Below are 288,358 nucleotides of genomic sequence, written 5' to 3' on the forward strand. Positions count from 1 at the left end.
CTCCCCCCTGCCCCGGGCCTGCCATCCTCCCTCTCCTTCTGTGTTCAGGGTCGATTCCAGCCAGACTCTTACCTGCGGATCTAGAGGTGAAAAGCAAGAGCTCATTTCTGTATCCCTCTCACCCTGGTGGACCTGCTGTAGCCCCACAGGAGTTCTGCCAAGTCCCCGGCCTGGTGGCTGAGGTGGCCTAAGCAAACCCCCCCACATCCCAAATGTGTAGATTCTGCCCCTTCTCTCCAAGGTTCCCGAGTTTTATGGATGTTCACTTGGTGCTTGTCTTCCCTTCCCTCTTGCATTCAGCTTGCACAAGGTTAGAAAGATTTACTTACTAACAAGATTTGCTAATATGCTTACTCTATATGCAGTAAAATAAAGAGGGAAAATTCGTCTGTTCACACTCACACCCCGCCTCTCCCACTGAACCCTGGATGCATCTGCTTGCACTCATGCAGGCGGCCCAGGGTGAGGCTCACAGAGCATTTTCCTTCTGTCAGCCCTCCATCCACGTTTAGCTCCTCTCTGTGGAATGAGGGAGTGTCTATTGTCCCTTGTGTCCTCCTCTGGCGCTCAGGCTGATATTCTGAAATAGGAAAGTCCCATTCAAAATCCTGCCCAGAACTTTGTTCCCCGACTCCTCCTGCTTCCTTCCTCCTCTTCATCTATAGGCGCACGTCCTGAAAACGTCTTTTATTTATTTATCTAGTCATGTGTTTATTTGTCAGTACTGGAATCAATCCAGGGGTGCTCCACCGCTGAGCTGTCTTCAGCCCTTTCTATTTCTACTTTGAGACCGTGTTATTGTGTGACTATGAACTGTCCCTGAAAAGCTCATGTGTTGGAAACATGATCTCCAGTGTAGCAACATTCGGAGATGATAAGATTTGAGAGCTGTGACCTTATCAGTGGATTAACTCAGCTGATAGATTAAAATTTGGAACAGACTACTAGGTGATAATTACAGGCGAGTAGGACATGGCAGAAGGAAGTAGGTCACTGGGGTCAGGTAGCCTGGGGATTGTATCTTGTCCCTGGCTCCTCGGTCTCCATTACTGCTTCCTGGCTGCTATGAGCTGAGAAGTCTTTCTTTTCCTTCCACCGTAGTCCAAAACGGGGCCGCATTTGGAGACCTCGTCTTCACAGGGTTAATCAAGTTAAAATAATTCTTAGGGTAGACCCTAATCCACTCTGACTTGTGTTCTTATAGAAAAAGGGATTTGGAGCAGACTGATACAGAGAAGCTGATATGAAGATACACAGGGAGAAGACAATACCCACCAGCCATGGGGTGAGGCCTGGAACAGGTCCTTCCCCACTCAGGGGGACGCCCCTGACTTCACACTTCAGCCACAGTTTACAATTCTGTATATCTTCCAACAAAATTGAAACAAGTACATTAAAATAGATTGAAGATCACTATATATATATATAGTGATATATAATATATATATATATATATATATATAATATTGGTATTATTTTATTGTGATATGATTATATAATTCTCTTTTGCCATCTGCTTTTTGACTTTTAGACTGCCACAGATGGCACCAGCAGCCACCTGACCAACTAGTGGAAAGTTGGGGTCTAGAGAGTGAGTCACTTGGGTCTGGACAGGAAGATTCAAGCTGGGGGATGGTCTGTGGTGTGCACAGTCCCTGGCTCCAGGTGGCAGCCCAGCGGCTGGAAGCCTCACTGTGGGTACCTGGGGAAAGGCCCTTGCATGTGGGATGAGTCGGGCATCAGGGAACATGGAAGGGAGAGTACTTACACAGACTGCGGGATTGGCTGTTTTGTAGTCAGCAGCGCTGATGCTCTAAAGCAGGAGAATGAGAAGGCGGGGAGCCAACACAGTGCGAGTGCAGCCTGAGGGCTGCAGGCTTCTCTGGCAGCTGCAGACTAGCCCTGCAGCAGAAGGCTGGGTGAGTCAGTCAAGTCAGGTGCTATGCTAGGGGGGACATCTTAGTGGGAAAAACCTAGAGGATCTCCACAGCAGGATGCAGACATCTGGGTGGACCCCTGAGCACCTCAGCTCCGCAGAACCCCAGAAATCCCAAAGCTCACAGTCTTTGCCCCTACCACTAGTGAGAACTAGCATATCCCAGTGGGACACACCACAGAGGTCCCTCCTGGCACAGCCAGCTTGGAGGGAGCTCTCTGTGGGATGTGGTGGCCAACCAGCACAGTCTACTGGAGCCCTCTCATGGGGGGTTTATTCCCAGTAGGCATAGAAGAACCAATGGACCTGCTCATGTCACCACCCATGACCCTACGAGAGTTTGCTTCCCATCCTGCAACCTGGGGGCTGCGAGATGGAGTCCAGTGCCTTTGCCAAGGGAAACAGGACAGAGTTCATTGAATCACTGACTGTGGATTCTCCTGACTCCTTATGTCTGAGGACCAGCAGGTGGGAGGCAAAGTCACCACTGTGACTAGAGGATCGATCTTGCTCTTCCACAGTGGGGACAAGCAGGAATGCCCACAGGACCTCAGGACCTCTTTGGCTGTCTTTGGGGGTTCTCTTGTCCAGTTGGAACTGTGAGCAGACACATGTAGCAACCATCCCAAGGAGGAGTGATTGCCAAGGTCTGAAATGGTGCAGAATGGTATGCCCTGGTTGTGGGTTGAGGGTGTCTTTTTAAAAAACATTAATGTCCTGATACCAGAGAAGTGGCCTTAATTGAAACAAGGTCTAAGATGAGGTCATTCAGTGAGTCCTCATCCAATGTGACTGGTGTCCTGATGAGAAGCAAAGAGTCAGACACAGACATGTATGAAGATAGGTGCAGAGACTGGAGTAGTATGGCCACCAGCCAGGAATGTCCAGGGCCACCAGGCCTGGCACAGGTGAAAGGATCCACCCCTGGATGCTTTGGAGGAAGCATGGCTCAGTCCACATCTGGATTTCATACTACTGGTCTCCATGACTTGAGGGAATTACTGTGGCTTTAAGCCTCCATTTTGCAGAATTTTGTCATAGCAGCCGTGGGAAAGGACTTGGGTGGCAGCTCAGCGAGCAGGGCCATGAGGACAGATGCTGTCTCAAGACTCGAGCTCTCTGTGTGGGTGTCAGTGGTCACATTCCCCTCTCCCTTCAGAGAGAGGCACAGCAGAGCCCTGTGTGGCATCTCCTCAGATAAGCACCCTGAGGGCTCCAGGCCCCCTCCAGGTGCCCGCTCCAGACCCCTTCACGAGAGCCCACGCTGGGGCCCAGGTGAGGGATCGCCCCCAGAGGCTACACCTTCAGACCCCTGGTGATCATGCACAGGCCATGTGTCCCCTGCACTGCAGGAGAGGGGTCCTCTGATGCCCAGCCTTTGCTCCAGGATTCACCAGCAGCCGGGCACGGGCTTGCTTAAACCATGCCGCCAGCTGAAGCTCTCCCACCGGATGCCCCCTCGTGCGTCACTTTGCTTGGACAGATGTGAACCCCACCTGTGGTCCAAGTTAGCCTGGCTGTGTCCCCTGTATCCTCCACAGGCACCCCCAGGAAACTGTGTGCATGTGAGCCGCTTGCTGCAGCTTCTCGGAGGATCTGAACTGTAGGAGCAAGAGTCGCTATCGTCACCCGCTCCACAGAAACAGCCACTGTCAACCTCACTTCCAATCCTTGTGAGCTCACCTCCTCATTGACACAAACTCGCTCAAGAATGCACAAAAACAGCCAGCGCTCCGGGCCCAGAACAGTGAGAGATGCGCATGCCACACACTAATGAGCTCTGCCACCTCCTGAGCTCTCTTGATTAGCTCAGACCATCGGCCAGATGCCAGGCTAGGATCCAGCAACTGCCTATGGGCCTGAACAAGAAATTCCCCAGGTTTCACAAAGTGAAAACAAACAAACAAACAAACAAAAATTAAAAGACATGAGAGAGAGCTAGCACCAGCCCCCCTACCCTCATCACCTGGCAGCAGGGGACTGGCGCCTCCTGACGTGGGCTGGCCTGATGCACATGGCGATGCCCACGGCCAGCCTGCTGGTTGATTCTGGTCCGGCAAGATGCTACTCCATGTGAATGGAGCTAAAGCAGAGGTCCTTCTCCTTCTCTGGGCTTCTTGCAGAGACTCTTGGGAGCTCGGGAAGGGCCTGCTATTTTCTGCTCCTGACTGGGAAACAACACTAGTGAAGAGACCATGAGCAAACCCTTGAAAACTGTCTCTGGGGGTTGGGGACAGGCTGGGATCTGACGCCTTCAGAGACTGGGAAGGCTGAGGACTGAGACTGGCATCCTCCTGAAGAGCAAGTGCTGGTGAGGCACCTTTACACCAAAGACCAGGCCCAGGGCTCCACGCGACGTTGAGGTGCCAGCCTGCCTTCATGGCCACTGCCCAGCCTGGGTGCGAACCACAGCAGACTCCAAGTGACATAGATTGCAGCTGGAGTTCAAATCAGAATCCCACAGAGGAAGAGATCTCAGACTTGGATCCTGGGACAGGCCGAGCAGAGGATTTTGCGTTGGACCTTCTCAAAAGAGTAGGATTTCACAGAGAAGAGGAGAAGAGACAGACCATTCCTGAGTTCAGAGGAGGATCTGCCAAGGCCAGCAGGAGACCGAGCATGAGCTAGGACAGGGAAACCGGCCGCTCTAGAGCAGCGAGGGCGTTTCTGCACAGGGACACCAAAGGGGCCAACTAGATAAAGAAGCTGGCAAATCACGGCTGAGAGCCATAGCCCAGTCCGAATGGCCCCTGGCATTTTGCCAATAGCATTGGTTGAGAGGCAAGCCATTAGGATGATGCTGGATTGATTCGGTTGTATATTAGACCCCTGCTGTCCGCCTTGGCCTACTACTTTGGAGTTCTCCGGGGATTCCGGGCAAGTTCCCATTGGTTGGGGAAGTGCGGGAGGCGGGATTTCCGGTTGGTGTGTGGCGTGTCAGGAGAAGGAGGCCCCTTGGTGGCGTTTGGGGGAGTGCGGAGAATAAAGGAGTTCCTGTTTTGAACCTACAAGGCTGTGTGGCGGCTCGTTATTTTGTGCCCAGCCAGACTGCGGCAAATCACCAGGTTTGGGCCTTTGCAGTGACAACGTCCCTTCCTCAGGGAAACAATGTGATCAAAGTAGAATGCGGCACTTCAAGAAGGTCGATTTTTAAAGCGCACATTTATTCACTTGCTTTTTTATTTATCTGTGTGTTGGTTTTTATTTTGTGGGGCTGCTCAGGTGTCAGGCAGACCTGCCGGCCCCCGCCACAGAGGCACAGGTCCCCGCTCATCACCTGGCAGCAGGGGACTTGTGCCTCCTGAAGATGCTTTAATTAATTTATTAATTACTCCCTTGATGGAGCCAGAGACCTTGGAGCTGCCCCTCCTCAGTTCCACCAACTCCTGGCTAAGTCATGATGTATTTTCACCCTCACACCTCTCTCCCTCCCCCTCCCCTCCCTCTCCCCCTCCCTGTCCCCTCCCTCTCCCTTCCCCTCCCCCCTCCCCCTCCCTCTCCCTGTCTCCTCCCCTCCCTCTCCCTCTCCCCTCCCCTCCCCCTTCCCTCTCCCCCCTCCCTGTCCCCTCCCTCTCCCTTCCCCTCCCCCCTCCCCCTCCCTCTCCCTGTCCCCTCCCCCCTCCCCCTCCCTGTCCCCTCCCCCTCCCCCTCCCTCTCCCTGTCTCCTCCCCTCCCTCTCCCTGTCCCCTCCCTCTCCCCCTCCCCCCTTCCCTCTCCCTCTCCCTGTCCCCTCCCCCCTCCCCTCCCTCTCCCTGTCCCCTCCCCTCCCTCTCCCTGTCCCCTCCCTCTCCCCCTCCCCCTCCCCTCCCTCTCCCCCTCCCCTCCCCCTTCCCTCTCCCCCTCCCTCTCCCTGTCCCCTCCCTCTCCCCCTCCCCTCCCCCTTCCCTCTCCCTGTCCCTCTTCCTGTCCCCTCCCCTCCCCTTCCCTCTCCCCCTCCCTCTTCCTGACCCCTCCCTCTCCCCTCCCCTCCCCTTCCCTCTCCCCCTCCCTCTTCCTGTCCCCTCCCTCTCCCCTCCCCTCCCCCTTCCCTCTCCCCCTCCCTCTTCCTGTCCCCTCCCTCTCCCCCTCCCTCTCCCTGTCCCCTCCCCTCCCCCTTCCCTCTCCCCCTCCCCTCCCCTTCCCTCTCCCCCTCCCTCTTCCTGTCCCCTCCCTCTCCCCTCCCCCCTCCCTCTCCCCCTCCCCCTTCCCCTCCCCCTCCCTCGCTCCTTCCCTCTCTGTCTCTGCCCTTCCCTTCCTCAGTTCTGGAGGCACCACTCTGCTGGAACTCTGAGAGTCCCTGAAGCCCTCCTCCCTTTGACCCCTGTCATGACCACACAGGTCTACCCCCACGTTGCCAGGCAATTCACACATGAATCTGATCACACCAGCCTCCTGCTTCAACCTCTCCCAACCTCAAAAGGAAAGTCTAACCAAAGCTTTGGACAGTGAATGTGAAGTTTGCACTGTGTGGCTTAACCCTCTCCAGCCTGGTTTCCACAGCCCCTTCCTGAGCTCAGTTCTGCACTTGTCCTGCTTCTCGTCTTCCCCCAATCCTCCCCCATGTTCTTCACGGTGCCCCTCAGGCTGCAGTGCCCCCTCCCTCATCGCCAAGACCCTTTCTGCACATCTAACTGCATCAAACACCTTCAAGCGTTAACTCAAAAGACATCTTTCCCAAGAAGTTCAACTCTAAACTGAATGCAGTTTTTCATACACCAAGCTTTCAGAGTCACCAGACACTACTCCTCTGGTTACATTTAAAATGGTGTGTTGCAGTCTGAACAGTCAAGTACACATGTACCACAGCCACTAAAGGCCAGCTCCCGTCACATGCACACACTACTCCACATGGCAGTTCCGTGAGAACATGCGTGTTGATTTCTATACTGCTGTAACCCAGCGTCCTCAGGCGTTCTTGGCACACTATGGGTTCACAATGCTTGTGACTGTGTGAATAAGTTAACTAATACAAGAATAGAGACAGGGGTTGATCTGTATCTAATTCAGCTTCACAATCCTCAGAGAAAACAACAGTGTCACTTGAGATCCAACAAATCATTCATTTTTGACTCAATAAATTACCCAATGAAAATACAGTGCAGAATTAAAGCAAAAGGTTTAATTTATAATCTCCCAACTTATCCTTTTTTGGCTGTGACTTCTGAATGGTCATCTGATGGACACAGGATGAAGTAAGAGCCTGGACAAAGCTGGTGCTGGGTGGTTGTGGGCAATATTGCTACAAAGGAAGAATCGACACAACCAAACCTTCTAGCCTGAATCTAGGAGGCCTCTGTTTGCTACCAAGTAGGCTTGTGCCACCAGGCAGAGACCAGGACTGCAACACACACACAAGACACCCTACTATTTCCTGATGTGACCTGATCACAGAAGTTACCAAAGAGAATTTGTGAGAAATACAGATTTGAGCAAACCAAATTCAGCAATATGTAAACACAATTAGACACTATGAGCGAGTGGATTATTCAACAATCAAAGATTGTGAAATATAACTTACCGTGGCAGTAGAATAAAGAAGGAAATGATGATTTCAGGGACAGAGAAGAAGCATCTGACAAAAGCTAACACCCATGCATGACACCCATGCATGACTTAAAAAAGAAACAAACCTCTAAGAAACTAAGAATAAAGAGACATCCTCATCTGGATGAAGAGCATTTGCTTACATAGATGACAACCTGTAGGTGACACCTCCTTAATGACACTTGCCAGGAAAGATGTTGTGCTCACAACTTGTATTCAACAGAGGACTGGAAATTCTAGCCAGTAAAATTATTCAAGAAAGAGAAAGAGAAGCCACTCTGATGGAAAGGACAAAAGTAAACTGTCCCTATTTGCAGATGACAAATGTCTACATACAAAATCTAAAGGAATCTACCAATTATCAGACTTTAAGAGACAGGACACATGATCAACCCGCAAAAGTCAACCACGTCTTACATTCTAAGAACAGTCACACAGAAACCAAAATTAAAACTACAACAACATTTTCTTCAGAGGAGGACTACTCTTAGGCATGAACTTTAAAAAATGTGCAGGTTCTGTGTGCTGAGAACAGTGCTGTGGAAGGGACTCAGAGGAGTCACCCCCGGCCCCGGGTTGTGAAGGCCAGCTCTCCCCAGGTCCACCCAAAGTTCATGGCTTCTGCAAACAGCCTGCCAAAGTTGTTTAGTACACCAAAACCTCACAACTGAAAAAATTTAACTTAAACAGGACATGGAGGTGCATACCTGTAATCCCAACAGCTCACAAGCCTGAGGCAGGATGATCCCAAGTTCAAAGCCAGCCTTAGTGACTTAGTAAGGCCCTAAGCAATTTAGCAATTTACCCTGTCTCAAATTAAAAAAAAAAAAAAAAGACTAGGGATATGGCTCTGTGGTTAAGTGCCCCTGGATTCAATCCCCAGTACCCATCTCACCAAAATTAATTTAAAGTGGATTTTGTGCTTTCACTATAAGGAGAAACACTATGAAAATTTTAGAAAAGAACTATGAAATTTTTTTCAGGATCTAATACTAGACAAGGTATTTGCCTCGACACCAAAAATACAAGTACTAAAATAAAATTTTGTCAATCTGGACCTGATTAAAAATAAAACTCTTGCTCTATGAAAGACTTTATTAAAAGGATTATAAGTCATGCTTCAGACCTGTAAAAAAATTGCTAATTGCATATTCTACAAAGAATTGCTATCTAGAATAAAGAACTCTCAAACCTCAACAATAAAATGGATAAATAAACAATCCAATTAGACCAGGGGTGAAAGACATTTCACAGAAGAGAAAATACAGATGGTTAATAAACAAATGGAAAGATTTTCAATATCATTTGCCGTTAGGGAAATGCAAATTAAACCTGAAATGAGATATCACTTCATACCTCTCATAATGGCAAAAAACCAAAAAATATTAAGAACGCTAACTGTTGGAAAGAAGGCAGAGAAGCTAAATCACTTGTACACTGCTGGAGGGAAAGTAAACAGCCACAGACCCTCCAGAAAACAGATTGACAGTTTTTTAAAATGCTAAATATGCAAATAAGGTATGACCAGGCAAGTGCACAGGGTATTCATCTCAGAGAAATAGAGACCTGTGGTCACACAAGCATCTGTACACAAATGTCATTTTTAAGAGCCCTAGACTGGAAGAGATGGGGACATCGGTCACCAGGTGAGCAGCTACACAAGCTGGGTGCATCCATACCATAGAATATTGCCCCGCAATACAAGGGAATGAGCTATTAGCACACAGAACAACTGGGAGACCCTCCAGGGACTTAGGCTGAGTAAAAAGTGAAAATCCCAACAAATCACATAGTGCATTACTCCATTCATAGAATACCTTTGAAATGACAAAATTAAAAAGTGGAAAACAGGTTAATGGTTGGCAAAAGGTGGAGAAGACAGGGGTGAATGTGGCCAAGGAAGGTAGGAGAGCCCAGTGGTGAGGAGAGTGCTCAGTCTTCACGGGGTGGTGGATACACAGATTACAACATGATGAAATTGCATACATGTGCATGTGTGTGCATGCACTCACGCACATGCGCGTGCACACACGCACACGCACACACACACACACACTTGTTGGTGGAATCTGGTTAAGGTCAGTGGGTTGTACTGAGGTCAATTTTACCATAGTTAGGTAAGATGCTTTTATGGGGAAAGCTGGGAGACAGAGATAAAGGACCCCTCTGTATTATATCTTGGTAACTGCTGCTTGTCAGTCTGCAAGTAACTACAAGGAAAAAGCTTTAAAAGGTAGGCTCACAGGCCCTTTTCTCGTTGTTTGGGCATAGTAGGTCTGGAGGGGGGCAGTTAGTTTCAGAGTTAATGAGCACACCAGGCAGTTCTAAGGGTTAGGCAAGTTCTGGAAACAGTGCAGTAGTCTCTTCTAACTCTTTAGTTGACAATTCCTGGAGGAGCTGCCAAATTTGACTAGGATGTTATGACATAAAAACTCTTTATGGGATCATTTTTGCCGCATAAACAAGTATATCAACTTCCACCTAATGAAAGGGATGTGTTGCCATCATGTCTCACAGCCCAGATCCAGTAAAAGAGAAAGCAGTCATTTGACTTAAGAGAGGCTTTTTCACACTAGATCCCTGGAAAGGACACGGTTCTCTAGGCCTGCTGCTATGGTATATTATGGGAGATGGTAAACAGTCTCAGTATATTTTCTTGAGTCCTTTTCCTGTTGAAGTTACCGATTGCCCTTTGGGTACCTGGAACTGGACTGCAGGAGAAACACTGCTTCCAAGATGGACATGATAGAAGCTGCTCTCATTCCTCTACTAAAATCCATAACACAAAGGAACTCTGGCAGTATCGGAGACATTCTTAAGCCCTATTCCCCAAGGGTCAGAACCTTTGCAGAGTCGCTAGATCTGCTGGTGGGAGCAGGAGGCTGATGAGGCAGGGCATGAGAGGGCCCCTGGGGACTGAAAGAGCTTCCTCAGAGACACAGCTCAGCCTGGCTCTGCACCGAGCTGGCTGCTCAGGAGGCCATCCTGCAGTCTCCACCCTGTATCTTCTGTCATCCCGTCCCCAGATTGTGAGGCCCTGGAAGGAAGCACACGTGGTGTTTCTCTCTCTATCCAAGTGTCCAGGGCCCCAGAGAGATGCTCAACATGCCTTTTAGATGGATATAAAGGAACATTCCAGAAAAAGCATGTGTGGAAAACAACTCTAAGTTCATCCCAGGGGATGAATTTGTAAGGGAGGGAGGCATAGGCGACCTGTTCCCTTATCCATGTAGAAGACAGAGCATAAACTTTCCAAGAGAAGAACCACTCTTCCAAACCCTCACCCGATAAAATGTATGCAGATTTCTTTATAAAAATTCACATGTATGGTCAGTAATGTTGCATATACTCTAGTAGCATGAAAAGTCAAACCCACATGGTTAAATATTGCTTATTCATTTTTCATGTGTGCTTGTAAACTAAGCTTAAATAAGCTTTTACATAAATATGGCCTCAGGAGTTGATTTGAGACTATATCAATATAAATTTTAGGAAGAAAAATTGACAATTTACAACCATATCTGCATACAGTAAAGAGACTGAATTCAACAGAGTCGCTACCCATTTGTGCTTTGTGGGGGGTGGGGAGATGCTGGGGATTGAACTCAGGGCACTTTACCACTGAACTACATCCTCTAACCTTTTTATCTTTTATTTTGAAACAGTTTCTGACTAAGTTGCTAAGGCTAACCTCAAACCTGTGATCCTCCTGCCTCAGATTCCCAAGTTTCTGGGATGACTATAGTAACGCTAGCATACCCAACCCCATTTTCACATTTTAATGGATACACCTACCTTTATTAAAGGCAGCAAGAAAGAGAAATCAATCCTATTGTTACATCCAAGAACTCTATTTCTAGTTGTAGGATATAAGTTTTCAGGATTTTATTTAGAAAACCCCTTCCCTCACTCTCTAAAATTCTTGTATCAAAGTTTACTCTAGGAAATAAAAACATATTTTTATCATTTGAGTTTCCAATTTCTGTAATTATGAGGAAAAATAATAGTGCTTTCTCTGTATATGAATAACATTTGGATACGCTTCTTGAGTCTTTCCACTTCTACGCTCTTTTTTGCGCTGTACTTGGGATAGGGGGTGAGGATCTTCTGTGACTGTTTTCCTGTCCAGGCAGCTGGGTGGGCCCCGCTCTGTCATTTTACAAAGCACCACCTGATGGAGGTGGGAGCCCATGAGTTAGCCCGCATAGTTTTGATGCTACTTCTTTCATAACATTAAGCTAATTTAAAAAAAAAAAATTGGGTATCAGGTGGTTCCTAATAGAGTACCATGATTAAAATAAGCAATTTGTTGGTTATTTCTTCCTACTTCTGGGAAAGAGTCGAAGAATTCCAAATAGAAAGCTCTAATCCTCAGGGTCCTTATGTAAAAAAGCCCCTGAAGGCAGCAAAGGGTTACTGACCCAGAACAAATAAATTAATAAGCTTTGGTAATTATATTGGGGTCGTTTTATTTTAAAGCATGAAATCAAAAGCTCTGTTCACATTAGCACATGAATCGCTCCAACTAGCCACTGGGACTTCCGCTACCCACACCATCTGTGGATGTGCTCAGAGTCTCCTCACTCCAGACACACCACACGAGCGTGCTGTGTCTCCTTGTTAACCCCCTAGTCGTCCTGTTCCCTCTCTAGGGCTGACCCCGACAGAACCTCTCAGCCCTCATTCTGCAGAGGGTGGGAGATTGCATTCGGGTGAACACAAAGGAAAGAAGCCAGGGTGCATTTTGCCCGCATCCAGGGTCTCTGACTTGAGCTACTCGGGAGGGGTCAGTGTCAGGCCTCAAAGTGATTCTCCCCTAGTCCCTGTGTGGCTGGGCCAGGCGGGTGCACAGGGGGACCACAAAGCCTGTGGGGTGACATCATTTGATCATTTCGTGATTCCCAGGCTGGGATGAAGTCACCAGAACGCTGGGGAACAGAGAAAGCCGGAGGTAAGAAGGAAACTGCAAAGGCGTGGGAAACAGAGTCTGGACCCCAGTTCGCAGACCCCTGGGAGCTGCACATGCGCATTTCCTACCCGGTGCAGCCAGGGCAACCCTGGGAGCTGGAGCTTGGGCTGGTGTTGGGGTGTTCTCCTCCCAGGCAGGATTCAGAAAACAAAATAATAATAATAATAATAATAATAATAATAATAATAATATTAATAATGGAAAATGGAAGCAAAACACAGATGAATTTTAAAATCTCTCTTAAAATAACTATTCAGCCATGATAATAGTACTTGAAAGGGAAATGCTATTTTTCTCTCAGGACTCTACTCCTGCAATTATTTCCTATATTCCTTAAAAGTCAATCATGTAGACAGGAGAACGAAGTGGATATAACTTTCCTATGCTCATGTTTGAATACAGGACCAGGGTGACTCCACCTCATGTTCACAAGAAAGGGATCAAAATTATAATGGGTTGCCCCCCATGTATGTAAAATACTCAAAATACACCCTACTGTCAGGTATATATAAAAACAACAGATAAAAAAGTCAAGTACATACTTAATTCAGGTTTTATAGGTTGGCAATAGAATGGCAGAAAATGAAGGAAAGGAGGGTGCCCGTATGTATGCGAAGAGAGACACGTGAAAGTGGGTACATTTAGTGTAGGGTGTACCTTAACTATCCCAGGGTGTGTTAACAATGGGAAACTCTGCTCACATAACCGCCATATACTTATCGTTCCAGCAAATTACTAACACAGTACTCCCATCCAACCTACCATCTGTATTTGAGTTTTGCAGTTGACCCAGGCATGTCCTTTATAATGTCAGTTCCATCCAAGGCCGGTCCAATCTAGGATCGGGTGGCATATTTCATTTTCTTGTGTCTCTGGTCTCCTTGGATCTGGATCCCTCCTGAGCCTTTTTCCTTGACTACTGGGGCACTTTTGGGAAACGCAGTGTCCCTCCTCTTCTTCTTAGCAGAAGGCCCCTCCTGACAAGCTTGTCTGTTTCATCACGATTGGATTCTGGACATGTGCTCTCAGCCAGAATGCCACAGAGGCGGTGCCATGTCCTTCCCCGGGAATCACATCTGGAAGCTCACGGAGTCCATCTGTTTCTCATCAGTGATGTTGATTTTGATCACTCGATCAAGGTGCCATCCAATTTCTCCCCCATAGTGTTATTGTTTTGAAATGAATAGGCAGGTTGTGGGAGATGCTTTGATGCTCCTCATCAAAATCCCCCTCTAGATTTGTCATCCATTGATGATTCTTGTCTGATTCAATTTTTATTTTGATGGATACAAAATGCTAATGTTCCAATCCAGCACTGTCTCTGTACCACCAGGGATATTCTACTATTCTACTATTATAATAATATTCTACTATATTCTACTATTCACCCTGCCTCCTTATTTGTTTTTGTTTATTTCTTCACTTACTTATTTATCTGTGGAATTCACTTTGGATTTTGATGCTCAGATTTTCATAATGTTCTGAAATAAATTTATGAGAGCTTTATAGTTAAGATTTTATAAAGTAATTCAATTATGTAGGTACACCCAAACACAGATCTTGTACTTGTGTGAAGTGTCTGTCACCCTAAGGACCACAGAAGAACATAAAGACAAATGTATATCATGTAGCCAACATCCTAAAGGGTTGTCAGAACCCACTGGGTCTCATAAATGCCATCCTACCAATTCCAGAAATGCATGTTGGCATAAGCAACACACATGTGCATTATTATCAATCTAGACAATTTCTAGTCTGCTCAAAATACACAGACTACAGCAAGTGGAATGACCACCTGTCTATCTCCCTCTGTGGCCCTTGGAGGAGACTTCTGGGAGGACAGAAATCTCCATAATGATTATTTAGCATTTATTTGGCACCATAAATGTACACAGAGAAGTGTGATAAATACAGCTGTGTCTACCCAGTGACCCTCCCTGCTCTGAAGACTTCAGCACTGAAGAACACTGAAACCTGCCTAATTGGGCAGTGCAATGCCCGGGGAGCAATTTCTTCCTGAGGGAAGATGCTGCTTTCGGGACATGTTTAGGAGTCTATAGACGAAGTTAGCCTTTTATAGACAAGTCTTCACCATGACTGTTGAAATAACACGAATATAAAATGGATTTGCGAACACAGCCTGGACAGAAAGTTCACCTATGTAATAAAGTGACCCTGGGAGGTTTGAGATCATCCCCCTGAACTCCTTGTCCTGGTCCTCTGCCCCCCAGGGAAGGCAGACTAACACTGTTGGATCATGCACCCAGCTGTAGTGAAGCCAAACCCCTGCACCCCTGTGCCAAATGTGCAAGAGCAGTGAGTTGCAAAGCAGGATGGAAACACCCATCCTGGGTGAACTCTGGTAGGTCTGTGAGCTTCCCTGAGCTCCTCTGGAAGCCCTCCTGCAGCCCCGCCATTGTCTCTCACACCCGCCTGCTTACCCAGGCATTGCCAACCAGCTCTCCAGAGTGGACTTTAAAAGAGCCCACAACATCAACCTCCAGCACTTCACCCTGCACCCATATCACAACTTTCCAGCTGCATTGGTGGGGTCGCTTGGCTTCCATGCTGTGTGCTTAATGTGAGGCACAGGGACCTCAATAAAGTTCCAGTGTATCTATGCGTAGTGGAAAGCAAACAAAGTAAATAACAGAGTGGAGCTATCACAAATACCTCTGATTTCTCTCATTCACTTGGATATTTTAGATAAAGGCAACCCCACAAGGCTGCCTGTCCTGGTGTTATCCAACAACACTGGGCTCAGTGTCCTCCAAGACTTCGCCTTGTCCTAGGCACCTGGACAGTGCCTGCCTTGGACCACCTCCACTGCTCAGGACCCTCTCCTTGGCCTGTCCTCTCTCTCAAACCCAGAGCACTCCAGACTAAACCTCCCAGTGTTCTGCAGTCGGGGCAGAGAAGTCTGGGTCTTGCCCAGACACACAGCCAATCCCTCTGCTGAAGAGGCCTTCTCCACGGCAGATGTTACCCTGGTGCCACAGCACTTCCCACGACAGGAGCAACGTCTAGGGAAGGCCACGCTCCCCCAATCTGTCCACTCCAGAGCAAGGGAGATGGCAAAAGACACCTTCTGTGCCAGTACTCCATGGTAGACCCCCACAGCCTTGGCTTTCTACCCCCCGGAACTGGGAACTTCGTTCTTCTGTGACATCATCCCAGCACATTGGGCTTCCTATGGGGTATCCTGAGGACGGGTGTCAGGAGAGGACTCAGAGGGGTTTGTGGGGGCATGCTTAGCCCTAACCAAACTTAAAGAACCCTATTATTCATGATTTAGTCTTGCCATAGCATTGTGCTTGCTTTCTAATGACTTTTAAAAATAAGGATTAAGCACTCATCATGTTGTGTTCCATCAAGAAAACCAAATGGATCAACTTTTTCAGTGTATCTGCTGCCTTTATTTTCAAAATTGGCAGATAAAATCATATGAATTCTATCAAGTACAACTTGAAGTCTTGAAGTTCACGTGCAAAGTGACGAAGTTCAGCAAATAAACATGGATATCGCCTCACACACGATTTGGGGATGAGAACATTACATCCACCCTGCATTTTCAAGAATGCAATATATTGTCATGACTATAGTCACCATGTTGAACAATAGAGTTCTTGAACTCATTCTTTTTAACTTAAATTTTGTACTCTTTGTCAAGCTTCTCCCCAAACACAACGCCAACCACCCCAACCCTTGGTAACCCATTCTGCTCTCTGCTTCTGTGAGACCAACTTCACTAGATTTTGCTCATGAGTGAGATCACATGGTATTTGTCTTTCTGTTCCTGGCTTATTTTTCTTAGCATAATGTCCTCCTGGCTTATCTGTGTTGTCACAAACAACAGGATTTCCTTCCTTCTTAAGGATGAACAGTGTTCTATTGCAGTACCTTCCAGGGTCCTACATTTTCTTTATCCATTGATCTAATAATGGATACTTAAGTGGACTGCATATATTAGCTCTTGTGAATAATGCTGCAATCAACACAGGAGCACACATCTCTCTTTAACATACTTCATTTCCTTTAAATATATACCCAGCGGTGGGAGTGCTGGATTGTATGATAGTTCTACTTTTAATTTTTGCAGGACCTCCATGCTGTTTTCCATAATGACTGTACTAATCCATGCTCCCACCAATGGTGTTCAAGGGCTCCCCTTTCTCCACATCCTCACCAACACTTGTTATCTTTTGCCTTTTCAGTAATATCCTAACAGGTAAAAGGTGCTATCTCCTCCTCATGATTTTTAATTGCATTTTCCTGATGATTTGTGATGTGGACCATTATCTCACATACCTGTGGCCATTTGTGTCTCCTCTTTGGAAAAAGATCTTCATGTTCCTCTTATTCTTATTCTATGGCTGCTGAGTTCCTTGCATGCTCTGGATATTAAAGTGTATAAAGATGCCAGATACATAGCTCACAAGTGCTTTTTTGCCATTCTGTAGGGTGTCTCTTTTCTTCATTGATTGTTTCCTTTGCTGTACTGAAGCTTTCTAGCTTCATGCAAACTCATTTGTTATTTTTGCTTTTGTTATGAGTGCTTTTGGATCATCCAAAATAATCGTAGCCCAGACCAATGCCGGGCTTCTCTCCCATGTTTCCTTCTAATAGTTTCATAGTTTCTGGCCTTGTGTTTATAGCTTTAATCCATCTTGAGTTGATTTTTGTAGCTGGTGAGAGAGGGATCTAATATCATTCACCTGTGGGTGTCCAGTTTTCCCAACATCATTTGTTGGAAAGACTGTCCTCTCCCATTGTGTGTTTTTGACACATTCAGTGCAAATCAGTTGGCTGCACGTCTGGAACGGCTTCTGGGCGGCCTGCTCTGTTCTACTGGTCTGTCCATCCCCTTCCATGCTTTACTGTGTTGTTTTGGGCACTACAGCTTTGTAACATATTTTTAAAATTTATATAATGCGATGACTCTAGGTTCTTCTTGATCAAGATTGTTTTGGCTGTTCAGTGTAATTTGTGGTTGCAGACAAATTTCACAGTTTTTTAATTATTATTTCTGTGAATTCCATTGCTCTTAGAATATCTCAATAAGCAGCAGCATCATTCAGTGTTTAGTGGCTACTGTCAGAAATATCTTTGATGCTTAAAATTCCAATATCTTTATAGATATTTAAAAAGCATAATCTATGTACAATTATAGAACAAAATCCACAGAGGAATATTATAAATCTTCTCCTAGACACAGACACACAAACCAACCTGTTAAGAATGGAAATACATATCTCAATATCAAAATTTCAAACCAGTATTCAAAACAGAACTTTTCTATAACTATTTTATATTGAAATTAACATAGTACTTCAACTTTTCTTTTTAACTCTTAAATGTTAAATTGAACTTTTATTTATATCAATGACCTTGGTCACCTGGGTGACCTTGGCTTTTCTTATTGAACACATGGATAGAGAAAGAGATCACAGGTGCATGATAACATTGCTGAGTTGGCACTAATGAAGAAATCTGCAGAAGTCAAAGTGAAATGGAAGCAGGCACCTAGGAAATGAGCAATAAGCGCAGGAAACTGAAGATAGCGTTTGTCTGGATTTCTTCGGCACCCTGGGATGCATTGAGCTTCTGCTTCGATAGGAAACAAAGATGAAACCTAGACCCATTTGATGTGAGGACTCTCCTAGATGTTTTCCTTTATAATGCTGGGATCCCAAGCTAGCAAAGCCACTGTGAGAAAAGAAGACTTGGTGGCTTTGACTTGGACCCTATTTGGAAGGACGTCCCCTGAATCATCTGGATGGAGCTCTTCAGATTACAGCCCAAGGTCTGGTGGACACCAGGCCACTGGCCGGAGCAGATCCAGAACCTCTCTGGCTGGAGTAACCAGGCATGAAGACATTCCCACATGTCAGTCTAGGGGAAATGAGTAGCTGACATCCCACCAAACAAAGCTAAGAAGGAAACACGTACCGTGTGAAAGCCTCTGAGACAGTAGATGGCCAGAGGAATTCCACGAGGATTACAAAACGGCAACTATCAGAATATAAATGCATCATGTTATGTGGGAAAAGTAAATGGATTTGTTATGTTTTATATGTTGAAACAAATTAAAGCTTGAAAATACAAGAAAGCAGCAGGAGTTTATTTAAAAACCTGAGAATCTGGAAAAAATAATTTTATCTTCTGCAGAGGATGTTACAAATAAGTTCAGAAGAGCAGATTGGAGAAAGCTGAGGAGAGAATTAGTGAACTGGAGACAGAGCCTGGAAGTCCACCACAGAGCAGCACGGACAGACAGATGAGAAACACAAACAGGGGCTGGGTCCCAGAACAGGAAGCCAAGCACTTTAGCATTGTCTAACTGGCCAGTTTCAGATGGCCGCAGCTCGCCCAGGACTGTGGCAACACAGCCCTTCTTACGGCCAGGAGGCCTGGTGAGTGTCAGTTGGCCTAAATGAAAATCATGCTTACTGTGTGAAACCGGTGAATGGCAAGGAGCCATGGAGGAAATCAGACAAGCACAACGGACCAGCAAATGGAGCCAGAGGCAGCGTGACTAACTCCTCGAGAAGCTGAGGGGCAGTGGGTACCAGCCCACGTCCCAGCATCTTTCAAGAATGAGGGCAAAGATAGAGTCAGTCAAAACTGAGTTTGTCACCAGCAGGTTCTCACCAGGGAAATTCCTAAGGATTTATGCGAGGCTGAAGGTGTCCAGCTTGCAAAAGAGAATGGTGGCGTGGAGGACTGGGCACCACCAGGGCCAGCTGATGGTAATGGCACTGTTCTGATGATCACTGGTGAAGAGCTTCCTGGTGTATGGCCCCTGATGTGTCCCACAGCTGGGTCAGTGTGAGCAAGGAAAGCCCTTCTCAACTCTGATAAAAGGCCTTGCAAAGAGTTATTATCTAGTAGATATTAACTAGATATCCTAGTTAATATCTAAAGGGCATCTCAAAGCAACACTTCCCTGACCAGATTCCCAGTGTGCTTCCTCCAGCTGGCCAGCTGTGGCTCCACCCCTCCCGTGGTCCAGTTCCTGCACCTGACATTCTGTCAGGAAATCTCTAACTCTGCCAAGATCTGAGTCCAGTAACCACCCCTCCATCACGGCCGAACCCTCCTGACCGGTTTTGGTGTCCTCCTACCATCCCCAGAACTGACCCACTTCTCCTTGTGAATTTCCCTCATGGCGGTCACCACCTTCTGTGGCCCCAAGCAGTTCACTGGTTTGTTACACTGTTTGGTCATCATCCCTCTTAGCCTTCGTCAACTGCAACCTCTACAGACCCTGCACCTCACAGCCTTTGTTTGCTATGGTGTTCTGAGCCCCGCATGAATACATGCTGAAGGAACACAAAGTTACAAGCATTTTTTTTTAAGACCAGGATCAAAATAATCAAAAATATGCAAATAAGTAAACAATAAAATGTTAAAGTTAAAAGAAGCCAGGTCATTATTATTTTTAGAAAAATATCATCTATAAAGAAATCATAAGTATCTACAGATACAGTATCATAATTAATAAGAGGACTTGGCAAATTTCCTGGATACAGAATCAATGTACAAAGATACAACTATATTTCTTTGCTCTAGCAATAAAATGTTATTTAAATGATTAAAAAGAAGGTGCTATTTTAACTATAAAAGAAAATATCTAACACCTTAGAATGACCCAAAATAAAATTATAAGGATCTTATTAAAACGTCTCACCAAAGATGTGTCAGACATTTAAAAACGGATATTAACAAGCAAAATAAAATGAGAGAACCACCAAAATTTTTAATAAAAATTTAATATTGAATCTATATCGGCCCTACAAAAGTTGAACTGTAGGTTTGATGTAATTTCCCACAAGATTTTTCACAAACTTCACAAAGTATTTCCAAAATTTAAAGGAAAGAATAAACGTCCACCATGGGTTTTCAAGTCCCACTTGAAGAAGAGCAAAGTGGAAATAATTGCTCTACTAGAAATCAAGGCTAATTATAGTGACAGTAATCAAGTTATGACTAATCAAGTGATTACAGCGAAGTTCTAGAAATCTGAACAATGAGCCGCTCAGGTGAAAGTAAGGGAGAACCCAGACACAGGCCCTCACCTGAGCAGATGGTGTGGGCTCCCAAGGGGCTGCCCATATCATGAAGTTCCTGCAAAGCTTTGTAGGAAAAAATGTAAGAACATCCTGTGCTCTCTAGGAGGTAGAGTTTCTCAAACAAAAACAAAGAAAGCAGAAAAGGCAGGTGATTCTGACCCCATTAAAATGAAAAAGCTAATATCCATCAAAAGATACCACAAACTGGAAGAGGATATTGCCAACAATTAAGGGGAGGAGGGGCCAGTACACAAGTATATATTTTTACTGACTTACTAATCAATAAGAAATGCTACCCGTGCACGCCAGGAGGTGTGTAAGAACGTTTGTACAGTCCCGTCCCCGGAAAAAAAAAAGAAATGATGGGAATGCCTGTCCACAGCAGAACAGAGAGAGCCACTGCCAAGTCTGAGGTAACTCAGCTGAAAAGGATCCTTTCAGTGGAAAACTACAAAGCAGTGGGAATGAACTAACTGGAGCTTTGTGCATCACCAGATGTAGAGGGAAGGAAAAGGACTGCTTTACCATAAAGAAAATAAAGGAGTGATCAACATGAAACCCAGGAAAACTCAGGCTAGGATGCAGGGTCAGGAGGAACATCAGATGACAGTTCCTGTCTTCTGAGCTGAGTGCTCACTCAGGACAAGTTTTTCTTAACTCTGCATAATCTATGTATCCCCTCTTTTTGTGTCTCACAATATAAGTCAATTGAATTAAATTAAAAATGTTTTTAGGTGATAGTAAAATCAACATAGAATGATCCTATTTTCTCCTGGATGTCTATTGAGTCCATGCCTGGTCTTTGAAATCAAAATAACCTATTGAACTTAGCACACATCCACAGATTAGACACACCTGGAAACACCCACTCAGATGTCCAAATTTGCTTCTCTTTCCCTCTCCCTCTCCCTTTATATAATATATATCTGTGTCAGTGTCTTTATCTATATAGATATACACACATATGTATATATACATATATTTAAATTAATACATGTGCATATGTCTCTGTATACAAATGTATGCAAACACATATTTGGAGCATTTACTAAGACAAATCTTCATATGACATGAGGATAAATCTTGGATTCTAACTATAGAGAAAATCCTACCAGAAGCAAGCTAGGCAACTCGGAGTAAACAGGCAGGCAGGTTTCCCAAGAATATGTCAGTCTCAACATGCTAACTACAAGAAGTCAGGGCTACCGTGTAAAACTGATTCACATAAACTGGACTATGAGTAAAATTCTAATTTTGATAAAATCACCTATTCCCAAATGCCAAAATGAAAAGGTTTAAAAGGTAGAATAAGAAACACACAGGTGAATATATATACACGAAATACATGAAGCAGAGATATATTTGAACGTTTACTTTATGCAGCATTGCTGCTTCTATGAGTTGCATATTTTGTTTTCAAAAATTAGCAACTGTTACCTGATGCAATGAATTAACACTTTACTTTAGAACCAACTACCAAAATTCTTCATTAATTTATAAGTTTTATAAGTAATTTTAGCATTCAAGGGAATGGTCTCTCTAACATCATTGGAACATTATAAGTCACAAATTGGCACTAATGTTCATCCTTCGAAATATTCAACTTGCAAATCAATTTACTCAGATTTTCCTAGAGCAAGTGGCATAATGCAGTTGTAAATTGTATTACAAATAGATTTCTCCAAATAATCATTCTCAGTTCCATGACCCCAACCAAATAATCCTGAGATGTTTGCATTTGATTATTTGGAAAAGGATAATAATAACAATTATAATATTTCCAGAGGGACCAACAATCTAGCAAATTAAATTCAGTGAAATACAAATATGTCATCATTATCTTTTAATATGGGTAAACTAGATTCAAGAAAGCATGTGTGATTACTCTATCAACAAATAAATGAGTACAGACGTATCCTTAGCTTTCAATGATGACCATACCCGTGTGCCTGCACCCACCGAATGATAATTTAGAATTTAGAATTCTAAAGCAAAGAATTAATGAGGAGGTTTGGATTAAATAGTGTCTGATCCTGAATAACAATCTGATTTTTCAGCTCCAACCTAACAACATGGATTTGCCTAAATGTGCCTTCAGTTTTCCTAGACTTTCTTATCCTTGCTTGGACTATAATAAAAGCAGAGAAGCAGTGTGATTTTTTTTTTAAAACCACAAAATCAAAGTAAATTCTTGGTCTTCCTAGGAGAAGGTGCCTTCTGGTGTCTCTTCTCCCCATGTGCATCAAGTTAAATTCCAAGGTAAGTAAGTTGTGTAGGTTGTCCCAAACCAAACAGACCAACCCAAATCACTGGAAAGCACTAAATAGAGAGGATTTTGAGATGATCTTATAGGTCCGTGGGTCGAACCCACCTGGCCGACGAAGGCAGTGGATATGGTGAAGGCCAGTCATCCAGGACGTGGACCACACTGAAGCAGAAAGCACAGGCCCATTAGGAGATGGGGGCTCCTACCTTAACTCAGGCAGACGGGGGGGTATCAAAGCAGGACCTGAGAGGAGAAGGGCCCGGAAGGTTCCCCCTTGAAGACAAGCCTTTCTGGTCCACAGCACAGCAGGCCAGGAGCATGCAGCCAAAGCAGGTCCACCTTCCCCAGGAAGCAAGGCAGTGTGGGGAGGGGGCTGTTTCTGCAGTGGCCAGCACCAGGGCAAAGTGCTTTTCAAGCTCAAGGGGAGAACGAGGAGGGAAAAGACACCAGGACCAGCTGGGAAAACAGAAGTGGCAAGTCCTGGTTTGGACGCATCAGCGAGGTTTCCAACCAAGTCCACCAAGCCCAGCAAAGTGACTGCCAAAGACAGCGAAGGCTGCAGCCTGACGCAGAGAGCTGGCGGTGAAGACGGGCTGGGGGAAAAGATGCAGAGACTTCCTGGGGAGTGCTCCGCAGGCCCGGGCAATAGGAGGGAAGGGCCATCCTGGCCGGGGGCTTACAAAAGCAGCTTCTAAAGGAGTCAGTAGGCTGGGCCTAGAAAAGGAGATGTGAACCCACTTCCTATGAACAGCAGGTGGCTCAGGGCTACATGGGGGCCACAAAGCTTCTCCCAGCAGCTTGAGGTGAGGGTCCTGCAGGATGGCTTTGAAGGATCCGTTGGCACTTGCAGGCCCCACCCATTCTCCTCATGCTGAAGTGACACATCTTCATTATTCAAGAAAAGAGGAAAGAATGTTCCTGTTTTACTCCAGATGATATCTTGATTGAGGTTTCTGTCAAGGAAAAGATGTTTTCCATGGTTCAAGTAAATGTCTAGACATTAGAATAAAGCCAAGCCCAAGATGTGAATCTCATTGTAAGTAGTGACACTGGTTAACAAGAGTCATTTCCAGGGGTTGATGTCGGACTGTGTGCAGCAGGGGAGGGAAGGAATAGAAGCCCTTAAATGAATCTCTTACACCATGAATATGGTCGGTCATGTTCCCGTCTCGTCTCCCCCTTCAGCTCACTGCTCTGCAACCCAAGGAAAGAGCAGAAAGTGCCCTTCTGCCAGCAGGTGGCTCCCGGGGAGGAGTAGGGAGAAGGGATTTTATAGTAGTTTCAAACCAAACCCAATGTTGCCCAAGCCAGTGATCTGTTCTGGACCTGACCTGACACATCACTTTACCTGCTAAGCCTCATCCTCTTGGTAAAGAAAGCACCTTACACATTCTATTTCTATTTCACGCCAAATACGTGAGGATTTGGCTTTTGTTAATTAAATGTCTATTCTTTTTCAAAGCCTGATTTAGCTATCCATATAAATAGCAAAATGCTTTTGTTGCATCTACAGAGACTTCTTACTGATATTTTGATAGAAACTTTGTTACACTTTGTTATCAATTTGTGGAGAATTGGCACACAGACTGTGTTGAATCTTCTGATTTTGCTCTCCTTTGAGTGAGATCTTTGAATTCCTTCATCAGTGTTTTGTAGTTTACAGGTGCTATACATGCTTTGTTAGATATATGCCAAAGGATTTCATTTTTCTCCCATGAAAGCAACTGAGCTCGTAAATCTTGATTTTAGGTTTTTTAATTGTGCATTTGATTTCCTTAATAAATATAGTGACATTCAGAGTATCTACTGCCTATTAAGTGAGTTATAGAAGTGCGTGCGTGTGTGTGTATGTGTGTGTGGGTTTGAGGAATTGATTAATCTCTTCTAGGTTGTCAAAATCATGTGCACAGAGCCATTCATATATCTCATTACTATCCTTTTGAGGCATGTAGGGTTGGTAAGGCTGGCCACTTTCTCTTTTTAACACATTTGTGTCATCTCATCTTTTCCTTTGTCAGCCTTGCTAGAGATTTGTCAATTGTAATGATTTTTACAAAGAACAGTTTTTTGTTTCATGAATTTTCTGTTATTTTTTGTTTTCAATTTCAGTGAATTATGCTTTTATCATTTCTCTTGTTTTCTTTTTATTGGTTTGGGGTTTTGTTCTCCTTTTTTAGATTCTGTATCTAGGATATTAGATTATTCAATTGATACTTCACCTTTTTTAATGTAAACATTAATTGCTATGAATCTTCCTCCTAACACTGCTTTGGCTGTGTTGCACAAATTATGGTATGTTATATTTTTATTTTATTCAGCTCAATATATCTTTTTTTATATAAGGATTTAACTCAGGGGTCATTTACTGAGGTAAATTCCTAGCCCTTTTTATTTTGAGACAGGGTTTCTCTAAGTTCCTGAGGGCCTCACTAAATTAGTGAGGCTGGCTTCAAACTTGTGATCCTCTTATCTTAGCCTCTTGAGTCACTGGAATGAAAGTCACCACAACCAGGCCTGGCAGTTCAATGTATTTTTTAATATTCCTTTGAGATTTCCTCTTTGATTAATTTATTGTTTATAAATGTGTCTCAAAGTGTTTCCTAAATTTGCTGCTATTTTCCTATATGGGTTTCCATTTTGATTCCATTGTGACATTTTCAGTTTTGACTCTGACACATAAAGACCTTATAAGTCATCATTCCTACCATTACAATTTTTAAAAATTGAACCAAAAATATCAATCAATGTCTTTTCTCGGAGACATCAGAAAAGTGAGTTCATAGGCCAAACCACCACTCCAAAATCTGAAGAGACAGACAAATACAGAGATGTACAGCCAAGATCTGCTTGCCTCAAACAATCTACTGGAGTTGCAAACTATTAGAAATATTTAAACAGTGATTCTCATACTTTATACTCAGAATTGCTGAAGCTGAGTATAAATTATGAGAATGAGACATTCAGAAGGGTGCCCTCCTGGGGGTTGGGCACACTGTCCTGGTTTTACCTTCAGGAACCACCAGGTTCCCATGGTTAGGAGTCAAGCAGACCTCTTTCTTGCTCTAGTGGAAGAAAGGAAAGTGACCATTGTGAAATACACTCAGAGCCTTCTCTTATCACAAAAGCCTGCTTTCCAGAGCAAAAGTTTGTACCAGAGCTTCATCCAACCTCAGGAAGGGCATCTCACAAACTCTAACCCCTGTATTATCTAGGAGAAAAAAAAAATAATGCAGAAAAACAGAGCAATGCAATAAAATTATAATCTCCCTGTATTATTTAGAATAAAAAAGAGAGCTTAAAAAGCACTTATAAAACTCACAATCTTAGGACGTAGGTCCACTGAGACCAGATTTCATGGTAAGATTATGAACACTTTCCCTCCCACCTGCATTACCAGCAGACCACAGGGCTTTAGCACAACAACAGCCAATCAGGAAGAGTTCTTAGGGAAGCCTAAAGTCAATGGGAAATGACAGCAAGGACATTTGGGGCTCCCTGGGTGTTCTCTCTTACCTTTAACCATATTACCCTGGAGTTATTTGAGTACTCTTTCTTCCTCTCTACCTGGCTAGTTGTTCCTGATCATTTAAGACTAACTGGGGTCAATTACTTGACAAATGTAGGCAGGTCTAAGGCTTCCTGAAGAGTGCATGGGAGCTATAGAAATTCTGATCTCTGAAATAGGGTCAGGTGTCCCCAGTGTGCTCTCTCGGCTTCTAGTGCCTACCATAGACTCAATTTTAGTGCTCTCGATGCCCTCTTTAGTAGTTATTCTACTCTCTTTTCATCTCACCATAATTCATAAAACAAGAGACTCTGGTTTGCAGGTGTGTTGGTTCCTACTCTTCATGGTTCCTGGCACACAAATAAGGCCCCAGTAAAATATATTTAAATTGGAAGAATAGAAAAATTTTAAAACCTGCCACTTGCATTATTTCTCAACTCAATTCTGTGTACAGCAATTTATTTCCATTTTATATTTAGATGTCCTGTTTTTACCTCAAAATCAGCAAATTCTAAATTGAATAGAACAGCATAACCTTTTAGAACATTCCCCCCCACACCTCATCCTCCCTGTCTCCCTTTAAAGGCATCCTATGCCTAGAGCCTGGCATGACTCTCACTTCTCACTTCCTGTTATCCCCTATTTGAGGCGTTTGTAAATGTATTCTTTTCTATTTCTTCATTTACTTGGTCTTAAACAGTTCTCTTTGATTCTGCATGTCTTCATTAGCTTGTGACAATCAGAGCATCCTAACTGTTCTCTCTGGTTAAAAAAACACTTGAGTATGTACTACACACACTAAGTACCAAGTACTTACTGTGATTTTTAATTCATTTAATACTTTAATGATTATAACATCATTACTCTTACTTTTACTTTTTATTCAATTTTCTGTGTTATTAAAGAAAAATATTTCTATAACCCAACTTGAGCCAGCCTGAGGGGCAGAGTGAGAGCTGTTATATATTGAAAAAATAACAATGGATCATAGGAAGAACCAAGTGAGCCAGCCCAGTTCTAGGCCTAGAGTCTTGGAACTAGAGGACGAGGACTCAGTAGTTATTAGGTCTCAGCAGATCTCATTTCTGCTTCTACATGGGGCTCAGCACTCTTGACTCTGTAAGCACGGTCTCTCTAGAAAAGGGACGGTAACCTCTGAGCTGATATGTCATGGAGAAAGAGGACACTCAAGTTTTAGCTCCTATAAGACAGTTTCAGGGAAGGATTCATCTTGGATTATACAAGGATTCCTGAACCCATCACTAGGATAAGAGCTGGAGCAAAAGGCAGGAATTAGGATTATTACAGAAGCACTTGGGTGTGATGGGGTCATGATAGTCCTCCCTGAGAACAGGGAGAGGTTCCAATCCAAACAGAGGACCAAGAGGTCAAGGAGACCCCAGCTCGACACAGGCTGTTTTGACTGTCTTATACCCCACCTAAATTCTTAGTCTTATGAACTTTGGTTGATGGGATAAAGAGGGGCATTTGAAAACATACAGTATTTAAGACAATTTCTTACATGTTTGGGGAACTTAGAATATTTAAAAACATCTTTCATTTTTTCCTAAGAAATACCCTCTGACTCAAGACTTTCCAAAATGTATCACAAAAAATTACACAAAATTACATTCATGTAATAAACTGTCCTCAGTACCAGAAGTGGAAACCTTACCTACAGCTTGGTACTGCTGGTTTTGTGCATCAGTCGGCACCGACGCTTAGTCTTAAATCATTTCCAAGGTGACCTAATCCAACCTGCACCTGAGGTGGGAATCACTTCTGCTCCTGTCCAACACTGACCTCAGTCTCTATCTGAATTCTTTAGAGATGAGTAACTCATTGCTAGGCAAAAAACAAAGAGAAAACAAAACTATTCCATTGTTGGAGGCTATACTCCATTGAAGGAAGGATGTTGGAACATCCATCTTAGGATGGCTATAAATTTTCTTTCTCACTACTACTATGCATTCACTGTTCCTTATTTTATATAATAAATCTGTTCTACTCTAACATGGAAACATTTTGAACATTCGACAACAGTTATCTTGTGGCCTCATCATCTTCTCCTTTTTAAGTTAATCATTCCCATGTCTTATGGATATAAATGATATTAAAATGCTTAGAATTGATGATCAGAAAAGCTGCTTTCTAATCTTGATTCTACCACACAAATTTTTAAAAATACATCAGTACTTAAAAGGTTAGCATTTGAGATTTTTATTATTCATGAGTTATTTGAGAAGCCCCAGCACACATTGATTTATAATTTCTAGAAGATGATTTTATGTGAGTTGGTTGCAAAAGCACATCCTTTGACTAATGAGTGCCCCAGCTTCTAGCCATCACATGCACGTGAGGACAAATACATATATGTCATACTGTATTGGGGAATTTGAAGACTAGGATATAATGGGAACTGGCCCTTGAACTGTTAAATGTCTACTCAACATATGGTAAATTTGTTACAGTTTAATTTTGAGTAAAAGATTGGTCATTGCTCATATCCCCAGTGCTTGTATTGGTTCACATATCACATCAACCCTAGAAAAGTAATTACCTTCCTTAGGCGAACGAAACTTGATAAATTGTAAAAGCCTTCCAGTGGAAGTATTCCCATCACCTCGTTGCAGTAATAAATCAGCTAGGCAATCCCATCTAAGAGTCACTTCATTACTGAGTGTGTACTGAGAAAATGACTTTCTGTATTAGCATTGCTTAGTTAGGCAGTAATGGATATTACAGTAATATGGAAAACATGACCTTAAAATTATATTGCTTCCACTGATGTGTAATTGGCATTTTAAAAATAATAATTTGGGACAACATATTTGGATTTTTTTTTACTTCAATTTGCATTTGTTTCTTGCCTCTGGGATTACAAAGCTGAAGCAAGACCTCATTCTTGCTGTCCCTTGGGGAGTGGAGGGTTTTCCCTGCACACGGGGCCTTCTATAGGATGCTTCCCCACACCCCTCAGCTCCTGTCTGCCTAGATCCCCTGGCCCAGAGCACCAGCTCCCTGACCTCTCTCGGCTTCTGGAGCTCCAGCAATAGTCTCAACTTGGCCATCCTGAATGCCCTCCTGTTGACTTTTGAACCTACCACCGAAGCACAGCTGTGCCTCGAGAGTCTGCTGGCCCAGATCCCCCTCATCCCTGGGGCAGCCTCACAGCAGAAAGCCTGGAGGTCAGAGGCCCGCCCCTGCACCCTGTCAGAGAGTGACCTGCCACCGGACGCAGCCTTCAGCACACGGCAAAGAGGTGCCTCAGGTCTCTTCCCTCCACTTCTGCTCTGCTTCAGTCCCCTCTTCTGAAGGCCAGCTGCAGGGCCATCCAGCACCCGAAGGAAGAGGGACTTGGCCCAGTCCCCTGGAGGAGGGGCATCTAGACGTCTGACATGTCATTCTTCTTTAAGGAGTACCCACCTCTCTCATCCATTAATGTTTAATTTGATCATTTATGTCACAATCAACTCATGAATGTCTATCTTTTTCTTTAGATGAATGTAGAGATTGTGTAAATTTTGTTACTCAGATCACACCAGTTTCAGCCATGGAAAGTTTCTTCATGTTGTTTCTGCCGATTTTGGTTGAATTATCAGCTTTTCTTACAAGTCTTTGTCAGATACATGTGTTGTAGACACATGGTCTCTGCCAATGGCTCGTCTCGTCTGTACTCTTAATCACGAACTTGATCAACTGACACTCTTACTTCAATTAAGCCCAATCCATCAAAGCATTTGATGAAATTCAACAAGTGTCTGAAATTTCCTTAGCAAGTCAGCAAACTAGAAATAGAAGAAAACTTTTGTGTAACCAATAGAGGATATTTACAAAAACAATCCTAAGTCTTTATAAGACTTAATAGATAAATATTGAGCATCATCTGCCCATCTTAGCCATTTTGCAGAAAAAGAAAGCAAAAAAGAAAGGAAGAAAAAGTTCTCACAGCTATAATAAAAAAAGAAGGAAACCTGTCATTATTTATAAATTATATGTTTATACAAAAAGAATCTATAAACAGAAAATAGGTGGCTTAATATTGTTGAATTGAAAGTCAACATAAGAAAGATCAGTTGTATTTAAATTAGAAAACAATAAACATGTAGAAAATAATTTTAAAAGTGATTATAACAATGAATTTTAAGTGATTTGTAATAATATCAAATATTAAATAATTAGAATAAAATGTTTGTGACATCTACACTGAACCCTTAACATCAAAACTAAGAGAAATGAAATATTGCATAAATAAAGTGGAGAGACACACCATGTTCATGGACTGAATAAATCAGTATACTGAAAAGTGTATACAGGTTCAGTTATTGCAGAATGAAAAAGTTCTGGATGCCTAATGTACATCATGGTGACTATTAATAGTTAATAGCATTGTATTGTATATTCAAAATTTGCTAAGACAGTTGATGTGATTTTTTAACTTTATTTTATCTTATTTTTTTTGTACCAGAGTTTGAACCCAGGGGAACTTACTGAGCCACATCTCCAGCCCTATTTTATATTTTATTTAGAGACACAGTCTCACTGAGTTACTTAGCACCTCACTTTTTGCTGAGGCTGGCTTTGAAATCATGAACCTCCTGCCTCAGCCTCCTGAGCCACTGGGATTATAGGTGTGAGCCACGGTGCCCAGCTTGTTGATATGATCTTAAGTGTCTCAACACACACACACACACACACACACACATACACACACACAGATATAACTATGAGGGCATGGTATGTTCATTAGATTTATTGTGGCAATCATTCTGCAATCTATACTTATATCAAAACATCACCTTGTACACCTTAAATATATACAATTTTTATTTGTCAACTTTACCTCAGTTAAACTGGAAATTATTTTTAAAAACATATAAAGCAGATGGACAGGTTAATGTACAATAATGCACATATATGATCAGCTGGGTCAGACATATAACATATTATATATGATAAGCAAATAATTATAGTCCAGAGCAGGTAATTAAAGCACAGAAAAGATCTTCAGGTCTCTGAGTCCAAATATTCAATGTAATCCCAATCAAAATCCCATAAGATTCATTTAGTAGAAATTGGCAGGTTTGTTTTAAAATTCAAAATTTTCTTCTAATTTGAAGGAATCAGAAGATCAAGCCAATGCTAACAAAAATGAAGCTGGAGAACATATAACTGCAACCTGAATACAGTGTGACACAAGCCAAGAGCCGATAAGCAGGCCAGTAGAGAGGACTAGTTGGCACAAACCATCTCACACACACACAGACACACACACACACACACACACACACACTTTACACATGGGCTCCTCTGCAGTTGATTGGGGAAAGGACAATCTTTTCAATAAGTAGGAATCTTCTAATTAGAAATCAAAAAAAATAAATCTTGATTCCCCTTACACCACATAAAAAATTAATTTGAGAAAAATCACAGACTCAGACATAAAACTAAAACAACAAGGTTTCCAAAGGAAAAATGAGCAGAGTATTATTATATTGGGGAAGGAAAAAGTGCCTTCGACAGCACTCCAAATGCAGTAGCCACGAAATTAAATTGTTTTTCAGAAATTTACAAAAGGAAAATTTTATGAAGTGTTCCCTAAATTCACTCAATTTTATATCATACACTAATTTTTGTCATTTCTCCCATTTACTCAGAACTCAAACTTAATTAAATGTAAAATGAGAAAATTGACTAAATATTAACATTGCATGTTAATATACATTTTGCCTATACTATACTACCATTCTAATATATTGAAGATATTTCTTCCTGTGGACATTTAATTTTTTAACTCAAATTATAAAATGATATTTAAATAGCTGTTACAGGCATAAAATTCCACATGGGTTAGAATAACTGATGGTCCCCTGCAGAACAGCCAGCCATCTTCTTGTTATCTGGGAAAGGACCACTTTTACTGGCTCCATGCAACATGTTCCCCACATGAAGACATTGGTGCAGCTTCTGAAGTTGTCAAGTATACCCAGCATGGGAGAAATCAGTCCTAAGATGCACTTAGAACCTCAGAGCCCAGAGACAGGACCCTGGGCTGACAAACACCACCACAGGAAAAATTAAAGCACTTGGCCTAAACTGTTCCTCTCTATTTTCTATTAAAATGGACTCAGAATCACTGGAAAAAAATACTTTTAAGACTCTATAAGGTCACTACACCAAAAGTAAACATAAAAATTAAATGTTTTCATAATATACATATATTCTTAGCTGCTTTTATCTTTATAAATAAGTAAGAAATAGAAATGTAAAACTGATTTATTTCCCTTTGGTCCTTGGTGTTTTAACACAGTGTGAATGAGGCACTGTGCTGGATGATTCTGGAAGGACATATCTCTGGTGCCACACAGACACCCATACCTGCATATGATGCACTGGGAAGTGCTACTTGGAAGACGGAACGTTTGACAGTGGAGATGTGTGTAAGCTTGGGGCCTCTGAAACGGGTGTTGGAGGAACAGCACTTATTTAAATAGCATTCGTTAGTTGTCTCTGATTATTAATATGAAGACAATTTTTAAAATATAGAAAAGTTAAGACACAGTCATCTTGCTCTTTTCTGGAGGAAATCATGGACAGTGTGCCTATATATAGTATTTCCTTTTTCGGTTTTTTGTTTGTTTGTTTGTGGGGTTTTTTTAGTTGTAGATGGACACAGTACTTTTATCTTATTTATTTACTTATTTTTTGTGTGGTGCTGAGGATTGAACCTAGTGCCTCACACATGCTAGGCAAGCGCTCTACCACTGAGCCACAACCCTAGCCCGAGTATTTCTTCAAATCTTTTTGTCTTTAGACATAATTTTAGATGAAATGATGAAAATTGTTATAATACAAAATTTGGTTAAAAAAAAAAGAAAATGGATGTGCCAAGTTTCTGAGAAAACTGAAAAAGAGTTGGGAGAAATTTGTAAGAGCCTATTCAAGGAATAAGCTGAATAACATTACCAACTATTTTCATTTTCCATAGAAGAAATCACCTCATCTACTGCACAGAGTTCGGAAATGACTTCACTTAAAAATCACATAATGATGGAAACTGAATTATTTGATCTCATCTTTTTAAAATCGCTTTAAGATGAAGAAACTAAAGCTTTTCAGCAGGACAAAGAGAGCTGGCCCTTTGTCCGGCAGCCCCACTCATCTGGCTTAGCCTGCTGGCATCTTTGTGACCCCTCTGCCTCCTCCGTTCCTCCAAAGATCTCAGCTCCTACTTGGGTCTCCAGCTAGGGAGACCCTGGGCCACCCCCAGAGGCTCCTCAGGGTCTCACTTTCTGAGACGGGAACACTTCTCACCCCCTCCACTCCTCTGGCCTCCAGGGTTGTCAGGCTGGGCACCCTCAATCGTCAAAGCCATCTGGATCCATGAAAGGGTCAAGGCTGAATTTCACCCACCCCCTCCTCCACTTCAGAAAAGGAAATTCACCCCCCCAAAACCAGGCCCTAACTGACCCCATGACTTCCACACCTGGAATTCTGCATGACAATGACCACACACTACTGACCCCCGTCAACATTCCAACTCCCACAGTCCCAGGTTCCACATGCACCGATGTGGCTTGCCTTGTTGGATAGATGGAAGGTTCAGAGCACCTTTCCTGCTTTAGCAATAGCTTCAGACACGGCCTCCAAACAGGGCCTTCTCACGGAGGAGACCCCTGGCCAGCACTCAGCTGGGGGTTCCACTGCTCCGCCCCTGACCTTAGGTGACTGTTCGTTTCTCACCTCCCAGGACGGCAGCCCCACTGCTGCCTAAATTTCATTGCTGAGCCGACCCCTGAGCAGATGTCAGCAGAAGGCCTCTCGGAGCCTGTGACAGGGCTCCCATACTCCGCCTCCTGCCGTGTGTTAGCTAAGAGTTTTGTTATGGCTGCAACTGACAGGAAAACAAGTTGAGCGATTAGGGAATCAGCAGTTGGACATCTGACCACTCGGCTCTCATCGCCACTGGCCAAACTTCTGTTCCTCAATGTGCCTGATATCTTCCATCCATTCCTCCTTCTCTTGGAGGAAAGCTCTCAAGTCCAAGTGTCAGGTCCCATGGGTCCTGCTGGCCCCTTTATGATTTTGAAACTGCTGGGAAGTAGACATCAAGCTACTCGGGTGAATGGAGGTGTAAAGCGTTGGACTCCCATCTCCACTGGGCCTGACATAGAAGAGGAGCCAATATGTTTTCCCTATAAAATGCTAGTACAATGCACAGCCAGCACTTAGCAGGACCGCATGTCACACAGTGAGGACATCGGAGGGCTGAAGACACACACCTCATCTGGATCTTTGCACTCTACCAAGGGATGGGGCCAGAGTGTAGGGGGCCTGATCTTGGCTCGAGGCCTGCATTCTGTCACAGGAACACCATGAGCGTGAACTAGCCGGGCCAGTTGTGCAAGACTCCTAATTCCCCCCAGGAAAACCGATGGCGTATCATGGGCCCTCAGGGAGTTAGAGGCTAGGCAGCATTTGATGACCCCTGTGCTTTGGGGTTTGTGGAAGGAAACTATGACTTCCAATAAATCCTCTTTTCCTCCCTCTCAGCTTCATGAAGTGTTCCAGGGCCGTGTTTCCCTGTGAGTGCCATCTGGCTGCGAGGTGCGGCTGCAGCATCGGGAATTCAAGTGCCTCAATGCTAACAAGTCAGCGCACGACCGTGAGAGAAGGCAGGACTCATGCTTCTTAGCTGGACATGTCCTTATGGGTGTCAATACCAGTGCCTGACAAAACAGGCTTGGAATGACGTCTGTCACTGCACAGACCTGGAAGTTTTAAGAAATAAGTATAAATTAGGATAAAAGAAGAACACGGAGAAACAACGTGAAGTAATGATCCGTGCCTGGCGCTGCTTTGCAGTAATTAGAAAAAGGCAGAGAACGTGACTCTGGGTGCCTGACATGGTGTTCATACAAGAACAGAACCAAGTAGCAAAGCTGTTTTTATTCTTTCTTTCTTCTTCTTCTTTTTTTTTTCTTGATACTAGGATGGTAAGAAAACAATTAATTTTGGACCATTATAGAAAAGATTTTAGAATTTATTAGCCATGTCCTATCTATAATAAATGCGAAAGTTTATTTGCCAATTTTTTTTTCTTTTTATGGCCCATCAACTCAGGCCAATGGTTTGGAAACACCAAAACTGTTTCCCAAGAACAAGCCAGTGGTGAACTGAGACACCACATCTAGCTTCTGACCTGCCGGTTGGAACCAAGAATAAAATCTAGACTATCTATAAGCACAAGAGTTTGTGATCAGCTCAGCTGAAACAGAGACCAGGCAATGCCATCCCCGGTCATGCCACGAAGTCCTGGTGGAGAAGCGTTCAGAGAGGAAGCAGCTTCTCCCAGCACTCTCTCCCACGAAGAACTGCAAGCATTTGGGAAGTTACTGAAGTGAAATAAGAAAGAACAACGAGGAAACATGACTGAATCGTCACTAAGGAGTGAGACGTATTTTTACTCAATAGCTTCATCTTTTAAGGAAAAATGATCTCCTGTGAGTGTTACTTTACTGCTCATGGGCCTCCGTAGCTGGGAGGTAGATATTAGTGTGTCTCATTGACTACCTGGAGCAGACGCCCAGGACAGACCTGCACATTTGGCCAACTCGCCAGAAACCAGTGGTCTGCAATCACACGACCTCTATTTGAACGAATATGACTCTATTCTGAGATGTGATCACAATACCCTGATTTTGGCTAGAGATACTGCATTCAGCTCTGCCTGGGCGTCTCATAAACGTTTCGAACAGTCAGTCTGTTTGAGGCAGGGTCCACACCTGAGCATTCTGCTTCATTCATCATTGATAAATTATAGATTCTTATTTTCCTTGAAATTTTTGTTGTTGTTGTTGTTGTTGTTGTTGTGAAGGAATTGGGTCATTTGCCTTGGGTAGTTTCCCACAGTCTTGATTTTGCTGACTCCGTCTCGTGGCATCAGCATGCTCCTCTGACTGCAGTATTTCTGGTAACTGGTAATTAGATTTAAAGACTTGATCTGATTCAGTTCAATTTGGGTAGGAGGTGGGGATAGGAATACTTTCTAAGTGAATATTGTTCAGTTCCAGAAGGAGGTAAATAAACCTGTGGTCAAGAAAGATGAAAGGAAGGAAGGGAGGGAGGGAGGGAGGGAGGGAAGGAGGGAAGGAGGGAGAGGAAAGTGAAGGAAAAGAAAGAAAAGAAACAAGGTGAAAGCAAGGGTCCGGAGGCTTCCACGGTAAAGACACACTGGTCAAGGCTGAAGGCATGATTACATGCGGGTGGCTGTATTATGTTCTGTCCAACTGGGCCAATTGTCTTTGTCCCCAAAACTGGTGTCACTAGGTGCACTTAGAACTGACTAAACAAATAATATGGAAATCAATGTGTGTGAATGCAAAATAGACACTTTCATGGAAACTGAATCAAATGCTTTGCTACAAGGTGAGTTGGCGAACAGCTGCTTTCAAGTAAGGGAAGGAAAGGCCACAGGAAACTGCCAGGGGAGGAAAAGTGGAAGTTCTTGAGACTTCTAGGCTCAGAATTTATCGTGAATGTTTTTCATTTCCATCTGCTTTAAAGATGCTCAAAGGGGAAATTGTTGACGGTGCACCGTGACTATATTCTATGCCAAAAGAAAGAAAAAGAAAATCTAACTCCAGTCCATGGTTCCTAGACCATGGATAGCACACTAATAAAGTATTATTATAGTTATATAAATCTTACCACCAGAAATCCTTTTTTAACAGTTTATAAAGCCATGATGATAGTACTCCTGGATTACTAGTGCCCTTTTCCATTTATAAGTAATAAAATGTTTTAACCAGAGACATTTCTATTTAATATCATTAATGACACTTTCCCTTTGTTTTTTTGAATAAGCCTTGTATCTTTGTTTTTTATTGGGCCCCACAATTTGTATAGCTGGACCTACTCACAGAAATCTGCTTTTTGAATTTATTAATACCAGTTGAGCTTTTCTGACTAGAATTTCTCTCCAAAAACTTGAAGTAGCTCATCAATACTGTCTTACCAGGTTTGTTAGAAGGGAAGTTAAGTGCTTACAGTATTTCTCTTCAGAAATGGGAGACCTTTTTAACTTAAAATAATGAACATTTCCCAAGACTTCCTCATTTCTTTGGGACTTCTGGGGGCCTTTCTTTGAAGATTTTCTGTTTTCAAATATTGCTGACAATAACTTTTATGAAAAGTGTCCCGTGGGCTTATGGAGAGTAGTTCTGTCGTAGTGACATAAGACCCTTGGGAACAAAGCTTTCAGAATCATTATATCCTTAAAGAATTCTGCAGGTTCCTATGGAGAAAAGAAAATTAGTCATTAATTAGTCATTAATTAGTCATTAATCCTTATGGATCATAAGGATTTTCTCAACTACTGAGGTTTCGGTTTACAGCTGAACCCATATGTAGTATAGCTTTACTGGAGCCAAAAAGAAACACGTTAATCCCATAAAAAAAGCTAAAATTACTAAACCCTGTCAGATTCCCCAGGGACTCTGAAAAGTGATGACTGATGGGGCAAACTAATTTCATATGGGGGAAAAAATGAAAACATAAAGTTCATGCAACTCTTACTTTGGCCCTCAGGCTGCTCACCTAAGCTCTGGGGCTCTTAGGGAAGAAGCCTCTCTGAGGGGCTGCGTAGCCCCCAGCCACCCGGTTCACAACAGCCAGGTCACAGGGCTTCCTATTGGGTCTCTGCCTGCATTTCCAGCAAAGTGGAGCACGGTCTCAGCGTGGCCATCTGTCCAGCATACCCTCCGAGGAAATGACTCGTCAGTTGCTTCCTGCCTCATTCATAGTCACTGCTCACAGACTCTCCTTCTTGGGAATTGAGCATAAAACATCACAGCTTCAGAGTTTCTACTGTGCCAGTCTTTACGGGAGGATAATGGTGAAGAAAAGAAGGAAGGAACGAAGAAAAAGGAGAGGGTGGAAGGAGGGGAGGGAGGGAGAAAAGATTCCTTGCTACAAATATTAAATGTCAATCAAACAATAAGATGAATTAACTGAAAGTCCCTGACTTACTCATACAACTTAACTGCTTTTCCTGTAGCAGGTCAACTTCATTCCTGATCTCAATTTTTGCTTTTAAGCAAGTTAAACTTTTTCCAGAACTATGCAGAGGTTTTGATTGACAAACTCATTTCTGGAACTTAGGGTACACCAGCTCACAAGCAACCCGTAAATTTCACATGTTTAACAAATGCTTATTCTCCAGGTGGACTGCAGGATCTGTTTTCACTTCGTCACACCCAAACCACCTGTCAAATGTCTTATTTAAATTATTTTCATTATTAAACTTTGTTATTTTAGGACCTATTACATAACATTACTGTGTTCAAGGTATTGGAAGGAGAACCTTGTGACTTAAATCTTAAATCCATCTTTTAAGGGAAAGAAATCCATCTTTTAACTATCAGTTATTATCCTTTGTGAATTCATTATCTTAATGCATTTTTTAGCACCAAAGTCCTTGAGCAGTTTCTTATGGCCCAGCTCAGCCCTGCCAGGACACATCTTGACACAAGGAAAAGAAATTCCTCTGTCGAACAGGTTTTAGGCTTTTACCAGGAAGGAAAGAAATCTCATATTTACTATCATAGAATATTTTAATTTCATAATATTATCAAGAGAATATTGTGAGCTCTCTTGGGGGAAGGGTGATGCTGGTGATTGAACTCAGGATCACTTAACCGCTGAACTACACTCCAGTCCTTTTTATTTTTTTATTTTGAGACAGGGTCTCACCAAGTTGTCTAGGGACTCACAAAGTTGCTGTGACGATTCTGAAACTCACAATTCTCCTGCCTCAGTCTCCAGAGTCACTGGGATTACAGTTGTGTGCTACTATACCCCGTGAAGCTCCATTTTAAGATGAGCAAATTGTAGCAAGGAAAAATGATGCAATTTGTTTCAAATCACAGAGTTCATAGAAAAGTCAGAATCTGAAATGTGTCTCTGCATCTACACTTCTCTCTGGGGACTAACAAACATATTGTGCAATAATATAGCATGATTGGCAGCAAACCACTAATCTTTGTATGGAAAATTATAACAAGCAATTACTGTAAATAGAAACTCTTTGTAGGTATATTGTATAAAGGGATTAATTAACAAGTGGAAATGGTAATGTGGATTCTGTGTTCTTCTTCTGGGTTTTTATAACCAAAGTGTTATATTTTATCCCTGAAAGAAAGCAAAATTTTTATACAAGAATATGAGATTACTAGTGAAACATATAAATCATTAAAGAAAACAACGGCTGGTTGAAACTTCCAGTGTTTCTCAAAGCTTAGAATAAATTATGGAGCTTTTCAATAATTCATATTTTCTCTTTGCACTCTTGAGGTGAATCTGCATTTTTAAACAGATTTTTCTAGTGAAGGTGACTCATAGAACGCACTTTGAGAAACATCAATTTAGAAATCGAATTAAGGAGGTAGAACAGAGAAATGATCATGAAAATATGGCACCATTTTCAGATACCCAAGGAGAAACTGAGTTCTTAGTCCACACTGTGGTCCATGAATAATGAAGATCATATTGCTACAACCTTCCTTTGAATATCAGTTAGGCTATGAGTAACAAACAGGCTTGTTTTAATGGCTTTGAATTTATGTTCTTAACTGGAATGAGATAGCTCTCGAGCATGTAATATTGTAAGTGCCGAATTATTTATCCTGAAGAATTTCTCTCTACTAAAACCTGTTCTCAGCCTAAGACAGGGGAAAACATGCCTAGTCCTGTCTGCCACTTGTGCTTCCAACCACAGGTGTGTGGCTTATTGAGCCCTGTTAGGCAGCGTTCCCCAGTGAGAGAGCTGGACACACACTGTCCTGTTGCATGTCCTCAGGTGTCCGCTCGGCTATGACTACGAATCTCCCTACTTTGTGGATGCAGACACTGGAGGACAGAGTGGGTAACTGAATCACAAGACTGCAGTTGGGTTTAGTGGACACAGTGTCCAGGCACTTAGCCACACAGTCCCCAAGGCAGCCAGATGTCCTATCACAGATGGCCGGGGTGCAGGGGCCACTCTCTTTGGCACGCCGGCAGAGGCGTACCCATCTTGTCTGCCTTGGGAGCCCACCATGTCTCCCGCCCACGCTCTGAATCCAGCCTTACCCAGCAGCAAGGCCTCCAGGGTCCCCCTGCACCAGGAATGGAGCTCAGGAAGGAACGTCTTTGCTTTTTCCAGAATTGTCTATTTCAGGCCTCTTTCAGCCCCAGCATCCACTTTCCAGCATCCAGTGTGTTCTGTTTCCCTACAATCTTATGACAGCCTCCTGGATCGCTTTTATTTCTACTCCTGTAGAGGTTTTTCTACACAGAGAGATCCTGGAAAATAGACCAGGTCATGTTACTTCTCTGCCATATATCCCAATGGCCTCCTGTTCCCACCACAGTGACTCCAAACCCCAGTCCTTCCTGAGACCCAGTGAGCAGCCCCTCACAACCCCATGGACATGATTTTCTACTTCTTTCTCCTGATTCCTGGGTCCCCTGATGTAGGGATCACTCACCGACCTCTCTTTGGAAGGCTCCTCAGACGCTGTCCGGCTGCACTCAGAGGTCTGCTCAGTGTTGCTTCTTCAGGAAGCTTCCTAAGCACGTCCCTGTACTCAGAGAAAGGCACCAGAGGACAGGGCTTCCCCAGACTTTCCCCTAGAGTGAGAAGCAAATAGCATGTGCTCAGAAACAACATCTATCAGCAACTCCAGGCAGAGCCAGGAGATTAACCCCTGCACACAGGCCCCAAAGCCACACCCTGGCACCCCCACTTCTATTGTGAGGGAAGAGCTGGGGTCTGGACAGAACTGGCAGGGTCTGACCCTAGTCTCAGTGCTGCCATTCCCCCTTGGTCTCAGCCTGCAGACCATCACCAGGGAGACCCTCCACTCCATCCTTCCAGGGTTTCTCCACACCTTGCTGAACATGAAGTAGCAAAGACTCACTTTATACCTGTAGTGTCATCCCTCAGGAGGGAGGCAGCCCCCCACAGGCCTGCAGCCCAGGGTTTGGGCCTCCCTCCCAGGGAGCCAGTGCCACAGAGACTGTCTGGAAGGCCTCCCCGGAGCCAAAGCCGGTCAGGTGCTCACAGGCAGGAAGGAGGCGGCTCGGTTTCCCTTTGACTGCACCCAGAGCAATTCCAGCTCAGAGTCCACTCTGGGAAAATACACTCGTGTTTATCATTTAAAACATAAACTCACAGAACCATCTGCTTCAGAGCCAAGCATGCCTGGTTCTGCATTCACGTGTGGAGGGGTCTCAACCACTTTCCTCTGAGGGGCTCATGGGGGGCTGCTGCCATCCCATGAGTTCACTGCAAGCTCCAGTTCCCCCTGTCTCCAAAGGTTCACAGCCTTTCCAGGGCACAAGAAACAGCCCTCTTGGATCCTGAACGACTCCATTCCTCTATTATTCTTCATTATCTAGGGATCACAGTATTTTTGACATGCCACCACTAAGCTCAGGACAGAATCTCACCTGATTTTCATCTGAATCCCTTCGACCAGCTTTTTCTGTACAGAGAGATAGTATAAAAATGATATGAAAGATGTCAAGATTACTTGCTGATCAAGGAGATAATTTGCCCAAAGTGAACTTCTATAGCATGTTTTTGTCTATTCATGATTTAAGAAAATCCCTCAGCTTTTCATTCTGGGGAAAAGCTAACAACATTCATGCCAAGCCAGGTTGTTCCCAAGGTGTGAAAGTTTCTGCAACAGTTTCCTTCTGCACATTGTGGTGCTGTGGCCTTGGGTGAGCTCCAGACACAGTGGTCATAATGGAGGTAGACCAGAAGGCTGTGGGGCTTAGGGGCCATAGATAAACTCACCTGATTCTTGGGAGAATCATAGCAGTGAGTCATGGGAGACTCGCTGACTCCTTGATGTACTGAAATCCCCCTTGGTAAAAGCCCACTTCACTGTTGAAAGACCATCTGAACTAGTAGCCTGCTCCCTTTCAATTCAGGAAATGGGTCATCTATCTGGGACTAGCATACAGTGTCTAATCAATATATGTTTCCTGTCCCCTTTTCAATATAATCCCCTTTTCAATTTCATTTGACACATTTGATCTCTGCCTATCAGAGAAGAATTCGGCTTCAAATATTTAAATGGTTTCAATAACCAAATTTTGAGGCAAACAAGATTAGACACAAATTTGCTGGCTATTTTTATCATTACATCACCATTATCATAATTTCTATATCAATACTGTATCCTAAAACACTTCTCAATGGTGAATGGAACTTTCCCTCATAACCTCCTCTCCTTTTTTATGAAGCCTGAATTGAGTCCCTAATCGATACCAAAAATGAAGTCTCAGCTTGCTGAGGCCCCGACATTACAGAAGTCTTTGACAAGTTCACCACACTCCCAGTGCTTGCTCTCTTCCTCAGCATTATTCAGAAATGCCAATTAGTTTCGTCTGAAATCTAGCTGTCTGGTGGAAACTTGCAAATGCCTTAGTTTCCCTAGCGATGCCTATGGATTTCTCTGCATCACACAGGAAGATTAAATAAGGCCTCCAGAGAATTCATGCTACCTCTAGCTTTTGGTCAACCAAGAAGATGTCCTCCTGGGAACCCATTAGACTTTACCCCGAGCGGTAAAGTCCAGAGCTCAGCTGCCTGCTAACGAATGGCAGTCCACTTACAGGTCCTTTAGTGCTGGCCCTCTAATCTGAGTTCTGTCTTACACAGAATGGCATTTGTTCTACAGCCCCATCTCTTTCTCTCTCCTGTGACTTCTGGAAGTGACTGTGTTTGCCTTCAGTGTCTCTTTGGACCAATTTAAAGGCTGACATCATGACTATCCCCTTTGTCTCTCCAGGTAGCAATTTTCAAAGCCATTACTTCATATTGCATTTGACATGAAAGGAAAAGCAAGTGTTATTTAAAATACCAGTTGGGCAGGTAATAAAATCTGTGACTCATTAAATCCATCCAAGCATGGTTTCCCAAGGTCTCCCCAGGTCTGAACAGTTAACTGCAGTGGAACAATCTGACTGTGTTTAACCACCCTTGATTATTGTCTAATGGGGTAATACACTCCTCCGACTCTCTGATTACATCATATGGAAAGACTGCATTCAATGCATCCTATATTTTTGGATACCGAAATAGTGATACCTGGTAAATTCCAAAATAGTGGTACCTTTGATGGATCGTGGGGAAAGAATTTCCATCTTCTGCTCCTCACAATGCGTACTTGATAATCACAACACATTCTGAGGGCCAGTTGAGAGCTGAAGAGGTCGTTCCCGGGCAGCTGGGCTTTGGAAGTCCAGCTTTGCTTCTGTGTTCTTCTGCTTCTTTGTTCTTTGGTTGTTGTAATTGTGGTAAGTCACCATAACAGAGCTGCAGGCCAAGGCAGGCAGCCTTTCTTGCTTTTGCTACCGCTACTGTAGACCGTGAGGAGTAAGCAAGTTACAGTATCAAAATCTATACCTACTAAAGTGCAGACAGTCCCACCACTATTGGTTCCTTCTTGCTCTCACATGATCCAGAAGGAACCAGAATCATAGGAGTCCAGAATTATTTTTCTAGCTTCAAAGATGACCCTCACTGCCACAGTCAGGCTGCAGCAAAATAACCGGGGGGTGATGAACAACTTGTGTACATTGATACAGCAGGAGTAGGAGCCGTTTATTGCAGGACAGGAGCAGTATTTATACATTCCACACAGCTTATCTAATTAGCATAAACTAGATACATCAGTCAACCAATAAGGAATCTCCACACTTAATGGCTCGATGGTGTTACTTCACAAACCACTCCCTCTGGCATTTTGCCAGGCACCATCCAGACTTGTTTACAGACTCCAACATTTCTGGCAAATTGCCAGGCGCCATCCTGACTTGTTTACAGACTCTAACACCTCACCCCTTCCCAGTTTCAGCTTCTGCCCTATCTGATGCCCAAGAAATTGGTTCTCGCTCTCATTTTAAACTGACCTCTTCTTCCAGTTCTTCCTTGTTCCTGTCATTTTGTAAATTCCACATCATATGGCTTCTAGCAGATCATAAGTAAGCATGCTTTGATGGAGTAAGGACTCAGGTTGTCCTGGTTTAGATCGGAGGTGTTCCCCAAAAGCTCATGTGTGACACAATGAGAGAAAGTTGAGAGGCGAAATGATTGAGTTATGAAGCCTTAACCTGCCCAGTGTTGATCCACTTGAATGAACTAGCTGGGTGGGATTGGAAGGCAGGTAGGGGTGGCTGCAGGAGGTGCCTTTGCGGTATATACTTTGTCCTGGGTGAGCAGAGCTCTCTTTGCTTCATGACTGCCGTGTCCTGTGGTGCTTCCCCCTCCACACCGTGATGCCCTGCCTCCCCTCGTGCCCAGAGCAGCAGATTCAGCCTTCCAAGGACTGAGACCCCTGAATCCATGAGCCCCAAATAAACTTTTCCTCCTCTTGTTCTTGTCAGGTCTTTTGGTCACAGAGATGAAAAGCCGGACTGAAACACATGTCTCTCAATTAGCAGATGAGAATTAAGGCCCTGGGTTGGTCATCGTCTTGAGGAAGCCGAGATTCTCATTTTCATGTGGAAACAGACTAACCAGAGACAACTCCAAATGACATGGCATCCTTGAGAAGGGGCATGTCAACAAAGTTGAAAAGTTCTGGGAATGTTTTGAACAACAATAGACGGAAGGGAAACTCCATCATACTTTGGTGGGTGGGGAGGAGACAAGGTCCAAGAGAAGGGCCAATCAAAAACTACAGAGAGGCAGAAAAGAGTTTGAAAACTAGTTCTTTAACGCCTTTGGTGTCTAGTTTTGGAAGCGTAACCACTTTTATTCTTGTTTTTCACATGTCCTGACTAAAAACAATAAGGCTGACATTATCAGTAATTGTGAGTAGTCAATAAGACAATTTATGTTCAGTTTAACACAGTGTCTGGCCACAGTAAATAACAATCAATAGTGACCACTACGGTTACCACTGCTGTTGTTTTTATTAACAGTGATCTTATGATTAAGACAAGAACGCACATCCGGGCTGATGGATTACATGCTCCAGCGGACCACGGGAGGGAATTAAAACCAGTGAAGTAAACTGAACGTGAAGGCCCTTGAAGGTGATCGGGAATACAAGAAATTGTTTCTGTAAGCAAGGAGGTGTGATCTATCCATGAGAAAGTGGTAGATACCGTTTTGACCTTTGGTTTTGCTTTGTTTTAAGCAGTGAACTCTGAGTCACTGAATAAAGGGAAAGAATCTCATATGGCCTGGTTACGTGCTAAGTGTGTGGTGCTCTGATGTTCATTACTGTATAATTTTCTTGTGAGACAGAAAAGACTAGAATAGATGCTGGAATTAAAATCCAAGCACGTGTGATTGCCAACCCAATTCCTCGCTAACACACACTGATGCTCCCTTGCCTGAAGGTTGCTTGTCACATTTAAACTTGCGCCAGATTGTTAAGCTAGAAAGGGGTCAGCCAAATACAGCCCTAGGTCAAATCCTGGTTTTGTAAATAAAATGCTATTGGAATGCCGTCACCCAATGACGTGTTTGTGTGTGACAGCAAGATGAGTAGTGACAACAGAGTCACAGCCAGGAAAGGAGAGCCAGTTTACCTGCTGACCCTATACAGAGAAAGGTCGCCTGCCCTGGGCTGAAACATGGCTGTACCCGGGAAACCATCTCACTCTCCACCTCTTGCATGATGCAGGCTTACTCTCTAGATTGGTTCAAATTATTTCATTGTAAAAACCTTCTTTAGTTCTACGTCAGTTTCAACAGAAAGCCCAGACTCCCTGTGTAGAGCAGGGGACTATCCCTCGTACAAAACACTCAGAATCAGGTATCTCTGGACTTCAGAGGTTTTGTGATTTGGGAATGTCTGTGCAAACATGGTGACTTCTCTTGGGAACGGTACTCAAGTCTAAACTGGAAATTCATTTATATTCTGTCCTATGCACTTAGCCCAAAGCTCATTTTACACTATAGTTTTAATGATTTCATGCAAGAAACAGTTTCACGTGTGGAATTTTCCACTTGTGGTACCCCCCCCCCGCCCCCCCCCCCCCCCCGGCACTCCAAGTTCCAGAGGCTGGAGCATTTGAGATTCAGATTTTCACATTGGAACAGCTCAATCTGGGCTTGCTCCGAGTCCTGCTGTCACGGCTTTGACTTCTCCCTTTGTCTTTTCTGTTACTTTCCCCACATGGACAGTCCCCACTGGTGGCCTGATGGCTGCTCTCTCCCCTGAGGCCTGAGCTCCAGCTGTTCTCTCCATGGACCGTGTCCTTGTTACAGCTATGCCTGCTTCCCATCTTCCTATCCCAGTCACCATCTCCAAGGGAACCCACTCCCAGTGCGCCTCCAGCCAGTCCTTCCTTCTTTCCAACTCACAGAGCCCTTGCTGCTCCTCCAGGGCCATCCTCCAGTTCCAGGCTTCCCCAGAAACCACCTCCAGTGGACCCTGGGTGTCTTGGTTCATTGCCAGGTCCCTGCGTCTTATCCCCCTGTTAGATTGCAAGCTCCGTGCGGGAGAGTCAGTCACCTTCGCCACCCATGTTACTGAGCACTACTTCCTACACTAACTGCGTGATGGAAACCTACAGAGTGATATAATGTCCCTCCACAAAACATTTCCTAAAAAACACAGGAATGGCCTCTTGGGTCAAATAGCAAATAATCTGAATATATTTCAATTTCAGATGAAAAGTAATGTAAGGTTATATTTGTGTTAATGTGAGGCTAAAATATAAAGATTTTAACAATCCTGACCATAGTTCCATTGGCTGGCAGAAAGACTGAAGCTCTGTGAGACTCAGCCTCTTAGGCGCATCTCATCTTGCCTGGAATTTTCCCATCATCTTAGAAATGGAAGAGATGTCTCCAAAATCACTGTCCTGGGCCAGACTTTCTGTTGTGCTTGCCAAATAATAAAGATAATAAGGACAAGGACAGACTGAGTGGACTGGCGGTGACCTGAGGCTGGGGAGACGACGGGAGGGAGGAATGGGCCGTCAGAGAGGGGTAGAAGCACCTGCGTGGGTGCAGACAGCCATGTTCGCTGTTCACCTCCAGAGGCAGGAAACAGGGTCTGGAACATTTTCACCATGAAGAAACGGTGGGTGTCAAGGAGACAGATACACTCAACCTGATTTAAACATCACATGATGCATACGCTCATCACAACATCACAGGCCACCCGCTAACCTGGATGGTTTTATGTTTCATCTATCAGCTGAAAATGAAAATAATAAAATACTAGAGGACAAAAAAGAACATGAGTCTTGGGAAGCCGTCCCAATGGCCTGCCTTCAGGAGCAACCCATCTCTGACTAGCAGAGACAGCCAATGGTCCTTTACTAAAAATACTATTAGTACAAGGAAAAATGAAAACAAATGTGTTGACAAGTTCATATTTGATCATCTAACTTCCTCGGGTTTCATTGAATACTTGTGCTCATTTCATGTTATTAGATCTGAGAATTCTAATATTTCATTTAATTTTCATGTTTTTGCTATTTGTTAACTACTGAAAACTAAAGGTGGCAAATTCATTCAGATTATCACATACTGGCCAAGGATTTTCTATAAAGCAGTTACCTATTAGAAAACATTCAGAAAAGCACATTTATTTTTAATAAAATATGAGTGTGTGTGTATATATATTTGTTGTTTATAGATAGATAGAATTATCTAGATAATTAGAATTTAAAAAATTATTTAGCAAGAAAATATGCTGGCTTCTTCTAATTCTACTGGCAAAGCTATGGAAATACATTCTTTTTTTCTGGAATAAAATTATATAACTAGATCTTTTTGGTTAGGAAACAAAAGATCTGAGATCATAGAGGCCCAGGCCAAGAGGAAGGCATGGAAAAAGCCTCTGGACACAACTTTCTTCTTACTGACCTTGAACACAGAGAAGCGACTGCTTAGCCTAGGATGGACTCTGTGGTTGGGCACCGGAGGTCTCCCACAGTGGACAGTGCAATAACTGTACAGTTGAGGTCATCTTTTTTTCCACAGGAGCAGAAATTCCCGTTGAAAACAACTGAATTTGTTGGTGGCTTACGGAAGCCTTCTGGTTTTCTCACTCTAGACACTGAGCCTCTAGACACTCAGTTCTGTGGGGTTAACCAGGTACCCTACCCAGAGACAGGAAGACAGAGAGGAGAGGATTCTTGAAAGAAGAAAGTAGACTTTTCAATAAGAGACGGGTGCCAGGAAGCACGGCTCTGCGTGTCGCTGAGGCTGGACCCTCCATCGTTCCATCTGTGCTCCTGTGATGAAATATTTGAGACTGGACAACAGAAGATCAAGGTGCCAGCAGATCCAGCCTCTGGCAAGGGCTACTTTCTCCTTCCAAGATGGCACCTTATTGTTGAGTCCTCATATAGAGGAAGGTGTAAGAGAAAAAGTCTCTTCCCTGCAGACTTTAGATGTGGGCTCTGCTCCCTGGATCACTTCCTAAATGCCCCCACCTCTTAATATTATCATGTGGACGATTTTCAACGTGAATGTCACGGGACAGGTTCAACCATAGCAGCCATTAGACACCCACAGTGAGGTGTGGAAACAGTCCAGCTGTCCTGAGCTCAGAGCCAGTCATTTTGGCAACCATGTTGTATGAGGTATTATTTTAAAACCACTAAGAACGAATTTGTTGTATGTTTAATTTTTAGATTTTTATCAGCTAGAAGTTAAAATCCTGGTTATAAAAAAGAGAAAAAATTGGTCACTGCTCAATGGAATATGCCCCTTGCTGATCTGTGGTGCCTGAATCAACACCCCCAGCTCTGTTTACCTTTAGTAAAGCCATTCCTATTTTAGCACTTTGCAATCTACAACTTTCAAATTATTTATAATCCACTTAATCTCCATAAAACCCCAGTGAGAACATATTTTCTATCCCATGTCACTGAGTGAGCGCAGTTCATGAGTGAAGGAGCCTGGGTGCACACTCACCTGCAGTCTAGGTGATATGCCCCAGGTGTTCTCGGAAGTTCTGACAAGCAGGAAGGTGATACACACGCCATAACTGATACGATCAATTAAGAGGAGGCTTCTTCTAAGGGGACAAGGAAAGAGTGGGCAAGGGTAAGATGAGAAGCAAATAGGAGAATACTGCAGCCCTGGAGGTTAGACAGGACAGAAGCACAGCAAACTTCCCCTCCTGGGCTCCAAACCAAACCTGACTGACAGCACGGCTGACGGCTCCCTGCTCCAGGTGGAATCCCTTGCTCCCTTTTTGACTGCTAGACTTTCTTAAGTGAAAAAAAATACATAAATAAGTGAGGGTAGAACAATTAGTGAACCTCAGACTTCCAATGAAGACTAAGAGGCTTCCTTCATTTCAACTAATATCTCCATTTTTATCTGTCAGCATTAAGAAAGGAGAAAGATTATCCATTCAAAGGCAGCTGCCATCCAATTAACACTTGACTCCAAGTAATAAATCATATTGCAGGGCTTATTGACAACCTGTAGGACATTATCTTTCAGTGCCACTTGGCATGACCTTTAACTCAGAAGGATTTAGAAGATGTTCAAGTGCAGCAATTCAGGGGCTGCCACAGTCCCTGCTCATGGCACCTATGGCTGATGCAGGGGAATGCCAGCAATGCAAGGAAGGGCAGGCTTTGCTGGAAACACAGCCCCTGCTGATTAAGCACCACCCAGCATCTCATGGGCACACGCTCTATTTTTAACACATATATTTAAAATCCACTTGAACTGGATTTTCTTTCTCAAGACTTCATTATCGCTACCTTTTTTCCCCCAGAGAAAAATCAAATGTTCTGTAATGCAGTTTGTGTAGAACATGATTCTTACACCACAGAAAATTCCATTAAATGTCAGAAGAATTTAAAGTCTTGTTGATGAGAATCACAGGCTCGGGAAATTTCTAATATTTAGACCTTTGGAAACATTAATAACCAATGAGTGTGAAAATCTTTTAGAAATCCCTATTTGGCTTTAGAATACAATATGATCACCAGTGTATTAAAAGAAACCAGCAATTATGCATGTAAAACAAGGGAGAGATTTGTAATGCTTTTATTTTGGTGCCACAGAAGCATTTATTCTCATACAGTCTCATATATTTCAAGAATATAAGCATTTATCCTCATTCAGTTATTCACTATACTAAATAACAACGTCTATAAGACTGTTAAAATAATTTGCTATTTTGCTTTATCTAGTGAGCACTGAGAGAAACAAAATATTGAAAGAAAAACAGTGGCAGAATTTTAATATAGAAGGGGATGTCTTCAGGAGACAAAAGAAGTTCAGCACAGAAGAGCATGCATATGGAGACACGTGCACACACAACAGCCTCACCTAAACTCAAGAGCAGAAATCCTGCAAGACACGTTTCCTTCCGGTTAAACACTAGATTATTTCAGAAAATATTCCTATCCCTAACAAGTGTTCATATTTCCTCGTAAGAATATTCTAAACCTTCCCAGCCTCTGCCTTCCTGCTCCAGCAATAATTACAGTCCTAGATGTATGAAGCTCAATGGTGCAGACAGTAAAATATTCAGCAAAGAGCTACTGTGGAGACTAGATAATTAATCTCAAAAGTAATCAGACTGAAAAGTTAGGAAAGAACATCATCTGGGGAAAATACTTTTGAACTCCATACAAAAGATGCTACTAACATTTACAAAAGATGATAACCTGAGCCCAGTCCCAATTTCCACACTGATTCATATATATATATATATATATATATATATATATATATATATATATATATATATATTCTTCCTCTTACAGAACTCATAATACTGTGAAACAAACAACTAAACACTACACAAAGAATAGCCAATGATCATAAACAGTTATTATCATAAAAAAATTTCATAGATCTAGGAAAGTTGCATAAAAGTGGTAAATTTTAAATCCAGTTTCAAATAGACAAAATTTGGCAGGCAAATCAGGAAAAAAATCTATAACATGAAATACTGGAGAAGTTGGAGGAAATTATATGCTAAAACTAAATACCCAAAATGTTCTTTCTTGAGTTGGGCATATCACCGATGGTTTAAGAGGAGACGGGAAAAGGGGTTAAAAACTTGGTCCATGAAAGATTCATACTGGCTGCCTGCATCCCAAAACTCTGCCCTAATCTGAAGTTATTATTGTTTTTATTTCACAATAAGTATGTAAAATGGACATGAGTTTTAGATTTCATTTCCTAAATATGATCATGGAGAGTCAACCTCTTCTTCTCTGATCTCAAAAATAAGCAAAAAAAAATCTAATTTATGAGATCTCTGAGAACTATATGAGATGAATTATGTGGCATGCTTAGCATGATGCTTGATACATACATTAAACAAATGTTGGTGCATTTAGTACCTAAATATGAGTTCCCTTTGCATTTGGTACAGGAAATTCCTACAGTCTGATATTAACATATCATAAAGCAGCAGAATATAATGATACTTGAAGACACAAATTTTTTCTTTAGTATTCACACTACCCTGATAAAAGAAAATTATCCAAGTTACAATTTTATAAATCTGCCTTGCAGTAGTTCCCATAGGAGCTCAACAAAGCAGATTTGTCATGATTTAAGCACAATTGATGTGTGTTCCTCTTGAACTAAAAGGACACCTTTGTGTTTAAGCTTAGTGTTTGAGCTCCTGTGACACTTCCATGGCATGTGCCCATTTCTGGTGTTAACTGCTGGCTCATAGACAGCTTTTCACATGCACCATTTTGATTTTGGGGTTTCTGTTAATTCTGCCTATGTTGGCACACTCTTCTTCTGTGTATTTTCCTTAGGGTCCTGCCTGACGGAGTTATAATGAAAGGTTCCTAAATTAAGCACAAGGGTAAGTGGGGGCTGTGGCTCTCTGTGCATTCCCTCAATTATCTACCAACACCGCTGGCCACTCCAATCTCAAAGTAAAACTGGCACATATTTCTTACTCCCTCCTTGAGCCGTAGTCAGCCCCCAGTTTCCCCAACAGCTCTACACCTGGCCTCTGTTTATTACTTGCAGGACAGGGAGGTATTCAGGTGAAGCCCCTAAGTCAAGGTCACCCCCAGAAGCAGGAGTCTCCATTCTGCACACGTGTGAAAAGCCTAACAGTGGAAGATGTGGTTGCCATTCCCTCCCTCCCAGAATGGAGCCCAGGGTTTCTTTGCAGCTGTGCAGGACTTTAATGAGACATGTGCTGTCCAAGTTCATGCTCTTGAGCACAGATGTTTGACCTTTCCAAAAATAGGGGAGTCCTGCCTTGAGGACAGAGAGCTGCTCGCCTCAGTAAACAACACATTACCAGCAGAGTAATGAGTTAGAAACTGGAACGAGAGGAGCAGGGTCTTCAGGAGGGGAGAGGGTAGTTTATGGCCAGGAATGACAAGGTGATGAAGTGAGTCCTCTCTGCCCCGGGCTCTCCCACACTCAAAAATACCCTACCTAGTGTTTTCCATGAAACAAGAAAACTCCAGAACATGGAGCTGAAACTAAGTAGCAAGCTTATGTCATTTAAGGGATATTCCATGCAATTAAATAAGATCTGCTAAATAAACATTACTGAGCAACAATCACGCTTCTATTCAATGATTTTACGAACACATTCTGGGATTCGATACTTTTTTGCCTTATGATTTAGGTGCTTATGCTGCTGAACTCTAATTAATTTGTCTTTTATGCACTTCCAATTAAAAGGTTGCTATGCTTTTAATGTTTCCCCACAGACATTTGCTTCTTCAAACGTGCAGGCCACACATGCTTTACTAAAAGGTAGCACCTGCTCCAAACAGAGGTTCTTCCCAAATCCCTGCCTATTTTTCCGGCCCAGTTTTTCTTGCAGCTGACCTGTGGAAGATTCCATCAGACTCCTCCTCTCATCAAAGCCCTCATCCATGCATGGTTGACAGAGGCCCTGTTTCAGGGCAAGCCTGCAGCTACAGCCTGGGGTCCAGGACAGTGATCAAAATAGGGTCTGACCCCGTGTAGATGGGAGCCAGGGCTTCTTGGTCCATTTTATGAGCAGGGAGATTTTGTGGGGTGCCATGGGAACTGGCGGCCTGACAGGGAGTCCCCAGAGTGGAGCTGTGAGATTGTCCAGGGACGGTCCAGCTACATGTTTAAATAGCAGTAGCTATTTGACCAAGGAAGGTTTTCCAGGGTCCCTGTCAATCCGCTTTCTGTCACAATGACTAAACCTGAGATAATCAACTTGTAAAGAGAATGGGGTGACTTTGGCTCACAGTTCGGGTTTCAGGCCACATTCTGCTGGCACTGACACTTTTTAGGCCTGTGGCAAGGAGAGCACCTTGGCAGGAGCTCCACGTCTGGTGGAGCAAATGACTGTCCTCAGGGTCAGAGCAGGAAGAAGAGACTGGCCTCACTGACCCCTTCAAGGACACATCTCCAGTCCTCCCACCTCTCAAAGGGTCCACCACCTGCCAGCGGAGCCAAGCTGGGGACCAGACCCTTAATACATGGGCCTTTAGGGGAGACTGCAGATCCAGACCACAGAGGATCCCCAGTCACACCCTGGGTGACAGGAGACCCTGCGGGGGTTGCCGTGAGCAGAAAGCAAATAAGACAAGAGAGACTCGCTGCACCCCACATGGAAGCACTCAAAAACGCTAGCCACTTTTATTTGATCTAGGCTTTTTTAGCACATTTGACTTTTTCTTTATAGCCCATCCTGAGAGGACAAGCTGCCAGCCTCACACACCAAACTTCTCCTAGGCTGCAGCACTGATTAAAAATAGATTTTAATTCCCCCCAGGACAGAAGGAAATCTGGGCACCTGTGCTTTCCCATTTTGCTAGGTAAACCCCGTAGGCTCCCTGACAGTATGCTCACCCATGTCTGGAAAGACCAGAGGAATTCAGGAACTGCCCTCCCTGGAGAAGAGAACCCTGCTCGTTACACGAGAGTTCTGCATCCACTTTTGTTACAATTGCTAGATGCCTACTTTATTAGTTATAAGAAATCAATTGCAATTTTTAAAAAGTCTCCAAAGAATCAGAAGAAGCTAGATGATATCAAAGTTTTACCCAATATAAACTCTGGAGGAGGTGACAGGAGCAGGGACCCAGGACCTCACCCCAGAGGCATTCCGGCCCCACCCCATGCTTGAACACTGGGTTCTTTATTCTAAAATTAGAATGTCCTTGGCATTTCTGGACATTGGATGTCCCGCGCTCTCTCCGTGCCCTATGCATCATGATTGTCTTAATTTACAGAGACAACACAAAACTTAACATGCAGTGGTTTTGCCAGGCTCAACTCAATAAGTGGTATGTGGAAATATTCCAATGATATTTCTGTGGTTCATTAGGATCCAAAAATTCCAAACTCTCAAACTACATTCCAAATGCCTCAAAAAAGAGCCGAGTCTTTTTCAACTTTCTACCCACAAAGACATATATGCACATCACCTGTGAGTGAACACAAGAATCAGTGAGCAAGAAGCACGCACTGCGTATTTAAGTCTAGCTTCTAGAAATCCGCAGCCAGGCTTGGGAGCGGGATCCCGGCTCTGGTGGAGTTTCCACAGCACTTCAGGCCAAAGATGACCTCGTGCTGATGCCCAAATGGGAAGAGCTGCCAGCAGGGGCTCTGAATCAGGAGTTGGAGGAGCTGGTAGGGAAGCAAGACCCCACACTGGCCTTGCCAGCCTGGCTCACAGGCCCCTGGGGACCTGCAGGGGAAAGGCCCCACCTTCTGCTCCACAACCCCTCCGCACCTGCCTCCTTCCCAGCCAGGTTCCCTGTGTGCATGGTCTCCTACGCGACCCAGAGGCACCACAAATGTAGGTCTCCAAAATGCCATTCCTCTCCTCCTCCTTCTTCTCTTCTCTCAGAAATCCCTGGCCTCCTATATATTCAACTTACATTGCAATGTCCCCATTGGCAACCCAGACTGCCCTCCCAGGGGCAGGTCATTCAAAACCTCTGCCCCAATTTCTTCACCCTGAAGATAGGTGTGATAATAGTACCTCCTTATGTGGGGTGAATGAATTGATGTATGTCCTACAAAGAATAGTGCCTAAGTATTAGCCATTTCAAAAATCATTACTATTATTATTTCTGAAAGCTGATGACTCATCCTTATCTACAAAAATAAATCCCACATTCATCTCAAAATCTGAAATGCAAATCTGTCCTCTTTATATTTGCATATCTCAAACCTGCTCTTTTGTATATACTTCTTCTTTCAATCATGACACCCTCATTCACCACCCATTTACCGGAGCCAAGGGGTGCCACCTGCTGACCCCACACTCTCCAGGCTTCCTTGGCAATCCAGGAGGACCGTGAACTTCACTTTGGTTCTGGTCCTCCTTCCTGAACCCTTGGCCTTATTCCTCTTGCTGGGAAGACATTGCCACTGCAAGCCTCCCATCTTTGGGCCATGGCCTCCTGCAGCCATTCCCAGCTCCAAAACCAAGTCTGACCCTTGAGTTAGTGATGAACACATTTATGGGAAGATGGGAGGCACATTTCAGGATGGAGCTGCTCCTGGGACACTTCAAAGCTCTGCTTCCTTATTCAGCCGAGTGGTCAGCAAAGGCTGCTTAATATACCCTTTTATTTGCAATATTTATTTAATTAAAAAAACATCTATCAGGGTACAATGTCTGTAAGAACGGCCTGTACATGATTTCTAGGGCTTTTCATAATTCAACTCCCTTCCCCAGTGTCCCCTCTCTGCCCTCCTCCTAGGTGGAGGTAACATGCTGTCTCCAAACACACTGTGCAAAGAGATTTTTATGCATTGTGTAATAAAGGAGAGGAGGCAGGGACGGTAGCAAGAGGATCCCTCATGGTCCCAGTGGTCTGCAGATCTTCCCACCACAGCAGACCAGAGCTGGGACCTGCCAGGGCACAAGTCACCTCACAGATTCCTCCACACGCCCATGTGCTGTACAATCAACAAGCCAATCAGGGTCTTTACAGAGTATAGCACAGCACAGAGTCCAGAAATCCAACCCAGGAGTCCTGGAAGTCTCATCCAAACCATCCCTGCACACATTACTGCTGGGCAGCTCCTGGGCGGGAGCCTGCTCCTCCCAGTGTGCACACGAATCATACATCCACACACATATGTGAGCATGTGCTGTGTGTGCATGTGTGTTTTAAGTGTGTTGTGTGTACATGCATGTATTTCACTGTGTGCACAAGTATGTTATGTGTGCACGTGTGTTGTGTGCACTGTGTGTTGTGTGTGAACATGTGGCGTGTGTGTGTGGGTGTGGTATGTGTATACGTGTGTGCATGCTTGCCCTCCTTGCCAAACAACAATGAAAATTCTTCTCTTGTCTGCTGGCTCCTGTTACTGTCTCCTGCCTCAGGAGTCTCAATAATGAGTACCTTATCCCTATTACCATATCTCTTTGCAAGGAGTTCCAGAGATTTTATAGCAACATTCTTTATCCTTATAGAATAGTTTATCTGCCTCTAACACTCTGAGGATGGTTACAATGTCCACCTCCCAGAATATCACATCCTGCTTGATTTCATGGCTTATCTTGAAGGACTGGCCCCTACTGCACAAAGTTCCCCCTGATTCGAGATCTGCCTCATGAGCCTCTGCATGTGCTGTTGGTTCCATCTGGAAAACCTCTCTCTTCCTCAGAACCCAGTTAGCTCCCACGAAGGCTGCCTTCTTCCTTCCTTTCATTGTTCATTTTCTCTGGAGAAACCTCTGCTCCACTTTGGACCATCATATGCGTCATCCAGACCACTCATGGCACCGCTCTGGGGAGGGGCATTCCCTCCTGTTCAGATCCAACCTAAATGGCCTCAGGCTCTTTCTTTTTCTCTTCCCTAGCAAATTACACTATTTTCATGCAATTTCTTTCCTGCTCCTGCTCGCTCTCCCCCCCCACTGTAATGGTGCCTCTGAGGAGCAGGGAGCACACTTTGTGTTGGTCCCTGCCAGAAGCCAGCACAGTTCCAGATGCAATGCCACCAACAAGTGAGCCCCTGAGTGCTAGATTCCAGTGGATCATAAATGTCCCATTAGCTCATCAAACGAAGTGCAAAGCTAATGAAGATTTGGGGACAGTTGTTTTATATACTTTAGGGGTAAGGGAAACAGAGTGAGAGAGGAATGTTCAAATGAAAACCCAGGGAAAGACGACATACTGGGTGGAGGACCCAGGGAGCTCAGTGGTGGAGCGCTTTCCCAGCACGGTTCAATGCCCAGGCCTGTGACAGGGGAAACACTGTATAATAAAACTTGGTGGCTCTTAAGGAATTCTGCTAACCCCCACCTTAGTTCTGATGAAACTTGAGGATCCTGCAGACGCAGCCACCTACGTGGCCAGAAAATCCTGCCCAATGCTCAGGAGGAAGCAAGCAAGTCAACAGACTATCAGCAGCACAATTTCTCAAGCTCGGGGGAAATGTTGACATTGATGTCTTTTACCCTGGAAAAGGTCAAAGGGGTCTCTGCAGAGGCGTTATGACAAGACCATGCTGCCCTTTATTTGCAGAGATAGAGCTGCCGCTGCAGGCCCCGCCGAGGGCTGGGCTGGGGCTGGGCCTGAACGCACATTCTGTGGGTGATGGATTTGAACCTCTTACCCAACCTCTCCACTGTGCAGGTGGCTGCTGTCTCGAATTAGCAAATGACTGGCCCAGCCACAGGAACATTTAGTGACAAATATGACCCTTAAATATTAGCCTTCATATTTTCAATGTACTTCAGGTGAACTAAATGAAGATAGACCAAGCCTCCACTCAACTGTTCCAAATTGTAGTGTCTCACAGACAGCAGGATGCATGGAGGATCACCTGGAAGATCTCAGCTGCCGGGAGGAACTGGGCAGACCCAGCCTGGCACTCCAGTCATTCTCCTTGTTCTGCACCTACTGCCTTGAGTCATATTCCTTCTGAAAACACTATCACTGTCTCCTGACTACATAACTGCCCAGAATTCTCCAAGGGTTCTGCTGTTGGGAGGGCTACTCACCATACTAGACACAGAGGTCCCGCACCTCCCGAGGGGTATGCTCTGCTCTCCAAGTCCATCCCAGAGAAGGCTCAGGCACCAAAGCCTCCAGAGAATTCTTCTCCATTTTAAAGAAAAGGAGAAGCACAATTCTAATGCATTTACTCTAGTCAAAAATATGAAGATGATAAAGAAGTGGATGATAAGAATTCTGTGGAGGGGAGTAAACAGGATCCCGAAATGCCTGTTTGCAGAAAGTCTCACTAACAAGCCGAAAGCCAAAGTTTTAAGATCACTCATGAAAATGCCTCCCAGGATGTAGCCCCTGATTAAGGATGTGTGAGGGTTATTGAGTTTTGAATTAGATGCACTTTAATAAAACAGTAGAATGTTCTTATCTGATTGCACCTGCATTGATTGTGTTAAAGAGGTCTACCCTTGGATCTGGGTCAACGATTTTACATAAACTTACTGGGGACTCAGGCTGCATGTTTGTGTTCTGGTTTTTGTAGGCTTCGATTTGTTAGATTTCAGTAATCTAAGGAACTCGCGAACATGCCTACAGCTGATGAATACAGTTTTGTTTTTTTATTTTTGCCTGGGTTATACTTAGTTTAATCTTCCTGGATACACATTCAATAGTTACTCTTTTCAAACTTTATATTAGTAGCAGAATTTTGTTTCAGACTTTTTTAAGTTTTAAGAAGTCTTTCATACAAATGTGAAATACACAGTTAATATCATCACAGAGAAAAAATAGCTGCATATCTAAATAAAAAATGCACAGAGTTCATAAGTAAAATGTAAAATATGTGTTCAATTGATACGCATTCAATATTATACTTCAAAACACAAGCTCTATGGTTTCTGATAATGTCTAGAAGCTCAATATATACACTAGACAACCTCTTATCTATTAGGATCACAAATCTCACTTTTGCAAATAAAGACATTAATTGAGCTGAAATTTGGAAAGTTTTCCATTGTCTTGTGATTTGTAAATACCATTAATCTTATGAGAACATTAACAACAGCATCTTAGAAGTTTTCCCTCTTTTAGAGAAGTTCTTAGTTTTTTAGATTTGACAAAAAAAGTAAAACCAATGCCTCCACATTAGAACTCAGGAATTCTTTCCTTCAACAGATTTTTTTCGGCCCTACATGGAGTGGGTGGGAATTGGGGTAGGATGTTAATCCAGCCTTCATGGAGCTCTGGGGCTGGTGCAATGGCAGACAGTGAGGAGTAAGCAAATAAACACAGTGGACGGGATGCGGTGGAAGACATCCAGTGGTGGTGGCGGGAAGGTGGAGGGGAGGAGGGAGACTGCAGGACAGTTGTGTGAGAGAGGCAAAGAAAGGAAGAGATTAGCAGGAATCTGGCTGAAGAGAGGGAGGAGATGTGAAGGAGGGGGAGGATGTTCTAGGTATGAAAATCAGCAAGTGCACAGACGGAATGTGGATGTGAGCCTGGTGTCCTGGGGAAAGAGAGGGTGCCGAAGGAGAGGCCGAGGGGACAGAGGATGGGAAGCTCCCTGGGGGCCAGATCACCAAGAGCTGGGAGGGCGAGAGAAAGACCTTTGGTTTCGGTGTCAGTGTGATGGGGAGCTGCTTAATAATGTAAACAGGGCAGGACATGCTCTGATTCACAAGTTGAAATACCATCCCGACTGCCATATGGAGAGTGGGTTGGTGACATACACACACAGGATATATCAAGCACGGCAAGTCACCCACCCGTCTCTTCTCCTTCTCTCACTCAGGAAGAGAATCTGACACATCTTCTGAAGAGGAATGCAGCCACCTAAAACCTACTCACTTGCCCTGATGCAGGCAAGACAGGGTCAGAGGTTGCTGTGGGTTCCTGAGAACTTTGCTGGCGAGGGGGACAAGTGTGGGGCATGTGTCCTGGTTGCCATCCTTGGTCTTCCTGCTTCGGGCAGAGATGTAGACTTGACAGCTGAAGAGGTGCAGGCCTCGTGGGCCAGGGAGACTGCAGGAAGGTGCGGCAGGAAGGTAGAGGAGCCTGAAAACCATGCAGTCACCATAGGGCTCCTGGAATCTCCCTCCGGGATTCTTCTGGAGAGAGAGTAAACGTTTGCCTGGTGTCTGCCACTGGTACTTCAGGGTTAATGCCAACCTAATCTCACCTCGTCTGGAGTTTGCAGCAATGCCTCAGAGGAGTCAGAGGTGCTTGGGCTGGGTGTTGTGGTGGGAGGGGAACTAGCAGATTTCCAAGTGTGTGTTTCTGGAACGGCCGTTGGCTGACCTGAATGTGCAGGATGAAGGTGGACTAGGAGAGGAAGAGAAGACCAGGGAGGGCTTCCAGAAGCCTGGAGAGAGTACCTGGTTGGATTGAAGTGTGGGCCATCAAACAAGCACGGAGCCTACAATTCCAGATGGAAAGATTGATAGTGAAAACCCGAGGAACCCTTCCGTACATTTCTTCCATTTTCTTTTTCCAGAGGAAAGAAGTAGATTCCTAGCTGAGACTGAGAAGGACAGCCATGATGCTGGGCACTCAGAGAGGGAAGGAGAGATGTGAGATGGCGGCTGGACAGGGAAGGAAGGAACAGAGCTGGGGGCCAGGTGAACTCGAGCTACCAGGCAGGGCTGCACACCACTCCATGTCCAGGGTACATCGAAAGTGAGACGATCTTTCCCACCCACAGCAAAGCAGGTAGTTTTCCCCAGGCCACATGAAGCAGGCTGTGGACACACAGTTAACAGAGGTGGATTCAGCCAAAATCGCAGGTCTGTTTGGGGGTTACCTCGAGGGACAGAGGAGAAAGAGCACCGAGGATGTGTCCCGGGGTGTCATGGTGGCAATGGACCATGAAATCAATGCTGGGTGAGGAGGGGGGGCGATTGGGGGTTACATGGAGGGACAGAGGAGAAAGAGCACCGAGGATGTGTCCCGGGGTGTCACGGTGGCGAAGGACCATGAAATCAATGCTGGGTGAGGAGGGGGATGGAAAGGGCAGCTTAGGCGATTGGCAGGGCTCAGTTAGATGAGCTCCCATTGACGCTGAGGCACCAGAGTGAGTGAGCTGGAAAGATAAGAGGCTGGATCGCAGAACAGGATGCTTTAATTAAAGATTTTTGTAGGGAGTGTGGTCATTGATAATAATAAGTACAAGGAGATGATCGTGAAAGTGGGAGGCAGGGGTGGGAGGAACAGAGCTGCGAGGGAGGTGAGGGAATAAATGAGGGCATCAAGGCTCAGGGCACAGTGCTTGAGGTCCTTCGCCTGGAGGGGAATGTCACAGGAGTGGTGCTCAGTGCACCGGAGAGAGACAGTAACACGCAAGCTGTTAGCACTTAGCTCCGGTACTGCCCACAAGAAGGAAAGGAGGCAGCCTTTGGAAAGTCCTGGTGGCATGTGCTTCAGAGATGCGGGTGGGTTTACCTCTTTGCTTGCTCATCTGATGGAGAAGAGGCAGACCGTGGTCCATAAGAACAAGAGAGGCACCAGCTTCCCACCAGTTCCTGCCAAATGCACAGCGCGGAAGGGAGCACCACTTGGAAGATCTGCATGGAAAAGAGTCCTAACAGTGTTGTGTCGGGTGGGAGCAGGAAGGTGGTGCAGGAGAGGAGGAGGACTCCACGGGGAGGCCACTGTGGTGTGGATGTACTGGGGAGGGGGGAAGAAAAGGGAGGGGGAGGAAAGGGAGGGAGGGAGGGAGGGAGGGAAGGAAGGAAGCTGAGGATGCGTGTGTGAAGGTTGATTTGGGTGTCAGTGGCACTGGATTCAGGGATGCCCAGGGAGCGGGTAAAGCATTACTCAGGCTCAGTCACTGGATTAATCACCTCAATGCTGTGGTGGGCTCTGAGCCCAGGTCTCTGTTGAAAGGGAAGCCCAGAGGTTTGGCATTTGGAGAGAATCATTGGGCTGCTGCAGGTGTGTCTGTGAGAGTGTTTCTGGAGGGAAATTGTGTCATGTGAATCAGTGACAGAGTGGGGACGGTCCCCCCTCATTATGGGGGTGGGGAAGCACTATTCATCAGCTGAGGTCCTGGATAGGACAAAAGGCAGAGGAAGGGCAGATTCCCACTCTCTCTTCCAGAGCCGGAGTGCCCTTCTTCTGCCTTTGGAGACCAGAACCCCAGGCCGTCCAGCCTGTGAACTCCAGGACCCATACAAGTGCTCCCCCAGGTTCTCAAGCCTTCAGCCCAAGTGTGAGTTACACCATCAGCCCCCTGGTCTGAGGCCTCCCCACTCAGACTGAGCGGCGCTACGAACTTCTGTAGCTCCCAAGCCTGCAGCGGGTCTTCTCCCCCTCCACAATCAGAGGGCTGTTTCCTAATGAGCTCCTCTCCCCAGAAGTCCCAAGTCTCTGCAGAGCCCCGCCAAGAGCAGCCCATGTGCATCAGCACCTGAAACACTGAGACTGAAATGCCGCAGAGGACCTCCAGTTTGGAGGGTGGGACTGGTGCCCAGAAGGAGCAAGCTCACCCCATGGCGGCCTCCCTGAGAGACAGAGCTTCTTGCAAAGCTTCAAGAACTGACCAGTCCTCCCTCCCTCTCTGAGCACCTGCTCTAAGCTGAAATTGGACAAGCTTGGTCAGGCTGCCTCAATTCGTCCTGCCCTCAACTTCTTCCACAGACAGAGGAAAATGTCAGAGGCTGTTTGCAGAGATATCGTAAACAGCTGACCGTTGAAAAACATGGGTTTGGACCTCTCAGAGTTCACTAATAGGTAGATTTTTTTTTCAACAATCTGAAGAAAACTCCTGGTCAAACCACACAGCCTAGAAACATGGAAAAATAACAAAAAGATATGTATGTCATGAATATATAAGATACTTGCAGATAATAGTCTATGTCATCATTTACTTCCATAAAATACATACAGACCTATTATAAAAAGTTAAAAATCATCAAACTTATGCACACAAGCACAGACTGTATATATGACACCACCCACATTTGAGAGAAAGTAAACAAACATAACAGGAAATTGCCTTCGGCAGTCCAAAGCGACTTCTCAGCTAGTTCTTAACTATTTTACACAGAACATACACATGTGTTAGTTGGCCGTTCATGCAATCAATAGCTTTGGGGGTCAAAAGTTAGGAGATGGATGGGTAGCACTGGTGCACTGGTGCAGAGCGGATGCCAGAGTCCTGAGCAGCCCATCTAGTGCCAGCCTAGTCTCCATCTGCTGGTCCTCATCACTCCTACCTGGTCACTGTCACCACCAGGAGCCCCGCACCAACACCCCAAAGCCCCCATCCCTCAGCGCTGACCACATCCAGCCCAGCACCACAGACAGCAGCACGAGGCATGTCCCAGGCCTCACATTTGCTCCTGCATCTGGGCACACAGTCATTACAAGGAAGGTCTTGGGCACAGTCAAATGGGTCCCTGTATTACGTGGATATGCTTTCGTGGGCAGGAAGGACACCAAAGGTGTACCTCCACACAGACTGCCACGGAGGACACAGGAAGTACCTTCCCAGCGCCCCAGTTGGAAACAGGGTGGGGTTGGCCCTGGGAGGAGAAAAGGGTGTATGTGGTCACTGGTGTCGGGCCCTGGAGAGTTCCCAGCTGAGGGCAGGAAATGCACAGCAGACCTAAGGTTGCAGACAGGTGCGGCACACTTACCAGCAGAACAGCAAGAGCAGGGAGAGGAGGCAAGAGCCCAGGGCGCTGCGGAAGCCCAGGCCAGCAACACCAGTCCCAACCTCAGGTGGAGGACCACCTGACGTCCCCGGAGGCCCCAGGAGTTTACAGTCTCCAGCAGTTAGGTGCCAGGGTGCAGGCAGTCCAGGGAGACCCAGGGGCCCCGCTTCAAAGACAGCACAGAGGAGCGCGAGGAGAAGGCTAAGGAAAACCAAGGAGATAGACCCAGGCCAGCATCAGCACCCACAGACACCCAGAAATCCCTCAGCCACAGGATGCCAAAGGGACAGAGGCATGGCACCAGGCCGCCAGCTGAGAATCCCTCCACCAGAGGCCACACAGCAAGAGACAGCTCACCACCTCTACCCACTGATGAACCCACCGTTCATCTGAACAGAGGAAATGAGTGTGACATTCCCACACAGGAAATGGACCAGAGCCAAGCTGAGGGCCTCAAGCGCTCTCTTTTGCCTGTTGACCAGATCAAAGAATTACCTGCGGAGGTTTCAAGTCGTGGAACACAGCAGCCGCCTTCCCGGCTGCCCCAGGTATGAAACCAAGAAAACAGGCAGCTTCTCAGCAAGGTGGGGCAACAGGAACAAATCGGGGAAGGAGTACTGGAATTTGATACTGGACACTCAAAGCAGATGGGGAACTCAGGAGGTTGGATATGATAAAATAAGGACGAAATCCCAGCACCACAGTCTCTGCTGCTGCAAGAGGCACCAGAGTGGTCCCTCCGCCTGCAACGTGGAATTAAAGGAAGCTGGATATTCAGGAGGACTGAGGCTGTGAGTACCGAAGTTTTAGAGATCAAAGACACTGCCAGACCTAACGGAAAGGCTCCTGCACAATAGCCTTGTGTGGGAAAGAAACCACACCTCTCCCAGTGGACAGGTGGTGGACAGAGGCAGGAACTGTTTTGCAGCTGTGGTACCAGAACCAGCAGCTGAGGGAGCAAATTCCTGGCAAACCTGAGTTTGGCTGAAACACAGAGCTGACAAACCCACATTCCATGACATAGAGTGTGCCTAAGTGACCAGGAGAAGATCAAACATGGAGAGCGGTTACACAGGGGGTAAATTGGTCACCAAACCTACCCAGATCTCCCTCTCCCCCTGCAATGCAGCTGCTTTCAGGAAGAGCTGGGAGAGACAGCCTGGCTGGGAATTCAAAAGGGTGGGTGTGGGCCAGAGTGAGTTTGGAGACTGAACCTGAGACCAGGAATCTTGGGGTCCACAGGTGGAATAAGAATTGGCTCCTCTACCACAGGAGTGGAACCCAGGGGGAGATGCTGGGGTTCAGTCTTCCAGCATAGATGGGAAATTGCTGGGCCCTGGAGATGTGCTTATTTAGAATCTCCAGACCAACAGGCATTCAGCAAAGAGCATGGAGTCTACCTAAGCCTACACCCCACCTCCAAGTGTTCCAACTACAGGATCACCTCTCTCACTCCAGCAACCCTCCCTGAGGGTGGAGCAAGCATCACACTCCAGACCACCCCACCTAACACTGCTGAGAAGGGAAGCTGAGAATCTTTTGAACTCCAACAGAAATAATTCTTTAACTTCTCCTCAAGATACTTTTCTTCTCCCTCTTTCTGTATTTTCTCTGTGTAATTGTGACCTTAATGGTTCATGGACATTTATACATATTCATATTTGGTTTCTTTTTTCTTTTCTCATTTCTACCATCTTTGAAATCATTAATTTTCATGGGTCAATTTTTTGAGGACTAGGAAGTTTGAATAATATATTTCAGTTTTGTTTTATATTCTTTCATTTTTATTTTTTTAAATTTTACTTTATATATATGTTTTCTCTCATTTATCTGTTTCCATTGAATATCTCCCTCTCTTTTATTCTACTAACAGCCAATCTCTATTGTTCTCTCTGTCACTCTTCCTTGAATTTTTTACTTCTGTTCTCTTCTTTTCCCTCATAGTCATCACATCTTACATCACATCCCTTCTCTTCCTGTCCACCATTTGAAATCTTAAACAATTTTTAAAACTTAATGTTTTCAATGTAGGTGATAATTTATCATATCATGTTTATTCACTGTGAAAACACTGTAGGTATCATAGCAGGAACTATTGGGTTATATGCTATATATTGTTTGTGTTGGTTGTTGTTATTATTTGTCTTCCTCTAAATGGTGAGGTACTGGAAACTTTCAGGGACACTGTAAGTCTACAGGGTAGAACTCTACTGCCTCAGATTCATACTGTTAGATGGGTAGATACAAAAACAAGAAGAAAACAAATCTCCCCAAACAACAACAACAAAAATGATACTTCAATAACAGAATTTAACACCAACACAGTGAAGAAATATCAGAGAAGGAGTTTAGAATGTATATAGTTAAGCTAATCTGCAAAGTAAAGGATGATATAAGGAGTGAGATCAGAGAGAAAATAGACGAAATGAAAGATCACTTTAATAAAGAAACAGAGATTCTGGAAAACAAAAAAAAAAAATCAAACAAATCCTCTAAACAAAGGAATCAATAAGCCAAACTAAAAATTCAATGGAAAGCATCACCAACAGACTAGACTACTTGGAATACAGAGTTTTGGGCAATGAAGACAAAATACATAATCTTGAAGTCAAAGTTGACCATGGAGAAAAGATGTTAAGAGACCATGAACAGAACTTCCAAGAAATATGGAATAACCTGAAAAGACCACACTTAAGATTTATTGGGATAAATGAAGACTCAAAGATACAACCCAAAGGAATATAAAATCTTTTTCAATGATAAATACCAGAAAATTTTTTAGACCTAAAGAATGAAATGGAAAATCAGATATAGGAGGTGTACAGGATCCCAAATATACAAAATTACAACAGACCCACACCAAGGCACGTTATTAAGAAAATGCCTAACATACTGAATAAGAGTAGAATTTTAAAGGCTTACAGAGAAAAATGACAAGTCATGTTTAGAGGGAATCCATTCCAGATCTCAGCTGATTTCTCTACCCAAACCCTCAAAGCTAGGAGGTCTTGGAATAATCTATATCAAGCTCTGAAAGGAAATGGATGTCTGCCAAGAATACAATCCTCAGCAAAATTAAGTCTCAGAATTGACAATGAAATAAAAATCTTCCATGATTAACAAAAGTTAAAAGTATTCACAATTAGAAAGTTTGTTGTACAAAACATACTCAATAAAATATTTCTTGAAGAAGAAATAAAAAACAAAAGTGAAAACCAGCAAAGGGAGGAACTATAGTAGAAGAAAAGTCAATCAAAGGGGACACTAATTAAAACTCAGAAATAACTCAAAATGATAGGGAATAAAAATCATATCTCAAAAACAACAGTGAATGTAAATGGCCTAAATTCATTAATCAAAAAACACAGACTAGCATATTTGATTAAAAAACAACAATATTCTGTCTAAAAGAGACGCAACTCATAGGCAAAGATATCCAGAGACTGAAGGTAGAAGGATGGGAAAAACATAGCTTTCACATGGATCGCATAAAGAAGCAGGGATTTCTATCCTTATATCAGATAAAGTGGACTTGAAGCCAACGTTAATCAAAGAGACAAAAAAGGCCATTTCATAATTCTTAAGGGAATGATATATCAGTAAGACATAACAGTCCTAAATATTTATACCCCAAACAGTGGAGCATCAACATATATCAAAAAAAAAAAAAAATTCTTCTCAACTTCGAGAATCAAATAGACCACAACACAATAATACTGGGTGACTTCCACACACCATTCTCACTACTGGATAGATCCTCTAAACAAAATATAAATAAAACAGCCTAGAGAACTAAAAAAATACAATTCATAATTTAGACTTAACAGACATATATAGAATATTTTATCCATCAGTGACTGAATATACTTTCTACTCTGCAGCACAAGAATACTTTTCTAAAACAGATGATATCTCAGGCCACAAAGCAACTCTTAGCAAAAACAAACAAACAAAAAATAGAGATAATACCCTGCATTCTATCCGATCAAAATGGAATGAAAGTAGAAATCAATGATAAAATAAAAAATAGAAGCTACTCTAACAACTGTAGACTAAATAATACACTAATTAATGACAAATGAATAGCAGAACAAATCAGGGATGAAATAAAATAAATACTTAAAGGTCAATAAGAATAGAAATATGACACATCAAAATCTCCAGGACACTCTGAAGGCAGTGCTGAAAGGAAAGTTTATTGCATTGAGCTCATTAATTGAAAGAATAAAAATTCAACAAATAAATAACCTAACATTTATCTCAAAGCCATAGGAAAAAAAGACAAATCAACACCCAAACCAGTAGAAGACAGGAAATAATTAAAATTGAGCTGAAATCAATGAAATTGAAACACAAGAAACAATTCAAAAAATTAACAAAACAAAAAGTTGTTTTTTAAAAAAAACATGAATAAAAATGATAAACCTTAGCCAAGCTAATGAAGAGAAAGAGTGATAAAACTCAAATTACTAAAATTCATAATGAAAAAGAAAATATCACAATGGACACTATTGAAATACAGATGGTAATCAGTAACTATTTTGAAAATGTATACTCTAATAAAAGAAAAATTCTTGACAACATTAACAAATTTATAGACATATGACCTACCCAAATTGAATTAGGACATAGAAAATTTAAACATATCAACTTCAAGCAATAAAATTAAAGACACTATCAAAAGCCTTCCAACCAAGAAAAGCTCAGGACCAGAAGGATTATCAGCTGAATTCTATCAGAACTTCAAAGAAGTAACACCAATCCTCCTCAAATTATTCCATGAAAGAAAAAAGGAGGAAACCCTTCCAAACTCCTTTTATGAAGCTAATATTACCCTAATACCAAAACCAGACAAAGACACATCAATAAAAGAAAATTTCTGATAAATATGCCTGATGAACATAGATGCAAAAATTTTTCATAAAATACTGGCAAACTGCATACAAAAACATGCTAAAAAGTTAGTACACCATGATCAAGTTCATCCCAGGGATGCAAGATTGGTTCAACATATGGGAATTGATAAATGTAATTCAACACATAAAAAAAACACACATGGTTATCTCAATAGATGAAGAAAAAGCATTTAAGAAATACAGCATCCTTTCATGTTCAAAGCACTAGAAAAACTAGGGCTAGTAGGAACATACCTCAATACTATAAAAGCTATATATGCTAAACCCAAGGACAACTCATTCTAAATGAAGAAAAATTGAAAGGATTTCCTCTAAAAACTGAAACACTGCCCTCTTTCACCACTTTTATTCAACATTGTCCTTGAAACTCTAGCCAGAACAATTAGATGAAAGTACTTAAAGTGATACAAAAACGAAAAGAAGAACTCAGACTTTCACTATTTGCCAAGGACACAATTCTACATTTAGAAGATCCACAAGACTAAAATTTCTAGAACTCATAAATGAATTCAGCAATGCAGCAGATGTAGAATTAACACCCGTATATCAATTGCATTCCTATATGTCAACGATGAATCAACTGAAAGAGAAATTTGAAAAACTATCCCATTCACAATAGCCTCAAAAAAAAAATTGGGAATCAATCTAACAAAAGAGGTGAAAGACCTCTACAATGAAAACTACAGAACACTAAAGAAAGAAATTGAAGAAGACTTTAGAAAATGGAAAGATCTCCCATGTTCTTGGATATGCAGAATAAATGTTGTCAATGGCCATACTACCAAAAACACTATAGAGATTTAATGCAATTCCTATTAAGTTTCTGATGAAATTCTTCATATAATTAGAAAAAGTAGTCATGAAATTCCTTTGGAAAAATAAGAAGCTCAGAATAATCAAAGTAATTCCCAGAGAGAAAATTGAAGTAGGAGGTATAACAATAAGACCTTAAATTATCCTACAGAACTACTGTAACAAAGAGCAGCATGTATTGGCACCAAAACAGACATGAACACCAGTGGTACAGAATAGAAGACACAGAGACAAACCCACATAAATACAGTTATCTCATACTAGACAAAGGCACCATAACGAACATTGGAGAAAAGAGAGCCTCTTCAACAAATGGTGCTGGGAAAATTGGAAATCCATATGTAACAAAATGAAATTCAACCCCTATCACTCACCCTGCCCAAAATTCAACTCAAAGTGGATCAAGGACTTAGGATCAGAGACCCTCCACCTACTAGAAGGAAAAGTAGACCCAACTCTCCATCATGTTGGCTTAGGAACCAAATTCCTCAACAAGAAGTAAGATGAAGAATCAACAAATTGAATGGTTTCAAACTAAAATGCTTCTTCCACAGAAAAAAAATCAAGAATGTGAAGAGAGTACCTACAGAATGGGGAAAAACTTTTACCACCTGCATTAATCTCCATGATTCATAAAGAACTCAAAACACTTAATGCCAAAAAGATACCAAGTAACCCACGCAATAAATGGGCAAAGGAACTGAATAGACACTTCACAGAAGAATAAGAAGAAATATGATAGCTCAACAAATATATGAAAAAAAAAATGTTCAACATCTCCAGTAATTAGAGAAATGCAAATTAAAACCACACTGAGATTACATATCTCACTCCAATCAGAATGGCAATACGAAAACAAGTAACAATAAACATTGGTGAGAATTTGGGGGAAAGGTGCACTCATTCATTGCTGGTGGGACTGCAAATTGGTGCAACCACTCTGGAAAGCAGTATGGGGATATCTCAGAGAACTTGGAATGGAAACATCATTTGACCAAGTTATCCCACTCCTCCTTATATACCCAAAGATCTTAAAATCAGTATTCTATAGTGGCAAAGTCACATCAATGTTTATAGCAGCTCAATTCACAATAGCTAAGCTATGGAACCAACCTAGGTGTCCTTCAGTAGTGAGTTGATAAAGAAAAAATGGTATACATACACAATGGAATATTATTCAGCCACAAATAATGAAATTATGGAATTTGCTGTTAAATGGATGGAACTGGAGACTACCATGCAAAGTGAAATAAGCCAACCCCCCCAAAACCAAAGGCCAATGTTCTCTCTCATATTGGATGCTGATTCACTGTAGGCAGAGGGTGAGGGTGGAGGAATGGAAGGTTGACAGAATTGGACAGGGTGGTGTGGGGGGAAGGGAGTGGAGATGGGAATGGGAAAGACATATGGAAATGAATCATACATAACTTTCCCATGTTCATATATGAATACACAACCAGTGTAACTCCACATCATGCACAACCACAAAAATGGGAAGTCATATTCCACGTATACATGGTACGTCAAAATACACTCTACTGTCATGTTTAACTAAAAAGAGCAAATAAAACATGAATAAATAAATAAATAATCCTCACTGTCCGTGCAGCATGGGGTTTTTATTATTTTTACCTAAAGTTGTCTCTTTTTTGGTAATGGCAAATGTATCTTTTTAAAGTCTGTTTTTTTTAATAGACTGTTGAAGATTTTTTATTTGTTTCATATCTTTCAAATTGAGATCTTTTAGAACTTCAGTTGTAATTTGTAATAAAAATTTACAACTTGATATTTTTTAAGAAAAATCAATAAACTGCAAACACCTATTAATAAAGATTTTACATAGCTAAATTTAAAAATTATACATGGATTTTTTGATTGTATAGGAGTTTAGACACGAATGCCCCACCTCGTTTAAGTGTCCACATATTTTTTTTGGGGGGGAAATTCCACAGACTCAAGCAGGGCACTCTTTAGCTTCAACTCCTGCAGTGTGGGCCTTGAGTGCCCTTGTGTTCTTCCCAGATCTAAGAATCCATAACATCAAGCTATTGTTGGAGTACAAAACATAGAAATGAATTTGTAGAAAAAGAAGTCTAAGTGTCAAAAAATGTTGGTAACAACCCTTCCTGGGCTGCCCCCTTATATGCACACACGTACGTACACACGTGAACACCCATGTACATATACATAGGCCCGTGCATGCACATGAACACATGCACTTTGCATGTGAACACACACACACACACACACACACACACACACACTCCTCTCCTCTCTACATTTGTCCTTTGATCTCCATCAACTCCCCTGTTTTCACTCTCTGGAGACGGACCTTCCATGCTACTCCTACTACATAATGCAAGATCATGTGATTTGTCTACACCCCTGTCTTCTTACTAGACTTGAAGATGGGAGCTGTCTTCTATCTTTGTGTCCCCAACAGTCAGTAAACAGAAGGTTCTTGGTAAATACAGAATACAAAAAGAACGACTGAGCAGATGTCTGGGACTCACCACCCTCGTGAGAGACACCTTTTCTTTTTTTTTTTTTTTTTGAAATTTTTTATTGTTGGCTGTTCAAAACATTACATAGTTCTTGATATATCATATTTCACAATTTGATTCAAGTGGGTTATGAGCTCCCATTTTTACCCCGTATACAGATTGCAGAATCACATCAGTTACACATCCATTGATTTACATATTGCCATACTAGTGTCTGTTGTATTCTGCTGCCTTTCCTATCCTCTACTATCCCCCCTCCCCTCCCCTCCCCTCCCCTCCCCTCTTCTCTCTCTGCTCCCTCTACTGACATTCGTTTGTCCCCCTTATATTATTTTTCCCCTTCCCCTCACTTCCTCTTGTATGTACTTTTGTATAATCCTGAGGGTCTCCTTCCATTTCCATGCATTTTCCCTTCTCTCTCCCTTTCCCTCCCACCTCTCATCCCTGTTTAATGTTAATCTTCTTCTCCTGCTCTTCGACCCTACTCTGTTCTTAGTTACTCTCCTTATATCAAAGAAGACATTTGGCATTTGTTTTTTAGGGATTGGCTAGCTTCACTTAGCATAATCTGCTCTAATGCCATCCATTTCCCTGTAAATTCTATGATTTTGTCATTTTTTAATGCAGAGTAATACTCCATTGTGTATAAATGCCACATTTTTTTTATCCATTCATCCATTGAAGGGCATCTAGGTTGGTTCCACAGTCTAGCTATTGTGAATTGTGCTGCTATGAACATAGATGTAGCAGTGTCCCTGTAGCATGCTCTTTTTAGGTCTTTAGGGAATAGACCGAGAAGGGGAATAGCTGGGTCAAATGGTGGCTCCATTCCCAGCTTTCCAAGAAATCTCCATACTGCTTTCCAAATTGGCTGCACCAATTTGCAGTCCCACCAGCAATGTACAAGTGTACCCTTTTCCCCACATCCTCGCCAGCACTTGTTGTTGTTTGACTTCATAATGGCTGCCAATCTAACTGGAGTGAGATGGTATCTTAGGGTGGTTTTGATTTGCATTTCTCTGACTGCTAGAGATGGTGAGCATTTTTTCATGTACTTGTTGATTGATTGTATGTCCTCCTCTGAGAAGTGTCTGTTCAGGTCCTTGGCCCATTTGTTGATTGGGTTGTTTGTTCTCTTATTGTCTAATTTTTTGAGTTCTTTGTATACTCTGGATATTAGGGCTCTATCTGAAGTGTGAGGAGTAAAGATTTGTTCCCAGGATGTAGGCTCTCTATTTACCTCTCTTATTGTATCTTTTGCTGAGAAAAAACTTTTTAGTTTGAGTAAGTCCCATTTGTTGATTCTAGTTATTAACTTTTGTGCTATGGGTGTCCTATTGAGGAATTTGGAGCCCGACCCCACAGTATGTAGATCGTAGCCAACTTTTTCTTCTATCAGACGGCGTGTCTCTGATTTGATATCAAGCTCCTTGATCCATTTTGAATTAACTTTTGTGCATGGCGAGAGAAAGGGATTCAGTTTCATTTTGTTGCATATGGATTTCCAGTTTTCCCAGCACCATTTATTGAAGATGCTATCCTTCCTCCATTGCATGCTTTTAGCCCCTTTATCAAATATAAGGTAGTTGTAGTTTTGTGGATTGGTTTCTGTGTCCTCTATTCTGTACCATTGGTCCACCCGCCTGTTTTGGTACCAGTACCATGCTGTTTTTGTTACTATTGCTCTGTAGTATAGTTTGAAGTCTGGTATCGCTATACCGCCTGATTCACCCTTCCTGCTTAGCATTGTTTTTGCTATTCTGGGTCTTTTGTTTTTCCATATGAATTTCATGATTGCTTTCTCTATTTCTACAAGAAATGCCGTTGGGATTTTGATTGGCATTGCATTAAACCTGTAGAGAACTTTTGGTAATATCGCCATTTTGATGATGTTAGTTCTGCCTATCCATGAACAGGGTATATTTTTCCATCTTCTAAGATCTTCTTCTATTTCTCTCTTTAGGGTTCTGTAGTTTTCATTGTATAAGTCTTTCACCTCTTTTGTTAGGTTGATTCCCAAGTATTTTATTTTTTTTGAAGATATTGTGAATGGAGTGGTTGTCCTCATTTCCATTTCAGAGGATTTGTCGCTGATATACAGGAATGCCTTTGATTTATGCGTGTTGATTTTATATCCTGCCACTTTGCTGAATTCATTTATTAGCTCTAATAGTTTCTTTGTAGACCCTTTTGGGTCTGCTAGGTATAGAATCATGTCATCTGCAAATAGTGATAATTTAAGTTCTTCTTTTCCTATTTTGATGCCTTTAATTTCTTTCGTCTGTCTAATTGCTCTGGCCAGTGTTTCGAGAACTATGTTGAACAGAAGTGGAGAGAGAGGGCATCCCTGTCTTGTTCCAGATTTTAGAGGGAATGCCTTCAATTTTTCTCCATTCAGAATGATGCTAGCCTGAGGCTTAGCATAGATTGCTTTTACAATATTGAGGTATGTTCCTGTTATCCCTAGTTTTTCTAGAGTTTTGAACATAAAGGGATGCTGTACTTGTCAAATGCTTTTTCCGCATCTATCGAGATGATCATATGATTCTTATTTTTAAGTCTATTGATGTGGTGAATAACATTTATTGATTTCCGTATATTGAACCAGCCTTGCATCCCAGGGATGAATCCTACTTGATCATGGTGCACAATTTTTTTGATAAGTTTTTGTATCCGAGTGGCCAGAATTTTATTGAGGATTTTTGCATCTAGGTTCATTAGAGATATTGGTCTGTAGTTTTCTTTCTTTGAAGTGTCTTTGTCTGGTTTAGGTATCAGGGTGATGTTGGCCTCGTAGAATGAATTTGGAAGTTCTCCCTCTTTTTCTATTTCCCGAAGTAGCTTGAAAAGTATTGGTATTAGTTCCTCTTTAAAGGTTTTGTAAAACTCTGCTGTATACCCATCTGGTCCTGGGCTTTTCTTAGTTGGTAGTCTTTTGATGGTTTCTTCTATTTCCTCAATTGATATTGGTCTGTTTAGGTTGTCTATATCCTCCTGACTCAATCTGGGCAGATCATATGACTTAAGAAATTTATCTATGCCTTCACTATCTTCTAATTTATTGGAGTATAAGGATTCAAAATAATTTTTGATTATCTTCTGTATTTCTGAAGTGTCTGTTGTGATATTGCCTCTTTCATCCCGTATGTTAGTAATTTGAGTTCTCTCTCTTCTTCTCTTCGCTAGCCTAGCTAAGGGTCTGTCGATTTTGTTTATTTTTTCAAAGAACCAACTTTTAGTTTTGTCAATTTTTTCAATTGTTTCTTTTGTTTCGATTTCATTAATTTCAGCTCTGATTTTAATTATTTCTTGCCTTCTACTTCTTTTGCTGTTGTTTTGCTCTTCTTTTTCTAGGATTTTGAGATGAAGTATGAGATCATTTATTTCTTGGTTTTTCCTTTTTTTAAGGAATGAACTCCAAGCAATGAATTTTCCTCTTAGAACTGCTTTCAATGTGTCCCATAGATTCCGATATGTTGTGTCTGTGTTTTCATTAATCTCTAAGAATTTTTTAATTTCTTCCTTGATGTCTTCTATAACCCATTGATCATTCAGTAACCTATTGTTCATTCTCCAAGTGATGTATTCTTTTCCCTTCCTTCTTTTATCGTTGATTTTCAGTTCCATTCCATTATGATCAGATAGGATGCATGGTATTATCTCTACTCCTTTACATTGTCTAAGAGTTTCCCTGTGACCTAATATATGATCTATTTTTGAGAAGGATCCATGTGCTGCTGAGAAAAAAGTGTAACTGCTTGATGTTGGGTGGTATACTCTATATATGTCAATTAAGTCTAGGTTATTAATTGTGTTATTGAGTTCTATAGTTTCCTTATTCAACTTTTGTTTGGAAGATCTGTCCAGTGGTGATAGAGGTGTGTTGAAGTCTCCCATGATTATTGTATGGTGGTCTATTAGACTCTTGAACTTGAGAAGAGTTTGTTTGACGAACATAGCTGCACCATTGTTTGGGGCATATATATTTATGATTGTTATGTCTTGTTGGTGTATGGTTCCCTTGAGCAGTATGTAGTATCCCTCTTTATCCCTTTTGATTAACTTTGGCTTGAAATCTATTTTATTTGATATGAGTATGGATACTCCTGCTTGTTTCCGAAGTCCATATGAGTGATATGATTTTTCCCAACCTTTCACCTTCAGCCTATGTATGTCTTTTCCTATCAAATGCGTCTCCTGTAGGCAGCATATTGTTGGGTCTTGTTTTGTGACCCATTCTACTAGCCTGTGTCTCTTGATTGGTGAGTTTAAGCCATTAACATTTAGGGTTATTATTGAGATATGGGTTGTTCTTCCAGCCATATTTGTTTATTTCTGTTACTAAACATGGTTTGTTTTCCTCTTTGATTATTTTCCCCCCTTTAGTGTCCTACCTCCCACTGTTGGTTTTCATTGTTATTTTCCATTTCCTCTTCCTGTAATGTTTTGCCAAGGATGTTTTGAAGAGATGGTTTTCTAGCTGCAAATTCTTTTAACTTTTGTTTATCGTGGAAGGTTTTAATTTCATCTTCCATTCTGAAGCTTAATTTCGCTGGAAACACAATTCTTGGTTGGAACCCATTTTCTTTCAGTGTTTGAAATATGTTATTCCAGGATCTTCTAGCTTTCAGAGTCTGTGTTGAAAGATCAGCTGTTATCCTGATTGGCTTACCCCTAAATGTGATCTGCTTCCTTTCTCTTGTAGCTTTTAAAATTCTCTCCTTATTCTGTATGTTGGGCATCTTCATTATAATGTGTCTAGGTGTGGGTCTCTTATGATTTTGCACATTCGGCGTCCTGTAGGCTTCTAGGATTTGGGGTTCTGTCTCATTCTTCAAGTCTGGGAAGTTTTCTCGTATTATTTCATTGAATAGATTGCTCAATCCTTTGGTTTGAAACTCTGTCCCTTCCTGTATCCCAATGACTCTTAAATTTGGTCTCTTGATGTTATCCCATATTTCTTGGATGTTCTGCTCATGGTTTCTTAACAGTCTTGCTGAGCTGTCTATGTTCTTTTCAAGTTGAAATACTTTATCTTCATTGTCTGATGTTCTGTCTTCTAAGTGTTCTACTCTGCTGGTAGTATTCTCAATTGAGTTTTTAAGTTGGCTTATTGCTTCCTGCATTTCTAGGATTTCTGTTTGTTTGTTTTTTATAACCTCTATTTCCCTGTGTAGTTGATCTTTTGCTTCTTGGATTTGTTTATGTAATTCATTGTTGAAGTGATCTTTCATTGTCTGATTTTGCTGTCTGATGTCTTCCTTGAGACTCCAGATCATCTGAAGCATGTATATCCTGAATTCTTTATCTGACATTCCATCTGCTGCAGCTATTACCTCTTCTAACGTTGAGTTGACCTGCATTGCTTGTGGTCCTTTCTTTCCTTGTCTCTTCATACTGTTTGCGTTCCTTTCTACTTAGTGAAACTGTTGTGCTATTGAATTTTCCCCCTATATATTTATATTGGTCTTGTATAGTTGCAAAGTCTCCCTCGCAGGCGCGGGCGGCGGCTCTGTCCCTCTGCGGGCCGCTAGGCTTGTTCTGTGGGTGGTCACAGTTCTGTCTACTTTGCAGGTGCAGGCAGCGGCACTGCCCCTCTGCAGGCCTCTGGGGCTGTACTGCCAGTGGGTCGCAGGTCCGCCTACCTTGCAGGTGCGGGGGGGGGGGGCGGCTCTACCCTTCCTCAGGCCACTGGGCCTGTTCTGTCTCTCGGTTGCAGGTCTGGCCTGTTCTGATGGTGGTCACAGTTCCACCTACCTGGCAGGCGCGGGGGGTGGGGGGCGGCTCTGCCCCCCAGCAGGACCCTGGGCCTGCTCTGGAGACACCTTTTCTTTTCATGAACCCAGACATAGGCTAGAAGTAGAAGTCTTCCATCGTTCTAAGAGGGTCCAGCCATGTTTGCCTCCTTGGCCGTGCGAGCCAAGCTTCCTGGGGAGGTCACAGCCGACTTGGTGCGCTTCACAGTTGTGCTCACGTGTTAACACAGGCTGTCTCTTGTGAGTCCAGGGGTCGGGGGGGGGGTGCCTCATACAATGCAGGTCTGGCAGGCGTTTGTTGATATGTTAAGGGGTTTGTGGGACACAATTCCTGCCTCCAAGAATCAAGAGCTGAATGATGAGTACATTTCAATAGATCCACTTACTCCTATGTTTCAAGTATGTTCTTGAATAGGTTCTTCAAAACCAAACAAAGAGCACCTAATTGTATCATTCAAGCTAAAGAGCACAGAAATAGCATTACTGATCAAAGCTCCGTTCATTCCATAATTACCTCTCAAGAATGCCTTTCTTTCTAGTCACTGTCACCGTATACAGTGCTCACAAACAAGAGCATTCTGAGGCCAAAAGCAAAGCCCGGCATGTCAAGACCAACCTTCAAGGACATGTGGCCATTTAGGAATCCCGTCTCCAAAGGCAACTTCTCAACCATTGTCAAAAGACAACCAGAGAAATGAAAAGTTGTGCTGCAATTTGTGTACAATGAATAAAAATGCATTCTACTGTCATATATACCTAATTAAAATTAATTAATTGAAAAAGGCAAGTTTACCCCAACTCCAAAACCCCTCAAACCAATAAACTTTGCCCCCCATCTGGGTAGATCACAGGGATTAAGGAAAATCCCCGTTACATGTGGAAGAGACAGAGAAGGGGCTTCCTTTCCCACGCTCATTGCTGCCCCTGGAACAGCGCAACTCCTGGATGTATCTGTGGGTGACCCACACCATGCCCCAAAACCACATCCAGATGGCAAGCAAACCCCATGGCACAAACCTGCTGAGCAAAGCCAGTGGCCAGGCTGGTGTGAGTTCTGAGCCAAGGGTCCACCCGGGAGCTGAGGCAGAGGACCAAGCAGAGCCGCCAGGACCCAGCTGGGCACAGCACTTCCAGATGGGGGTCCTGGGAGCCCTTGCAGCCCAGCCCACCTCCAGGCTTGTCCTGCCTCAGCAGGGGCCCGCAGCCAGCAGACCTCTCAGGGGGAAGGAGACTGCTCAAGAGTGTGCGTGCCACAGAAGCATTTTTAGAAAAAGAAGGAAGAGAGACTCATTTGTTCGAGGACTGTGAAGTCCTTAGGTTGGGAATAGTTTCTGCTGACTATGAAGAGTCACGGTTGACTGTCAGGCTGAGGAAATGCAAGATCCGTCCTGAGATCAGACACAGAAACTGCTCGGGGAACCACTAGTGATCCTGGCCAAAATTTTCCTAGGTTCGTGGTGAAATGAGAAAACAATAACTGGGAAGAGAGCTTCCTGGGGAGCCAAACACAGTCATAAACGTCCTCCTATTTTGCCAAAGTCAGCTTTCTTTCCTTTTTTAGTGTTATGATGTCATGCACGAGGTGACAGTTTTATCTATTTTGTCTTGTTGGTAAAATATGAAATTGGCGCACCGTCAGACCTGCACTTCCCTTGGAGAGTTTTGACCAGCTGGGAACTTGGAAAGTCCAGAGCCCACTCCCCTGAGGGAGGAGGAAAGGAGCTGCTCTAGGGGGCAGTCTTGACTCTCTTTCATTAAAAGCTTTGGCAGAAACTATTGCAGCATCTAAGCAGGACAGAGCCTGCAGGGCAGCCTGAGGAGCGCTGGCTCCGCTGCGGGGGGGGGCAGCCGTGTTCTGGAGCCCTCTCCTCTGTGGCCCATCCTGGGACTTCACAACCCTGGAGATGGTGACAGCTTTCTCAAACTGGACCACAGAGCATCCAAGAAGATTTGTCATTGATGGGGGGCACCAGGGTCCCTAATTAGAATTAAAACCCAAAGATTTCACCTCGTTATCCTTCTCAGGATGCAAGTCATCCCAAGGTACGTTTCCAAGAGCAGAATGCAGGAGACACATTCTGCTTGTTCCTCATAAGAGCAGGGCACACGAGTGACTATGATTAGTGTCATTTCAGAAAATTGTCTCCTGAGGACGCCTCTCTCTGGGAGTCTCCCTTCAGGAGTCCTTCTCTTTAGTCTCTGGGAACATCTTGTCCTTTATCCACCAAAGCTCTTTCGTTCCTTTCCTTTTATATTTTAGTTCTCCTGAACCTCATTTCTCCAATTGCAGTCATTTAAGCCCAGGATGTGAGAGAGAGCACGGCCTCCCAGGTAAGAGTCCAAGATTTCAGGCCTAGCAACGAATTCTTTGATCTTAGGCTCCGTGGAGCCCCTGATTTCTATTGAGCTGGAGAGTGTCTAATGTTTTGTCCATGAACATCTGGCCTACGATGGACCAGAGATAAATATGCCTCCTTTACCATAGTGTCGGTATTCTCCAGGTCCAGCCAAGGAGTCCAGAAGCCCCTCTTTGCTTGTGGCCAGTGTACATCTGACTGCAATTCCATTTGTCCATTTTTCCATTCATTTATTCATTCACTTGACCCAAAGTTTGCTACACATCAAACACATGGGGAATAATTGCCCTGTTTCTCCTCGTGGAGAAGCAATCATGGCTCTGTGCACATGAGGCTGGCTTCTCCCTCTGCAAACTGTTCACTGACCTTCTCAGGCAACGTTTTCCAACTTTGGGGCTTTCTATGTACTCGCACTGTGAAATTTTAATGCTATGCTATTCTAATGGCTTATGTCACTGTTGTGGTTTGGATTTTAAATGTCCCCCAAAGACCCATGCTGCTAAAGGTTTGGTGAAACTGGGAGGCTATGGAACCCTGAGGAGCTACGGTCTAGTGGGAGGTCCTCAGGTGGTTAGGTATGTGCCCTTGAAGAGGAGGCTGGATCTCTGGCCCCGTTCCCCCTTTCTCTTTTTTGCTTCCTGCTAGCTTTAAGGTGAGCAGCTCCTCTGCTGCCGTGAGCTCCCTCCATGATGTTCTGCCTCACCACAGGACCCTGGCAATGGAGTCAAGCAACAGGGACCAAAACATCTGACACCATGGGCCGGAGTAAATCTTTCTTCCAGTAAGTTTATTTTCTCGGGTATTTAGTTACAGAGATGGAGACCTGACTAACACCCTCACTACAAGGCGAGTTCCTTGAAGGTGGTGACTTAGTCTTGGCCACGTTTAATGCCTTGTGCAACGCACGGTGCCTGTGTCCCACATCACCAGCAGTAGCCATAACAACCACCCCTCATGTGGGCATTCTGTGTTCCAGACACTGATGAAGTCGGCTTACTATAGCTGCCATCTAAACCTGAACTTGACCTTCTCATTTATCATCCTCATCATCGAACAGATGAGAAACAGGCTCAGAAGGTTCAAGTGACTTGGTCAAGTTCACCCTGATAAGTGATGGATCCAGGATTCAAGCCCAGCAGACGGGTTCAGAATTCTACCCAAACATATTGCATTCTATGGCCTCTTGGTTGACGGAATACATTAATGAATGAATAGTACACAGAATCCCAGAAAGTTAAGAAGGAGTACCGTGCAGTAATAACATCCCAATTACAACACATTCGAAAACCAGAAAGGATGGTATCTTCAGTTCTGAGATCCTGTTTAATGCATAATTTTAACAGCTAATATATTAATAATAAATTTCTATTTATTGTATAGTATCTCATATCATGTTAATCACATGACATTTGGGAGCACTCCCCGAGAAACTCCTCCACTAAACTGAAAGTATTTCTTATCTCTTGAGTCTTGTTCTAATTCTTCAAAATCATTTGCTAAGTTTAACTTGTAAATACATTTACTTGAATAGTTTGGGTTTTCGTCAGAGGAAAAAAAAACTGCAATTATGTTGAAAATTCATGATTTTGGAAATGAGAAATAAGTCTCAAGATACATCCTTGACTGGAAATATTTCAATAAATAAATGGACAAATAAAAATCAACCCTGATGATTCACTGAATATTGACTAAATAAACGCTGAACTGTTGGGCTGTTCTCAGATTAATTTGCCAGTTCAGTGTACAAACTCCTTTGAGGTTTACAAGCTGGACTCAGTCCTCAGTTAATTTCATTACAGCTTGAAGAGACTTGATAAAGAGGAAAACGAATGATATTTGAAATTAGTATTTCCCCCTCCAGGGCTAATCTACAAATCAGATATCATCAATTTTTTCATCCTGTTCCCAAATCAAATAATTTCAGGACTCCATCCTGGCTGGGTGTGAAACAGAAATCCCCAGTGACTGAGACTCACAGCTGTGGTTTACTTGTTCCTTCCTCAACTTAGAAGCAGATTCATTAATTTGGGCTTAGATTTCAGCCAGGAGGCCCACGGAGGGGGAGGGCGGGAGCCAGAGCTTGGCACCCTCCGAAGACCTTGAAGACTCAGACCTAAATACATCAGCCCTTCTTTTTCTAAGATACAATAGGAACTTGTGAAGATTCCTTTTTTATTGGTCATTTAATTTTCCTCTCTTTAAAGGCATTCTTTGGTAATGCGGCCTTCTTAGCATCTTAAATATCTTGCAAGCTCTCACAATGACACCATTCAGAGCTTTGCTGGAGCCAGCTCCATGGTATCACAAACAGGAACTGGGAAGCTTCAGCGTGTTCCCAAGGACTCTGCGGCCACAGAGATTTGGCAGAGGGAGGCCACTGCTTCCAGAACAGAAGACTGCATGAATACACCCGAACAAGGGGCCCAGTGGGGGCAGACCCATTTTCCACTGGGGATAAAAAGCTATAATCAACAAAACCACCTCGTTCTCTTCTCCTTCATTCTTCCCTTCTATCTTCCTGCTGCATTACTGAGTAAGCCATGCTTCTGTTATGTTCTAGAGATTCTGTAAGATACAGGGATGCAAACTCGCTCGAAGAGCCATTCACTGTCTCAGCTACTTTTATTGACCAAGTCACCTAGGAGGCGAACAAGCAGTTGATCTAACCAAAACCCAAGTTTAATTTCCACATGCTGTACCCTCGAGAACCCACGTGTTCTGTTACTCAAAGACAGTAATATTGATGCAGTAATTTTTGTTTGATCTCTTCCCTTACACTCTTCCCTCCCAAAAGAAACACACAAATAAAAATCTAGGAAGGCCAAATGAAAGGCCGTGATCAAAAACTGTTTTTTTTAAAAAAAATTGAACTTCATCCACATCATCAGTGAAAGGACTCACAAATCCTCAATTACTAATAAAATATTATATTATTTAAACCATCCACTAAGAGAATAAACCAAAAGCTGTGTCCCCAATCTGAAACCAAGATATTTAGACGCTTTGCCCTTTGGCACAGCTGCATCATGCCAAAGGAGAAGGACATAAAAACTGGCCAGGGGACTTCAAGCTTGGTTGATCAAGCAAACACCTTTCTACCTAAACTTCCCGTAAAAATGTTTGGCTTGGGATTAACGCCCACTTGTGATTGATTTTTGGTTAGTTTTTAAGGTTTGATGTGAGCAGGAAGTTCTGGACTCCCCAGATGCTGCAGATGTCCCACACATTCTAGTCCCCAGAGACGTGGGGCAGGACACCTCACTGATGTCTGCACAAATGCCAAGGACCTGTCCCCTCTTGAGGGACTACTCGCTCTGGCCCAGGTGGGTGCTGAAGCACAGCAGGGCATGATGGCTGCTGGGAGTTCCTGTCCTTTTGGCCGCAGCAGAGTATTATTGCCCTGGCGGCTCCTGAGCCAGGCACAGCCCTCATTTGGCTTTGATGGAGAAGCTTGTTGTCTAGATCTCCACCCTCTCCTAGGGGACCAGGGACTCACCTGAAATGGTGGCACCATAACAATAGCTGCCTTGGCTGGACTTGTCTTGATGGCAGTAAAATTATCTATTAGTAAGTTCTCTGATTAACCAGTGTTTAACCAGGACTTTGACGGCAACATGAAGAAATAATTTAGCTAAGAATTTCTAATGGCCCAATTAAAAGACTTTTGTATAAAAGTGAAGAATACCTGGTTTAGGATGAATTCATTACTGCTGAATGCATGCACCTGACATTAGCTCAAGACATGGTTTTAAACTTTCTAAAATTCACTTACACAACCTGGCAGTAAAGTGGGGCCCAAACTGTGCCTTCTGCTAACACTCAGCTGTTCCAGATTAACCCTTTATAGCAGGACCTGGGAACATCTGGACAGATGAGAGCACTTTTGCTCATGGAGGCCAGGAAGCAAGCAGCCAATCTCGTGACAAGTGCTTTCAGAGATATGATCAGGAGCTGTCAGGCCACAGGAAGGGAGACCCGGACTGTCAGGGAGATAAGGAAAGGAAGGCATAGGAAACATGGTCTGAACTGGATCAGAAGGATGGCTAAAAGCTTTCCCACCGACAAAGATAACCCAAGGTGCCTAGGGCTGGGACCACACAGATGGCCTGTCAGGCCCCTCCTGATGAGGGCTCACTGCACCACACACCCTAGAGACTCAGAGTTTTTTTTTTTTTTCCCCTGCAGTGCTAGGGCTCCAACTTAGGGCCCCACAGATGCTAGGCAAGCAGTCCACAGCTGAGCTATGTCCCCAGCCCTTTTCTTGACCTGGGCTTTTGCAATCATTTTTCTGCCACATGATCGATTGGAAACTATTGGACAGTCAGAAGGAAGCTGGAATTTGCTTTCTACTCTGATCTATGCCATAATGCAATTAGGTAAATATTAATCTGGGGAGGGAGGTACATGAAACCTTGTTTTTACTCCTAAATATGCATAGGAAACAAGAACACTCATCACTGTGCAGAGAAGGGGTCTTGCTTAGCAAAACAAGGAGAGAAATTTCCCCACCGTGGTGGGTGCGCAAAGGGGAGGGTCAGCGTCCGTGGCTGGACTGGGGCAAGGGCTTCTTTTTAATGTAGATAGACTGACTTTCCTCAGGAGCACCTGTCATAGAGACACAGCAAAGAAATGGAAATCCCTCCCTGAGAATTCTTCTATCCTTCATCAAAATAAAGAAATCTGTGAGGCACCACACCCAGTGACAGCTCAGAGGACTTGCCATGTTTTAAGACCACACAGAGCAAGTGCTCGCTGGTGGCAGCTCATGGCCACTTGCTGCCCTCACAAGCACCTGCTGGGGACGGCTGATCCCGGGACAGGAGGAATCTGCAGAGACCCCAGGATGGAGCTGAAGTCTTCTCTAATAATTAGACGTTTTCTCTTTCTTTTTTGTTTTCCTTTTTTTTTTAAGGAGCATGTCAATGGCCCTGTGGCAAGTGTATTTTTCTGCAAGGACTTCTTGTCCCCAACATGCATCGCAGCGTTTCCCAATGCTGCTGCCAGTGGGAGACACAAAGGTGGGAGTGGCTCAGGGTCCTTGCCCCTACCTCCTCACCTGGGCTCACCTGGGTTCAGCACCGGGAACAGCTCCCTCCTCACCTACAGGCCATGCCTTGGGGCCTGGTAAAAAGCTGGCTCCTGCCACCCTTGCTTTGCTGGGGTCTCCAGCCAGGCCCCTGTCGCCTTGTCCCGTCTCAGCCCAGTGCATGGGGACTCGAGACTTTGTTCAGCCCACTCTGGGTTCCCAGTCTCCTTCTACGTGTGGGTGCCACACGTTAGTGTGCCCCTCGACTCACCCTCAGCGCTCGGCTACACTGTCCACCTAAGAGCCAGGCCCTGACTGCACGACCCAGCCCTGCTCCTAGAAAGGAGGCCCAGCACCCAGGGTGTTCACACCCTCGTGGGCGTCAGTGGAGAGGCAACGAGGGCTCCTGGATAAGGCGCCTGCTGAGCCCGTCTGGCCCCCAGCGTCCCCTCCATCGGACTCCACCGGAGGCAGGACGCAGCCCTGAGCAGGTCTTGGCATCTCCAGGACCCTCCTCGGGAATATGTCCCCGTGACTGTCACTCACCGTGTGCTTGCCTCTCAGTCACCACGTGCACGTTGCTTCCAGCAGGAAGCAGGGCCCAGAGAGGCTCCGGGGGAGCCGGGGCGGAGTCTGCGGAGGAAGGACATGGCCCAGCCACGCCCACCTCCCACCAGCTGTCACCTCCAGGACTGGGGCCAGGACTGGGGCCTGTCGTGTGTTCTGTCACCTCTTCTTTCCCCTGTCTGTGTCACCTTTTTCTCTGCCCACAGATAAACTTAAATCTACTGAGAGAAAAATTTTGGATGTTACAGTCTCCCTTTTCCTTTTCCTTCCAAGGTCAATCGTCTTTGGAAAGAAGCAGGAAAGAGCCCCCGCTTCTGACCCCGGCTGCCTCCTCCTCCGCTGCTAGCGGCTCTCCAAGGCCACCTCTGACCCCGTCATCACCGAGGCCTAGACGGGCTCGGGGCTCCTCCGCAGGGCACATCACTTGCTTTTCTATCCTGAACGCCTGGGCCCTAGTCCTCCAAATCAGCACGTTCTTCCAACACTGCGTTTCAGTTTTTCTTCCTTAAGTCTGTATTTTCTTCTTGGAATCCTCTTGCCATGATTTCAGGCCCCCCTTGTCTTTCACAGGGATTATAGTCAGTTTTCCCCTGTGTCTCTACGATTCAGCTATTTCTTCTAGAAATCCCAAAATGGATGAGATTACTTCTGGCTATAGCTCCAGAACCTCCCTTTCTCTCTCTCTTTTCTTTTTTTCTTCATACTTAGGGATTGAACTCAGGGCCACTCGACCACTGAGCCACATCCCCAGCCCTATTTTATGTTTTATTTAGAAACAGGGTCTCACTGAGTTGCTTAGCCTCACTTTTGCTGAGGCTGACTTTGAACTCACGATCCTCCCACCTCAGCCCCTCATGGGATTATAGACATGCGCCACCCACTGCACCAGGCTTCTAACCCTAACCCTAACCCTAACCCTAACACTTTCCCTTTTCTATGTGCAACCCCTCCCCCTTCATAAAGCCCCCAGTCCCAAGCTTGAATTCCAACCATCCTTCCTTTCTCCCCTCCCACCTCAGAACTCAGGCGAGAGAACCCCAAGACTGGCTGGAAGTCTTCTTGCACCACATCCCGGGCTTCATGCTCCCTTGACTGGCTGTTTGGACAGTGCTGAGTTTTGCAGCTAGACTGGGAGAGAGCAGGCAGAGATTGGCTGCTGTCTAGGGCACCCAGAAGTCTGTGGGGGGAGCCCGTTGCCATTCATAAAGCAATCTCTATTAAAACACAACAGAATTAAGGGACACTCCTTGAAACTTAAAAGGGACAAATACTGCTTCTATATGCCTGATGGTATGAGACTGAAAAAGGACAGGGGACAAGAAGCATTTCACAAATCAATGATGTAAGTTTCTCTTGGAAAGACAAGTAGGATGAACCCTAAAATCTGTGCTACCCACCTGGCCTGGCCACATCCCACTCTTCTTCAGACTCCGCCTCTTAGTCCCCAAAGTCCTGAGAGCCTGGCACACACAGCTCACTACTTAATATGCATAGTTTGAAGATGTTGAATGTTATAGCTTGGGTGTTCATTCTGTGACCTCAGCTAGACTCTAAAGTCCTTGAATTCTGGACCAATTTGCTTCTTTTCCTATAATTCCCTACGAATTCTACATTGTAACAAAGAATCACTTCAAAATAAATTGTTATATTTAATCCTTATAATTTTAAGATTGATGTCATCTTAGACAATCACATTGTTTTACATTTAAAAATCTCTTAGGACCGTTTTCTAAGACAGAATGCTTTTCTGCATTGATTATTGATTTGACCAACTCTAGTATTTCTTGTATCTGTTTGTGGTTTGTGCATAAGTGTCTTTCTGTACTTTAACTGTAATTAATTTTCTCAGAACTGATCTATTTAGAGTAGTATGTTAATAGTTCAATCCAAACACAAGTAGATACAAATAAAATAATGTTTAAATGTCCTAACATAACCACAAAAAATATTTGATAATGATTTTAAGTGTTAAGGGTACACAGCTCTGTGCAACATTAAATCTAAAAATGCCATTTCCCCTAAGACAAAGTCAATTCTTCAGTGAGAACAGACATCCACTCTTCTTTTCTCTATTGTACATTTTCTGTAGCCTAACCCACCATTTGTGGGTGCTTAGAAGCCCACATCAGTTGTTATTTCTTTCAAGGATCATAAGAGTTTTGTAAATTCTCCATGGCAGAAAGAGTTGTCAAATAAACACACTGTTTTCCTCTGGATACTAAGAATGTTGAGGCAACGTCTGCAGGACCTCTTTCCCCTTCTCTAGAAAGCACGCTGACACTCTCCTGACCACAGGCGCCCAAGACCCGCAGTTCTACCTTTATAGAATCCTTTTACTCTGCTTTCTCATTGCTGTAGGTTGGTTTATAAATGGCAATTCTAAAAGGTTTTTGTAGAAGTTTCAGATCAAGCATAAATCATTCCAAATTTGTTTAGAATCAAACCTTTGTAGAGACCCGTGAAGTTAGTCCCGGGCTCACAGGACCATGTTGACTAGACAGAAGAGAACCACAGAGCTGGGATCCAATGTTGGTAGTACTCCCAGGGTCCCCTGTGGAAGTGATCCGTGTCCTTCAGAGTCTCTCCAGAGATAATTCTGATGTCACTGTGTGGACAGAGAAACCTCTCAAGACAGCATCTGACCTCTGCCAGCCCAAGGCTGGGAGTGAGGTCTCCACTCTCAGGGTCTGACTCCGAGTTTGTGAAGGCTGGACTCACTTGTTCTCCCTCAAGCCATCTCTAAAATATCTTTGATGCCTAGCACTTGCCTAGCACTTAAGAGGCCCCAGCTTCAATCCCCCTCTCCATTAAAAAAAAAATCAATAGATTCAAAAGTATTAAATATATGGACTCTACAATGCCCTCTGTCAGTTTTTTTTTTTTTTTGAAAAAGTAAGAGCTCAGATCTGAAAGGACAAGCCCTGAAGCTGTGGTTCAGGTAGAAGGCGTCTCCCCTTCCTCGGCATACCTGCAGCACAGCCCTCCCATCTCTTCCCGACGTTCCTTTCCCCCTCCCTTTTTGCTTTGAAGAATTGTGGGCGTCACAGAGGAAGGTTGATTGACTCAGCCACCAAATGTAGAAGACGATCTCTCAGCAAAGCCATCTGCCCTGCAGCCAGGGTCCCCCAGGCAACAGCCTGCAGCAGAGGGTACACAACTTCTCCAGGCAGACGAGCCGCGCCTCAGCCGCCCTGTGTGGCCAGGACTTTAATCCTGGCTACCATGAGCAAGGCTTCTGATTTGTTTTAATATAAGACAGTTTTCCTTCCTGTCAGATGTGAGGGGACCTGTGCTCTGGATGGATCCACCCACTCCTCTGGAAGCTCAGGCCACCCCTGTCCTCTGTGTTCTTTGCTTGCACAAACACAATGTATCTCAAAAGGAATTAAAAGATTTCTTTGACCTAGTACAGAAGCATTTCCACCTATATAAAAAAAAGAAAAGAAAATAGCCTCTCATTTCTAAACCCATCCTGTGTTCATCTTTAACGAAAAGTCAGGCTTGGAACAATAGAGCTATAAGCTCTATCACTATTTCACAGAAAGACTTGCATCTGGCTATTGTGCATTAAGGTATGCCTCCGTGTGTCTCCTCTTCTAAGATTCATCCAGCAGATCCTCACTACAGTGTCTCAGAGTCAGAAAAGGAGAAGAAAAACTATTGAAAAGCACAACTGCAGATTGATCATTGCTAAACATCTTCTTTTTCCTGCCCCTCCCATCTCTTCCAACCCAGTAGAGTGAAATAACTCCTTGCAATTTCCTGTGGAAGCTGTTCCATTGGAGCAGCTTGCCATTCGGGATGTTCTAAAATGTTGCTGATGATTAAACACAAATCCTTAAATGGAGCGCGCTGGTTTTTATTAAATATCCTGGAGCAACGCTGTCTGCCCACCCTTGTGCCCATGTCTGGCTGCTGGCTGATAAATGTGGTGGCTTTAAGATGTTACTTATTAGCATGCCTGTATATTTCTACCTCACACAGTCACCCAAGGGTGATTGCTATCTGTTAATTGAATTCTGTGCCAGCAACTGTGTCTTTCTGTGCTTGCCATTATAATTTCAAGGATTGTGACTTCATTTCCTATTTACAAATAAAAAGGATAAAATATAAAGTTACATATGTATGGATTCTCATGTGTCTAAATGTGCAGGCATATGTGTGTGTGTTTGTGTATTAAGGAGAGTCACTTAAAGTACCTATATATTATAGGAAGACACAATTTAATAAGCCCCACCAGACGTTGCTGCATAGAAACACACACAGCCCACCACTTGACAGTTTTCTAGCGTGGCTGGAGAATCCACAATACCGAAGCAGCCATTTTCATTTTTTGCACAATAATCAAAACTGACATGATGGGCAGATTACTCAGTGAACAGTTATGAAACCATTCATTTATAAACCTGTCTTTTTCCATCGAGTGTAAGAATAAGCCACGGTGACTGGGTCAGCTCTCCCTAGATTCCAGAGGGCCTGTCTCTGACTCGGGCTTCACATGTAATGAAGCTCAGGGAGAAAGCGGCCTGGAGGGGCCAGGAAGGCATCTTGTCATCCGCAGTGGGCCCAGGGGGGAGTGGGCTGGGATATCTCCACGTCCAGTGCTTCACCTCACCTGGTGCCCCTTGACCCCCATGTCTTCTCACAGAAAGGGAATCATTTTCACTCAGTTTTCTAAGACTCAATTTCCTAAAGCATTGGGAAAGTTTCAAGCTCGGCTGTAGCTGTGTGGCATGTCGAGAGACGTGCCTGGTGACAGGTAAGGAAAAAGCACAGCCTGATGACAAATGAATCCAAAAACATCTCCCCAACATCTCTGACAGCCTGTGGTTTCCCCCCGCATCCCCTGGACATTCCCCAGCCTATGAGAGGCAGGGGAGTGGGTCAGAGGGTGAACACCGGGTGGTTTGATCGTGGCTTCTCTAACCACTGACTTTGTGGGGCCCCCACACACACCCAGGACCTCTCCTTCCAGGTGGACTCCTCCCCTTTAGAAGACTCGACGAATGTGGTAAGGCCTGGTCTGACTCCCAGGGAAATATCACAGCAGAGTTCTCATGAGATGGCTGGTATCTCACAATGTTTGATTGAAATTACAGTGTATCTTGGGCTGGGGTTGTGGCTCAGTGCACTTGCCTAGCACATGCAAGGCCCTGGGTTCGGTCCTCAGCACCACATAAAAATAAATAAATAAAATAAAGGTATTGTGTCTAACTACAACTAAAGAGAGAGAGAGAGAGAGAGATTAAAGAAAAAGAAATTACAGTGTATCTTCACTTCTAAGGTGAAAGTGGCAAAGTAGATATAAATAAAAAATGATTAATTGATCTAAAGGGCATCAATTTCTAAGGAATCTAAATTGATCTGAGGTAATGTCTAACTTTATTGGAGTTGCTGCTCCAGTCCCTGGGATCAGGGTGGTATAGACCAGCCTCAGCACCCCTGGTCCCACCAGGGTCCCGGGGCTTCATGCAGACCTGTGCGTGTTCTGAGCCATTTATCCTCCCTCCGGTGAGATGCCCCACACAGCAGACACAGAGTGACTCAGTTGCTGTGCCCAGCACCTTCCCCACAGCACAGAACAATCTAAAATCATGTTCTGTTATTGGAGGCGATTTTTTGAGGTATTGGGGGAAGTACAACCTATATTTTTCAGGTCAATTCAAATGAAAGTTATTCATACATACAAACCTGACTTTGTAATATACTGATGTTCAACCTACAGAGAAAATGAGGAAGACCCTCTCCTGCCTGTAAATAAATAAATAAATAAATAAATAGAGAGATTTAAGGGAGCTTGCAATCACATTTGTAAGAGTGTTGGAGCAGGTAAAATGGAAGCAATGAATAGACACAAAGAAGACAGGTATGCAAAAATAAGTGAGTGCCACAGATAGAGGAGAGGGTTTAGAAGGCAGCAGAGGTTACGACAACACACATGGCATTGGACAGGGTGGCACAGAACACACTGGGAGCTGGCATCCAAGAGTACACCACCAGTGAAACTCCACGTCACGTACCACCGCAGGAGTAGGATCCTAATGAGAGTAAGTTACATCCATGTATGAATAATATGTCAAAATAGACTCTACTGTCTATTCCTAAAGAGAACAAATGAAAAATTTAAAAAATTTTCTTGAAACATTTAAGATCTCAAAATTCGGCAGTCAATATGGGTAGGCAGCCCAGGCTCATGACGCACCATGAGGAAGGACACGAAGAAGCCAGCAGGCCTGGTGTGCTTGGTCTGGGCCAGCACTTGGGTCTGCCGTGGCCCTCAGTGGAAAGGGTGAGGGAACCCGGGGATGGAGGGGAAGCCGTGTGTGCAGGGCTGAGGACAGGATTGCAAGATGGGCCATCAGAACAGACAGGACAGGCCACAACAGTACCTGTAACAAACAACCGTGACATTACGGCAGCAGAGAAGAGCAGATTTCCACTTAGGCCACAGATGTGCCGGTGGCCGGGCCAGTGGGTCTGCTCCACACGGCCTCCGCCTCCCTTCTGGAGTGAGCAGGCTGAGCCCAAGCCTCTGCTGAGTTGGACGAGTCACCAGGCCTCTGGAAAGCCCAGCACCAACGGAGTGGATGCCCCGCTCTCCTACGGAAACGGGACAGGAAAGGAGCCCCAGCAAGAGGGGGTGGAGGGAGCAGCACCTGCTGCCGGGTGCCACGGGAACGGGGAGCCAGGATGAGGTAGCACCAGACAGGCCGTGCACTAGGGAGACAGAAGGGAGCCCCGAGAGTGGACGCCGTGTGGCAGAGCTGAATCCCGGGGTGCTGGAGAGACTCCCAGCAGGACAGATAACAGAGGGTCAAGGCAAACATGGGGCAGATGCGGACCCACTCCTAGGAGCCTGTGAGCTCTGCAGGGAGGCCCAGTGAGGGAGGGGCAGAAGCAAGGCCAGAAGCAGGAAAGTCAGGGAACATTTTTTAAATTTCTGCTCAGTTCAAATCATCCCTTTATTCTCCAAAGGAATCCTTCCCTTTGAAGAAGACGTTATTCTTCAGTGAACTCTGCAGCGCGTAGATGGCAGAAGCACTTTAGGACTGTCCTCGTGTCTTTCTGCCTGCCCCCACCCCACCCTCTTTAATCACGTGTAGCTGACTAATAAACATCAGGTTTGACAAAGTCCAGTCAAAACTTGACTCTAACTTTGTCTTTCTTTCCTTGGAGATGAAAATCCCTCTGGCTGCAAATCCTTGCGGTGAGTGTGCATTGTCTGTTGCCTCAGCCCCTTCCCATCCCAGGCTAGACCTCAGGGCTCTTCCTCCCAGCACCGCAGCAATGTGGCCACACAGCTGGTTTCCAGCCCGGCTCCAGTGTTCTGCCCTCCAGAGCGTGAAGCTCTGAGGGTTAGTGGAATAGGCAGATCTAGAGCGTCGTTCCATGTTAACTTAGACACAATGTCAAATACATCTAATAAGGCACGAATGTTTCCCAAGGAAAACGTCAACCAGTAACAGGTAGCTCCACCTGCCAAGCCAGACTGGGGAACAGAGAGCAGGAGACAGGAGGAGGTCAGGTGGAAAGTGGGGTCTAACCCCTTCTCCCCCCAACAGACGTGCTAACAGAGCTGGCGTTTCTGAGCATGTACTGTGCGAATGCCTCGCATGTATCCTCACTCGGTAGACTGCCTTTCGCATAAATTGCTCATAAATTTGGCAAAATGTCCGCGCTCCCTGGACTCTGGTGCATCTACACCAAGCCTCAGGTTCCTCCCATGCCTTTTTTTCCATGTTTTTGTCCTAGAGGTGATGTAGGGTGGGGTGTCTCCATCGACACTACTCCCTGATGTTTTCATTTTTTGGTGCAATGACAGTTTATCGGAAAGTCTTAAAGTCAGAGACTAAGAGAAAGCTAGAGCTCCCGGGAACCAGCCCATTATCACCCGCCATGTTCTGCTGACAGGGAGCCCATGCTCTGAGGATGACCCGTGAAGTCCAAGGCCGGGGACTCCCCTTTCCTCGATGTGAGCCTTGACACAGGACCTCCTCACCTCCCCTCAATTCTCCACACACCCTGGCCCCACCTGACTCTGAGTCGGTGGTTGGACTGCCCAGAGCTGACATCCTTCTTGGCAGGCAGAGCATGTCAACAGATGCAAACAAAGGGGCAATTCTCAAAGACGGAGCGACATAAACCCCACCTGCCTAAATGCAGGGTTAGACATTACCTGAAAACCAAGACGTTGAACTTGGTTTATCTGCTTGGTTGCTGGCTTTTAGACTCACAGATGGGCCCATCAAAACACAGGCCCAGCCCTGAAATGGCACCAAACACAGCGTGTGGGCCATACATTTGCAATTGGCTTCTCTGCTGCCAGAGGTCTCACTGCCTAGTGGAAATGGGAGTTTCCCTGCCCAGAAGATGAGCAATGAGTGGTCGCCTAAGGACCCAGCACCAAACTCCTCAGGGTCCACAGAATATACTAACTGGATCTACTCAAAATATGAACATTATTTTTTTTTTACTTTCAAAATTTGATTTAAACATCAGGTTTGATTTGATCGAGGTTTCAATAGTTATGTGTTTTCTGCTAAAAGTAAAATGTAACCACCAACATCGAGGTATCTTCGCAATTCAGTGATTGAGTAGAAATTTCCATGAAAATAAAGACCAAATATTTCCTAAGTATTCACAGAATAAGCTATTAAAATGCAAGGGATTCAACACATGCAAACAATTGCAAATAACATATGTGTGGAAATCTAAAGCAAAAGTGTCCAGTTAGTACTAATTTCGGATTCATGATTTAGCCAAAGCATATTTCTAGTGTTTTACTCCATAGAGAACCACTTATGATACTCATGAACATAAAGTATCTTAAAAGCAACTAGAAACCAGTAAAAGAAAGTAGCATGAGAGTGTTTTAAAATGACTGTCAATTATAAAACTTTTTTTTATAAAGTTGTATTATAAAACCTGAATGATAAAGTGCTTAACATCCAGAGGAATATATTTTAAAATCATCACGATCAATGATTTTGCAAGGAAGCCCAGAGTAACTGATTTTACACTTCTCAGTAAATTCTGAAGAATCGGGTAATGCAAAATTTCTGCTCAGAAATTCTCAAAATCATTTTTCAGTTCTCAGCAGTCATGTTTTTTAGTCAACCAATTGTAATATATGCTCTCAAAATATTGATTAAAATCAGGTTTTGTAGAGCCAGCTCAGCAGCAGCGTAAACTACTATACATTCCAAATATTCTTCCCCCTTCCTTTCTTCTAGGTTTTTTTCTAGAATTGAAAACGCGAGAAGGGTAAAGAGGTAAAGACAGAGCGAGAGATTCTGCTTTTGATAAGCAGTTGAACTTTACCCAACAAGGAGAACAGAACAAACCAGGTTTCCTTCTGCTCTGTCTCATGGCTGCCTTAGGACAGCCTTTCAAACCAGAAATAGCTAAGATCAGTCAGCTCTCCGCTGCTGCCGGGTGGCACGCCACGACAGCAGATGGCGGGGACGTGGAGCACGTTCAGGCAGAATATCTGCTCCACAGGAGCACTGCTTCCCTGCTTCCATTTTCTGAGTCAAGACGACCTCAAGCAACCCAACCATTGTAGGAAGGCTGCCCATGTAGGGCTCCACAATCCAGCATTCCAAATTCCAAAAGCAGAGTTCGATTAAAACTGGCCTTGAAATTTCCATTACCTCTCAGTGCTCACTTTATTTGAGGGTCTGAGGGTTTTGAAAGCTGATTTTGCCAAAGAACTTAATGATAGTGACTTTGGATGTGTAGGAAACAGTGCAATGATGCTATCTATCCCATAGTCCTGAGCATTGAACCTGGTGCTGATGTGGCACCAGGTTTTAGGAAAGGAGACACCTTTAGTGTAGTGGAAGGGTGGGTCTGCAAAACAGCTGAGCCACCCAAGGACCAAAGACCTGCTGGAGCAACATGGAGAGTGTCCCCCTGAAACACAGCAGAGCTGTGAAATTCCAATGCTTTAAAATCACAAGTATGTATGTGACATGCAATATATGTATGAGCACATACACATGAAGAGCTGTGCACACATACCTGTTGCATATGTATTTGTGTACGCATGTGTGCGTGTGTGTATTCCAACGTACAACTGTGCATGGCAGGGAGCCCCTTTTTTCGGCATCAAGCCAGGCCCTGGAGACTGTATGAGCGCCTTAGCTGTGGAAGTTCATGGGTGTCTCTGCAGCCTTTTACTGACTAAACAGGCAAGTCTTCAACACAGGCAATATTTTTGTTCTGTAAACTAAAATAGCAATGGCATGTCATCTGCCCTGTTGATTTTTCAAGAAAAAAATTTAAAGTAGTAACCAAATACAAAATTAGCTCACAAAGTCTTCAAAAACTTTTTGGAAGGTATTTTTAAATTATAAAGAGTAGCTTCAAGAGCCACTTTTTTCATGTACAATATTTTCACGGCATGCTCCTTCTGAGGGAAGCCACAGGCATCAGACAGGCTCATTCCCAGTGGTCCATGTCCAGTGAGCCCATCTGGGTGCACACCGTGGCTCTGGACCTATCCAGCCCGGCAGGCTTGCTTTCTTTCACACTGAGGTTCTTCCCCAATGGATTATTTTCTTTTTCCTGAAAAGGTAATTTTATACTTTTGGTGGTGTTGGCAACACTATATTAAAAGTCAAATTTATGTCAACATCCGAAGATCAACTATCAGCTGTTGCTATTAACACTGACATCAAAATCATTAAGAAATTTTCATCATGTAAATTAATTATCAGAATTGTATTGGCATGAATACATAATGACATTATTCATGCAAATAATTAAAATATGCGTCCTGAAAACAAATTATAATAATGCAGTAAAATGTCATTATTGAGACTTCTCGACAATCCATCAGCCTTGGCTCAGGCATGCAGGACCTCCAGACCATAACAGAGAAGAACAAAGTAAGGGCAGATTATACCACTGTCCATGCCCAGAGAAGATCTTGAGGCAGTGGGCAGGGCACACACACCACAGTGTCCAGGCAGCCCTGCTCACATAAGGCACCTCTTTACTGAGTAATTATCTCCACAATTATTGTTGAAAAGAAGATAGATTATTTTATTGTTGCCAATCTGAAGTCTTAAGGGACCTCTCACATAAAAAGATTGCAGTTATTAAAACACTGGTGTTATTACAGAACACGGCAGAAAAAATAATTAACCTGAGTTCTCACAGGTTATCTCTCACCACCCACAAAAACATAATTACCATCCATCCATGAGCACAGAGTGGGGCTCAATTATGGAGTTCACAGATGTCTGCAAACTTTCCCAGTAAGAAACAGACACAGTAATAATGGGATTATGTCCGTCCCTCTGGGGGAAAAACATCTAACCCTGTTGAATTAACATAGTTAACGACTTGTCCAGCAGAGCACTAGTTCAGTGGCCATTCCTGTTAATGGATGGCTTTAGAGCAGGTCAGTAAGCAGGTAGCAAGGTGAACCATCAAACACAGTGATGAGCACTGCCCCTTCCAGGTTCGCTCAAAGTTAGTCCACAGAGAACTGTAGAGTCACACCCAAAGCCACTGACACACTAAGAAATACAAGCAGAAATTCTCAAGCATGACTTGCAGTTGAATCGTGTAAAAATGGAAGATCTATCATGGAAAGTACCCTGTGTTATCCACAGGACAAGTCGCATTGCTGGATGGAGAGTGAGGAAGTTGGAACAGTTTCTTTCCTAGAGCTACTGCATGGGGGAGTTTGCACAGTGAGGCAGCCAAGACTCTTTGCTGCTCTGAGGTCCAGAGCCTGCTCAGTAAGTCTATCAGCCCAGTCACCCAGCCTTCATTTGAGACTGCATTGAGAACATGTCTCGCAAGACCTCATTGATAACATGTGATGGGTTGTAAGTGGTGTGCTTTTGCAAAGTCCCCACTGTGTGTAGTTCAAACTTTAAAACCAAAGAATTGCTTTATTTATTATTGTTATATTCTTTTTTATTATTAATTTTTTATTTGTTTTATTAGTTATACATGATAGTAGAATGCATTTATACACTTTGATGTATCATACATAGATGGGACATAATTTCTCACTTTTCTGAGTGTACGTGTTGTAGAATCACATTGGTCATGCACTCACATATATACACACAGTAATGATGTCTGTTTCACTCTACTGTCCTTCCTGTTCTCACATCCCTCCCTTCTCCTCCCTTCAGTCTCCTCTACCTAATCTAAGGTAATGCTATTCTTCCCTAGTTCCCGCCCCGCTTATTGTGAATTAGAATCCGCATATTAGAGAAAACATGCAGCCTTCTTTAGGGGGATTGGCTTATTTCTTTCGCTTAGCATGATATTCTCCAGCTCTATCCATTTACCTGCAAATGCCATAATTTTATTCTCTTTCAATGCTGAGTAATATTCCATTGTGCATATATACCACAGTTTCTTTATCCATTCATCTACTGAAGGGCATCTAGATTGGTTCCAGAGTTTAGCTGTTGTGAATTGAGCTGCTATAAACATTGACGTGGCTGCATCACTGTATTATGGTAATTTTAAGATCTTTGGGTATAAACTGAGGAGTGGGATAGCTGGGTCAAATGGTGGTTCCATTCCAAGTTTTCTGAGGAATCTCCACACTGCTTTCCATAGTGATGTACCAGTTTGCTGTCCAGCAGTGTATGAGTGCAATTTTTTCCCCACATCCTCACCAACATTTATTGTTGCCTGTATTCTTGATGATTGCCCTTCTGACTGGAGTGAGATGAAATCTTAGTGTAGTTTTGATTTGCATTTCTCTAATTGCTAGAGATGTTGAACACTTTTTCATATATTTGTTGATTGATTATATTTCTTTTTCTGTGAAATGTCTGTTCAGTTTCTTAGCCCATTTATTGACTAGGTTATTTATTTTTTGTTTGTTTGCTTTGGTTTTTTTTTTTTTTTGGTGTTAAGTTACTTTTTTTGAGTTCCTTTACACATCCTAGTGATTAATGCTTTATCAGAAGTGCATGTGGTAAAGATTTTCTCCCAATCTGTAGGCTCTCTCCTCACATTATTGATTGTTTCCTTTGCTGAAAAGAAGCATTTTAATTTGAATCCATCCCATTTATTGATCCTTGATTTTACTTCTTGTGCTTTAGGAGTCTTGTTAAGGAAGTCAGATCCTAGGCCCACATGGTGAAGATTTTGGCCTACTTTTTCTTCTATTGGCTCAGGGTCTCTGTTTTAGTGTCTAAGTCTTTGATCAACTTTGAGATGATTTTTGTGGAGGGTGAGAGAGAGAGGTTTAATTTCATTTTGCTACATATAGATTTCCAGTTTTGCCAGCATCATTTGTTGAATAGGCTGTCTTTTCTTCAGTGAATGTCTTTGGCACCTTTGTCTGATATGAGATAACCATCTTTATGTGGGTCTGTCTCTGTGTCCTCTACTCTGTACCATTGGTCTACAAGTCTATTTTGGTGCCAATACCATGCTGGTTTCTCTTCCTTCCTTCCTTCCTTTCTTTCTTTTTTTTCTTTCTTTCTTTTTAAACTACAGCTCTGTATTATAGTATAAGGTCTGTTATTGTGATGTCTCCTGCTTCACTTTTTTTTTTTTTTTTTTTTGCTAAGGATTGCTTTGGCTATTCTGGGTCTCTTATTTTTCCAAATAAATTTCATGATTGATTTTTCTATTTCTATGAAGAATGTCATTGGATTGATAGGAATTGCATTAAATCTGTATAATGCTTTTGGTAGTATGGCCATTTTGACAACATTAATTCTGCCTATCCAGAAGCATGGGAGATCTTTCCATCTTCTGAGGTTTTCTTCAATTTCTTTCTTTAGTGTTCTGTGGTTTTCATTGTAGAAGTCTTTCTCCTCTTCTGTTAGATTGATTCCCAGGTATTTTATTTTATTTGAGGCTATTGTGAATGGGGTAGTTTTCCTAATTTCTCTTTCAGTGCATTCATTGCTGATATATAAGAATGCGTTTGATTTATGGGTGTTGATTTTATGCTGAGAGCCATTGCCAAGTAGGAATGACGCGTGGCAATTTCTTTGTCAGCCTACCCCATGTTGCTTAGAGGGAGGACTCTCCATTGTGGAAATGGGCTTGCCTTGGACCCAGGTCATTTGCAGTGACATTGCATGTATGTTTGAGTAAGGTGACCCTGCTCAAGGACCAGGGTGGATCCGGGTTTAGGGAGGATCCTGCTGGATTAGGGTGGGTCCAGGTTTAAGGTGGACCCTGCTGGGAATAGGGCGTATCCTGCTGCCTCAAGCGCCCGCCCGCTCCTTGAGTTCCCGTTGAGTTCTCGCGGGATTCAGAGAGTATTTTGGGATGCAGAGCCCAGTGGAAGTGTGGATTTTGCCCAGAACGTGCTTGTAGAGTGCCGGTGTGAGTTCGGGAATAAAGAATTGCTGTTTGAATCTACAAGGCTGTGAGTGGCTCGTGATTTTGTGCCCAGCCAGACTGCAGCAATTTTATATCCTGCTACTTTGCTGAATTCATTTATTAGTTCTAAAAGTTTTCTGGTGGAATTTTTTGGATCTTCTAGATATAGAATTATGTCATCAGCAAATAGTGATATTTTGGCTTCTTCTTTAGCTATTTTAATTTCTTTATTCTGTCTAATTGCTCTGGCTAGACTTTCAAGGATGATGTTCAATAGAAGTGGTGAAAGAGGACATCCTTGCCTTGTTCCAGTTTTGGGGAGGAATGCTTTCAATTTTTCTCCATTTAGATGATGCTGACCTTGGGTTTAACATATGTAGCTTTTACAATGTTGAAGTACGTTCCTACTATCCCTAGTTTTCTAGTGTTTTGAACATGTGCTGTATTTTGTCAAATGATTTTTCTGCATCTATTAAGATGATCATATGATTCTTCTTTTTAAGTCTATTAATATGATGAATTACATTTATTGATTTTTGTATTTCTGCATTTATTGAACCAACCCTGCATCCCTGGGATGAACCCCATTTGATCATGATGCACTATCTTTTTATATTAATTATATTATATTATATTATATTATATTATATTATATTATATTATATATTTTTGTTGTTGTATGTGAGGTGCCAGAAATTTATTGAGAATTTTTGCATCTATGTTCATCGGGGATATTGGTCTGAAGTTTTCTTTCTTTGATATTTCTTTGTCTGGTTTTGGTATGGGGTGTTATTAGCCTCAGGATATAAAATCAACACCCATAAAGTTTAGAAGGGTTCCCTCCTTTACTATTTCATGGAATACTTTGGGGAGTATTGGTGTTAATTCTTTGAAAATCTTATAGAACTCGACTGAGAATCCGTAGGGTCCTGGGCTTTTCTTGGTTGATAGGCTTTTGATGGTGTTTTGTATTCATTTCTTGCAATTGATCTATTTAAATCCTGCATGACCTCCTCACTCAGTTTGGATATGTCATATGTCTCTAGAAATTTGTTGATGTCTTCTTTATTTTCTATTTTATTGGAGTATAAGTTTTCAAAATAATTTCTAATTATCTTCTGTACTTCAGACATGTCTGTTGTGATATTTCCTTTTTCCTCTTGTATTTTAATAATTTGAGTTTTCTCTTTTTCTCTTCATTAGCATGGCCAGGGGTTATATATTTTATACATTTTTTCAAAACACCAATTTTTAATTTTGTCAATTTTTTCATTTATTTCATTTGTTTCAATTTCATTGATCTCAGCTCTGATTTTAATTATTTCCTCTCTTCTACTGCTTTTGGAGTTGACTTGTTCTTATTTTTTTAGGGTTTTGAGATGTAATGTTAGGTCTTTTATTTGTTGACTTTTTATTCTTTTTATGAATGTGCTTAGTGCAAGAAACTTTCCCCTGAACTAAAGGAATATATAGTACTGCCTTCATAGTGTTCCAGAGATTATGATATGTTGTATCAGTGTTCTCATTTACCTCTAAGAATTTTTTTATTTCATTTTTGATTTCTTCTACTATTGATTCATCATTCAATAAGAGTATTATTTAGTCTCCATTTGTTAGAGTAGCTTCTATTGTTTACTTTATCATTAATTTCTAATTTCATTCTATTGTGGTCTGATAGAATGCAGGGTATTATCTCTGTTTTTTGGATTTACTAATAAGTTGCTTTGTGTCATAAGATATGGTCTATTTTAGAGAAGGATCCATGTGCTGCTGAGAAGAAAGTATATTCATTTGCTGATATATGAAATATTCTATATATGTCTGTTAAGTCTAAATTATTGATTGTATTGTTTAGTTCTATAATTTCTTTATTTAGTTCTTGTTTAAAATATCTGTCCAATAGTGAGAGAGGTATGTTAAAAGTCATCCAATATTATTGTGTTGTGGTCTATTTGATTCTTGAAATTGAAAAGTGTTTGTTAGATGTATGTAGATGCTCCATTTTGGGGGGCATAAATATTTATAATTGTTATGTTCTGCTTTCTATATACTTCCAATAAGAAATATGAAACGTCCTTCTTTGTCTCTTCTGATTAACTTTGGTTTGAAGTCTACTTTATCTGAGATGAGGATGGACACCCGTGCTTGTTTATGCAATCCTTATGAGTGATAAGTTTTTCCCAGCCTTCCACCTTTGGCTGTGGATGTCTTTGCCCATGAGCTGAGTCTCTGGAAGACAGCATATAGTTGGGTCTTGCTTTTTAATCTAATCTGCCAGCCTTTGTCTTTTGATTGATGAGTTTAGGCTATTAACATTCAACGTCATTATTGAGATAGATTTGTATTCCCTGTCATTTTGATTTATTTCTGTTTTTTAATTTATTTCTGTATTTGTCTTAGTTTCTCATTTGGTTAATGTCCCTTTAGTGGAGATTCTCCCTTTGCTGGTTTTCACTTTTTTTTTCACTTCACCCTCATGGACTATTTTGTTGAGAATTCTCTTTAGTGTAGGGTTTCTAGTTGTGAATTCTTTTAATTTTTGTTTACCATGGAAGGTTTTAATTTCATCTTCAAATCTGAAACAAAATTTTCCTGGATATAAAATTCTTGGTTGGCACCTGTTTTCTTTCAGAACTTGAAATATATTATTCCAGGACCTCCTAGCTTTGAGGGTCTGGACTGAGAAATTCATTGAGATCCAAACTGGTTTCTGCCTCTACGTAATTTGAATTTTTTCTCTCACAGCCTTTAAGATTTTAACTTTATTCTCTGTGTTAATTATTCTTGTTATAATGTGTCTTGATGTGGATCTGCTCTAATTTTGAATATTTGAGGTCTTGTATTTGATTTTCCTTTTCAATCTTTATGTTTGGGAAATTTTCTGCTATTATATCATTGAAAAGATCATACATTCCTTTGGTTTGTATCTCTGCTCCTTCATCTATTCCAATAACTCTTAAAATTTTGTCTTTTATGTTATCCTATAATACTTGGGTTTATAGAATTATAAATAAGTAGAGTTGACCATCTTTTCTGCATGGTCAACTCTACTTTCAAGGTTATATATTTTGTCTTCATTTTCTGAGGTTCTGTCTTTCAAGTCGTCTAGTCTAGTCTAGTCTATTGGTGATGTTTGCTACTGAGTTTATAATTGGTTTACTGACTTCTTCACTTCAAGGATTTCTGCTTATTGTTTTTTCACAATGTCTAACTCTTTATTGAATTGATCTTTCACTTCCTATATTTTTTCTTTGCTTTCACTCCTTATACTATCCTTTACTTCACATATCAGTTTAACTATGAACATCCTGAACTTGGACATTCCTTCTACTGTGCTATCAATGGCTTCTGTCGTTGGAGCATCTTGGTTTGTTTGGGGCGCTTTATTCCCTTGTTTTTTCATGCTGTTGGTGCATTTTCCCATCTAAAAGTATGGATCTAAGGCAGAATAAATTCTGCTTTAGATCCATACTTTTAGAAAAGATCATACATTCCTTTGGTTTGTATCTCTGCTCCTTCATCTATTCCAATAATTTTTACATTTTGTCTTTTATGTTATCCTATAATTCTTGGATTTATAGAATTATAAATAAGTACAGTTGACCATCTTTTCTGTGGACCTATAGTATCCCTGAAGGTTTCCAGTGCTTCACCTTTACTGGTGAGACCAATATCAACAGCACCCAGACACAATATATAGCCTTAAACCTATTAGCTCCCACTAAAGCATCTTCTGCTTTTTTGCATTAAACCAAAATGATGAGTTCAATAACTATCTATGGTATAAACAGAAAGTTTGCTACAATGATTTACAATTTCAAATGGTGGGCAAGAAAACAGAAGTAGTGTAGTACACGATGTTTGCAAGGAAGAAAGAGAGAAGCTACAAGCGAAGATTCACAGGAAGAGGAGCCAACAGAGATTGGCTGTTGGTTGGAGAAAATTTGGAAAGAGAATCCAAGAAACAGACCAGTGATAGGAAGAATATGAAGAGAAAAAATTAAAGATAGAAAAATATACATAGAAAAATACAAAAACAAAAATGCAAAAAAAAACCATTCATATATGATTGTCCTCCATACACTGATGCATAAAAAAACACCCTGACCCAAATACTGTAGAGGTGTTAGTGAATAGAAAAATAAAATAAATCTCCATGGAAAGTCTGTCTCTGTCAGAGTTCAAAGTTTCTCAGCCCTGACTCTGACATCTCATGGGATCACCAGGCCCACTTGAGCCCTTGAAGACCCAGTCACTATCCCACGGATCTGGGCTTCAGATACCTCAGACTGGGCCATGTGGCAGTTCCAAGGTCTCAGTGCTACTCCTATTTGCAGAGACCACCAGGGGTACACTCCTGCAAGGAGCAACCCTGAGACGCAGCAGCAAGAGAGAGGCCACCAGCATTCCCAGCAGGGAGACCCCAGGGGCCTCCAAACCCACAGGCACCGGCACTAGACCAGCCGGACCTGGCAGAGTCCCCAGACAGATGCTTTAGTGGTGGTAAACCTGCTGGCACCCTGCCCCCAGTCCCTGGTCGGCACCCCAAGACGGGTATAGCCATGTGCAACCAAACCAGGAGTCTCCCCCAGAGCAGTCCTCCGGGCAGTGGTAGCAGCTGTGGTGGCAGTGGTTGGTGGCAGCAGGTGGCAGGTCAGCAGCAGCAGTGCTGTAACAGTGTCTGCAGTGGTAGTCACAGTGGCTGTGGGGGCAGTGTCACTCAGGCGATCTAAGGGGGGACAGCAGTGGCATTCATAGAGGGCAACAGTGTCTGCGGTGGCAGCAGCACCCAGAAAGAAGACCTCCAGGTGACCTCGGGGTGGCAGCAGCAGTGTCAGAGGCAGTGTGGGTGGCAGCCGACTGGAAAAGAGACCTCAAGGCAGGCAGAGGCATCTCCAAAGAATCATTTTAATAAATACATGCATAAGTTAACTCTCCAAAGACCGTCTACGAGCTCACAACTGGAATTTGTCACACAAATCAGTCCAGTGCCGTTTGTCCTCAGGAAGGCCCTGGCGGTAAGCTGGAGGATGGACCTTCTCCTGAAGCTGGGAATGCTTTTATTCATCGAGTGCTTACCAAAGAAATGAAAGACTGCATCTTGTTCCTGAGCAGATAAGCTGCTCTCCCACCGCAGAGTCACACGAGTTACATGAAGAAAACTCAGGAACCCTGGAGAATGGGAGCATTCATCACAACACACTCAACTCAGAGAGAAGGATATTTGCCCCAAGAAGTATCTTCCAACCAATAATTATTAAGCATCAAAATCCCTTGGAAAAAAATGAATATTCCCTCTAAAATATGACTATTTCCCCCTTCTAGTTACACTGCTAGCTGTACTTTATATTTTTTTTTTAAAAAAGCTGTAGGTAATAGAGAAACCAATGAAAATGATAATATGCATTTATCTTCCCTCTTCTTAGGCATTACTTTTTGTCTGAGCAAAAAAACGTAAAACCAAAAAGTATCATGACCCTAACTGCAGTAAAAGTCATCAGCCCTGGTAATGTCCCAGGTTCAGAGACTAAAGACCAGGTTCTCCTGTAAGAATGACGTCCCTCCTTCCTCCCTACATTGCCAGCTGGCCATCTCGGATCACTCAGTGGTGACCGTCAGCATGAGGAGGATTTGTCACATTGCTTCCTAAGGCGATGGAGCACAGGGTCCAACCAGGTGCTGTGTTGAGCATGAGGGTAAGGACAATGGTGACCACTGCACAGGACACAGACAGAGTGACCAAAAGACCTGCTCAAACTCAGATGCAGCAGACCCATGTCAACACCCAACAGGAGGCCACGAGAGAGGCCCCAGGGAGGCCCAGTTCTGATGAGGTGAGGTGAGACCGGGGGCCACCCAGCGCTGAGCCAGAGTGTGCTGGGCTTAGGTCCATGCAGCAAGACGAGGAAGAGAAGCAGCTCATCCCCAGGGATTGGGACACAGAGACAGCAGGGACCCAACCCCCTTCAGGTGGGGATGGAGAAACTCTAGGCACTCATGGGGGTAGGTAATGTTTGGGCCACCCATGGACATGGAGAAGAAATGCAGACCAGAGAAGCATCTTAGGCCTCAAAATGCCCTCACTGCGGGATCTGCCAGGAAGCAGAGAGGGCTGGAGTGCTGGGGACCTGCTCTCTAATGAGCTGGGCTGAGGAGCATCAGAGCTGCAAACAGCAGTCTGATGAGGGCTGCGCTGTGCTGTGCCGAGTGAGGACAGGAGCCAGAGAGCAGATAAGTTTGGTTTGTGTAACAAACCTATGCAGGCCAGTTAATTAATCCTTGGCTATTTGCCTGAAAACTGTATGGGACCAGCCTAAGAGCAGTGATTCCTGCTAATTGGAGTGTTGTCTCAGAGAGATGCCCCCGGGGCACAATGCCCCGGAGAAGCAGCGTTTGCACTTATCAGGCAGCCAACTCCATCCCCTCCCATGAGCACAGAGCCCTTTCTAAACACAAGTGTCAGTATTGATAGCCGTTCCTGACGGAGAGCACTGAGTTGGGATCTTTCAAACGGACAAAACCTTAACCTGTTTCACTCCTAGCTTGTCTCCTTCCTCGTGAGTATGACCGACCCCAGATTGCACAAAGGAGAGTCCTCTGTGGCACCAGAGCCTTTGATCAAGGAGATGGGAGACCCCTCTGTGAATGCAGCAGGACATGGAAGACCACCTCTGTGAACGTGGCAAGAGATGGTCATAAAGGTTTTGACAATTAAACAAATAATAAAAATCACCAAGTTCCCATCATTGTAATAAATAAATATCACATTTAGTCTTACCAGCTTTTATAGTATTTTTTCAGTGTGTGTGCCTTAAAATATAAATTCATATTCATAATTCAAATTAACAATTCATACTTCGTATTCCTCCCCTTCAAAACCACAAAAACACAGCAGGCGAAGGGACACCCCCTTTGTGAACCTGGCAGAACATGGGAGACCCCTCTGTGAACCTGGCGGGAGAGGGTAGACCCCCTGTGCAAGTGGCAGGAGAGCGTAGGCCCCTCTGTGAATGTGGCAGAGACAGCCGACCCCCTCTGCACCACCCCAGTCCCATCCTTCTCCCATTGTCCAGGGGCAAGCTCCACAGGCTCAGCAACAGGTCCTTCCACATCATTCCTAAGCCCTTGAATCTAGGCAAATGCAACTCCAGATTGGGTCACACCTCAACCAGACCGCGAGGAGTATGTCCTCCTCCTGGGCTGTCATCTGCCATCCACCTCCTCCTGAAGTTTGACATTCACACTTGACTTCTTGACCCCACAGTCCCTTCCACTCTTCTCATAGGAGAGCAGAGCATTGGTTACAAAACTCCCATGACGATGATTTACACTGGTTCTCTACATTACCCTTGCCTGAATGTAACGATTTTTAATATTTCTTCAAATTAGTGAAGCTTCCTTTTGCCCACCCTAAAAAAGAAAAAATACTAAATATCCATGCCCTTTACAACTCCTGTCATGGTATGAGAGGTACAGAATTGTCACACTATAAAGACAAGGGACGGAGATTGGGTGCAGCAAATGAACTGTGTGGGCAGTGGGGCCTTGATGTTGGCATTCTGCTAACTCACACAGTCATCAGCAGGTATCCGTAGGTTGCAGGGGTAGGAAAAGGCAGAGGCTCACCTGAGGTAGAATAGTAAAGAGATCTGCACCACCAGAACGTTCTTTCTGCTCACCTGGGACTAAGGCTGTGGCCCACTGGAGTGGCCATCAAGAGTCCTTCATGGGCATCTCTTAAGTAAAAAATTCATAAGTATATCATCCAAGATACCAACTAGATTGTTAAACTATCCACAGGACGTGACTCTGAGATAGCAGACAGAAATACCAGATGGGTTGAGAAGGAAAGAAGAAAGGCGAGGCCCTGGGGCCAGGGCTCTGGCTGGGAAGCTGACTCTCAAAGCACCACCGCAAGGCGTGGCACTGAGGCAGCTGCGTGGCTGAGAGGCTCTGGAGTGAGACACGGTGGAAGCCAGGGGGAAGGCTCTTGAACTCAAAATGAGGCTCATTTCCCCTCAACCCTGAGGAAAAGGGGAAGGGCAAAACAGGAAGACAACCAGGGCCCCAGCAGGAGATGAGCCCAGCTTCTCCCACCCAGTGACAACCAGCTCAGGTCTGCTGACTCACCTTGAAGATCCAGCAGATGGTAGAGGGTCGCCATCTTGCTTTCTCCTCTCCAGAGCAAACTTTTCCTCATGAAAGACTCCAACTGTCTCCAAGGACATTCTGGTTGCTCCACATGAGAAATTACTTCAAGGTGGCTTCAAATAGAAGAGAAGTAGATCACAAATGATCTGGAATATTTCTCAGGACCTAGGGCAGGTTAATTGTCTCTGTCTCTGTCTTTTTCTCTCTCTGTGTTGTGTGTGAACGCATGTATGTGTACACACATAAACACCCCACAAACACACTCATGCATTTGTACATATGTCAATATAAATGATACCAAATGCCAATACTCCAATTTTTTTACCTATAAAAGTAGGAAGTTTATAAGGAGTAATGTACATGATTTCTCTCCTTTCCCTCCCTCCTTTCTTGAGGATCAATAAAATCTCAGTTTAAGGAAAAATATTTCAACACTGTAGACACCGAGTCTGAATCTCCACATTCTAGATACCTGGGAGAGAAGATCCACAGCTTTGATCCAAGGTTAGGGCGGCGGCTGAGGCTACAAACTTGGCTACTCAGGTGCCTTTCTGCAAAGATGTGAATCCCCGGGTGATTGCAAGGTGGGTGTGTGAAGGGGTGGAGTGGCCATCGGGATAGGATCTCTGGGTTAAATTGGGTCATGGGCAGGACCTCCCAGCTGGAGGAAATGTTGGTGCACTCGCTACCTTTGTGGAGGCCTGGAATTGATGGGACCCTAATAAACATTAAGTCCATGATGAAGACGAGTTTCAGTTCAGCAGCTGAACCATCGAACCCTATGATGGCAGCACGTGACCTTCTGGGTGGCCACTGCCCATCCCAGTGCCTCCCAGGTGAGGTCCAGGTCCTAAGCCTGCTCCAGGAGGCCTTCCTTCACCCTCCCGGCCCCCACCTAGCTAAGCTGATCTCCCATCACTCCTGTCCTTCAGGGCCAGCTGCCCTGTCTTCCTCAGATCTGTCCCAGTGGCCTCTCTGCTGCTGTCCTTTACCCTCCCCCCTGGAAATGCTTCCTCCTGCTCCTGGTTCCTCGAGTTCTGCTTCTCCAAAATTCTACTCACTCCCACCCTCTTCCATGAAGACCCCAGCTGTAGGTTGGATCTTAAATGTCCCCAAAACCCATGAAATAAAAGCTTGGTCCTCGGCCTGTGGCACCACTGGGAGGTCGCGGGACCCTTAGGAGGTGGGGCCTAAGGGGGGGAGCAGGTCATGGGACCCTGGCCCCCTCCTGTCTCCCTCTTTCCACTTCTGGCCGTAAGGAGAATGGCCTCCTCCTCCAGGCTCTCCACCTGATTGATGTATGCAGCCCAAAGTAACAGGCCCAAAGGACCCTGGACAGACCCCCAAAGTGTGACCCCCCTTTTACAAGTTGAGCATCTTGGGCACGTTGTCACAGAGATGGAAATCTGACTAACAGAGCCTTCTTTCCAGTGGGGTGGCAGCAGCAACGCCTGCTTCCTACAGGCCATGCGGGTCTGCCACGATAGCATATGTAAACCACGGTTCCTGCTCTTGGTAATCGCTCAGAGATACCTGTATCATTCGGTGATTAGTATAATACCCCCTAATATTCTCTCACCATTCCATCTGATCCTGGTGCATTCTGCCTGGTATTACCATCAAACTGGTTGCACATGTGTGTGCACTCTCCCAAAAGCCTGCATCCCCCAGGAACTGGATCCCACGTGTGCTGCCTCCCTGATCACACACTCTAGGCAGAGCAGGTGCTCAGAGGATACCTATTAAGTCATTTACAGAGAGAGGGCAGGAAAAAAAAAAGATGGGATACATAAATAATTGTAGAAAACCAGATTTTGCACATTTTACAGAAAGAAAACACTAACAGGTAAACAAGACAAATCCCTCGTGGTAGAATGAGGGTGCACATAAATGGTGCCACAAGTAGAGAACATTGCAATTTATTTTCACGCTGCATCTTTTATTCAAAGCATTACCAGACATTTGCTGAAAACAGTTAGCTGTACCAAGGGCAGGCGCCTCAATGAAATGCTTCAGTCACATTTTATAGTGGAGGTGAGGCTCTCCCGAGATGTCTTTTTACCAGGCTGAGACCCAGCAAATGATCAGTAGGCAAGGAACCAGTGGTGCAGGAAATTCAGAGCATAAAACAAGCCTCAGAGTTTAGTCAGACAACATGGTCAATGCAGCAACGAGGACAGCGGCTTGTAACTTAATGTCCCAGGGACTTGAAGCCCCAATGACACAGTCCTGGCCACCCTCCCTGAGGCTTGCTCAGCCCACTAGGGCTCACTGTGGCTGCAGGAATGCCTCCGATCTGGGCCCCCCGGTAGTGGCATTGGTACTGTTTTGCAAGGAACACGAGGGGCCACTGATTTCTGGATAAGTCCCCCTTCAGGCAACGTCTACACATGTCACAGGCAAAAGGCACATTTAGTACATTCATCTGGGAAAATACTATAGTCTGAAATATTTTTATTAGCCTTGTAAAAGCCTGAGCTAGTTATTCTACTCTCAATCCCTACCACTGATTACAAGGAAGCAATAATAAGAGATTATTGTTATAATCATCAACTCCCTTCCCCTCTTCATCTCCCTGGAAATATCAGTCAACTAGACTACCAAAAACATGGAAAGCAGAGAACACAACAAGGAACTTTTTGAATATTTGTATTCAGCAGGCTGAGATTTATGCATGAGATGCAAATTACTATGTGTTATTTACACATCTGAGGGAAAACAAATCTTGAATGTAAATGTTTAGAGGGCATATTATTTTTAAATATGAAAGTAGCAAAAATTATTACAGCAGTTGCAACTCCCACTCTGTTAAAAAGACATTCTAATGAGTTTTTAAAAGAACTTTTATCAGAATTACAGAAACTATGGCAAACAAAGCATCAGAAAAATGTAAAGCATTAAATAACTGTTTCTACTTTTACAAATCCTTTACAAAATGAGTTGCAATTTTTCAAGTGATGTAGGATCAGTCCTCTATTAAAAACTTTTTTATTCATTAAACATCAAACGTGCAACATTCACCCACCTGTTTTCAGGTTTTCCCTTACTTCTGATGGAATTCGAGTAAATGGAGCATTTTTATTAGTTAGCTACCTTGGCCTGATCTCTTTTGTAGACTTGACTTTTTTTAATGTGTAACATTGAGAAAAATGGATTGTTACTGGCCTCATTCTTTCAACTGCTAATAGTTTATTTGGGAAATTATGTTGAAAACCAAACTGGGTAATGTAGAGTTCACCCACAAACAATAAAACAACCACAGACCTCCAGTACTCACGGTGTGCCAGTCTCTGTACTAGGTGATTGGCACATATTGTTTCATTTCATTCTCAAAACAACCACTGTTACTATTACGGTGGTTGTACAGACAAAAACAAAAACTGAGGCTCTAGAAGTTAGCAGAATCTCCATAAGTGCACAGGAGAACACATCCATTCAAGACTGAAGGGCTGCATCCAAAACCCTGTCGTGTTACTAGGGAGAGAAGCACACAGTTTACCCACAAGGCACTGTGGCCAGGTACACGTGGGCACTTCAGTTTTCACAGGTTAAGCACTCCTAATCTGAAAATCTGCCACCCACAATGCTCCAAAAATCTGAGAGCGCCACAAGTAGAAAACTCCCACAAAATTCATGTGACAGGTCACTGTCCAAATGCAAGCACACTAAAAATACTATATAAAATTATTTTGAGACTGAATGGATAACATACATATAAATGAAACATGAACAGTTTTCATGGTTAGACTAAGTTCCTGTGTCCAAGATATCTCATTATGTGTATGCAAATATTCCAAAATCTGAAAATATCTGAAATCTGAAACAGGCATTTCAGGTAAGTGGCATTCAGCCTGAGCTATCTCATTAAAACTTGCCAACTACACAACAGAGATGAGTTGATGAAACGAACAAGGAGTCTTCCCTCTGAGTCTTCCCACTGCAAGCTCAGGTTTTCTTCCCAAATTACTTTCTTATGGATTAAAGCAGAGTCCCCAGTTATTGATCTAAGACCAATTAGCAGAAGGTGAAGGAATTCATGTCCATAAACACACTAGGTTTAATAAAGGCTCTCCTGCTCAGATAGGCAGTGCCCCTTTGCAAAGACATTTGTTACTTTCAAGCAGCTTTGTTAAGATATGATTGATCAGCCATAAGCCCTACACTTAAAAATTTGATAAGCTTTGACTCACGTATATCCCCATGAAGCCATCCCCATCAAGATGAGTACATGAAATAAAAATTTACCCTCTTGTCCATTTTTAGGCATTCAGTTCAGAGATATCAAGCGTATTCACATTATTATCAAACCATCACTACCATCCAGCCACACGAGTTTTTTATCTGCCCAATCTGAAACTTCTATTAAACCCAAATTCTCTGTCACCCCAATAACCACATTCCACCTTGTCTCTGTGAGTCTGAGTCTCTGTGTCCTTCACAGATACAGAGTCACATTGCTATGGTTTGTCGGTTTGGGTCCCCTGAGGAATCTACTTTGACTCTACCTGATGCCCCATATGCAGTATTCAAGAATGGAGCTTTGGGGAATGATTAGCTCACAAGGATGATTAGCTCAGCACCCTCATGAATGCCCTGATCAAAGAGTCCCTCCCTCCATGTGAGGACCCATAAGAAGACGTCATCTTTGAGGCAAGGGACAAGTCACATGACATCTGCCCCCCAATCTGCTGGCACCTTGATCTGGAATTCCCAACCTCCAGCACAGTGAGCAACAAATTTTTGTTACTTATGAATCACACTGTCAAAGGCATTTTACTACAGGAGCCTGAATGGCCACATGTGATGTCTGTCTTCTCGGGACAGCCTTCCCTGCTGGGCACACCTGCACGTTCACCTGGGCTGCAGCATGGGTCACAGTAGCCTTCCTTTTCAGGGCAGAACGACAATCCCCTGCACAGGTCAGCCACATTTTGCCTGTCCACACATCAGTGATGCCTCGTGTCCATTTAGAATCTCTTCCTCTGACCCCTCCTGTCTGCAGGCAACTGAAATGCTTTCTTTCACAATAGATTAGTTTGCATTTTCTAGAACATGATGGAAACTGAATCATACATTCTTGGTTGCCTTATTTTGTTCATAGTTATTTTGAAATCTATTCATGTTGCTGCATGTAGCAAGAATTCATTCCTTCTTATTGCTGAACAGAATTCCACTGTGAACATGTTCCACAACTTGGTTCCTGCTTTATAGCTTGGTAATACATTGTAAAAAGTCTGTGAACATTTGTGTGCAAGTCTTTGTGTGCATTAAACATTTCTTATTTATTTATTTATAAGTTGGGTGTGGTGTCTCTCTCCTGTAATCCCAGTTACACAGGAGGCTGAGGCAGGAGAATCTCAAGTTCAAGGCCAGCCTGGCAACATAGCAAGATCCTGCATCAAAAAAAGGTTGTTGTTGTTATATTTTGATCAATACATAATGACATAAAACTTGTACATGTTTATGGGGTACCATGTGATTTTTAAATCAGAGTTAATTTATCTACCTCTCAAACATTCATCAGTTCTTTATGTTGAAAATATTCAGACTCCTTAATTCAGCTTTTTGAAGTATAAGGTACATTATCAAAATGTTATTTCCTTCAGGTAAATGCCTGGGAGTGAAAGGGCTGGGTCATATGGTACATGCATGTTTGTTTAGCTTTTTAAGAAAGCACAGGATTGTTTCTGAAGCAGGCGCTCTGGCTGGCCTCCTTCCAGGCGGAGGGCTCCAGGTTTTCAGCTGCACTTGGTCATGTTGACCTTTCAGATGGGAGTCCTCTCCACTAGGTGCAGAGTGGAACTGTACGGGGCGTTGTGATCGTAATTTGCTTTTCTGTAGCCACTAATAATGTTGGACATCTTTTCATCTTCTTGCCATATCTAGGCTTTCTTTAATGAAGCACCTACTGAAATCTTTTGCCCGTTTTTAAGATGAGGTTGTTTGTTGAGTTTTGATAGTTCTTAATATCTTCTAGGTAAGAACCTTTTGTCATACCCAAGCCCTGTGAGTCATTCCCCAGTGTGTGGCTTGGCTGCTTATTCTCTTCATGGTGTCTTTGGAAGGTAAATCAGGGCTCATCTTATTTGCTTCCACTTCCTGGGACCCCTGGCTTTGGATGCCTTCCATCTGGTGTTTTGAAAATGGTTCTTACCTATTTTTCTGGTCCCACTGGTTGTTTTGGATGAGTGGCTAAAGCCAGGCCCTATTACCTATTACCTGATCTTGGTTGGAAGCTACATAGCGACATACCCTAGAAAGCCTAATAATAAGATGCCAAAATATACATTTGTTGTAAGTATTGCCAAATTTGGTAGATTTTTTATATTGTCCTTTTAAATGGACGTTGATGGAGAACATCATGCTAAGTGAAATAAGCCAATCCCCCCAAAAATATGTGAAATGTTTTCTATGATATGCAGATGCTAATTCACAACAGTGGGTTGGGGTGCTAGGGAAGATTAGAGTTACTTTGGATTAGGTAAAGGGGAGGGGGTCTGAGGTAGGAAGAGCAGGAGAATGAATCAGATGTTATTAGCCTGTATGCATATATGACTACATGACTGGTGTGATTCTACATCACGTACAACCAAAAGAATGAGAAGCTATACTCCATTTATGTATGATGTGTCAAAGTGCATTCTACTGTCATGTATAACTAATCAGAACAAATTTAAAAAGCACTTGAAGAATAAGTGTCATCATGTGGTAATTTGAAATTTGTTTGAACCTGAAAAGGGATTTTTTTTTTCACTTTGTGAGACAAAAAAAATTGTGAAACAAAAGCGATTTCTAAGAGGAGGGTTCCTCCCTCTGTAAACACTGGGACACCTCCGCCCTACAAGGACTGGTTGTCAGGCTGCAAAGAACCCTGAAGTGGTCAGACCCTATGCAATAGACAGCTTAGGATTAGTTTAGGAGAGAATCTTAAAAGTTAGTCATTTAGTAAAATCAAAATGAAAATATGTCCTGGATTCAGAGGTGACAAACTGAATTCTGAATTCTTAAACCTTTGCTTTGAGGTCTGAGGTAACTCTGAACAAATTCTGTTTGCAGACATCTTTTGATTGAAACCCACCCAGAATTTTACAATATGAAATAATAGTCAGTGTCCTGAGCTGAGAGGCCTCACACAGAAGTCCAAAGGTCACTTTTCCTTCAAGTGCAAACAAGAGGGCCCTCCATTCCCTTGCAGCAACATCCAAAAAAATGGCCTTCATCTCCGTCCCAGCCTCCTCTGGCCCCCCAGAGGCTGAGGGAAGCCAACATGGACATTCACAAGGGCTATAACTGCTGCTAAATTCTCCATCTTCTCCCACCGCCCTCCCTGCAGGGCCCCTCTCAGAAAGCCCTGGTTTGAAGCCTACAGTAAGCACATTGCTCTGGGTTTGGTGAGGGAGGCACCAGCTGAGAGGACAAAGGGGAGCTGCCCAAGGCCAGGCAGCAACACCCTGCCCTTTATCCCAGGACCCGCCAAGGGGCGTGGAGGCAGCTTCAGCAGGCTGCTTCCCAGGGGGACGAGAACCGCAGGGCACTGGGTGGGCGAGCTTATCTCCAGAGGCAGGAAAAACGGGTAGGATATTCTTGAGGATTTCTTCTGGGTCAGTGCTGTGTTTGCAGCTGGTCCCCTGTACCCTCCCTCTCCATTCCCCTCGGGTGAAGAACTGAGTGGCTGGATCCGCTGATCAGTCTCTGCAAGAAAATGGTTGACATGTTCTAATCCCAGAGGTTCCCAGGAACCTGGGGAAGAAAAGATACCAATTTACCACCTAAAGAAGGAGGGTAGAGAGAATACCGTATCAACCTCTGCACCCTTGACTCCAGAGAAATGGCCACATCCCCTTTGAGCTCTGTGTCCAAGGAAATGGCTGTGGTCCACTCTAGGTCCCTGTGGCCTGCGCTACTCAGCTTCCTCCTCCTGGGTGCCAGTGCTCTCCCCAGCAGCACCTCTGACCCACGCCCCTGACACAGACACAGGAAACAGCATATCTAACTAGCAATGGCTCTTAGGTTCCTTGTGGTGCGCTGAGGAAGAACCCACTCTGTCCTCCCTCCCAGGTATGGTGCTGCCAGACCCTGGGGGCTCCTTGCTGGAGCAGCCATCCCTCCATCTCTGGCCTTCACCATGTCCCTGTGTGCAAATCTTCCTACCTTTCTCTTGGAGACACCAATGTCTGCAATTAGGGACCAACTTAAAACCACACAATCTCGTCTTGAGACCCTTACCTTATTTATACCTGCAAGGGCTTCACTTCCAAAGAAGTTCACATTCAGAGGCCCCTGGGGTCAAGAGTCAAATACACCCCTTTGGGGGCCATAATTCGACCCTCTATAGGTTCCTCCGACAGGTTGTGTTATAAAGCTTCTCCCAGCCTTGATTTTCTCACTTAATATTACACAGCGAAGGGTTGGAGTTGTGGCTCAGTGGTAGAGCATTTGCCTAGCACTGAGTTCGATCCCCAACACCACATTAAAAACACAAACAAACAAACAAACAAACAACTAAATGAAGGTATATGTTCATCTACAACAACAACAGAAAAAAAGAAAAAAAACCCACAGTGCATTTCCTCCAAGATTTGGGATTAAGAAGGATCCTGTCATTTTAAGTGAACATGTGCTGTTCCGTTGTGTAAGTGTGCCTGCTTCCACTGAGTGAGTTTTACGTTCCTAAGAGTGACTGCTGCTTCACTGAAAGCTCTCATAACACAGTCCACAGTCTGATGTTTTATTTCTGTGGAATAGGTTCCTACGGATACCAGTGCTCTGTCCGAGATGTATGTGTGTAGTTCAAATGTTAATGGACGTTTCAAATCACTTTCCAAGGAAAAAACAATCCACATTTCCACTACAAACCACGACAGTACAGTTTTCCCACATCCCAGCCAGCTTTTCTAATTTCCCAAAGTGATAGGTATATTGAGATCTATTGCCCTGAGTGCCCCTGACTGCAGCGGAGGTTGAGCGACTTTTTTATGTGTTTATGGGCTACGTGGATTTGCCCAGCTGTTGTCTATGGTATCCTTTGCTTATCTTCTCTCGGCTTCTTTATACTGTTATTGTCAGTTTGTAAATGCTCTTTATGTATCTGTACATTTTGTCCTCTTATTTTCCCTTTCAACTTAACCTTTTAACCTCCTGACATAAAATGTGTTTTCTCAGTGTTTCATCTGTCAGTTGACTATGTGTAGTGTCTCCATATTACAAAAAAAGTCCTTTTATTTTTTACATAGTCAAGTATGTTCCTTTCTTCTATGGATCCTGGATTTACTACTACCTTGCTGATTAAGACCTCATTCAAATAGTTTTCACATGTTACCACTCTAATTTTGTTTTTCACTATTTGCTTTTAAATCATCCCTGATTTAGTATTTTGCATGGTGTGTGAGATAGAATCCAAGCTAATTTTACCTTAGAGAGAGAACCTGGTGAAGTGCCTTTCCTAAGGAATATCGGACTTTCTCACTGACTTGGGCAGTCCTTTGTCCAGCTTGGCTGGGCTCTGGGTCCAATAGTTCAGTACTGTTCCACCTGACAGCCTGTGTCTCCCCGCCCAGCACCATGTCCAGGCCTCCGGCTGGGATTGTTTTGATGTTTGGTCCAGCTAGCCTCTGCCATCACTCTTCTTATTTAGAATTTCATCCTTCTTAAAGATCATTATTTCAAGGGTAAAAAAAGAATTCTAATTTGAATTGCATAAATTTACATGTTAATTTGGGGACAGCTGACATTTTAATGATATTTAATTTTATATAAAAATAGTAACTTTTTCATTTTGTTGAGACCTTATTTTATATCTTTCTTTAATATTTCTTCATTTTTACCAGAAAGTTCCAATATCTTTCCAGCTAAATTAATTCATAAATATGTTATATTAATTGCTATCACTGTTTAATGGGATAATTTGTCTTATTTTCATTTCTAGCTAATTATTATTAGCAGAGAGAAAACTATTGATTTTTACATGTGTCACATCTAATTACTTCACCAAATTCTCTAATTACAATAACTTTTTTAGACTAATGCATCTTGGATTTTATAGATGTGTATTCAGATCATCAGCAAAATAATCATTGTAAGTCTTCTCTTCAAGTATTTTAATTATTATTTCCTTTTCTTATCTTCAAAAGCATCAACTAATCATGGTAGTAAATATCACTCTCTTTTTCCCAATTTTCATGGAAATGAGTTTAGCATTTTACCCTTTAGAATAATGTCTTTTGCTTTTTCTCCAAATTGTCTCTTCCAAATTTATTTCCGTCTAACCCCAACTTGTTTGGATGTATTATTAGGAAGACCTACTAAATTTGTTCAATTTATTTTTTAGAATATGTTGATATGATCCTATTTTTCTCCATAAGTGGGTTGATATAATGAATTCCTTTAAGATATGTTCTAAGAGTAAGCACTTTACATTTCTAAAATTGGCTATATGAAAATGTGCAGTCGGGGACACCAGTTGGATCCGCTTTTCAGTTTGGCATTGTGGCCTGTGTAGCTGTGGTGGGGACAGTTCCTGGTTTTGTCTTTGCTGCTCTCTTTGTCGATGCTTGGCACTGAAGTCATTCAAAGGAACTCCTGCCGGGGCCTGCTTTGGCCCTCGCTCTGCTCAGCTCCTGTCCTCCCTCCATGGCCTGAGTGGCTGCTGGCTGGGGGGAGGCTGCGCTCCCCCTCGGACTCCAAGGCCTCTGTGTCTCCCAACTCTGCAGGCACCCACATTCCAGCCTGACACACACAGAGGCCTTGTTGTGGCCAGATGACATCATGGTTAAGAATGTGACAAGAAGACAAGTGGCCTCTAAGCCATGTCACTGCAGTACACTCCAAGGGTACAAGAACAGAACTGGTCCAGAAGAAAAGGACAAATACTGCGCAGATTGAATGTGTTTTGCAATGGAACTCCCAAGGAGGGCTGGAAATCGGTGTTGATTCTGAGGCCGATTTCCCATCTTACAGGTTAAAAGACAGAGCAAGACTTGCTTTATTTTTCAAGACTCATCCTGTTCCGGGTCTCTAGTAGCAGGTGTTGTTGGGCACCTTTCAGAGATGGATGTCTTATTCAGACTCCTCAGCCTGGCTGCACATCTTCTGCCCTGTTGCCCGGTTGGTGAGAAGTCCCTCAGCAATCAACAAGATTCTGAGATACCTTCTGTCCCACCCAGGAGGCGGGAACATGCTGGCCACACCCGAGCTCCAGCCTCTGGCCACTCTCCTCCCAGGCAGCCAGACCACCTCTGAGCAGCCTCGGCCCTGCACATGGGCTGCTGGTTTTACCGACTGACTCTCTCTCTCTCTCTCTCTGAAAAGGAGCTTTCTCCCTGAGCACAGGAATGTGGAGGACAAATACGGTCCATCTTTCCCAGCTAATGAGGATTCCTAGAATGTGTGTACCTCACTGCCAAAGACCATGTTTGGGGAAGCCCCTCACAATTAAATGAATTCTAAGATTGTTCAGAAGACAGAGCTTTTACAGAGAGAAAGGAAATAAGGGCATAAAACAGGCCCATCAAATGGACGTGACCTTTTTCCCCAACTCTAAGAAAGTTACTTAGGAAGATTAAGCAACCTAAAGTTATAATTGGTTAAAAGGGACAAAAGTAACCTATCTTTTACAATGTCTGGTTGTCGGGCTGGTTGTTAAGACATCTGAAAACTCCTTTGAAGGTAAAGAAAGAAACGGCCATGGGGACCTAGATGCGCTTAGCCAAAAGCACGGCCAGCCACACAGGAGCATTTGCTCAGCCCTGTGGTCCAGAGGACGGTGGCTGCTGTCCCTCTTAGCATGCCCCCGCCCCCCCCCCCCGAATGAAAACAGCAGGAAACTCCGGCCCATGCAGTCTCTGTGGGCTGTTTTCCTCGGGGCATGGCAGAAGGCCGGGCTGCTGGGCATTAACCTCCTTTTGGGCTCTCCCGCCAGGAAACCGACAACTGGCCTTGGCACATTTGGGGGTCAGCAAGGAGTGTGTGACAGCTTGCACCTGCCCTCTGTCCGCTTGCAAGTCCAGCGTCCCCACCAGCGGGGCTCTGGTTAGGGCTCTGAGTCTTCATGATCTCAGCCCACTTCAAGTCCTCCAGGACGCTGAGTCCTGTGCCTCATCCAGAAACTGCACTGAATTCCACCCAGAGAAGCAAGATAAGGCTGAACCCCTCAGAGCCAGGACTGCCTCAAGTCAGGTTGCAGGAGCAGGCAGGAGGGTGTTTGGAAGGTGCCTGGTGCTGTTTCAAGGTGCACCGACTCGCGAGGATGGGACCCAGTGGGATCTGAATTCCAAACCACCTTGCCCACCTGTGCCACCTCAGGAAGTGAAACACCCCTTGTAGATGGATTACCACTCAACGCTATTTCCACACATAACACACTAGTTTGCTTTAGCAGTTTTTAATTAAAAATAACATCATTGTTTTTTCATTACTGTAGCAATGCACCTTTGAGAGAATAAAGATAAGCCAATTTAAAAAAATTTTTTTTTTCAAAGCCGCCATTATCTCACTGAGCAGAGATTGCTACTGTGAATGTTTTGAGGGCATTTATCACCAGACCTCCCTCTGCCCAGATAAACTCATCTCCTTTTCCACAAATTGTGACTCACACTGTCACATTCTTTTGTCAATCTCTTCCTTTAATAATACAACTCAAACCAATTTCCATGTCATAAACATTCTTCTAGAATATCATGTTAACAGTGATTTATTTTACTATTGTTTAATGACAGTTTAATTCTTTTTTTTTTCTTTTTCGCTTTACATGCTTAAGTCAGGTTTTCACTTTCAATGGAAAATTCGTTATTTTCAAATGCCTTTTTTGGCTTTGTTCCTTCAATGTATTTATTGGTAACTGAGGTGAGTTAGGCTCTGGGGATCCACCCTAATGAAACAGAGCCTGCAGGACGACCGTGCATCATGCAAACCTTCAAAAGGCTCTCCCAACACTGAGGGTGAAATTGTGGGTGCTAAGAAATTCCTTGGGGTAGGAGGAGAGCAGGCAGTAGGAGGGAGGAGGATGTTGGACCCAAGGCCTCGAGGAAGCAAGGACATCAAGGAGAGACATGAGCACAGGGACATCAACAGACAGGACCCCTGTGAGATGCGGTGACAAGGGGAGGCTGCAATCTTATTCCTGCTGCAGGGGGAGGCAGCTCACACCCCTGTGAGAGTGGCCTGCTGAGTCAAGGCCTGAAAGATACTTGGGCATTCCCGTGGGAGCTGGGGACGGTGGTCTACCAGATGGCAGTGTTGTGATCTTTGCAAAACCTTCAGCTAATACTGGAAAGAAAAAGACCACCTAAGATTCCACTATCTGAAGATAGCCTCTGTTACTATAGTAGTTCTGCCTTCTCTGTGCTGGATGCCTTGACCTCTGCAGAGGACTGAAACCTAGAAGACAATAGGCCAGGAGCTTGATGCACAGTAGCAGAGTTAATCTGTCTTTTCCTGCTTTAACTCTTTGGTGTTTCCTTTACATCACCACTTTTGTGCTTCGAGGCCATTAAAAAGGGCTACTTGGGCATAATCACCATGATACTTGACAGTAGATCTGATCATCAAGATGGCTACTGAGTAACCAGCAGGAAGGTGGTGTATTCAGTATGGAAACACTGCATGAGGGTAAATTCATATTCCAGGAGGGACAGAGTTGGAAGGTACAAGATTTCATCCTACTAATCAGCACGGAATGCAGTAGAACCTTATGAACTATTTACCTCTGGAAATTTCCATTTAACTTTTAATGACCACAGGGAAAAAAACTAAACTAAAAAAAAAAAAAAACTACAAAAAGGAGAACTACTGTGTATCTTTACATACCTTTCCAGAGCTTTTGTGTGCCTGTTTACACACAAATATAAGTTATTTGTTATTTTTCTAATAAAATGAGAGGTCAAATATTAGAGCATGCACTTTTTTGCTCACTAAATTACTAGTATTTTCCATTATTTTTAGATGTAAGAGTAGTTAATTTAGAAATTCCCATGTCACCAAGTGTAATAATTTAATTATTGCACAGTAATAACAAATACAGATATAAAAATTGACTTAGCAGGTCAGGATCCTTAGTGAATAGTTGTTTTTTTTTTTTCCTTTTTGTACAAAACGCAATGGCATGCACAGAATGCAGAGCGTGAACCCATCCTAATCATACTGTTCAAGGAATTATCAGAGTTAGCTTGCCTGCTATTTTGATTGAGAAAGCTCTTGTTTCTGAACCCTCCCTTTTCCCCTTTCCATCGTATCACCTCTCATCTTTCCAATACTTTCCAATACTCTCCTTCTAATCCTTCTGATTCACTATGGCTGCTCTCGAACCTTATAAAATTATTGAGTTATTTTTATTATAGAATATGCATCCTTTTGCTTGGCTTCTCTTGCCAAATTTTATAATTCTGAGATTTGGTTATGTTATTGCATGTAGCTAAAATCTGTTCATTCCTACCGCAGTATAGATTTTGTTGTGTCAGTGAATCATTTCACATATATTAATGATGATTTTTCTTAGCACAGATTTGAAGGAGTGGATGGTAGGCCAAGAGCCAAATTGGAATCAGTGGTGAATATTTCCAGTGACTCTCCAGTAACACAGGAATTCTCTCCACCAACCAGGCATCAAAGTGTCTGATTCTCACCTGTGGCCTACAGTGGGGAAGGAGTGGATCTTCTCATCTTTTCTGACATGAGAAATAACTAAAACATTTATTGTTTTGTAAGTCCTTTTAGAACCATACTTTGTTAAGAATTTGCACTAATGCATAAAACTGTTTTGTGCTTATTTTCTTTTGTCTCTAAATCTATAACCATTTCATCATTTCAAATTAAGACCTTATAATCTATAATGGGGAGGTCCACATATTATTCCCTAAGACTTCACTATGTGGAAGCAATATTTTGAGAATATTTTGTGCATCTCTTCTGTCAGAATGACCCTTAATCCACTATTATTATTGTTAGTATTATTCTCATACGCCATTTATCAACAAGGAAAATGATGCACCTGAGGGTCATACAGTAATTTGTCTGAGATTTGGAAAGATCTGGTGTTTTGGAACTCAACATTACAGCAGTGCAGGTCTAGTTCCACTGGCCACAATTCCAGAACACTGAGTCTCTTCACTTCTGAACAATGAGGACTCCTCTCCTTCAGAACAGGGGTGTGGTTGGTTTTTCCCACACTCTCATAGCCTCTTGGATGCTGTACTTGCCAGATAAGTGCAGCTTCATTTATTTTGCATTTCACTGATAAGATGCAATGAATGGGTGGAAACAAAAGTTAATCATGGATTTAGGAAGGTAGTGTTTCTCTTTCTTACAAAATTCACCCAGCCATCTGTTTATAGACAAATCTAATTAACCACTGGTTTTATTTCTGAAGTATTATACTATGAACTTCTATTGGTTCACAAAACAGGAACTGACCTTTTTCTAGATGTCAGTTTTTGAACAGGACAAGCTTCTTCACGCAGTCAGGGGGGACCATCAGTTCTGCGAGCAGTGTCTTGGATTTTGCCACTGCCCCAGCTGCAGTGCCGCAAGGCTGCCAGATCAAGTGTGGGAGTTCACACATTGTCCAGATGACTTCAGAATCACTTGCTGATAAGATCTTCCAGAATTACTCCATAACCAGTTAATTCCTCAACACATTTCTGGCTCTGGAAATTGATATCAGCAAGAAATAACAACAGAAAAGAATAATTACTATATTAGGTTTATTGAAAATTCCAGAAACAGGAAAAGATACAGGACCACCAACACAATTTGACTGCTAACCATGGGTTAAAACAGTGCATTCAGCCAAATCTTTCAACACAGTAGTCACCTCAATTGCTGTTTTTAGAAGCCAGCGCCTTTCCTGCTAAATCCAGTAGCTGTCCCATGATTAATGTGCTGGTGTCTTATTAACTGCTGTCTTACAGAAGCTGTCCAATTCACAGCCACCCTTTCTGCAGAGACCTTTTTGTAAAAACCTAGTTGAAATCATGCTGCTCTGACTGCGGGCTACTGCACCTACCCCCAAAACATCATAAAGAGCGAAGAATTACTGTTTCCAGTAATCCAGGCCATAAATCAACCTGCTATGAGGACAGAGGGAAAAAAATCACTAGCACTTCCTGCATTCATATTCAAAAGCCTGTCTGTGTGACAGCATATTCCGGAAAGCGTCAGCAGCTCAGCCTGTGCTTGTGTGTGTGTGTGTGTGTGTGTGTGTGTGTGGCAAGCAGGGGTGACAGTGAAGGGGAAGACAAAAGAAATTCAGCCCCAGCTAAATCATTCCAATGCCCTGATCTTACCGTGGCCGCCCTCTCCCTTAGAGTATTTTATGATTGTTAAAACTGCCACCTTATCTGTTTGCTGGCATCACCCACGGCTGAACTTATCTGGGCCCAGCTGTTTGAGAAAAACGCAACATGGCGTGACCTTGATTTTTTAGCACCTGACCTTAATATCTAATCAGTCGCATGTCTCAGTGAAGCCATCCAGACATGTCACATAGCCCCTCTGGCATCTAGTGATACAAAAGATGTGTACTTCATTCACCCTTTCGAGACATCTTCCAGCCACCATACCCAACAGCCATACCCTTCCAATCTGCACTCAGGGTCCTCTGAGGGTTAACGTGTGTTTTAAAATCCTGGATGCCCTTTGAGTTGAAAATAATTTAGACGCCTTTGGGTCAGTGATAAAAAAATTATCTGAGTTCATATTGAGACTCATGAAGAGAATCCTCAATTTGGTTATAAAAGAACATTAACTACTCATGGTAGTTATAGTGTTTCTAAAACACAAGCCTTTTCCCTCCAGCAAAATCAAGTTTTAAAGTCATCCAATACAAAATAGAGCACACCCACACACGGACACACACACACACACACACACGGACACACTAGCTCTAAATGTTAATTTTAAAAGGATTTTGTTTTAGAAAGGTCCAGAAGTTCAATGGCCCCAGATTGAAGTGAAGTCTTAAAAACCTAGGAATGAAATAAAGAAATGTCAGAGTTATTAAAGTGCCATTATATTAAAAGTGACAGAAAAGGAGCTGGATTTTTTTTTTCTTGCGCTGACTTTGGAATCAAATTTGCTTCATTGACAAAGCAATAGAGTTTCCTGCCAGTCGGCAGCTCAGCCTAGAACCTAGAAGCGGGGCTGTTTTCTCCTGGTTCTGCCCCATGCCGTCCCCAGGACCCTCCCATGGCCATGACGCTGTGGAGTGTCGAATCTCAGCCAGGGTAAGGGCGCCTGCTGGTCTTCTTATTAGTATCAATCTGCACAGCCTGCTGGAACCATCATTAGCTCTTGCGGGGTCATTCCTGAGAATGCCGTTTCCTCCCTAACGAGCCGTAATGTTCCTCTAATCTTAAGAAAGCCCCAACTAGGGAGAGAGCAGAGGCCTGAGAACCTTCCCCTGCTCTTGGCTGGGAAGCAGGGAGGGCCAAGACCACTCCCTGGGGCTGTGTGGCCCACGACAGTCCCAGTGGAGGGTAGCCTGAGCTCATCTTTGCCACCTGGTCCCTTTCTCTCACCTATGTGTCCCTCTGCAGTGCACACAGCTCTTCCGGATGCACAGCAGGGTGTCCTAGGTGTTTGGGGGGACTGTGGTGCGCTGCGGGGGATCAGGAGGACGTGGTCTCTCCCCGGGAGTCTGAACTTTGTCCTGGTGTGAAGACACCCTCACAGGGGAGCACAGGCCTGCAGTCCCCAGGGCAGAGCCTCCAGGAGCTCACCAGGAGCTGCTTCCCTGTGTGGGCCCAGGGGCCTCGGGGCTGCCCCTGCTGAGGGTTAGTCCAGGACTGAGCCCTTGCTATGGATGACTGTGAGAACCCTCAGGCAAGTGCCCTGGTCCCCAGCAGGGTCCCCCTGCGGAGCTCATGTTTCAGGCTCTACAGAAGAGGCCTTCAAAGCCACCTGAAAACTACCTGCAGAGCGGCTCTGTTTCATCTTTACTTTTAATTGACAAATACAGGTTGCGTGGATTATGGGGTACTGTGTGATGTTTGTTATTGTGTACAACGTGGACTAATTAAATCAAGCTAATAAGCATATCTGTCACCTTACTGTTCATCTCTTGTGGTAAGACACCTGAAATCTACTCTCCACCAATTTTGAATATGATGTGCGATTATTAAACATCATTTAGATGCTGGGCAATAGATCTCAGAAACTTTGAGTGCCTGAGCCCCGCCTCTGGAGGAGCAGGGCCTTAGGAGACTACACTGAGCAGTGACTTGGCTTCCGGGGCACACCCTAGTTTCTTAACATCGTCCTGCCCAGGCTGCTTCCAGTCACACCCTCGCACTGGTGACCCAGCTGTGCTTTCCTCCTCACCAAAGGCCAGGTCAGCTTTGCTGGCACATTTACACCAGTGTGATTGGAGGTATGTCTGTGAGCCTGCTGTCCTACCCGGGTCTCCCGGGGCCCTTTCCGGTTCTTTCTGAGCCAAGACACCCTGCGTAAGGAAGCCAGCCCTGTGCAACTGTGAGGACAGTTTGCACGTGGACCTTTAAGTCAGAGAAGAATTGCTAATGTGTTTGGAAGCTGGTCTTCAAAAATCCTTGGATGTACAACAAACACCCCCAAATTTGAGGAGCAGATGGCCCCTGCACTGGTGCCCTTCTCGGGTCAGGGTGGGCTCCAGGAGAGTGACAGTGCTGTCCCCACTCCCTGTGTGCACACAATGTCTCCCCTCTGGGCAGAGGTAAGACACCCAGCATACAGCCCAGCACCCTTTGGGCCCCCAGGCCACCCAACAGGCTCCAGGCCCATTCTTGGAGAGGAGTGCATTGTGGAATCAAGTGGGCATGTTACTAAGGAGGGAAGCCCTCAGAATAGATGCAAATGTCAAGTTCCAGAAGGAAAAACTGAAGACAATGGGAATGAACCAGAGCTGTCCTGAGGGGTGGGGGTGTAACCAGATCCACGGGACCACGGGCTTCACTTGCCAACCCGTGATGAGTGCAGCCAGGTATCAGCATCAAATCCCAGAGGATGTATTTGCCATGTCAACTGCTTCAGGGAGCCAACGTCCTGCTGTGACTTTGTATGAATCTCTGCTTTCTGGCTGGACACGGGCATCACATGCACTATAATTAGATTTTGGAAATGAAGAGTGTACAGGGAGATGGGAACAGTGTAGTTAAGGTTACTTATAAGATGAGCGACGGCAGCCTTCAGAAACTAGCCCGAGACTGACGGTCTTCAGACGGAGTCTCAGCAGAGTGGAAAGGGGGCGATGGAGAAATGACCTGGGATGATTAACAAGCAGGACTGAACGGGCACTCGAGGGAATCCACCGTATTTATGTCTCTAAGAAATCAAGGACCATAAGGAAGTCACTTGAAGGTGCTGCCCTGAGCCTCGGCACTCACAGGCCATCACCAGGGACATGCCCTGGCCTGACTTTAGCCAACAAAGGAGTCCAATCTGAGCTTTGAACTCAGTCTCCCCAGTGCCTGAGTCTGAATTATCTCCCCTCCTCCATGCTAGTCAGAAAAAGAAAATGCAAAGCATCACCATTAAGTGGTGGCCGCGATGGTCACAAACCCAAGAGTGCGGCCGACAACAGTCTTCACATCTTGCGGGGAGATATAAGAGATGATAGAGAGAGAAAATTTGAACAACAATGACAAAAAAGACCGAGTTCCATCACTGGCACTCACTGAGAACTCAGAAAACCAATCTCCAGCACATCAGAAGACAGGGTGTGGCAGAGAAGCTCGGCTGTGGAAGGTCCGGCGTGAGCACCACTGTGGCGGCCACTGGCAGGGTGTGCTGCTGTTTTACACAACAGGGGGCTTCGAAGCTGCTCTTCAGACTGTGGGGCTAAATCTCTTGAGTCTTGCCCCTGAACTTCTGTCAGAATGACATTTTTCTTCATTCAGAAAGCGTTTATCAAACACTTACTAGGAATAGTGCACGATTCTGAGGGATCATGGGGGAAGATCTGATGTGCGCCCTGGGTGGTCCTCAAAGCTGGCCAGATAAGGCACGGAGGGAGCAAAGCCACCAGCTTCCAAGAGAGGAATGTCCAAGTGTTGGGGGTGCAGCAAGGAGCTTTCTGGGCACTTGCAAGAGCTGGGGTGTCCCCCACTCACACCCCGGGGAGCAACCCTCGACTTCCAGAGCACAGCGTGGTGTGGAGGGCAGGCTGGGCTGGCGGGGGCCACAGTCACTAAGAATCTCCAGTGACAGCTGAGTTGTGGGGATTTCAGGGAGAAGCGCAGAGCTGCCCCTGGGGGCTTCATGGTCACTTTCTAGAGAAGCCCCTCGTATTGCTAAGGTGATCTGTGACTCAACACCATGCTCAAGTAAAAGAATCAGCTTTGCTGGCTGCAAAGAGTGGCTGTTTGTGCTACATTTCTTGAGCGCAAAATAAAAAGTGTGTACATGTGTGTGTTTTTCTGCTGTTTGATGGTTTGTTTGTTTTTGTTTGTTTGTTTTATGCCAGGGATTGAACCCAGGAGCGCTTATCTACTGAGCCACATCCCCAGCCTCCCACCTTTTTAAAATATTTTATTTGGAGACAGGGTCTCACTAAGTTGTTGAGGGCCTCACTAAGTTGCTAAGGCTGGCCTGGAACTTGTGATCCTCCTGCCTCAGCCTCCTGAGTTGCTGAGATTACAGGTGTGTGCCACCGTGCCCCACTTGTTTGTGTTTAATCCAGTGCACTACTGTCTTGTCAGAATCTAGGTTATGTGGAATCACAGGGGTTATAGTCACAAAATAAAAGCTGAGGAGGCCACCCCATGAGATTCAAACTTAGATATAAGCAGTGAACGGCTTTTTAATAGACGTGGTGGAAAATGATGCAGGGGCATTGTGCTTTCCTCTGGCAACTCTACTTGGAAGCAGCAGGGAGGAGCTAGGAAATGCCAGGATTGGTGGGATTTGCTGCACTTCACTGAACAAGAGAACAGCAGCAAGGAAGCCCTCAGCTTGGGGGGCACGATGCTGGGGGTCTTAAAAGAAATAACCATTCTTTTCAATGTGCACCACATGAATCACACGTAAAGCTACCAGAAGCTTTTCGAGACAGTCTTGCTAAGTTGCTGAGGCTGGCCTCAAATTTGCAATCCTCCTGCTGCAGCTTCCCAAATCACAAGGATTACAGGTATGCGCCACCACACCCAGTTTATCAGAAGCTTTCTATCTGAAGGAATCAAATACATTTTCATAGTACAGGATGTTTCTATAATGGCAAGAAACTATTACCTAATAAAGATGCCTCTTGCTTTGTGGATTTGGTTTAAATCAAATATCTGTGTTGTGCCTTTTCTTCAGGCAACTGCTAAAAGCAAGCTCCTTGAACAGCAAAGGTGCATAGTCCTCAAAGAGTCTCCTGGTAAATCCTGATGGCACCTGTCTGTTGGCCAGGCTGCTGTGTCTGGCACAGAAGGACAGTCGCATGTCCCTCTCTGCCCCGTTCTCCAGAGGCAGATGGAGCCTGTCCTCTGCTGATCCAGACTCATCAGGCTTAGAGGGACAGTACTGCCCACTTCAGGATGCAGTGTGGAGGCGGGATGCTCAGGACTGGAGAATTCATTTCATCTTCTCCTGAGTAAGGTGGCTTTTTTCCTGGAGCCCAGAATCTCCGCAGAATGAACGCAGTGCACAGTGCAGGACACCAAGATGCTGACCGCATTACACACACTTTGCAGCAGCCAAACAGAGGAGAATCCAAGCCATGTGGCACCCCAAGACTAGGCTGGAGCTACGCCCACAGAACTACATCCCTGGAGACCATCTCGGGACACAGGACCACAGCACAACACCCCAACTCCAGACTAACACTGCTCCTGGCACAAGGGCACTTCCTGGTACAATGAGTAGTGACCCCTGGCATAGAAACCCCAAGTCTGGTTAGACAGATCTCTGTACATGAAACAGAGACCCAGACAACCAGAACCCCAGGGTTCCTCTAAACTGGAGATCCTGCCTGGACATTTCTCATGAGATTTATATATCTTCTAGAAAAAAAAGAAAAGAAAACATTGCCGAGTCACACACAGTGATGTGTCTAAAGACAATCCCACAAGAAAACTTTTCAAGTAGGAAAAGTCTTAGTGATGTAAGATACCGTCCTTTTTAAACACCAAGTTTATGAGAAGAGTTTGGTCTCATAAAAGCTGTATCAGACCCAGTCGTTTTTTCCCATGTAGAATAAATGTTTCATTTGCCTGTAAATCTAAGATACAAACAATTTTAACTCTTATTTCCAAAAACCGCAAACTGTTACACAAACCACGTCCCTAAGCGCTAAGGAGAAATAATCTTTATACAATATTGGTGATCCTAGTTCTAAACAAGGTTATTGACAAAAATAGCACACACAAAGAAACATAACAAGGACTCAAGTGAATAATAATAATAAAAATCACCAAAAAATTAAACTAAGGTCTATGTGCAAACAAGTTTAGGAAAATCTCCATGTTCCTTGAAATGCTTTTTTCATTTAAAAGCCCTGAGAAGGTCTATAATAAAGAATCTCATTTAATTGTACTTAATCTACCATTTCCAAAACTTACTTGTAGGATGTTACACTTTTTAAATAATTTCCTGCATACCTATTATCACCTTAAAGAATAATTTCCCAGGAAATACTAATTTGAGAAACAATAGATGATTTCCATGGATCAAGTATTTGTCTTCCTCACCCAACTTTCAAGAGGAAAGGAAATGCTATTGAAAAAGTGGTCTGAGATGATAAGGACTTGAGCTGTCAGTCAAGAGCATGCCACCCATTTTTCACAGGCATAGTCACGTTCCACGCCCCTGGTCTCCACTGGTCTCCCAGCCTACAGAGTGACCTCCTGCTGCCCGCGGAGAGCTGGGTCCCCAGAGCTACCAGCAGGGGGCTCTGTCCCCCAGCACAGGCTGGAAGGACTTGGGGATGGTTCAAGGTTGAGATGGCTCAACAAACAACAAGCCAGAAATGTCACCTGGCCCACTGGGGCACAGCAACATGAAAGTGCAATCACGGTTCAAGAATGTTGCCACGAGAAAAATCTGTGCTCAGAATTTTATTATTAGGCTCTATCATGTGCGCATTTTCAAGTATAGCCAAGAGAGTCCAAAGGGGAAACTATTTTAGAAACCAGACTATTCTTACAAAATAATTATCAGATTATATGCTCACACTGCAACTACTGAAGGGTTTAAAAGTTTTCCTACGTGGTTGACGACTCACATATGCCAATTTTCTGACAAAAATAGTGCAGAAAATGAAAACGTGACAGCAAGGTTGAAAACAAAAGGCAATGAATCATTTTCACTGAAATGAAGGACAGATTTGATGCTTCAGAAACACACCCCACAGGGGAGGACAGCACCTTGAGGAAGCTGAGTGCTGGTGAGGTTCCCATTTGTGATCTGGATTGTTTTGTTTCTTAGATGCCTTCTCCCTTATTCCCTGAACACAGGTCCCCAAAAGGAACCAAAACAAACAAAGAAACAGAAGGAAGTGCTTTAAGGCTGGGGGCTACTGGTCAGTTGGTAGGTGCTCGCCTCGCGGGCCCAAGGCCCTGGTCCGTGCCCAGCACCAGCAAAATGTGTTTTAAAATACTGACAACCCGAGCTTAAAGGACTAAAATAGGGGGCCAGGGAGCAGCCCCCACAGGGAGCATTAGGGCCAGCACTACCCCCGCCCATCCCAGAGAGAAAGAGAGAAAGGGAGGCAGGAGGGAGGTGGGGAGAGAGGAAGAGGAGAGAGAGAGAGAGAAAGAGAGAAACAGGAAAAAAAGAGGAAGAAAGACAGAAGGAAGGAAGAAAGAGACAAAGAGAAAGAAAAAAGAGAGGAAGAAGGAATGAAGGAAGGAGAAGGAAGAAAAGGAGAGAGGAAGATAGGGACAGAGAAAGAAAAACGAGGAAGAAAGAGGGAAAGAAAGAAGAAAGGAAAAGAGGAAAGAAAGAAAAGAGAGAGGGGAAGAGAAAGATAGTTCAAAATGCGAGCAGCCCCACTTTAACCAAAATTACTGGAAAGACGGCAGTCAAGTCTCCAGGCGGGATCGAGGATGCGGAGTGGCGCTAACTGACACAGCCACTCTTGCCCTGGCTTTGGTGGCAGGAGCGGTGGCTTCTGGAGGGGCACACAGTCCCACTGTGAAAAAAAATGTGCATCACGACAGGTGCTGGGGCTAATGAGGCATGGCATTTGCAAGACAGTGGGACAGTCTATCCCCGGGAGCCTGGGAGGCTGTGGCTGTGACCCACACAGGCACACCAACACCCCTGAGCAGGACCCAGCCTGTCCATGCTTTCATGGAATGGCCATAGCATCTCTGTAAATAAAACAGACTGCACTCCGAGTTCCACAGGATCCTGCGCCGATGATTCTGAGAAGGAGATTACTTCCATCCCACATGGTGATCTCATTAAAAATCAATGTTATGTGAAGGAATTACTCTCGCACGGTTTGCAGTTTACTACCTTTGCCTTTTCCCCAGGAGACCACTGGGACGTGCGCAAGGTGTACACCGCGAACCCTGTGCAGTGGGCAAGGGTGGAGGGTACCGTGTGACACCAGTGAACAATATCCCCCCGGGGGACATGCACTGAGGCTGCTGTCAGTCCTGTCCTTTCCCTGGAATGTGACTCCCTCAGAAAGAAGCAGGAAGGCGGCTGCCCGCATACCTCACCCGGCAGGCTCTGCAGCCACATGGTGGCTATTTCTAGCATCTAATTATGAAGAACTGGATGGAATAACAGAACCCTGACGAAGGAAAGAGCCAGAGAGAGCCACAGACCTCAACCAGAGGGCCCGCCCGCCTGCTGCTCACCAGTCCCCGCTGGTCAGGCCCCGCCTCAGGGCCTGGAGACTGATGCTCAGGAGCTCAGGCCGCAGAGTTAGCCACAACTGAGAGCTAAACGCAAACATTTTTTTCATAGAATCAGACCAGCAGGAAATCGTTCGTGTATAAAGAACCTAAATGTCAGCCAGGCAGGGAGGCCCACGGGCTGGTTCTCAACCAGGGACGTTCCAGGGAGTAGAGATTGGAGGTGCAGCTTTGCCATCTTCCGTGGTTCAAACTCTCCCACCACGGCCCAAGCAGGCCACCAGCGTGAGGTCCCTGGAGGCCACACTGGGAAGAAGACACATGCAGAAGGCTTCCGGAGCAGGCCCATGCACAGCACCCGGCCTACAGTGGCAGCCCAGAGAGGCCCAGAGAGGCCCAGACGGGGCAGCTGAGCAAATCTAAGTTTGCAAACAGGTTTCCAGACACTTGGTTAAAACACACAGTAACTTGCTTTGGGAAGCCTTTGGCCCACACTGGAGTTGCTTCTGTTTATCAGAAATGAGAATTTGTTTAAATGGTTATCTAAAAGGCAAGTATTTATTAAACACTTGTTTAATAAATACTAAATAAATACTTAGTATTTATTATAAACACCCCAAGCAAAACTCACATGTTAAAAGTAGCTGAAGTTGCCTTAAAAATCACCCCCACAGCCATTTCAGCAGAGATTCTTACGAGAGCGCCAGGCAGGAATCTGGAAAGAGTGACCCGGCATCATGGCTGGACAGCATGCAGCCCACCCGGCTGAGGGGGACGCGGTGAGTTTCAGGGCAGTTCTCGCCGTCTGCCTCGGTGCCCCCACAGCTGTCCGTTTGTAACTTCATGTCCCCCTCTTTGTTCTCACAACCTATTTTCCCAGAAGTAGAATCCCTCTACAGTGAAGGCCTAGGAGACACTGTGGGAGGCACTTGGGGCAAGGGGGGACAGGAGGGACAGCGAGAGCCACAGAGCCTTTCTTGAGCCCCAGGCCTATGAGGTTTCCAAAAACAACTGTGGTCTAAGCCGTCCCCACATGTTCCCACGGCTTCTCTTCTCTATCTCCTATTGCCACGTAAAAATGGAATTTCTTCTCATGCCCCAAAGTCATGAATCTCTTATGTGGCCACATGAACTTCAAAGCACTAAAATTTCCTATGGGTTTTATGTGAGCAAACGTGTGGCCTACTGAATACTGCACATGAGGCTAAAGAAAGAAAGATGTACCGTTGAGAAAGACATTCACAATGGCTCTAAGATACAATATCAAACACTGGTTTGGGCCGATAAGGTCTTGATTTTAGACTTTTTAAAATTTTAATCAAATGTCACTAAGGTCATGACGATTTACAATAAACCATCTCCAAATCATAAGCATCTTAGATGAATAAACCTGAAATTTCAATCCCCAATTAATCTATTTACTTTCCATGCTGTTTCTGGGTTATTTCATTTTGTCAAACCCAGGGTAAATGGAAATACTTCTGTTGTTTTTATCTTTGTGCCTCTGAGGCTATCCTGTGCTCTTGGACACATTTTGTGCTTGGGGAAAAAAAAAAACAAAAAAACTCTGGGGTTGCAAACATTCTGAGCATGCCAAAATGATACATCCTTTTTTCAGTATGACTGTAAAGTAAAGATATAGACCAATTTTGTGAAATTTAACAATTTAGAATAAAATATAAATGTGATCAGAACTCAAAAGATTTTGCATAATCAATGTGCTATACTCAATGACTCCTAGAAAATGGGAAAAATAGTCATAAAAAAGGCAAATGAACTCTATAAAAACACAAAATAAAGTGTGTAACATCCTAAGCACTAAGAATTAATGAAAACAATTATATATCAAGAATATTTACAAAGGAAACAAAAAAAAAAGTCAAGAGCTAAAACAGCTAGACCCACACTTAAAGCGGACAGAGGAACAGTAAAACGGGCAGCTTGATGAATGCATTTGGAAACCTTATTGTCACGCTCATTATTTATTTTAACTGCCATCTGAAACCATGGTAAAGACACAAACGTCTTTCCAGGCAACTGTCACAGACACAACGAGGTACAAGGCAGTCAAAACCAGCTCGAGAATTTCCCAACAGCCTAACAAAATCCCGAGCAGAAACGAAAGAGGAAACACAGGACAACGGCCACGCTGTTTCTCTTCAGAGTGACCAACAATGGGGAGGCCACTGCCTTTGGGGACAGCAAATGCTCAGGATGAGCTTGTGCCAGAAAGGGGCTCTCCTGGCTCTGTTCAGAATTTAAACCAAGAAAAATAGTCCCACGCCAGGAGCTGCGTCCACAAACCTCTCTGTCCACCTATCCAGGGCCTCAAGCAAAGGGCACCCCTCCCAAGACTCCTTAGGAGACACACAGATCCCAACAAAGGCACTGCAGCGCAGACCAGGCTGAAAAGGAGGTGGGAGCTGGCTGTAGTGGCTTTCTTTTCTGTCCCACATTCCTGAAAGCTGACAGCTTTGTGTATAGCGCAGGTGGCTCAGCACAGTTTGGAGGGAAGCCACATTGCCAGCGAATGGCTAAGGTGTTTCCTTGGGACTATTCAGCACTACAAATCAAACAGAATCTAGAAAATTCACGTAAATAAAAAGCAGGATCAAGAGATGACTATGAATAACATGCACCCAGTGTGTACGGAGGGTGGGTGTAGGGGACCCCAGGGATAGGTGGGCCAGGCCCAGGGACCACCAGGACACCCTGGTAAACAGTAGCCTGAGTTTTCAAGGTTGAAACCTTGACCTGAGTATATATGAACCCTAGGTCCCAGAGGGAAATCTGCAAAGTCTGAGAGTTCTACATGAATTTGGGGGTAAATGAAAATGTATGTGACCTTAGAATATGCCCAGGTATTGTCCCCTCACCCAGGGCAGGTGAGCCACAGACACGGTGGAGGACCACGGCTTTGGTGGACCAAGGGTCTGTGCCGCAGTCCGGCTGCAGCAAAATAACCGGGGGGGGGGGGGGGGGATGAGCAACTTGTGTACATTGATACAGCAGGAGTGGGAGCCGTTTATTGTAGGACAGGAGGGGTATATATACATTCCACACAGCTTATCTTAATTAACATAAACTAGATACAGCAGTCAACCAATAAGGAATCTCCACACTTAATGGCTCGCTGGCGTTACTTCACAAACCACTCCCTCTGGCAAAATGCCAGGCGCCATCCTGACTTGTTTCCAGACCCTAACAGGTCTGAACATGAGGATCTGCTTCTCAGAAACTCGATCTGGTCCCACTACAGTGTTTTCTGGTGTTGTCATGTGACGACATGTCGGGGTACAACAGCCCCTTAGCCAGCCTCTGACTTATCCCTGGTCCTTCCAACCCTTCACCTTCTGCCACCACAGGATTTTTGACAGCATCATACTTAAAAACCTCAGATGACCCCAGTGCTCCTTGCACAGATGTAAATATCACTGTAGGGATATTTTACCAGCTGGTCCCAATATACAGGCCCAGGCCCACTGGTGCCATGGCTCTCTGTGGAGTCCTAAGCTCTGCTCCACGCCACAGAGCTGTGTGCTGTGCCAAGCCCCTCCTGGCTGGTGCCCAGCCCACTGTTCCTCGTCCGCCATTTTTACAAGGATCTCACAGATGCCGCCAGTTGTAAAGCTCACCTCCTTACCTGAGGTCTTGGGTGTGATTCGTTGTCACCCTCCTGTGCTCGGGGCATTTTGCTTACAGGGAAGCTACACAGAGTTTAAAGCTCTCCTGTTGCCCAATGTTTAGAAACTATGATTTTGTATCATGGTCATCCTGTGTCTGTGTCCAGTTAGACTGTGGTCTTTTGGGGTTCAGGACAGTTTCTCATTTTTCTCAGTGGTCAGTACTCTGCACAGTAAGTACTCAGTCGGTACTTGTTAGTGAGTAACTAGAGGCTTATGGGTTTCCAAGTGTGATTATTTAACGTTAGTGCTTCTCCATTTTGCAGACTTGAGAGAACAGATATGACCCTGAAAATCACCCGAAGTGCTGGCAGCCCTGTCACTAAAGGACAGACCCAGTGGCATTGTATATATTTTTTCCAGAAGTCCTGAACATCCAACTTCCTCTCCATAAGCAGGATAATATATCAAGGAGACTTGCATTAGAGAAACTTTTTGCACAATTCATAGCATCTCATTGTTATTGTGCCCATTTTTTAAAAAGAGAAAACATTAGCACATAAAAGCTAGACTAATTTACTGGCCTTTCTTGGTGAATTAACAATGGAGCCACAGCTAGGAGCCAAGATTTACTGAATCCCCGTGTTAATCTTAGTCCATTGAATCATCCGCCCTGTGGTCCAGTTGAACTACACTCAAGGAAGAAGAGCAGGAGTGGAACGGCACCGTGTCCCCAGCCACTGGAGGGAGGGGGTCCGAGTCAGCTGCCCTCCTGCAGGGCATGAACCACAATACGCTATTCATGCTGCTCCATAATCTCTCCCCTCCTGGACCAAGCACATGACCCTGGCCCTGTGCTGTCTTCTGGTGTGAGGCACAGTGAAGTCAAGGGCTCTCTGGAAGCTCACCAGGGCCGATCTCTGTGATGCTCTATTCAGCCCCGACACATAAGAATCTATCTTTCCTGGACGCTGTATTCTGTGAAAATTATATTTTACAGGGGAAAAAATAAAACTTGCCAAATTATGCATTGAATGTGACAACCTTCCATACATCTTGCTGTTTCTAAGAAATGTTTCCTGAATCACATTTGGATTTTCTGCATGCTAAGGGAAACGATTTGCATGTCATCAACAGACACGAGAACTCCAAGCTGTGGTAGGGAAACTTCATCAACATAAACATTTGGTCTGCCAAATTTTATGCCTAAGTGTCAGAGGAACAGCTCACTCTGGCTCTGTGCTTCAGATGTCAGCCAGGTCCCACCCATGATGTGCCAGGGGGTTGGGGATTTCATTAAAGAGAAAGGTAAAAACAATGGTCAGCCAGATTTGGGAATAAGTTTGTAAGAATAACCCTAATCAGTGTGAAATCAGTGCTCTTTGGAGCTTTCTGTACCTAGAAAGGCAGTGTGAATGTGAATTGAACACACACACACACAGATGTGGAGACACACACACACAGAGATGTGGAGACACACACACACACAGCATTGGGCCGGGCACAGAGTCTGAGCCAGGTTCCTGGTTTATCAATGGACAACCATGACCTCTTCCTCAGAGGAATACAGTGAATATTAAAATGAATAGGCACATGAAATCACTATCCCTGTACAAAGTTTTCTCTGCAAATAAGCAATAGCAATAACAACAAAATAAATTTAGTGAAGTCCAAAATCGGAAGCGCTAAGGAGAGGCAGATTACGTGGAGCTATGCGGGATCCACCCCTAGGGCAAGGCTGTCGCACACGTCCCCCATTTCCCCGTTTGTGGGGACCAGGCTACTTGTTCCCATGGCCTCTGAAGCAGGGTTGTTGTCTGACAGCATCTTCCCCACGGTCCCCGCCCAGCTGAGCCCACCTTCCCGCCTGTGGCACTTGTGGCAGAAGCTCCAGCTGTCCCCGGGAGAAGGACAAAGCCCCCCCCCAGGGGTGGGGGGGGGCAGGGACCCAAGGACAGAGCTCCTGAAATACCTGTAACGGGGTCCTCAGCGGCCACACTCTGCCTCGCCGCCTCCCTGTCTGCCCGTCAGCCTGCTTTCCTTCTGCTTTCCTGGGGACACGCCTCATCCTTTCTTCTGTGGCCCCTCACCCCACCCTGGTGGTCTTTTTCTCTGGGGCCTCTTTCCTTGTCTTCTTCCTGGGACTTTGTGCTTCCCTTTCTCCTCTCTCTCCCCCACTGATCTCCCAGGACCAGTACAGGCACAGTCCAAGGGCCCGGTACTTTTAGGGAACCACAAAATATTTCAGTATTTTAACATCAGAAGAAAAGAATAAGTTTTTAATAAACAATATTAATATATTCATCTTCATCCAGCAGACACATAAAATATAACTGTTGACATATTACTTTGCGAAAGAAAGGACGCACAAAGAGTCCCTTGGGCCCACAAAAGTCCTAATGTGACCCTGTCCTCTCTCTCTCCTGTCACCTAACAACACTGCTGCTTGTCTCTACTTGACTTTTCTGGTAAAACCCAGTTCATCATTTTTTCAGTTTTCCCAAGATCAAACTCAACAGCCAGCTCCGCTGTGTTCCTGTAGCGCCGGGTACACCTGCAGGGCCGTGATTTGTGTCTTAGCACCGATGGCCTGGGGGGCTGTGAGCACCGTGCAAGCCTGGGCCTGTGTCCAACTGTTCCAGGGAGAAATCTGTGTTTCCTGTTCCAATCAGGGAGCACAAGGACCAGTGAGGAACAAGCAGCACCTGCTTTTCATCCACTAATAATGCACCTACCACCCACCACCGAGCCTGGCTCAAGCCCATGAGGACGAGGTGGGTGGGTCACAGACACGCTGGAAACCCAGGAGTGGGTGGTAACGTCATGCACAGTGCCTCTCACTGGGGTGGAAAGATGTGGCTGAGAACAGCACCAGCTGCTGATGGCTGGACCTGCAGGATTGCTGGTGCCCGGTCTGCTTATCCGTGTGTCCTGATTGCCACTGGAAACAAGTGGATTTTGAGGAGCTAGTTCACAGAAAAATGCACATCTGCTTGCATGCATAAAAACCCAGACCCGTATCCCCAGTGCCCCTGGTGGCTGAAATACGACTGATGAGGAGAAGCACCTGCCCGCTGTCCTGCAAGGGTGCAGTAGGCCGTCCCTGTGCAAGGGCAGACTTGGAGTCAGTGGAGGGTTCTTGAAAGTGGAGGGAAGGAATGAGAGTGAAAGAAAAGGGAAGGGGCCTGGACGCACTGTTCACGTTTCCGACACGGCTGCAATTTATGGAGTCCCATTTTTTAAGGCCAGGGTAATATTTCTTAGTTTCTCATTATTGTAGCTTGACGCAGTTTAAAAGCACCACATGTCCTTTTGAATTGGAGAGTGCACAAAGAAAGTGTGTGTGATACTACTGCCGAAAAGAATCCTAAATGAGGATTTTGAGCTCTTGAACATGAGCAAATATCTTGATAGGTGGGTAATTCAAAACCTCCCAGGGAAAGAGCTAAGCATTCACTAAACTGGGCCCATGTGAATGTGTCTGTTGGAGAAAACAGTTGCAACTTTAGAAAATTCGACCTGGAAAAAAAAAAAAAAAAGAAAGTGCTGTTTTCCCTCTAGAACTTTCGGTTCTCCTAGCTTCTTTTGTTGCTGCAAAATTATATTCATTAACAAAGCCCCTGGGAAGGCTGCCGTCGCTGAGCAGCAGTTGGAAACAATGCTGTGGAATGAGACTAAATTGATCCAAGGGTTTGCACAATCCTGAGACCTCTAAAAAGCTGACATATTAAGCGACAACCCCAGCACAGCCATGCACCTTGCAGGGGAGCACTGTGAACAGAAGGGACCCCCAGCTCCTCCTGCACCCCTCCCTGTCCTCCAAAACGCAGTCCAGGCTCACAACACGAAGTGACTGCCCCTGAAGAGGCTTAAAGGTCAAAGCAGGGAAAAGTAAAAACTAAATAAATGAAGAGGCTATTCTTACTGTTCTACCTACCTAACAGAGAAAATGGAAAAGTAGAGAGGTCTTTGTTCTTTCCTTCACTTACCAAATTTTACCAAACCCAGTGCATGGGACACTGTGGTCACTTGAAGTGAAGAAAATCAACACAGGCTAAGCCGTAAGTGGTGGCCTGGCCTGTAGAAGGTGTGCGTGGAAAAGCCTTGGAAGAAAACAGTTGCAACTTTGTGGGAGGGGGAGTCTGCGGCCGAGAGGGGACAGGCATAGAATCCCACCCGCGATGCATAGGGGGAACCAGCCTGTGCGTCCAAGAGCCCTTTGCTCCCAGGACCCCCTGAAGAGCCTCCTGTGCTCAGCTAGCATTCTGGTCCATCTGATAAAAGCTGAGGAAGACTGGTTTGACCTGTTTGGCTCTTTGGGCTCAGCCGGCAACTCACCTGCTTGTGGCCCTTCCAAGCCCTGAAGAGGCTGGTGCGGATGGGGTAGACGCACACACTGCTGAGAGGCGAGCAGAAGTGGAAACAGTGCCCCAGTATGTCTATTAATTAGGCTAAAGATGTGGATTGTGAACTTCCCCCTCTCCATTCAATAATTAATTTCATCAGCCGGGAAAGGGAAGATTCTCAAGCGCACAGAAAAGGTGACGTCAGCGACAGCCACAGAGAAGAGATTTCCTGGAATAGCAAGGGTTCCCTCCACCTTCCCCTTCCTTCAGATCAGATATGTTTTCAAAACTTGGTCAAGTTCCTGGATGTGGCTAGCATGGCAAGAAGAACTCACCCATGCTATCTTACTGGTTCTTACAGTAAACACTCTCTTGCTGAGCTCTGACCAAAAAGAAGGAAGAAATACTGTGCAAATACATAAGTCTCAGAGATATCATGTTAAGAGAAGGATTCTTGCTCTGTGGCAAGGCCAGGGCTTTTGCCAGCCTTGGTGGAAGGATGGTGCAGAAGTCAGGGGCCATGGTTTCCATGGTCAACAAAGAAGTAAATTGATGTGCACATGATAACCAGCTCGAGACATCTTGTCCCTTGAGAACGACTCGGCTTCATCCGTGTTTCCTGGGCTCTCACTGATTGTTCCTGGCAGGACTCCCTATGCCCGTGAACACCTAGTAAACAGTGGCTGATGATGACAATTTATAGCTGCCCAAGATAGGGACAATACCCTGCCTGTCTGATGTCGCTGTCGGGGGCTGCCCAGGTCACAAATGCAAGCAGCAGGTGAGTGCAGGAGTGGGCCCCAGGAGGGCACCCTGCATGCCCCACCCTGTCTGCCTGGAGCCCCAGCCAGGAAAGAGGGCCAGGGAGGAGCCCGGAGCCTCGACACAGACAAGCTGGAGCTTCAATCTGCAAGGGCGGTTAGTCAGACTCTCAAAAGCTGCAAAATTATTTAAACAAGATATTTCACAATATGAAAATGCAGAACCACCATCTTTTCCATTTAAAACATTTTCTTGGGAGGAATAAAGATAATCTCTGATTTTTAAAAATTTCATCCATGGAAAAATACCAGATAACTTCCATTCAGGGGTTCTGACAAGAGCCTATCTTGTTTTCCGTAGAGCAGATTATTTTGTTTGATACTATTGTAGGAACTCACTTTCCCTTTAGAAAGTCTCCCTGTTCATAGATGTTAGCTGGGCTCCATTAGCACAAAAGGGCGCCTGTCTTTTTCCTAGTAAAGATAAAAACATCCTGTTAGTACTTTTAAACTCTTTGACAACACAACAACAAAAGCCCCAAACTTCTCTCTCGGACAGCATCCTAATGAAATCTAATATGGAGGTGATAGAAATCCCAGGCTTTGAGGTTTCTGTTCTTTCTTTCTTTCTCTTTTAATTGCCAATTTCCCCCCTCGCACTGGGACAGTAATCCTTGAGGCACAGAAAGCAGCCTTGCCAGACCCAGCAGAGAAGGGCACTGGACTGAGAGGAGGCAGGGAGCCCGGGCGGGAGGCCCCTCGCCCACTGACTCCCTCCCTCTCCCTGCCCTGCCTGCCCCTGTGGCTCCCCTGGTCTCTGGAAACCAGCCCGGGCAGCATTGGTATTCAAATTAGGCTGCCAATCTCAGCCTGGCACAGCCCTGGTGGACTGTCAGCCCATGGCTTGGAGAAAAGGTACCAGATCTCAGATCCCGGGAGATCCAGCCGGATTGAAAGCCCGCCCGGAAAACTTGTCACTGGCTTGTTCACAGGGCGCCTAGAGTTGGGGGGTATTTTCTTCTCTGCGGTCTTTAGTTTTATTAAAACAAGAATAACAAGGAAACAATGCCTCTCCAACCGCGATTAAAAAGAGAGAGGAAGGGGGCTCTGCCGAGTCAAGCTCCTCATTCAGAGCCACACACCGGTTTCCATGGGAACCCGGGGGCTTTGTGAGGCCTGAGTAACTTCCACTCCCTCTCCCCGTACAGGACCCGGCCACTGTCCTGGTATTGTATTTGTGTGGCCAACTTTTCTTCTGTCTCATTCCCTGGCCCTGCCCCTGCCTATCCCCAGCAACATCGCCATCACCACAGAAGCAAAAAGAGAACTCACCGCATCTGGGCTGAATTAAACCACGACACAAAAGTATCCAGGCAACTGGGAGCCAGCACGCTGCCCGGGACCCCTGGCCACCACGCTGTCTCTCGCCTCATCTTTTATCCCCTCCTCAGGCAGCTCCTGAGCACGATTTCTTAGCTCTTTTCAAACATAACACCCACAATACTGAGTTTTAAATTAGTTTCCAAGTGTATAAAATGCTGTGGTCACACTGAATAATATTAAAAAATAATAACAGCAATAATCCAAATGATGAATGGTCAGTGTTGAGAGAAGCATGTTTAAAGCAAACTTTAAATCTTTAAAATGTTGATGGATTTTAAATACAGCGGGAAGGCGGGGGGGGGGGTGCACACGGGTTTCCAGCAGGGAGTGGGAGAGGAAAACTGAGAGGCCCTTCCTGCCAACCTTTGAGGAGGCAGGTGGCTCAGTGCTCAGAGACCGGGAGACTGGGCAACACCCAAAGTGTGTCTTCTCTTTTCGACGAGGTACCTTTAATATGGCTCTTTTCTCTAATTCATTTTGCCTTTTAAATTCAAAAAGGGAAATATTTATGAATCTATTACCATCCTGAGAAGGTGCCATGCAAAACATTTGAGCCCATAAATCCTTATCATTTTACTAAGTGTCAGGACTTGATTTTATGAAAGAAAAGGCGTATTTCTTAACACTGTTCATAAATCACCACTAAAATATTTAGTGCTACAAAGTTCTTTGCCATCAAAGTCGGTAGATCCTTTCAAAGCTGAACAGAAGGCTTCAAAGTCCACCATGGTGAAGCCCAGTGTCTTTCAAGGGGAAATGTTCAGATCCAAAGCCATCCGCCTTTTATTTGTTTGTGTTTATTTAAGAGGTCTACAATTCATTTTCTTTTGCAAGATGAAAATGTCAATTTTCATCATTTAAATTCAAACTTGTAAAAAAAAAAAAGCCTAACCTATTTATGTGTCACTGAGTTACAATCTTACAGTGTTAAAAGACATCTTGGGATACATGGCATGAAAGGAATTATTAAAGATTGAGAATCATTTTGAGCTTTGATAAGTAAAAAATGCAATTTGTTCATAAAAGCTGGAAATCATCTTTTAATCCATTTCCCCACTCACCTTCCTCATGAATTTTAATACCGCCTTGTCATAAACATATTAAGACACTGAGAGTGGATTTTTTGCATTCCTACAACTATCCTACCCTGTCCTGTGTTAGTCACCTCCTCTGTCACTGTGACAAAACCCCTGAGAAAATCATCTTCTAGGAGGAAAGATTTATTTTGGCTCATGGTTTCAGGGGCTTCGGTCCATGGTCACATAGATCCCATTGTTTCTGAGCCTGAGATGAGAATAAACATCACGGTGAAGAGGGTGTAGCAGAGCAGAGCTGGGCCCTCATGGTGATCCCTCCCACTCAGAACAGCGCTATCACCCCCACGTGTGCAGATGGTGCTGCAGGCCTTCTGGCTTTAGGCAGGACGCACAACCTCACACCTGTTACCACAACCTTTAAGTGTATAGTAAATGTGGTGCCTCGGCGGCTGGAACGGCAGGGGTTGAAATAAGAAAACATGGTACTTCCTGTTGGTGGCACACAGGACAAGTTAAAACCACTCTGGAAGATGGGCACCAAGTGAAGGGGAGGGGGTGAGGAGGTCCAGCGTTCCATGTGGTCACTAGGTGAGGCATGGAGGGCAGGGAGGACCAGACCTGAGAGGTGTGTCCCAGAGGGATGGACCTCACACTGCAGGAGGAGAGGACACCAGGACCAGCCACAGAGAACCCTCCTGGCTCAGGAAAGCAAAGGGCTCCTGAGGCTCAGGGAAGGCGGTCTCATCAGGATGGCCACAGTCCCTCTGAAGGAGCAGCTCCCGGGCACTTCCCAACCACCCTCTTCCTTCCCCAATAGCATCGTTTCAGTAAAAACTGGCTCTCTTTTCTGGCCAACTTCTTGGTCCACCTTCCCTAAATCAAGGAACAAACGGCAGCAAAATTTTATTCCTATACTTCCCTGTCCTGGATCCTGAGGACTTTGTCAAGTTCAATATTATCTGCCCAATGCCAGATAAGAATGGACTTCGGGGGAACTAACAACCTATATATATTTTTTAAATTTTAATTTAATTGGGATGTTTTGAAAGCCATCTGTATGTTACCACATAGGCTTATGTTAGCACAGAAACCACAATAAGTGGCCTATCCCTCTGGCCCTGTGCTCTGTCCTTGTAACGGTGTGGGGAGCTCAGCCCCATTCAAAGTTAGTTTTCGCCACATCCATGAGGCACAGAGCAGACTGGCAAAGAGAGGCAAGCCTCCTGCCTGCAAGGCCACGCCCGGAAGTTTCACACATGGCTCTCTGCACATCCTGTCAGGCAGGACTTAGCCTGTGGCCAAAATGAGCTGCCAGGGGGGCTGGAGAATGTGTCTGGCTGGACAACAATGTACCTAATGCAAGAGAAGAAGAATAGACTTAGGGGGAACTAACAACATGTATATATTTCTATATATTAGCTTTACGACTTCTTATAGCAAAATGAGCGTTACAGCGTGACCATGAGTTGAGGAGCCCGGCACTGCTGAGAGAGGAAAGCCAGACTGTCTTCCGTGGTCTCCTCCTTTGGCATATCAAGAGCCAAGCCTGGAGGACCCACATCCACCCCTTGTCCCCACTGGAGGGAGGCCCCTTGCAGGCAGGAGGGCCGGGCTTGTTCTTCTACTGGGAGGAAAGGATATAAGACATCACAGTCCAGGACAGGGTGACAAGAGAGGCAAAGAGTAAAGACCCACAGGCATGGGACTCTGGCTGCACCTAGTGGGGAGGACTTCAGATAAGGGAAAGGTCCCAGAGAATTGGGGCCTCTTCCCACCCTCCGCTCTGGGATATCCCCAGGGGCTCTGAGACCAGCCTCCACATACCAGCCTGGGCATGTTGGTACAATATTAAGAGGGGGGCTTTGAACTTTAGCTCTCCAGGGCTACTCTGAGCTCCTTTGTGATGTGAGTGTGAAGTTGAGAGTCAACAGGTGTGTGTGTGGCCTGCCAAAGCAGGGCAAAATGACCCACCAAACATCTGGGGGGCACGAGATAGGTTACAGGAAGGGAGGAGCTGGGACACAGGAGGAGAGCAGGGCTGGGCAAACCAGCCCTGGCCACGGCAGGAGACTGGCAGTGTGCAGTGAAGCGTGTCCCGGGAAGGAAGGGCAATGGGGATTTCCTCCTCACCTCCTCCCAATAGTGGAAAAGAAAAGGGATTCTTATGATAAACCAACCTCTGGTCTGAACAAAAGTATATCACAATTTCATATGATGAAATTCCACAGGTTAAATATGAACCTCTGCCAAAAATTGATGAAGGGATCCTACTCATCAGTTCCCAAGATCTTATAATAAAATGATTTCCTTGCCTGACTGAAGACAAGCAAAAATCCAGAAGACAAAAAAAAAAAAAAAAAATCTTTAAATGAGTGTGATTCAAAGCGCAGCAGGTTCTGGTGTCATCTGGCCCTGGAGTTGGCACTGTTGGGCCCTCGAATTCCCTCAGAGGCGTCTCACTTCCCAGTGTATGCAGATCCCAATGGAAAGTATGAAAGCACATCTCTCCGTCTTGTCCGCAGCAGAAATGAAAGTCTGCAGGTCGGAGTCGCTGTCTTCGGTCCGTCGTACAGCTTTACTCTCCCCGCTTCTCTACAAACAGTGCAAGTCTCAAGTGTCCAGAAAAGAAAGCAATCTTTTCCTTTATCCTGGCAAATCCAAAAGCGAATAACTCATCTTCCTCCTTCCTCTCCCGACCAAACCACGGAGGAATTGCTCTTCCCTTCTTAAGCCTTGGACTTCCTCCAAAGGACCGCGCCAGGCTGCTCCGCCCTTGCACCTGGGCCAGCCCCGCCCAGCACACCCTAGCTCTGCACTTAGTGTCCCTTCAGGGTTTCCTAGGAAACACAGCCTCTTTGAGCCATCACCCTCCTTACAGCCGGTGGGTTCCCTGCGCCTGGTGGTCTTTGTCCTGCAGAGAGAACGCGGCCCTGTTCTCGTTCCTCTCCCACCTTTCTGGATCCTGTTCCTCCTGCTCCTCCCACTCCAGAGGTTCTCCAAGGACTATCTATGATGCTTCATGTTCTCCCTGCATCCCACAGCTTGGCTTCCACGACCCATGGGGTGCATGTGCAGCATCCCCTGGTTCTGGAGCGGAGGGCCTGTGTGCAGGAGGGACAGGCACAACCACAGGGAGGAGTATATTGGGCATGACATGGCACGTGATGCCACAGTTGGTGTCTCACCAGCACCTGCGGCTGGCGGGCAGCCTGAGGAGTGTGGAATTCCTAGTCTTTATTACTCCAAACTTCATGAAATCAAAAGCTTCAGCATCACCTCATATACGCCTGTCCATTTAGCTCTTCTTCTTAGAAACTGCCTGTCCATACACTTCGCTCACATTCTCATTGGTCCTTATGCCCTTTCTGTGGATGGCTGAATTTCATTGTATATTCTGCTTGTGAATCTTCTGTGAGTTCTATGCATTTCCAAATGTCTTCAGTATTTTAATTTTTAAGCCATCTCTGATTAGAGGGAAGTTCTCAGCTACTACTGTCAGTTTTGTCAATATTTTCATTTAAGGTTCATGCTTTGTGTATCACATTTGGAGGTCATTATTTTGCCAGAAGATTAATACCTTGTAAGTTTTACCGCTTTATTTTAGTGTTTGGTGGGAAAGAAAGAAATAATCTAACTTTTCCAGTTACAATAGTGAATTTATCCTTTTCTCCCCTGAGTTCGTAATGCTGTTTTTGAGTTTCTGTATGTGTGAGTCTAATTCCGGGCTCCCTTTTCCTCCGATCAACACCACATTGTTTGCATGACTGCGGGACGTACGGGAGTCTTCATTGTATAACTGACATCTTCACTGGTACTTCACCAGAGGGAGTCATTTTTTTTTTTTTTCCTGAGACAGGGTCTCACTAAGTTGCTGAGGCTGGCTTCAAATTGTGATCCTCCTGCCTCCCTGGGATCATAGGTGTATGCTATCACACCCAGATAAGGCAGTCTTGTGTGACCTTGGATCACGGCACATAACTTATAACTCCATGGTGTTTAAATTTACCGGATGGTCCCAGAGTATTACCAGCCTAGGCTCTCTTGTTAAACAAAAGCAATTTTCTTTTGGCTTGTAGGCTCTTGGACCAGAATAGTAGTATATATTCCACCCCCAAAGTAGCAAAGAGCCAACACCATGGTACAAACCCTTACACAAGGCGTTTTTCATGCAGCAAACATGATACATATGCTCCTTGATGGTGTCTCTCCCTGTGGGTTCATCTTTGTTTTATTGAAACTGTCCACACTTGCAACAGGCTTTTGAGGACCCCATTTGGATCCTATGGTTGTAGATCTAACTCCTACTTCATTTACAGAACTCATGGCTTTGCCAGCCCAACCCTGAAATTTAAAGAACTTTTGTATAATGTATATTTTCAAGATGGTCTAAGCATTTATTAAATTTCAGATTACTTAGTCCAAACTTGCTGATATGCATCTTGTGATTAAATCTGCAACTCGATCCACAACCCCCACATGCCTGTATCCCTCCGATGTACCTCAAAATCAATCCTACTTCTCATTTTCCTCCCCAAATAAGTTCTGTTAATGATACACCCCTGCCTTCTCACACACAATGGTCTAAAACTTTAATCTCAGTGTATTTGTTGTATGTTTATTTTATGTCAAATAAAGTGAAAAATTGCTTATGGTCGAGTCTTCCTTTCTTACCTCCAAAGCCAATAAACTGTCTATTCATGTTGATGAGCCTCTGAAACGCACAGTGGAACTGCTTCCCTTCCTGCCCCACCAGAGGCCCTTGAGGAGTCAGCCTCGCCTCCAGACCTCTGCAGAGGCCTCCCCTGCCCATGCTTGTTTCTCCAGCCACTCACACTCCATAACCAGGGGAACCTTCCCGAGTCCTCCTGCACTTGGACCCAAGTTACTGAACTTCTCTGTGGTTTGTGATCACAATCCCCAGTGACCCCTGTGTCTAATTCCCAGCAATCCTCCTGCCTGGAATCCCACCCCCCACTATGTTCTTCCCATTCGCGCCAGCCTTGGGGGAGTGCAGGGCTGGGCTGCAGGGAGCTGTGCACTCCCATCCACCTTCCCACACAAGTGGACGAGGCAACTCTTGCTTCTAAGCCTCTTGCAGACATAGGTCGAAGATACAGCAGATAGAATTTGTGGATGGATTGAAAATGGGGTAGAAGAGAAAATGAGGAATGACAACAAGTTCTGGTTTAGAGCCTGAGATGCAGGAAGGACAGAGTCACCACTGAGTGTCACAAGGACTGTGGGGACGACGTGGGAGGGGAGGATGAGGAGTCCAGCTGTGAGCCTGGGGGCCGGGTGTCTGTGAGGTCCATCTTCTACATCCCAACTTCCACAGTCTCCTCTGGCGGCTGTCACTGACCCTGCCTCTCCCCGGGGCAGCTCTGCCCCCCTCGGGCACACCTCCCACCTTGCCATGCCCTTGGAGTGTCAGTGTCTCTTTTCAATTTGTCTGATTCCTCCACCACCCCCGACATCTAAGAGAACATTCTATTCAAAATATTTCTGAAGAAAATGAAAATGCACTCATTTTATTGTATATCCTCAATATCAAGAGAGCTCTTCCTACACTGAGAAAAGACATCTTCCCAAACTTCTGATATCTAACAAGAAGCACAGCCTCCCTGTAGGGCTGGCTCCTGAAGGGCCCTTCTAGAGGAGAGTGTGGTCACAGATTACTACAGGGAAGTGGTCCATTCCAACATCAGTACTAAATACCGGCAGGACACCCCCACTTCCTCGGACACCCAGCTCTGGGCCCCTCTCTTGGGAGAAGTCTATCTCTGTTCTAGCCTTTAAATAAAACTTGCTTTCTGCACTTGCCTCGTGTTTCTCAGGTGTTTAATCCTCACATCAGTGAATTAGGGACTTGGCCCTGATTCTCATTACTGGTATCAATGTGTCTGACCCAGCCCTCGGCTCCTCTGCTACTTAAAGAGTTCGGCCATTTTTGTCCAGCTGCCTGCTTATCTGATTGCTTGATTATTTAAAGTTTTCTGAAAGACAGCAGGTAAACTATAGTTCTGCTCGCTGGCTACTGAATATTCTGGGGAGATTCTGAAAAATTCATTTGTCCCTGGGCCCCACCTGGGACCTACAGAATCAGAATCCCGAAGGGAAGAACCACACATCAGCACTGGAGTGGCTCTGCAGGCAACGCCCCCCTGCTGAGTCCTGAGTGAGGGTTTTAGGTTAGGCAGGCCTGTGGCTGAATCCCAGCTCTGCCCCTCCAAATCAGCGAGGAGTCTAAAGCCTGCCGGGTTGTCCTGAGGTCACAAACATGAAGTCACAAACATGAAGCCCAGCTGTCCCCCAGCCATCACTGCCTGATATTGGTAGTAGCATAAAGATTTTTATTATAGCTTTAATTATTGATCATCTGCACATCTAACTTCATAACAGAGCCGACATGGCTAGCTTTGCCTCCTCTTGAGCTCCTCATGCCCAGAACAGCCCACCCCACCCACCTTCAGCTCCACTCAGGGCCAGCAGCCGCTCGCTGGTTCTCACTGCTTCTTGGTCCCTTGGTCTGGACTCTCGCCCACCCTGCCTGGCCTCCCGGCCCCCCAGCTCTCCCTTGCCTGACAGACAGCTGGTGTCTGAGGACCTGGTATTTGTATTACATTGATTTATTTTTTTACTGTTACCTTCTCCATGGGAATAGAAACTCCGCCAGCATTGGGCCGTTGCCTGTCTTATTCTTTGCCTGTCACCAACACTTAGCATGGGAGCAGAGTAGGTACGTCAGGAGCATTTGCTGACTAAGAAATCAAACATTAGAAATCAAATACTACGCAACACACCAGATTCATATAGTCAGTTCTTAGACTTACTCCTCAAATTCCAGTTATAGATCAAAACCCATGTTACAAATTCCAAACAAAGGGAATCCCTCCATAAATACAAAGAGAGATTCAGCCAATCCTCGTCACCATCAGCTGTGACTCCACAGAGCTGGGAATCACACAGACCAGGGACGTGAGCCGGAGAGGAAGCCCTCCCTAATTCTCATCACTCCTTTTCAGCTTCCCATAACATTCTCTTCTCCCACCACCACCCCAGGTTTACAAACTGGAGCAAATAAAAATGTTCCAAAAATGACCTAGGCAATGCCCCACTCACTGGCACCAGCCCCTTGCTTGGGAGCAGGAGTGTGGTGTAAGCCAAGTGGGAGGAACAGGGCTGCAGGAGGCCTCGTGCCCTCCCTGCCATCAAGACCCTCTTCTCGGGCAACCGTGACACCACATTCCCATCTCACAGCCTCCCTCCCAGAGCAGCAGCTAATGGAGATGTGATCAGCTGCCTGGGGAGGCCAAACCCCTTTGCAAGTACAGGAAATGGGGAGGCTTAGGCCCTAGGCTCTCCTGCTGCAGCTCAGTCATCCTGTGAGGTTCAGCCAAGGAACTGAGGTTCAGTCTGGTGGAACTAGGCATGAGGAAAGAAAAATGTGCTCACCCTCCCTCTCAGTTTGTCTAGCTGCACTTACATATTTCAAGTAAATCCGACAAGCACTGCAGACCTTCACCTTTACAACTCGGCTTCAATGGCCACATTTCCAGGGAGGCATCTGTCATCTTGGGAGCGCAGCCTTGGTACTGGGCCGGTCTCCAGTGCCAGCGAGCCCTCCTGAGCATGGAAACTCAATTCTGCATGGGCACAGGCAACCTAGGCTCTGTGGTTGTTTGCAGGTTTTCTTTTTTAATTGACTTTTTGTCAGTTTAATTCTTTAGCTTCTATTTTTTTCATAGGCTATGTCAGACTTTCCCAAATGAATCCTTCTTCTAATTTAATTTCTTTTATGGAAAACTTCCTGTCTTTTCAACACACTGTTTACCTACTTTTGCTTTTATGTTTTTTCCTTTATGCTTTCCCCTGGTTTACTATAAAACTCTCCTTTCTCTTTATGGGCTTTGTTAGTGTCTGGCTTTAAAGCATTTCTGGGGATTTTAAAAGAATAAACTTGAATATCGCATAGAATTTGTTATTTAATTACATACTCAGGCAGGTAGATTTGAAGCCTTTCAATAGAGAAGAATACCTAATGTTGGGCCACATACAGTCCCTGTTTTCTTGCAAGTGAACCATATTTGTATTCTATAAAACAATGGAGAGAAAGTAGCAGGAACTTAAATTCTACCAAGGAAGAGCATCACCCTTCAGGTAGGCAGTAATAGACCATTGACTGAAGAAGGGGTAGAGAAAAGACCATGGGTTCTAAGGTATATAGCTATCCCGATACACATGGCTGACCATAATGCACATCACTGAACCTAATGTTTATTGCTGACCCTGATGTATGAAAAAATTTTAAAGGCGACAAAGAAGCCAATCACTGCTAATTAAACCGCAATGCACAGAAAAGGATCACAGAAGAAAACCCTGGATTCCTGCCCACCTAAATGCCACCGTAGAAGATTCTGTTCTGCCTTGATATACAAGCAAGTGAATGTATTTAAAATTCCTTCCAATGGAGGATAAAGGATGCCAAGAATCCCCATCTAGAACTTACCAGTTGGTAAGCAGAATCACTGTGTCCCAGCAGAGCCAGACCTGGCCTCTGGAGCAGCCAGCCAACCTTTAGTGCCACATTTAACATGTGTCAGGAACAGCACTTCCATCCAAGCAAAGGTAGCTGCCATCAGCGCCGAGTGACAACAGTGGTGACTGTTTCCCACCAGCTCATGGTGACCTGTTGAGTCTGGAGCAAAACAAAGACACAGCCAAAAGTGTAGGCTTACTCTAAAACCACGCCAGCCTCATGCTCAAGCGCTCACCTCCTACCTTAAAGGGGCACCCTCTGTGCCCCACACCACACTGGCAGCCCCTGATGGAAGGGGAGATGTCCTAGATTCCTCCTTCACCAGGGAGCACATTACGGAGTCAGTTTGTTCTTGAGAGTCAACTCCAGCTTAGTACATCTCCACGGTTCACTGTGTGAATCCTGTTTTCAAAACTAAAACATCCTCTACTTGCATTTTCCAGATGATAGATTTAGGTTACAGGGACAACTCATAAAATGTTTTTCAAAAGACATATGATTATGGAAAAATGAAACTAGAGTTATAGAAATAGGAAGACTTCTAAAATGTAAGATGAAGTGTTATTTCCAGGGAAAGATGTTTAGTTTTGATATTTATTTTGGTGTTGTCAAAAGCATTTGACTGGTAATGGCCCATGTCCAAATAAAGCAAATTATGCATTTAACTCAGTTGAATTCAGCTAAAAACTGTTGAGCACCTACTCTGTCTCAGGTTCTGAGGTGGGCAGTTAGTGTCCACTATGGAACCTTCACCACACAAAGGCAGTGGGCTCTGGCCCAATTTTGCATTGAAAAAAACAGAGACTCAAAGAGGCTAATAAGCTGCCCTAGGTCACAAGCCACTCTGTATCAGCTGGGAGTTGCCTGGGTCTCCCAGGGCCTGTTTCTCTTTCCTATCCACTATGCACTCAGACCTCACCCTTTACCCCAAGAACTCACAGAGACCAAAGGGAAAGAGCAGCAGAAACTTGTTTCTGAGTTAACTGAGAAAGTGATTATTATCAGTCCAGCGATGGAAATCACACAAAAACAGAAATAAGGAGAGAACTAATGTATTTTTAAAAGTCATCTAGTATTCCAGTCGAAAATGCGTGGCCTTGTTCTCAAGAAGACTGCAGCTTCTCCTTGTTTTATTGGTTGTCCCATCTGCTCAGGCTGCTAAAACCAAATGCCAGAAACTGGGTGGTTTACAAGTAGCAGAAACTTATCCCCACTGTCTGGAGGCTGGAAGTCCAAGGTCAAGTCACCAGGGATTGAGAATGTGGCAAGGGCCTATTTGCTCATATACAGCTGTCCTCTAATTCCAGCCTGCAGGGCTGAAGGCCCAGGGGTCTCTCCTGGCCTCTATCATGAGAGGGCTCCACCCTACACCCCACCACCTCCCAAAGGCCTCTCTCCTAACGCCATTACCTGGGGGTGAGGTTTGCAGCATACAAATTTTGTGTGGACATGAGAATTTCAACATGGCACAGTTGGGCTTTTCACGTTGCTTTGCACTTTGAAAAGGGACGGAGGTGCTTCTCTCCAGAGGGTCTGGGTGAGCCACCTGAGAGGCACTTGCCGGCAGCCTGGCTCCCTGCAGGCCACACCACCGCCAGCCCAGGGGAGGCGTTCAGCTGCCACAGGAATGCACACAATTCTCAAGTGGGAGAGACCATAGTGGAAACCACGCATTCAAAGACCCCTCAAGATAGAGGAAAAGATTATTCAGCTGCGCCAAACTCAGAGAGGCATCCGCCCCTTTAAGAAGGAAAAAATAAAATAAAAATGCAAAAGAAGGACAAAGTTTGTTTTCAAATGCTGTTGAGCCTCTTAGCAGCAAAGTCTTAAAAACATTATTTCTTATATGTTTTTTAAGACCTTACAGGTGGAGCTCCCAGAGCAGTCAATGCTTGGGGGGTAAAGTGTGATGGGGCCGTTTATGTCCCAGCTGCAGCGACATCGCGGGAACCTTTCCGTAACTTCTACCAACCGCCCTGGAGATCAGAAGAGCAAGATTTCAATATCTGTCAGTAAAACTGATGGAACAGCCACGCCAGGACACGGGACGAGGCCTTTTCGGCATCATGGCACTGAGAGGCCTCGGGAGGAAAGCGGAAGAGGCGCGGAGAAGGAGAGGATGGGCTGTCGGAAGGCAGAAGCGCGGGCCGAGCGGCAGCTCCGCGGCAAGAGCGCACCCGCCGCTGAGCTTCCCGGTCGCCAGGGCGCAGGGCGCAGGGCGCAGGGCGCAGGGCGCACCGGGGTCGGGGCGCATGCGCGAGCGCGGGCTTCGCAGCTGCGCACCCACTGTGCACCCACTGCGCGGCCGCCTCCGGCCTCTGCGCGCTGGGCCACCCTGGCGGACTGCTGGGTCTCGCGGATTAGCCTTTGGGCAACTCCAGCTCTGCCGGTTCCCTTTCCTGGCGCGGGCTCTTCTCACTCCATCTCCACCTGCGATGGACTCTGTTGGTGTCCAGGCCTCCTGTGGGCGAGGGCACCTCTCTTCTCTGAGCCACCTGGACTAGTTTTCTCCCTGCTTTGCTGTGCTCCAGGCTTGGAGCCAAAATGTTGCACCTGACACACGAGGTGATATCTTTCCAGCTGCTTCTGACCTGCAGGAAGTCGGTGCCGCACAAACCCACACCAGACCATGAAGACAGGACTGGCTGGGCCCGGTGGCACCCGGGATGCCACAGGGAGAAAGCACCGGCAGAGAGGAGGGGACTGGGGGTGGGGGAGCCTCTGTTATTTTTAGTGCTCCTGCGGATTCTCCAATCTGCAGAGATAAATTGCAATGCAGAGGAGGACAAGTTCTGGTTAGAAGAACGTCTCCAAGGAAGACTATTTCAACCAGAACTCGGAAATGTTCAGTGAGTCTGAGATTCCAGGGACCTCCTTGTTAGGTGCCCGAACTTGGACCTGTCACCAAGTCTAGAGCAAGCTGTGCTCTGCAAGAATGAATGTCAGAAGATCTAGCATTCCCCCTTCTGAGTTGATCTGGAAGGGATTTGTTATTTGATGCTCTTTAAACAAACCACATGTTACACTGGGAGTTTTCCATGTGAACTGAGTGCCAGTGGGATCTGAGGGTGCAGGGCAGAATGATAACCCAGCCTTGGCCTGTACATGAAGGGGAAGAGGGGGAAGAGAAGACGCTGGGTATATTCATGGGGAAATATTTCCTGAAGTTCCTTAAGAAACCCATAGACAGTGGATGTTGTGGGTGGTTTTGAAGAGGGGAAATTTTCTGAAGATTCCAAAACATTGGCTGCAATTGAATTGTCCAAATGTACAATGATACAACATCCACTTTGGGATAGTAGGCCTACACTGGAGGTACATATGAAGACAATTTGTAAATATCCCATGACCCAGTCTATGGAACAAAGCTCCCACTGGCAGGAAGCGGGACGTGGGCATGTGCACAGGGCCTGGAGAAAGCTCCTTGGCTGCCATAGCCTGTCATACACTGCACTCAGTCACTCAGAGGCCACACAGGCTGGTCAGGGTAGAATGGCTGCCTTGGTCAGGAATGGAAAACAGCTACCTGCAGCAGAAACTCAAATACAGTGGCCAAACGTGAGTGTTGGACACACAGGAGGAAGAGCTACTGTGCTGTGGCTGCCCGCTCACTCTCTGGGCACCTTCATCCCTCCCTGTCCTTCTCAAAAAGTGGCTCTAACCAGAGCTGCATTCTGATTTTTGCTGACCCTGGCATGATATTGAAATCTTTGTCCTTGTCCCCATTGCTGATCCAATAATGAGAAAAAATAAACGGAAGTTTTATTCATTTGCTCGCAAAGAAGAACACAGTGGGCTCTCGTCTCCGAGGCTGTGATTCTAACTGCAGAAGGAGCAGAGGACTTTTAAAGTGGTGATATACAGACTAAGCTCCAGTTGTGTCTCTCCGGAGTCATAATCCGTGACATAATCATAACCTTGAGATCATAGCCATTCCTTAGATCCAGTGGGACCAGCTCCCAAGTCTGGATCTCTTCACTTCTGTGGTCAGCGAGCCAGAAGACAGAAAACTCAGCTCAGGACAGGAAGAACGTTAATCTTGTTTCCCCCAAGTCTAGGGAGGGCAAGAAAGAGAAAAGGGAAAGAAAAAAAAATGTCGATTTTATTTAAAAAAAAAAAATTGGTACTAGGGCTTGAACCCAGGGGCACTTTACCATTAAGTAATGTCCCAGCATGCGCCCCCACCCCCCGCCATTTTTGAGACAAGTTTTCACTAAGTTGCTGAGACTGGCTTCAAACTTGTGGTCCTCCTGCCTCAGCCTCCTTGTCATTGGATTATGGGCATGTGCCATCGTGCCTGGCAACATGTCAATTTTAAAATTAGTTACCAGTGGTCAAACAGCAAGGTTTATATTCAAAGCATGAAGTGGACCCTGTGACATAGAAAGGAACCCCTGTTATAGGCACTTTTGTCATAATGAGTGAGTTCTTAAAGAAATATTGAAAATGATGTTCTATAGCTACATTGGTATTAGGACAGATTTGTTAGCATTATGTTAAAACACTTTTAATTTAAAAGGTTTTTTTCTTTCTGATTTTAATAAGAATTCAAACTTTTATTGAGTTCCTAAAAGTATTGTGGATACTAGGTACTCGGCCTGCTGTGCCTAGTGGACAAATCAGCCCTGGTTCCAACCATCACATCTGTATTCCTGACATCAGAAAAGGGGGTAGAGAAGGGTGAGTCAGATCTCATTAGGCACCTTGCTGGAAGACCCCAACTGATTAGACAGAGCTCAGTCAGATGACCATGTAGTGTGGCCAAAGAGTCTAGGACAAGTCATCGTTATTCTGAGTGTCAAGGGCATATCTGATGGTGTTAGACTGGCAACTAGCAGAATCTGCCCAAACTGCCAACCCAAACTGATGGATTCCTCTCCTAAATGAATAGAGGTGACACATACCACATAACGAATGACCATAAAGCTTAATCTGCTAGAGGTGGCACTGAGGTCTCCTGAAAGGCAGCCTATACAAAGAAAAGGGGAACACCCCCCTCCCTTGCTTGGGTCCATAACTCCTGGCCGGATCTTTCTGGTAGCCTGAGGCTGCGTGTGTGTCACTCACCACCCACCTGGGCTCACGCCCATGCCCCAGTTCTGATGCTGTGATCAGGCCCACCTGCCTGTAAGGCTGACTCTCCACTCACATCTTCTCACCTAAAAGTGTGTCCCAACGGCTCCTGCAGTCCCTGCCCGACCAGCAGGCTAAGCGAGCTGGTCCTCAGTGAGCACTTTGCTAATAACCCCTGGAAAAATATTTATCTCTAAACACAAAATAAGTATTCAAAAGGGATTCTGAATGAACCAACAAGGAGTGTATTTTAATCAATTACTCATGTGCTGGTTTTCTTGAAAATAGTAGAATCTGAGTGTTTGGCACACAGTAGGTGCTTACTAAATGGTTATTAAATGAAAAAAACAAACTTTAGGTGGCCTAAAATGTCAGAATTCACTGGCTGAGGTTGATGACGGGCCCAAATGCCACTGCTCCCTTGAAGCTTTCAGACTCTTGCTCCAGAGGTGGTACTGGGTAGAGGAAGCCCTGCGGGGAGGGCAGGCTGGCGGGGGCACACGGCTGAGCTGGTGGGCGCATGGCTTTGGACCAACTCTGCTCCTCCGAGGATTCAGGATCTTTGAGATCAAGGTGAAATGAAAGAATAATGCAGTAGGAATTTTAAAGCCCTCAAAGGGAAATCTGCCACTTTTTCAAAAACTACAGATTTTCAGTTTTTTTCTTTGGATGACTTTAGAAGGGACTCCACACTCATGACACGGAGAGACACAGCTGTCTTAGTTCAAGAAAAATCTGTATATAGCAAAATGAATTTATAACCAAGACAAACACCTAGAAGAGTGCCCAGCACGAAGAAAAGAAACAAGGTGCTGGACAAAATCAATGAATAAAAATGGTGATTAACCAGCCACAACGTGCTTTGTTACTTTTCCAAAAGAACTCACAATTGTATTCTTTCATCACACCACTTTGGTGTAAATTTAAGTGATTTAATCTATTTTAAAAACCCAATTTACACTTACTTTTCAATAGAAGACCTAATTCTTAAAGTCAGCTGTGAATCTAGGCGTACCAATTAGCTTAGATTCATCTCACTTGGAGCCCTCATCACTCTTCTGTGCCACAGTGGCAAACAAAGGGATAAGGGTTTGACCAGTTCCACACTCTAGGTGGTGGGTCTAGGGAAGACAGGTGTCCACTGAGAATGGCGGATCGCAACAGGAAGCAAGAGGACAGGATACGCAACGCAAACCCGAGGAGACCACTCAGGGTGGCATCTTCCCACAGACGCAGAATAAGTGACATACCAATCAGGCCACAAGGAAAACCTTATTAAGACACACACACACACACACACACACACTTTATTCCTAGCCAAGAGCTAGCGTAAAACGGTGCTTTGGGGTTCCTGAGGGTGAGGAGCACAGGGGGCTCCTGCTCTGTGGCCTCAGATCCCGCTGCCTCCTTGAGAGGCCGCCCTCTGCGGAGCCTCCCGCACACCTGGGCAATGCCAGGCGCGCGGGCTCTCCCTTCGCTGTACTTGACTTTTCAGGCTCTTCCTTCAAGGGGAGGGCTGGAATTTTGTTCAAAATTTAAAATTCAACAAGACTCAATAACTTAGGATTTAAAAAGTCTCTTTGAGAATTAGCTTGACCCCCAATTCTCCATTCCCCTCTTGTTCTTCCTCCCCCACCTGTGTCCAGGGGACTTCCGCTTGGCCCCTGTGTCGGGGCAGGTGCCCTCGGTTCTCCTCAATGCCCCTCTCTCCCTTCCTAGGCGTGTCCAACAGAACTGCTGAGGGCTTGATCTTTCCAACCAGTAGATAGCTTCTCCGGCATCTTGTCAAACCTTCCTGTCCTTGAACTGACCCTAGGTTACTCCCAATTCTCTGGGATCCTTGGTACCTTTTTAGCGCCCCAGTAAGGAGAGGGCATGTTCCGGAACCCCCAGGGGGACTTCCTGCACCTTGCAAGGGTGCAGACCTTCACTTGGCCACAGCAAGCCCAGCTAAAAGCTTCTTCAAATCTGCTGCTAGATTCATGGTGCCCTAATTCCAGGGCTGTTCTGAACCCATTCTCTGAGGACCAGTCAACTTCCTGGTGGGCCCTGGAAAGCAGGTATGGTCTCCCGGGGGGTCTGAGCCTTCCCTGCCTTCCCAAGGGCTCAATGGATGAGGCCTGCGAGGCGGCAAGCCCGGGAGACCCATATTTCAGCCTTCTTCCCCCGACACTCCCAAATCAACCAGCTTTTGAATTCACTTGTCCTTGGAGGAAGGAAAAGGCTGTGAGCTCATCTAATTTTTCTTCTTTCTTTCAAGCTTTGTATAAATTCTATGCATAGCATTCTAAGCTTGCTTACTTCTTGATATTCAAATACCAACTTCTTAGATCCCTAAAAAAACCTTTTATTATTTCCTCAGTAAAGTCTTGTTGTTGTAAATCAAACTCAGCCTGGCTCTGCTGCTGCCTCTGCGGCTTGCTTAGGAGCCCACCTGGAACTGCACCCCACTGTGTACCAGGCTCCCGAGAAGGTGTGAATCGCTGCCACGGAAACAGGCAGAGACAGGGTGAAGGGGATGGAAAAGCTAATAATTTAATACCAAATCAATGTCACAATTAAATATGGGCACTCAGGAGCCAATTAGCTATCATCCAATTCATATGCTCTTGTTCAGATTATTGATTCATGTGTTAAAAAAATCACCCTCCAAGCAGCAGTGATAAATATAATTGATTTGTCTTAGTAACCATCATGGGGATTGTTGATTAATGTATACATTTATGACATTATAAAATGCTTTGCCAAACACATGCCACCACCCAGCAGGGATAGATTTGAAAAACCTTGGAAGCAAAGATAAAATGTCTCAATTTTTTTTTTTGTACATCATATCATTATCACAGGATAACTGGATGCCCAATAGATGCTCAATTAACACTGCTGTGCACACAGTTGATGGAATTCAGCTCTATTCACCATTCTCTATTTAAACAGAGAATCATATAAAGGAAATTGGTGGCAGTCTGTTGAAAGAAGTTGGTGTGAGGGGAAGGTAGGTCTTCCTATTATCCAATATCTGATAGATAGTTTTGGATTGAGGAGCTCTGTGGGCAATTGAAGCAACAGGCTAAGCAATATTCATGGAAACTTGAGATCACTCAAAAGGTAAGGTGACTACTTAACTCATCATTCAAAGTGGGAACTGTCTTAAAGAAAAACGGAGCACTATTAATTATTATTTTATCTCACACACAGAGAGATGTGTGGTTGTCCTTGACCTAGGAGAGCTTATGACATGATGGAGTCACAGGATATTCAAGTTGGGAAAGACCTAGGAAATAATTGAAGGGGAAAAAATTACATTCCCTGGAATAATAATGTTATTTCTAATATGTTGGCTTTGTTAATACTGAGAAGTACCAGGAAAAAAATTATTTTATATTCAAACAAATTTAATGCACACTTTTGGAGATGTACAATGCATATTAACATATTAAAGGGAAATTATTTAGTAAGTAAGGCAACTTTGCCTAAATTAGAATCCCCAGAATATTTGTACAATGATCTTCTCCACCATTCTTATTGGTTTGCTTTTGGTAACATGCTTATTAATATCTTGTGGACAGAAACATGTATGTAGTTTCATTTCCGAATTTTCTGAGGCAAGAAGAGTCAAGAAGATTAAATAGTTTCTCTAAGGCCTCATACTCAGAAGCAGGACTAAAATAGTAACAGCAGCAGGGCTAGTATCAATAGTATCAGCAGTAATAGAGACAAAAAAACACCAAAAGAACAAATAACCAATCAATAAATGGACAAAAGAACTAAACAGATACAAATGGACTTCAAATACATGAAAAAAGCTTCAACATCTCAAGCAGTTAGGGAAATGCAATCAAAACTATATTGAGATTTCATCTCACCCCAGTCAGAATTATAAGAACACAAAGAATAATAAGTGTTGGTGAGGATGTGGGGGGAAAGTTTCTCTCATACATTGTTGGTAGGAGTGCAAATTAGTGGGACCACTCTGAAAATCAGTGTGGAGAATCTTCAGAAAACAAGGAATGGAGCCACCATGTAACCCAACTCCGCTACTCCTCGGAATATATCCAAAAGATCTCAAATCAGCACACTACAGTGACACAGCACATCCATGTTTATAGCAGCACAATTCACAAAAACCAAGTTGTGGAGCCAACCTAGATGCCCTTCAACAGGTGAATGGACAAAGAAAAAGTGGTGTGTATACACAATGGAACGTTTCTCAGCTACAAAGAAGGGTGACATTGTGGCATTTCCTGGAACTGGAGACTGTCATGCTAAGAGAAATAAGTCAGACTCAGCAAGTCAAAGGTTGAATGTTTTCTCTGATTTAAGGAAGCTAGTCCAATAAGGGGGTATAAAGAGAGAAGGAAAAGAGGGAGTCCATCAAGATAGAAGAAAGAACAGTGAACCAGATGGAGGGACGGTGGGGTGGGCGAGGGTAGGGGAGGAACATGGAGCGAATCTGACCTGACTCTCCTGTGTACACACAGAACAGACCACAGTGAACCTCACCATTAAGTACATCCCCAAGGCACTAATCAGAAGCAAACTGTGGGGGCTCCAGAGCTGCGTCATTCTGCGTCCCAGGTGAGGGCAGTGTGCACCCCGCGCCCTCCACACTGCAGCAGGGGTCTGACATAGGCAGGCACTTCATAAATATCCACTGACTATTGAGGGAATCAACAGTCATGCACAGTGAGAATCAAACTCAAAGGAACTGCCTCCCTGTGCCCGGGTGTTTCGCTATTACCATGAATCAACAAATCCCTTTCTAGTTCTTTTTCCCTCTCCAAGGGAGAAATGAACAGTGCAGCCTCTGTTCAGAACAGCTCTGCAAGTGTTCTTGAATTCCAGGAAAAGAAGAATTATCAAGGATATTTCCTCACGTAACTGAGAAAAGACACATTATAGCAGTTTTTAAAATTACCTTGGAATACGAACACGCAGAAAAGTGAGATTTGAGGAGAGCCGTGCTATTCACCAGGTTGCACACTTAGAAGATGCTCACCGCAAAATTCTTCTGTTAACAATGCTCCAAAAAAAAAAAAGTAACAGCAGGTGTTGGCAGCCAGGAAGGAGACAGGCCCACAAAGTGAAAGGCAGTACCTGACTAAAGGAAGCTGAGGGTCTTAACGAGCCACAGGAGCCACTTGGTAATCACTGTTTAATAAAGAGAAGATAAACAGAAGGAAACACAATGGATGTCCTGAACCAGAGAGGTCCTCAGCAAACCACTCATCTTCAGCCTGTGAGTTCTTGACTGCGGTGCTCTCCTCCCTGTTTACAGGTGTCTGTTTCAAAGAGGTAAGATTTTATTTTCAGCCTAAATGAAAGATTAAGGGACAAGATCATGACATGATGACTGTCTTCAAATATCTGAAGAGCTTTTCTCAGAGTGAGCAAGTGGCCTTACTCCTGGACCCGTGGGCAGAAGCAACAGGAAGCACGTCCCGTGTGAACCAAGAGCTGTCTATACTAAGCCCCCACTAATGGTCGGTTTGCCTGGAAAACTGGAACTGAGTGTCCCTTCACTGAGGCGCATGGGCAGAGGTGGGCCACCAGGTCTCAGGGTGCCACCAAGGGCCAACTTTCATTTAAGCATGTTGACATCCAGCCGTCCTTTAACCTCTGGGAATCTCCCACTCCAAGACCATGGAAGACTTCCATTTCCCGCAGTTTCAGCCCTGACACAGAACATTGGTGAATGTTGTTCCCGAGGACTGTCAGACACCATCCAACCACTGGAACAAACACTCTTCACTCAGCTCCCAGGCTCACACTGACTCCTTCCCATTGTGCAAGAGGAGCAGGAAGGCAAAATGGGCATCCCATGGAGACCCTGCTCTCTCATCTCCTTCTGGCCTGGGCTTGCCAGGAGAACACACCAAAAGTGGTAGAAATCGGCCTAAGTTGCCGTGATACAAAACCTCCGTGAGCCCTCAGGAGCAGCTGAGGACTTGGGCAAGCTCTAAGGGGGTGCTGTCTCGCCCTTATCATTGCATGCTCCATTTAAATGTGATAAAAGACCCCTTGCCAACCTCTAAGAATAAGACAGATGAGAACACAGGCAAAAAGGCTCTCAAAAGAGATGTCCATAAAGATGCACCATGTCCTTCGGCTGTATAACCCCACAAAACTTTAAAACACTAATATATCAAGAGCTGGTGAGAGTGAAACCAGCAGAACTCACAAAACGGCTGGTGTGAATGTCCACGCTCACATATGCTTATCCTATGGCCCAGAAATGGCCCTCCTACGCATGTGTGGAAATGTGTGCTTTTGTGCATCCAAAGACCTGCACAAAATGTTCATGGCAGCAGTGTTATGACAGCTAAGCACTGCAGTACAGCTCAGGTATCACCAACAAGAGAAAAAGTGGACAAGGCCTGGTCTGCCCATGACGTGAAACCCTTTGCAGCGATGGGAATGGCGTAGAATGACGCGCAGCACGGTGCAGTGTGGCTGAGTCTCGTGATAACTCCATGAAAAAGCTCGGAAAAAAATCAGTATAGGGCGTTCCCACAGGAGAACAGGAGGAGGATGGTGGAGACCTGTGGCTGCAGCCAGGATGCAGCCAGGAACAAGGAAAACTTCAGGTGCTGGGCTGCTGTTCCTCTGGGCTTGCGCTGTGGGGAAGGAGATGTGCTCACTGTGTGCAGAGTTACAATTTGTGCATCTTTCTGTAGTCATTGCATCAAAATATAGTCGTTAAAAAACTATTAGATGGAAAATGTTCTTGTAACTTTTAGCCTTTAAACTTTCCATGTTATTTTAACGTTTTTTCAATGCTAAATAATTCTAAAATTCATACTGATGACATGCTAATTATGAGAAGGACAGGGAATCAAGTAATGGATCAGAAAAAATCGGTGTATTCCAGAAGCAAGCTAAGCCCAGTGCTGGGAGTGAAGAGACGTTCCAGGGGAAGCCGTGATCAGGAGAGGCACCGGGTCCAGGAGGGGCTGCAATACTGGTGCTGTTCACAGACAGCAGAGCTCTCCCACACAGGTGCACACCGACTGTGCAGGTTCTCAGAGCTGAGACCCTGTCCCTTCACTCCCACTGCATACTCTTGCCACCTGAAGTTCCTCTCTTGTGCAAAGATATCAGATATTTATTACCATTTTAAATGTACAGTTACAGGCCAGTTGTCCACGGGGCTTGGTACAGTATAGAATGGCTGAGAGACAGAGTTCCCATTAATGCTCAACATATTGTTCTGTGATTTAAATTGAATTCATAACAATTTATAAAATATTTTTTTTAAAAAAAGTGTTTCCCGTTCTCCACTTTAGAGTTGTTCACTTTGATTACAACTTGTGGCACCCACAGTCACATGTTTATGTATTTAGTTTGAGGTAATTTCTTATGGCCTTACTAAATTGCTGAGGCTGACCTCAAACTTGTGATCCTCGTGCCTCAGCCTCCCAAATTTCTGGGATTTCAGACATGTGCCGCTACACCCCTCTAGAGAGGTTACTTTGGCAAAGACAAAAAAAAAAAAAAAACTCAACAAAACATAACTGAAAAATACTGAAGCAACAGATGAAATGAGAACTCCCTACATAATTCTCAACACGATCTGGAGTCCTGCTTTATGTGAATGTGATAGATAACTGCATTCAGATCTCTCATGCATCCATCCATCCACCTATCTATCTGTTGTGGTTCTTATACAAATATAAACTCCCTGTTTCCCAGAGACTTGAGACTGGAGCCAGAGTGTCCTGAGGGAAATCTCACCCATGCCAGTCTGAATGTTCATTACTTCTCCCACTAGCACATCCTCAAGCTGCTGGTCCCATACCACCATCACGGGAATGGGCTGGAGGGCTCTTCTTTGTAAACAGAAACAGAGAATTGCCAGCCTTCCGGCCAACACTGCCTGGAGGCCACCCCTGATGTGCACATGCAGGAGATCTCCCTTGCAGGACATTTGCACGTGTAAACCTCAGGGCTTTCTTCCAGATCTCACACCCTCCCTAGGACCACGAGTGCTGAGACCTCTGCTGCTTTGCAAAGTTGAAAAAGTTCCTCCCAGAGCACTCGTGGAAAGAGGGCAGAAACCCAATTCCTGCAACATGAGATCCCCTGTCTTTCTTACCTTGCTTCCGATTTTCCCTTTGAAAATGTCACTGTGGGTGATTTTGCTGCTTTCATTGAGACCACGCCATGGCCATCTGCTGTCCTTCAGTCAAGGACGATCTTGAATTAAAACAAGGCTGTGAGTTCTTTTTTTTTTTTTCCAAACTAAAAAAAGTTTATTATACCATAAATTTTAAAATTTGATTTTTATTTTTATTTTTTTTTTATTTTATTTTTTTTTATTGTTGGTTGTTCAAAACATTACATAGTTCTTGATATATCATCTTTCACACTTTGCTTCAAGTGAGTTATGAACTCCCATTTTTAGCCCATATACAGATTGCAGAATCACATCAATTAACATTAAACAGAGATGAGAGGTGGGAGGGAAAGGGAGAGAAAAGGGAAATTGCATGGAAATGGAAGGAGACCCTCAGGGTTATACAAAAGAACATACAAGAGGAAATGAGGGGAAAGGGAAAAATAATACAAGGGGGAGAAATGAAGGTCAATAGGGGGGGTAGAGAGAGAAGAAGGGTGGGGAGGGGAGGGGAGGGGGGATAGTAGAGGATAGGAAAGGTAGCAGAACATGACAGTCACAAGTATGGCAATATGTAAGGCTGTGAGTTCTGCTCCTCCATCCGTCACCTCCACAACTTTGGGCGTATCCTCCTGATTTTTCTAGATTTTCCTTTTCTTGAGAACAGTCTTCCACATCTCATCTTAAGTATTTGTGCAGCAAATTCTATCTCTGTGTTCTTTAAGCGTCCAGTCAGTCAGACACTTTGAGGACTGCGTGACTGAATACCGTCAGTGCCTTGAGCTTCCCTATTTCAAAGTCACTTTGCACCCAGCTCCTCTCCTTGGCTGTTGCTAATTCTGTGGGTAAATGAACCCACATCTCTAAAACTGGTCCATCCAAGTCCCTAAAATGTGACCAAAGGACAGCGTGGCGGAGTAGTAGGTGAGATCACCCTTTCACAGAAAACAACTAGAGAACACCTACTTTGATAAAAACTGAAGCAACACAAACTGGGTCAGAATTTAGGCTTGAAAGGTGGGAACTTCAACAGGTGAGATTCAGGGATCTGCAGCTTTGTGCCTGAGGGTCCTCCCCCATCACGGACTCTGTGCAGCCGAGAGCCCACCGCACTGGCCGCCAGTGTCAGAGGACAGAACAGACGAACGGCAGCACAGACAGAAGGACATCCTGAAGCAGAGACGACTTGGTCACAGAGATCCAAGGATGTCCATAAAAAGAAAACAGCTGCTGGAAGCTTACAGGACAGCCAAGATTGACACCTCTGCCCACTGCTGGGGACACGGAGTTTGGCGCCCGAGTCCAGACAAGTTAACTGGCTGCATGGACAAAAGCCAACCCTCCCCAGGGACAGAACAGTGTCTGTAGTCTTCGTACATATTAGTATGTCCCAACCATACTTAGAAATCCTAGACCCTGGAGGAACAGAGACTGACCAGAGCCCAAGAGAAAAAGCTGTCAAAAGAAAGAAAAGGAATGGGAAACCCCAAGATGACCTACATGTTGCAATTAGCAGACAAGATTTTAAAGCAATCATCACCAATATATTTGGAGACTCAAAAGAAAGTATCCTCAAAATGAATGTACAATCCCGAAAGAGAAATAAATTTTTTTTTCAAAAAGCGTATTCTAAAGTTAAAAAATAAAAGTATAATGAAAACATTATGGACTTGGCTTAATAGCAAATTCAGTGAACTTGAAGGCAGATAGAAACTATCAACCTGTATATTTGAGAGAAAAGTAATGGAATAAACATAAATGGTACCGCAGACCACGGCTCACATGCAAACACACAATCATGTCACTGGAACCCAGGACAGAAGAGAGCAAGGGGCAAGATAAAATAATTGAAGAAGTAATAATGGAAAACTTCCCAAATTTAAGAGTTAGCCAAAAGGACCATTTAGGTGGAAGAAAAGCGCTTACAGTAGTGTAAATGTCCAGATGTGAGGACTTGTCCCAAGCCCCCAAAATACTTGGGATACTTAGGCTTTATAAGCAAAATGATCAGTGGCCTTAAACTGAAAATGGGTTTCTTTCCAGAATTATTTTCAATGCTTCTCAGTTGCTCACAGCAACTTGATTTGAAGATGGGTCTATTTCTGTGCATGGACAAGAAGCATGAAGTGTGAATGCTTTTGCCTGCTTCGCGGCCTGTGGCAGTCAGCACCAGTGCCCCCCAGCCTCCTTCCAGATCCAGCCTCAGGACCGGCCCCAACCCAGGCCGGCTGCACCGCAGAACCGCGCTGTGGAGGGCAGCCTCTCGCCCCTTGGTGGTGCAGGACTCCTAACTCATTTCTCAGCAATGGAACCATGCCCTTCACTGTGTTTTTCCCCTTCCTGGAGAACAGCTATTTCTTTCTTAATAAAACAGTACAGTGTGTTTCTTCCATGATTATCTGAGACTCAGCTCAGTTATAAGAGTGATCAAATAAAGAATTAAACACTCAGAATTTAACCAGCTGAATTGGACAAAATTACTATTCTCTTTCTTCAACATTATCTCTTCCTAATATATGGTTTTTCAGGACAATGCCTGTCATGCAATTCAAAAGCACATAAAGAAAAACATATAGTATATATAGTATATAGTTAATATATACTAACCCTAATATATAGGGTTGTCCCTATACTACAGAAAACAAATTAGAAAAGCTTGTTAAAAAACAACAACTAAATTATTAAAATTAATCATACATTAACTAACATTGTTCAGTTTATTTGAATAAATATTTATTGAGATCCTACAGGGTACCAAGTTTATGTCATTTGGTTATTGTATGATAGTTTACAGCATAATATATTTTTTCAATAGAATGTGTTTTTATATATATAATATATATATTTATATATATATATATATATTTATATATATATATATAAATATATATATATATATATATATATATATATATATATATATATATCTTTTTAAATGTTATGCAGAGTAATAAAAAATATTTATGATTCAAAAGAATGCCCAAAGAAGAAAATAAGCAACAACCAGTAATATTTTCACAAACCACATCTCTGAACTTGAACTGCCTCAAGTGCTAGCCTTAAGTTACAACTTGAATTCATGGAATGTTTTACCTATTAGCCAGGATTAAGTGGTTGAACTGGCATTGGCAAAGCAACCATCAGCTTAATTTTCCCTGTTTTTATTTTTAATTAATTTTTTTTTCTTCTCAAATTTCAAGGTCATAACCCGTGTGATCCATGTAAACAAATGAAAATTCTTAAGAAAAAGATGAATCAACATTGTAAGCATGTTACAAAGGAATAAATCAGACAGGAAAGTTCAACTCTGAGGGTAAATTCTAGCTTGCTTTAATGGAAATCTGTTCAATTAAGCAAGCAAAACTTTGAAGAGAGTAAAAGTTGTGTAATGTGCCAAAAAGTCCCATGAAGGCTGCCAGGGAACCTTCTGAAAGTGTCTGGGGTATATCACCTTCCCTACCTTCCCGCTGGGGACTCTCCATGGGACAAAGTGGCCTGTCTTGTTTGTTAGGGAGAGACATCAAACTCACCAAACCACAGCACACCCCTTGAGCATCCGAGTCCAAACACGCCCCCTCCCACCTTTACATGCCCACCTTCAAGCCCCTGTACCGCTCAGAAGTGACCGCTGGCTGAGCACTTAAGAGGACAGCGGCTAGGGGGTGGGGAACAGAGGCTCTGAAGGAAAGGAACTCTAAGATGAGGAGAGAAGGTGAGCAGGAGTCAGCCACCCAGGGAGGGGACATCAGGGCCGGCTCCGGAAGGCACGCAGTCATCTGGCGGGTTGTGGTGGAGGAGGCTGGGCTCTGTGGGGAGCTGTGGAGGGCAGGTGCACAGAACAGGCATGGCAGAGGAGACTCTGTCACAAAATCGCTGTTAAGAGGTACAGAAGCACCGGATTGCCTCCATCAGAGCAGTGCATGGCAAGATTCGTATTTTCAACAGAGCATCCTGGCTGCGCCATGGAGTGTGGCACAAAGCGGGTGATGTCGGGCCCAGGGATGGCAAACTCCCGCCACCTGGACAGAGCAGAACAACGGCAAGAATGGAGGGAAGCAGTGGAGACGGGAAGGAGGTGTAGGGGAAAGTGCTTAGGGGCTAGGACAACAGACTTGACATGGAGGGCTGGAAAGAGAGTGAAATCAGAGTCGTGGCCAGGACAAGTGGCCAAAAAGAAGGTACATTCCCTGAGCACAGGAGGAGGACCAGGTTTGTACAGTGAGAGAAAGAGCTGAGTTGGGTTGGCTTGAGTATGAAGGGAGCACAGGACAGGAAAGCAGAGGTACCAGCAGTCACACAGGTCTGAGTTGTCACCCTTAAAGACGGCAGGCTGAATCTGGGCATGGTGGGGCTCAGGAGGCTGAGGCAGGAGGATCAAGGGTTCAAGGCCAGCCTTATCAACTTCACAAGGCCCAAAGCAACTTAGAGAAACCCTTTCTCAAAATTTAAAAAAAAAAAGATGACAAATTGAAGTTATAGAAGCAAGCGAACATCATCCAAGGAGTGAGCTCTGAGGATAACCTCAAGGGGAACTTGAGGAACAGGCTACCTGAAAGGAACAGGCGAGTGAGAATCCAGGAGGGAAACCGAGAGAGACCAGCCACCAGAAAAACAGGGAAATTTGTCAAAGGGGCCACTTTGAAGGATCAACAGTGCCAGTCCCTACAACCACATGGGTGAACTCAGCGCAGCTACCCGTGTTTACTCCAAGATGCTAACAAACAGCAATTAGCTCAGGGTAAAACCCTGTCCTTTCAATCTGCTCATCAATCTCCTTTCAATCAGTTTCATTAGGGATGCAATTATGGAAGCTCCTGATGTCACCTCTGCAGCCTCCTCTTCTTTACATAGTTACAAGGTTGTCACAGGGACGGGATGAATTCCAGAAAAGTCCTGGTCACGTGGTCTTTCTAACAGCTCTCCGACTGGCCTGTGCTTCGACCACAAATGAGCAAGGGCTAATTTGGCAGCACTTATTCTAGCTGATTCCACCCCCTTCCTGGTGATTGCCCAATTTCTTGGTGGGTCAAATGGAAACTTGGAGATTGATTCTTTGCAAATATGGAAGCCTCCCCAAACTCACCCAGCCATCAGTGCTGAAAGAGCACAGCTCACAGCGGACACCTGCGGGCAGGGGGCGCCTCGCCCCTCATCACGTGGGGGACTGCCTTGCCCCTCCATCCTTCCTGCAGTGAAGCCTTGCAGGGGTCGGGGGAGCAGGGCGTAGATTCTAGAACTTGAGGTGAGTTAAAATCCTGGTTCCAGCTCTTAACCGCTCTGTGCCCAGGGTGAGTTACGGGTCTTTAAAGCGTTGTTTTCCTCTTTTATTGAATGAAGATTAAAAATCCTGTCCCCCATTGTTACTAGGAGAAGTAAATGGTGCAGTGTGGGGTGCTGCTTCACACAGTCTAGCACAGAACAAGTTCTAGGGGAAAAAAAAAAGAGAGAGAAACAGCTCCTTTCTCCTGACCCTGCTGGACAGATGGCAGGAGCCCCGGGGCAGAGGGAGCTTCCCCCGGGTGCTCTCCATCTCATGGTCTTATTATGAAGATTAAACTCACGTATACATTCGAAATGCACTGAGTTGGAAATGACTAGAGATGGGCCTGGGGGCTAAAGAGAGGAGTGAGTATGATGTTGGACTCTGTGGAGCCGAGGCACAGCACAGCCCGTCTTTGAACTCTGGGCCTTGTTAAGGGACGCATTGGAGAACTGTATAAATGGAAGCAGGATTCTGGCAGAGCCCTGTGTGTGGCCCGTGGAAGGACGGGGCGTGGGAGTGTCAGTGTGGGCAGGCGGGTGATAGGACTGAAATGTGAGTGTGAGGGAAGAGTCAATGGCCACACTGTTTGCACATAGAGGCACTCGGAGGGGAAACTGGGGCTCCTGGAGCCTTTTCAACTAGCCCGACATCCCTGATTGTGAGTTGTAGAGGCAGCACTAATGTACTTATTGAAAACCTATACTGCGGGCTTCAAAGGCTTTAAAGGTATGGTCTTTACCACCCAGAGGCTTATAAATGCAGGTGGGTAAAATAAGAAGTATCCACAAATATGACAAAATAACATATGGAAAGTGTCACAAGTAAGGTGTGGTGGAAGAGTGGCTGAGTGGGGCCTCTGGTGCTGGCTGGTTGGGTCTGGGTCCTGGCCCCGGTTCTGACCATGGAGGGAAGCTGCAGGCACTGGCCTGCTGTGGCTCCAGGCCCTTGGCAACAGGCAGCCCGGCGAGGTAATTCAATGAAACGCTCTTACTACCTGGCTTGCATGTAGGAGAGTCGTCAATACAGGGCAACTGTTCTCATCACTGGTGCCTCGGGGTCATCTACTTCATTCCTCAACAATAGTCCTCTCAGCTCTAAAGCTGGACGATTGAACAAAAATTGCTACAGCCCTGATTGATCCTAAAAATCTATCAATGAAACAAAGAGGGAGAGAGATACCTCAGATCGGGGGAGGTTCCCAAGTTGGAGCCCAACCCACGCTTCAGGGCAGACGCGGAAGTGCCGTGGGACTTGGCCATGCCATGTTTGGCTGGTGAGCACATGATCTTAATGGCAGGGAGTGATCCAGAAAGGGAACTGGAGATAGGCTGGACAATTCAGTGGCAGCCAACTAAGAAACCCTTTGGTAATAGAATTTATCCCACAGAAAATGGGAAACCACTGAGGATTTTAGACAGAGGTCATAGTGTTGACCTGCCATCTCGAGATTTGCCTGGGTGTGCAGGATGCAGGAAAGATTGGCCAGAGATACGGATTCTAAAGGAAACCTTAGGAAGCCATTGCAATCCTTCAGACCCACAAGAATAGAGCTCGGAACTAAGGCGGGTGTGGGGAGGGAAGGGTAATGCAAAGTCCCAGCCCTGTGGTGCTGTTGGAACGCCCGCCCGAGCAAGGCTTGGCAAGGGGCCCCCAGCCATGCCATTCATCTGGGCAGGGTACCCACGCCCCAGTGTCTTGATGTATGGAAACTTCATCTGCATATCTGAACAAGACTGGATGCATTTGAATTTTGCTAATGGATGACAAATCACAATAGCTATTTCTTTGCTCCAGTTCTTTTCTCGTCTTAAAATAAACCATGATCGACTAGTCACAGCTGCACTTGCACAAAGAAATAGCAGTCTTTTACTTCAAAGAGAAACAGCTGAGGAGGGAGAAAGCGCACAAAATTGTAAGATCTGAGGATTCATCTGGCGTGAGAAGCACTTCTTACCCTAAACTGTTTCCTGTCTCACTCAAAGCACCCCCGGCCGGCCAGTACCTCCCATGCAAGGTGAAGGTGCCACGGAGGGAGGGAGGGCCAGCCAGCCACGGTAGCTGCTCTCTCCCCCTCCGCTGCTCTCTCTCTCTCTCAGCGAAAGCAAACACTGATGCCATTAAATATCTTTGAAAGAAAATATTGGGGGGAAAGTGGCATAATTTGTGGAAAAGTTGACAGTTTAGATGCTTGAAGGTCACAGGCTTTGTGGAGAAGGTCACAGGATGCTACTTTTCAAAGGTCAACAGGAAAAATGTAAGATTCTGCTCTTGGCCTTCTCTGGCTGTAGAGTAATCAGAAGCTGCAAACATCAATAAATTCTCGGGACAGCTTTCTATGGAGAATATGAGATTAATGTCATCTGATATTCGGGCTGTACAGACTGGAGAGAATGGCACAAGAGTCTAATCCTGGGCAAAGAATCAGAGCTGCAGATCTAATTGTTACCACGCACTGGTGTCTGTCAACCAGGCTCTTTGTGCCATCTGGAAAGATGAATTACGACTTGGATTTTTAAATTCCTAATACGAAAGAGGGAGACAGCGAAAAGGTAGCCAGGCGAGGGTCAGCTGGGGAAAGCGGCCAAGGTGTGGACAGCAGCTCCATCCCAGACCATTACCCACAGACGAAGGCCAAGGCAGCATCCAGAGGGCACCCTGTGGGCTCCTGGCCTGGCTCCATGGCCACCTCCTGCTCCCACCAGCCTGTTGAGTCCCGGCCTCGTGATCACAGCACTGTCACCCAGAGACCAGGGAGTTCCTCTCTTCTCTTGCAGAACAATCCTCCCTTCTTTGGTGAAGTGTTCTAACCCTCTGATCCCTTTCCCTCTGAACCTGTACAGCTCTGACGCTTGCATTTCCTGAGAATTGTCATCCGGCATCTTGGCTCTTTGTTTGTTTTTGTTGTTGTTTTGTTTTGTTATTTAACTTTTCCTAAAATCTGAGAGTCAAAAGGGATTCCTTACAGTTTCTGCCTGGCCACCCCATTCCAACTTGAGTGTGTGGCCAAGCATCTGTTGTCTGGGATCCCTGAGGAGACACCCCAGACCCAATCCTGCCTCCCTGGAGAGGATGAACCCCATCTTAGGACAGACAGGGCCCAGGGAAAACTCGAAACCTTGCGACACCCTCATCCATGGCTGGTGGAAGGGAACAGGACAGAACATACAAAAACCTTTTGCAACGTTCACAGCCTCTGACCAAGAAACTCATCCTAAAACCTCTGCATGGGGGTCGCAGCTGCAGGCTAGAGCCGCCTCATACAGGCCTGTGGGCCACATGAGCTGCTTTCCACCCACACCACCAGGGCTTTCTCCTTGGGGGCTTAGGTTGGTCTGGGTGGGAGAAGACACCACAGAAAATCAGTATATGCTGCAAACAGAGAATTTTTACTCTTACTTTCCCTCCACAAAGCCCTTGCTGCACACCAGTGGGTGGGCCACATGCCCAGCTCCAGGGGGCCCACTGCAGCCCATCAGGGGTGAATTGCAAAGGAAAAAAAATCAGGCAAGCTAAACAGAGGGTCAGATAAATGAATTACAGGACATCTGTTACAGAATATCACACAGCTTTCAAAAGTACATCAGGTAAAAAATAGAAGTATTTGGTTCTGTTTTGTTTTATTGTTGTTTTTTTTCATAAGTTATAAATAAATAATTACAAGCAGGTAACTAAGCAGCAGCTGGGATAAAATCCCATGTTCTTTTGGGGGTCCATTAGGAGACAGAAAAAAATCATCGGGGACTCTCTTCTGGAGGGTGGACTCCCCCCACCTCCTTCTTCTGTTTCTCATTCTTCTTCCCAATATTTGCTGCTTGCCCACCCTCCATGTCGTCTCTGCAATAAGAAGATATGGAAAAGGACTTTTCAAGGACACTCCCCGTGTTCCTCGTCGGGGCCTGCGCACAACTTCACCATTTTGCTGTTAGGTGCAGCGGCGAGTCCATGGCCTGCAGGACAGAGAACCAAGACCTTGTGAGCAGCACCCGGAGCCGTCTCCTGCTGCAGTCTGTGAGAACTCACGTCCAGCCCAGGGCGCTCAACCAACAGGAGCGTGGTCTAGTCAAAGTGACCCAGTGAATGGACTGGACCGTGTTCCCTTCAGCTCATTCATCAAACAGCGGCACAATCACGCTGAATTCTACCTTCCTACCCCTTTCCTCCTCTCTCCTTTCCAGAGCGGGCTTTCTCGGCACCACGAGCAGAGATGTTTGGACACTGGGTCTTTCCAAGGTGAGCAGCAAGAGCAGGCAGCGTCATGTGTGGCGGGGGACGAGGCTCCAAGGCCCAGGGAACTGCACCCCAGTGCCCAGCTGGTTGGAGTATCCTTTGGAATTACGGGAAGGCAGAGCCATTCTGGAACCTCCGTGATGAGAGGGAAAATTCTAAGAACTGGTAGGAAGAGGATCCAGTTACAGCAAGCTCAGGAGCAGCTTCACACCACTCAGAGGCCGGTCCAGCTCTGGGGGAGTCCAGGCGTCCCCACACAGGCTTCTCACCACTCCCAAGACGGTCTCTACCCTTGGCCACCCACCTCCTCTCTCCAGAGAGCTGCTCTCAAAGGCCTGAACTGAAAAGGAAAACAAGAGAGGTGGGTGCAGATGCACAAGGTGTTCACTGTCTCCCACATCTTTCCAGAACCCTCTCCCCAACACCACCACCCAGAACGAGCACAGGCCTGCAGCTGTGGCTCCTCCCACCCCAGCAGTCGGGCTCCCCTGAGGAGCAGCCCCCGACTCCCTCCTTAGGGATCCAGGGAGGCCCCGGGCACTGTATTGACTTAAATTTCCCCAGGTCACGCTAATGTGCAGCAGAGTTCAGAGGAAGCCTAAGGTGCTCTAAATGGTGTGCTTCTGAGGGGAGGAGAGGCTGCTGCTTCTCCAGAGAGCACAAATGCAGGTGCTAATGCTGTCTGCAGCCTGGGGAGACGGGCACCAGCCAGGCCCCCTGGTGTGTCCTGAGTTACTCACAGACCATCCTCCGCTACTGAGGATTCCCGGCCCCTCCTCCACCATCACCACCAACCTTTTTCTTTCAAAAGAGCCTGCTCAAAGCCTCTGAAAGTGCTTCAAAGGGGCCCTCTCCACAGCCAGCACATGACGCTGGGACGGAATTCAAAAGGTCCTGGGAAGAGGCAAGACCAGCGATTTGAAGGGGAATTTCTCATGAGGTGGAATCTCAGTGCATGTGCTGAACTCTTCTGATGTCAGCTCTTCAAAAGAGTAAAGTGCTCCTTCTCCCCCTGGCAGAGAGAGATGAGCTGCCAGAAACCCAGAAAAAAACACTCTTTGTGATGGAGAAACTGATAAATTACCGGATAGAATGGGTCCAATTCTTCTGCCCTTAGATCAGGAAAATAAAAATCTTAATGCTATTAATGGAACAGTGGCCAGGAGAAGTAATGCAGAATATGTGGGGAGAGGGGAGGGATATCACAGGAATCACATCCTTTCTCTTAAAAGCTTTGAAGATGGATTTCCCCTCGCGGAGGTGGGGTTGGAGGTTAAAGAGATAGCAACTGCATAGTTAGAAGAAAAAGCTTCCCATTAGCACTGCTTATAAATTTTAACGCTTCGAAGGAGGACAAATTAAGGTTATCCAAAAAATAACGATGACTACCACTATTTCCAGTGCACATTTTTTTTTTGTTTTTAACTCAAAAATAAAAAAAGAGCAATGTCTATTCACCAAGGCCGCCTCCACGCCCCTCTCAGGTTCTATTCCAGGGAAACAAGCAAGTGTAATGATGATTACTTCTAGTAACTCTGGGAAACTGTTGCCTGGCCCATAAAGCCATTCCTGTTCTCTCTCCAGTACTCCACCATGGATTCCAATGCATGCGCTAAGTCGTAATCTGCCTTCTGTCCCACCTGACTGACCAGGAAATAAATCTGCAGAGAGCACCGCCAAAAATTACAGTATGTTGCTTGAATCACTTCAGGCCACATTCATCAGGCCATCGCTTACCAGGATTGAGGACCAGGGAGGGCGCCGTGGCACACAAGGGCAGAGGAATGTGAACGCTGGCTGCGCGTTCAGGTGGGGGCTCAAATCCTTCCTCTCCCAGATCCACCCAGCAGTGGCTGCACTTCCTGTGTGGCAAAGGCACCCGTAGATTGATCAAGGATCTTAGCTACTGATGTCTAACTCCCAAGGCAACGTTCCGACAGTTCCTCTGTGGAGTAAGGAAATCAAGGGCTCAAAGCTCTTGCTTAGCAATGACATGCCTATACTCCAGGCACCTGGACTATCTTAGCTCCTGTTTCCTGTCGTTCAAGGGTTGCATGGTCTTGGCACGTCATTGGACCTTGCAAGGCTCAGTTTACTCACCTGTAAAATGGCATAACAGTTACAGCAAGTGCAGGGAGATCAGAGATTTAATGTGATGTGGTTACTCTTGTACTTTTGTGCTGAAAAACATGTGTCTGGAATATGTGCAGAATGATGAATGAATTCTGTTAAGCATTGACTGGAGGGAAGGCAATACACCCAGAAGCACACTATTCAGCAAAGAGTAGTTGCTCAGTTAATGTTGGCTCTAGCAGTTATCATCTAATGTAGAGTGAGATAAAAGCATATCCACATTCCTCATTTGAAAGCATTGTAGCTGCCTGAAAGGAGCAACATTTACACACAGCGGAGCAGCCGCCTCTGCCGCCAGCCCCTAGTACTACACGGTTACGCACCAGACACCTGTGTGTTGCCACAGAACCTCCATAAACACTGCTGCTGTTTTTATCCAGGTTCCTCTTCACCTGAGGTTGGAGCAGGAGGGGTACAGGGATCATGGGATTTACCCCTCTTGCTCCTGCAGAGGAGGGACCAGTCCACACCTGCCCAGGGGCTTGCCCCAGGGCTTCTGGCCCCTTCAATAACTGCGATCTCCAGACAGGTGTGACTCATGCCCAGGTGCAGCAGACACTGGGGCAGGTCTAAAGCCACAGAGGACTAGGATGTGGGCCTAAGAAGCAGGTTAGACGTCACCAACCCCAAACCACCAGTTTCCATACCCAAGGAGCCTGAGTGAACGTCACGGTCCTCCTCCGCTGGCCCTGGTGCCCCTGTCCCATCATGGTTACTGTCCAGTGCTCAGCTCCAGAAATCAAAGTGGCTAAGCATAGTCACTGCCCAAAGCCTGCAGTGTAAAGCCAGGAGCACTGAACAGCTCACAAAACACAGAGCAGAGAGCAGCTTGGCCACGTGGGGACGACGCAGGAGCAACCCTGGGTAACAAGGATATTCCCTGCAGGAACCCAGGCAGAAAGACGCCCCTGCCCCAGACGCTGCACCTGGGCTGTAAGGAACCCACGCAGAGTGAGGGGGAAGAAGGGAACCAGTGGGACTGCACTGTCTTCCTAGGGTGGCCATCCCTTGTTTTCGCCAAGTAGGAGGCGAGTCACAGAAACCTGTGGTCCCACAGTTCTGGAGGTGAGAAGTCAAGGGCAGGGTGTCGGGGACCTGCTATTTCTGAAGCCCAGGGAAGCATCCGTCCTGCCTCCGAGCCTGGGGAAGGCTGGCGGCTGCTTCCCTTCAGGGCTGCCCCAGGGCCCCACACTTCCCTCCCTGTGTACAAATTTGGTGCAAGAATGACACTGCATTTGTGTCATTCAGCTCCCCATCTCTGTGGGAAACAACCACAAGGAGGAAGGATTTCTTTTGGCTCCTGGTTTCGGGCCACAGTCGCTCGGCCCCAACCCTGTGGGCTGTGGAGAGGCAGAACAGAATGGCGGGGAGGCTGCGGTGGAGCAAAACTGCTCGGCTCAAGGTGGCTGGGAAGGGGGGAGAGAGAGAGAGAGAGAGAGAGAGAGCGAGCAGAGGATGAGCCAGGGACTGGACATAGCCTTCCAAGGGCACGCCCCTGGTGATGACCTCCCAATAGTGCCACCAGCTGGGGACAAGCTTTCAACACAAGAGATTTGGGGGGACATTTAAGATCCAGACCATAATAGTAATCATATGGCAATGAACATCATGTTAGTGTAAATACTGAATGTTCAAAAATCAAGATATAAATATATGAGGAGGGAAACAGGGACCAGAAGTGGCCTGAGGGGCTGAGCACTTGTCTTCCACTTGAAAAGTTCCTACCAGAGTTGCACAAAATTCAACACGGGGTGAGGGTTGTCTCCTTCCAATGTAGAGGTAAGTTTTTCAAAGGAATCACTTAAAATAGTGGAAGTGGGGGACCCTGGGCCAGGGAAGGAAAAGTCTAAAGGAATGTTGTTTTCTACATTTTAATCTTTTAGTGATATTTGATTTTTCAAACTATATCCATGAGTTATTTAATAAAATTCAATTTAAAAAAAAATAGAGAAAATCCTGTTTGCATGCTCAAGCAGGGAGGATGCTTTGACACCAGCTTCGGGTCACCAACCCTCCAGGTCAACCCTGGGCTCTCCCACCTGCCTGTCAGGTTGGGTCCAGCTGGGATGCTGCACCACACAAGGAATCCCGACCTGAGCTTCAGCATGAGGGACTTGGGGCTGGGACCAGGGCACAGGCAGGTGAGCCCTGGGAGTTTGGGGAGAGCATCATTGCTGTTGTCCCCTCTACTGGTGGTGGCTCCCCTGCATCTGGGACTCGTGTTGCTGTGGGCAGGGCTCCTGGCCAGCAGTCTGCGGGGAGACACTTATCCCACAACGGGGCAGTCCCAGGCTGCATCCAGTTTACTTGCATAAAGAAATTGATCTCAAGAAATCAGAACTGAAGACAAAGACTCCAAAGAAATGACAATAACATTTACCCCTACAAATTACCCCCAAAGGGCACATTTCCATAAAGCCAAGAAAGGCGCGTGGTTTGAACAGCAGAGCACCTTTCAGGTACGGATAGACCGCCTGGAGCTTCAAGCGCCTCCTGTCCGTCATCTCACCCACCACGGGATGCGTACTTTTAAGTTAAAACTCAGAGAGAGGAAGAGGAGAAAGCCCTGGCAGGCTTCTCTGCAGTTGCTGAAACAAAATCTCTAGATAAAGACCAAATCTGTAAAGCTACCAAGTTCCCCAGTTCAATCTGTGGGCACGGATGGGTTTGGAATCACAGTCTGGGGCCCGTTATTAAGCTAGGTTTGAATTAATCATTGAGACAAGTGAACTAAAAGTGCCATCTGAAATACATATGATTGGCTCACTTGGTCTTTCTTTGTTATCTTCTTTACAGTTTTGCCTTCAGAAGCATAATCATTTAAGTTTAATCATTTAACACTAAAAATCTTACAAAGGAGCATAAAAGAAAGAACTTTTGAGAATTAGAATCATAACATTGTTTAACATAGCGGTCTAAAAAAAAACCACTTGTTTTTGTGGGACTAAATGAGAAATTTCCTGTGTATAACCTGGCATAGAATACAGCCAATGAGTCCTCAAGAGGAAGTCTGAGGTTTGGGGAAGACTGTGGGCTTTGAAACTGACAGATCTAAATTCAATTTCTGGCTCCATGGCTCAACCAACCATGGCTATTAAGGATATCATCCACTTTGCAAGATATTCTGAAAAATCAAAATTTAAACATATATCTAAGGCCTAGGACAGTCTTTGGAACATAATTGTGCTCAAAATCATACAAATGTCCTCCTCCCCCAAGCCCTTTGGGTGGGCCCTCTCCCTGTGTGCCTAGCCGCTTTTCTCCTGGGCTACCTGTCTCCTTCTCCTCTCGGATGAGCCTTGTACCGATCCAGTCAATATAGATCTTTTTGTTTTCTGAACTCGCTGTCTTTACAGGAAAAGAAGAAACTTCTTAAATGGCTCCACATTTCCTAGAAATTATTGGCATATTTTAAAAATCAACCCTCTTTTCCTCTCTTTAATGAAAGTTGAAATTTTGAGTTTTCTAAAATTGAGTGTCCATGTGATGCTTTGCTTTCTTTTCTTTTCTGCCTGGATCTTCAATCTTGATGCTGTGCTCATTATCACATAGTGCTTTGTCTGCGAACATATCCCACATTGATCATCATCTGTCACCAAATGCAAGACCATGTACAGGGATCATGCGTCATGAATTTGCCAAGACAGTTTTAATATTGGGTAATTTTCTTCTCTTCAAAACTCGGGGGTTAAGTGTATAACTAAATGTGATTTAATTTTTATACTTTTATATGATTTTTTATATCTATCATTCATCTCATTTTTGTGTTGAGAAGCTATTTTTATACTATTTTTATATGTAGATTCATTCATTCTTATTATAATCTTAAAGGGGCATAAAATTAGGTAACGATTGCTTGCCATATAATGAATCTCCTTAATTTAAATGAAGAAAATTATATAAAATCAGAAATTTTTTAGAAAATCTGGGACATCTGGTCATAAAATATCCCAGAACGCAGTCAGTGTAACGGTCCTACATTAATGAGAGAAGCTTACTGTAAGGAAACTATAGCAGGACTCCATTGTCCAGACAAAGTGTCACTCATCAACAAGATGAGGTTCACAAGGGAATGTTTAGTGCTGATGGGACAGCATGGGAACACAGTGATCCATACAGACCACCAGGGTCCCATAGACCCGAGAGACGGATGTCCAGAGCCATGGCTCCTCTCGGCTGTAGGGGTTAAGGTGGTGGAGGGTGCACGTGGTCAAAGTACAAACCCAAGCTGACCCTCCACTCATGGAAATAGACTATAAAGCAGCAAGGGCTCTGTTTCCCTTGGAGGATGAGCATCAGCAAAGACCAGCACAGAAAACCGCTCACTCCTACCCCTGTCGGGTCAGGCCGGGCTGTTCTTCTGAGAAGCATGTGCTCAGGGCAGCTTCCCAAGCTCAGCACTCCCCACCCACCCGCCCAGGCTGCTTATCCAGGAAAGCACAGCTCCCTGCCACCTTGTGTGCTAAATAGCACTTTCGCACTCAGGGTCCGCCATGTGTCATCAGCATTGTCCACCGCTGCATGCTCTGAGGTGCTCTGGAAGGGGGTTAAGGACCGGTTCTCTGAAGCACAGGGAAGATGGTGGCCAATGTCTGTGGTGGCAATTCTCCACCACTGCCAATTTCAAACTACCAGCAGTCTAACCATTGAAAGCAAAAATGGGATTCCACACACTGTAGTCACCTCATTTAATCCTAGAAATAACGAGGTGGATAACTATTACTGTCTAATAAGGTATCAGCTATGTTACCATTCCCCAATGTCTGGGAAGACAATAGTCCCAAGCCTGGCCAGAAGGAGTTTTGCTGTCAATGTTCCCCCATAGAAGTCACGGAACCGTCCACTTGCAGGGCCGTCTGCCAGGCTGCGGTGATCCAGAGTGCTGAGGCATGTCCCCACACCATGGAGCTTGTCACCTAGTAGGAGGTCTGTCCTGGAAATCCTTAAGATACACTGGAGTTCAGGAACGGGAGCATCTAGACAATCCAGTAGTTCCAGGGTTTGCCTGCTCTGTTTGAGGAGGGAGTCGGCCCCCCACCCCACGTTTGGTATGCGCCATATGCATCACCTCGTTGGGGGAGCCTTGCCAAGCCACAGTTGCCAGAGTCCCACCAGATGCTTCCACCTGCTAGGCCTCAGGTAGGGCTGGACTTCCAGATATTAACAGTCTGTGGGTAACTCTATGCGGTGACAAGATGACCGATATTTCTCTGATTCTCTTCTGTCAGAAACTTAGAAAGCTGTGTTCTTATCTATTCACCGTCTCTCTTGGTCCTCAGTAGCTGGAGACTGGCTGATACTCGGGGACTAGAATTTGATTGCTTCTTCTAGGATTGATTCTGGCCATATTCACACTTGCTTTCCCTATGCTCAATTTTTAGAGGAACTTTCAAAATTAGTTGAGCTTAATTTTTTAATCCCTTAGAACCATTTCATGTTATCCTATTTCCATTTGTCACGAGCTGAGCTCATAATTTAGGCCAACCACATTTTCCCCTGAGCTCTGAAACTTTAAAAATACTGTAACGTAGGTTTCCTTCTCTAGGAGGGCAGATGGTAGAAACCATGAAACGGTTCCAGCCCAGTCATGGTCCCGTGAGCAAGTCCCCAGAGCCTGTGAGAGCTCCCTGTGGAATTCCATCACCAGAGTGGCCACAGCATGACGCTCGGCCCCCAGGTCAGGCTGCACTTATCCAGGTAACGGAAGACTGAATGCCATCTGCAGCGGTGACATCTGGTGACTCCAGGACGGTGATACACCTGTGCTCATGCAGTGCTCGACAGCTTGAGAAACAGGGCAGCACACTAGACCCCAAAGGCAAGAGACAAGCCCCCTCTGCACAGAACCTCAGAAGTCCATGCCTCTCAAGGACCAATGAGGAAGCTGGGAGGACAGGAGTCCACTGGCTTAACCACCACCTTCAGGACAGGGCAAGGCTCCGTTAGAACCTCAGTCCCTGCCAACACAAAGGACCTATTTAATCATAGAAATGTGGCTGACAGGTTAGCCACATTTCTATGATTAAATGCACTGTAGTCTGTTTGTGCATGACGATAGCTTCGGATCAGACCAGAAGCACTTTTGTTTAAAAATAAATTATTTACAAAAATCATGAATCCTATACAAGCAATTATATATGCAGTGTTCTACACAAGCAAAAACCTAACAATAAATAGAATTTTTGGTTAAATTCTAAATTAAATAAACGTTTGAAATCTGCTATAGACTACTGCCAGTACTTGGGATCACACCATGGAGGTACTTCTACCCCATAACCACTTCCTCCTTCAGATCCTAAGGGTGAGGAAAAGCTACTTCCCTAGGAGCTCTATTCTATTCTATTCTATTCTATTCTGTTCTGTTCTATTCTATTCTATTCTATTCTATTCTATTGCCTGGGCGTCCCAGCCAGCCTCTGTTCTGTGTCTGCTCTGGAGGTGCCATGAGCCCCATTGACAGTATCTTTTAATTGGTTCTTAGTTATATATAACATTAGGATACATTTGACACAATCACAAAAGTGTGGAATGTAATCTGCTCTTATTCAGCCCCCGGCACTCCCCCTCCACACTTGCTGAAATTTATTTATACTTTTTTTTTTAGTTAGTGTCCTACAGACGTCCTTGACGCTGAGGCTCACTGTGCTGTACTCGTGTGTGTACATGTCAAAGTTCAGAGTCCCTCCACTCTTCTTCCCTTTCTGTCCTTCTCCCCCCATCTCCTTCATCTCTTCTACTATCTTTCCTCTGTTTTGATGAAATTCCTCTCTTGTTTCTTCTCTCTTTATTTCCCCCTCTCTTATTTAAAGAAAATGTGCTTTATATTTTAAATATTGAGCTGAAATCAACCGAAGCACAGCACTATACACGGAAAGTGGCAAAGGGAGTAGAAGAAGAGAAAGAGGGGTCCAAGCAAAGATGGAGGAGCGGGGGAGAAGAAGAGGAGGAGGAGGAGGAGGAGGAAGGAGGCAGGGACAGAAGGCTAACTAGACCTGCAAAATTTTTCCCAGATCTCACTGGATATACTAAAATATCTTATTGAAAACATTAGATTATCCAAAAGGCTGATAGTAAGCTTCAAGACCTTCAGTCCTACAGCAAGACCTTCTGTAAGCAGGTTGTCCTGGGGAAATGCCCAGTTGACTCACCTCTGCAGCTGACCGTCCCCTAGAGCTGCACGCCCAGGCTGTGCTCAGGCTGTCACACTTGGCGGAGCCATGCACTGTGCCCACAGGGTGCAAGCACAGGTATCAGAACCTGTGGTGGGTGAACTGCTTCATATTGTTTTACTATGAATTTCTAAATTCACCAAAGTTTGTAGACACAGTATAACAAATTGCCCACATTCTCGACACTCAGCGTTGTCAAATCCAACTATGCTTACATCTGCTTCAGATTTTTTCTTAGATAATAAAACATTTCAGATAGAGGGCAATCTCTCCCTGCCCCGGCCACTGCTTATTCTGGCTTGAATGTTTGTTAGTGCCATATGTATGTTGATAGTACAGTTCTGCACCTATGGTATATATTTATGAAACACTTAGGAACATTTTGCATGTTTTTAAAATTCCATGCACTGAGTGTTATATAGTGTGTGTTCTACTACACCTTGCTTTCTTCTCTCAATATTATTTTTCTGAGACTTCTCCATACTAATACATGTAGCTTGATTCAATCTGCTTAATGCCTCTCACCAGAAGGCTGGGAATGTGTCCTTCACTGATGAGGGGAAACCATTGTACTGAACACTTTGTTTCCTATCTTCTCTGGTATTATCTGCTCCTTGATTAGGCTCTTCTATAAAAACCTCTGGGTTTATTGCTTCTTGTTATGTATCATGTCGTCATTGGGGTATTGGCCATAACTTGGTCTTGTTTTCCATGGTAGCTGCAGGGTTAACACCTCTGTTCAGTCACTCTCATCTTCAAGTTATATCAGACCACTTCATTGTTAGTATTTGAGCTACAGGAATAGTACAGTTCCTTTCCCTCCCTCTCTTTGTTCTACTTTATTTCATATATACAGCTTCTATACATTTTATAAACCAGCTTTTGCCATCTCACGGAAGTCAACCGTGTGTCTCTTCCCACATCCTCCTTCAGTTTGGTAACTTGAAATCAACTATGGTTGGAGCATGTCAATCATGGAAACAAGCAAATGCTGCAAATTAAGGCTTTTTCTAGAAATCCACTCATTAAACATGTATCAGGATAGCATTTTAAAACTCCAAATATGTGTTGTCATTATTTTGGAGTAAAAATTCCATTATTTTTTTAAAAGATTTTTTAATAGCAGAAATTTTTTTTTAATTTATCCAAATACTTGCTATTTCTGGTCTTCGTATTTCTGCTCACCTTTGTGGACATTGACTTCTACCTGCTGATTTTTTCCGTCCACATGAGGGTCTTCCTTAACATTGCTTATAATGCACATCTACTGTTGATTCATTCAGTTTTGACGCAGTGCAAAGGATATTCTTGAAGACTATTTCTCTCGGCCTAGACTCTAGGTTTGCAGGTTTGTTGGTCATCTGCTTCCTCTTAGGACTCGCAGGCGCCGCGCCCTGGCTTGCCCGTGGTGCCCAGAAGCCCAGCTCCCAGTGTGGCTCCCTCCACTTGCTCCCGGGCCCCTCCTCATTGCTCATTTTAAGCAGTGTGGTGAGGTGCCTGCTCCTGGTTGTCCTGCTTTTGTTCAGTTTGGGGTGGGCTGAGATTCTTGGATCTGTGACTGTGGTTTTCCTCAATTTGAAATTCCCTTTATTCCTCGTCGTGTGGGCTCTGCTCTCATGGATGTCCGTCCCTTCTCCCGTGATGTCTGCTCTGCTGGTATCCCACCAGTGTGTCTTTCATTTCCAACACCGTATTTTTCAAAAAGTTCAATCTGGGCCTTTCTTGTATCTTCCACAGCTCTCCTTACCATGCTTTGTCTTTCCTGCCCCTTTTGAAACACAGTTATGGCGGCTTTACCTTCCTCCTCCCGGCGGTTCGCTGGTGTATCTCCCACGTGAATGGCATGTCCTGCTTCTTTGCATTATTGGCACCTTTTCATTGGATGCCAAAAGACTGAGTTTCGCTTTGTTGGCTGCTGTATGATTTTCATTTTCTTAAGGATCCCTGAGCTCTGTGCCAACGCATGGTCACTCAGCACTGAGCTGAGCATCCTTTAGGTGAACCTTCCGAGTACCCACCATGCCCTGGACTGCCACGGTCTTCTCTCCACCTGTGTTGAGAGCCACAGCCCAAGGGGCCCCAGCAAACTTCCAGCTGCCAGCTGATGATTGGCTCACAGCAGCCCCAGCAACTTCTAGCTGCCAACTGATTGGCTCCTCTGCGGTGATGCTCATTGGGCTGTTTCCCTGCCCTTTCAGACCACGGAGCTGCTCATTGGGGGACTTTTTTGGCTCCGCCCACAAGACCCAGCCAATCGGCCTCAAGAGCAGGAGGAGTGGGGGAGGTGGAGAGGCTTGTGGGAAGCGGGTGGTGGCAGTTGGGCTCTGAAGGTTTTCCTGAGGAGCTGCTTTGTTTGGCGTGTGTGGTTCTAAAAATAAAGTTCGTTTCTTTTGACAAGTGGCTCCTGAATCGTGCCCAGCCAGACTGCGGCACACCTGGTGTGAACAGCACTACTCTTGAGCTTTGAGGATTGCTGTCCTCTCTCCTCGCAGGTGGTTGTCCTCCTGGCTGGGAATAACGTCCCAAACCCAGTGCCGCTGGGCCCCCTGAGAGGGCAGAGGGCTCCTGGGTTACCCCTGGAGAGTTCTCTGTGTGCTCCTCGCTGCCCTCCAGGGCCCTGCCTGTACCCTGCCTGCCTCCGCCGGCCTGGACTCTGACTCCAATGCCTTCACATAGAGTCTTTCCCTCCGGTCGGGGCCCCTCTCCTGTGCGGTGGCTGCAAACTCTCTGTGCACAGTAACCTGCATTTGGTCATAGGGCTGTTCTTGGTTGTCCCTTTCTCGGGAATCACTGACCTCTGCTTCCTAATGCCTCATCCTGGGAAACCATTGTTTTATATTTTGCTCATATTTTTAGTTTCTTTCAAGAGAAAGAATAGAATCCTTCTTACCCCATCTTGGCCAACCCTGGCAGCATCGCATTGTAATTATTATAAACTGGCTTTAGATTTCACACCTAGTCTCACAGTTTGGTAAATGTGCATCTGCACTTGAAATAGGACTGCTAGTCATGTGCTAGTTTATCACTTTTCTAACCACTCAAGCCTGTGGTCTGACCCCAGACCTCAAGGTCACTAAGGTGACCCTGTGAAGGTCTTATAGAGATGGTGAGTCCCTGTGAAAACTATGTGGCTGACAGCTCCAGCCAGATTCCTATTTTGAATTTCTTCACCAGAGGATGAATTTTTTTTTCCAAAGAGGATGAATTACTCATATGCGTGATTTAAAAATAAAATAGCTACATAAACGTATGTAGCTTATAGATGGCATAAACACATCCCGTGACTTAAAATGCTAAAAATATTTGCTAACTCATCGAAATTTGCAGATGGAAAATGGCTGTGTCTTTGTAATGCCACGAAGAACAATGATATATTGAAAACACTGCCACATGTAATTAGTAAAACTTAAAGCATTTTCTTTCCCAGGGAGTGTGTAGTTGTGTGCAAAGTTACTTTTTCCTGTAAAGTTTTCTCTTTTCCAATTCTTCATGCCAATGACGGGTTTGGGGAGAGCAGCCTTCGTAGCTTACCTGCCTTTCCGTGCATTCCGGAACCTCATTATTACAACTCCAGTAAGGAACTTCACCTCAAGAGATACTTCTTCTTGCTACCAAGGCAGAGATTTTGTCTGTGAGTGGTGAAATGCTCAATGACACACTCATTTGACCTCTAGGAACATTGCTGAAAGTTGTAATTTGATTTAATCATCCTAAAGCATCACACTGACTGTAACTGGAATTTTTTGCTACAAAAGCACAGGACTAAAGAAGCCTGCGTACTTCCTCGTCTCTACCTAGCCTCCCCCAGTTAGCTGGAAGAACTAGCAGTTTGTGTTGGACACATTGTCCCCAATTCTTTTTAAGTTGGTCCTATCTACTCAGAGCAAGTCAGTGGGACAGATTTGGAAATGTGATGATCTATTTGCCTGCCCCCAGCCTTGCTCAGATATGCTCTGCTGCCTGAAAGGTAACACAGGTGATCTTCACATTGTTAACTGGTTATTTCATTGAAGTCATGCATATGTCTGCTACACGCATGTGAGGAGCCAAAGTGTCCCCAGCTTGCTTAAGAAAAGCAGTAGCTTCATTTTCCCCATCCAGGAAATTCTTCACAACCACTTTGGCTGAGTCTTTTGATACTTACCTCTGCGTCTATAAATTACATGTGTATACTGCTATGTCTTTTTTGAAAGTATATTCTTTTAGTTTGAGCCAATGCAAATGATTTTCTATCATAAAACAAGAATAAGCAGCTTTCCTCCCCCCACGCCCCACACCCACCACCAGCATACGCAACTCCAAGAAAACCCCAGCTTCTCTGTTCTCTCGGACGGGATTCTCTCAGGTCAACACCTGGGGCATCTCCATGAGTGGCCCCTCCAGGATCCCCATGACCCTGTCATCCTGACCAACTCCTTCCATGCGGCTCCACCCTTTCCTCCCCAGCCTCCCAATAAAGATATGGTAACATAAGTTAGGTCATGATTTAATTTCTACAGCATTTATCCACATAAATGCTAGTCACACAGTATTAAGATGATTCATTTTTATTTCCCATACATTTTTAATTTTGTTTGATTTAATAATGTTCTTGATGTCCTATGTGCTATGTCCTTCATGTTGACCTCTTTTTCATGTACTTAATAATATTTCAACTCCAGACTTTGGACCCTTACTAGTCTCAGTCTCTCTCTCTCTCTCTCTCTCTCTCTCTCTCTCTCTCTCTCTCTCTTTCACGTGTGCGCGTGCGCGCTCACTTTTTTTTGGTACTGGGTATGGAACCCAGGGGTGCTTAACCACTGAACCACATCCCCCAGCCTATCTATCTATCTATCTATCTACATATATATATATATATATATATATATATATACACACACACACATATAAAATATATTTAATATGTTTGTATATATAAAAATACATTTATATATAAATAATGTATATTATTAAGAGACAGGGTCTTACAAATTGCTTAGGGCCTCACTAAGTTGCTGAGGCTGGCTTTGAACTCGCACTCCTCCTGCCTCAGCCTCGGGAGCCACTGGGGTTACAGGCCTGTGCCACGTGCCCAGCTAGACTCTCTTCTTCGTTCATGCAGATGAACCGGGTATCCTCTCCACCCCAGTTTGCCTGTGGGTCCTTGTGCCAGCAGCACACCTGCTGTGCTGGGAACCCACCCACCCTCTACTTTCCCTTTCTCCCAAGTGTAGCCGTTTCCTTAGTTTTCTCATTTTGATGGTGCATGACACTGGGTGGCTTCCTGAGAAGGGTGGTGTGTCTAAATGTCTTTCCTCTTCACTCACTTTTGGTTAAGAATTGAACCTGTCTTCCCAGCCCTGGAGTGGCTATTGAGAAACCCAAAGCCTTTCTGGGTCCCACTGGATAACCCCAGTATCTCTCTCTCAGAAGCTTTAAGGATCTTCTCTGTCCCAGGTAGTCCAAAATCTCATGTTAAGCACTTTGGTGTCGGCCTGTTTTGATTCACTGCCCCATTCGCTGGGCCAGATGCTTTGATTGTTTTTCCGTGTGCGGGTCCCTCACGTTCTCGTCTGGGAACATTTCTCAACTGATTTCCACGTCCAGCCTTCCCTGTCCTCTCTCTCCCAAACCTCCACTGTTAGGACTCTTGAGTTCACAGCTTGCCCTTCGGATGACCTTTGCGTACTTTGTCCTTTTTAAACTTCCTGAGAAACTTCTCGAGTCTTCCATGCTCCGTGAACACTTTTACTATTCCTATCACGTTTTAATCTCCAACATACACGTTCTTCTTCCTGGGCGTAGGTGATTTGTTCATCACTCTGAAGATACTAACGAAGGTTATTTGGGTTTTGTTAAGTATATTTCTTCTTTCAGACCTTGTTTCTTTGGTGGTTCCTGCGTGCATGCTTGCCCTGGCCTGTCTTTCATGCTGAAGGCCTCTTTAGATATCCAGCAATCTTGGCTGTGTTCTTGTAAGTCAGAGTGGGCTCATCGCCTTGGTGGCCTAGCTGAATCCCTACCCTGCCCTAATCCTGCTTATCTTTGAGGACAGGGTCCTTGGAAGCCAGAGGTCCCTCTTCAGGTAGGGGAGGCAAGCCCAACTGCAGCCAAGACAGTTGCCAAAGACAACTGTCAGACAAGCTCTGACTCTGTTATGGTCCCATCTGCATGCTGCATATGACACAGCCAGGTCCCTTGACAGTTGACAATTGTCATGAGAATGACCTGAAAGAACTATAAAAGCAGCAAAAACACGGGGAGCCCAAATCCCTAGAAAATCTCTATTCTGGAAAAGCCATTCATATCCTTCCCTTTATTAGTCTAAGTACCCCCCTCAATTCTTTACCCTAGATCCATGACCCCCTGACCTGTACCCGGTGGATAAGAATGATTTGCTAGTCTAGCTTCCACTTCTCCTATTCTTGGCCAAAAATAAAAGTCTCCCTCACTGCTCAGTTGGCACTGGGTCTCATTATTGATTCCACAATTCCAAGATGGAAAAGGACACAGTTTGGGTTTTAAAAAAAAAAATGGTAATAGGCTCTCAAAGCTGAACAGTCGCCCTGTGTTGTGAGCGGCTGGGTCTGCTCACCTGGGAACCTTCTCTGTCAGCAATCTGGGGTCTTTTCCCTGGGACTGATCAGATTGTTCACTGAAGGAAATTCTCTGTTAGAGGTCACAAGCCTGGTGACTCCCCATTCTGAAGTCGAGTGAGGAGAAAGTCCTGGGCTGTGCACCTTCTACCAAGTCATTCTTACTGAATCCTGGTTTTCAGGAGCGGGTGAGTGCTCTCCTTTGACAGACATTCCTGAGAGTCCAGACACTCCCTGTTGTCACTCTTCCAGAGGACACCTCTAGTCTTCCTCCACCTTCCATGATGGTGGAGAGGGAAGCCAGGTACTGTCACTGTCTAACCAGACTTTCAACCGGTCCTCATGACTTTTCTCCCACCTCACCTCCTCTTAATGTTTGGACAAGAGATGTCCCCCCAAAAGGGATGCATTCATGCAGGAATGTTCAGAACTGAAATGACTAGATCATGAAATCAACCTCATCAATGGATTAATCCATTTGGTGGATTAATAATTTGAATGGACTAACTGGATGGTCGTTAGGAAGATGGGGTGTAGCTGGAGGAAGTGAGATTCTGGGGGCTGTCCTTTGGGGATTATACTGTCCCTGGTCTATCCTGCGGCTGCCGTGAATTGAGCAGCTTTTCTCGGCCTGTCCGTCCGCCATCATGTCTGGCTTCACCTAGGACAATGAAGTCAGCAGACCAAGGCTGAGCCTCTGAAACTGTGAGCCCAGAATAAACTTTTCTTCTTCTTAGTTGCTCTTGTCGGGTGTTTTGATCAACTTACCTTAAACTTGAAGTCGATTTTGCACTTGAACAACACCTGCATAAATAAAAAATGGGTTTGTTTTGAACTTTATATTGTTCTTATTACAAAACTATGATCTCCCAAAAATAGCAGTCAGTTTCACGGTCAGGGCTTGGATAGCGGGAGACAGTTTATCCAGACACGTGATACCTGCTGGCTGCTCCCCCCGTCGCACCAGGTGCTGAAGAGCACACTCGTGGGACCAGGCAGTCACCAGTGTGCGGACTTGTTAGGACTCAGGGAGTGGGTCGACTTGGTTCTGTGCGTCATCAAACCCTACGAAAGCAAAACAGTGACACTGCCTACTTTAATTTTTGTCCACTTCTTAACAGAGCTAAAATAAGTTAATTCACTGCAAAGTTGGACTTTTTGAGATATTAATAAATTTTACCATAGTGAGACAAAAATGGAAAAAGCCTTATGAAAGGCAAGGCCCACATGGCAAGCTGTGACCAACACAACCGCCCACCACATGGCAGACAGTGCCGGAGGCCCAGGCTCGCTCCTGCGGGATTCTCCAAAGTGGCAGAGAACACGGAGCCGGGCAGACAAGTCTCACCTAGGCCTGTTCCAGAGCAGGCCTGCCACTGGCTCAGGCTATCTCCTGGATGCAACAAAGCATTTTCAGAGGCCAGGCAGGTCCCCATATCCGGGAGAAGCAGCACTCCAACTAGAGGAAGAGAAAAGAAACGTTTATCATGAAAATTTCCCGAAATTTAGAAAATTCTAGTTACCTTGCAAGAAAACTATAATTGAAGAAGTGGCACAAAAGCTGATTATCCACTCCTTTACACATTGATTCTTTGAATTTCTTTAGATGCATGTCATTAGTTTTCCCAGTGAAATCCAAAACAGTGTGTTATTTAAATGTCATTAACAGCTAACACCTCTAAGCTCTAAAAATACAATGACAAAAGATTCTTCTGCTTCATTTTATTCTTTAGCTGTACCCATCACCAAATACCTTTTGTAACCCATAAAACTGACTTGAAGATTTTGATGGGATCATTCATATGAATTGTTGGTGGAAAGAGAAAAGTGTTTTCATTGAAATTCAAAAAGCAGAGATTAAGCTAGAAGTCAGCAGAACAACTCAAAAACATCAGCATGCTCTCAGCATCCATACCTTATTAGACAGGCGTGTCACTCCATTACTTAAGCACAAGTAGCACATATTGAACAATAATGCCTGGCGATGGGACTTTCACAAACTTCCAAGTAAACCTTTACTGAACAAGGCTGTGGGCTTTGCTTTAAGAGTACAAAGGCAGGCACAAGCCTTGACTGCACAGTAGTGAGGGGTGCGGGTAAAGCAGGTGACAGCAGCTGTGGGGCTGAGAGTTTGGTGGGCACGTGGGGACGGTCTTGCAGGGACAAGGGGTCTGGAAGGCTACCTCAACAAAAGAAGGTCTAAGCTAACACGCGAGGATTGAGTGGGCAGTCACCAGGATTCCAGCAGGCGGGAAGACAGCCAGGCAGAGTCAGCCACACAGGCACACCCAGGACGGCAAGCCTTAGTGATATTGAATCAGACAGAAGGCTGCGGAAGTCAACAGGGAACAAGTCGAACAAATATTTATAAACCATGTTAAAGAATTTGTCCTAAAACTGATATGGACAGAGGAAACCATCACTATCTCTCTGTGCCTCTCTCTAGCTATCTATCTATGGTCCATTGTCTGTCTACCTGCAGTTTCTGTGAGATTTTAAAAATAATTTTTTTTGGTTTGCAATTATTTCCCCCAGGCTCAGGAAAGCACCGGATACATCCCGGACATTCAATAGATCTTTGTGGAATGAGGGAACTCAAAGTTTAGCTGAGAATAGCCTGACTAGACTTATGCCCCCAAATAAATAAACAAACGCATGCACACACACTGCACCTGCATGTTGGGGCATGAACAGAAGCCGTGAGATTGGTTTGGCTGTGAGTCCATGTGTAGGTAAAGGGTGATGGCGGGGACAGATTCACACCCATAGTGGGAGATCTTAACTACCCTTTTCAGTATTTAATAGGAAAAGTAGACCAAAACATCAGCACAGTATAGATCTGGACACCTCAATTAACAAATCAAACTAATGGATATAAAGAGATTGTTGGATTCAACAATGACAAAATGAGTTTTCTGTTCGAGCATAAGCAGAATATTTGCAAAAACTGACTATATCCAATCTCATAAAACAAATCTCAAATATGCATAGGAAAATAACACAATGTTTGTGCTCTCATCGTGAGATAATTAAGTTAAAAATCAGTAGCAAAAAGATAACAAGAAAGTCCCTCAACTTACATAAATTTAGGAAAAAAAACTTATTAATGCATTTGTTTCAAAAATATAAAATGCAAATTAAACACTTATATCCAATTAAATGTTAATGAAAATGCTGCACTCCAAAGCTTAGGAGATGCAAAATTATGCAAAGAAATACATTTCTAACTATAAAAAAGAAACATTAGGGAAAAAAATGGCTACAAAATGTCAAGGAGTTAAGCAACCATCTCAAGAAAGTTAAGAAAACACAAGACAAAAACCATTAGAATGAAGAAAATGACATAAGAAAAGGAAATAACATGTTTAATGACTAAAGAGGGGCCATGAGGACCTATGTTAATCAGTCTTTCAATGCTGTGACAAAATACCTGAGAAAAACAGCTTAAAAAGAAAAAAAAGATTTAATTTGGCTCAGAGTTTTAGATGTTTCAGTCCATAGTCTCTTGGCCTCATTGCTTTGAGCTTCTGGTGAGGTGGAACATCATGGCAGGGAGGGCAGGGAACATCTTATGGTGGCTAGAAAGCAGAGAGAGAGAAGAAAGAAGGGAGTGAGGGGGGGAAGGAGACAGGGATGGAGGAAAGGAGGGTGGGTGGGTTAGTGACAAGATACACCCTTCCAGGACATAGCCCCAGTGACTCACTCCTTCTAGCCTGGTTCCCCTCTGAGTTTATACCACTTCCCAATAATGCAATCAAATGATTAATCCATCAGTGGATTGATCCACTTGTGATGTCAAAGCCTTCATGATCCAGTCACTTCCCAAGGGCCCCACCTCTGGACACTTTGGCACTGGGGACAAGCTTCCAACAGGGGAGCCTGTAGGAGGCACTGCAAGCCCAAGCCTCAGGCGGCGTCCAGCTCCTGGCCTGGGCCCGGTGGCACGGTCCCTTTATGATCATTTCCTCGGCCCCCATTTCTCTTCTGTGTGCTTTTTGTAGGTAAGTCACATTTTCACCACAAAATGGTCTAAACATTCCTATCTTGTGAGAAAACAAATAGAGGAGATGGTCGTCTCTGGTACAGTCGGGAAACAAGAAACAGGGCCATACATAGTAAAGAATCAAACCGATTGGGCTCTGGAGAACGGGGGCTCTGGACCCCCTGCCCTGTTTGAGAAGGAAAATAGAGGAGGTGCAATGTGAGACCCGCTGACCCAGAAATCTGCAGGATGTTCCCCAAGTGGAGCTGCCCGGTGTCTTGCTCTCAGAGAGGCTGAACCTGGAGGGCCCTCAGGGCAGTGGAGAGGGCTCTGTGAGAGGGAGAGAGGAGAAGAGAGGTGAGATGGAACCACAGGTGGACGCCAGAGCCACGGGCACTTTGCACACTCAGGAAGGAAACCAGAAGGAAGGGGCCTGGTGGCAGCCCCAGAAGGGAGTGCCCCCAAATGAGCAATGGCCAGCAGCGGGTGGATAGAGAAGCCAAGGAGGGAGCCTGGCCGTGAGGGGATGGCCCTCTGCGCGGGCGCTGGGTGCCTGGAGGAGGAGCAGGGCAGACGCAGAGGTGCTGGGGTAGGCTATGCTGCTGTGAAAGGTTCAAATGCTGCAGCGAGAAGCCAGGGACACATGTGCAGGGACCGAGGAGAGGTGCCATGGCGCTGGGAGGGAGGGGAGAACCAGCCTGGACAGACAGCCTCCGCCATTACTGGGAGCCAGGGGGGAAGGACAGCTTGTCCCTAGAGGGGCAAGAAGACACCGTATTCCTGATGCCCTTCCTTTCATCTCGCTGCTGGCTACAAGTAAAGGTGGAGGGAGGGGAGGGAGGGCCAAGGGAGTGGAGAGTTAGAGAGGCCAAGGGCAGCCCGCTGAAGGCAGCAAGAGCTGGCCACCCTGGGCGCGGCCCAGCGGTCAGCTGTGTGTTCCACCGACGGCGCTGTGCTCCCCATCCTTTCACGTGACGGCACTACACCGTTTTCCAGTTCCCTAAGGTATTATTTTTGAAGCTAAATTCCTACTTTCCGTGTCTCCTCATTGCGTGCTCGTTTTTGGCCGATGGCGGCTTCTCCAGCTACAGACGAGACCACGTGAACAGTGGAGGGGTACCAGACTTCACCCCACAACGTGAAAGTGGTTAATTTTTAAGATAGTGAGACATGGCAACAATGTAAAAGAAAAAATATTTTATTATATTGTCGCAATACCTTTTTTACACACACATAAAGTGATGTTTCCAAAAAGAGCTTATATTTTACTGTTGGTTAGACCTGAGTTCAAATCCAGCACTAACCATACCAATTACATTCTCTAAAAATGGGGACACGGGATCTCCCTTTCAAAGACTCTGTGAAGAGCAAATTTCATACCAACCCTTGAACTTGAGTGGGAAGAGCCACACACCCCCATCCCTCCCCCCACCCCCATAGTGTGCAGTGGTTGACATCCAGGTCACCACAGGTCACTCATCGTCCTTACCATCCAAGAAACCTAGGTTTCACTGTCAATTGTATCAATAACTGTTTGAGTCTTTTAAATTCTTTCATCATAAAGTTGGTTTGAGTGGAAAGGTTCCAGGGATCTTCTAAGGTATAGAATTTGGTATTGATTTCCAATCAGAATTCTCTGGTACTTACCCAGCCATTACTAATTTTGACTTCAGTGCCTTGTAAACATGGAAGTTTGGCTGTAAACCAATGTAAATTTCTCTTCACTACCAATTTCGAATGTGTGATATAGCAGCCTCATTTAAAACCGACTTATAAATGAAGGAAAAAAATCTGCAACAGATGAGACCTCTCACAAACACAGCCAAAGCAAGAGGAAAAGCGCATTTCCCAAACCTAAGGGACAAAACATGCTTTTTAGATTGGTCCTGGAAGGTTAAGACATATCTTTAAACTGAATTATGTAGTCCTAGGAATAAGGCAATTCTACCTTTAAGTAGGCTCCACCTGTCCTGGACGTTGTCAAAGCGCTCAGCATCCGGGATGATCCAAGTCCTCAGGACGAGACCTCTGCTGGCAGCAAGGCTGAAGTCCGAGGAAGCCGTGGCATCTTGTTTGTAAATACTGACAAAATAAAAATCCTGAATATTGCTATATATGTTCTATTTTTAAGAATGCTGTGATACACTGCTTAGGGGAAAATAGAAGTTTCAGAGACACATATTAACACACATGTGCACACACACAAACTGCTTGCACACATTTGTACACACACACAACCATACAGTCTATGTTCACCCAAAATATCAAGATAAATTCACACTACGAGACACACTGCAATATCTGAAGTATGCAAAAGGCAGGGAATAAGACTTACAGGAACTGTGACTTTTTATTTTACATGTTTCATAGTGCATCAGTTTGCAATAGAAGGTATTGTTTTATGATTTTAAATAAGTAAAGATTAATTGACAAATAAATCTATATAAATAATGTAATAGCTATTTAAAGTGAATTATTATGAAAATGATCTGAAAAAGAATACATAGTTAATGAAACATTTTATAACTTTAAAAGTCATTACCATTAGTTAGGATCCCAGGACTTGTCTAGTTCTATCAGATTTAGCCCACCGTTTAAGTAATTACTACATGTAGGACACTTTGTTAAAGACCTACAAGCATCAGAGCATTTAATCCTTGTACTAAATCTCTGAGATTAGCATTATTAGGCTCATTTCCCTATGAGGAAACTCAAGCCCGGGGAGATTAAGTGTTCTTGCCAAAGTCACATCATTCAAAGAGTGGACTGAGAATTTGAACTGTGATCTAAACCATGACACCCCACAACTACCTGCCTTCTCTCACGCTTCACGTTTTAGGCGAAAAAACATCCACTAGCAAAATTTCATAAAGAATTGAGAGAGATCAGAAATATATATCACTGTGAACAAATTTTCCTACAGGGAACTTAAATGCTGATTAGCCAATTACTGTAGCACATTATCAAAAATTGTCACTTTATACCAACAAGCACTTTATGTACCTAAACCTTGCCAAAAGCAATCACTGGAGACAGCAGGATATAGAAAATGGAAAGAACCATAAAATCTTCATCTCAATAAAACCAATGGAGGAGTCAAAGTGAATTAACCCTTTGATGGACCAACTCCACCCACCCAATATCCAGACGCAGCCCCCTAAGGACAGAAGCCAGAGGCTCTTGACTGCAAACTTCTAATAACACACAGTGTGAAAAGCACAGTCTGAATGAGTTAATGCTATTCATATGCAGGTAGCAGAAAATCCAACCAAAGTCACTTAAATATATGCAAATGGAAAGCTCAGGTATGACTTGATCCACAGGCCCCAACACTCCACAAGGACCACTTCCCCGTCCTTTGGCTCCTGGCTCCATTTCCTCCTGGACACCTTTCTAGGACATGGTGGATTCTAAGGTTCCTCACACCTACCCAAGCTGGAGTCCACAGGTCTAACCACTGCCCTGGGATTCAGCATGATGGAGCCATCTTGGATGGTGCAGCTTCCCCAGGGCTGGGATGGAATGTGGGCTGCTGACTGGCTCAGGCCTGGTCACTTGTGATGCTCCTAGAGTCAACCGAGCTCACAAGGAGGGGGCATTTGAGGGGTCGGCTTTCACATGAAGACCCAGAGCTGCTGCTGCAGCACAGTAGACCTGTGATGAACCCAGAGTGAGTGTGGCCTGGAGTTGTCCTGTTCTGGAGGCTCTCCCAAGCCTCGGGTGGCCTGGCTCTTGGTCTCACTTCAGCCTCCTACTGAAGCTCGTCCTCAGTGGTGCCACTTCTTCTCTCCGCTGTCCTCCAGCCACACCTGGCGCCCCAGCCCTGAGCCTCTGCAGTTTCCATCTGATACCAAGGAGCTGTCTCATGGAGGAGGCCTTCAGTGTGCCTCGGAGCTGACCCACTCCTGGGTGGGTGAAGAGAATTTGACCTCTCCTTCCCAGGCAGGCAGCAATGGGGACGTGTGGGTGTGTGAGGGCCGAGCTGAGGCAGAGGAAGGAGGGGAAGGAAAGGTGTTAGGCTGCCTCAGCCCCTTTCATGGCCAGGATGTCCCCAGCTATCCACTCTGGAGAGGAAAAGAGCCCCTTCAACACTGAAGTTCATTAGTGCACTATCAAAGAGGAAATTCTGTCCTGAAAACAACAATTCTGTCCTAAAAAAGTTAATTAATTTTATTCTCTCCAAAGCTCCACAGATGAACAAGTTACAGGTCACAATACAGAGGCTCGGGACGGAGTCTACTTCGGCAGCTCTGCATTGCAAATTTTTATTCTCTGTCTCAAGTTGAGAAGCATCAGTTTTATTCTCCACCTACTATTTGCCAAAACTTTTAAAGAAACTATGGCCTTCACATCTTCTTTTTCTTTTCACTTTTGTGTGTGTGTGTGTGGGGGGGGGTGGTTATGGAGATTGAACCCAGAAGTGCTCCACCATTGAGCTACACTTTTTTATTCTATTTTGAGACAGAGTATCACTAGGTTGCTGAGTGTGGCCTCAAACTCATGATCCTCCTACTTCAGACTCCTAAGGCACTGTGATTTCAAGGCTCCCTACCCAAAAGATGAATGTTTTTAAAACATTAAGAGGAAAAACATCTGCTTCTACTCTGCAAAATTCCACCTGGTATACTGTATTTGAGAAAATTAATTTTGTCCTTTTATTAATAACTTTCAAATGAATATAAATATTAGACTACCTTTTTCCCAATTAGTTGTTTCTGCTGCATTGAAATGGAAAGCAAACTCTTCAAATACAATATGTGATATGTTTAGTTAAGACAAAGCAAAACCAAAGAAGCCCCTCAGGCCCTCTGGGATCCTAAACTCCAAATACCCAGCATCACCCACCTAGGGCGTGAGTCTAGGTACCTTATGCATAAATCTAAACCTTCAAGCCACAGTCATACCAGAAATAGTGTGAAATAAAAAGAATATGCCAAAATACCATGGCCAGAATTATTCCTTAGTGGGTGGGTTAAACACAAAGCTGTACAAGAAAAGTATCCAAGGGCAGAGATTACACAGAGCCACACATGCACCTTGTTCTGGAACAGCAACGCCGTCTCCAGCCACTTTTTTCTTTGAAAGTGCAAGTTTTCAGAGATGGGAATTACCAGATTCCACAGACCCACACACTTCATCATTGGGAGGACCGTCCTGGGCAGAGGGCGGCACTCACTCACCCACCAGAAAGTGTTCTGCCACTTCGCTCATCCCACGAATGAGACTCCAGTCCAGCTTTCGCATATGCCCTCTCCTTCCTCCTTCCCCAGCCTGCCCTTCCCCTCACAGGGACTGAAACTTTGAAAGGAAAGGGGGGCGGTATTTTTCGAAAGAATCCATGAATTTTTTAAAATTGGAGCAGGGTTTTACCTTGTCCAGCGATGAGGACTCTCTCCACCTGCTCTCGCTTGCACGAGCACAAGGCTGCGTACCTTGCACCAAGAATGGACTTCCAGAAAGCCACGAACTGCCACGCGCCCCTGGGATCCCCTCCCCAGTGCAGGTGGGTATCTTCCGATCCACGAGCACCTGACAGAACAAACAGGCAGAGGAACCCGGACCCGCTCTGTGCTCTTGAGCTGGCTCATGCATCTCCTCCTGCCCTTGGACATTGATGCCTGTGCTTCTTGGCCCTTTGGACTCTGGAATTTGCCCCACAGAATTAAAGCACTGGAGTTTCCTGGTTCTCCAGCTTCAGACTGCAGATCATGGGGCCCAGATTCCGGTGAAGAAAGGGAATCGGGAGGGAGTGTCGTCAGAGTCTGCCACCACGGGGTGGTAAGGCTCGCTGGTGTTCCCTGGGGAGCAGGGGACGCTGCTGTCGGGCAAGCCTTCATTTTCAAACCAGCATCTTTTTGCAGTTCAGCCCCAGAGCAGTGTGCACCCAGGGAGCAGCAAGGTGCCGGCCCTGGCCAGGAAGTCGGACCCCAGCTGCACAGCGACAGGGACACAGGAGGTGGCCTAGAGAGGTGGCTTTCCCACACCTCAAGGTGAGCTTGGGGCAGGGGTGGGCAGAAGCATCCCACATCCCACTGACAAGTGAGAAAAGATGGGAGGGGGGACACAGGGCCACCTCTGCTCCCACCACAGGTGACTTGTGTCCCACAGTTCCCCTAATGCTTGAAGAAGAAGGAAGACCTCCCCGTGGTGCACGAGCCCACCCCAGCCCTGTGCCTCTGCTCCTGGTCCCTGGGCGCATGATGAGCACGAATATCCGCGGATCAAACGCAGCCCCACCATGTTCTCCAGGGTTTAAGGCTGAAGTAGAACAGAGAAGCCCCATCCCTCTGTGAAAACTGAGGCCAGAGAAACAAATCTCATCCAGAAGTCTGACCGATTAAAGGGTGACATGAATCACAGCTCAGCTTTGGGAGACTCGGTAGTTAACAAATGTCAACATTTATCGGTGGGAACAAAGTTATGGGGGCAGGATGTGGGATAGAATCAGAAGAAGAACTTAGTGAGAAACAAGAACTTAAACAGCGCCAATAAATCAAAGAAATGAACTAAGAAGCAGCACCACAAGAAGCTGGAGAAGCCCTGTTAATAGGTATGAAGGACTAGCAGGCAGAATGTTCTCCCAGAGAGGAAATCGCATGTAAAGATGAATCAGCTGCACTGTCTTGCCCAAGCGAGTGAAACACACCAGGAAGCTGTGAAGTGGTGGAAAATAAAGACACAGACAAGTATTAGCACAAGAGGGTGGAGACTGTCATGCCGTGCCTGAGCTCATCAAAGATGCCCACTCCTCGGAGATTCTCCCAGGCAACAGGTAGTCGGACTAGAGTTATTTAAGCAAAACAAAATCAATTAACCAGGAAGCCATCCTTTAAGGATATAGAAATTGACCTAGCAGGGAGCAAAGATTAGTCTGTTAAAATAAAAAGGCGCTGATGAAGCTGGTGAACCATGGACACTTTGCTCAATGGCAGGCAGTCCCACGGAAGAGCTCTTCTGAGGCACAGAGCTGGGTGAGCCTGACCAGGCCACAAGCTGGAGGGAGACTGGGCACACAGCATGGAGCTCACCACCCAGACGCCAAGAGCAGCCCACACACTGCTGCCAGACTCCCAGTACTATCCTGCGGCTCTCAAATGTCACAGAACACCCATGTGAAGTACTGGTCTCTAGCCAGGTGCTACTGGGAGGAAGCAGAACTCTCAGGAGGCGGGGCCTAGAGGGAGGAAGTCAGGTCATGGGGGACATGACCTTGAAGGGCCTATGGGGACCCCAGCCCCAGCCTGTCTTTCCTTTGCTTCCCAGCCACCATGAGGTAAGCAATCTCCTCTGTCACATGCTCCCACCATGGCATGCCATGCCAGCACAAGCCCAAAGCAACAGGGCCAAGTGACCAAGCAACCACGGATTGGAATTCTGAAATCATGGAACAAAAATAAAACTTTCTCCCTTATAAGTTGATTTTTTTCAGATAGTTTGCCATGCTAATAGAAAACTGGCTAACAAACCTAAGGACAGAGATGCTGAAATCACGCAATGTCAAGGTAGAAGGCATGGAGAGGGCTTGTGGTCTAGAAACACACTGGCCCATGTGCTGACCACCAGTGACACGGAGCTATTAGCACTTGAAATGTGGCTATTTGAGTTGAGATGCACTCTGGAATTTGAAGATAAAAAAAATGTTTACAATATTTTAGTAACATTTTTATATTGATTAAGGGTTTAAATGATAATAGTTTCTCTATAGAGTTAAATATACTATAGCAGTCTTTTCCTTATGTGCAGTTTTACTTTCTACAATTTCAGTTACTCTAGATCAACTGTAGTCTGGAAATATTAAATGGAAAATTTCAGAAATAAACAATTTACAAGTTTTGAGCTGCATATTATTCAGAGTACTGGGATGAAATCGTGTGCTGGCCCTCTCTGTGAATCATCTACTGGTGCAGTGTATCCACCCTATATACACTACCTGCTCATTCGTCACTAAGTAGCCCTCTCAGTTATCAGACTGACTATCCCGGTATCACAGCGCTTGTGTTCAAGTAACCATATATAGCAGCCTAAGGCTACCTCACACTGCCCATGTCATTCCCTCACCTCATCTCACATCATTACAAGAAGGAGAAGTGTGGGTTCAGTACAATCAGATATTTTGACAGAGGGAGAGAGACCACATTCACTGAACTTTTGTTACACTATATTATCATAGTTGTTTCATTTTACTGTTATTTATTGTTGTGAAGCTCTTCCTGTCAGTTCTGAAGTCCAGCAGCAAGGTGTCCACAGGGTTGGTTCCCCTGTGGCTTTGAAGGAGCACCTGTTGTTCCAGGCCCCTCTCCAGCTCCTAGCGTTTGCTGTCCCACTCCCTGCCTCCCCCTTCCTGTGGCCTTCTCCCCACTTCTCTTCACAACCTTCTCCCTCTATTTTCCCATTTTCATGAGGACACAGTCCCACTGGATCAAGGCCACCCCTAGTCATTGGAGCTTCATTCTAACTTGATCAGCTATGTCTCCCCCTAAGGGCAGATTCTGAGGTGCTGAGGGTCGGAACACTGACCTGTCACTTTGGGGAACATAATTTAACTCTCAAGGAGAGGAGAATCATCTATTTGAAGCAACTTGCATATCAATTCACAAACTCAGATGTGAAGAACAAGGGTTTTTATAAAACACCTTTACACCTTAACCTCCGCTAAACTCTGTAAAGTCTGACCATCTCAGTGAGCCATCAGCTGTCCTTCCTGAGGCAGGACACCAGAGGCTTTTATGTCCGTGCTGGGTGGAGCTGAGTGGGGCTCAGACTCCTGTCTTGGACTCACACTGAACTTTCACGTTGTCCTCTCTGGCCCCTGAGGCCCAGCACACTGTTCACTTCCCTCCTAGGACTTCAGGCTCTGGAGACCAGGATTGGCTACTGGGTGAAGACATGCCTGTGATGCAGTCCCAGCTCTGTCTCTACCCCACCCTCCCCGGGGAGGAGCTGGGCACAGGGTGGAGGTGTGGATGGATGCCCTGCTGCTCCCTCACCTCTCTCTGAAGTGCATTCCCAGGAATCCTGTCATGGCTGGAGAAGGGAAGCCCTGGCCGGAGGCCAAAGTTCTTCACATGACCTTTTTTCACTTGAAGGGTCTTTGCCAAGGGTTTAGGCTCCTGGAACACAAGAGCCAGGAGGAGGCAAGAACGTGCTGTGTGGCCAGTGGCCTGTCCCCGCAGAGACTGGAAGCACAGGATGATGGTCTAACACCGTCTGAGGTCAGGGTGTGGGAAAGAAGGAAGCCTGGAAGACCCCAGGAGGAGGGAGAGGTCGGTCAAGACCCCTGACCCACATCTGTGCCTAACCTTGACAAAGCACAGTAAACTGGTGACAGCCCTGCACTTTTTAATTAAAATAAATCTTATGTTGTAAGAAAATCTTTATATTCATAAATATGCATGCCTAAAAGTGGTATAGATTATGGCCACTATGAATTCAATGAAAGCTCACTAATTCGAACTTATAAAATGCTATTTAATGGCTGCTAGATTAGTCTGATTTATTTTTAAAAATATTCACTAGCAGAATTTCATATGAGCTTTGCTGTCTGCATAGACAGCGCTTAAACACCTTAGCACCTCCAGCCTTCCCCGGGAGCCTCGACTCAGGCGCTGAGCAAGGTGAACGTGGTTCTGATGGTGTTGGATGTAACGCCTGTTCCATTAGATCAAAGTCTAATGGAATCAAATTGCCCATTTGTCTAATCGTTCTACGGGTTATTCAATCACAGGTTTTTGGAAGTGGTAGAATCACCACCAATTTGGGGGTTCTTTTGATGCAGGAGCCAATACATTCACACATGCAGAAATTCATCTTTATACCGAATGTCCAGAAAGGGGGCTGCTCTGAGATGGTGAATCTCCTTCAGATCTCTGGGCACCTAGGGGTTTGCCTAATGCGAGTGCTTAGCAAATCAAAGGGAGAGGATCGTGGGTGATGAAATACTCAGGCGGTGCAGAGGCTTGGCCTCCGAGCTCCCAGGTGAGCCCCAGGCCCCGCCCGCCCCGCGCCCTCCAGGGCACCCTGGTGCCTCCAGGTCCAGGCTCCTGGCTCAGGACGCCTGCCGCGGCTTCCCATTAAGATCCCGTTGATCCCGAAGCGCTGTACCATTTAGGCTCCCTGTAAAGCTAAATGAGGTTTCGGCTCCCGGTTGCCCCGGTCATGTTCTGTGCAGAGCAGATACTGGGCCCGGCTCAGGGAGGCACAGGGCCATAAATCATTAAGTGTCAGAGCCTTTTCAAGTTAAATCCCTCCGCTCTCCACCATCGCTCACAGAAGGCCCTGGGAGCGTCAATTATGGAAATGCCTTCCAGTCAAGATTAGAGGTACATTTGGTTATTCATTTACTTTCCGGCAGGAATTGCAATAACTCTATTTCAGGAATCATTTTGCAGTATACTGTTTGGTACGATCTTCCTATAAATAAGGACCTTCAAGAATAAATATAAGTGCCATATGAATATTTTGGAGGAATTTCACCCACGAGGAATCAGCTAATTAATACTGATGACGAAACCGAAAAGTCACCTGGTTTCCAAGAGCATTCCTGTGTCTCAGGCTACGAGATGGGCGTCGCGAGAGCCTGCTGCCCGCGTTGTGCCAGCGTAGTCAGAAGTCAGTTTCTGGTCTTTTAAATTCATGCACTCTAATCCTTCAGCTGTGTGCCTCATAAACCCACCCTATAATGAGCATTTTATTTAAGCCATTTTTAGAGATTAGAACGGAGTTCATTTCCTTCTACTTTTCGTTTGTGTTACTTTTAATCCCTTCATTCTATAAACTTAATTGCTATTTTGCTAGTCCCCAAGCAGCTAACCTAAGCCTTCTTTAAGCATTTCTTAGTAATTTTCTTTTAGTTATTTACTACATTTTCTCTTTAGTCAGCTAAATGAAACTTTCAGGATATTTTGTAGTTGAATAAAAACTTTCTAGATGAGGCATTTGCTTTTTTTTTTTTTTTTGTACAATGGAACAAATTTTATTTTGCATTTTTTCCTCTTCTAGGAGCTTCAAATGGATGACAGAATGATAGATGCCATCATTAGTAATGATGTGTTTTATCTTAGAACATTCAATGTCACATCTGAAACTAAACAAATGAGCATCGGAGGCTTTTGCCACCATTTCCGCCGTCTTGACAGACTTGGATTCCCATCAGGGTCTGGGGTATTACAGCATCCTCTTTAGTTTTGGAACTAAACCAGGGTAGTTATCTACTTGACACATTTGTCTGACTACAATTTTACTATTTCAAAAATATACCGGTTATGACAGCAACAACATTACAAAATAAGTCAGCAAATAAGCCTAAAGGAACCCATGAGGCTATGCCCTGCCGAGGGGATATGGCTTCATCCAAGGAAGGCTTCAGAGAGCAATTTAATTTTTCATCCATTTATTACTGTCTTGACAAAAATCATAGCCAATGTGAACAAGTATGCCGGAATCCATCTCAAGAACCAGCAATATGAACACGGAGATAAAGAGTGATGTCCATTAAATCAGTTGCCGTGGTGAATGCATGGGTTTGGATGGGTTTGGGCATAGTACACATTCATTTAACTGTATTTATAAGAACATAAGGCTTTTCATGCAGTACCTCAAAAAGGTGGGGAAAATGAATTTGTCTGGAAATTACAGGGACTGACGTGGCGAAAACTAACCATGTGGGAGTCCCATGTGAATAAATCCAGGCCACAGAGCCTCACGAGTATCCTGTCAGGTGTTTAGAGCTCCAGATCCATTTTCCTGCTCGTGTCTCTCAGTGAAGCATTCCTCTGCTCACCCATGATCACAAAGGTTTTCCTTAACTACTGTGGCTACTAGTTTCCTATCTCACACAGAAGAGAACCGTATTACAGAGGCCATGTGACCTGCCCAATGTTGTGGTGCGAAGACTTGAACTTCCTGCTTCGAATCTTATCTTCACGTGACAGCACGTGCCACCTCCACAACAGGTATTTCTGAGATTTGATTTTTTTTTTTTAAAGTAGGTCTGTTTCAACTTTAGAACCAAGGTTAAGTTGTTTCTCCCCATTCTTATGTTACAGTGGCTTACGAAAGCTTGAACAAGCCAGGAATCTCTACCAAAGAACTTGTTGGCACCAGTTAAAATCAGTCCCGTGAAAACCTCTAGCTTTCTACTCACCACAATTATGATAAGAATATGCAGTAAGGAAGGGTACAGCTTGGATGTGAGAGCACCGGCCATTCAAAGTATTCATGTATTATTATCCCATAATGGCTACTTGAATGTAAGCAATCCTACATGCTAATGACAATTTGGAATCTAAATGAAGTCTATCCATCTCAGTCTGTTTTCTGTTGCTATAACAGAATACTCAAGACCTGGTAATTTAAAAAGAGTAAACATTAATTTAGCTCATGCTTCTGGAGATTAGAAAGTCCAACAGCACAGTGCTGGCCTCCGCTGGGCCGGTGAGGACCTCCTACCTGCATCACAACACAGTGGAGGATACAGCCAGTGAGCCACTCAGACCTCTTCCTCTGCATCACCCCTGAAACATCATTAACATGACTTGGGGTTTAAGTTTTCAACATATGATCTTTGCGGGGACACATTCAAACCACAGCGCCATCCATGTCTCTGTTCCAAACTGAAATGAAAATTACTAACTGTGAATAACTATGGAGCAACAATGTAAAGACCAACAGTTTGTTTGTTCACTTTTTAATTGGAAATAGAAGGTTTGGGCTACAGTCTTCTCGGAATGACTGTCTCAACTATCACATTGGGGTCTTGTAAGTTTCACAATCAGATTAAGATAATAATATCAGAGAAAGTGCTTAGAAAATGGTAACAGTCCATTAAAACGTAAAAGACATTGTTACTTTCACCACAGTCATTACTGTATTGCGTTATAGATAGAACAGCAATGCGTATTATGGTATACTATAGTAGGCTCACTGCCAGCAACTGCCTATGGCGTATTCATCAAGATTCCAGCGTGAGAGAGATCCAGCTAACCCATGCATGTCTGAGATGGAATTCCCTGTGTGCAGGGTACCAGGCGCAGGTGTACCTGAGAGCCCCGGCCGCCCAAACCTGCCGCCTTCCCTCTGGCTCTGCAACACCTCCCAGTCTGAGCTGAACCCAGAGGATGCAAACAGGATGGGGAGGGGGCAGAGGAGCCCTGGAGCGTGCGGATCTCTCCTCTGCATCCCATGTCTCATAAGCCCTGATCTTAAACCCCAGGGCAACTGGGCTCATTGTTTCCAAATGCATTGTTCCTTATGTTCATTTGACTCCTTTTCTCTCCTTAAAATGTACAATAGAAAATTTTACCAATTTACTCAAAGCCACTAGCAAACAAGAACAGGAACAACAGCAACAAAGTTAAACATGAACGGTCGGTTCAGTTCTTCCAGACAATATTTAAAAAGAGAGCCGACTATCTCCAGAAAGGGCCCCGCCATCACCTTGCCATTTGAACCTTATCCTTCAACTCCCCGGGATGGGAGGTTCAATAAATGCAAATCTCTGTAGTAACTGCAATCATTTTCTTGCTCTTGTTGTCAATAATAAGTGAAGATACTCTATCACCCACCTCACAGTCAAGAAAACTGGGGCCAATTCAAGCACATAAAGCTCAATCCCCTCCAGGACCTGGTGTCCAGGCCTGGGATACCTAGGGAGTGAAGGCCCCAGTGGGATGTGCTGCGTCCTAAAGGAAATGATGCTGGCAAAGAAGTTGTCAGTTCCAATTTAATAATTTCATACACATTCTGCCTTGCACATTCTTTAAATATGTATTTATATTCAAGGCAGACACACAAATCGATGCTTCAGCCTGGACTCCATTCACACCTTGATATAGTTTATAAAAGAGAAGGCACCAGTAGAATTAAAAATGTTGTTAACTTCCAAATGGTGCTTTCTGTTGTTTTACGTTTGACATAACTGACCAAATGGGACATGTTCACTTTTAATGTGGTTTTATTTATTTTTCTTACACTATTTCTTTAGCACTTTCTCTTCTCACATGACGTGTTGATACATTATTCAGGGCTTTTATGTCCCTCTGCACTGCAGGCATGATTTCTAGTGTATTGAGCTGCTCTATTTATGTCCAAATGGCCAAAATGTTTTTTATTATTCATTTGTGGGGGCATTTTTTTTTTACAAGCTCCTGGGAATTTTAACCCTCTAAATCCCAAGATGTCTTTCTGTGTTCCAACCATTTGTCTACACTCTGGCCCTGACGATAACAGCCTACCCACCTCCTGATGGAGGTCCACTGCGTGCACACCTGTCCTCGTGTGATGGCAGGGCCAGCTGTCCCCTGAAGAGCAGCCGGGACCCTGGCCAGAGCCCCATAACTGCCGGCTTCCACTCCTGATTCCCGATTCTGTGTGGCCAGTGTTTCATTTCTTCACGGTTCTCAGCCCCTTAGGAAGCATGGTAGGTTTCTGTTCCCCGGATTTTGTCACTAACTTCTGTCACCTGGAAGTTGGTCCCAGGGAGGCTGGGGGGGGGGGGGGCTCAGTCCACAGCCCCCTGCAGCCTCCCTGCCCACAGGCCTCCCTCGGAGCTGCTGGAGGATGAAATCCATTCCGTATGGGGTAAAATCACACGGCGTCGCCAGGGCTGCAGGGCTGCTGGGGGCTGGGGACCGCCAACCTTCGGTCTGGGGAGGAAACACGCGGAGGCCGAAGGAACAAAACGGGAAGAACTGGGGTTTGTCCTGAACCCGAGCCCCCTGGCTTTGTTCTCCCAACCCCTGCCTCCAAGGAGGTCTCTCAAAATCCCACAGAGGCCCCTGTCTGCGCGGTGTGTCCTGTGCTCCGGGTCCCCGGCCACTCCCCGACGGCCATGGTGTGCACCTGGGCTCCCCTGGGCCTCAATGGAGAGTCCAGCGTGGGCACCTCGCGCCTCTGCACCTCTGCCCCCCGCTTCCCGCCACTGGGAAAGGCCGGAGGAGGACGGGGAGAGGAAGACCCGAAGGTGGCGGCAGCAGCGAGGCCGCCTCTCCCCCCCTCTGTCCCCTTTCCTCTTTCTCCTGCTGCGGCTCATCCACTTTCTCCTGGGTCCACGGCAGTCACCGTCTTCCTTGTCGCAAGGCCCAGGTGCAGCCAGGCCCAGCACTGCCCCGGGGGGTGCAAGAGTAGGTGTCAGCGCAGAAAATAATGAAGTTGGTGACACATGAGAAGTGAGGCCCAGCCTCCCCAGAGCCAGGTCCCCCCAGGGGAGAGACACTGCTCCCAAGACAGCCCCGCCTGGCTCCTGCCTCCTCCTCCTCCTTCCTCTCCCCCTCTCCCCTCTTTTCTTTCTTTATTCTTTTCTTGTTTTTCTGCTTTTCTTCTTTCCTTTCTTTCTGCCTTTGAATTTCCCTTTTCTTCTTTCTCTCATTCTTTACCAGAAAAGAAGCAGCCAACGCACCTCAGGACCTGGCAGCGTCTCGCAGGCTCTTCAGAGGAAAGCTGCGGTCAGTTCCACCTGCTGATGCCTTTAGCAGGCACCTCCTGAACACTCACGGAGACTCCCGGGCTCAGGACGGATGCCCAGGCTGTGGGGAGCATGGGAACCCCGCTTCACTCCAGCCTGGCTCTCCAATCTGTTTCCCTGACTCTTGTAGACTACCCCGTTCTGTTAAAACTGAAGTGTGTGCGTAGCCAGGGACAAGCCCTGAGTCACTGTCACCTCCTAATGCAGGTCTTCTTGTCCGGAGGAAGGAAGGCTGACAGTAGAGAATTCCATATGTGGCTGCCAAGGGGTGGGACATCTCTCCCTCCTGAGAGTCCCAGAGAGCAGGAATCAAGGCTCCAGCTGCAGGAGACAGGGGGTTACCGGGACCTTTGTCTGCCCAGACAGCTCTGAGTAAAAACCCCATGAGATCATCTACCTTGTTCCAAAGTCTGGGCACTATCTAATACAGGCGGATTTTTCTGATGACGACATGGTCTTCCAATAAAAATAATGAACAATTGCTAAGCACTGGTTTCCTATAAAGCACAGCTCCAACTAATTCCTGTGCATTAACCTACTTACATATCAATCATATACGTTAAATAATTGATTACCCCTGATATGAATTAAATTGTGTCTCCCTAAAATTCATGTCAAAGCACTAATCCCCAATGTGACTCCAATTGGAGATAGGGCCTTTACAAAGTAATTAAATTTAAATGAGGTCATGAGGATGGGGCCCTAGCCCTATAGGAAGGAGTTCTCATAAGAGGGCTCTCTGTACACACACAGGAAGAGGCCATGTGAGGACACAGCAAGACAGCAGCCATTCCAGGCCCGAAGCCAACTCTGAGGAGTCCTTGGTCTTGGACCTGCAGCCTCCAGAGCTGAGGAAATAAGCCCCTACTGATGGCTTCCTTCACAGTTTGCAGGTGGCCACCTTCTCACTGTCCCCTCTGGTCTCTCCCCTTTCCTTACAAGGGCACTTCCAGAGGACCCACCCTCAAGATCTCATCTAACCCTAGCCACCTCCCAGAAGCCCCATCTCCGCTTCAACAAATAAATCTAGAGGTCTAGAGCAAGTTTCTATGTCGATTTTACTTTAAAAGGGAAACTTTTACCTAAAATTTTTGACAAACCTCCTCTGAGGCACGTTCTCTTAGTTTTAATTAAAAATGTTAGGAACTTGAAAGAGGCTGAGCCATGAGGATCATAAGCTCAAGGCCAGCCTGGACAATTTAGTGAGACCTTGTCTTAAATAAATAAAAAGAACAGGGAGACAGGGGAAGGGTAGAATGGGGCCTTGCATGCACAAGGCCCCAGGCTCCATCGCGAGCACCACTGATCTTCAGCAACCAGGCGTGGACAGGAGTGCCTTGCAGGAGCCTGAGTCTAATGAGTCTAGCTCTGAGTCTAGCACTCCAGAGGATCTAAAGCCCGAGAGGGAAGACGGCATCGATGAGGGAGGGAGGAGCAGGTTCACAGTACCTGCACCCCTCCCATGAGACAGCAGGGCTTGGTGGGGGCAGCCCTTACAGGGTAGTGAGAGCAGAGTGAGCACCTGGCTTCCCTGCACTTGCAGGATGCACAGAGGAGACCCAGTTCTATCTCACCCCACCCAGGGCGCTGAGGGTGCATGGTTGAATTGTCTGGGTACAGAAAGCTACAAAGCAAAGCAGGGCTGGGGAGCACACAGCAACTGGCCAGTGTCCCCACGGAAGTCCCCAGGTCCCGCTGGCCAGCTCCCGTGCTCCATCGAGTGGCCCTCACCCACAGACAGGGCTCCATTCACCCTGCGCATGCCCCTGCCAACTCCTTCAGGCAGCACACGGGGCTCAATGGCAGGCGTGACCATTACCACCAGTGTGACTCCACCAGTTTGGGAGAAAACACACAGCCTTGAACAAACAGGGAGCTGCCTGGGGAGAATGAACAGTAGCTCCCAGCACCAGACCCGCCTAGTAGGACTGAGAGGAGGCGCACTGTCCTGACCCACTCCCCAAAGAAGGGGAGGTATCCACAGGGAAGTCCCAGGTGATATCTCCAGTCTCTAGCCAGGCTCACTGGTGAAGACTTTCTCCCAAAGACAGTCAGCTAAGATTCACTTTGAAGCAATTATCTCCTTCAAAATCAGAAATGCAAGAATATGAAAAGCCAAGGAAATAGAGCTCTAAAGAAGGAACAAAAGAGAGCCCCAGTGGTTGACCCCCAAGAAATGGGTATCTGTGAAATATTTAATAAAGAATTCAAAATTATCACCTTAAAGAAGCTTAGTGAGCTGCAACCGAACACAAATAGATCACCAAATTAATGCAGGAACATAATACATGAAAATTAATTCTGTTAATGAAAATTATAACATATGACCTAAAAATTTCAGAGAACTTGAACAACAGACTAGCTGAAGCAGAAGAAAGATTCCGTGATCTTGAAGCTAGATCATTTGAAATTATCCAACCAGAAGAACAAAAGGGAAAAAGAAGGAAAAACAATGGGTGAAGCCTACAGCACTTAACGAACACCATCTAACAAATTAATATGTACATTATGAGCTGGACATGGTGGTACCCACTTGTAATCCCAGCATTCTAGAGGCTGAGGCAGGAGGATCAAAAGTTTGAGGCCAGCCTCAGCAACTTAGGCAGACCCTATATCAAAATAAAAATAAAAATAACCATTTAAATAAGGCTCCCACAGCATGGCAGGGGTCCCAAAGAGAGTACCATAAATGGCTCTCTGTCTAAGATTTTTTTTTTAATACTGTTTTGATGAGGAACTAACATTTCCTTGGAGAGTCCCCCTTGATCTTTTTCTCTGATTCAATTGACAGTATACAATTTCTTATTTCCATCATGGGATAATTTAATGTGCTGGTTAACCTGAGTTTGTCCTGTACTTGTTCTATAAAACAAAAGAATTGGATGAATTCCAAACAACTCTCTGGGTTCACTAATGTTAGGGAGTCAAGGAGGCCTGGGGCAACAACAGAATGTGTGGGCATCGGAGCAGGATTGGGGCCTTCCAATCAGGAAGCCAAACACACAAAAGCAAGCTCTAGCCTAGGGTTTACCCTGGGGGTGGGGGTTGGGGGTCCTGGTATACATATACGTATATGTAGGTACCTGCACACACACATACATACACAAACATGCATGCATTAGGAGAGTTCCAGAAGAAGCAATAAATGAGAAAAGGGGAAAAAACTTATCTAATAAGATAATGGCATAGAAATTTGCCAAACTTGAAGAGAAAAATTTATTTATTTATTTATTTTTTTTTTTAGAGAGAGAGAGAGAATTTTAATATTTATTTTTTAGTTTTTCAGCGGACACAACATCTTTGTTTGTATGTGGTGCTGAGCATCAAACCCGGGCCACACGCATGCCAGGCCACACGCATGCCAGGCGAGCGTGCTACCGCTTGAGCCACATCCCCAGCCCTTGAAGAGAAAAATTTAAATCCACAACCAGGAAACTTTAAATTTTCAAAATAGATTGAGCATTAAAAAGGTCTTCAGTTAAATACATTTTGATCAAAATGCCAAAATTAGAATTTTTAAAGCAAGAAAAAGTAACTTTTTCCATACAAAACAACCTCCACAAGACTATCAGCAGATTTCTCTGTGGAAACTTTGCAGGCTAGGAGAAAGAGACAATACATTCAAAGTCCTGCAAGAAAAATATGTCACACAAGAACATGTACCAAAAAATAAGCAAACGAAAAAATAATCCTGTCATTCAGAAATGAAGGAGAAATAAACTTTCCCAAACAAATAAAAGTCAGGGATGTACTCCACCACTAGTCCTGCTTACAAGAAATGCTAAAGGGAATTTTTAAAGTTGAAATGGAAGAATACTAATTAGTAACATGATAACATATGAAGGTACAAAACTCACTGATACAGATAAGTATACACTCAAATTCAGAATACTGTAGTAAAAGTTGCAAGACAAAAGTATTAAAAACTATACCTCTAATGATTTGTTAAAGGATACATAATATAAAAAGATATTAAATTAGTATTAACATGAAATGTATGGGACAATAAAAGTATGCAGATTTTTGTATGCAATCAAAATTAAATTATTATCAGTTTAAAACAGATTATTATGTTTTATGTAAGTCTAATGTTAACCACAAATTTAAAAGCCTACAGTGTATACACAAAAGATAATAAGAAAGAAAACATAGCATTATGAAAAAACAGTGTTAAGTCACAAAGACAGCAGAAAGGAAAAAAAAGGATAGATCTCTAAAACCATCAATAAAATAGCAACACTGAGTTCTCATCTATCAATAATTACTTTAAATTAAATGTATTAAATTATTTAATCAAAAGACATGAAGAGAATGAATGAAAACAAAAAAGAAAAGAAAAAACAAGATCTAACTATACGCTGCCTCCAAGAGACTCACATTAGACTTAAGAACACATATAGGCTTAAGGTAAAGGATAGCAAAAGACATTTATTGAAAATAGATCATGAATGATTACATTTATATCAAACAAAATAAATTTTAGATCAAACACTGTCACAAGAGACAAAGAAGTTGATGATGTAATGCAAAAGGAGTCAATTCACCAAGTGGACATACCAACTATAAATGTGTATATACATAAATGTGTATGCATCCAACGTTAGAACACCTAAATATACAAAGCAAGTGCTAACCAAACTGCAAAAAAAAAGGAAAGCACACAATAACATTAGGGGAATTCAGCACCTCACTTGCAATGATGAGCTGATCATCAGATAGAAAACCAACCAGTAAATAGCTGTTTTGAACACCACTGTAGACTAAATGAACCTAGTAGACTTATATAGAATATTAAAGCCAGCAGTGACAGAATAAAACACTCTTCTCAAACATACAGAGAACATTAACCAGGAAAGGTCATCTGTTAGATCAAAAAACAAGTTTTAACCAATTTGAAACCACTGAAATCATGTATCTTTTCAATCATTATAAAAGAAAGCAGAAGTCAATAATAGGACTAAAATTTTAAAAATTGCAAATATGTGGAAGTTAAGCAATACATTCTTAAATAACCAATGAGTAAACAAGAAATCAAACAATTTTTTTTGAAAACTTGAGACCAACAAAAATATATATACCAAAACTAAAAAAATAAAATAAAATACCAAAACTTATGGAATACAGCAAAAAGAAAAAAAAGTCCTAAGAAAGAAGAATCTAGCAATATAAATTTATTAAGAGTAAAATCTCAAATAAATAACCCAACTCTTTATCTCAAGGAACTACATTAAGAAGAAATCAAGCCCAAAGTTAGTAGAAGAAAGGAAATAACAAAACAATCACAGCAGAAATAAATGGAATAGAGACCAGAAAAACAAAATCAATGAATTTGAGTTGATTTTTTTTCGAAGATAAAACTAACAAATCTTTATCTAGGCTAAGAGAAAAACAGAGAAGACTCAAATAAATAAATCAAAAAGGAAATAGGAGGTATTAAACTTGATACCATAGGAATACAAAGGACAGCAGAGACGACAATTATATAGCAACAGATTGGATAACTCAGAGGAAATGGGAATTCCTAGAAAGATTCATCATACCAAGACAGAGCCATGAAGAAATGGAAAATCTTAACAGACCTATAACAAATAAGGAGACTGAATCAGTAATCAAAAATCTTCTGAAAAACAATTCCAAGATCAGATAGTTTCCTGGATAACTGAAACCCAAATGGAACAGAAATGTCTTACAAACATTTAAATAAAATTAACATCAATCCTTCTCAAATTCTTCCAAAAAGTTGAAAGAAAAAATACTTTCAAACCTATCCTATAAAGCCTCGTTTACCAGCACGCAAAAGCCAGAGACAAAACTGGCCAGACAATACACTACTAAAAAAGAAAAGACCAATGTCCCTGAGGAGCACAGATGCAAAAATACTCTGCAAAATACAAGCAAATAGGATTCAGCAGCACATTAAAATAACCACACACCATAATCAAGTAGGATTTACCCATGAGATGCAGGAAGGATCCAACACATGCAAATCAATAACCACTATATATCACAACAACAAAATGAAAGCTAGAAATCATGCAATCGTCTGAATATATATATATATATATATATATATATAGCATTTAACAAAATTCACCATTCTTTCATGATAAAACTATACCAGGCAAGAAAAAAAGTCATCAAAAATCATAAATAAATAAGTAACATTGTTTCTGTTTACAAGTGGCATAATTTTATATATAGATAACTTTAATGATGCCACCAAAAAATTTTAGAAGTTAAAAAAAATCAATTGAAGAAAACAAAATCAACAAATAAAAAGCAGTTCCACTAACAATGAATTACCCAAAATAGAAATTAAGAGAACACTTCACAATAGAATATAAAAGAACAAAATACTTGGTAATAAATTTATTAAAAAAATATGAAAAATCTGTATATTGAAAACAATAACACATTGATGAAGAGAATTAAGTAGACATTATTGAAAAAATATCCCATGTTCATGAAAGAAATGATATTATTAAAATGTTCATGCTATCTAAAGAGTCCTACTCATTCATTAAATCTCTATCAAAATTTCATTGGCATGTTTTACAGAAAACACAGTTCTAAAATTCATATGGAATGACAAAAAAAAAATAGTCAAGGCAATCTTGAGCCAAAAGAAGAAAGCTGGAAGCATCAGATTTCCTGACTTTAAATTATAATACAAAGTGATCAAAACAATATGGTACTGGCATAAATACAGATGCACAGACCAAAATAGAGAGCCCAGAAATAAACCCATGTAAATGTGGTCAGCTGATGTTCCATAAGAGTGCCAAGGATACACAATGGAGAAAGAATAGTCTCTTAGATGGTGTCGGGAGCAATGTATATCCGTCCACATGCAAAAGATGAAATTGATTCCTACGTCAAACTAAAAAGCTTCTCGACAGCAAAAGAAACAATCAACAAAGCAAAACGGCACTGTAAAGAATGGGAGAAAATATTTGCAAACCATGTAGCTGATAAGGGTTAACAGTCAGAAAACACAAGACACTCACACAACTGAGTAACAACTAAAGCTAAGATAAAAAAAAAAATGGACCTGTGATAAGGGCGAGGGACTAGTGTGCCTCCTAAGGTCCTGGTCCCACCAGCTTGGCTGATGCAGATGTGAGGAGGGGGGAGTTCCTCGGATCATGAGGCACCATAAGCCAGCGTGGTTAGGAGATCCTTACTGACCCTCTGACTGCCACAAGGCACCAGGGCTTGGGAGGACTTGCACACCCAAGTTAGGTGGCAGGAAAGCAGTAGGAAATTCTCCCATTCAAAGAAATCCTAACCAGGGGCTGGGGATGTGGCTCAAGCGGTAGTGTGCTCTCCTGGCATGCGCAGGTCGCTGGGTTCGATCCTCAGCACCACATACAAATAAAAATAAAGATGTTGTGTCCACCAAAAACTAAAATAAATAAATAAATAAATATTTAAAAAAAATTAAAAAATTCATCTTTTTTTAAAAAAGAAAGAAAGAAAGAAAGAAATCCTAACCACGTTCAGCCAGAGGAAGAAGTTGTGCTCCAGTGGTGTGCAAAGTGTGAAAATGCATCTTACTGTCCTGTATAACTAATTAGAACAGATTAAAAATTTAAAAAAGAAAGAAAGAAATTCAAGTGGACAGAAAGAACATGGTCACATGAGTTCTTCAATGAACCACTGAATTCGTCATCTCTGGAACATGTTCTGAAGACTGCCGGGGGTGTGATGAAGCCACCTCTGCAGCACAGGATTTGACCCTTATCTTTCCAGTGTCCCACAATCCTGTCACCTGACCCACATCCAGAATGCCAGCATGAGGACCTTTCCCCTGGCTAAGTTCTGCAGAGGCTCCCTCCTCACAGCCCTGGAGCCACATTTTCCAACTTTAGCAAATTCAAAGAAAACCTGTAGATTTACATGAGGCTCCAAAAACAAAGCTTCTGATTTAAGTCGAAAACAAAGTCACTTTCTATGCCAAAGCCCTGCAGAAAAGTTAAAGGGAGTCGAGTGTAGCTAAAATACTCCAGTGAGGGCTTGAGGAGAACCAGTTAAAACCCAGGCTGAAAGGTCGTCCTGGGCCTCCCTCTCACCAGAGGCGGGAGGAGGGGGCTCTGGGAAGTCAATCACTGTTTCAGAACCTGGCACAGGACATTTCGGAACAGGGAGCACATTCCAAATACCTGTTTAACTTTGATAGCAGGGTGGGGTGGCTCAGACTCGAACACCCTTCTCCAGCTGTGGGAGATCCACGCTCCACGCTGCCTTGTTCTCTGCAGTTGCCCAACTTTCCCATAGGAAGTCACCTCTCTGCCATTCTTTCTGGCTGGGGTGCTGGTCACTCACAGCTGAAGGGAGGCCGCAGGAATGGGTAGGCCAAGCCGGCCAAGTCCCTCTACCACTGTCTCACAACAGGCACCAAGAAGTGGCACGGGCCCAGCAGAGATGGAGCTATCGCCTGGACTTTTCAGTAAGTCTGCAGGATGAGATTTTTTCTCTTTCCATTGAGTTTGCTAAACTTAGAAAACATGACTCCAGGACCATGCAGAGAGATCCACTGCAGGACGGAGCTCAGAGGGGGTGAGCAGAGTGGAGGAGGGACGGAGGTATGAAGCCGAGAGAAGACCAGAATTACCCCCTGCTTTGCTCAACTTTTAGTTACTTGCTTTTCTTTGGCTTTAAAAGTCACTGATTTGGGAGGTCACACAGCTGAACAATATAGCATTAGGTGCCCCCTGACTATGCTGTGGAGGATACCTCTGTCATGTGGTCGTGGTGGTGACCATTGTGTAGGTCACTTTTTAGGATGTGCAATCTGCTCCTGTTGAAAGTGGCAGCTCCTCACTCGGGGCTCTGCAGGTGTCAGGGAGGGGACCTTTTGCTGTGAGGAGGCCTAAGACCTTCAGATCCCACGAGCACTACTCCATGAAGAGCCATGAAGATCAACTCTCCAGGCACAGACCACTGATGAACTCACCTCCAATCAAGTTTCCCAGACCTCAACTCATCCTGCTCCGTAAATAGCCCCAACCCTATCCTCAGGGAGGTGGATTTACCTCTTGGTCTCCCACCTTGGTGTTGACCACCTTGCAAATAAACTATTAATCTTTTGCAAAACTTGTCATTTCAATATTGACATACTGTGCGATGGGCCAGGTAGGAAGAGCCCCTCCTGGGCTCTGGCCCCCAGGGCTCAGGGACTCCTTTATTCCCGTGAATGATCAGCTAGCTTTCGCCCATTCCCAGAAAAGGGGCATGCTCCCTTCTCAGCTGAAGCTAGGCATCTGCTCCAGTTAGCTTGGGTTCACTTCCGCATCTCCCAGTCCTTTCAGAGGCCACTCGCCTAAAGGTTGGACCTTTAATGGGGAAGGACACAGTATTTTTGATCAGTGGCAGAATATGAGCAAAGTGATAAATTCAGCAGCTAAATGTGGAAAGACTGTAGATACGATGAGTTCAGAAAGACTTAGATTAAAAAATCCTGGGCACTAGAGGTCTACACAGGGGGCAGAGATGCCAGATGTATGGTGCTGGGGCCTGGCTAGCATGGACAGAGTGAGAGAGCACTAGGAAGGGAGGACTTACCAGAAACTGAAGTCTGCTTGGCTTTCTTTTTCCTCCTCCTCCTCCTCCTCTCCTCCTCCTCCTCCTCCTCCTCCTCCTCCTCCTCCTCCTCCTCCTCCTCCTCCTCTCCTCCTTCTCCTCCTCCTCTGGTTTGACTTCCCTGCTGGAGATTAAGATTTTGTATGGTAAGAACTATAGAGATGGATTTTAGACAGCTCTCTATTCGGGCCACAGGGAGAGAAGTGCTCAATCATATCTGCTCCTATATTAGAGCCTTGGTCATTTGACACTGTTCTCTGATTAGCAAAGTCCTGATACATTTAAATAAATTACAAGGGCAGTTCTAAGGCATATATGAGTAGGTTATAAGTGGGCCACCATGACGGGCCTGAGATTACTAACATATCCGGAACATGATTGTGATCCAGTACGCAAGCCAATGATGGCCCTTTAGAACTGAGCCTCATAAGTGCCCCTCCTCCCCAAGTCTAGTGTCCCCTTCCACCTGGCAAGCAGCATGGAGGCTGGACCCTGTGAAAGGAGGTCCACTCTGGATCTAGGTGCAAGGCCATCTCAAGAAGAAGATGGAGATGAGTTCAACTAATGTGTGTTCACTTAGGGTCCTCGTAGAACTCTCCTATGATGTGGAGTTCAGTCAGGAAGACCCTGCTGCCCCCACCAAGCTCTCCAGGCTGTTAATTTTAAGAATAATGACAGTAGTGAACTTTAAGGTGGCCAACCAGGACTGAATGTGAGGTTTCCCAGATAAGAAACTCACAGTGATTATACTGTCCTAATCACCACTTAGAACAGATGGTCACCTAGGTATAGACACAAAAACTGGGAGCATGTATACCCTTAGATTTTTCCATTTGTTCTTGAGTTGGTTAGAACTTGCCTGGTTGTCTGGTGCCTTTTAATTCTAGTCTGTTAGCTGTTGTGGACAGAGGACTACAGCTGGTTCTGAGCTCTGGGTGCATAGCAGCTGGCACTGCTGAAAATAGAGCCGGGTGCAGATTAATTAAAGATGGCTGGTCTGAGTGGGGGAACCTGCATTTTGTATCTAGAGATTCACAAGTGTCTTATTTTTCAGATATACATTTCCAGGGTGCTAATGTTAACTACTCAGAATTTTGGAATCAATTACTTTGGTGAATAATTTAAATGATACATGACTGGCAACTGTACTGTTTGGAAGTAAATGTATTCTTCTGAAATATTTGGAGGAGGTTGAAAAGAGTTGGCTAATATTAGTAGCTGGGGATAGCCCATCTTCCTTAGGAAGCTCTGTCCATCAACAGAGGTGTAAGTCATAAGACAGAGAGCTGTGTAGAAGGCTGTGAGCAAATGATCACGGTCAATGCCCCCAGGGAATGAGTGGTTATCCCAGAGACCTTCACTTCCTCCCTGAGAGCCAGCCTGACTGTGGCTGCAAGGGATCTGCAGCTGCCAAGGCCCCCTGTGCTCTAAAAATAGATACAGCGGCTGCTGGAGACACAGAACTGCATTAACCCCAAGGACTTATGGCTTGTTGGTGGCTTGGAGAGGAATATTGTGTTGCTCAGATGTGAAAGTTTTTCTAATAAAATAATTCAGCCAATGAACACTGTTACAGGTATGAACCAGCTCCCACGTTATCAGGGACCCTTCAAAGTCACCAGTATTTATAGGGCCTTTGGAGGGTCACCTCTTTCCAAGGGAAGCCCAGCCTTAGGCTGAGCCCCTGCGGTGCATCTAGAATGCCATCTTTACCCTGCCAAGTCCTAGTCTGACCCACAACTCAGATACTGGCCCAGTCTGGGAAGCAGAGAAGACCTTCTGTGTATTTATTTCTAATATTAGAAACCGAGTCATGATCTATTTTAAAGCATCTTATCCTGTGTATGAAAGAAACTGACCTTCCCTGTTCAAAACCTACCATCTAACCACATTAAAATTTTAGAAAAGTAAAATTGAAAGGTCATCCTGAGTAATCTGTGGTCAGATTGAATCATAATGTGGTCCTGTGACCGGCCAATCAAACCCCCTTCTATTTGCTGGTCAGGACTAGTAGTTGGAGCCTAAAAGAAAACAGCATCTGAGAAACGGGCTTTGTGAGATGTAAGCTTTAAGCTGACCACAAACGCCAGGGATTTTCCTTGGACCAGCAGCCCCCCGGCCTCATCAGAGAGCTGTGAGACATGCAACCCCTCAGCAGCACCCCGCATCCTGCTAAGTCAGGTCCTGCTGGTAAGTGCACGTGGCCACACTACGACACCCAGATAGCGAGGGTCTGCACGGTCAAGTTTGAGAAGCACTGGACCGAAACGAGACCCTTCCCATGTCTGTGTGTGACTTGCTCAGCAGGACATTTGGGTCACCCGAATCTTAAGGGCAGGAGGCAATTTCACTCCACCTAGGGATGCCCAAGGTGACGGTAAGAGGCGGCCCTTTCTGATTCGTGCCCCCGAAGCCCAAGTGAAGTGGCACCTTGAGAAGGAAACTCGATGCCTGTCTGTGGCTCTCCTTGGCAAGGCACATCCCATGCACATGATCTTTATTGACTGGCAACCGCAGCGCTGTTCGAAAATGACATTTAATTTCTGTTCTAATCTTTATCAGTGACTGGATCTTTGGTCTCCCTCCAATCACCCTTGTTTCTCAGTCCCCGAAAGGGGCAACTTATCCTTGGGTTTGCTGCCTAGACCCGACTCAGCAGTTAGCATTGAGTCACCCATCAGCACCCTGCTTTCCTTCTGCCTAGTGCCCCTAGAGACAGGACTGCTCAGAAAATCCAGCGGAAGAGAGCTGCAAATTCTTTGGGACGTTTGTTTACATTTCCTTCATTTAGACCATACAAATGCAAACGTTTATTTGCCTTCCTGAAGTCTAACCTTAAGAAGAAATTATTTCAGCAAGGAAAAAAAATAGCTGTCGGCCACACTATTGTCCATAGTGTTGATGATTTTTTCCTCTGTTTAAGAAGAGTCACTTCCAGTCATTCATTATTCTGACTTTGAGAATAATATTAATACCCTTGACTTTTCCATAAATTGCAAAACTCAAATGAGTAATTTTCTTGAATGAAAATAAGCAGAATTTCTGTAGGGTCTAGATCTTTCTCTTGTATCTATTTATAAATAGTGCATATAGTTTAGTGTTTCCTTAAAAAAAAAAAAAAATTCCTGCAGTGTGCGCGGGAGCCTGCCGTAAATATCCATTTCAGCTGCAGCAAGAGGCTGGGTGTTATGCCATTTTGCCCACCACACGGAGCTACATTAGTCTTTCTTTAAAAAAGGGAGCTCCACATATTTGAGACAAATTCTGCTGCACTCTGAATGATATGTGTGCTTTTTATGTTTATGAAATCACCATCCAGCGAAAAATAGCAGCCTAATATTTTGACATGAAGGTCATTTGAAAGTTTTACTGCCAGTGAGCATGATCCATTTTGTTGACAAAAAGCTCTCTCAGGGATCTTTATGGTGCCCCAGCCTGCTCGACTTTCCCGAGTCTGGCATTTCCACCCCTCCCTCTCCACCTCCTCCCACCAGCCTAATTATCAGCTCATTAAGGGCTGCCCCCAATGAATTATGTTACAGCATTAGGAAGGGGTTGGGGACAAATGTCGATGTCAGTTAGGGGGGTGGGGTGGGAAGGGAACGAGGTAGGGGCTCACAAACTCCACCTGCACAGTGCGAGAGCGGGTGAGCTGACCAGCTTCCACGCACGCACCCCAAATCGTAAAGCCTTCAGCTGAAAGGAAGCCTGACTGATGGAAGCTTGGCCGGGGGGAGCCTTTGCTGACCCAGAAGTCTTCCCCAGGCCGGGGTGCCTCGCTCACCTCCGAACATGTGTTCCAGGGCAGGCGGACAGGACAGCAGGTGGCAAAGACTGGTAGGGCACCCCAGGGACTCAGGCCAAAGCAGGGAGGACGTGGATGTTCCACAGAGGTGACCAACACAGGAGGGCAAGGCGTCAGCACAGCCCGTCTCTCCAGCACTCACACACACATGCAATCATGCTCTCGCCGCTTGCTTATTTTATTCTTTTGAGCTTTCCAGAAAACAAAATAAGAATGTCCTGGTTTTTTTCCACCTTAAGGACACAGAAATCATTGCTGCCCTGAGAACAAAGATGGCCTTTTACGCTTCACTTGTCCCTGGCATAACATTAGCAATAACAAAATGATACAGACGGCAGCTCCAAACTAAATCAGATCCTACAGCCCAGTCGGGAAACTGAATTACCGAAGAATAAAGTGCAGCAGAACATTTTTAAATGCCACGTGTATTTTAAAGGGCTACATTTTTATTTTTCTCCTGCATTCAGGATTGTGTCCCTGATATCGATCATCAGGGTATTATTTTCTTATTTCCATAATAGCCCACATCTCAAGAATTCTGTTTACGAAGTCTCAAGAAAGAAACATCAACCTTATAAATAAAATCACATGACAAGCATCTGACTTTGGGGAGGGTTAGTTGTACCAACGTTGCTTCTCATTATAAAGCCTCACGCAGCTGAGCCAAGTGCATGGCCACACACAGGGCTGCTCCAGTCTCTAAGAGAGACAGCACCCTGGAGCTAGAGACACAGCTAATTAATTACCATGTTTGGCAGCGAATCCTCTGTAGCTAAAGAAACAATAGAAGTGATGAATATCATTGTCTATAGGCTTCTGAAACTTTGTCATCATTAAGTGATGCTTTTCCTGAAACAACACCATAGCAAAAACTTGCATTAGGGGAAAATTGGTCAATTTCACCAGTGAAATCCATCACCTCTAAGCAAGTGTAAATCTGTGCAGAGCTCTGAGCCGACATTTACATGTGGATCACCAAAACTTTTAAGCAGCATAGGTAATTTTAATCGGTATCTAAGTGGGAGGTCATAGACCACCCAAAGGGGCAGAGCCTTGTGGATTAAGGACCGTCAGCTATGGGGCTGCTCCTTGTGAACTCAGCTTCCTCCATTCACCCAGGGCATCCGCAGGGAGATTTGCTGCTTCTGCATTCTGTCTCCCTAGTCTCCATTCATAACAGCCTGTGTGATCTAAGACTTTCTGGCTGATGATAGAGGAAACGTATTTTTTTAATATTTATTTTTTTGTTTTAGGTGGACACAATATATTTATTTATTTTTATGTGGTGCTGAGGATCGAACCCAGTGCCTCGCACATGCCAGGCTACCACTTGAGCCACATCCCCAGCCCTGAGGAAACGTATTTTGAATGTGGAGAGAGAAATACCCGAATATTGGGCCAAGAGAGGGCAAGGAATATACAAATACACTAGTATTATGTATTTTCAGGGTGTGATTTCCACTAGTTCAGTAGTACGTGAGCTCATCCACATACTGGAAGAACTTCTTTGCCTGAAAATATCCAATGTCAAGCAGACAATATTTCAAAGAATTTTACTGCAGGTTGAGCATCCATAATAAAGGCCAAAATGTTCCCAAACTGGAAACTTTTTGAACACTAGCATGAGGCTATAAGTGGAAAATTCCACACCACAAAATTTTATATCATGCACAAAATCCCCATTTAAAATTGTTGTATACAATTACTTTTAGGGTGTGTGAATAAAGTATATATGAAGCACAGTGAATTAATTCCCTGTTTAGATTTGGGTACCATCCCCAAGATATCTCATACATAGGCAAACATTATTCCACAATCCAAAATCATCTGAAACCCCAAACACTTCTAGTTCAAATAATATCAGATTAAAAAAAAAAAAAAAACACTCAACCTATATATTCCTTCCTGGGAAAATGTACTAGAAAGAATACCTTAGCCACACTAGGAAATCACTGTGTGCTGACACCGGCAGAGGAGTGGTTCCTTTAATTCTCATAGCTGCCTGAATTGTGGGCATCATTGCCACTTTGCAGACAGAGAAACTTCGGCTTCAGAAGGCTTAGTCACGACTGAGTTTTGGTGGCAAGTGGCAGTGGAGATTTACACAAGGCACAGGTGCTAGGGTCCCCACAACTTGACTTCGGTGCTTTTTCTACTGTGGCAAGAAAGTCCAACAGGGTCTTCCCTCAGCGATGTGCAGCAGATCCTGAGAGCTGTCTACCTGGAGTAGCTAAAGCTTCTGGCCTATTGATTGACAATTCCCCATTTCCTCTTCCCCTAGACCATAGCAGCTCCCTCTCTACCTCTGATTCTCAGTTTGACTTTAGAGCCTAAATCTCCTATGAAGAGATTTGTGCAGGATTTGTCCTTCTGAGACTGGCTTATTTCACTTAGCACGATGCCCATGTGGTTGCATACTAAGGAATTTCCTTTTTTTCTCAAGGCTAAATGAGGTTCTGTTGTGTGTAAATATTCTGCAGTTTCTTTGGCCATCTGATAGTCAAAGGGCATTTCAGTGGTTTCCACCTCTGGTCCATGGGGAGTGAGCTGCTTTGAACATGGGAGAACTAGCATCTCATCCAGATCCTAACTGCAGTTTTCCTGATAAATATCTAAAAGTCAGTGTTGGACTGTATGGTAGTTTTATTTTTTGTGACACAGACACTCTATGGTGGCCAAGCCATTCTGTACTCCCTCCAGCTATGCACAAGAGACCGTTTTCCTTCATAGCTGCCCCTGTAGGTGTGAAGTGACCCGTCATTGTCCACGATGCTGAACAGCCTCAGCTCAGACCCCACATTCCATAACAGTAGTGCCCAGTCCCATGACCAGCTAAACACAGACCAAAGGTTTTTGTGGAAGACGGGGTGGTGGGACTGCTGAGCATCTTTGCTGTGCCAGGCTTTGGGCTGGGGCTGTGCTTGCAGGGCAGGCCTGTGGAAGGTTAGAAAAATCACATGATCACATTGGCACTGGCCCCCCTTGGCAGGGTCTGGGGAGTGCAAGAAGAGCTGTGTGGGAGATGCTTCTTCCCTGCCTGGGACGAGCATCTAGTCTAGATGTACACATGTGTATGTCCCTAAATGTACACGTGTGTGTCTGCCTGCAGGCTTCACTGGCCTGGGATGGGGCAGGATCTGTCTGCGGTTGGGTTTTTCTGTTTGGCTGCTTCTCTCAGCTCACGGAAGAAACAGAAGGGAGCAGTGTGCTTTCCCAGCCTCTCTCCATTCCTCAGGGCCCTGGAGAGGGGTCCGGCTGCCGCTCCAACATGACAGCATCTGGACCATATCTCCCAGGGCCATCGCACGTCCCACCTATCAGCACTGCCTGGCAGCCGGGGAGATACATTTAGATAAAGCAGCCAGCAATCTCCCATAACAAGCCCCTCGAATGTCAGGCAGCACAAAGGACAGCATTGATTGCTGCCTCTCACCCGCCTTTCTCTTTCGCCTTTCTCTTTCTGCCCAGCTCCACGCTTTTCTCTTTTCCTTTTTCACACAGCAAAGCCGCTGGCTGGCATAATCCGGCTGTGGAAAGGCCATTGTGCATGGACACACATTGTGCTGTTTGCTAAATGGAATTTCTCCCTGCTTCTCCAAGTCCCGTCCTTCCTTTCCACCCCTCTGAGCTGCTTCTCTGCCCAGAGCCTCCCAGCCAGGCCCAGGCTGTGCCTCTCCTGGGAGCCCTCAGCAGGTTCCCCAGACCCTGGGCTCCTAGGAAGGCAGGAAGGCAGGCAGCAGCAGGAGGCTGGAGCAAAGCCCCAGGCTCTGAAGCACTCTGGCTGGGCATTAAGCATCAAAGACTCACTTAATGCTAGTAAACCTGTCCTCCCTCCCACCGAGCAGAATCCCTTTCCTGTGCAATGAGCTACCTTCCAAGTCGCTTTCAAGAAGGAGAGAGAGGGCATGTGTACCAACAGCAGCCCAGCCCTAATCCATGACCTGGGAACCCACAGGTCCCCTGCAACTTGCAGGGCTCCCTAGGCTCCTCCCTTTAATTGGCCAAAGATGTTAACTACGAATATGCGAATATGCTAATACCCCAAGAAGGGAGTATGACCTGTGGTCAAGTCCTACAGCAATGTTTTGGGTTTTTTTTTTTTTTCAGTTTCAAATTTTGATTTGTCCTTGTGAATATTGTTCATGCAGCAAAGAGTTAAAGTGGAGTCCTTCCAGAATCATTTGGTGGCGATGGCCAGCTCCCATACTGAGTGAGTGCTGCTCATGCATTGCTCTTTCTCGTTGGCTTCCCATCAGGGCATATTTTCCAGTGACATCAGAACATCCAAGAAGAAAAAAGAAATGATAATATGCTTTATCATTTTGTCTTCCTAGCTACTGGTAAATAATAGAACATCATCTCTATTCTGGTCCACTATGCTTAAAATAGTTGTTTTGGAGCAAAAGCAGAAATTAGGCATCAGAAAAACTAGTTTGGAAGATTCCTATAGTAAAGGAAGCTGACTCTAAAAGCAAAAAAGACAGAGCTCAGCACCAGCTACATCAAAATATTAAGGGTTATTTAAATAATGGTACTATTTTAACAAAAACAACCCAGAAGAAAAGAAATAAAGTCGGAGAGGCAGAAAATGGATTCCCTAGAGATGTCTACACCCTAGTCTCCAACCCTGTGAGGCTACCTGGCACGGAGTCGGGGAGAGGGTTACAGGTGCAGATAGAATGAAGGTTGCTAGGGAGGGAGACCATCCTGGGCTGTCCAACTGTGCCAGCACAGCCCCAGGGTCCTGAGAGATGGAAGACCATGGAGCAAGACTGGGTTAGGGTGCCAGGGTGGGAGGGACATGAGGAGGCTCCACCTGCAGAGGCTGGCTGCACAGATGAGGAAGCCTCTCTGAGCCCAGGACGAGGTGGCCTCTAAAGCTGGAAAGGTAGGAGAGCCTGCAGGAAGCCTTAAGCCTATAGAAGGATCCAGCCCTGCCAACCCCTCAATGCTGGCCCTGAGCCCAGGTTGGGCTTCCAACTCCCAGGGCTATAAAACGATACATTTGTTTGTGGCAATTTGTTACAGCAGCAATAGAAAACTGATACAGAAGGAGAGGGAGGAAGAGAAGAACTGCAATTCCCTGGGCACTTAATGAACCAAGCCCCCCCAGGCTAAGCGTTTTCGTTTCATTATCTCCCTCAATCCCACAGCCCAGAGATGGCACTGTGATGGTTCCCATCAGGTGCGAGACGGAGTCTGGCGAGACGGAGTCTGGCAATACGGAAAGGCCTCACTTTGAAGCTCCAGCTCCTCCCCACTCACACTCATGCACAAGGAGCCCGGAAGGCTTCTGCCAGAGTGAAGAAAAGAATCTAAGGTAATGTGGGACTATGGCACTCTATTAATCACAGCCATCATTCACTGTTTAGAGATTCAAATTTCACAAATGAAATCCAAAGCCGGGTGAGCACATCTCTGAGTTATTGAAAAGCCATGTCGACCGTCCCCACCAGGCAGCATTGGAGATTTCCTAGATGAGTTTGTGGAATTGCTGCCCATGCACCATTCACAGTGAATTCCTCCAACCAAATTTGACATTTATAATGGCCCAGGAAAAGCCTCTCCCTAATGATACCATATCACTGCATGTCACAGAAATCAGAAGTGACATTTATAATAGAAATGCTGTCTATAACGTGAAGGTTGTGACTGGTTCCCGTAGAGTCACGAGAGCTCAAGAAGTCAAGGGTGTTAGACCAGCAGAGGCAGTGGAGGCGTGCACCCACGTGGTCTGCCCACTCAGGGAGGAGATGCCAGATTCTGCAAGAACATCTTTTTAATAATATCTGTTCCTAACATCCCTTCAGGGAAAAATATTTCCCAAGAACATATCATTAAGATATCTTGATTTTTTTTTTAATGGCAACAAAGTATGAGGCTTATATTCTATGGTGGCAGAGACAGACAGACTGTTGTCCAGAAAAGATGTCCTTCTCTGCAAAGTCCTGTTTCAAGGACCTGAGCAAGGACCACATTCCCCATCTCCTCTGGCACAGGGCCATGATGCCAGTTCTTATAAGGGATCAAAAGCAGAAGGAATGTGTGTGCTTCCTGGGCTGGATGGAGAAGCTACGGTGACAACACTGCCCATTCCCTTCCCTTCATAGTGACCATGGAAGCCACACACAGAGGACAACAGAACAGAGCCAGGAAAGGTTTGGGTCCCTGAACCATAAAGTGAAGACCATCCCCTGAGCTTGCTTGTTGGAACATTACATAAAGAATAAATCAAATCATTTAAGCCAGTAAAATTTCAGGGTTTATGTGTTACAGCTGGTAGCCTCATCATAATCAAAATATACACTCCAAAGGCCAAGAGAAGTTCACCTTGTAGGATTCTTTTTTTTCTTTTTTGGCTTTGTTAACCATGCTCCTGAGCACTTGGGAGGGAAAGTTGAAAGTCATTTCCATGTGTGATGTACAGCAATAAAGAATCCTTCATAATAGTTTCTCACAGGGCCTTTTGCCAAAGTTATTAAGGTCACCAATCTTTAAAGCTCAAAGTTGTGTCTGTTATACTGGAATTGATTCTGATACAGAAAGGATTGTAAAGGTGCATATCATATGCTTCACCCTAAAATCAATATTGATTTTGCAGGACCTTTTCAAGGGAAGAACATCTCGCTCATAGAAGATACCTTCTAAAAATGACTCGGAATCCTGTTAATTCCAACTCAGAAATATACCACAAGAAAAGCTCAGTTTTGCTGGTATTATTTGCAATATATACATTGGGAGAAAATAATAATTCTTCAAGGGATCCTCATACATATCAACCAGGCTTCAGAATATTAGGGAAGGGGTATTTTAGGAGTCACAGCTACAGTGCAATACTCTCAAGCAAGTGTCAGGCTTAAAAGGTGAGGAGGGCAACCAAGGACACTCAAGCTCCTCCCCAAGGCACTGAGCATCAGCTTTGGAAAGCCTGGCAAGGGTCTGCCCCCTCTGCCAGAAGTCTTGTTCCCGAGGCTTCTGTTGGGTATGGACACACCAAAAGCTTTGAGACAGATGCAAATATATAACACATATTTTATAATACAAGTAATTCTTTTAAAAACGAATATTTCCAGGATCCAACATGATTCCTGGCAGGTCCACAATCCTGATGCACAAAAATAAATTACAACAGTTTATTTGTATTATGAAATATAAAAGTTCATAATATTTGAATATGTGCTGCACCCCAGATGTAGCTGTTATAAATAAGTATGATCTGTGCTCTCATCCTCGCCTCAGTAAGTAACATTTTTTCTTACTGGACAAGGTCCATTTGCCTTGTTTCAATGCCATTTTGTGAATTTTCTTCCCCTTTAAATTGTGGTAGTGAGATCCATCTAGAGAACCTTAGAAAACCAGACCAGAACAAAAGAAGGCGCTTGCTCTAGGCAGCACAGACGGTGCCATACCAGGGTCCCCATCAGCAACCCAACCTTCCCCTCCCATCGAGCCTTATGCAAGTTTGAACCTCATAGCTGAATAATTAAGGGGAAAGCCATTATCTGCCTTCGAGATTTTAGAAGTGAACGATCCATCATACTTTGGAAAAAGCTCTGCTTGGAAGGAAACCATCATAAACATTCTTTTTCATAACAGTCCACTGATGCGCTGGGGTTTAACACTGGCAGCTCAAGATGGAGAGAGGGGAGACCTTGGGTATCCATTGGTGAGGGGATCATGTGATCGCACCCAAGCACCTGGAGACCTGAATGTTGAAAACCTTTGACTCAAGTCCCAGCTCCCCTTACAGCTGCACCCTGCACCCACAGCCCCGCCTGTCACTACAGGTCCTACCTGGGGATGGAACCAGGTGAGTTAAGGAGCCAGCACCATTCCTCTCACCACCTGCTGATGTCACCCCAATGTCCCATCAGGCCCGGAGGCTCTGGATCGAGGACCCGCGGTGTTCAGACCACCCCAGGTCCTGAGAATGGGCGCCAGCTTAGAATAAGGTCAACTTGCAGGAAGGTCCCTGATTTTAATGACTGTGCCCTTACTGTCCGGAGGGAACAAGAGAAATGAGAAAAGTTAGAATTATTCAGATTTAGTCACAGTCAATTTTTATCACTGGGTGAGAAAGAACAAAAGCCAAGGATCTATTGAAATGTCCTTACTCAAAGAAAACTTGTAATTAGTATTGGTGCGCCAGTTTCTATAAAGAGACTGCAGCGGCCTGATAATGCCGCTCAGCCCACAGTGAGCAGCTTCCCATTAAAACCCTGCTTCAAGGGGCTTACTCCAGTTATCAGTGAAATCATGGGGACCAGGCTTACGCTCTGAGGTCAGTATAGACAGGACCCGTCAAAGAGGGCAGATGCTTCTTTTCAAGGAAAACCACCTCTCACACGCTGGTCCCTGTGGGGCTGTGTCTCCATCTCACCTTCCCAGACCCCCAGGGCCACATGCACCACAGGGGCCTTGGCTCCCTCCAAACACCCAGAGACGAACCAAAGGCCAGCGTGATTCAGCTCCTCCCTCAGTGGTGGGCTTTCCAAGCCTCTCAGCTGAAGGACAGTCTGCAGTGGGGAACGGTGGGAAGCCAGTCAGGCTGGGCAGTGACATGGCGTGCTGGCCCCACGGCCCCAGGTGCAGGATCCCAGAGCTGTTCACAGGGGGGCACGCACCCCATACTGAGCAGACACCGTCCCAGTCAATCCCAGTCCTGCATCCCCGGTTAACTCAGTGTGAATGGAGCTCCAGGCAGGCGGCAGGATCCACTCTGAGGAGGATGAGCGTGCAGTGCGCTGAAGGAGTAGTGGTGGTCTCACCTCCACACACGTGGGGTATCTTACCAAAGGTATTAAGAAGTTGGAGCTTTATTTAAACTAGAAGCAAACAATACTTATTTCAGCATCAGGTTTGACTCTTTATAAAGCATAAATTTGGGGAAATTATTTTTGATTACTAAAAAGCCAATTTCTTATCTAGAAGTTGGAGTTAATGATGTAACTACAATCCTTACCTTATAGAGCTATTAGGTGGATTAATTGAAATAATTCATGCAAAATACTTAGCATAGCTTTCAGAACATATGAGGCATTTATTGATATTTATTAGACAATACCAATGTGAGTGCTGTTTATCCATCCTTCTATTGACTCTTAACAAAGGGATGAGAATCAAATAAGATGCAGAATGTCTGGCTAAAACCTAGCACATAGTCAGTACTTCACACAGTTTATTCCATTTTCCCTTTCCTTCCCAAACACTGAGGAGGCTCCTCTCCTATTGAATGCTGCTCCTGCGGTCTCTCTGGAGCAAGTTCGTTCCCTGCAAGAAGAAACAGGAGGAGAGAAAGGGAGGGAGGGAAACCTGAGAATCTCATGTCTGCTTTAATTGATTTACTTCAGGTCAGACTCAAGGAGCAGAGTGTAAGTGGAAGTCCACTTAGCTGACTTGGAAAGCTCTGCTCTTGACCTCTGAGAACCGAGAGGTCTGTGAACTTCTCGGAGTGGCTAAGTCTTTGGCCAGAAAGGAAAATTTCTCAGCTGCTTTTTCATGCCTTCAAAATGAATTAATTTTCTAAATGGAAAATTGAAGTAATTAGGTTATAGATTGAGTGACATTTACAAAGGTGAAAAGCAAGGAAATTTTTATATCCTTTATTAAACAGTTATTAGGTATATTAAGCAATATGGAGTAATTACTTTTATTCCCCCAAATGTGATTATTCTTTTCATGCCAAGACAAGCTCAATCTCACAAGAATTCAGTAGACCATGACTGCTCAGAAAGGCACCGGGCCCTAGCATCACAGTCCTACCAGGGCCACCTTGCTCAAGGGGCAGGTGGGAGAGGTGGCAGCAGCTCAAGCAGAGCAGCTTAAGAATCTGGTGCTCAATGTGGCCTTCAGCTTTCTGCGTGTGTGTGTGTGTGGAGGCACCCTTCCACACGTTTCGTTTTATTCAACCAACCTGTCCAAGTAGGAAATTTGCCCATTAATTCAAGACTTACTGCTTGCCATACCCTTTATAAGGTCTCTGAACATCTTGTTTTTCAGCTTTCCACTACTGTAACAAAATACTTGAGATAACCAGCTTAAAAGAAGAAAGGTTTATTTTGCCTCAAGGTTTTATACTCTTCATCCATGATCGATTGGCCCTGTTGCTTGGGCCTGTGGCAAGGTCACGCCTCAGGTTGGGGAGCAAGTAATGAAGCAAAACTAGGGACTTACAGAGCCACCAAGTAGAAGGGAGATCGAGGAAGGGGTGGGGTCCCCCAGTCCCCTTCTGGGGCACATCCCTGGTGATGTAACTTACTCCTCTAGGCTCCGCCTCTTAATACCACCCCAATATTACCACCCTTTCACACATGGCCTTGGGGACATTTTAGATTCAAACTACACCAAGCAGAGGGAATAACAGGCCACACATCTCACTTTCATGAATTCACATTCTAGAAGCAAAACCAGAGAATAAATTAGGTAAAAGGCATCAGTAAGATGAGAAGTCATGGTGATGGAGGAGAGGGAAGCTCGTACTGAGGGGCGCTGCTCTAGTAAACTGGGGGAGAGCAGCGTCCTGGGGAAAGGCCAAGGCCCTCAGATGGACCAGGCCTTCCAGGACCATCCAGAAGAGGTGAGAGGCGGCGAGTGGGTGCTGGGGGCGGGGCTAGAGGCAGGTGGGGCGGGGCTAGAGGCGGGGCGGGGCGGGGCAGTCACCTTAAGGACCCAGGCTCTTTCCGGAGGGAGGCAGCTAGCCATGGAGAAGCTCCAGACACGAAAGTCCCCAGTCAAAAAGCGCAGAGAAATCCGTGGAGGAGCTACGAAGTCGCTTTTAGAAATAATCATTCCTGCAGTTAGCTTCGCTCCTCTGTTTCTTGAAGTACAAAATGACACTTTTGCCTTCATCCCAGTTTCCTGCGGACCTGCATGGTTTGGGGTCTGGGAAAGGCAGGAGTTGATGCAGTCACCAGGTGCGAGACCGAGATCCATTTCTGGGACACCAAGAAGGAACCCAGATGGAAGCGCCTGTGTCCAGTGGCACCAAGTGAAGCTTCATCGACCTCGTTTCCAAACCTCAGTTTTTGCATTTGAAAATGATGATTGTGAAGATTACAGGAGCTGACGTATTTAAATCATCGGACATAAGCTCAGTACGCAATAAACGGTAGCTGTTTTTATTTTTCAAACGACTTATTATTTCAAAATACAGTTCCCACCCCCAGTTGTGTTCTTGAGCTTTCTTGCTCCCTGGAAAAGGCTCCTAGGCACCAGCTTTGGTGCCCCTGTCACATGTCACTGGAGGCCAGCAGCACCCCCAGGCCTTTTCCTCTAGCCTCTCAGAGCCAGGTCACATTCAGCAATACCTGAAGATATTTTGGGTGGTCACACTGGGATAATGCTGTTAGCTTTTAGTGGGGAGGCAGCGGTGCTGCTGAGTATCCAGGATGGCCTCACATCTGATGACCATCTGGCCCCAAATGGGAAGCATGGCTCCACAGCTGAGAAGCCCTGCCCCACCTGCAGGAAGCTCGGGGAGCACCCCTGCCTTTACACACCTGCCCTTCCCAGGGGACGCATGTGGCCCACACTGCCCACCACCAACTCCGCCAGAGCTCCCAGCACACCCTGGTGAAGTGTCTGAGTGAGCAGGGAAGCATCTCATCATCCAGCTACCAACACTCTCCCGTCAAAGGTTTGAGCTCCAGTTGCAATTTTCCATATCATGTTCCCTAGGTCTCCATATATTGTTCAAGACCCCTGCACACTGAGTGGCTAAATTAAGCTAAAGTGAAGCATTCTGATCTTTGTAATTGTACTCAAACACAATATTCAGGTCTTAATAGAGAACACACCATATTTTGATCTGATCAAACCTGGACCCAAGGATCCCAGAATGCTACTGACCATGGTGGTCTGGACCTAGACCTGGGAATTCCCAGTCCAGGCTGCACTACAGGAATGACTGCCACTCCTCGGAGCTACCGCTGCTACCATCGACACTTGGTGTAACAGCAGAGTCTCTGCTCATGAGGAAGGCTGGTCTGACAGCATCTTGTCCTTGCTGAGCAGCTGCAGGAGCAGGTGGTAGAGCTGAGGTGGACAGGTTCTTACTGCGTGGCAGTATTTGAAAGTCAGAGCCATTCACGCCAGCCCTGCCTTTTTCTTTCAGCTTACCCCAAATTGCCAACAGTCCCTTCCTCTAAAGAAATGTATCATTACCACTCAGGGAGAAAGTGAGGTGTCCAGAAGAACTTGAGAAAAAACAAGCCGATGGGACGTACCCAGAAGAATCAATATGGAAGGGGTAAAGCCAACCATCTATAAAGAAGCCAAGACAGGTTTTGTAAACGAGAGTTGGAGAGGAGATATTGGACCACCCAAGCCCAGGCATTGGGGCTAAGTTTCCATATCAAGGAAGTATGTTTGATACAAAAGAAAATGGAAACCTACCAGCCAGTTCAGCTTTCTGTAACACAGTAAAGTAGACTGTGTGGCCCAGACGACAGAAGTTCAGTGTTTGCAGGTGGAAGCTGGGGAGGCCAAGACCAAGGTGCCTGTCTATGTGGCTCCTATGAGGGCTCTTTTCCTGGCTGCAGTCTCCTCAGCATGTCCTCAACCTGATGGAGAAAGGACACCCCTGGTCTCCTCCCCTTCTTATAAAGGCACCAATCTCAACAAGGTGGTCCACCTTCATGACCTAGCCTATCTGACACCTCCCGCCCAAAGCCCCACCTCCAGCACTGGATCAGGGCTCCACAGACATGCTGTTCATGGCCATTACTGAGTCTTGCCTGATAGACTCCATCAGCAGAGGGGGGTGAGAGTGATGGACGCAGAGAGGGAGTCCTCACTGTCAACCAGAACCTATTGACTAGACACTAGAAATCACCTTCTAGAAACCTCTGCATCTGGCTTTCTCCTGGCGGGCCACCTGCCTTCAGCTCTATCTCAGCCCCCATCCCTCACAGCTCTCCCTCTTGGGGCCTCAGTTTCCTCATCCATCAAAAGGAAGAAAACATGAACTCCTCCACACGCTCCTTCTGTGAGGATCTGGCGCATGGCCGTCATTGTTAATTTGCCTTCTCTATGCCGGAGAGTTGCCTTTTATCTCTACCTAAATAGTACTGCCATTTTCTTAGTGAAATTAATTTTAACTAAGTCTTAGGGGGGAAAGTCTTTTGATTGAACAAATTTATCTTAATGTGTTTCTGATAAATAAGTCATTAGCCCTTCAAAAAGCATCTGGTAGCTTCTTAGGGTCCATGTTAACTGAAAAAGTCCAAAAATTTGCAGGCTTGAGGGTCTCCCACAGTAGGACACAGTCGAGTGGTAAAATGCAGGGGCTTTGGACGGGGACTCCACCTCCAGGTATCATCTTCCCCAATATTGTGCTTCCCAGCCTTGCCTTCTGCTCCCAAGACCAAAGGTCCCCAGAGATTCTGCACTCGCCTTCCCAGGCTTGTTCACCAACCTCGTCCATTTAAGCCTGTTGTGTCCAGTCATGTGGCATTTTCTCCCAGTCAGTCCTTCCCATGCAGACACACAAACACGCAAAACAAAGAGCTCAGCCCTGTCCTATCCCATGACCCTGCTGCCCTCATGCTCACAATTATCTGTCCTGGAGTCGTTTCTGTGACTGCTACACACGTGTGCAAGTTGTATCAGCAACCAGACAGCAGCAGCCCCAGTCACCCGCAGTATCTGAAGGCTCCTTGCGCTAGACTGTAACTGTATGAATTTTATTTCCATCAGTTAGCTCAGAAAATGTTACTCAATTCCCATGATGCCAAACACAAAAGTCTAGAATTGGCCCTAAATTCCTTAACCAGAGACACGTCTTAGGACAATGAATTTGCACGGACTCCTTAACTAGACCATCCCTGGTTTGAATCTCAGTTCCATCATTCCATACCTTTGCCTCTTCGGACAAGTTATTTAATCCGTCGAATCTTAAATATTCCATTCCATAAAATGAAGCAGAATGGCATCTCCTCACCCCCACTCCAATCCTGTAGCCAGGGCAGCAGGCTGAGCTCTCCGGTGGGGGAGCTGAGCTAACACCCAGTGCTTCTAAAAGGGGAGGTGCCTCAGCTGGCTTCACTGTGGAGCTGCTGATGTCCCCCCTGGGAAGCAGGATTTCTGAGTCCTGTCCAAGCTCCCAAGGCCCCAGGGCCAGGTTGTGCAGACTTGATGAACAAGTCTCCAAGCCCCATGCTGCCACCACAGCCAGACGTGACAGTGGTGCGTTTTTGATGGATGCTTCTTTTTAATATTCTCATGCAGTAGCCTGCCTACTGCCTCTAGTTTGATTGTTTTCTTAAAAAAGACAAAAAAATTATAAAATACACGTTTTAAAAGAGGTGAAAGATCTAAGAACACATGGGTAACAGAGAATCAAAATTTATATCCACTTCCAGTGTTTTGGTGACATTCATCAGTCATTGCCCATCAATGTCTTAGACATCAGAAGCACTCCAGTCCCCTACTGCCACCTGTCCTCCTTTACCCGCAGCTGTCAATCACTGCACAGCATGGGGCAAATCCCTACCACCAAGCCAAGAAAACAGGGAGTCTCATCTCAGCTCCTTTAAGAAATAGGCTGCAGGCAAAAAGCACAAGGACCCATGGAGACAGAGCACATTCTATAGGAAGCCACCAAACAATGACTGGGTCAAAGAAAATGGCTTTACTGTTGGCATCTCGATAGCAGATAAAATTATATATGTGAAGCTTGACAATTGAGTAGTACAAAGGAAATTAGGAGAGGCTAAAAAAAAAAAAAAACTGTTCCTAATCTATTCCTCCTCCTTCAAAGCATGTTCTTCCCATCCGCTGCCCTGAGGGGACCTGAGACTTGCAAAGTCCAAGGCCACTGCAGAAAAGTGCCAGTCACGTCAAAGCGCCTGGGGTCTGTGATGTACTGTGTCATGCGAGGGTTTCAGGGAAGCACTGGGAAACGGCAGTGTCCCTCTGCCTGCTCCTGCACTGCCCTCACTCCTCATCTTGGAGGAGCGAGCTGTCCCCCTGGTGCGCCCTCCACACACAGGCTCCAGCCACACTCTGCCCGCAGGCATTCCCTCCCTCTAGGTCCCTTCAAGCAGGAGGAGGCTGGGCTGAGTGTCAGGCCTGTCATTTCAGACAGCGCAGACACCCCGCGGTGATGTCACCAGCCACAGCAGCTCCAGGATGTCAGATACCAGCAGCCCAATTTATCAGGAAAGTAGAAATATGACAGTCCTTAGATGCACATCGGGAGACAGGCAGGAGCCCACACGGATTTGTCAAATTAAAAATGAAGGCCAGAGGACCATCTCCATAGATGTTCTAGTGAATTTTGAGTTGGGAAGAAAGAGTAGGCCTGATTTTAGATAAAATTGCTACCAAAAGTCCTCAGATCCAACTGGCAACCACTCCTGACTACCACACTGGCCATTCCCCGGGGTCACTCCAGCCAGGAATCTATGACACTCTAACTGATGGAGAGGTTGGAATGCTTTTCTTAAAAAGAGGAACTGGATCAGAGAGTTTTTCCTAAAGTATGATGAGCCCTGGGTGCTACGCAGCTCACATAGCAAGAATGGATTCAACAAAGCAAATTGTAGACTACCCCGCCTGCACGTGATGCCCAGCTGGGGCTGTGGAGGAAATCAGGTTAAGAAATGCATCATTTCTATCCTTCCAACTCCTATGTTGAAGAAATAGGACCAGTTAGACAAAGACACTGTGGAATGTGGAACAAAGAGTGAGGGCTGGGAAAAGCACAGGGTGCCACAGGATTCCAAGAAGAGAGTAGTCACATCAGGGCAGGGGGACCGAGGTAGACTTTCAGTGTGGGCCGCAAGGGAGAGTGCAGAAGTCATCCCCCAGGAGAGCTGGCGAGCAGGCTGGGGGAAGCGCTTAAGGCCTGGCTGGTGAAGTGCAGGTGCCACGCCCTCTGGACATGGGCCAGCATTTTCCTGAGAGTGGCATGCACAGGAGCTGCACTAGGCACTGGAGGAGAACTTTGAACAAAACACTCCCAGAGTTTGAAGACAGGCTCTAAGTGCATTGGTGCCTGTAAGTCCTAGGGGCTCATGGGGATCTCCCTCCCAATGGGGTCACAGGATAGGGAGCAGCTAAGCTGAGCATCTGTGCCAAGGAGGTCTGGTATGTGCTCAGTTAAGACTGACATGGGCAGGCTGGAGCCAGCCCCTGGGGAGGACTCCTGGTGGGGAAGAGCAGCCAGGGCCCAGATGGGAATGACCTTGCATGGTTGCTGAAGGTCAGTGCAGCTGGAACATAGGAGGGCAGAGGAGAGAGGCTCAATCTGAGGGCAGAGGCCAGGCAGCAATCCTGCAATGCAACCCAGGTCCCCAAGAGCAGATTTCATTGCTGATGAGTTGAGACCTGTGGAAGTTCTTAAGTAGGAGAAGGTGGTGAGTGCTGATTTGGTTTTTTGAAAGGTGATACTGGGGACTGGGTGGTTAACACTCAGGAAGGAAGGAGGCACTCCAGAGAAGAAGACTTCTCCATTGTTGGGGCAAGAGAGGACAATAGCTTGCACAGGCCAAGTCACAGGGATGAGAAGTAAAGGGATTGTGGAAGGGAGCCACCAATGGTCTTGAGAGCACCCCAAAGAAGAGGGAGGCAGAAAAGAGAACACCAAGATGTTTGCTTTATGCAACTGGAGGTTTCGTTTCTGAAATGAGGATTTCTGTACAAGTTTAGGGAGAAAATTCTATTTTGAAAAATTATGTTGGCAATTGCTGTCAGTGTTAGTGATGAGATGTCTTGGAGAGGAGTGCTCTATCTGATGTGTGTGTGGTAAAATACTGTAGGTTCTCTCTTCACCTCAATGATCGTTTCTTTTGCTGAGAAGAAGCTTTTTAGTCTGAGTCCATCCCATTTATTGATTCTTGGTTTTATTCTTGCGCTCTAGAAGTCTTATTAAGGCAGTTGGGGCCTAATCCAATATGGTGAATATTTAGGCCTACTTTTTCTTCTACTAGGTGCAGGGTGTCTGGTCTAATGCCTAGGTCCTTGATCCACTTTGAGTTGAGTTTTATGTAGGATGAGAGACAGAGGTTTAATTCCATTTTTCTACAGATGGATTTCCAATTTTGTTGAAGAGGCTATCATTTCTTCAGTGTATGTTTTTGGCACCTTTGTCTAGTATGAGATAACTGAATTTATGTGCGTTTGTCTCTGTACCATTGGTCTGCATGTCTATTTTGGTGCCAATACCATGCTGTTTTTGTTATTATTGCTCTGCAGTGTAGTTTAAGGTCTGGGGTTGCTTTGGCTATTCTGGGTCTCTTATTTTTCCAAGTGAATTTCATGATGCCTTTTCTAGTTCTATGAAGAATGTCATTGGGATTTTCATAGGAATTGATTTATATCTGTATAACAGTTTTGATAGTTTGGTCATTTTGATGATATTAACTCTGCCTATCCAAGAGCATGTGAGATCGTTCCATCTTCTAAGGTCTTCTTCAATTTCCTTCTTTAGTGTTCTGATGTTTTTATTGCAAAGGTCTTTCACCTCTTTTGTTACATTGATTCCCAAGTATTTTATATTTTTTGAGGCTATTTTTGAATGGGGCAGTTTTCCTAATTTCTCTTTCAGTGGATTCATTACTTATGTATAGAAATGCATTTGATTTATGTGTGTTGATTTTATATCCTGCTACTTTGCTGAATTCATTTATTAGTTTTAGAAGTTTTCTGGTGGAATTTTTTTGGATCTTCTAAATATAGAATAGTGTTGTCAGCAAATAGTGATAGTTTGAGTTCTTTTCCTATGTGTATCCCTTTAATTTCTTTTGTCTGTTTGATTGCTCTGGCTAGAATTTCAAGGACTACATTGAATAGAAGTGGTGAAAGAGGGCATCTTTGTCTTGTTCCAGTTTTTAGAGGGAATGCTTCCAATTTTTCTCCATTTAGAATGATGTTGGCCTTGGGCTTAGCATAGATAGCTTTTACAAAGTTGAGGAATGATCCCACTATCCCTAGTTTTCCTAGTGTTTTGAACATGAAGAGGTGCTGTATTTTATCAAATGCTTTTTCAGCATCTATTGAGATAAACATATGATTCTTGTTTTAAGTCTACTGATATAATATGTTACATCTATTTATTTCCATGTGTTGAACCAATCTTGCATCACTGGGATGAACCCCACATGATCGTGATGTACTCTTTTTAATATGTTTTTGTATGCAATTGACCAGGATTTTATTGAGAATTTTTGCATCTAATTTCATCAGGGATATTGGTCTGAAGTTTTCTTTCATTGACTCGTCTTTGTCTGGTTTTGGTATCAGGGTGATAACTAGTTTTAGAATGACTTCGGAAAGTTCCCCTTCTTTTCTATTTCATGGAATAATTTGAAGGGTATTGCTGTTAGTTCTTCTTGGAAGGTCTTATAGAACTCGGCGGAGAATCCATCTGGTCCTGAACTTTCTTAGTTGGTAGGCTTTTGATGGTGTCTTCTATTTCCTTGCTTGAAATTAATCTGTTTAAATTGTGTATATCCTCCTGATTAAGTTTGGGTAGATCATATGTTTCTAGAAATTTGTCGATATGGTCGAGATTTTTCTATTTTATTGGAGTATAAATTTTCAAAATAGTTTCTAATTATCTTCTGTGATTTCAATAGTGTCTGTCATATTTCCTTTTTTCACCACAAATTTTAGTAATTAGAGTTTTCTCTATATATATCTTCATTAGCGTGGCTAAGGGTTTATCATACATGCAAACACACACACCCACACTTAGTTGTGAAAAAAAAAAACAGAAAAGTAGCTATCAAGTAACTGGGAGAGGCTGTTGAGTGAGTTTTACGTCTGTAGAGCTGCATAATGAACATGTGTTTATGCTTTTCTCAATTCAAAGGCAATGGATAAACCTCAAATATGTCGCAATTCAGAATCAACTCTAATAGAAAAGAGATGAAGAACAATTACTGTAGATAGCCAAAACCTGCAAATCAAAACAAGAATGAGATGATATTTTTTAACCAACAGAGTGGAAAACAATGAAAAATATCAATAACACCCAGTGTTGATGCAGATGTGGGAAAATAAGCACTTGTGCACTTTTGATAGAATTGTGAATAGCACAATATTGCTAGGAGTCAGCTTGGAGATAGTTATCAAAGCAATTAAATTCAATGATTCCATTAGAAATTTACCCCACAGAAATGTGCGCACAAATGGCAAAAATGACTAGATAAGGAAGGCTGTTGTTACTTTATTTTTAGTAAAGGAGTCATAAAGTAAATAATTTTTACCTCATTATAAATACTCTCTAAATATACTGACTTGGAAAGATGTTCATATCTTAAATGGGAAAAGGGCATGATAGTGCTATGGAAGATTCTTATTTCATTATAAATATTTACATGTGCATAAGCACAGGTACGGTTTTACAAAGGTGACCAAAATGGAAAGTATTTATCAGACTATTAACTGAAGTCCTCTTGGGAAGCGGGAGCGAGGCTGGGAGGGGAGGCTTCCCTTTGACTTTGTGGTAGCAGTGTGGCTTCAGTTTAAAACCAGCAACATCACTTTCAAAGATTAACACTAGAAACTAAATATCAATATCAGAGATTGAGACAGGACAAAACAACAGGGTAGAGCAGAGCCGTAAACCGGATCGTGCTGGTGGGTGCAGCCAGACAGCCGGCCTCACACACCGACTGAAGGTAGTGGTGGCTTTCCAGAGGGCAGCCTTGCTGAGGCCTGTCTTTTCATCGCTGTGACAAAGCACCTGAGGAAATCAACTCAGAGGAGGGAAGGTGTGTTGGGGCTCATGATTTCCAAGGTTTCAGACACGGTCACTTGGCTCCGTGGACTGTGGGCCGTGGTGAGGCAGAGCAGGTGGTGGAGAGGTGTTGGAGCACAGCTGCTCACCTTGCGGCAGTCAGGAAGCAAGAGAGGGATGGGGGTGGGCGTGGCTGGGGACAGATGTACCCTCTGGGGCACAGCCCCAGGGACCTCTTTCCACCCGCTAGGCCCCATTACAGTTTCCACCATCTGCTAACAAGGCCATCAGCTAGGAGCCCATCGATGGGGGAGCCCACTGATGGGGTCAGAGCCCTCTGATCCAGTCACTTCCCAAGAGCCTCGCCTCTGGACATGCTGCACTGAGGGCCAGGCCTTCCACAAACAAGCCTGGGGAGCATTCCAGATCCCAAACACAAAGATTAACACTAGAAACTAGTGACTTCTTAGAAGTGTCTACACCCCAGAGACTCTACCTGCACTCCCCAGAGCCTATCCTAAGGGATGGTCAAGATTCACAGAAGCAGGTGCTCATGGACACATGAAAAAGTGAATTTTTTATTTAATCTTAGACTCACCGTCAAATATTCCATGGAATGTAAGGCAGCATCAAAAATAACTTTTTGCATATTGCTGAGGAAATCTAATGGGGGGATTGTGGGGGGAAATATTTACAATTCTGCTTAGCATAAAAGCAAGACCAAATTTCTTCACAGTGCATAATCCTGTTTTACACACAAATAACGTGTGTATTCATCCACTAAAAGTAATACTTGAAGAAACTCATCCAATAAATTAACAGTGATTACCTCTTGGTAGCAAAAGTAGAATTTGTATAACTTATTCTTTCTCCAAGTCTGTTTTCCCTAAATGTTCTTCGGTGAATATGCGTTCCTTTTCTAATTAGAATATTTTAGTAAAAGCAGAAATGTTAAATTAGTATTCCCGTTCATCCCAACGCTCATTGGATTGTGTGTTTTGCTCAACTTGAAAAGCCTCAGAAGATACTGGAGTGAACACGGCTTCAATGAGGAGGTGGCTCCACAGGCATTTGCTGCTTCCCCCTTCAGGTACATTCCCACTCACCTCCTCCTCCTCCTCGCTGGCAGGCCCAGATGACCAGGACGCCCCAAGTGCCTCCTTGCTACCGAGTTGCCATAGGAGCCCGCACTAGGGCAGCATCTATTAGAACAACAGAAGGCTGTTTCTTGGCAGGGATTGGAATGGCTGCTGTTTACTGTAACCAAAGCCGGTTGCATGGCAGACTCATAAATCACATGCACACACAGAGAACCAAGAACCCAAACAGTGCCAGCTAGTGTCTGTAGAAAGACACCATGTCTGCCTTTTCCCAAGCTCCCAAACAAGCTCAGTTCCAACCAACGTCCATCAACCTTCAGTATCACCCAACTCATCCTGAACCATGGGAACCTCTAGGAACCTGGGTGCCCAGAGGAGTCGCAGACACTTCTAACAGCTACAAACTGTGCTTAGAGCTACCCTGGCCTACCAAGAGTCCAGCAGCACAATCTTAGATAAACTCAAGCTTGTCTATGCCCGCCTTAGCCAGTCCTTGCTGAGCTGGCCCAATGCCAGGCTGCACAAGTTTGTTCTTTTCTGAACTCACATTTATAAACTCAGCAAGAGGTGTACTATTAGTCCACGTTAAAAATAGTTACTGAATGTCCAGTAGTAAACTAAGCACTTGATATTTATTGCAGATTGCATCTAATGGACCCATGAGCAGGGAATTCCTAACACCCCCATTTTATAGGTGAGGAATAAGACACATGCACACAGCTGAGAGGGGCTGGAGCTGGGATTTGAACCCAAGTGATCCAGTTCCTAATACCCACGCATCCTGCTACAGTTGACACCACACTGCCCGCGTCCTAGAACTGAGTGTCCACACTGGGTAACACGCCTTTCCTGGAACCTGCTCGGTGAGCTTACAACATCAACAAAGTCAGCCATTGCCATCAAACCTCCGTAAAAGAGCGTCAGGGAAGAGAGCAGGAGGCTCTGCCATCCCCCACCCCAGGAACATCTGGGACTGCCCCTGCTTCAGTCCTACCATCAGGTCACCTCCTTCAAGGTGGCGGCTGACCTGCTCCACCTGGGAGGACATGGGCATCTTCACACTTCTGAAGCCCTGATGGCTGCTGGGAGGTCCCAGAGTCCAGGGAAGTGTGAGAGGTGACACTGGGTGACATGGGCATGGCACAGCCTCTCTGGACTCCTTGAGTGAGATAATGATTCCTGCCCTGATTGTCTTCACATGCTAATTAGAAACAATTGGTGGAAATCATTTTGAACTCTAGATCCTCTGCATATTAGTGCTTAATTACAACACATCATTTGCTCAGAACAAGTGCTTGGACCCTGGGGATGAATCTTCCCTCCTTATCCCTTATTAACTATTCTGTCCCAGACCTGTGCTCCGCTGCTCCTTCTCGCAATATAAGAAAATTAGCAAATGATGATTTTTATCTCCATCATTTGTTAATCAAATGGATTAAATAGAAAAATGAAAAGCCATTTAAAATCATGATTTTTTTTTTCCATTTTTTAGCATTAGGAGATTGTTCCCTTCATGGAGCAGAGGTTGTGTGGTCCCGTCACATACTGTGAACTCACAGTGTATTCTGGTATCTTTTATCGGCATCTTTTGATTTTTGACAGTAAACTTGTTGCCTGTCATGGAAGCCACTCACCAAAGGACCTTCAATCACTTGTCACAGTACAAAGGGCCACAGGCATGTCCCCACCCTTTTCAATCAAACACAATGAGTCCATATTGCTTCTGGGATGTGTCTTCCTGCAGTTTTAAACAGAACCATAGTTCTAACGACGGCAGAAAGATCCTCAGCAATCGGGACTTGCCTAATGAAATCCAGTCATGCTCTGCTTGGCTGCTCTCAAATCTCTATGCACAAGTAAGTACCTGGACTTCCGTCACTGATGACCCATCTGGAAAGGTCCTGCAGGGTCTCTCCTCCCTGCCTCCTCTTCCCTTTCCCTCCCTGTCCAATTCCTTTTAAGTTAAAAAAAAGAGTTACTCTAGGAAGGCTCCAAACTGCACGTGTGCTCAGCATCGCTAAGCTGGTATAAAAATCATACAATTAATCACTTGGCATATGCCCCAGCACTAAACTCAGGAAACATTCCAGAGCTTCCCATCCCAGCTACACTCAGCTTCTGCAGTGACCCCCGGCTCTGCTGCCAAGACCCTGCCCTGCCGGCCCACTGACCCTCAGGCCCACTGGCCTCCCTCCTTGGTGTGTCTTCCAGGAAGGCACTGAAAGTCAGACTCCCGCAGATGACTGGAGATTCAAGGGTACCTGAAGGTCAGAGCCTGCACATGCATCTGTGTTTCACAGAGGGAGGAGCAACGCAGAGATAATAAGATGCGTTGTCCCCGGGATAACGGGATGAGTCAGAGCAGAGGAGCTTCCAGGAATAGACTCCAGATTTCCGTCTCCTGTTACCAGTCGCCATCACCACTAGGAGAATTCTGAGAGGGCAAAGTGACCTCACACTTATTCCAAGCCCAGAAATATTTGTCTTGAACGATTTTCCAGCTCCTCTCAAGCTCTAATAAACTGAACTTTAAGTCTTTTTTTTTTAATTTGACAACAGGAAATCAGTGTTAAAACCCTACTTACAAATCTGTATTAATGAATATATAACTTTTCTTGGGGCTACTGGACCTGAACCCAGAGTACAAAAGGTCTTTCTTTCTGCACAGATGTATGAGAACACCAGAGTCCTCCGGAAAGTTGTGCACTGGCTGCGGGTCAGCTAATGCTCCTGAGAGCCACCAGCTACTGTGTCTGACACAGAAGACGGGGCCCCTCCGGGGGACTGGAGGAGGACAAGTCAGGGCTCATGTGAAAAATGTGGGAAGTAAGAAGGAAAAAGAAGAGAGGCAAGAGGGAGGAGAGAAAGAAGGAAAGAAGAGAGAAAGGGAGGGGCAGCAGGGACCTACCTCAGTGATTACAGGCCAGTCCAGCCCGAGGCTTGATGAAGTATCACAGTTCATCCCACACAGGGACTTCTTTGCAAATTCAGTGCAAAGAAACATGATTGTAAGCAAGAAGCAAAATCCCATCAGGTCCGCTGCCACCCTTCCTGGATGATGACAGGCCTCAGAGATGCAGAAGGAGCAATGGCACCGTCTACCCAGCTCCAGGACGTGTGGTGGCTCTGAGGCCCAGGACACAGCAACAGTCTGTGAAATCACGACTCTCACGGGCCTGGGGGAGTGATGCTCCATGGAGCAGAGGGAGGAGGGCGCTGGGTCAGAACCCAGAAGACAGCCAGGTGACCTTGGTAAAGAGGGAAGATCAGCCTCAAACCAGGAAGGAAGGTTCCACTGACCCAGCCTGGCGTACAGAGAGGCTGCACCACAGGGTCAGCTGACAAGGGGAGGCCACACACAATGACTCTCTTAAAACCAATGAGGTGTTGCCCCAAAGGGATCTGAGGTGACCTTCTGAGCTGTGCGTGGCCCCCCAGCACCTTAAGGAAATGAAAGCTGCTTCCCCAGTGTGGCGGGAGAGGGAAGAGGGAGGATTTGGAGAGTTCACCCACTTGAAATCAGCGCCCCCTCCCGGGTTTACTTCTCCGTATTGGCCTTCCCACGCTCTGGCCTGTGATGGGTAGTGCAAATTGGACTGCAGACTGACCTCTGAGTTATCACAAATCCTACCTAATGTAATAGAAACAAATGACCCCCTTACGTGAAGAGAATATGGCAGCCTTTCCCAACTGTGTGTTCTAGTGGAACCCTAGTGCTAAGACATCCTTTGAAAAAGGATTCCAAAGACCAGTGTAACAACAACAACAACAAAATCAACAATGGCAATAACCCCCCCCCCCCACACACACACACACACACTACTCTATGCCAAGCACTGGGTACTAATCACGGTTCTCCAGGGAAAGATGACCAATAGAATGTATACGTTTGTAAATAGTGAGAGACAGAGAGAGGGTGACAGTAGGGGAATTATTATGGGAATTTCTCATGTTATCATTATACTGTCTGTAAAGTCCTACTCTCTGCCTACTCTCTGCAAGCTAGAGACCCAGTCTGCAGGTCTGGCCCTGCTCCAGCCAGGTCCTCAATGGCCTGAATGTGACCCTCCACATTGGTGAGGGCAGACCTTCTTTACTTAGTCTACTGACATGAATGCTGATCTCTTCTGGAAACACCCTTGCAGATCCACCCAGAAAGCAATAAATGGACCTGGGCATCCCTTAGCCAAGTTACATTGACACAAAATTAGTATGCACAGGCTGTTCTAAGAAGCAAATGCATTCAGGAAAAATAAACATCATGCAATTGCATCCCCCTTTTATTTAGTCCCATAGAGAGGAACCTATTTACCTTTGTGTGATCTGATGCAGTCTAAATTAATTTGATAACAGGACTTTATTTCTGCACAGCCTCTATTAACAACAGTTTGTGAAATACTGTAGTAGATTCATTTTTTCCATTCCACATATTCATTGAGTGTCTTCTTCTGACAAGCATTGAACTAAGAAAATGTTAAAAGTGGGAGAGACAGAGAAAATAATAGAAAAATAAAGATTCAAGTGACACCAAGTTAAAAGAATCAACCAGTAAAGTAAGTCTTGCAGTCTTACTTGCATAAGAACCTGGAAAGTGTGGCAGAAATATGCTTTGCAAAGATTGTAAAGGCAGGCACTGTTATGGCCAGGCCAAGTCTGGTGGCATCTGCAGCCCATTCAGTTTATCTAGCACAGGCTGAAGAATTTAAGAACCCTTAACCCTCAAAATAAAATTCATTTTAATTATTTTTAAACAAGGACCTTAAATCATGTCAATTTTCAACAAGTACAAAAGAAATTTGTTTAATGGTAAGGAAAATTTTCTTGTCTAAATGATTAAATGCTAGCGCACAGGCTACCAAAAGAAGTTACAGTCCTTGAAATCTCTACCGATATCATGTATTGCCATTTTTACTGTGTGGCTGGCTAGCATTGCTTGAGGCAGGGTCCTGAACTAGCACACCTCCAGAACTTCATTCCAGACCTTTAACTGCAGCTGTGAGGGAATGCAGAATAATAATAATAAAAGTGTGTGTGCACATGTGTGCGTGTGTGCGTGTGTGTAAGTATGAGAAAGAGAATGGCCTGAGAAGAGCAGCCTAATATTAAATGTCAAAGCCAAGAGGCAAGTTTTTGTTTTTATTCAGGGAGCAACGAGAATAGAAGCAAAGGAATTTAGATTATAAATACCATAAAGCCCTCACTTAAATATTGGGTGAGATTTTCACACTTTATTGTATCTATTATCCCCAATTATAGTAATTTTAATTTCCCCTGAGCAATAATTGAGAAAGTTAAATTTATACAAGAACCTAAATGTCAGAAACCCCATTCCTCTTAAAGTGTGTCAAAGCCCTTAAATCCTTAGTCTTGTTCAAACTCCAACAACCAAGGATAAGCAACCAGGGTGCTGCTCTGGTTTAAATGACCCAGTCTGCTGGACTCCTGTGGGGCCTCGAGAACAACGCTGTGACTGCACGTGTGGAAAAGGCAGCAGCAATAATAAGATGCGTGGTCCCCGGGATAACGGGATGAGTCAGAGCAGAGGAGCTTCCAGGAATAGACTCCAGATTTCCGTCTCCTGTTACCAGTCACCATCACCACTAGGAGAATTCTGAGAGGGCAAAGTGACCTCACACTTATTCCAAGCCCAGAAATATTTGTCTTGAACGATTTTCCCTCCTGCGGGCAAGCGCCAACCTAAAGATAGCGTCAGCTCCAGCTTCGAGGTTGGAGAGGGTTCTGCCTTCCAGGGTAGCAACTGCTAGTGCTTCCTACTGGCGTAGCAATAATAAACCACTTGGTGTGTGTGTGTGTGTGAAACACACACAGGCAGGTACACACACACCTTCGTATGAAATCCTCTACCTCCTTCAAAGACCAGGACCAACCAGTAGTTGTAGCATAAAACCTCCCTACCCTCCATTAAAACCTCTCTTCTCCCCCCTTCTTCTTTCTCTCCTCTCTCTCTCTCACACACACACATGCACACGTGCACACTCATGCACGCACACACACATACTCCCAGGCCCCACTAGATGATAGCTGCCATTCCAATTTTAGCCACATGCCATCTGCACCAAAATTGTCATGGGACACCGATCCCCTACAGGGTCTGTACACAAACATTTCCTTCTAACCCCATTAGGGAAACAAATCCTCATAAACCATAATGTTTTTTCTTCATATATTTGGTGCTTGAAAGGAATGTTATTTGACTGAATAAATCTCAATTCATGTATTTTTAACTACAGTTGGCCCTCCATATCTGCGAGGTCTTCGCCTGTGGATTAAACCAACCTCGGATCAAACATACTTGAAAAACATTGTGATTCACCTTGTACCAGGTATTATAAGGAACCGAGAGGTGAGTTCACATGCAGAGGAGGATGTGCATAGACTAGAGAAAGAAGATTGTATAAAAACAAACGAATTTCCAGAATATTCATAGCTAAACAGCATTCCATGCCTGCCCACGTCCACCTCCCCTGAGCATCACTCTGGGGCACACTTGTCAAAATCCAGACAAAGAGGAACTGTCCTTCCTGCCAGTGGAACTCACTTTTCCCATCCTATTCCCTTTGCCAACCTGAAAAGCCATTAAATGCCTAATGGGCAGAGACCTTGGGAGACTCTTTCTTCCTACCACCCACAAACTAAACGGTCTTTAAAAGACTCATCTCGGGTCTCAGCGCCCTTTTTCTGATTGTTGGCAACAGTTCCATATTCTCACCTTCCATCTTTCGTCTTCACAGGGAACCTGTCCCTTGTTCAGAGAAACCTCGGCAGCCCAGCATAAGGAACATGTCTGTTAACATGCAGATATGACCTGATGCTCCTGCCGGGTGCACTGGATGTATGACTGATACCCGTGCTCCCTGCAGAAGCTTTGATGCCTGGAAATCATGTCTGAGAAGTGCGAATCTTCATAAAAACCCAAGGAAGCCCCATGACTGCTGGCCAGGATATAAATGTAAAGAAAGAAAAGTTGTCTGTGGAAGGAAGACACAAGCAGGAGGCAGGTCGGTCATGAAGGGCTGACTGTCGACATTAGCGTGGTCGTCATCCTGTCCTGTCCTGTCCTCTGGAGAAGGCCCAGCCTCCCTGAGTGAAAGAGAGCCCGGGCCTCCTTCACAGTGAGGAGGGCAGGTCTCACTTCTTCATGTTCTTTTTCAATCTCATGCTGCTTTTCCTCTCACTGGCTTGGACCTTGTGGATGATTTATTTAAAGACTTAACAGGTCCCTTAGGGCTGGAATCCATTTTAATCTCTAAATTGAACACTCTTTTCAACTGAGCTTAAAAATGAAGAGTCTGATGTTTCAGACTGAAATGGTGAGAAGTCTCCTGATTATAAATATAACACTTGTTACTCTATGATATTAGTCAAATTTTAAAAAAGTATAAAAATAAAATAAAAGCTTCCACAGTTCCTCCACTTAGGAATGCCCACCCTTTTATGTTGTGGTATATTTTCTTCTAGCTACAGATGAAATGTTTATCATGATGTCATATAAATGGCTCTATACAGACAAGTACTACAGGAAGATTATTGTTACCAATTTCATACCTCATGGTTTTAAACTTGGAAAAGCAGCCAATTATGTCCATCAAGGAAACAAACTTCTAACAGATAAAATGAAACAGAAAATAGTCAACTTGTACCATATAATGTCTTGTGACCAAATATGTGATAAAGATAATTCTTGTTTTTATATTTGTTTTGTTTTGTTTTTTTGAGGGGGGCGTTACCGGGGTTGAACTCAGGGGCACTCGACCACTGAGCCACATCCCCAGCCCTATTTTGTATTTTATTTAGGGACAGGGTCTCACTGAGTTGCTTAGTGTCTCGCCATTGCTGAGGCTGGTTTTGAACTCACGATCCTCCTGTCTCAGCCTCCTGAGCCGCTGGGATTACAGGAAGATATAATTTTTAAAGCATCAAAATTGACAGCCATTATGAAGTCAAACAACAACAAGTGCTGGCGAGGATGTGGGGAAAAGGGTACCCTTGTACATTGCTGGTGGGACTGCAGATTGGTACAGCCAATTTGGAAAGCAGTATGGAGATTTCTTGGAAAGCTGGGAATGGAGCCACCATTTGACCCAGCTATTCCCCTTCTTGGTCTATTTCCTAAAGACCTAAAAAGAGCATGCTACAGGGACACTGTTACATCGATGTTCATAGCAGCACAGTTCACAATAGCAAGACTGTGGAACCCACCTAGATGCCCTTCAATAGACGAATGGATAAAAAAAATGTGGCATTTATACACAATGGAGTATTACTCTGCATTAAAAAATGACAAAATCATAGAATTTACAGGGAAATGGATGGCATTAGAGCAGATTATGCTAAGTGAAGCTAGCCAATCCCTAAAAAACAAATGCCAAATGTCTTCTTTGATATAAGGAGAGTAACTAAGATCAGAGTAGGGACGAAGAGCAGGAGAAGATTAACATTTAACAGGGATGAGAGGTGGGAGGGAAAGGGAGAGAGAAGGGAAATTGCATGGTAATGGAAGGAGACCCTCATGGTTATACAGTGGAGCGGGTAGAGAGAGAGGAGGGGAGGGGAGGGGAGAGGTGGGGAGGGGGGAGGGTGGAGGATGGGAAAGGCAGCGGAGCACAACAGACACTAGTATGGCAATATGTAAATCAATGGATGTGTAACTGATGTGATTCTGCAATCTGTGTATGGGGTGAAGGTGGGAGTTCATAACCCACTTGAATCAAAGTGTGGAATATGATATGTCAAGAAATTTGTAATGTTTTGAACAACCCACAATAAAAAATTAAAAATAAAATAAATAAATAAATAAATAAATAAATAAATCATCAAAATTGAAGTCAGGTTTAAGCTATAATATCATCCCTAACTAGAAGGCTGGGGTATGTGGGGGTGAGTTTCTTTCTTTTAAAAATAGCCAACCTTTCTGGCTATCCAAATCCGCTCCCTCCAGGGGCTCTACACTGAGACGGGCCTTCCGCAGCCAGGCGTGGTTAACTCGGGGGGAGCATGGCGGGCCTTTTCGTTACCCCCCAGTTTGCACCCTTCCCATTAAGGAAACTGCATTTGGGGCGAGGATGGGCCAAGCACTCAGGAGGTGCTGGGTCTGAGACCGGGTCTGGGCACCTCCGCATCTCAGTCCTCGGCTGGGCCAGCGCCGGGCAGGACGTCCTCCGGGCATCGCTGCAGGGAGTCGGGTCTGGCTCTGGACCTGGCCCGGTTCTCTTCCGAGCCGGAAGAGGCAGAGCACAGAGAGCAGCCTGCGTGGCCCCGGCGGCCCAGCGGCGGGGAGGGGAGGCCCGGAGCGCGGCCCCCCAGCACCGTGGGATTCTCCAAGCAGCCCATCAAGGCGCGCTGCTGCTGCGCGGGCCAATCAGGGAGGGCGCGCTCCGCCCCAGCGAAGGCCAGGCCGGTCCACCCGGCTGGCCCCGGGTCCCTAGATGCTGGCCAACGCTGGCCTGGAGTTGGCCCTGACACCGTTCCCAGGGGACTTGAAGTGAAGCGCACCGTCCTCCAGTGGGGGCCATCCTCCTCCCAGCGGAAGGTCCACTCTCCTGGAGAGAACCCTGCCTCCGGCCGCCTCCCTCTGGCCCCAAGCTGAAGGCTCACCTGCGGCCTGGACTGCAGCCCGCTGCCCCGCCCGCGGCTGCAGGGTGGGAGGTTGCAACCCCAGGCCCCGCGAGGCCGTTCTGCAGCAGGAGCTTCTCTCCCCACGGACACGTGGAGGGGACCTGTGCACCTCTACTCTCTGAGCTCCCTGACTACAGTTTCATCCGTGGCAGGGTTTCCCGCCACTCGTTTGTCCTTCTCAAGCCACCCTGGCCTAGTTCCCACTCACCAGCATGTCAGTGGACTTGCTTGGGACAGATTTCGTGAGTGCTGTCATCTCTTCCCTGGGTGATAAAAGGCGGGTTTTGCCACGTGGAAGGCTCAGGTCCAGCTGCAGCCTGGAGTGCGCTGCCCCAGGCCAGGCTTCTCCACAGAGCCGGGCTGTGGCCGCTCCCACACCTTCCAGGCCCAGCGTCGGAAGCCATGCCTCCCCAAGCCCGCACTCAGCCAGGGACGTCCCCGAGGCTGCCCTGCTCAGCTCTGCTGGCCTCCCCACGGGCTCAGTGACACTGTTGTCCAGGAGAGGTTGGGAAGCCCAGAGGGAAGACATGTGCTCTTTTAAAATGGCTTCAATATTACTACTTGGGAATTGTTCACGAAAACCATTAATACTTCAAGGAAGGTCTTTTCCACCAGGGAGGAGAGAATCCTTGCTGGGAGCCATTAGCCAAGTAGGTATGACAATTTCCTTGCCAGCGTACCCCATGTTGCAGTGACATTGAATGTAGGTGACCTTGCTCAAGGACCAAGGCGGATTAGGGCGTTCCCGGTTTAGGTTCCAGGTTTAAGGTTTAAGATTATTCCTGCTGGGAATAGGGCGTATCCTGCTGCCTGAGTTCCCCTTGAGTTCTCACGGGATTCAGACAGTATTCTTTGGGAGATAGAAGCCCAGTGGAGGTGGATTTGGGCAGAGAACGTGGATTTCCCCAGAACGTGTTTGTAGACGGCTGGTGTGAGTTCGGGAATAAAGAGTTGCTGTTTGAATCTACAAGCTGTGTGGTGGCTCGTGATTGTGTGCCCAGCCAGACTGTGGCAAATCCTGGGCACTTGGAGAGAGACTTGGTTCATGTGGTCCAGGGGGGTGTAGTTGAGTTCTTAATTACTCCACCCCAGGCATATTACCTCCATCTCACTCCAGAGTGGAAGAAAAGTTGCAAAGAAATTCTGAGCAAAGTCACTTGCAAAGACATATCCTTGCTCCCACAGATCCAATCACTAGTGCAAAACCCAAGGAACTTCAGAAGTTTAAATCAGACTGTGCACAATTAATGACCAGAAACTCCAATTTCATCTTAATTGGTTTTAATTAAATTTTTTTCCCTATGCTTATCTACAAGGGCTGATTGCCATTGTACCAGCAATGTAATCTCTGGATTTCCTGCATCATATGCTTTCCCTTTGATGGTGAACAATAAAACAAATCTCCAAACAGCACCTGAATGGTCCTTTGGGGAACAAGGAGGAAGTTAGTAATAAGGAAAGAAGAAGGGACAGAAGCATGCACTGTACAGATGATGCCCTGGAGGCAGCAGATTCATTTCAGATTACCAAGGCATTAGTTAAATTTCTCATCCTGACACATAAAGTGCTTACCCAGACTTCCCCAGGTGATCACTGTGGTATGATCAGAGCTCAGACATGAAGAGAGTAGAAGACTATGAATGCAACTGCCTCCATCTTCTATCAAATTCCAACTGTCCCCCTCTGAGAAAATAAGGAGAGGAGCCCTGTTTGGGTCTTCTGGGGGCCAGAGAGCCTCTTGGAAATGCTGAAGGATGAGGGGGCTGAGAAGCAGTTCTGTGGGACCACAGCACAAAGAGCGATTGGTCAGGAACCTCAGCTCTGCCCTGGTGACCATGCTCAGGAGCCCACAAGTAGACACAAGATGCTAATTCATCTGCTCAGACCACCAAATACACTCTCAGCGACTTCTATTTTATAAACTTCATTATTTTTGAAATTTTCACTCATGGCTCTTGGGAGAGAAGTCCATGAAAAGAATCCATTTTAAGTCTCTCCCATAATCGAGAATGTTAACAGCCAATTTTCTCAAATGCTGACACCACTCAGCCTGACTTCAGTGAGGGACAGCCCCATCTTTGCTTCTAATCAAAGCCCTCACTCACGGTTTATATGCATCCATTTTGCTTTATTGTATTTTTGAGAGTTCCATCGACTTGGCCTTACCAGTGGAACGTGTTTTCCCCTGAGCACCGGAGTAATGATTCTTGCAAGGTAGCAGCTGTGGCCGAGCCTGTGCATTTCTGTGGAAGCTACAGTTGTGTGGAAGGTCAGCCATCAAATGGGGCTCATTTTTCACTGGAGACAAAGGCGGCACCAAGGTCTTTTCAATTTGTATGGAAGTGGGCTAGTTTTGTACAAGTGAAAACATGAGCACTAGAGCAGTTTTATTAAAAAAAAATACGGTAGGAGATTTATATCTTTAAAGACTCACGAGACATTGATCAAGCGGTAATGATTTAATGAGACTTTGTAAAACACATGATAAAGCAAAAGTTATGGCTGCTTGTAGGAGAAAACAAAAGATCCGTATTAAAGAGACCTAATTATTCCAAACTTTACTATTCACTCCATGAGAGTTATTAGAGTTAGCAAGCATTACACCTGTGAGGTCAAATACTTTGGTGACAAAGTGTGAAAAAATAAAAAATACCTTTTTTGCTGATTCAAGAAAATGTAAGGACACTTGGCATTACTGCCATTAATGCTTTCAGGTTCTTACTTCACTGATTATGGACACTCTGCCTTGAAGTAGGTGGTTTTGTCTGCTTGCTTGTTCTCATGAGTTTCGCTGGTTCCCTCCTCCTTTTTATCTGACCTCCCACTGGCCTACCTTACAATGTACTGCATTTCCCCCAGAGAACCAGTGTCACCAACTGCCACAGTTCAGTTCACAGTCTTTCCACAGGCTCTATAATCATGGCACATGCTCATAAATTCATGTAAAACATTGGATCATGTAACCAATTCTTTACAAAAACTGGACGTTTCCCTCCACACCTGACTTCTCTCAGGTAAGGGCACAGCCTTGAGTCCCTTTGCCAGCTGGTAATGCTCCTGTTTAAGACCTGTGTGCTGTTCTTTCGTGTTGAGGTATTGTCCACTGACCGCTGCCCAGAGGATCGCCAGGTCAGCCCGTTGTTTTTATTTCTGTACAGCAGAGCAGTTGCTTTGCGGGGTAAGGGAGGTATCACACTTACCCATCCTTCGAGCATCTCAGAGTGAGACAGGCAGACGCAGGATGTCTACTGAGATTTTGAAGTCTGGTTTAAAGTGCGTCTTTCAGTTTGGTGACTCGGTTAGGTTTAAGAACCCTGAAATAAAAATTCTCTACTTTCAATCCTTGTAACATAGCTTACTTGTGTCAGTTTTATTGGGATAAACTTGACATGCAATAAACTGCACAGATTTAAAAGGGATAATCTTCTAATTTTTACCTTCGTATGTACCCATGAAACCAACACCATAGTCATTCCCAAATGTTTCCTCATGGTCCTTGGGAATCCTGGCCCCCTGTTCCTCCCCTTCGCTCCACCCAAGGCAACCACTAATAGAATTTCTGTATGAAAGATTCTAGAATTTTGCATAAATAGACCCATAAATATGCATTTATTTTACCCATTATCTTAACAAAAAGCATAAATTAGTTTGAGATTCATTTACATTTCATGTATCAATAATTCAGACCCTTTATTGTTGAAAAGGTTTCCATTGTGTGGGTGCACCACCACTATTGGTCCATTCATATCATGAGAGACATTTGTTTCCAGTTCTGGCTTTTATTAATGATACTGATATTGAATATTTCCATACAAGTCTTTATAAGGATATACGCTTTCTATGAGTTGGATAATGCAGTTGATATTTACCTTCTGAAGAAACTGCCCAAATGTTTTCCAAAGTTGTATCATTTTACATTTGACTAATTATTTCCTTTATCAATTTCTTTTGACTAGACTTAACTTTTGCATGCTTATGTAGTGAATCTATTTGTGTCTTTAAGTTTAGAGTGTGTATCTTGTGGACAACTTTAAGTGGGCCTTGCTTTTGCATTATATTTGGCAATCTCTGCCCTTTAATTGAAGTGATTAACCCATTCACATTTAATGTAATTATTTCATGATTAGGGTTTCATTTCTCATTTTTCCATTTTTTTTCCTATTGCAACATCTGTTCTTATTACCCTTTTCCTCCTTTTCTACCTTTTTTTGGATTGAGTCTTTTTTTAATTTATTTTTATTCTAATTTGTTACATATGACAGCAGAATGCATTACAATTCATATTGCACATATAGAGCACACTTTTTCACACCTCTAGTTGTATACAAAGTATATTCACTTTTGGATTGAGTCTTTTTTGAGGACTCTATTTTATCTCTTTTATTGACTCTTTAGCTATTTATTATATTATTTTAATGGTTATTTTAGGGTTTATAGTAAACATCTTTATCTTCATCTATTTTCAAGTAATGTTATACAATTTCGTATATCATATTTAAAACACTTATGAGTAATACACTTCCATTTATCTCCTCCCTGACTTTATGCTATTGTTTTAAGATATTTTTACTTTTTCATGTTGTGAACCCCACAATACATTATGATTTTTGTTTAGTTAAATATCTTGTAAAAAGATGTTCATAAAAATCTCCGTGTATTTATCCATGCTGTTCCATTCCCTGTGCTCTTCATTCTTTTGTACAGATCCAGATGCCATCCACTTTCAACTTCCTCCCACCTTGGAGGGCCCCCTCCATTTTCTCCATTTTCCTATACAACAGGTCTGCTAGTGGTGAATGATTTGTGTTTAAAACTTATTTATTTTAAATTATATGTTTTAAAAGTCTTTAGTTCAGTTGTGGTTTTGAAAGCCATTTTTAATTGGGTGTAGACCTCTAAGTTATTGGTACTTTAAAGGTGCTGGCCACCGTTTCATTGTTTTCATCATTTCCAGTGAGAAGTCGGCTGCCATTCTGTTCTGTTCTATCACATCTATTTTTCTGTCTGGTTCTAAGATTTTCTTTTTGTCATTAAATTTCGGCAATTTGATGATGGTGTGTATGGGCGATATTTTCTTTCTTGGGGGTTGTTATGATTCTTGGTTCTGTGTGTTTACAGTTTTCATCATGATTGACTACTGTTCCTTTAAGTAGTTTTACCTGTGCTCTCCCTCCTCCAATTAAATATCTATCATGTCACTTAAGTTTACAGCCCACAGATCTTCCTTTCATTTTAACATCTCCCCTTGTGTTCCATTTTCTGTAGTTTCTGTTACAGTATTTCCAAGGGTACTAAACTATTCCACGAAAGGTCTCCAATATTGTTGTAATGGAGATATGAATCCTTTCCTAGAAGGACAAGGTAAGGTTGTTTTAGGTTTCTACTTTTCATGCTGTTTGCCAGGTAAAAAGTCAACTAATGGTTAATTAGTTAGTCCATTAATCATTTGGACCCTTAAAGCCAACTGATAAATTATAAGAAAGCAAAACTAAGGAAACCAAGGAGCTTTAAAAGATGTGAAAAATCAACAGTTTAGCTGTACCCTTCAGCCAGCTCACAGGTAGATATTGGGCCCATAGAAAAGAGTGAATAAGGAGAGAAGGAGAATATCAAGAACTGGCCTTACGTGTAATGTAGGTCAAAGTTGCCTTAAACAAGGAAGACAGGCAAGACCATAGCTTGAAAAATGAAGAACAAGAGTGCAGATTAAAGCCTAGGGGCTTGTACTCTTCTTCCATGGGTCTTTGGTGGAAAACATCAACTCCTTCTCCTGACCTTAGTTACCCCCAGTCACTGGGGCAAGCTCTTTCCTTATGAAGCTCATCTGCTTCTGAGGGGTTTCTAAGAAACTTTGGCTTGAGAGCTTAAAAAAAAAAAAAAGTCTTACAAGAGTTGAGGATAGTTTTTGCCTCTTTAATTGAGAAACCTGAATCCAGAAATCAATTTCTTGGAATTGCACTCCTGTGTCAGTTGTTAATAGTACTTGATAGTATCCTTCCCACCGGGAGTTAGGGGCCGTCCTTCTCTGATGCCTCCTCCAGAGGACTGAGTGCCTGGGTTCTGAGTCACAAACGTTGTTTAAAAGTGTGTTGAGGAAAGGCTGCTTGCACTTGTTGACATGACGGCAAAACAAACTGCAAACACCGTCATTCTCCACCATATCTCCCTGCAACGGTGTGCAGTCCAGAATCCCTGGGAGCTTGCTAACTTGAATTCTGGGTATTTCGTTTCTTTTTCGTTTCCTGAAAAATGGAAATGATGTGAACAGTGAAGTTCCTGACTAGGTGGCAGGACTTTGTGTGAGACTTCAGTAATGGTACCAGCAAAAGGCACTATTACTTAAAAGATAGGTCATAATCCTCCAATTTGGGGACACAAAATCAAGTAAATTCTTCTATTCTGAGACAGCATTTCTTCAAGGAAAGGCTTCACTACATCCTAAAAATAAGCCAGCACTGTTCAAGACATATTCAAAACCCACTGCAGAGGGCAGCTACCTAAAATCCATGCACAGTTGGGCATGCCTGTGTTCACTGTTTTAACCACATTCTGCTGATTACAAAAGCCACATGTACCAGAGACTACACACACACACACACACACATACATTCACACAACCTTAACAATTTCAGTAAATTTCACCAGGTGGTAACTGAGTCATTGAACACTTTCTCTTTGGGTGGTGGGTAATTTTGTGTGATAGTTGTGGACCTTCTGATGAGGGTGTTGTCACTTTGGAGCTGATGTCTAGCGTTTTGCAATAGCCTCTTTGAGCCTTTCTGAAGACCCCGTATCTTAGTGGACTTTCAAGGTTTAGGATCTTGATGGGAACTGCCTGACTGACATAACAGCCTGCACCTTTCCTTGAGTTTCCGTGTTATTCCTGCTGTCTGGGTGTCTACTTCTACAAGATGCTCAGAGCAGTTGAGCATTCTTTAAATGGCTGATCATCCATCACTGAGGCTCCTACTAAGGCCAAGAGCTGATTTTGTTCCCAGGCATTCCAAGACCATGGACTTGCCTTGCCCCAAAACATAGCTAGGACCAGCATGCACTCTAGTCTCTTCTGCTGATTGGGGCAGGTTTTGCTGTGGTAAGCAGCCTTGTTTTGGAAGTGAGGTGAAATTTGTTTCACCTTTAGTCATCTGCTAGATTCTCACTATCCCAGAAAAAGGTCAAAATTCTAATTTCCAAATATGTTTTCTACTGAATGCTGTTGCTTTCATGCATTGTAAGTGGGGGAAAAAAAGTTGTAAGTTGAACCCGGCTAAGCGGGGGGCTGCCTGTACTGGTGTCTCTTGGTTCACTCATCTGGTTTTGTTCCTGTGTTGCTCTGTTGGTGTTGTAGGAGGATAGGAGGGTCACAAGAACTGGCACAGGACATGTCTTTCCTGTTAGACTTTTCTCTCTTTCTCTGGTCTTCATTTCACCACTGGTTTAAAAGGATATTATAGTTTGGGTAGAAAAATCACTTCATTTTTTTTCTTTTTTATTTAGTGTCTCAACTCTTCCAGAGAAATTCTTCTTCCAACACCCTTTCTATTTACAGTATTTGGGAGTATGATAAACAGGAGTCTTACTAACACCGGCTTTCTATAGAGTTGAGACATAAGGTAAAACTCATCATTTTAAAGAGTATAGTTTGGTGGTTTGGTTCACTCACTATGCTGTGGGATTACCGCTATCTAAATCCACATCTCCAAGGACAAGCTCCATACCTGTGTGCAGTCAGTTCAAATGCCCCTTTCCTACCATTCACAGATAACTACTAATCTGCTTGAGGTCCTTATGGATTTACCTGGTCTGTGCATATCATAGAAATGGAATAACATGAGATGCAGTCATTGTTATTAGCTTTGCTCATGCAGCTTAGTGTCTTCAGGGTTCATCTATATGTAGCATGTATCAGTACTCCACTCCTTTTTAGGGCTGAATAATATCCCATCATATAAATATACCACATTGTTTTCATCCATCCATCAGATGATGGTCATTTGGGTTGTTTGCACTTTTTTACTATTATGAATAATGCTGCATTAAAGAGGAGTGTGCAAAGTTTGTGTGAACATGATTTCAAATCTCTTAAAGATTTGGGAAAGAAATTGAGAAGTCATAAGGTAATTCTATATTTATCTTTTTGAGGGACGACCAAACTTCTCCACAGTGACTGAGATACTTTGCATTCCTGCAGGGATGTGTTGAGAGTTCCAGTTTCTCCACATCCTCACCACCACTTGTCACTATCTGATGTTGTAACTGTTGTCAGTGTTACTGTGACCATCCTATTGGCTGTGGAGTGGCACCTCTCTGTGGTGTTGGTATCTTTTCTCTAATGACTTGTGAGACAGCATCTATCCTTGAGCTTCCTGGCCATTTTCTCATGTTATCCTATGAGAAACAGCCTTTCCAGCCTACTATTTAATTGTGTTCTTCTTTTATAGATGTGTTTTAGGGATTCTTCATAGATTCTGGATGCTAGATCCTTATCAGGTGTAAGATGTGAATCTTTTCTCAGTCTGTGAGTTGTGTTTTCACTATCTTTCAAATCAAATTCACAAAAATAAACTATCCAGAGTCTATAATTTATTTCCCCCTGTTGCAAGTTAGTTTCAGTCTTCAAAAATTCTAGAAGCTGTATTTCTTATGAAATAGTATTCTAATATTCATTAACCAAAGCCATAGTAATGTTTCCATGTGAAATGCCTATTGCCATCTAAGCACTGCAATTAAAACAAAGGTGAAAAGAGGGGACAATTTATAATAAATATCCATTTGCACACAGAAAAAATAGAAGGCACATTATTAGCCAATAGAGCTATAACAAATACAACAGACCTTGCAGTTCAGATCATTAAATAGCCATATGAGAGTCTAAGGGAGTCTGGTAACTTTCCCTGATGCTAAATGAAAATTTCAGAAGCAATTATTTTTGTGTCTAATGAGCAACGACCTAAAGCCAGCCAAGCCCTGCATCAGGAACTAAACTTTGTTCCATGGTTGGTCTGAACTAAGGTCATCAATGGTTACAACAACTGGACTTAACTCAGAGATGAGAAATGCAGGATGCTTGGGCATTGGAGGAAAGCTGGACACTTGCCTCTAGCTAGAATAAATCACCTCACTTCACAGAGCAGCTCTGTTCCCCAATGTCAGACATAAATTAAATTGTTCTCAATCAAACCTTCTTATGTATATCAGAAATTTAGCTATTTAAAGATATATTACAGTAAACCCTTTCAAAAACAAAAAAAAACTCTTTGTGAACAATAATTTCTCTCTAACTAATCTGTATTGTGTATTTGGATTTTCAAATACCCTATTTTCTTAAAATAGGCCAACATTGCAATGAAATGACAGTCACACAATCCAGGGTATTCTGCAAAGATGGAAAACAAGGGAGCAGCACGCACCGGGGTGAAGCTTTGGTTTCTGCATTTTGAGGAGTGTTTGGGGTCTAGAAAGCATCCAGAGACAAGCAGCTACCATGATTAAGTTAATGAAAACTCAGACCCTTGAGAATGTTAAAGGATTCAAGTGTATTTAAGTTGAAGCAGAGAAAGCTAAGGTCTAACTTGTTCACTGTCTTCAAAAATGTGCTGTATGAGGAAAAGGTTTGCACTAAAGTAGGAAGTAAACAAAGAGAACATCAATGATTATCCAGCTATGTAAGAACAAGCAAAAATATGAACAAAGAATGCAAAGAGGGCACAGACAACAGCAAGGGGCACATCAGAGAGATTTTGGATAAAAAATGTTTCTGCTTAAAACTTCCTTTCCTGTTACTACAGAATTACAATGCAAAATATAAAAGTACAATATAATTATAAACTGTATAATAGAAAAATATGATGTCATATGTCATATATAAAATTTAGACAGAGAAAAAGCACTCAGCTTAAGTAAGTACTCATACGCAGCCATGAAAAAGACAGTTAAACAGAAGGCACATTATTAGCCAATATAGCTATTATGCACTTTCATTTATCAATTGACACAATCAAGATTAGCTGACCACCTACTACGTGCCAGACAGTGCTAGTGACTTGGGAATGCAATCAGAGCAAAACCCTAACCCTGAGCACGGCTGTGGTCTCCCTGCACTCACGGTATTTAAAGAAACGTTGAGGATAAAGCATGGTTGAGTGCAGAGATGGCAGCACAAGAGCACAGAGAAGGAGAGATTAGGAGACTGAGTCCATATTTGTAGGATTAAGCAAGGCTTTTGGGTGGGGTCGACTGAGGCTGGGTAAGAGGACATGCTCTGCTCGGAGCCCAGAACAGGTGGAAGGACAGCTGAGTGTTCAAGGGGCTGGTGCTGAAATGGAGGAGACAAGAGATAAGCCTGGACAGTGCCCGACTGGGCAGGACACTACTAGCCACACTAATGAGCAGGACTCTCACCCTTAACTAGCTCGTGGGAGAGTGAAGTGGCAAGACTTGCCGTTCAGATGGACGGTGTCAGTGGAGCACAGACTGGAGGGGCAAGCGGGGGATCCCAGCACATGCTGCAGAGACGACTCCTCAATGGAGCTGGAATGAAAGGAGCAAAGGGAAGAGCCACTGCGAGGTAGAAAGCCGGCTGCGGTGGCTGGTGGCCGAGGGGCAGCAGCAGGGATGGGGAAGGCCATGAGGTTTATAAAACAGGCCAGCAGAACTGGGGAGGATGGTCTGGCGGTGCTGAAGGTCAGGAAGAGCCCGGACAGCCCGTTTCTCGATGGCAGGAGAGGGCACCTTAGGATCCTGGGTCAGGTGGTGTGGGTTCAAGGGGGCTGCAGCTTGACTGGGCCATGTGGCAGTGGGTGGTGAGAAACTGCTACTCAGGCTCATCAGTGGCAAACTCCAGACCTGCTCAGGACTACTGCAGGGAGGCCAACCTGGCCAGGCCACCAGCCCAATGAAGGAAAAGCAAGGGGCTCACCAGGCCCATGTCCTCAAAGGGTGGACGTGTAGGGACAGTGGTCTTGCCTCTACCAAAGCTCGCACGTCCTGGCAGCGACCATTAAAATGTTCCCATCACATCTTGAGAGCCACTGTCCATCTAGTCACATGTGTAGTCAGTGCCCTCTCTGTGCAAAGGAACCAAGATACAGAGGTAAAGGGGACATAGTCTCTGTCATGCAGGAGTCCCCACCTGGGAAGGGGCACCGGCAAGGGGCAGCGTTTAGAGTGTGAAGGTCAGCAGAGCACAGGGACCCTGGGGGTACAAAGCCTGGGATCAGATGCAGTAAAGCTCCCAGGATTGGGGTGCCTGGCCAGATCCTCCTGGTCAGCTTAGATGGTAGCTATGTAGGGGGCAGGAGAGTTCCTAAACAAAGGGTACAGAGACCCTGGAAGTGATCGTGCAGACAGGAGAGTGCCACCGTGGCTAGAAACAAGTACAAAAGTGAACACAGAGCTCTGGGAGATAACACGGAGGGCTGAGTGAAGTAAAGGTATAGAGGTCCTGGGGTGCCACGCTAGGTTATTTGGACCCCTATTCTGTGTTAGGGAAAAACTGAAAGAGTTTAAAGGACAGAAGTAATATGTTCAAATGCACATCTTTCAGAGGTTACCAAAATTTTTTCCATCAATCATGAGACATAAAGATATGTTATAGCTATAGCAAGCTTTGGAATACTATTCAGCATTAAAAGAGAATAAAATCATGGCATTTGCAGGTAAATGGATGGACCTGGAGAATACAATGCTAAATGAAGTTAGCCAACCCCCCAAAAAACAAATGCTAAATGTTTTCTCTGATATAAGAAGGCTGATTCAAAATGGGGTTGTGGGGGAAGCATGGGAGGATTAGACAAACTCTAGATAGAGCAAAGGGGAGGTAGAGGAAGGGAGGGGGCATGGGGGTAGGCCCTGGGTCCAAAGTGCAGTGGTGGTCCACAGAGGAGTGCATATTTCTAATTCTGATAGAATGCTGCCTCTCGCTGTCCGTAAACGCTATAAAAATATATGCTCTCCATCAAAAGATGCAAACCTCCTGGCCACGTCCAGTTCATAGGAGCAAATGCCATATCAGCTTGGCTTTGATTGACTGTTTCTTCCTGTGAGTGAGTGTGGATGGCTCGCCCATGTTGGAGAGCCAGCTGACCTGGGTCACCGTGACAGATCGTTGTTGATAACTTTCTCATCCATCCATGGGAGCTCCATATATTAGAGAAATTAAGTTCTCTGTAAGATGAATTGCAACTATATCTTTCATTTTTGAATTTTTCTTTTGACTCCATATGTGATACTTTTGCTACATGCACTTTAGTCTTATATAACCACATCTTCGTATGTACAGCATGTGGACCTGGGCCAAATTATACAGCTTTTCTCTGCTACAAATTTTTTTTAAAAATTTTTTCCAAGTCTTTTAATACTTTTATTATTGTACATTTAATTTCTTTCATCAGAAATTTACCTTAATGCAACAAAGGAAATACAACTTTATTTTCTTCCAGAGGCTAGACTGTAATTGTTCCAATACCATTATATTGAATATCAACATTTCTTCCCCTGATTTGAAACCCTACCTTCTTAATCAACAAAATACTAAGAGTATTTGAGCCTATTTTGGTTCTATTTATTTTCCTATTTTTATTTCAAGCCACATTATTTTAAATTGGGAAAGTATGTCCCTGCTTTATTCTGCTAATTCAAAATTTCTTGGTTAAATATGTGTGTTTATTTTTCCATAGAAACTTTAAAATCAACTTATCTGACTCCAGAAGAAATTATCCATCAGTAATTTTACTGAAGTTTCAGTAAATGTATAGTTTGACCTACAGACAACTAAAACCTTATGATATTGGGTCTTCCTATATAAAACAATGAACTTTCATTTGTACAAAACTGATACTGTGTCAGCAGAGTTTTAAAGTGCTCTTCCAGTGGCTCATAGACAACTCTTGTTAAAGTTATGCCTATGTATTTAATCTTCTTGATTGCTATTGAAAGTGAGTTCTCCTCCTCTCTGACTGGCTGTGTTCATAAACAGAGATTTTTGATACCTGCATATTAATGTTGGAACCAGCACCTTACCTACACTTTTCATAAACTACACGTTTAGTTTACAATTATTAAAGTTTTTTTCTCTCCTTCCCAGCTCTTACATTTTAAATTTTTCTTTTGTTAAATCATTTTGTCTAGTGCATTTGAAACAATTCTAAATAATAGTGATGACAGGTAAATATATGGTTTTATTTTTCCTCACTTTAATATAAATATACCTGGTGTTTCTCTGACAAGTGTGCTACTGCCTTTGAGATGAGATGCAGGAGATAAGCTTTTTTTGATTTATTTATCCCTCTTTCCTCCTTTAATCAAGAATGTACACTGATCATTAACAGGTGTTTTTGGTAACTTTGGAGATAATCTTGCCATTTTTCTCCTTTAACCCACAAAAACTACAAATCATGTTAGTTTTCTTAATATTAAACTAGTCTTGGATTTCTGAAATAAATTCCATTTTACTATTTTTATTCTTTTGTGGTGCTAACATTTTATATAAAATTGCCTCTGTCATTTTTTTTTCTGGTATGGTCTCTTGGTCAAGGCTGGAAAGATAATGCTAAATTCATAGAAAGAATTTAGGGACCGTCCCTTCCCCCTTGGTGTGTTCTCAAACACGCTGATAGCATTGGGATCCGGTGCTCCTTAGATGCTGGGCAGAATTTCCCTGCCCTGCCATCTGGGCCACGCCTGTTTTTAAAAGGCAGCTCTTGACAGCTTTGTTCATTTCCCCTTCAACAACTGGCCCCGCCACCTCTCCCTTTAGTTTGGGAAAGTCATCTGTGCTCCACCTTCAAGCCCTCACCTTGGAGATTCTTGTTGGGATTCTTGTTGGTCACGACCTGTGACCATTGGCTTTCACTTGACACTCCCACCTCTTGGGGTTGCCAGCGGCCACTACTTCTCCTCTGCCTCTGCCTTCCTCCCCGGGTGTGTCCTTCCGTCCTGAGCTCTCAGCTGGACTCTTACCCTCCCGTTTTAACAGGTGCATTTGGGACAGCGGCTCCCACTCGGGTCCGCAGCGCAGTTCTCCGTCACTTCACGGAGGGCTCATGGGCCCTACCTTTTCAGACACCGTCCATTCTCCGTTCTTGTTATCTCCTTTGCTCAACAGTAGCTTCAAACGTAGATTTCGCCATCATCGTCGTTGCTTTTATCATGCTTCATTCTCCGTTTACAGAGGCAAGGAGTTTCGTGCTTCTAATGTCTAGTTTGTTTGTTTCGTTCTGATCAAAGAAGATTCCATCCTCTTTCTACTTTTGGGGAATTCAGGTCAGCTTCTTTGGTGGGGTGTTGCCCGGCGGACCTGGGGATTGAGAGGAGTCAGTTTTCCTTTGCCGATGATCTGTCTCTCTGCACCACTGTTCTTCCCAGGTACTTTGACTTGCTCTTGTTCCTTCCGGTGACACCATGTGTCTGGTGGGGGACACGCCGACATCTTCCTCCTTGACCACATTCTTTGCTGTTTTATGGACCCTTTGTCTCATTTAATGCTTTTGCCCCAAAGTCTGATGTGAATTCATGCCTCTGGACTTATTTTGTGTTTTCCAGAACTCTCCTTATGTGTTTCTGTTTGGTCCTTTACTCCCTGGATCATTCTTCATCTGAACTTTCTTAAAAGCCTGTTTGTTTCCCTTTTGTGGGGCCGAGCCTCCACTCCGGCTCCTGTCCTGCTGTGCCCACCCTGCATCCCTCACTCTGGAGACGGTTTCCTTTTTCTTTTCCTTTCTTCCCCACAGCCCTGGTCACTCCTGACGGTCACCCCTTCCATGGCCTTGGCCATCGTCCTCCGGTCCCTGCTTCCTGCTCTAGTTCTGCGGAGGTGTAGATTGTGTGTAGATCCTGTCATTCATGCTTTTATTTTTAAATCCATGAGAAGACGTGTAATTCAAGTTTTCTTTACAGCATTTTGTTCTTTGACTGCCGTGACCTTTGCCCTTGCTCTTGAGGCATCTTTGCCCAGGAGTGTGTGTTCTCTAGTTCGTGGATTTCTGCCCACCCAGCTCCTCAGAGCTGGCACGAGGCAGCGTCTGCCTGGGCTGTTGGTGTGCTCGCTACACACATCATGACTTCCTTTAGCTTTTGAGCCTCCGACACCAGAGCTCTGCGCCACATCTTTTCCTGAAAATAGAGCTGGCCTTGGCGATTTCCCATTCATTCCCGTCTTTCTTGATTTTCCTGTGCGAAAATCCCTAAAGTAGAGGTTTAAGTACCGTTAGAGTCCCTTGTCCTTTCTCTTACACACATTGATATTTGCTTTGTTTCTGTGTCCCATCCACACCAGCAACCCAGCTTTCGTCCATTTCCACCATATTTCCTGGCACAAAACAGTCCTTTCCCCAGGGACAGGACAGCAGGACTTGGCTCCCTCAGAGAGCTGTGCACTTCCAGGTCTTCTCCCCCTGCTCCTCCCTTGACCCAACCTGCACTCCTCCCTGTGCCCCTTCACGGCTTTACCAAGTCCTCTCTGGTGGTGTGTTCATGTTGTCCCCACTGATGTCATGTTGCTTATGACACTTCTCCAAAGAGAGGAGGGGGCACCTCCTTGACCCCATCATCTAACTCAGAAAGACCCCCCTGCCATCCTGCAGAGGTCTTTCTGGAAAGTTGACCATGTGTTATGAGCTTCTTATCCCAGCTACTCGGGAGGCTGGGGCCGGAGGATCACTGGAGCCTTCAAGTTCAAGACCAGCCTGGACAGCTTAGGTAATGACTCTTTCATTTAACAAACCCATAGCGACTATCAGATATAGGTGTTGTGTTGGGCGCTGCGGTTTACCTGCCTGGAAGTGTAGACGCTGGGGATTCTTGTACTCTCTGCACCTCACATGGGGCTAAGTGCTTACTGGAGCGGGAGGGTCTGCTCTAGCTGACAAAGACCCTCGGGACAAGCGACTCTTGGACTGGTGTTTTAACTCGCACCCTGTGGACGTCAACAGCTGAATTCCAACAAACCCACATATGATCAAAATTCCGTCCCAGAGCCAGCCATTCACTCGGGTTGGAAACCCAAGCTGCAGGCGACAGCTGGCTTGGCCCCGCCAATGGCCCCGCAGCTGGGAGTGTCACACAGTCTATTCTTTTAAAGCAGTTGTTCCCTCAAGCATTTGTCCTGCCTGCCCAGGGCTTCCAGAGCTGAGGGCCTGGATGGCTAGCTGACCAAAGCCGGCTCAGCTGCCAGCCAGGGCAGCGCATGTGAGGCCACCACGCGGTGTCAGCTTTCTCGCAGCTGTCCTTCCCAACAGCTGGCGCCCTCAGTAGGTCCCCTGTGTGTGGAAGGCCTTCTTCTTTCTCTGACGTGGTGGGAATCCACACGAGTCCCTTTGCTTTCTTGTAGCTCTGAGAGGAGGGAGATAAACTCCAAATGGTCTATGCAAACGATTTCATAAGACCATGCTCATTGTTTACTTACGGTGTCATAGAAGGTGCTTAGAGAAGGGTTTTGCTGGTGTTGTTCTCCTACCCCAGGATTGCACTGTAGCTGCATCCTCACAAGATACAAATATTCCTATAAAAAAAAAAAAAGCCGTGTGATTGATTACCTCAATTGGGAAAAGAGCATGGCAGAGGGTATTATGTGAGTGTTTTGGACAATCAGCTATTTCCACACAAGGGAGAGAGGTTGTTGATTAGAAGGGTGACCTTCACGGAGGGAAGTTTATTCAGTGTGTCCACTAGTTAATAATGAGAAGTTGTCTCTCCTGAAGAGGGTGAATGGTAAGCAAAATGAGACTCGTTAAGAACCTCTGTAAATTAGGAACATTATTTTGACTCAAGTGGAATTTCCTAAGAATCACGTAGAAATATACATTTTTCCTTTTCTCACATGTGGGGTTTTCTTTCAGATTCTTAAAAGGTATTATTTTTCAAGTATCATCTACTTGATCTCTAGCCTCTTAAAGGTTAAACCAATGTGAATCAGACGCCCAAGTCCAATGCCTCTGCTGAAAAAGAAAACAGTCGCTAAAATGCAACCGAGTACACAACACGGAAACAAAGCAAATATCAATGTGTGCAACAGAAAGGACAAGGGACTCCAACGGTACTTAAAATTACCAATAAAACTTAGCACTAAAGCCAAGTCAGCTGAGGACCTGAGGTTCCAAGCAAATACCACACCACAGATCAATACGACGTCCTTACCCATGAGTCTCTCTCCTTTCAACTAAACTGAAAACCGTCCACACCAGCAGCCCCGCTTTCTTCCATTTACACCATGTTCCCTGGCACAAAACTGGGCGTGCCCTGGACATTCAACAGGGGAAGAGAAGAAACGTGTTATTACCTTGGCACTCGGTCTGTGCCCACAATTAATAAGTGCAACATCTTTAACTTTCACAACAGTCCCTTAAGGTCCAGATTGATGTCTCCATTTAACAAATGGGAAAATAAGTTGAGTGAGTTGTCCAGGTTGACCCTTCTGGAGGTGACAGGGCAGGACTCCAAGTGCATGCCACACCAACCCTACCCTGAATTTGAGGACGTCACAACAGTCAACCTGTGGACTTCCCAGTGGTGAGCTGAGGGAAGCAGGTGATCCAAAGGGGAAGAGCAGGATCCGTGGGGGCTTCCGGCCAGGGTCAGATCTCACCTTCATTCTTCCTCTGGTATTTCAATCAAGCTCCCTAAGACGAGTTCTGCTCTCCGTGGGCCTGGTGAAGTACCCAGCCCAGGCACCACCGTGAAGAGGGAAGCAGACACAGTGCTTGGCCTCCAGGAGAGGCAGCGTTTCTCTCTCCGTGTTGGTGCTAGCGTCCGTCCCACCTCTCAGCAGCCACCTTACCAGAGCACATTCACTCTGTCACTTTCCAGGTATCAATGTTGTTTAAAAGCATACCCAGTGTTTTATTGGGTTTTATTTGTGACTTGCTAGAATGTAGGGCTTTTTCCCTTCTTACTATAATCAATCTCTACAACAATGAGTCAAAACACAATTCATACAATCAGAACTTTTCAAACCACTAAGCTCCATGGACTGATTCAGACTTAAAAGCAGTGGGCAACTGGATGTGGTGAAACACACTGCAATCCCAGCGACATCAGAGGCTGAGGTAAGGGGATCACAAGTTCAAGGCCAGCCTCAGAAATGTAGTGAGACCCTCAGCAATTTAGACCCTGTCTCAAATTTAAAAAGGAAAAGAAAAATGCCTGGGGATGTGGCTCAGTTGTAAAGCATTTCTGGGATCAACCCCTAGTACTAAAATTAAAAAAAAAAAAGAGAAAAACAAAAGGCATTTTCAAATCACAGAAAATTTGCATTGTATTCTCATTAAGGAAAATAAAATTGGCTTTATTTTTTAGACAGACTATAAAGAAATGATAGATGGTCAGTAGATATGAGATAGATAGATAGATAGATGATAGATAGATAGATGATTGATAGATAGATGATAGATAGATAGATGATAGATGATAGATAGATAGATGATAGATGATAGATAGATAGATGATAGATAGATAGATGATAGATAGATAGATGATAGATAGATAGATGATAGATGATAGATAGATAGATGATAGATAGATAGATGATAGATAGATAGATGATAGATAGATAGATAGATAGATGATAGATAGATAGATGATAGATAGATAGATGATAGATAGATAGATGATAGATGATAGATAGATGATAGATAGATGATAGATAGATAGATGATAGATGATAGATAGATAGATGATAGATAGATAGATGATAGATAGATAGATGATAGGTTTGAGCTGCCAACATGTAGACACACTAGAGCTTTGCATAAAGCAATATCATTTGGGGACCTAGAAGGATCACTGGATTTAATTGCCTCTCTGTCCCATCCCACCTGACCCAATTTCACAGAAAGCTGAGCTTATAGGAAACTAAGTGACTGTCCTGTTCAATGGGTCTTTGGAGACAGATGGCACCCGCGACCTATCCTGCTCTCCACTTGGCTCCTTCCCAGCAGACCACGTGCACCCACTCCCTCCCTGGGTAACCTGAGGTCCCTGAGCAAGTGTAGACCCTCCTCATTGCCATGCTTTGCTCCCGCTTTGAGTTCTTTCTATTGTCCCAAACCATCTCATTCTTCCTGATCGTCCACTCCTCTAGCCACAAAACTAACTTCTAAAATGTCAGCCCATTGGTGCCTCTCAGTGGCTGATTCCATCTGTGGGCCACAGGCCACTGTTGCTCAGAGTGAGACCAGAGCTGGACCTGGGGCCTCTGGCTGCGCTGACCGACTCTCCATTCCAAAAGTGATCTGGAGCAGAGAGGGACGAGGAAGCAGTGTTTGCTGGGCTCCCCAGCACACAGTGTCCTCCCGCCTCCCCACCAGGCTGTGCGTCTCCTCTCCTGGATCGTAGCTGATTTCACCTGCCCTTCAGAGCTCCTCGTGGCCATTCCAAATGTTTGTTTTCAAATATTCTTACAGGACCTGAGGCGCCCCAGGACGTCATTACAGCAAAGACACCTTAGACGTCTCGCCGCAATTCACCAGGTATCTGTCTGTTTCGAGATGTGTCTTCCGATCCTTCTTTTTATACCTACGCCTTCTGTGTGGTCTCACTGATCCCCCTTTCCTTGCATATTCCTAGGCCCAACTCCATGTCTAGCTTGTTCCTGTTCTGTCAGTTGCCCACAGCTGAAGCGTTTGGCTCCAGGGACAGTTGAACATGGCAGCCAGCCACACAATTCCTTCAGGAGCTTTATCAACTCGCCCCAACAGCCCAGAGGAGTCAGCCACATTAGTTGAAAAACTAGGTGTCATAAAAGCATAAAAAAATATTGGATATAAATTTTCTGCTAAGATACTGGGTTGAACGGGTTTATTGTTCATTTCAATTTGGGAGAAAAATGGGCAGTCTTTTTGCTTCCTGACTTAAAATTTGATGAAAGAAACTTTTTCATTCCTAAAAAGACCTTTCCATACATCACATACTGAGTCCTCAAAGCTGTGACAGAGGAGCTACTCCCTCTACTTTCTAAACCAGCGACTAGAAAACTTTGTGAAGGTCACATGGTAAATGCTGTTGACCTTGAAATCACATGGTCTCTGTTGCAACTACTAAACTGTGATAGGGAAGACAGTCACAGACAATGCAGAAATCGGTCCTGTCATGTTCACATAAATGTCATTTGCAAAAAACAAGCAGAGGCCAGACTTAGCCCAGTTGTAGACCCATGCCCTAAACCAACATGACATTATGGTCAGGGGGAACCAACCCGGGTAGAAAACCAGTAATCTGCAAAACAGTGCTCCTTAGATATGAAGAACACCTGTACCCACATGTTGAGATGCAGTTTCAAATCTCAGGGATAAAATTATTGGAGATTAAATTTTAAAAGAAGGTCAGGGTAGGGAATGGAGTTCAGTGGTACAGCGTTTGCCAGGCGTGTATGAGACCCTGGGTCCCATCTCCAGCACTGCAAAGATGAACAAATAAATGACAAAAGGTAAAAGAGTAGAAGAGCACAGTGGGGGTCACCCTGGGGAAGAGAGGCGGCGACAGAGCGGGAAGACCCCCCCACGGCTCGGTGCACCGCCTGCTGACTGTGGTAGGAGCACAGCAAGTCGGGACGTGGGGAAGCCTGGCGAAACGGCCGTGGATGAAGAGCCATGGCCCTCGACAGGTGCAGAGCCGAGCAGCTGAAGGGCAGACGAGAGGAACCGGGAGCATCTCTCCCCCAGCTCACGTGACCCTGGAACACCATGTCCCCCTCCTCTTCATCCCCTCATCATCAGTATGTTAAGCCTCTGTGTCAAAGCCACGCTCTGTGCTTCTCGGGTGGGCTTTAACTCCCCTTCACAGCATCCCTGTGAGGTGGGGCGGGTGCTGCAGGCGAGGACGCTGAGACTCAGTGAGTTAATACTCAGGACCAGAAACTTGCAATGTCCAGGTTCACATTCAGGCCTTTTCATCCAGCAAAACTAAAATGATGCTTCTTAATGTGCAATACGGCATTATGAATGCTGCTCAGAAGGCTCATGACCAAGACCCTTATCACCATCTGGGCTCATCATGAGCGTTTTATTGGTACCACAAATAGCTGATGATTGGAACGGACACCAGCAACTTCACCCTTGCCAATTCCCCTCTGCAGAGGTGAGGGGTTAACAAGCTCACCCATTGTGCCCAGAGCTGAAGCATTTAGTGAACATCTGGGAGGACCTGCTGCCCCTGCGCTCTTAATGCATATGCATAGCGTCACCTCGATAGCCCTGTACATTTGTTTTTGTGGACTCTTTTCCCCTCTCTCTCTCTGTACAGTATGTGACATGCAAAGAGACTGTGGAAGAAGCCAGCCAGAGGGCACACAGGCTCTAGCCTGGAGCTGTCTTTCTTCTTGAAAACATCCCCACTACAAAAACAGAATCTGCACCTCAGACAATAATAAAGGCTGAGTTCTTCACAGAGCACCAGAAGCAAAATTGAACTAGAAACAAAACTGGCGGAAAGACCAGGCATTCCCTGGAATGCACAATGGCTGCACTTCCTCACCACGCCAACCACGTCAGGCGTTGTGATCTTCCCGGCAGTCAACTGCATTTACAAACAGATAGTGGGAGGAAGCAAACAGAAACCCATCTTTGTTGGTCTTAAGAGGGCACGGGTTATTCTAATGTGAAGCCTTTGGGAATTAGCAGGGTCCTGGCTACGTTTCCAAGATGAATGGATGTCTTCTAGGCTGCCCATCTGTTTTACTCAGCTTGTTCACTGCTGTGACTTAGAAGGCCCAACCAGAACAACTGCAGAGGATGAAATGTATTTGGGGGCTCACCGTTTCAGAGGTCTCAGTCCATAGACAGCAGCTCCATTCCTCAGGGCTCAAGGTGAGGCTGGACATCATGGTGGAAGAGTGTGGTGGAGGGAAGCAGCCCACATGATGATCAGGAAGCAGAGAGCTCTGCTTGCCAGGTACAAAGCCTTCAGCCACCCCTCAATTAAACCCATCAGGTGACTGATTCACTGATTGGGTTAAGGCTCTGGTAACCCAATCATTTCTTCTCTGAATCTTTTTGCATTGTCTCACCCGTGAGTTTTGGGGGACACCACACATCCAGACTGTAACAGCATCCTATCACTCTGGGTGTGGATGTCCCCAGAGTTGTCCTCTCAGGTCTCCCCAAGTCCAGGATGACTTTCAGGAATATAAAGGCGTGTTCCTCTGGCTCACCCTCGCTTCTCTGCATGATAGATCGACTTGCTGAAGTCCCATATTGAAGAGGGGGAAATGCCACACACAGGATTCTCTGGGCAAACCATGTAGAAAATGTGGAAGAATTCAGAGTGAAACTGTATTGAGGAAGCAATATAGTTCATTGATTTCAGGTGCTCTCAGAAAAATCAGCATTACCTGCCCCACCTCTCTCGGTTTTGAGCGTAATAGATTGCTCAATGTGGCTTCAATATGCAATTTGCAGAGACTTGGCTATAAAAATTATTTTTAAAAAATTTCAGATCTAAAATTCAAAATATAGATTTGGAAGTATAGAATAATTGAAGGGCTGAATTACAAGGGGGTGGTCGCATAGTCTTAGAAGACTTTGCACTGAATTTCTTTTGTTAAATGGAGGGGAAATTACCATTTAAGTATCATAAAAAATATTCTGATGGATCTAAACCACCATAGAGGTTTTTCATGCAGTTTGGATTTGAGCTGAAATAATAAATTTTAGACTCAATTAGATCTGTTTTTCTGCTCACTCATTTGTCACCAGTACATAGCACAGGGCCTTACTGTAGTAGAAGTTTAATAAATGTTTTTAAAATAAATGCATGAAAAGAAAGAGGGAAGGAGAGACAAGGAGGGAGGGAGGGAGGGTGGAAGGAAGGGAGATTCAAGTGGATGGAGGGAAGGACTGAGAAGAGTGGGAAGAAAAAGGAAAGAAGGTGTCCAATAGGTTGGAGCCATGTGCTCAAAGCTGTGATAATGTCTATCTGTACAGTAAGTGACATGTAAAGGACCCAAGTTTTCTGTCAAAACTTCCTAAAAAAAAGACAGGCAGGGATGCGTAGAAAGAATTCTTCGTGACTGAGGCAGAGCTGCCCTGAGATGTCCTCTCCAGAGAAAGCAAAGATCCCAATCTGCTCAGGCACCTGCTGGCTTCTCCTCCTGCCTTCCCCACCCACCCTACCCACCATCCAGCTCCGTTCGCAGGAGATTCGGGACATAATGATCTGGTTCAGCCAGCAAGAACAGGAAAGAACACTGCAGAACAAGAGTCCTCAGGAAAACCTGCTCAGCTTCCTACGTGGAGGGACGGGAGTCTGATTTTTAATTTTCTCCTCTATTATGGAGAATTCAAACACCTACGAAAGTAGACCGAGAGTATAACAAAACCCAGTGGGCTTGCTGTCCAGGTTCAACAACAAGCCGTTCACAGAGGACTGGCTTCCCCCAGGACCTGCTATAACATTCCGCAGGCCACAGAGAGGCCCCCGTGCTCGCTGCCCCAGCTTTCCTGCAGTGAAACCTTCTAGTCTCCCTCCTTCAGGGGCTGGGCTCAGCCTAGGGGCTCGCTGTGGCCCGTGGGATATAGTAAACCAGACACAGGCAGAGGTCTGCCTGAAGATTGCCTGTGTGATCAGACTTGCTTCTGATCTATCATGAGTACACATCTGAGTCAGCTCAGCTGAAGGAGGAATGAGACATGGTCACCCTAGTTGTCCCATCAGGCCATCCTAGATCAGTGGGCCACTAGCTGCCATCACTTTTAATGTAACTACAGTACCACCGCATAGTTAATAATCCTTATCCATGTTACATTGAAATGTACCTCCGTCATTATTTATTGAATATTAATACAGTGCTCAAATTTCTGTGGCCGCACAGGTTTCTTTACTTAGCAGTGTACCTGAAGTGGGGTCTGATGTGATCCTCTCGGTGCATGGAAGGTGCGCAGGTCCCAGTGTTCCTGACCTGAGCCTCTGCTCACACCTGCACGCACACACACACACACCTCACAGTGGAAGGAACCAGCTCATCCCCTGGGGAGCGTTCAAGCACAGAGTGGTGTGTACCATACTCTAGTGGCAGCTGCTGGTGGGTCCTTCTGCCCTCAGAACTTCCTGGAAGTGCAACTTGGAGCTAGAGGATGAATGAAATTCAGGTTTGGATTTTGTTTGTTCGTTTGTTTTGGGAGGGATGAGACTACGCACTGCTGTGGTGTCGCCTCCCCAGCAGTTCCGCATGACTCCCTTACAGCTTTAAAGTCATCGTATAGCGCACATTTCTGTGACTGCCTTCTCCTCTCAAGATTGCATTTCCAAAATGGTTTGATAAAATTAGGTACCTTTGAAAATGTTTATGTAATCACTTGTAAAACATCTTGCAGGATATTTTCTTCATGGAAACACATTCACTCATTGACTCCATGTCTATAATAACTACAGAATTATTTGGTTTATCTATTGTCTCATTAGTCATTTTGGAAAGCTTATATTTTTATCAAATGTGCCCATTTCATCAAGGTTTCCAAAATGATTAGCAAGAAATTATTATACATAATTTTATCATATTATGCATTTTTCTGTTTATTATGCTTTTTTATTATTCTTAATACTGCTTATCTGTGCCTAGGTCCTTCTTCACACTCCCTCACCAGTTTTGGTCTACTTGATTCATATTTTCAAAGCTGACTTTTGACTTTGACAATCCTTCCTTTTGCATCTTGACCTTCTGTGTCATTGATCTTGGTATCACCTTTATTTTCTACTTCATTTACTCTCCTTGAATTTACTTCATTGTTCTTGGTCTGATCAAATGATTAGCACTTGAAATCTTCCTTTGTAGTACACACTTTGAAGACTATAAGCCTCTCCCCAAAATGTCATAATTTATCAATTGTTTCTAGAAATTTTGAAATTTTACTTTATTTCCTTTTGGACTCATGAAGTAGCAGTATTTTTAATTTCTAAACATATAGAATTATTTTCTATTTTTATCATTGTTTTATATATAATTTTCTTGTAGTAAGTAAACATGACCTGATGATAACAACTATTTGAAAAATGATAAGAATGTTCTTCTGGCATAATGTGCAATCCATTTTTATAAATATGCCATGTACACTTTAAGAATGTGTATTCTCTCATTTTCAAGCACAGGGTTCTATTTAGGTCCATTAAATCAAGTTTGCTTATTGTGTCACTTAAATTTTCTTTAACTTTACTAATTTTAGTCTATTTAACCTATCACACTTGAGAAATGTCTGTTATAAATTCACACAGTAATAGTAAAATGTATTAATTGCTTCTGGTAGATTTGCCACACTTGGTTTGTATATTTTATGTCCTTCTTATTTTTATTAAAGCCATACAAGTTTAAAACTCTTTGATCTTCCTGCTGAATTAGAAATTTTACAATACAATGATCCTCATTCTTTGATGATTTATTCTTATCTGATAATAATTTCACGGACATATTTCTTTTAGTTAGCATTTGCCTTAAATAATTTTTCCATCTTTTATTTTTGAATTTCCCATGTCATTATATGCCGCAGTCTGGCTGGGCACAAATCACGAGCCACTCAAGCAGGAACAAACTCCATACACGCTCCCTGGGAACTCTCCCCAATGCCACCCACGCGGCTCCTCCAGGAACACACCACACCAATGGGAACTCCCACCACCCGAACTTCACCAACCAACGCGAACTCTTCAGGAATCCCCCTGAGAGCTCAGCCGGAACTCAATGGGAACTCCGCGAGAACTCAAAAGTCATCATCTTAATGGCTCGCTGGCGTCACCTCTCAACCACTACTTCTGGCAAAAATGCCATGCGTCATCCCAACTCGGCTATAGCCCTCAACAATTATATTCTAGGACTATCTTTTTAAAGGTTTTGTATTTGTAGTTTGAGTTTGCTTTTCCTAATGCTCTCTTATAAATAAGTTTAACTTAATTGTGGTTATTTTTAAATCAGAAGTGGTTTCCACCACCTAGTTTCAGGCTTTCTCTCTGCTTTCTATTTTTTATGCCTCTTTACCTTTGTTCTTGCTCTTTATTTTTTTTAACTGAAAGTCTAAATAGGTCTTGCTCTTTTAAAATACACTTTGTCTTTGGTGTTCCATGGTGCTAGTCTTGAACATCCATGGATTTGTGTATTTTATTAGCTCTGAAGATTTCTTAGGATTGTCTTTCTTTTAAGATTGCCCTTCCTCAATTCTGTTTTCTCCTTCAAACTAATTAGACAGCACCAGATCTTCTCATACTCTTCTCCATGTTTTCTGTATCCTTGGTATTAAGACTAGGGCCTGGATAATTTCTTCAGACTTCCCTTTTACTTTCTGAATTCTTTCTTCAGCTGTGTCTAACTCTTCTTTAATGTTAAACCTTGTGTTTTCCATTCCTAAAACTTCTGTGTGACTCATTTTGCCTTTCAGATATTCCTGGTTAGTTCTGCAACTTCTATATTCATTGTTATTATATTCTTTATTTTGCTTTAAATATTTCATTTGGAGTTGTTTGATAGTCTGTATCTGATTTTCTAATAGTTTGAGTGACGTTTTGCACAGGACATTTGTGGTTTGGGCTTGTTTTCTCTCATAGTGGTTTACGTCTTTCCTGTGATCAAATGTGCACTTAGGAACCCTATTTTCACTTAGTCACTATTGACTTCAGCACCTTCACTCATAAATCTCTCCTCTGAAGGAGACTTGCCTGTCCCTTTCCAAAGCCAGAAGTTCTTCCACTCTGTTCCCTCCTAAGAGAAGAAAGCTGATGTGGGAGTTCTAGGTTTTATTTCTCCACCTTTAAAAGTCTCAAAGCCCTTTGCCCAAGGAGACTAATCCAGGAGCGGATTCCAAGACCACTTCTCAGGTGTTGCTTCCCGTGTGCTGCTCACGGCTCTCTCCTGTGGTCTTGGATCCCTGTCCTTTGGTTTGGTCTTTTGTTTTGATTCATATATTCACCTTACTTTCTGATGCACTCAGGGAAGGAGGGAAAGATATGACTATGATGAATATCAGGGACCTATTGCTTTTGTCATGTGTCCCTTCAGAGTGTCTGTTCTGAGACAGTACCAGAAGCAGACGGCCCAACCTACAAAAAGAGATTTATAACACAGAAAGTAAATTGTTGGAAAAGTATCAAAAGTTCAGATTCCTCCACTTAGATTTATACAAAAGTATACAAATAATTGAAATGACAAGTAGAAAATATGTTCACAGTAAAAAAGAGAAGGAGGAGGAGGAGGAGGAGGAGGAAGAGAAGGAAGAAAGGAAGGAAGGAAGGAAGGAAGAAGTTTCTTCTCTGATGTGTGTTCTGGAGTGCACGGCAGTCACACACCACCACCCTTACTGAGCCACACTGAAAGGAAATAAAGAACAATCCAGGCAAGTGGCTGGGAGCTGGTGCCTCAAAGACCTCACAGCTCCTGGATTTGGGGAGTACAGAGTTTATAAAGGCAAAAACCACAAGAACAAGTGAGGCACATGTAGTCAGAGAGACCCTGTTGAGACAGCTTTCATGAGGGAATTGTTTTGATTACACATTTCAGAGTCATTTTTGTTATACATCAGGACCACAGTCAGGGACTCCGGAAGGTCCTACTGTACTGTTCACATAGACACAGCTGTTGGGAGGCTGGGAAGGAATAATTTTAAGAAGCATACAGTGGAGTCAGGTCAGGACAAAATGCCTGCCGTTATTTGGGTTATATTTCATTTCAATATATTTTTGTTTAATTCTCAGAGCTCAAACAGAAGAGAAGCGTTTCCTAACCAGGAACACGGTATTGCCCAACATGTTCCATAAGTAAAAACCTGGAGACGAGGGTGATCCTTACAAGATCCATAAGCTCATACAGCATTACCTTTTAAAAATTTTTTTAATTTATTCATTAGTTGTAGTTGGACCCAACACCTTTATTCTGTTTATTTTTTGTTGGTGCTGAGGATCGAACCCAGGGCCTCGCATATGCTAGGCAAGCGCTCCTCCGCTGAACCACAGCCCCAGCCTCTACAGCATTCTTATTAAAGGCACCCACATCAGTAGCTCTGAGATTGAAACTGTTGAAACAAAGTTATTGACACTGGCATGTGAAAAGGTGTTTTTATATCCATGATCCCCTTGATCATCATGACTTTTTGAAGGAGCTATCCTCAGCTCATGAAAAAGTGAGGCCCTGTGAGATCTCAGTGGTTCCCCAACGGTCACGTGGTCAAAGTGTTGGGACACGAAGCCAAGAAACTGGCTGCACACCCTGAGCTCTTCCATGACACTGCAGGAAAGACAGTTTCATAAGCTGATTGAATCAACCCAGATAGAAAAGGTGTCCAGTCCTCGGGAAACTCAAAATAAAAGGGGTGGCAATCAGAAAAGTACCCGGACAGTAAAGGAAGACAGAACTACCGACACAACAATGGAAACCGTAAAGCAAATTCGACAAGAGCCAGCACTGCAGGGCTTGGCATCACTCTTTATCTGTGCTCTAACCAAAAGCAAATCTATGGAAGTGGAGAGGATGAGGTTCCTTCAAGATTGACAGTCAAATCTCTGTAAGCCAGCAAGATCCAACACCATCCTCAGCCTCTTTGGTCCATTTAGCAGACGGCATTACTCATTCTGGTGAGATGACACACCTGCGATGGGTCTTCTCAGGAGGCTAAGGACAGGGGGTACAAGTCCTGAGCCATTGGTCTGCTCGAGAGTCAAAGATAGTTGATTTGCCTCCCGTCCCAAACCCTGGAGGAAGCCGAGGGCCCTGCCTGGACTGTCTCACTCCTCTGGGGAAACAGTACACAGCCGGGCTGACTGCCGTCTGCTCTCTAGTTCCCCTGCTCGTCGCCAGGGGCAGGTAAGGTTGCCCAGTGAGGCATGCCCTGGTCCCATGATGGGTATCCAGCCAAGTCCCCTGGACTCTCCTGTGAACAATGGGCAGGACCACCATTCCACCATTTTCTAGGGGGGAAGAAATGAAATAAAAAGAACTAACTGATATTCCATGAGGAAAACCTAATGTGACCAGCGTCTAAACACCACGGGGCACCATCACTTTACTGTACAGCTTGCCTCTTTGTGGGAAGTCCTTGGCATCTGGGAGACCCGGGACTGCCTTCGTGAAGGAACTGCTTACTCGTTAGGTTCAGAGCTTGCGTGTCCCTAGAGAGTTCTCTGGCATTCGTTACCTAACAACTGCCACTTAAAGAATCTCCTCCTCAGAGTGTGAGTAGCAGAAAAACAAAAGACCACCCTAAGGTTTCAGCGTGACTCATAGGAGCTGCTCTCCAGAACAAAAACTGACGCACAGGGCTACCTATTTCAGAGCAGCTCGAAAAGTGGGGAGAGAACATTTCTGAGCTGCGTGGCCATTGTGTAATTGTTTTGAGCTATTTGCTAAGCTACTGTTTAGACCTCTGCAACTCAATGACGAATGTTAAAGGCGTCTTCTCGAAAAGCTCCTGGAAACATATTAAACAAGTTTGCTAAACACTATTGTACAGCAATACCACAGTGAAGCCATACCGCAGACACACACTGAGAAAGCAGAAGTCACATGTGTCTGCTTTACAATCTACTTTGTGCTTTGGAAATTTACTGTCAATGCAGAAAGGTTCAGCACTGAGCCATCAGTAGTCTAGAGAAGCATGCATAGCCAGTCACGGCTCCTGCCCAGTGGCCTTCAGCATGGATGCCTTGGAGCAGGGCAGAGCTGCGTGGAGCGGGCGTGCAGGGGCGCACAGATTTCCAACTCCACAACTGCTCGCACGCCAATCTGCATTTGTTCCAAGAATTCTCCTCAAAGCCACGTATTTCCCATGTGTAAATTAGGAACTCAATTTTGATAATTTGGCCCAACGTCTCTGCAAATTGCTCCTTCTTTGTCACTCAGAATGCCACAGCTGTTCTTGTCACAAAAAGGACAAAGAACAGAAAGACAGCCCATTTAGTCTTTGTTCCCTGCCCTTCCCTTTAAAAGTGGAGGGAAAAAAGAGAAAGGAAAGAGGAAAAGGGGACCTGCTTCTCCTGGCAGGGGTACCCAGCAACTCCGACGGGGCACCATGTGCCTCCTGGACGCCCCACCCAGTGGCCCAAGCTAAGGGTCTCCTTTCCCTGTTCAGGTTGGTCATGAACCTCCAAGTGATGCTCCTACGTGCTGCTGAGCTGCTTTTGCCGTTTTGCTCACCTGAGCTGAGCACAGGAAGGCAGGTGGCCCGCAGCTGTGAGCTGCTTGTGGGCTGCTCCGGAGGTCTCTCGTGGACACACCTGTTAGAAGAGACCCTTCAGGTCTGCACCTCGGGGCGGGATTTCACCCCTCCCGCCATCTTGTTTGCCCTTGGTCTTGCCCCGCTCCCTCTGGAGTTCCTGCTTCTTTAAAAGCCTGCTGACTGATGAGAGAGACCTCAGAACCCCTTGAACTACCAAACAATTCCGTCCCACCCTTCCTGAAGCCAGCAAGGATGTTTGCAAAAACCCAAACAGCCTGGGGAGGGGTCAGGAAGTGACCCAAAGAAGGCACACTGCCGTTTATAGCCAGAACATTGCTGAGATTCTATTCTGGAGCTGGCTGTTTGGATTGTAAAAAGAATACTGCCCCTCCCCCAGGAAACTGTGCACGCAGGCTGTCATTCAGAGAGGGGACCTTGTAAGGGCTGGCCACCAGCCCCAGGGGGCCCACAAAAGGAGACACATGATGAAAGGATGGCGAAAATAATGGCTTACCTCGTCCAGGGTAAAAGGGAAACAAGGAAAAATTTAGAACACACTTCACAAACTCTCTCAGGTTTGGCACTTGCTGAACGCTTTGCCCGTGGAGATATTGGAGACTGACGAAGTTTGGAAATGTTGTAAAACTTTCATTGCCTTAGAACTAAAGAAAAAAAAATGCTATATAAAACAATCCTGGCAGCTTTTGGCAAAAATAAGGGATCAAGAAGTCTAAGAAATAGTCACAGGACACTGGTGCTTCTTGGATTAAAGAGGGGCAAAAGGTTTATGTCGCCCACGTGGATCAAACAGGAGGGCATTGAAAATCCACATGAAAATCCACACTACAGTTTGGCCCCAGAGGCTCCTGTGCTAAAGGCTGGGTTCCCAGCGTGGCGCTGTTGAGGGGCAGTGGAACCTTTACTAGGTGGGGTCTAGTTAGAGGTCCTCTGGTCCCCCAGGAGATTGTGAAACCCCCGGCTCTCCCTCTTCTCTCTGTCGCATCCCAGCCACGAAATGAATACTTTTTCTCTGTCCCACCCTCCCACCATGATGTGCCAGCACAGAACCAAAGCATCACAGCCAGTGGGCAGTGGACTGGAACCTCCAAAACTGTGAGCCAAGGTGAAATTTTTGCTTTGTAAGTTGATCATCTCGGTATGTGTTGTTACAGTAACAGAAATCTAACAACACAGTGAGACAGTGAGTTATGGAGAATTTAGAACTAAAGGCTGCCTTAAACATCACCTGGGTGACCTCCCAGGCCCTGTGTCTTGATTATGTGTTGGGCACAGGTCATCCAGGTTAAGTCACCTTGTGTTCCCTGGTATTCTCTGCCCATTCTACACTGCATCAGCCCAAGCGTCTGAGAAGCCAGGCTCTGTATTTGATATCTGATAATTTACTTTGTCAAGTTCCTCATCATTTTTGATGAGTAACATGACAGGCAGGAGGTAAAAACAGGGAGGATCCAACAGGTGTCGGGTGCAGAGGGTAGAGCTTGGGACCAGCCGCTGAGCCATAAAAGATACCAGCTAGGAAAAGTCAGGCAGATTCACTAGGTGTCATATTTTCAGAGTCCTTTGCTTATATCAAAGCTATTTGTTATAAAATCATCATAGAAAAGCTCAAAATAAATGTAGAAATTCCACAATCGCACTAGCCTTGCTATAATTTTTAAAGGGAAAATCTTTACCCATCAGAACCAAAGATGACTTTTGATAGTATTAAATGACTACAAGGATTTTATCTGGGATGGGTCATCTTCTTAAGTAGCCAAAAGTTCAACCGGTACTTCCTAGGGCCCAGAAGAAGCAGCCCCGTGGCCGTGTCTGCCCTCGTTGGCTAGTTTCAGAGGAGAAGGGGATCTTGCCCATAAACTCCATCCTGCCATCCAGGGCAGAGCGTCACCCCCGCAGCACCTCACCCCAGGCGCTTTCACACAGTGCCCGAGTGGGCTGAGCTCCAAGAGTAAGGCTCTTACCAGGAGGGGTCGATTCGGAGAGACAGCACAGCATTCTTACCCACCCTGGGCTTCATCGTGGCCCGAACAGCCCACAGAGCAATAGGAAGCCATGTCCACCTTCAGCCCTGGCCATCCCACTGGGACACTCTGCTCTTCACAGCAATCTGAACTCTTAAGCTTTTGCTTTTTGCTTTCAAAGAGAAAACCAAAAGCAGAAAATATCCAACCCCAAATAGCCGATGCCACTGTGAAATAGGTTCCTAAAACAGCTTGAGGGTCTCTTTGCTCTTATCCAAGAGGTTCTTACAAAGATGGTGTCCAATGGTCCCTGGACGTATTGAACCCAAAGCACTTGTCCACCCTCCAGCCTTAGCATGCATCCTAACAGAGTCTCTCTGCCTTAAACACCAGGCTGGTTCCTCTCCTTTAAATTGGGTTCAGAGGATGGTGTTTGTTCTCCTTAAAGCATTATCAGTTTCCGTCCAAGTCATGCTTATAATAGTCAAGCTCAGAAATTTAAAAAAAAAAAAAATCATTCCAAGTTCAATCTTCTGGGTTGATTTTATAGGTTAGTAATAAAACATCGGTTTGCATTAAATAATAACCAAAATGAACTTTTGTGAGGTTCACTGCCTCCCGCTTCCTAAGACAGTACACACGGACAGTGATTTCTCATTCCCAGGGTCTGACTCAAGGTCACAGTGGTGCTAATGAACTTCTGCAGAGCCTACTGCATTAAAAACAATAAATTTCCTTACACTCAAAAATGATGAATAACTTGACAAAGTAAATTTTGGCTTTGTAGTTGATGTGGGCTAAAGTTTATACTTTGAAAATTTATATTCTGAAGCCCTAACCCCCAGTAGCTCAGAATGTGACTGTTTGGGGACACAGAAGCTTGAGGAGATGATTAAGTTAAAATGAGGTCATATGTGTGGGCTCTAATCCAAGATGACTGGAATCCTTATAAGAGAAAGAGTTGAGGACACAGACAGAGCAAGATCCTAGACACCGGCCCACAGATGAGGGACCACATGAGTGGTGGCCGGAGGCAGCCGGCTGAAAGCCAGAGTCCGCAGAGGACAGCTGTGGAGAGTCCCGCGTGAAATGTGCACAGAGCAGATGGGCCTGGAAGCCCCCGAGTGGGAAAGTCTGGCCTCTGGGAACTCCCAGTGGCCCTCCTGCTGTAAGATGGCCCAAGTACATGTGAACTCCCACCCAGCTCTGCCAAGGTTCCCGCACAGCACCAGAGATGGGTGACCTGCTGTAGCCACACGGCTTCTCTGAGCTGGGTGTGACCTGCCAAGATGCCAATCAATCAACCTGCTGACTGCAAGACATCTGAAGCAAGACTCCACCCCTGAAACCTTATCCCTGCCTTTGATGCTCTCCCTTAAATAAACCACCGGAGCCATTTTTTAGTTGTTGTGGTCAAGCTCCTACCAGGACTGGAAGATTCTATCAGCACTCCCTTAAAACTATAATTCTGACTTTGTCTTTTATTTCTTCACTATTTGCTTCAGACTTTATTTCCTCAGGTAGCTTATCCCCTCCTACCCAGGAAGAATTACCCAGGAGAGGCACTGGCCACCTTAGCATAAAAACCATCCCTCCCGGGACCTTGGCCTTGGGCCTCTAGCCTCAGGAACTGTAGAAACCTTATTCCTATTGTCTGGGCCCCAAGGTCTGTGGTGTTTGGTGATGGCGGCCTAGGAAGCTAATACACTAGTCATCCCCTACACACCAAGCAAGTGTTTGGAGAATATCAGCCATCAGCCACCTCTGATTCCATTGGTCAACTTCAAC

General features: G+C 44.7%; 3 long non-coding RNA genes across 7 annotated transcripts; 1 reads left to right on the top strand and 2 right to left on the bottom strand.

The window, feature by feature from the left end:
• Positions 1–31,009: 31,009 nt before the first annotated feature.
• On the bottom strand, positions 31,010–165,951 carry LOC124095962 (uncharacterized). 5 transcript variants are annotated; one of them, XR_006852734.2, is made up of 8 exons: positions 165,836–165,951; positions 152,638–152,826; positions 123,632–123,864; positions 108,206–108,339; positions 49,217–49,319; positions 40,804–40,941; positions 40,402–40,614; positions 31,010–35,042 (listed from the first exon to the last, which is right to left on the bottom strand). It is a non-coding gene; the product is annotated as an uncharacterized LOC124095962 (long non-coding RNA). The 5 variants fall into 5 exon arrangements; XR_009227228.1 differs by lacking the exon at positions 31,010–35,042 and adding an exon at positions 35,051–35,666; XR_006852733.2 differs by lacking the exon at positions 31,010–35,042 and having other exon boundaries at positions 37,641–40,614; positions 40,800–40,941.
• LOC131424358 (uncharacterized) lies at positions 79,663–80,943 on the top strand. Its single transcript, XR_009227229.1, has 3 exons — positions 79,663–79,843; positions 80,061–80,131; positions 80,866–80,943. It is a non-coding gene; the product is annotated as an uncharacterized LOC131424358 (long non-coding RNA).
• A 91,841-nt stretch (positions 165,952–257,792) lies between the features above and the next one.
• LOC124095961 (uncharacterized) lies at positions 257,793–284,848 on the bottom strand. Its single transcript, XR_006852730.2, has 3 exons — positions 284,567–284,848; positions 270,875–270,970; positions 257,793–260,714 (listed from the first exon to the last, which is right to left on the bottom strand). It is a non-coding gene; the product is annotated as an uncharacterized LOC124095961 (long non-coding RNA).
• Between the last annotated feature and the right edge of the window lie 3,510 nt (positions 284,849–288,358).

This window comes from Marmota monax, unplaced genomic scaffold, assembly GCF_021218885.2.
Source record: "Marmota monax isolate L192 unplaced genomic scaffold, Marmota_monax_Labrador192_F-V1.1 WCK01_AAM20220418_F8-fsc00083, whole genome shotgun sequence".
Taxonomy (NCBI): domain Eukaryota; kingdom Metazoa; phylum Chordata; class Mammalia; order Rodentia; family Sciuridae; genus Marmota; species Marmota monax.